This window comes from Trachurus trachurus (assembly GCF_905171665.1).
Source record: "Trachurus trachurus genome assembly, chromosome: 11".
NCBI classification, from domain to species: Eukaryota; Metazoa; Chordata; class Actinopteri; order Carangiformes; family Carangidae; genus Trachurus; species Trachurus trachurus.
Genome location: NC_139904.1, coordinates 27,850,751 through 28,139,108, shown reverse-complemented (window position 1 = coordinate 28,139,108; position 288,358 = coordinate 27,850,751). Strand labels below are relative to the sequence as shown.

The 288,358-nt window shown below is 41.7% G+C and overlaps 5 protein-coding genes across 6 annotated transcripts; 3 read left to right on the top strand and 2 right to left on the bottom strand.

The window, feature by feature from the left end:
- Positions 1 to 62,476: 62,476 nt before the first annotated feature.
- LOC310994177 (retinoic acid receptor beta-like) lies at positions 62,477 to 183,085 on the top strand (the record flags this gene model as incomplete). Its single annotated transcript, XM_083982770.1, has 8 exons — positions 62,477 to 62,666; positions 127,264 to 127,412; positions 150,260 to 150,401; positions 162,938 to 163,098; positions 171,659 to 171,835; positions 177,344 to 177,548; positions 181,185 to 181,343; positions 182,745 to 183,085. 8 exons carry the CDS (start codon positions 62,477 to 62,479, stop codon positions 183,083 to 183,085), a joined length of 1,524 nt encoding a protein of 507 aa, XP_083838896.1.
- Positions 183,086 to 190,288: 7,203 nt separating this feature from the next.
- Positions 190,289 to 219,509, bottom strand: top2b (DNA topoisomerase II beta). 2 transcript variants are annotated; one of them, XM_083982764.1, is made up of 36 exons: positions 219,014 to 219,509; positions 215,996 to 216,160; positions 215,220 to 215,310; positions 213,678 to 213,741; positions 211,871 to 212,016; positions 211,677 to 211,774; positions 210,467 to 210,679; positions 208,781 to 208,954; positions 207,117 to 207,218; positions 206,889 to 207,026; positions 206,640 to 206,778; positions 204,874 to 205,031; positions 203,806 to 203,931; positions 203,618 to 203,728; positions 202,953 to 203,058; positions 202,734 to 202,843; positions 201,994 to 202,086; positions 201,594 to 201,708; positions 201,364 to 201,485; positions 200,710 to 200,858; positions 200,365 to 200,596; positions 199,572 to 199,706; positions 199,145 to 199,345; positions 198,791 to 198,986; positions 198,607 to 198,698; positions 198,270 to 198,425; positions 198,023 to 198,106; positions 197,072 to 197,266; positions 196,860 to 196,986; positions 196,303 to 196,464; positions 194,622 to 194,883; positions 193,971 to 194,053; positions 192,639 to 192,734; positions 192,219 to 192,350; positions 192,023 to 192,129; positions 190,289 to 190,750 (listed from the first exon to the last, which is right to left on the bottom strand). In XM_083982764.1, the coding sequence occupies exons 1-36, from the start codon at positions 219,053 to 219,055 to the stop codon at positions 190,580 to 190,582; spliced, it is 4,893 nt and encodes a 1,630-aa protein (XP_083838890.1). In that variant the 5' UTR covers positions 219,056 to 219,509; the 3' UTR covers positions 190,289 to 190,579. The 2 variants fall into 2 exon arrangements, with proteins under 2 accessions (XP_083838890.1, XP_083838891.1); XM_083982765.1 differs by having other exon boundaries at positions 192,219 to 192,347.
- Positions 219,510 to 219,831: 322 nt separating this feature from the next.
- ngly1 (N-glycanase 1) lies at positions 219,832 to 230,657 on the bottom strand. Its single transcript, XM_083982767.1, has 12 exons — positions 230,468 to 230,657; positions 229,052 to 229,166; positions 228,668 to 228,925; positions 227,900 to 228,062; positions 227,569 to 227,788; positions 227,265 to 227,386; positions 226,297 to 226,442; positions 224,647 to 224,757; positions 224,373 to 224,558; positions 222,989 to 223,174; positions 221,400 to 221,577; positions 219,832 to 221,303 (listed from the first exon to the last, which is right to left on the bottom strand). The coding sequence occupies exons 1-12, from the start codon at positions 230,566 to 230,568 to the stop codon at positions 221,128 to 221,130; spliced, it is 1,962 nt and encodes a 653-aa protein (XP_083838893.1). The 5' UTR covers positions 230,569 to 230,657; the 3' UTR covers positions 219,832 to 221,127.
- Positions 230,658 to 230,928: 271 nt separating this feature from the next.
- oxsm (3-oxoacyl-ACP synthase, mitochondrial) lies at positions 230,929 to 235,321 on the top strand. The gene is made up of 2 exons (XM_083982456.1): positions 230,929 to 232,035; positions 233,339 to 235,321. The coding sequence occupies exons 1-2, from the start codon at positions 231,047 to 231,049 to the stop codon at positions 233,739 to 233,741; spliced, it is 1,392 nt and encodes a 463-aa protein (XP_083838582.1). The 5' UTR covers positions 230,929 to 231,046; the 3' UTR covers positions 233,742 to 235,321.
- A 22,020-nt stretch (positions 235,322 to 257,341) lies between these two features.
- lrrc3b (leucine rich repeat containing 3B) lies at positions 257,342 to 258,127 on the top strand (the record flags this gene model as incomplete). The annotated part of the gene is made up of 1 exon (XM_083981819.1): positions 257,342 to 258,127. One exon carries the CDS (start codon positions 257,342 to 257,344, stop codon positions 258,125 to 258,127), a length of 786 nt encoding a protein of 261 aa, XP_083837945.1.
- Between the last annotated feature and the right edge of the window lie 30,231 nt (positions 258,128 to 288,358).

Sequence of the window (288,358 nt, the reverse complement as noted above, 5' to 3'; positions counted from 1 at the left end):
GTGAGGATCTGCAGTGCATCATGGGTTGTCAAACTGATGATTTTTCTCTGAGGGTGTGTGTGTTTGGTCTATTTCCATGTGTTTTTCATGTTGCTGCGTGTTGAGAGGCTGCTTCCTGAAGGTTGTTGTTATTTGCTGCTCCACTGTGAATAAATATAGAATAAGTTTTGTTAATATAAGTGTCAGAACAGAGCCAAACACAGGTACATGGAAATCACCTGTCACATGTAAAATCTCTTATTTGTACTGTTACTTCAAAACCTGGTAGTCAGACCAGCACCGTCCTGGACTAATCCACCGTTCACCTGAGATCAACCTTTCATCAACACAAACACACTATAGTTTATTCAGACTCATACTCACACACACTGTTCTTCTGCCTCAAATAGTCATGATAGCTCCACATGTGTCGCACACAATCGCTTCCTGTTTGAGTGACATTTGCGAAAAGCAGCACTTGTACACTCTGTACTGCATAGCTCTCTCTGTATACTGAGTGTACATATTTTATTTTTAGTGCACTTTCTACCTCATTTTGTCTTAGTTGTTTTTATAGTTTATTTTTGTACTTTCTCTCTTTTTGTGTGTTGCATTAACCATCTTTTCATTACACTTTAACCATGTAGTCACTGATGCCTTACATTCCCATAATTACTATAATTACTGTAGTTTTCCTGAGTGGATTATCAGTGCATGATTGCTGATGGTTACACCCCGCCTTTCTGAAAATAGACTTCCATTCTTCGTAATAGCGGGGATTCCTATTCCTAGACCCCGCTTTAGAAAAATATATTTTTTCTAAATGTAGCCGATGTCATATCTGGCCCTCCGCGTTGTGTTTCTCACGGCCTGCCCTAGGTGGGGTTCGATCCCACGCCCTCCCGCACCGGAGGCGACGATGCTAACCTCTTCACCAAGAGGTTGACAACCACTTGGCAGGTTGGTTAGCACGTCTTTTATGGGTGGAGTGAGTGCACATCCGTTACATAAAGACCCCGCTATTCCGAAAAGGCTATCGGGGAAAACCCTCCATTCCGTAACCCCCCCCGGTTTCGGAACAGCGGTGTGTCGGAATGGACCCCCCACTCTGAATGGACAGACGGACGCAATCAGAAAGGAAACAGAGGCTGCACATTGACGGATCATGTGCATAATTAACAGCAAAACAGCAAAACTTCTAGCCTGTCTAGACTCTACCTGGTATAATTACTAAACTTAACCAACCCCTTTTTTCATTGGCTAAACCCAACCAAAACCCAAACAACGTCCGCTGGTTCAGCACCATGGATAGCTGTAGGGGGGGGGTTCGGAATAATGGAGTTTCAGAGTGGGGGGGTTTCGGAACAGTGGTGTGTCGGAATGGAGGTGTTTCGGAATGGAGAGCCGTCCCCATTGCTGATAATATTCAGTTTTGTTGCATGTATGCGGAAAATCTTGTTATTATACTGTTTAAACTGAAGGTGATGTATTTCTAAGAACCAGATAATGTAGGTAAGACAAAATCACTGAATGGGAGGAAAGATCAAGACAGCAGATCATGACTTTTGAGATAAATGGTTGATATGGTAGCAGTCCTGACCTGACACATTCCTCAGTTATTAGCATTTTTCTTTTTCTTTTTTTGTTGCAACTGTCTCCTTACAGTATGTCCACCACTGGCATCTCCTGACATGTCCCTCATTTCCTCCTTCTTTCAATATCTATAGATAGATAGATAGATAGATAGATAGATAGATAGATAGATAGATAGATAGATAGATAGATAGATAGATAGATAGATAGATAGATAGATAGATAGATAGATAGATTTTTCCCTTTCCCTTCACATCTCCATGACTCTTCCCTTCAGTCTAAACACCAAACAGCACAAAAGCTTATTGATTATTGATAGCTAACCTGTGGGAGGAAGGCAGTTTTTTTTAATTTTAATGAGTATCACATGTTCAATTCCCTCACAAAAGTCTCCGTGAAATGATTGTGACACAGTAGGCTGTATCTGAGAGAGGAGGCCGAGCCGATGATAATTGAGTGTGATGATGATGTTGAGTGTGGAAGCACTGACTCTTTCATGTGCTGCACTTCCCATCGCACGACTATTTTAACAGGGAGGAGAACTGGGATTTCTCTGCGGCAAATGTTATTTGAAGGGCATGTTACCCTGCTTTAAATACGGGTTTAATTTGCAATGCAAATGAATCTCATTCTCATCTGAATAATCCTCTTGGTTACCTAATACTCTGGCATCATCATACTCTGTAATGTGTCTGTGGCAGGCTTGCTGCTGTGGTAAACTGCTCGCACTCTTTGTCAGCTCCTGCTCGCTCGGTGCAGCCTGAGCTTAAAGGTCAAACAGCGTTTACACACACACACACACACACACAGGCTTTGTTTGTAGCTTAGCATGCATGGGTCAGAGGCCAGTGATATATGCCATGCTGAATTCTAGGTTTGGTACATAATCAAGCAAACAACATCATAGGAAATTGGAATCTGAGCTATAATGAACTGTAATCCAACAGGATGTTATGTATTTTGACATAAACTTCTTCAAATTTGATAGAAATACTTACAAGGAAACAAGGATGAGTTGTTAAGGTTTTGGTGTTTGAAGGTCATAGAGGATCCCTGAAGATTGAGTGATTCTGAAGTCACTTTTTTCTTTCCAGTTACCACAGTTTGGGAGTAACTCTCAGCTCACCCTCCTCCCTCCCCCCTGGCCATGTGCATTTGTTTTCAACGAGGCAGGCGAGGAGGCAATCCGTGGAACGATGTCTACCGAGTTGTGTAACATCAACAAGAGTTTATGGATTACTGGACATGTTTGTCTCGTAATGCCGTAAAGCAGTCCATGTTTCTCACCAGGCGAGAGCTGGGACACCGGGTCGGAGGCGCTGATCTTGCAAGATTGGTTTTCAGCCAAGAGACGCTAGGTGGAAGGCAGAGAGCAGCAAAGACATTTAACCATCACTATTACTGAGAAGCTGTTTAATTTAGGTAGAAATCTTGCATAGTTCCTCTTTAAGTGGCTGTAGTAATTAGAAAGTAACAGTGCAGTGATGTATAGCATCCCAAACAACCGTTATAGCAACCACAATCCCAAGTGCTTGTCATTGTTACGTATATGACAATCGAGGCCCTGTACACCTACTGCCATAACAGCACTGTAACTAATCATTCCAGATTGAATAAAGCATCATACTCTCAGCTGATGCAGGAGCATAGTCACCTTTTTGTACATGAAACACATTGTCTTTGTATGTCTGCAGTTTTGCGTAGGATCCTGTTTGAACCTTCAGAGTCAACAGACAGGAAACAGAGCAGCAGACCCTGATGGAGACTGTGGGGATTGTACCTCATTATTGTTGCTTACTGCTGTAGGTGTTGACCAACAAGACAATCTATTGGCCAATAAGTCTCTACTGTATATTATTCTGGTGGGTAGTTTATTCAGCTCAGTAGTGACTTTTACTGTCTCCATATGCAGGAGAAGTGGAGCTCCTCTCGTCACTGCAGCAAAACTGCTGTCAAACTTTCTGAAATGTGGATTTTTATTTGACGTAATGGCTGAGAGGTGCACTGCAGTAGTTTGGTGATTACAAGATACAAACTCCCATTTTTTATTTCCACTATTTCTCTTTCTCTCCCTCATTTGCATACCCCCTCCCCTCTGCCTCACCCCACTCTTCTTAAATCACTCTATTTTGTTTTACATTCTAAGATTAAAGTAATTGAAGCAGCCACATTGGAAATTGTGTCCAAATACACTCCCAGTACAGCAGTGAGTCTTAAGTGTGTTTTAATATGCAGGAGGTAGGCCACCTTAATGAAGTACACTTCAGTAAGTCTAGTTAGCACCAGATGAACACACTTGTGCTGCTGACACTCCCTCCTCCTGTTCTTTTTCTGCAGTGATCTGGGCCAAGTCAATAATTATGACTCAAAATCAAAAACAAGGCAATGATACAAGACTCCATGAAAAACACTTGATCCTAACAGATATTCATAAACAGGGCACTATTCCTATATTGTGCCCTGTGCATTCACAGTAGTTTGTTTCAATAACAGTGAAAACACATTGATAGAAACCTAGATCCTGCTTTGCATAGTTCTAATACAATAGTGAGCTTCAGCATATTCATTGTTTAATAGCATGTTGTATATATACTTTTTGGATTATTCCATCCATCAAGTTCCAGATTTCAATTCAATTCAATTCAGTTCAATTCAATTCAATTCAATTCAATTCAATTCAATTCAATCAATAGAATGACCGTATTCCATTATTTGTGGAGGAGCCTTTGTTACCTTCAGCTCAGATCTAGATCAGCTAATTGCATTTAAACTCACAAGGTGGCACCTCACCCTGGTTGAGTCAGTTGATTTTTTCTTCTCTGCATCCATCCTGTTTCTTCCAGCTACAGTATCCTGGACAGTATGTTTGACTTGCTGTACAGTCACGAGGAGCTTTTTCTTCATGATGCACAGATTCCCTCTGCTTTAGCACATCAGTTTGAAATAAAATAATGGAGGATAGATTAATCATGTTACAGTTCAGAGTTTAATGTTGCCATTCAGAGGGAAGAGGTGCAATTATCTCAGAGAAGGAAAGTGGTGACAATGAGATAATAATGAAGATCAAATTGCATGTAGTCGGTTTGCCATTATCAACTGTTGGGTACTTTTTAATGCAACTGAAGAGTACAAACTTTGTGGACCAAAATGGTTATTTTGAGTACAAAGTTTGTAGGCTACTCTTCAATTTCAGGTTTCCCTGCTGCATTAAAAAGTACCCAACAGTTGATAATGGCAAACCAACATGCAATTTGAACTTCATCATTATCTTGGATGGTCACCACTTTCCTTCTCATATTCAGAGATAATTCCACCTCTTCCCTCTTAATGGCAACATTAAACTCTGAACCATAACCATATTTGTGTTTAATTTTTGTATGTTGTTATTTATTTGAGTCTGATGCAAATGATTTATTTCCTGTATCAGATATTTTTTCATTACATTTCATTAAATAACATGATAAATCTAGCCTCCATTATTTTATTTCAAATTGACTGTGTTAAAGCAGAGGGGATCTGTCAAATATTAACAGCGTGGACAATAACTGAACAATTTGCCCTCCTGAATTTGTCTTCATCTTGCACTTGGATGTCTGAAGTTATCTGCTGCAAAGCTCAGATGAAAGATGTTCTTGGAAAGTCAACAGCAGCCACTCTCCTCAGTTGACTTGGAGCAGTAAGTTGTTCCAAGTGTCTTGGAGAACTTGCCATAGTCTCAGTTCCTCTTGTCTCTTTACATAATCCCACACTGGCTCCGTGATGTCAAGATCAGGGCTCCGTGGGGGCCAGACCATCTGCTGTGGGACTCCCTCTTGTTGCTGAAGACTCTTTAGGCCTGGATATAAACTATGGGTATGACTCACGTCACCAAGGTTCATCCTCTGGTGAAATAATTCTACCAAATGTCAATCCACCCACCTGCTGTTCAAGATGTTCCAGTCCAACATTAGCATTCTTATGTCAACATTGCTAGCATGGTTTAAAAAAAACAAAACAGTTGTCAGCTACAAAATTATGATTTGCCAGTGGGTTCATTTAAAATTGTTATTATTTTTGGTGTGTCATTTCCAACTGATATCTACAGTTGCGGCTTGCGGGAGTGTGTAGTGTACAGTACGCAGTGTGTTTCTGTGTTTACTGCTGGTGAGTGATGATTCACCTCTCACTGAACCTCAGAGTCGATGGCTGCCAGAGTGGCTTTTGGCAAATTTGCTGCCACACTCTGCCAAGTGTTTGTACCCTTCCACTGTGTCTGGTGAAGGGGGGGTGGGGGGTGGAGGGGGGTGGGGGGTTGCCACTGGCATTTCGCCACACCCTCCTCCCCTACCCCTGCCTCTCAAAGACGACAATGATGAGAAGGGGCGGTGGGTGGGAGGGGGGGCGTGTGTGTGTGTGAAAATCCTATTCAGACTCTCAGCTTGTGGAGACAGAGCCATTCAATATGTTCCTGAAAATTCTCCTGAATGAAGACGAGCACAGGGAGTCGCTGTATCAACAAGCTCCGTCCCGGTATGCGGCTGTCACTCAGGGTTAATTATGACACAAGTGCCTGGAATTTCTCAGCTTTACTCCTGGATAAAGAAATATGTTCATTTTTATTGATGGTGTTGTTTCAAAGTCTGTCCCATTTACATGCTGCACCATCTGTACTGTGGATCGGGTCTTATTTCATTTAATAATAGCAAGTGGCCGAGTAGCCTATCACTTAAACTCATTTGTACAGCTCATTAGATTCAGCTTTTATGTGGTTAGGCTGGCTAATCCCTGTGTCGTAAGCACGGGTGTAGCTTCACTTTCAACATGGGGACACAACAGTCTCAGAAGATAAGGGATGTTTGAATGGTGCCAATCAAATACGTTTATTTACAACAGCATATGTTTAATCCCATCACATCATTTTAAAACCTCACCTGAAGCCCTGAAGGTCCAGCTGTGTCTCCCTCAGCTTGCTATGTTGCATCTTTACTCTATTTCTGATATTTCTCTGAGAAATAAGATGATGCAGTGATGATGAAGATGAGTACAAACATGGTTCAACTTGGGGTTTTTTGGGGGGGCCTTTAGAGGGAACAGGATCTTGTTAAACCAACTGCCAACTTTGATGCTCACGCCTCCTTAGTACAAAACTATAATTCACAATGAGGACGGCACCTGAAACCTTGAAGATGCATCTGCTTCCTCATAACCCTGCTCTACTTCTCTACTCTGCTGCTGTGATTCCTGCATACAAATGATTCATTAATGATGTTTTCATGGGGGTTTTGGACAGAAATTCAACTCCTGCTCAGATATATCCAGCCATGTTTTTATCCATGTTTACTGCTGCAAGCAACCCCACTGACCAACAGATGAAAGGAGCTATAGGTTTAGCTTCATGTGCGTTGTGCAGGGCAACAGAAGAAAGGAAATCATCTGAAATACTGACTTTTCAACCAGTCTTCAGTTTTGGACTGACAGGACCGAGAACTCACCACACACTGATCTGCTCTCCCCGGTCACTGTCAGCTAGATAGACCCCTTCTATTTAGCCAATCAAACGCAATCATGCCTAAATCGGTCATCTTGAAGTTGCAGCTAATGGGAGGGCACATCAGGAATATCTAACAATATAACTTCACAGCAAATCCAGCACAGATAAGCTCATTCAACAAACAATTCTGTAATCAGAACTTGTCCCTACCATCCATATTCAAACCTCCGCCCTTATTAGTACAAACCTGGTCCTCCTCCAGGACCCTGCGCCATGTATCGCAGGTCTAGACGGTAAAACAAATATTTCAGTAATTTAGACATTCATGAGATTTGTGGGACAACAGTGTCCATAAAGATCAATCAGCTGCAGTCTCCAATTCAAAGGACAGGCTTTCCTTCTGCAGGCAGTGGCACACGCTCCCTCTGCCTCAGCTGATGGGATTAACTCTCTCTCTGAGTCGTTTCTAGAGGTAAATAATATAGTCCAAATCACTGCACAGCGGATGCATCATGATGTTGTCAGATGATGTTGTGTTTATGAAATCTGGAAGAACATTTTTATAATAAAATAATAACAAAAAATCCCCAAATAAGTGCTGCACTAATGTTAATTAGTTCATAAGAGTCTCCTCCTCTAACTCACTTTTTTGAAAAAGAGCCACAGCACAGTAATAATGTCCCAAGAAAAGATGTAAAAACAAGTGGTTTAGGCTATTTGCCTCAAAGATGAAGCTCTATGTTTTGATGCTGTTACAATAGGAAACACATGAGTCCAGTGAGATGTTTCCAGCATTTTATTACTATTATTATATTATTATTTAGTGACATGGCTCCATGTGAAAAACAGTTTTGCCAATCACCATCTGGGCCACCCGCATGAACAGAAACCAGCAGGAACCAGCTCAGAGCCAAACTACCTAAAGAACCCAAACCAGCTCATGGGCAGTCAGTATTCATGTAAAGGCAGCCATCTTGTCATGCCAACTTCACCTTTCATAAAATGCTTAAAGGGGAACTATGCAAGTCCGGTCGCTTTTACGCTGTTTTGGTTACACTCCTCTCGCCCATGTGCATTTATTTACATTTATTTGCCGGCGAAAAATCAATAAATGGAGCGGTGGATAACGTTACATAACATATAAGATGTTACATCGTGTGTGTTTGTGTAGTCTTAACTGTCATAAACAAAAGATTACGGGTTACGGAGCGTGTTTGTGTCGCGGTGTGCGGAGACGAGAGCTGGGACACCGGGGCGGCGACCGAGTTACTACACTGATGTTGCAAGGTTGGTTTTCAGCCGTGAGACGACAGGTGAAGGCAGAGAGCCTCCGTTCTCACTGTAACAAGTCACAAGTCATGTAGTTAACTACTGTATCACAATATCCGGAGCTTTTTAATCAAGGTAACAATGTCGCATAGCCACGGGAATAATCATGCTTAGTTCTTCTTTAAACACTGATTTTAGCTCACTCTACCAAGAAAAGTCAAAGCACTTTCACCTGTTCAACACATCAGCAGACACTGTGATTCCATCTCTTGATATTTTATCCATCTCACATCAGGACTGATGGAGTCTGAGGGAGTCTCTCCGAGGCCTCTGACCTGGTCTAGGCAGTTGAGTCACGTCACACGGGCCCCTCAGAGCCGCCTTAAACACAGATCATCTGGACTCAGCCGCTTTGATCTCACAGAGACAGCAACAGCTTCTCACAGGCAAAATCCATACTAAAGCTTTTTGACTTCACAATGCCGAACCAATCTAGCAAATGATGCCAGGATATGAGGAGCCTTTCAAATGCTGGTTTGATTTCCACCTCTTTAGTGAGATGGGCTCCTCTGAGGCACCCAAAGACAGACAGAGGGGGAAAAAAGGGTATCATTCACTGGATGGCCAACAGAATACAAATGGCTACTTTCATATCTGGCCCTGGAGGACTGTGTTACTCATGTGCACCAAAGGTACAATGATCTGTTGTGTGCTGTAGAGAGCAGATTTTAACATCAGACAATTTCCTGGGGGCAGGATAAGATATGATGTGACTAATGATTCGGTTAAATGTTATTGATCTCTGTAAGGAACTGGGGTGCTGTAATTGGGTTGTAATACTGTATGATACAACAGCTGTAAACTTTTATATGAAAAGGAAATATGTGGAAGAGTCATGTGGGAGCTGCCAATTGTAAAACTTCAGTATGAAAACAGGTGAAAGGATAGAGTCATCAAGCTAGTGTTAATGTGTTTGGACTGTGGGAGGAAGCTGGAGGACCTGCAGAGAACCCTAAATCGCAAACTCCACCCAGAACCCAGAACCTTCTCACTGGGAGTGCTAACCACAGTGTCTGTTTTCATATTAGCAACAACTTTTTGAATTATCTTTCTGCGATTTGGAACGTCTGCCATCACACCAAAACACTGAACTGCTCAACAGCAGCATCACTTTTCCTGTAAACATATAACACAATAATAGCCTTACATTATAAATCCTCCCATGATTATATATTACATATTATTGCAATATTGGGCTGGACTGTATTGAGCTATAACATACACCAAGTGTGTATTGTATTGTGTATAATAGTGTGTATTGTTGGCGAGTAAGCTCTTTTGACCGTGCTGCTGTTTCTTCGATTTTCACTACTCACACTGATTCAGACAATTTAATGTGCTGCATTGATCAGGTCAGGATTGAAATAAACCTCCACACCTTCCCCTCATTACTCTATAGCACTCTCTCATACCCAAACACACACACACACACACACACACACACACACACACACACACACACACACACACACACACACACACACACACACACACACACACACACACACACACACACACACACACACACACACACACACACACACACACACGAACAAACAAAAATGCTGATTAATTGCATGTTGTGGCAGATGACAGATGGTGACCTCCGTTTCGCCTTTGCTGTTGTCGTTGTGAAGGAGAGCATGAAGGCTACCAGGGATCACTATGAAGGATGGACAACCAAACACAAACCAATGATCTTTTTCTCATCCAGCCCAAAGCTTCTGAGTCTGAATAATTCAATTTGTATCCACCAAAGCTGCATTTGTCATAGTTGGTATGTGCTCTCGGGCTCTTTACCCAGCATGCTTTGCTCTCTACACTTTGATTCGCCAATTCTTTGCAGGTTTGAAACGATCAGTCTGCACAGGGAGAAGCCAGGGTGATGATATTCCATAGCGTTTGCTCAAAAAATGTGATGTTACTCCAGTTTGGTCAGTTTAAAACAGGAGATATACTGTATATTTGTAACTGGATACTGATCATTAGTTATATTTTTCTTGTGTTCAGACAATTGAAATCAAGAGTGATGTTACCTGCTTGACAGTTTCGACTGTGACTCCAGTCTTCCTCAGAAGCGTCATCCGACGTGTTACTGACGTGTCATTTTATCAGCTGGTCGGTACGGCGGACCTGTCAGAGTCCGCCGTACCGACCGCGCCCCCTCCGCCCTGGGTGGTCTCTGGAGCACGGAATCCCAGGTGTGCGAGAGAGTGTACGCCCCCTCGTCCCGGTTGATGGTGTCCCTCGCCCGCTTCCTGATCTCTATGGCCTCTTTTATCCAGCGTTTGAACTTGTTTGTTTCTGATGTGATGATTTTGCCTTTACTGATCATGTTAATGATGTTAATATTTAAAATGAGACTAATTAGAACATCATGGAGACAGTTTTAGCCTTTGTACAAAGACAGACTGTTTGACAATTTGATCTTAAATTCAATAATACAACAATTTAAAGCTTAAATCTTGTCAGATGGAGGCCCGTAGGCCTATTAGTGTCAGTTTAGGGGTTCTTGATGTCAAAAGGTTTAAGAACCGCTGTAATATTGAACTTTGAAATAGCAGGTTGATAAAAACTCATAGCAGAAGGTTCAATTACAAGAACCTTTCTCAACCATCTATATTAAAACTGAGCAGTGGACCTTGTGCTAATGTTTTTTTTTTTAATTTTTCTAATAAGACTCCTGAGTAATCAGAGCAGAAATTAATCATGGACCAATTTTACAGATACCAAGTCACCACTAGCCAGGCTAGCGCCGCCTACTGGTTCCGGCAAATTTAATTTGCCTCAACCATGTAGTCAGGGAACTAGCAATGCGTTTCGGTTTGCTCCGTCCGCCAGAGCGGACGGACCAATCAGCGAACAGACGGGTAAGTGAAGGCGATGACGTTGAACTCAAGCGCTCAAGATTAACCTATGAGCTTAACCGGTGTATAGCACACGTGACCACCAAGCAGCAGCGATTAGTTGAAGCAAATGTAAGCAACCGCCTCCCGGAAGCAAACGAATCCCTATGGCTCGTGTTCAGACGCTATATGAAATGTAATGAAGTAAGCGGCTGATGCATCAGGCTAAGTCACCACCACCTGAAGGGGCAAAATTGATAAGAGGGAAATATTTTGGAATTGCCGATGATCTACTTTTTGAAGTCAGTGCAGTATGCTCCTATTGTTAAAAACACCAAACTGATGCAGGAACTTGGTGGTAGATGAGACCTGTGTCTGACCCCTTTGATGAAGTTGGTGTCTATTCACCAGATGCATTTGATAAACATGAAAGTTTCAAGAGAAAAAGAAAAAAGACCACTCCAAAACCATGCAGTATTAAATGTGAGTGTTTTCCCATTTGTATGGGAAACAGACCCAGATGGTTCACACAGAGGTCCTCCACTCAACTATGTTCTACCTTCAGTTAAAGGGCCACTCAAGGCCAATATGTACTAGTATATTGTGTATCTATGTAAAACACTCAGTAGCTACAGAAAAACCAATCTACGTTTCTCAATAGTGTCCTCCTCGTTTATCAGTTCATCATCTTCATCTTCATCCTCTCTGGTGCCCTCTGTCTTTTCTGTGTTGCAGTTATTTCAATAAAGGTAGCTGTTCAACATTTATGAACACCCAGCTTCTGTTTTTATGGACCCCTCGGCTCTCGGCTTCCAGGCTCCGTCCTGTGATCCAGGCCACCTGCGGTTTTAAAATGAGATATTCATCCATGTGTTTACACAGATGTTTTTTTTTATTATGAGTGCAAGTGTAGAAAAAGTGGACTCGAGACTGCTGATGTCACTTAATCCTGTCATTCAGGACTGACCCATACCTGCTAACATACCTTTAGAACCCCCCCCCCCCAAAAAAAAAAAAAAAAAAAAAATCAAACAAACAAACAAAAAAACATCCAAGCAATGCAAAATCCAAATCCAGGGCACACTGCATCACTGTCCAAAGCAATGGCTGCAATTATAGATAATAATAGAATAATAAACTTCATTCATCATTTGGTGTCTAAAAACAAATTCTTAGTCTGATGTGGACACAACTGTTGAACCTTTCAACAAGTGCTGCACCTTGTTTTAGGACCAAACTGTAACTCGTTCAATTTTATGGCACTGGCAATCAAAGTGTGTTTAGAGCAAATAGAACTGTTCTGATAGGGGGAGTAAACTCTATGGCTCTGTAAGGGGTAGTTGTCTTTCATGGCCTCTGAGTTAAACTCAGAGCTTCTGCAGTGTTAGAGCAATTTACCACCTTTGGGCCAAACAGAGCTGCAGTGTTTTAGTTTTAGTTTGAGATGAGACTGAATGTATCACAGCTCCAAATTGGAAGAAAACAAATGCACGAATAACAGAGCAATACAAAAGTTTACACAGTTTATTTATAATCCATTCAGGGTGAGTGGGAGAAAGAAGGCCAGAATAAACAGGAGGTAAACTCCCCCGGTCCATGACCCTCCCTGTCCGTCAGGTAACAGGGGCTGGATGGAAGAATGATGATAAGTAAGATAATGATAGTTTTGCTTGCAGCTGCTATAATGACTGTAAAAAGAAGATTCTGACGTCTCTCATCTCACACAGTCTCTGATAGCCTGTCAGAAAATTTGCCACAACTGGATGAATTCACTGGTAAAATCAATGGCTACCACTGCTGCTTCCTACAGTTTCCTACAACAGCTATGTGAGTTCTCCTTTAAATCACTCAGCTGCAGTGAGATTCAATATGCATCAAGAAAGTAAAAAAACAACCAAAAAAAAACAGTTTGATTTATATGAATGAATGAATGTGTTTACGTATGTTTTCATATAATTTCCATCTGACTCAGCTGAGATTGAGTGTGTACACACTGTGTGTGTATTCTTAGCTGGTGAGATTTGGTTTTATATAAATCAATAAGTCACTCAATCAAGCAAATCTGAGTCTTCCTGCAGATCTGTTTCCACACAGCTGCACCATTCTTCATGAAAATTGTTCTGTGAAGTTTGCGCTCCAGTTCCGCGGTGTTGTAGACAGCCTGGTGCTGCTGATGCTACACTACGTCTGCGGGGGGTGGGAGGGTGGGGGCATTTGTCTTGAAAGATGATTTCTGTCTCATTTAAATGAGCATTAAGGCGTGAGGTTTGCTGAGAGACTTGCAGTGGGAGATGGATGATGCCCCAGAAGAGGCTGGAACACATCCCCGCCTGCCTGGATTCGTCAATATGAAGGAGCCCTTCAAACTAAATCAATAGTGGGAGGAGAAATTGCACTCGCCAAGCAATTATTGCTCTGTAATTGATAAATTTCCTATTTATCATTCTAAATAACAGCCATAGATTTATTTTCTCGTGATGGTTAATCTTTCACTTGGTATGTAAATGATGAACACATGATAGTATCTCCTCATCCTATTGTACAGAAAATCTGCAACAGAGTGAGGAAAAGTTTTCTTTTTGAAGACTACGAAGTCAGGCTTACAGATGAACAATGTCAAGGAGGCACATATTATTTGAAATTAAATATCTATTAATGTAAAAACAACACCTCTGACAATCACATTTTAAATCTGATCTTATGCAGGAGGAGCGGGGAAATAAATCCTGAGAGCTCGTGGAAGTAAAGTTCAATACAGAAGTACCCTGAAGTCGGATATCCAACTGATAAATCCCACAACCCTCCACATAGAAATTCAAGATGGCTGCTACTCTCACCAACAGGACTCTTTATTTTATTTCTCTTGTAATTGTTTTACATTAAAGTAATCCATGTACACAGTACTGATCAGTTCTTATCCCTGGACATTTGTTTTCCAACTGGAAAGTGCTCAACTTGGAGGTGACGCCACTCCTCGCTCTGACTTCCAACCTAAATGGAATGCACCATTACAGCCTGCTCCCAGTGGCCTCCATGTTGGACCTCACCCTTGTCTTTACAGTAGGGCCTGGCTCAAATTTCCTGCATCATCATCAATCATTGCCTCTTTTGAGATGATTAGTGCAGCCAAATGAAAAAGATAAGAGTTGTCACAATGGTTAATATTGACAAAGATAGCAACCCTGGGCTGAACCGAGTAGATCTAAGCCTTTCTGAATACATATTTAGATTTGGGCCCATCCCTACTACACAGCATAAAGATCTTTTCAACAACACTTGCATTATTCCTCATAGTAATTCAATAGAAAGCTTGGTTGGAACCTTGGGAACACTGACTCAATCGTCTACAAGAAAAAAGAAGGGGAAACTTTGTGTTCAGTACATACGGAAACAATCTCCAGACTCCAGCTGGAGTGAAGCATGTTTTAAGAAGCCTCATTAAATAGGCGAATTTCTGGTTATGGTGAATAAGCTTTCAAAGTGTGTATCAATGTAGTTATTGTTAATCTTCCACAGGAGTGAGATGTAGGTCAGTGGAAGAGGAGAATACACAGAAGAAGGAAAAAAGAGGAGGAAAGAGAGATAATGGAAGTTGGGGTAAAAAAGTGAGAGGAAGTGGTGTGTGCACCTCTGTGTTGCAATACTTTATATGGATACATTCACATCAGTGCCAAAATGAGATACTATATTATAAATGCAGTACTTAACTGTTAAAACTGAGAGCAGCCTTCTACATAGAAACTAAGTAAATATACTGTAAGAGAGTTGATGTTCAACATGAGGTAAATATGAGTTCACTTCTGTTCCAGCTGGGATTTCTTTTCTCCAATCCTTCTGAAATGGATTCACTGTATTTATGAGCATCTTCGCCCAGGCGCTTCTTCTCACTAGACACATCAAGGACACAGTGGTTTCTTTAAGTAAAGAAAAACAACCAAAAAACTGAGAAAATGAAAAAACAACACCATAAACAAAGAGATTTTGAAACAGTTTGTGATTTAGAAGTCTCTGAAAGCTCTGTGGAAATATTCAGTCTAGATCTGTCGTTGAAATATCTCCGACATGTCTTCCTTGAAATGGTGACGGTGGAACGTTGTCCTAATGCTAAAAATGCAAAAATGTCAGGTAACACCTTGAAGCAGGATAACTGTTATTGTGTGTTTTGACAAGGTAAGTACCGTAAGTTATTAGAAATTATTTTATCATGCTCAGAGCAACTGATGCCGCTGTTAAAATATAAGTTTCTAAAGCCTGCAGCCAGGCACTGAGAATCAATACAGAAAACTTCCACAACTATTTTCTTTCTTTCTTTCTTTCTTTTTAAATACTGAAAACAACTAATGGTTGTCTGAACCCTGAATACCTGGTTGGCAGAGTGGTCATGAATGATTAGTTCAATCCCCAGGGCCAGTACAGGCCTGAACCTGGTGTTTGGGTCAGTCCAGGTTTGCACAACAAAGCACAACAAGGCCAGTTCTAGTTATTACTCATTGATAGTCTACAGTACACACAGACAGGGATGAGAAGACAGAGGGGTTGGTTGACACATAGTCCAAGTCCACAACTGCATTTATGATAATATGGAATATGTTTAACACCATGGAGGGTATTAGATGGAAAACAAAACCAAAAACATATTTTCCAACAGAAATGTTCAGATTTTGGGCTTGTGTGAGTCGGTGTCAACAGAAAGCAGATGATCTTCTCTGCAGTTAATTACTAGCAAAAGATACAATGAACAAGGAAGAGCAAAGACAGCTGCAGTGTTAGAGTAACCTGCACAACAGCTGCTGGTGAAACAAACAGTTGCATTTCATTATCCGTGTGTTGTATTCACCACTGGACCCAATGAATGACCAAACATGGCAAGGCAAGGCAATTTTATTTGTATAGCCCGTTTTTACAAACAGTTTGTCTCAAAGGGCTTTACATGGCATCATAACAACATCCTCTGCCCTTCGACCCTCACATCCACTGCTGAAAAACTCCATGGAAAACCCTTTTAAAAGGGAAAAATTGGAGAAACCTCAGGATGACATGGGTGTATCATCATTTCAATGGGCCATCCTTATGTGCCTAACTACAGGCACAGTACGGCTGCATATTCTTCACCTTCTTCTTCTGTTGCATATATAATTATTATTATTATTATTGTTTTTAACAAGGACACTTCTTTGCCCAACTCTGTGTATGGATGTCCAACATCGTTTTGGAAGCTTTTATCTACCCATGCGTGATGGTCCCTCTGATCAATATTGCAATGCCAATGACAGGCAGTTAACCTTTTTTAGTTGAAACATATTAACATCAGTCTTATCTGAAATAGCCTGGCTTTCTGAGTAAGTCCCATAAAGGCAGATTATTTTTGTCTTTTGGCCAAAAATCATGGAAATTAGATACTGCACAAAAAATTATATTCCTTCATTTGAAAGCCCTGAAGAGACTGAGGTCACACAGGTTAGTTTGGAGGCTGGATTTGCCCAAATTCTTAACATCTTCAATTTATTCAAAAAGTCCCAATTTATTTTTGCACCAATTCCTGAGATTCCTATCTCCATTACAATAAGTGAGATGAATAAAATGCCATTTTTAAATATATTGTATAATACATTCTGTAAGCCCTGTTAGACCACTGTCAACAACATCATATACAAACCACCTGTCAAAACTGCGAGTTGTGTGACCTGAGCTAGAATTTTTACACCATATATAAATGGAATAGTTCAATCACATCAGCACCACAAGTTAAATTATATTTCCCTGACGTGAAATCTCATATAAAGATAAAACTTAAGCATGGAAAGTGGATGAATGTGTGTATGGTGTAATTCCAAAGTGGCCCTTTAAACCAGAAACAATTAAAGCACCATTTTCCTTATTGAAATGGTTGTAGCTGTCACGATTCCGATCAAATAAAAGCATCAGTGCATTTCTTTTTGTGATTGTAAATGTTACTTAATGTACAACATGCAGCAATAAAGAGACGATTTCAGTTGTTTGCTTAAAGGGATAGTTCAACATTTTTGAAAATTGGCCCATCGCCATGATCCCCCTAGTAATAGCAGTAGGTTCGTTACCTTTAATTGTTGGTCCAAGCTGCTTTTAGATCGGGGGAGAAGAATATCGAGCGGCGCAGCTACACTACGGAGGCTAATGGAATTTCTTGGTTTTGCTCATCAAACTCAGCAAATACACAACCAAAAAACTCAAAAACGCTGTGGTGGACAAGTTGTGACCTGCACATTTACCACGCTATGAGATAATAGCGGAAGGTTAAGAGAAGTGAAGCAAATACTCGGAACTACTTTCTTCAGTGAACCACTGGTCGGAGGGACACAGTGTGCGCACCTCAGCCAGTGCCGTATACGGACGTATCTGCAGTAAACAGGCGCTTTTGAAATCACTCCGCCGAGCAGCCGTCTAGAGTGTAAAGTCCGACTTTGCCTCTAAAACAACTCCATCTCGCAACTTTCCGCTATTATCTCATAGCGTGGTGAATGTGCAGGTCACAACTTGTCCACCACAGCGTTTGAGTTTTTTGGTTGTGTATTTGCTGAGTTTGATGAGCAAAACCAAGAAATTCCATTAGCCTCCGTAGTGTAGCTGCGCCGCTCGGTATTCTTCTCCCCCGATCTAAAAGCAGCTTGGACCAACAATTAAAGGTAACGAACCTACTGCTATTACTAGGGGGATCATGGCGATGGGCCAATTTTCAAAAATGTTGAACTATCCCTTTAAATTGCACCCACCCCCCCCTCCACCCCTGGCCATCATGTCTCCCATGCTGCCACGCCCACTCACAATCAATTACATCTGTTGAAAGATCACATCCCTGCATCCACATGCATCTGCATCACTCAGCTAATGTGTTGACTCCCTGACACCTTAAATCTAACACTAATGACACACGGCGTCATCAGCCGCCTGGCTAATGATTTCGATCATCACTGCCATAGATTAGGCCGTGCAGTCACACGCCAAATGAGTTGTACATTTGTGTGTAAATATGCTGTGAGGGATATTAGCTGCTCTTTGCACTGTTGTTCTGATTTCATACAATGGTAATGAATTGTTAATGGCACAATTACTCTGAAAACACGAATAACTGAGGAAAATGGTGCTGGCATTAAAGCTCTCACTGCCCCTTCCCTTTTCACTAAATGAAAGGTTATTTTAATGTGTCAATACTTTAACAGTTCATTCATCAAGCTGTGATCGAATGAAGAATCTCATTACAGAATATGAGACCCAATTATTGTGTCACTGTGAGCCTTGCAGGGAAGTTATCATTGTTAACAAATGTTTTTCTCCATTTTGTCACAAACAAAACTTTGCCCACAGACTGAAACAGAATATAGAGATTATAGATCCACTGTTTTATTTTCTTAGTTGAAGTTGATGGTTTAATCCTGAAGCTTTGCCTTTAAAGATGACCCTCCAACTCAACAAGTCCTTCAACCTGAACAAGCACAGATCATTTGTCCTGAGCTAGAGATACAATTGAAGGGACCACCTCCAAAAAATAACACCTCTGTGACAGCCTTCACTTGCATGATCATGGGTGCAGTAACAAACTCAGGGTTAAGGCTTTAGAATGGTCATGATCAAAAGAAACAAGGGTTGGCTATCAGTTCTAAATAAGAAACTAACAACAACAAAAGCCCCATTTCCACTGCAGCAACTCAAGAACTGCCCCTGAAGGACCATCTCCCAGAACTTTAAGGGGTCCAAACCAGTCCCTGCCTCGGGGTACAGTCGGTAGAAGTGGCCTGGAAAAAAGGTGGGGCTTGAAGTTTACTCTGTGCTGAGTGGGCATCCTACAAGTGGGATGTCACACCAGGAGAAAGCCCCAAAATAAACAACATTTTAAAAACCCAGTATACTAAGTGTTTACACTGCTGCAACAACAACCAGAGCAGTAAAAGAAAACCTGCCACACAACGATTTTGTGATGATCTAAACTATTGCACATTACAGTACGTCTCGTCCATCAAGTCATGTGTAGGTGCTGCAGATGCTGCAGTGTTCTACATCAACAAATATGGTCAATGTTTTGGTTTGGCACCATAAGCATTTACTATTCTAAACATGTAGTGAAAAGCTTTTTGCACACCGGTAGTCAGAAAGGTGCAACGTCAAACTGGTAGAGGTACTCCAGCACACTTTCTTCTCACTTGAAACTTATTTTATTTTGCCAATGTTGGCAAACAGGCGTTTTGATGCCTTGAAAAAGGTCTACAACCGAAATGTAGGCAAAATAAAAAAAAGTTTCAAGTGAGAAGAAAGTGTGCGGGAGTTTCTCTACCAGCTATTCTAAACATGCAAGATTTTCAAGAGAATACAGAGAAATTGTCTTCTCAATAGTTATTGGCTATATAACCTTTGCTTCTCCTAGAGAAGAGCGTGTATGTAGGCTAACATGACTAAACTACTTACATGGTTTGACATACAATCCAGCAACAGCCAATGCAACTTCTGGATTGTGGGTGGTGAAAGTGACCAATAAAAAAGAAACGTCTGTGCCCGCCTTCAAAGTCTCAAAGGTCATAATAAATAAATAATTAACTGAAACAACAAATTACACCCGTTACATTTGAGAATTGCAATTGTACAACCAGGGAAAAAAACTCCAGCCCTTTCCTTTAAAACTCTGTAATGCTGTAATATTGTGTAATGTTTTGGCATGGAGATATCTAGGTGGTTGCTGTAGTTGTAAAATATCAGTATGGCTCTTTAAACCCTTCACTGGTCAAACCCAGTTGAGGGCCCTCCAGCCCGTCTCCACTGGTAAGCCATCTCAATGAGCCGTGATAGGAGTGAAGCTTAGAGGCTGACAGCAGAATGCTCACCTGAGCCTCCATTTGTCAGCGGCGTCTTAATATTTCAGAGACTTCCTCAAACAGCCATCCCCAGCAGTTTCTGCAGGTTTCTCACTGCAGGCAGCTCCAGCATGGGCTTACTTGGCTTTAATTAGAGAAGGAGGGCCCTTATCAGAGAAGCAGCCACAGCAGCAGCAGCAGCACTAGGCACCAGGATCCTGCTCTGAATGTTTTATCAGGCCCTGGGTGAGCAGGGAGCACTTGACTAGAGGTGTCAAACAGAATGTGGAGAAGTCCTCAGGCATTGTGTACAGTATATGAGCGCTGGAAGATGTTTGTATTTGGGGCTTTGTTCGGGATGGTGGGTGTGGGAAGCCTGTCTGGGGCTGGCGTGCTTCCAGTTACACAGTTGCTTACTATGAACAACGGTCTATGCATGTCTTTATGGCACATATGCACATTTGTCAGTGTATGTCTGTGAAGTGATCTCGCTGAATTTTCAATCTGTAGCTAACTAAAAATTCTCAAAAATGATTCGCCAGCGTGCTTCGGCTACCTCTGGACAGGACGAGTGCTGCTGCTAAAATATCACCACAAAGCAGCTCATGACAAAGAATGTGTTTGCAGAAATGAAATTGAGCCCGCTTGTCTTATGGGTTTGCGAATTGATTGAGACAACAGCTATTACATATTTATTCATTTTAAATTATAATGGCACCAGCTATGACTGTATCAGTGGATGGCATTTTATGAGGAAAGATTACAGACAAAGGAGGGTTGAATCAATTATTTAGCCTAGAATGAAAAGTACAAAGGAGCAATATCGCTGCCTGCAGCACGCTCGGAAAATTAGGTCAGTTTCATAATATTCTAGAGGGATCTAAGCTCGGCAGCTGCTGCACTGAAGGAGAGCCGGGGAACAGAGATGCCTTCTGTGTTTGGGGCTGATGAAAATCCACGGCTCGGCTAGGAATATTATTCAGATTGATAAGATATGTGCACAGTCACAGGGACTCCATGTCGCTCATTTGCTTTATTAAGTGTTCTGCAGGCATGGACGCGTTGGTACACTGCAAAACAACAGTGACAGAAGAGAAGCTCCTGTGTAGAAGATCATTCTAGCAGATGATTATTTATATTGATGAAACAGTTGCAATGTAGTTTGGACTTTTTGAGAAAGACAGCCCTGCTGAATGCAACTCTAGAAAAGTATCTTATCAACATCTGTTAAAGAATGGGCAATGATCACTCAAGCCACCAGTTGTGTCCTTTCTAAATTGAAGGTCATTTGGCATCACTAAGACGGACGAGGAAGTCCTAATCTCTGCTACTTTCCCACTATGGGCTGCCTCTGTGTACAATGGCCCGACAGGTCCTGTGACAGGACTCTTCCCTGTTTTAATGAGCACTGGAGGATTGGATCAAGGCCCCGGGCAGGGCTGCAGGGCTCTACCAAAGATGTGAGGGATTGGAGGCTGATGATCCCTCCATCAAGAGCTGGATCTTCCCTTTACTTCAGTTTAGTACTCTGAGGTGTGTCTACTCTGTCAACGCTGTCCATAACTCAACACATAATTTCCCATAATTACTTCATTGCTGATACTGTAACCCCCTGCACACCCCACAGGGTCTGCAACCAGTGAGCCACCAAAACCTTTGAGCAACAGCAGCAGTGAGACGGCCTTGGAGTTCATTATGCACCCAAGCAGCGCAGCTCAGCTCTCCAAACTAACATGTCCTACCCCAGAGACTGAAAACCCTCATAACACTTGTAAAGGTAAAGTTTAGGCTACTTTAGGACAGAGGCCAGTCAGATTTGAAGGTCCCTATCTCAGAAATGGCCTATAAAATGAAGTAGCCTAACTTTTTGTCAATTTCTTACCTTGTGTGATAGTGACAGTAGGCTCCTAATATATAGCTAATCCCAATTTAATCCCAAAAATCCCACAAACCAAGTGTCCTGTGTGCAACCCTGTAAAAAAAAGAAAGAAACTAGCCTAAATAGCCTAGTGATTGTTGATCATTTAAAAAGGTTCACTCTAAAATAGATTAAATACATTTTTAAAAGTTATAAACTGTTAAAATAATTTTAAATATGTATGGTGATTTGTCTGGTAAAAAAAAAAAGTTGTCCTGATAATTGATCATCAGGTTACAGGAGTGTCAGGTGCGTTGTTTCTGCTCGGACGACAGAGTGGGACTGTGAGAAAGGCACAAGCCAGAGCCTCAGCATCAGCATGGTAGAGAGGCAAAAGTGAGCGTTACGTGTTTTAGACAGTGTGTGTCCTGTATTGTGCGATTGTTAACACAGCAGTCGAGTGAAAGAAGACGGGGTATATTGCGAAGCAAGAGGGACTTCTGCACGAAGCTCCGGAACTGTTTATGTCTGAGCTAACGCTAATGCTAATGCTAATCGCGATTGCTAACGCTAACGATAATGTTTAACTGAAGGGAATTCTAGCCTCAGTCGGTCCACCACAAGTGAACGGACAATTTCCAAATATAAGTTTAACCCCGCGGTTGGACGAGTGACGCTCGGGGACAGCTGCTTGGGATTGAAACTAACAGAGGAGCCAGGAGGGCTGAGCTGTGCCTTCTGCTGGTGACATGTGAAAGAGAAGGACAAGATCATCCGTGTGGCGGCGAGGAGCTGCTGGACCTGAGCCTGGACCAGCACGTCCAGCGGTTGGTTAAAGACACACAAGGAATAAGGTACATTACAGTTTATTTTGCTCACCAGAGAGTGAAGTGGGCTTGTAGCCTAGGCTACCGTAATTTTGAACACCAAGCATTTTTCAGAAAAATAAAAACATCAAAGAATGTGGAAAGTGCAGTTCTATTGATAAAAACTCACTGCCAGTCATTGACATTAACATAAAGTCATCAATAAATAAATTAAAAAGCAAACATTTTACTGCAGCTCTGCTTTAACAAAAAAACGTGTGATCCGATGTCAGGATTGGGGGGGACACAAAGGTGATTTTTTTTTTTTGCCCATATGCAGCTCATAACATGCCACCATAAATCACAACTTGGTAGAGGCTCACCATATCATTCAAAAAGTACAGCACAGGGAATTATTTATTGTGCCTACCTTTCTTATTTGTCCTAAACAGCCAACAGCCGTATCACTGCTGTTATATTAGTAAATTATAATTTTAAGGGTCTCGGACAATGTAGGCCTAGCCTAATGTCTACTCACATTCTTATCTTTCGCCTCCCTCCGACCTTCCCAGATCCCCAATTCTTCTCACCATCTTCCTTTTCTCCCAGTGTATGGGACTACTTTATGCATGATTAATTGATATGGATGAATATCAAAATATGAATCCTAAGATTGAGGGGGTCGTTTGTCTCGTTCGTCATCAATGTCTGTGTAAGAAACTACCCATTCATTTGCATCGTAGTGAAGGAGACCAGAGATTTCTGCTCTGGTTATTTGTTCCACCATTTCAATCATTTCTTTTTAGATGTTAATCTAAAATTTGAGTAATGTGAAGTTTGAAAATACATTTGTTAAATTTTGAATAATTTAGGGTATTTTTATTGGGGGGGACAATTCATGTTTTTCAGAAATTGGGGGGGGGGGACATGTCCCCCCTGTCCCCCCCGGGATCTGCACCCATGTATGTAGGCTACTGAGGACCGGCGTGAGTGTGTGTGTGTGCGCATGCCTGCGCCAGTGTTGTAATGCGCTTTTCCACGACACAGGCACAGCACAGCCGCTGTTGCCACCCTGTGTTTTTGAAATTTCCGGGTTTGATTCTCATGTCGGACGTCGTGCTTGCGACTCGTCCAGTGACGACAATCAGTGCAGTCGGCTGACATTAGTAACTTATCGCTTCGGCTGGCTTGGAACCAGGGCTGAGACAGTAGCCTACTAAAATAGTAGGCCTACCTGGTAGCCTACTACTAGGGCTAGTGGAAAAGCAAAATAACCGTGTAGAGCCGAGCCGTACTGCGCTAGTGGAAAAGCGCCAATGCTTTCTTTCTTTTTAATTTGTGTGCGTCTCCTTCTCCCTCACTCCCGCCCTTGTATGTTTGTCATTGGTTGGCTTCAGCTGTCGATCTACAGCAAGCATGAAATAAGGTTTGTGGTTGGCTGGCCTTAGCGGTGCATTCAAGGGCAATCATAAAAATGATGTTTGTTGTGACTGCCAAAGCTGTACATGCAGGACGAGTGGGTATCGTTGCTTTTTCGATATTAATATCTTGAATGTTAATAATACGATAACGATATATCGTTCAGCCCTACTATGCGTCACATCCCGATGTCCTAAAGACGTCCTCCCGACAAATTTCTGACATGCTAGTAAATTTTTTTGTCATGACGGACAATGTATGGGGTCCTACATTACGATTCTGCACATACGACAAGAAGTCCAGAAGTCTCCACACTGTTCAAAATCAAAAACAGCTGAAAATGACAACCAGAGGTCGAGGTCGAGCTCCTGCTTCGTGCACCCAGTGGTCCGAAGAGAAAGAGGAGAGATGGTGGAGCTATGGAGGGAGCACAGATGTCTTTTTGATGTGTCGGCTTGCACGCGCGCAGAAGACGCACACACACAAATGACTCTGTGATGTGAAAGACGTGACTCATAACGATGAACCCACACAATACCTGACTGTGCAGTCATATGTTTAAATATAATAGTTTTTATTGTGTTTCAGCTGGCATCAAAACACAACACAGACAGACTTCTGGCCCACAATCTCCGCCTGCGCTTGGTGGCTTTTTTCTTCTCAGCGCAAAGAAAAGCACAAACAAAAAGCGCGACTTGCTGTTCGTCAGCCATTCTCCGCTATAGGAACAAACATCAGGAACCAACATCAGGAACCAATGTCAATTTGAGGTTTACAATCAAGTAATTTTTTTGAGGGCAGCGCTACATGTGTACATTACAAGCACAAAAAGTGCAAGACTAAGCACTAAATGTGCTTTTTGTGCTCACAAATGTCTACTCTCTACACAGCTTTCACAACCGCAAAAACAGCTTTCAAAATCACTCTTGGTGGTGACCGTTTGTTGTTGAAAAGAAATCTGTTCAACTTTTAGAACAGCGCAGCGCTCGTCACTAACCATGTTTCCATCCACATGTTTTTATCTGGATTAAGCAATATCGAATAAAAAATGCCTTATGTAAACAGTAAAATTTGATTAAATATCATGAATATATAAAAAGTTAATGGTCGATCTCATCAGATTTTCTCTTGATTGATACAAAGTTTCTGCGACAAATGTGAAGTGTCTCCATCTCTCAGAACAGTTTGAAGCTTTGCTGTTCACAAACCACCTCTGGTGTCTGTAGGATTTAACATGTGGTGCATCTGCATCAAAGTGGTGTTTAGATGACAGGCATGTTGCATTAGAAACACCAGTCTATAGCCTATAGGCAGTATTTACCAACTTAACTTGGCTGGCATGTGTATAGCTCAATGGTTTCCAGGCAACGACTCCAGTGGCTCGGCACACCTTGACCTGTCCACAGCCTGACCTCAGATAGTCGGTTAAAGATGGAGGATGGATGTCCTTCTGTTTTACGATTTAGTACACAAATGAATGGAAACACTTTAAATTGCAAGAAAACAATTCGATACAGCAATATGATCGCAAAACAGCACATGACGTCATTACGCACGGGTTTTTACTGGATTGTATGCAAGCTCAGTGTTTTTAGACCAACGGTGTAGAGTTTACATTAGCAAGGAAAGAGCGCAGTTAGTGTGACGGGACATATAAATATCTATTTTTCTTTTATAAAGAAGCATTTTATGGAGCTAATTTATTCCCTCATTCTGGGAAGACGTACTAGTGTGGGCGGAGTTGTTGTGTTTTGTTTAGTTTAAACCTAGCACACCCCCTAAAACTCAACAGCTACAACTACTCGCTTTTATCACGCACTGCTGTTATGCATGCACGCTCCTCTGTGTGAGAGAATTCCAATACGGAGCGCTATGCTATGAACGGAAAGGGGGGGGGGTTATTCGTGGCGGACATAATTCTTTTGTGTTGGGCCGCCACGAATAAATTAATGTGTGGGAAACACTGACATGTCTACAGTGATGCAGCCATAATAAACCATGAACTTACTACCATCTATGTAATGAGTAGCTAGCTACTACATTTATATAATAACATAGAACAAGCACAAAACATGCTAGGAGTAGTTCTTTGAAGTTCAAGGGATTTTTGAAGATTCACAGGGACACTCTGCTCAGATAGGATTCTGTGGTTCGTTCCACCATCAAGGAACCACAGACCAGAACAGTCTGTACTGAGCCTGCCTCGTGTCGGCATGGTGACGACAGACCACAATCCTTGGAGGAAGGCAGTGGCAGAGAAGAAACATACGGCTGTATGATTACATTTAAGTGGATGATGCAGACCAAGAAATGGCTGTGAAGGAAGCATCAGTGTTGCAGATGTGATTGAGGCAGCCGTAGATAGACAGTGTAGTGAGGAGCAGAGTGACATGTCCTTTCTGGGCTGATGGAAGACAGGTTGCTGCATTCTGCAGACAGATGTTACGTAATGTATATGTAGGCTATGTCTACATGTTGATCAGACAGTGACATCAAAAACCTGTTAAAATTTTGCAGAATGTTAATGACCAGTCATGTTTAAAATTCATAAGAATAACAATAAAGATAAGTAATAAATGATATAAGCAATCACATTTTAATATGTGTATTAGGGATGGGCATTTCGAATAATTTTCTAACCGAGTATCCTAACCTTGTCGTTACCGGGTAACCAAATACTGTAATAAAAAATAAAATGACGGACAGAGCGCAGCCGGTGCATAAATGCGCTCTGACCGTCAGACAGAGCGCATCACTGACACACAGCGTCGTCAGACAAAATATTTGTTTAAGTTTAAGATGCACATATGGGGCATATGTGCATGTTTATGCCGCAGCATGAATGCGCTGCATGCGCTCTGAGCGCTGAGCGCAGCGCATTTATGCACCGGCTGCCTCGGAGGAGAAAACTTTTTTTTCTTTTTTTAAAATCATTAGCGGTGCTTATTTATTAGTTCACACGACATTTTGGTGCCTTCGGTCCTCTCTGCCTCGCATCGTCTCAGGAAATAACTGGGAAGGTTTCAGAATGTTTGTAAACAAGCATATTGTCTAACAGACTTGATGACACCTGTCGTCTCCCTCCCGACGGTTTACGCCGAGGGAACCACCACAGATTCTTGTAAAAGGTTTGAAAGTCCGAGGCTGGTGTACTTTTTGGGCATTTGTTAGTAGAAGAGGAGAGGGACAAGGGGACTTGACACTTCTGTGTTAATTAATTGAACTGTATGTGATGTTCTTCCCCCTTTATGTTCAGAGACTAAATCCAGCAAGGGGAAGGGGAGGGGAGGGAAATAAGCCAGAGGGGTAGGGGTGGTATGGGTGGGATAAGGGTGGGACAATAGCCCACATGGTTATGACATACTCATTTTGTATATGATGTATGGTGGTATATGTACGATGTACGGTGGTATATATATATATGATTTAAGGTGGTGTATGTATATATGTCAATTAAGTAACTGTGAATTTGATTTAATGTGGGCATATTGTAAAACGGGCGGGGGGGATGAAATAATAAAAACTTGATCACAAAAAAAGAAAGTCCGAGGCTCAATCCAAAAACGCTTTTACACAGCAGAAAATCACGTTGCTTGATCCGAAACTGTTTAACACTACAAAAAGCTGAACCATGGCATGATGATGTAGTTTGATCCGACGCTAGACTGCGCTCTAACGTGCCATTTTTTTAATCCTAGGTTAACCGGATAATAAATTCATAACTGGATAGCAGATTGCCTACTCGGGTACCCGGGTACTCGGGTAACCGTGCACATCCCTAATGTGTATCTCTCTCTCTCTCTCTCTCTCTCTCTCTCTCTCTCTCTCTCTCTCTCTCTCTCTCTCTCTCTCTCTCTCTCTCTATACAGTAGCCTATATAGCCTATCTAATAAGGTAATTGTGACAATGTGATTAATTCTTGATAGGTAAAATTTATATCGTCTCAAAACTTTATTGATCATATAATATATCACTGTGAAAATTAGACCATAATTAACCTTTATTTAGCAATAAAAAGAGGAATGTGTCCGAAAACAAAATTATTCCAACTTTATCGCAACAACAGTGTATAGCAACAGTGTGAGCAAATGTGACAATATATCTCCGTTTATGCCAATATCACCACTAATTGAATAAAAACAATGCAGGATAAAATATGTGAATGTGAATATAGTGAATCCAGGTTGTGTAGTTCCTCTCTCTCCTCATTCAAAGGTCAGCACTGTCAAATTTATCAAATCTGAGCTGAAGCTGTGTACTGTAGGCATCTCAGCATCACAACTAATTTCTGAGTGTTAGAGGATGCAAAGGTCTTCATCTATGTGCATTAATTAATATGACTCTCATCTAGGTAAAACACAAAATATCTTTTGGTAAATCCCAAGACAAATTGCCATTGGACATGGTAAAATAGTAGTGACAGGCCATTTCACCCTGGTTAGGAGGAAGTGGACAGGAAACATGGCTAGTCTATGTTGTCCATGTTCCTATCTTCAGCACACTGAGTAGAAAAAAGTCAGAAAGTGCCCAGACTGTGACTTAGTGCTCAATGCCACAAGATCCCATGACTTAGCAGAAGGGGGGTTTTGGCAGAGGAAGTTCACATCTTTGTTTTTTGTTTGCCTTTCCATTCAGACCCCACAAATCAGTCATGTGCTCCCAGAAGCTCTGTAAAAACATCAACGCTACATGCGTAGTCGTCTGCCTCCGCCCTGCAGGACAATGTCTGCCATTGTGTGGATGTTATTCCAGAAAGACCTTGGAAGACAAAGAAAGATCCATTAACATGAGAGGAAATCATTAACAGATTACTATTGTTCTTTCTTTTTGATGAAGGATTACATCAGCGTTTGTCCTAATTTTATATCGCAAGCCTATTGCTTTTGCACCGGGCAGTTAAAGCATGTCTGCTGCTGATTATGCAGAGTACTGAGCCCATTTAGACATCAACAATATTCTAACTCGATTGTCCACTACAGCAGCTCCACTGTCTCACTTTTTCAGGAGTTATGTTCAGCATTTTTCCTCTTTCACCAATTTATGCCTGTATTGATTTCTCCCCGAGCCTTGACACAGCCCATAATGAGTATCACTGCCCAGTCAGATCTACATTATGTTAAATGGTGCTATGTTATACTATTGACAATGTCTCAACAAACTCACTGGCCTTTCAAGAGTTTTTTTGTTTCCCTGGAGGGGGGTGGGGGGGTTGGCATGTGATAGTTCAGTACAAGCAGTCAGCACTTCTGAAATGCTAAGAAGTCTATGTGTGTGCCCGTGCGCACACGCATGTGTTCCAGTACAGTACACACCACTGCATATAGTTCTGCAAACAGTATAACTTTTTTTTTAACAATATAGTTAGTAGGGTTGTTCTGTATACTGGTACTAAATTGGTACCGGGGTACTGAGGCATTTAAAACAGTACTATACTGTGCTTAGATGGGACCGGTACTTGCATTTTGTGCCGCCGGCAGCGGTGACGTCGCGGCATTGTAATTTGAGCCGAGGCGAGTGAGCTAGCCACAAAGAAGCAAGGTGCTTTTATTATTACCATTACAGCGCCACCTGTCCATGTGCCCATGTTTGTGTGTGTGTGCGCCAGCGTGCGCGCGAGAAACGGGCTGTCACAGATTTGTTAATTAATGCAAACACTGCTGGTAGATAAGTTTCCTTTTTACCGCGTACACCACTGGCATGCATGCACGCTTGTCTCTGTGTGTGTGTGTTTGTGTGTGAGTGAACACAGCGAAAGAGCGCTACGCGGAAATGAATTAACGGAACGATATTGCGTTGATAGAGGAAAAAAAGCAGAATCAATTTGTGGCTTGGTCTTGATTCTGTGGCGCTGCACCACACATTAGTCTACGTATGGGAAAACTACTGATAACGATTTCTCCCAAAAATTACAACTGATCAAAATAACAAAAAAAGATGCAGTGTTTTCAGACCTCAAATAGGCTAATGCAAAGAAAACAAGTTGATGTTCATTTTTAAACAGAGTCCACTAATGTTTTAATTTAGGAGGAGTTCAGAGATTAATATTGATGGAAATTTCAATTTTAATCCTGCAGAAAAGTATAGAAAAGTATCGAAATACATTTGACTGATACCGGTACCAAAATGTTGGCATTGTGACAACACTAATAGTTAGTAATGATAGCAGAAGAGCATTCTGGTATGTAGTTAAATACTTAATTCATCCCAAGATTAAACCAGTCCCATTTTTATCACAAGAAAGACTGCTAGCACTATCGAACTGCTTTCATTTGTGATACTGTACATCATTACTGCTGCGTACAAAAGGAAAGATGAAACAGTGATATTGCACTGTATTCCTTACAAGTGTGATCATGTTCCAGCTACAGAGAGCTTCAGAACAATGTAACATTTTGAGGTTTCATGTATGATGTTGATTTCACACATGTTGTATCATTACACTACATCATGTTAATGTTTTTGAAAACTACATTTATAATTCACTCCACACCCCAATATGAAAACAAATTAGACCTTTTTTAAATTAATATGGAGTATTGCTGTTGTTGAGCTGCAGTATACTGTATGTTATTTACCATCAGAATTTCTGCTGGGGAGTTATAATCCTGTTGCAGTTTTAACATCCATCCACCTGACGCAGCCTCCTTTTTACATGTCAACTTGATGTCTCTGCACAGAACAGCTGCATCAAACCTACAGTGTGAAGTGTGAAGTATGAGTGGAGGAAAAAAAGAGGAGAGTGAGAGAGAGAGAGCTTTCTTTATTTAATATTCCTTTTCTCATGCCCTGTCATTTCTTCCAGCTCCCTGCTGCTTTCTGTGAAAATGGACAAAATCAATTGTTTCCACTCAAGTTGGTAAAATGGGGCGTATCGTGCTAGAACAGAATTTTGGCACATAACACAAATTCAGCCTGGGTGCCCCTGCATCATTTCCTCTCCCCTCTGTCTTGACATCACAGCTGAATGACAATAGGACTGGAGGTTTGCCTGCAATGACTCAAGAGAGAGAAAGATGGAACGCCTCTCCTGGTGTCTTCCACACATTGTCATTGGGTGTCCCCCAACAACAATCAGCAGGGGCACTGAGCAGTGAGGTGCCATGTGCCTGTTCCCATCAGGAATTTGCATGGAGCAAATCAAAGCAGCACCCCACTACCTTCTTTTTTTTTCAAAGCATCAATTGCACAAATGTTGGAAAGACTTGCATGGATTTTATCTGCAGAGCAATATCTGTGAAATGCCACAGGAGAGGGTGACATCGGCTTGCAAGGGCCTTTAATGCCTTAGTGACAGATCACTGCACTAACCGAGAACACTTTGCTTTGATGAAACATTGCTTTGTGAGAGAGCAAAGCCTGATTCTTTTATATTTTATCCTGAATTTATTTTGATTTTTCATTCAAAGGTCTCACATTTCCCACTGTTTTAAGTGAGGTGTAAATCCACAAGATATAATTGTGGTTTTAAGAACTAAAAACTTTCTAATTGTAGTTTTACATCTCCTCTCTCAGGCTTCTCTCTAAACAAAAGGTCTGAAAGCCAATCAGAAGAGACGAGGCCCTGAGCCTGTCTTCTGACTGGACAATCACAGGAAACAAGTCCTGCAAGGCTGGAATGTGGGTCCAGGTGGGCGGGGCTTGGAGCATGGCTAAGAGCTGCCGTGTTGTGACATCACAAAGTGACAGAAGTCCTGACGGCTGGTTTTAAGGCTCAGTGTCTGAACGCTTTGGTAGGACTGTGAGCTGTAGTGGCTCAGGAGGTAGAGTGGGTTGTCAACTAACCAGAAAGGTCGATTCTTGGCTTCTCCAGTCTGCAGGCTCAAGTGTCCTTCGGCAAGACACTGAACCCACACTTGCTTCTGATGTATCATCAGTGTGTGAATGTGTCTGTGTGAATGGTTAGACATTATATTAAAAAGGAGAGCGCAGTATGACTGTGTTAGAACCGTTATATACACATAAGTCCATTTACCATTCCATACTTTCAAAATGTTAATAGAATCTAGAGCTGCTTTATAATCACATACAAGGACATCCACCTTACAGACTGTTACCTATACATTTTACCTCTTGCAAAAAAAAGTTTAATTGAACTGACGGTCATTGATTATATACATACAGTATTTTTTATTTAGCCTATTTACTTTTATTTATTTAAAAAAATATTTTTTATATACTTTTATATTTTACCCTGCTTGCCATCAATGCACTTGCACTTTATTCATACGCATAAAATAGGCGTATGAATAAAGTGACAAAATAAAATTCTGATTCTGAACTTCAACAGCCTTGTTTGTTCTGAAATGACCTTTTTCTTTTTGTGTCATGCCACAAAGGTGTGAGACATAAATAAACAATTTAAAGCTTCCGTTTCACCCAAGCCACTACAAGAGGAGATGATACAACGCTGATTAAGCCGTTCGGCTCCTCTAACGCCTCGTGGTATTTTTCAGTATTTGTTCTTTTTGTATTTGGTGTCTGGTGCTACACAGAAACGACCGAAACAACGCGTTTTACTTGGTTTTACCTGACAACGAGAAGGGAGGAGGGAGGAGAGCGCTCCGCTGCTAGAAGCAACACTTGTTAGCAGCCTGGTGTTAGCCACATCGTTAGCCTAATGAGCAGTAAGTTACAAGGTGTGTAGCCCGTGTTGCTGTGTGTAACTTACTGCGGGGAGTCTGTGTGCTGTGACGAGCAGTGTGCGGTGAGTCGCGAGTGTTATAGTCCGTGACCAGCAGCATGTGGTGTGTTGCGAGTGTTACTGTTACTGTGTGTGATGTGCATTACCGGTACCATGGAGAGCTACAGAGGTAGCGGTGGGGAGAGGAGGGGAGGGGAGGGTTACACCGGGCCATAGGTGCTGGCTGTATCGTTGTAATAACGCAGAAATCCTTTAGGGGGCCACAGAAGTTACGCACTATAGCTTTAAGATTACTTTCAGTATTCGACTATATATCGCTCTTCGTCTCATCACTCTTCATCTTCGTCACTCTTGCTATTGCTGCATCACTGACTCACTGACTCTGAGCCACTTTTATTACTGTTTTACTCAAAAATTGTTGTTCAACATTGTTGCATTTCAATAGTTTCCATTATAGAATTCTCATGATTTATGTAACATGATCTTTTCTGTTTCCACTCAAAAATGTGGAAAATAATGTGCACTCTTTAATTTCCTAAATTGTAACGTTATCTGAAATTTGAAAAAAAAAAAAAAAGTATTTATTGTTAACAGAATGTGCAAATGCATCACCACAGGAGGTGAAGGTCCTTCCAATTAAAGACATTGGTGGTGTTGAGGAGGGATGGAGACGATGGGACAGCTTCATGGGGGAACTTACTGTATGATGGGATGGTTTCACTGGGGGTGGTCAGGCTTCCACAGACGAGGTGGTGAAGGGAGGACGTGAGTCACAAAATGTTCACGGTGTCGCAGTGACAGAGCAGCTTCCATGTGATTGTCTAAAGGCCATGTGTCAAATTGTAACTGGATATAGACGAGAATGAAAATTGAGCTTAGAGATTGTGGGAAAAGGTGGCAGCTGTGGAACATTTAGTTTTTTTATTTGTTAGCAGGTTAGAGCAGACACACTGTCTGCTTCTTGCTGTGATTTGGGATCTCACCTATTTTCCACACATGACACGTCTCTGGCAAAAATAGGGACAATAACTAGTAGCAGCAACCACGGTCACATTAAACTACTGTTCAGTGACAGTCATGGTCTGTGTCTATGCTGAATCTGAGGTTGTCACTGGCATGAAAACATAGAAATATTTTTTTTAAACCATTTTAAAGAAGAGATTAATCCATAATGAAAAAAATCCAACATTCCAGTAACCTCCAACCTCTGTTAGAAGATAGTGAACTTTTGTTTAGCATATGAAATATGGATAACGATAAATAAACAATAAAAGCAGAAAGGAGAAAGGATATTGAAACTGTACTCATGCTGCATAAAACAGGAATATCACTTAAAATAAATTGAATCTGTTTTAAACATGGCCTATTCTTCCACACACAGAAGTGTGAGAGTCTGAAACATGAATGACATGTACATCAATATACATAAGCATCTTATCACAGTCACTATATCCTGGATCAATGTGTATCATATTGTGAATTAACCACAGCTTATATATCAAATACCGGTACTGATTGATTATTGGAAGTCAGATATAAGCAGGAAAACTCATTATCAGTTTAACCCGGCTAAATATGCTTAAGCCTAAAGTTTATTCTGATGATTGATAGATCGATGTTTATCAGTGTTAAAATGCTGCATCTGGCATTTTTCTCTTCATCCCAGCCCTTATAAAATATGTCCTCCATCCTTGTGCAGCGTCTCCATGCACATGCCTCCAGACTCTCACAGGCATGAGATGAGCTGAGATAAGCTGATGAATATCTAAATTTGAACCTCCTGCCTCACCATTGCCGTCACTCTCCCCCCTCTCAGCGCTGCCCTAATAAATCAGTCATCCAGTGATATGTATCTCTCCTCAGACCAGTCCAATCAGCTGACTGGAGTGAGGAAAGGGAAGAAGGAGAGAGAACGTCAGAGTAAGTCGGGTGGATACAGTTGAGCCTGTAGGGCTCGAAGGAGGAATCCGCGTGCTGTGTGCCAGTATGAAATTTTAATGATGGCGGGTGGCTGGGCACGGGCGCTGAAACGTCTGTATTAGGAGCTGCAGCTCTTGGCAGGCAGGGAATCCTTGGAGAGACAGATGTAGAGCTCATCCAGGGGAGGAGAGCTTTGATCAGCTCCTCTTATTTCCATATCGCAATACGCCAACTGCTCTTCCTGCTAAATGAAAACCGACATGGATTATGAGTCACTGGGCTCAAGCGGCAGAGCTGCACGTGGCTGCTTCATGGACAAAAAAAAATGAGAATGTCCTATTATGCTGTTTAGTTCATCCTGAACCAGTGCAGTGTGATTTTCACTAACATTTGAGTGTCTCACCTGAACGACCTCGGGTGACAAAAAGGCTTTGGCTGGGTTCGGATCATGATAACGGATGAAACTACTTTTGACTTTTTACATCCTTTGTGTGAGAGGTTTTTTGGCTCCGCTTCCAACTTCATATGTATATTCTTACAGACAGCAGCTCCAAAAAGATCTCTTAAAAAGTATTAAACAGGGATTGATCTCAACCTCTCAGCTACACTGTGAACACTTAATGGAAGTTGAGATTACATATGTTGAGAGACATATTTGCTGTCTCTTTGTGAAGTGTAATTGGCAGTGGTGTAATGATGTCTCATAAAGTGAAGATGAAATTGATTTTGTTACTTTGTATTACTTCTAGTGTAAAATGATGGAATGTATTGATTCCTTGCATGCTAAGTGCAAGGGCTGTAAAAATGTCAGTACAAGGTTCAGACTGTATTAAACTTTCAAAGCAGCGCCGCATTAGTTACGTTTTATTACCAGGTGACCCTTGGGAGTACCATAGTTGTAGTATAAGAGTATTCTAGTCATAGTAATTTATAAAAGAAAATGATTCCAAGCAGCATGCTTTTATTTGTCTGGAAAGAATCTGATACGTGATTATTTTTACTGACCAAAGTCCGTCAAATTAAAGGGACATTGTGTAACTTCTGTTATCTATTCACGAAAATTGATTATTTCGTTCAAAAGTATGTTTTTCATTAATCAGTAATCGCCTCCATCAACAAACTGAAGTGTTCCTTTCAGCTCTGAATTTGCCGTTCATATCATTCATATCTCCATGGAGCGGGTAAGCTCGGTGCTGGCTGCCATGTCGTGTCGCCATGTTTTTACGTTCAGTGACAGCGTGACGGTAGGAAACCACGGAAACTCAGCGGAGACACCGGAGCTGTCGGCTCAGGTGGAGGTGGCGTCTGTGAAAAGTCACCGTGGTAACGCAGAGAGGAGGAATGGAGCGTTACACTGATGCTGCATTCACCTGCAGTCGGGCAGACGGCCGTCGGTAACAAACCAGATGTCATTTTAGTCACAGAAGTCGAGAGAAAGCCGGTAAAACGTGGGTCAGGTAAACAATACCACATCGCCATGACAACATGTTGTCATGTGTATTGTTTTGCCTCGTGCTGACGGACCACTTGTTTACATAGAGGCTTGTTTATGCCGTTACCTGCAGCGGCTGTCGTCCGTCTGCCGTCTGCCCAATTTCACGTGAATGCAGCATGAAAAATACGATTTGAGTTGCTTGCGATATACAACCACAACGCTAGATGGGAGAAATTCCTACACAATGTACCTTTAAGGTTAAGGTATTTCCAAACTACTTTTTCCAATTGATGCTTTGCAAAAACACCTTTGGTGGTATTTATGCATGCACATGTGATTCTATCCGTCTTGGTTTTGAGATGTGTAAGTGAACTCAGCATATCCACATCCATACAGTGCTCAAACATACAGCACCGTGCAGACACATTCATAATGCACCCCAGTTCAGAAAACCACTTGACATCAATCACCTGCATATAGAAAATACCTACAGTATTCTTCTGTATATGTGTTGTGCTTTATCCACAGTGTATGTGGAGCACTTTGGTGTTTATACGGGATGTACTGTAGTCTGTGCTCTTGATTGTACAGTGTGGGTGCTTTTCTGCCTCTTTAGTGCAGCAAACTCTGTATGTTTGATGAATGGAGCTCTGTTCTCTCTGCTGTGTTATATGTTAATCTCCTTCCCCCTGCCTGCCTCTTCTTGTTGTTGTTGTTTATTTTGTTGTTGTTGTTGTTTTTTTGTTTTTAGCTTTGGCACAGAGTTGATGCACTATTCCTCAGGGCTCCGGCACGTATTGTGTGCTTCTGGCATCAGGGGATCGGGGGGTAAAAAACAATAAAAAAAATAAAAAAACAAACTGGGAGATAAAAGAGGGAGAAGAGAGGAGGCGGTGGTACGGAGACAGAGAGAGAGTCATGACAGCTGTACGACCCCCAGCTCTTCAGTGGGCCCACAGTAGAGATGTTCCTCCATCTTTGATCAGGGCTATTAGTCCTGCATGCACTGCAGCATCGCATGCAATATTAATCCACATCACTTAATGTACCTTTTGTCTCCTAATAGAATCAGATGGGATGGAGATGTCTTGGCGTGTCTTTGTAATTTGCCCATGCTATGACACCTTCAAAGTCTTTTTTCCCCTACTGTGATTATACCAAATCACAGCATCTGTCAGCCCCCCCACTCCCACCCCCCTGCCTGAACATGGTCCACCCACTCAACCGCTTTGGCCCAGTTTTCGCTGCATAACTGACTCATTACACTGTTAGTGTTTGTTTGTTTGGCCTTTAATGACGGCCAAGATGATCACCAAACCAAAGTGTTGTCAAGTCAGTGAGTCACTCTCTGACAGAATGAAAGGATTTACAGAGGCTTTGCCGCCTGTTTTCATTTCATAAATGAAGCATGAAAACGAATCAACAGACTCACTATATTAAAAAAAGATGATGATGATGATGAGAGGTACTCTGGGTAACATATCTGCATAACACATACAGTATAGCACATATAGCCTACATGATGGCATGAGACAAAAACATTGGCTAATGACATTAATTTGATGAACAGTGATCTGAAAGTCTCTGACGTATAATCAAGCGTTAACCTTTCAGAACAAAGAAGTCACTTTGATTTCATTACGTGAGCAGCTCTATGGTAATTGAGTGTAGAGCCAGTGTTGACATTTAATTAGATCTTTTGTGTAGTTTTCTTTCCGTTTCAGCCTCTGTTGTGTCACAGTATTTTGCCTGTTTTAAGATGTATGACTCTGATACACATATTTTACAAGGTTATGCAAATATCTATATACGTCCTGTTATTATTCACATATAACATTTTCATTCACTTGGTATTTACAGTGTTAATTTAAAGTTACAATAATATATGAACATCTCTACAGTAAAATCAAATACATGGGCTACTAGGCTGTTAGGGTAGTTGTTGAATTATTTTCAGTTTTCATACCAGAAACATCTGTGATGTGTCACTGGTGTTATGATTTGACATGACTGTCAGGGATGTATCCTTTATGATCATGTGTCAGCATTGTGTTTGTCTGACAGAAAGTCAACATTGCCTTTAATCTTGTTTTAAACCATGTACACTTCCAACACCTTGGTAGTTAGTTAAAACTCTATATGTGAACCTGAAGAAAGATTTTAATTGTTGTGTGTAATGCCACTGAAGACAACAAAACAACTCCCATAATCTCAGTAATGGTCTGTCTTGCAGATACTCAAAATTAATGACGTGCAAGAGTAGCGACAGCACATTCACTGAGCTAAAGCTAATAAAGCTAAAACTAATGTGTGAAATTTCCCTGCTTATGAATGTAACAATGTATTTTGCTGTGTGGTAGAAGTAAAGCAACTATACAAATTCACAGTTTTAAATGACCATTAGCAAATAAGCTTGAACTTGATTGGCCACAAACACTCAGTCCAGGCTATTTGTATGTGAGGTCATGGTAGCAGCAAGTGGACCAAACCACTGTGAGGTTGGGGGGACACAATTATTTCAAACTTAAAGGTGTTCAGAAATGGCCGTTTGTACTGTTTGTCGTGCCGAGTTTACCCGAGTAAGGAAAACGAATTTGATTGGTCGTTATTGAGCAGGCAGGATTTTCAGTGTTTGGGGCAAGACCGAGCTCAGTGTGTGTGTGCTTTCTCAGACGTTTGATTGACGGATGACGGATCCAATATCACTGGCTGATGAATCGTGAGCAATGTGACGTATAATTCATGTGCCTGCATTATCCAATGCGAAAAAAAATTACCCCACTTTCATCCCGGATTTACTCAAATAGAATTTTGCGCAAAGTTTGGGCTACATCGTCTGATAGATGAGTTATTACACTAATGTTAAGACCCATAAGGGGCTCAAAATCAATTTTCTTTTCTGAATACCTTTAACTACAGTATTATGTTATGATGTGAGAACCTGTCCTCTCTACATTGTTCAGTGTTGCACACGCGTTGCCACCCTCACCCCATCGGCACCACCTACTTCCATTTTCAATCACTCGATGACAGAAGACATAAAATGGAAAGGCAAAAAAAAAAAAACTTGTTCGTGAACCCAAACATGACAAAGCACTATTATTATTCCATTAGACATTTCCTCACTAGATGTTTGTGTTGGACCTCTGCTGCAACGACAGCAACTCTGCTCCACTCCATCATCCTCCTAAGTGCTACTGTCATGTCAGAACTTGTGGTTTATATCTGGAATACCTTACTGAGGGTGAATGTATCAGTTTGTATGCTGTTGATGCAGAAAGAGTACAGTTCATAAATGTGTGCTGAAAGTGTAAAAACACTAGAAAGCAGACTAAATCATAAACTCAGCTATCATCTTGTGTCTCTGTGCTGCACTTCTGTCATTTGTTGCATTTTGGGCAACTGGTTGTTGTTGTTGTTCTATAGATTCACAGCTAGCCTATTTCTGCTTTACATCATTCATATCTTATTTCATTTTTAAATCTATCTTTTCATGACATGAGTCATCACTGATTGGTTGTGTTTGGTAGTTTGCTGTTGTGTTTAGTGATTTGTTGTGTGTTTTACTCACTTCAGGGTAACCATAATACTCTGCCCTGAGTGATATACGCCAGTTTAGATTTTCATACACCAGGTCAGACCTAATGTTAGATTTTTGCGTATGCTACGCTCACATTCAGATTGATAGATGTAGATTCTTTGTGTCAGATTTGGTCTGGGTGCACGCACTCACCCATAAAGCATGTGCAAACCTGGTTGCCAAGTGGTCACTGGTCATTAATATGCTGAACTTCAGTGTGACATAGGGCTCTAGCAACATGCACCTTTTTTTTTTCACAAAACCCTTCATGGTTGTATAGTCCCTGGTTTTGACAGTTGTAGCTGCTCAACTGAGCTCAATCTCTATAGTCACATGTAACAGTGTGAACCTCAGGCTCTGTCTGTGTTGTATGCATTCTTTGGATCTTACAATAGGTTTGGATTCCCAAAAAAAGAAGGGCACATTTCTGGCTTGCATTTGAGGGCACCTCCTTACAGGTTTTTCAGTAACTGGACCAAAAAAATGCAGACAAATGGAAACAAGTAAGGTACAAGAAAAATATTTTAACACAGGGGAAGATTTAATGTGAAGAAACAGACTGGAGACCTGTCCAAGGTGAAACTAGGGATGCACGATAACATTTTTTTGAAACCGATACCGATAACCGATAACTTTCTGCTTCCGAAGGCCAATACCGATAACATACTAAAAAAAAAGACTAGTGAGGATCTAACATATATCATGACATCATTACTATAAACAAACCAAAAACAGTTTTGACTCTTTAAATGAAGATATTCTATTAACAAGCCTTTCAAACATTTGCTAAAAGATATCAGACAAAACTATTTGATATCTCAAATGAACATCTATTTAAATAAGCTGCATAACTGATATAAAAATAAAACACTCTAGAACTGATGCAAATACTTTGCATTATTTTATTTATTTATTTTACTCATTTAAAATAAATACAAAGTGGGAAAAGTGCATCCCACAAGTTAAAAAAGCTTGGCTGGTTCCATACAAATGAATTTTCAGAGAGGGGGAGAGAGAGAGAGAGAGACAGACAGACAGACAGACAGACAGACAGACAGAGTGTCTGTGAGAGGGGGTGGGGGCACCAGGGGTGTGTGTGTGTGGTTGAGGGGGAGAGTGTGTCTGTATGTTTGTGTCCCGGTGGCTTCTTACAGTTAGCTTTATGTTGCTAGCGTCGTTAGCATCGTCCTCGTAGCTTTAAAAACTCCGTCGGAGCGACGTCATGTTTCAGGTGACTGACCAGGTTTGCTCGCGCTATTTTCCCTCCTCGTGGAGCTTCATTTGAACATTTATTACAGATATCCAGCGAACTGTCTTCTTAATTACCGTCCCACATTAGCGCCGTCATGTTGTGTTTACAAACCCAGTACGCACGTTGTGCTGCGTTCACGTGTTGACAGAAGTTCCCTGTTCCCGTTTTGCGAGCCGTTCTTCAGACCTTTTTATGTTCATATTTCTATGGTTTATGTGTAATAAGGGTAATTGGGATAAGTCAAGTCAAGTCGGCAACTACCAAAATTATGACCGAGTTGACGAGTTGTTTTCCGAAATGAGGGACTATTCTGATTTCAGTCAGAATATTGTTTTTCCGATTATAGGGAGGACACCTGAACGCAGCATTCACTGCAGGCCGCAGGTCTCATGTAGGAGTAGAGCAGAGCGCTCTGAGTGAGAGCGCTTGGTAAAAAAAAAAAAACGACCTGTGACGTCGTCATAATTTCCTGATATCGGGCCGATAATTATCGGACGGGGTCACGTTGTAATTTTCACGCCCTTTGAGAACTCTAGTATGAATTAAACAGCTTAGAAACAGCTCAAACAGACGACCAGGGGCTTTGGGAGGTTTTGTACATTCACAAGAACTTGAAGAAAATATACACCCATCATCTATCTGAGACTCAGCTTTTATTTGAGAATTTACGGTACACATCTTTTGACATCAAAATTATGACTGCTCTGTTTTGAATCTAGCAAATACTGTATGTTGCCCAGCTGGTCTCACATTGTGCCCTGCTACTAATACAAATGCAGACACTGAACGGAAACAAATAAGGTACAACAAAAATATTTTATTTAACACACAGGGAAAATCGGCCAGGAAACACAAGTACACAGAACACAAGCACTGGGGACAACTGAGACGAGCCAACAGAGGACAATGTGAAAACACTGAGGTAAAATACACAAGGCAGAAACAAGACACAATCAACAAGGTGAGACACATGAGGTAATAACAAGAGGGAGAACACAGGAAGACAAGACATGGAAGTCCAAAATAAAACAGGACAGGGGACAGGAGACAGACACCTCCAAAACAGGGCAACCTTAAAATGCTGGCTTTGAAGAACACAAGCTCTCAATTGAGACACAGCTATGATTTCAATGTATTCTTAAGACTTAATTGATCCTGTAAATTTGAATATCATTTCTTAAATCGGGTCAGAATTAATAGTAGTAATGCTAGTTTGTTGCAATGCTGTATTTCTATTAAAGCAGAAGTAAGTGGTCCGGTCGTTTTCGCTAATGCTGCGTTCCAGGCAGGCTTTTGAAATCGTAAATTACAGCTTCAAGTCACAACTTACGACTTTGTAGCGTTCCAGGCAACCCACTCGTGTTTTTCCGACCTGTTTTACCGGTGAAAGTCACTATAACGGCCACTCGTAACTTCCGACCCGTGAAATCGTACCAGTACGTCTTTTTTTACAGTCTATGTACCAGATCGAACTGGTACGACTTCACAGGTCGGAAAAACACGAGTTTCCTTGAACGCACCATAACAGTCCTCGTCCCTACGTCGCCACATTCACGGCGTCCCTTGGCTGCACACACAGCCCTGCATGCCGTTCTCTCTCCTCATTGGATAAAAACTGTAGGATACGATAAATGTTTTCTCCTCGGCTCAGAGCAGAGCAGAGGGACTGACAGACCCGTGTTTCGGTCCAAACACTCTATGTAAGTGATTGCTGTCGGAAGATATAACTATTTAAGACTTATATTAACACAAATATATCACTTACTTCTGCTTTAATACTTGTAATTACTAAAAACACTGTTTCAACTAGACACAGTTTGGGGAATGGATGGGAACAAGGGGAATCAGCTCTGCCTGGTGTGATGTATTTACATTTCTCTATTACTGTACAGCTACACATGAATAAGTATTGAGTGTTACACAACCAAAAATAACTTGAGCTGTGACGCATAGGAATCATTCTCTCAAGTTAGTCTGTTGCTTGGCTCCACAAATACATTCTTGTACCACACATCACAGATGTGCAGATGTTGGATCCAGTTGTGAATAGAACTGAGTTAGTAGAGCACACATTCATCATGCCACCGATCCAGCCTCTGATCCTGAGTGAGGTGATTTAATACCAAGCTGTGTGCAGCTTCTCACTCTCTGACCACTGGACTTAGTCTGACAGCAGGATGGTTCTCTCCTCTTCTTTTCCCCCTGCATGATGTCTGAGTGTCTAAACACCATAATGAGCATTATTATGTCAGAAAAATTATACAACTTAGTTGAGGAAGCTAAACTAGCTCCCCGGCTGTCAGAAACACTTTCTGTCAAGTGTTTGAGGGTTTTTTACATTCATATTTCAAAGAGAAAAACAAAACAGAAAATAATTTATATAAGCAAACATTACAGGGAGGTGCTGCTAAACACTGTCCAAAGCTACTTTTCAGATGCGGTAAACAGCTTTTAAAGTGTTCTTCACACAGTAGCCTACCAAACATCATTCCATTTCCACTTGACAAATGCATCTCCATTGCAATTTGGCATTACTGATGATTATAAAGTTTTATCCTCAAGCATCTGAAAGATGGACAAACATTCAACAGTCTAGACGAGCCTCTGTGGAGTCACACATTTCCTGTGCTATGCAAAATATAGTTTTTTGTCTGTTTGATTCTTTGTACCATTAAAAACAAATGTTCAAAATTAGTGTCAATCCATTCACATTGTCCTCCAATTAACAAATCGAAGCACCGGTTTTATGTGGGATCTCTTCTCAAACTAAACAAATGAGTGAATCTACCTCTTGAATTACTCCCAGCTCTGCAGTGAACAGCGCTGCTAGCTGCTCTGATGCTAGGTTAGTGAGGGTGAGTGGACTAGATTAGATTAGTGGGAGTTGTTGTGTTTGAACAGACAGTTTGGAAATGCTAACTGAATTCAGTGAGGTGAGTCAGTCTGTGCATCACTGCAGAGCTCAGTGACATGGACACCTGCAACCATCTGCACACACAGATGGTGACAGCTGCACACTCAAGATGTTATGATATGATGAAAACTATAGTTTGTTCTATGACTTATACTTGACTTAAACTAAGAGAAATCAATTAACCCAAAAGAGACATAGAGCAAACACATCTAAGGCCATCACCTTTGATGATGGAAATAACTATCACTGCATAAGACCCATGGTTCAACAGGGCCGTGCCACCTCCTATTCCCCTTAAAATAAAAGTGGTCAGTCGATCACACATATTCTGACTAACCAGTGACTCTGCAGCAACTCTGGCTGGATGAATCAATGTGTTGCCACAGTTATACAGTCATGTAACTTCACAAATGATGCTAGAAAGATTTAATGTGAAGAAACAGACTGGAGACCTGTCCAAGGTGAAACCCACACCCACCTTATTGTGAGCTGGGATTGGCTCCCGTCCTTCACAAATAACAAGTGTAGCCAATAGATGGATGAATGGTGAGAGAGGTTGAATTGGTAATGAATGGGAAATGTATGTAGCGCAGAATTAATGCTCGTAAGTCCGGTTGCGTCGGGTCCAAGATTCAACACCCCCAGGTTGGACCGGGTCACGTTGTAATTTTCACGCCTGTTGAGAACTCTAGCACGAATTAAAGATCTTAGAAACAGCTCAAACGCGACCGGGGGCTTTGGGAGGTTTTGTACATTCACAAGAACTTACAAAAATATACACCCAACATACACGTGACAATATGTTGTCATGGCGACGGCGTATTGTTTACCTGACCCACGTTTTACCGGCCTTCTCTGGACTTCTGTGACTAAAATGACATCTGGTTTGTTACCGACGGCCGTCTGCCCGACTGCAGGTGAATGCAGCATCAGTGTAACGCTCCATTCCTCCTCACTGCGTTACCGCGGTGACTTTTCACAGACGCCACCTCGACCTGAGCCGACAGCTCCGGTGTCTCCGCTGAGTTTCCGTGGTTGTTATGTTTGTTGCTCTCAATGAACACACCGGCATAGGTTTCATGCAGCTTTACTGACCAACTTCAAGTAGACCTCTTGAACACTCACGTCACCAACATGTGACTGCATATATGGCATTGTGGGTAATGTAGTTCAACCACTACTATCAACACATCTCCCCTTCTTAAAGAAAAGAAACATAACACATATCTGTTTTCTTCTGCCATGTTACCCACCTGAAAAATCTGCATAACACATTAAACCAGCATTAGAAAAATATCTTATGCAAAAACATGTAACCAATAATCAGTGAATATTACCACACACATTCACCACCAAAATCCCTCTTTTTTTTCCTTTCCTTTTTTTTTCTTCTTCTTTTTGTTTTAAAGAACACAACCCATTACATGCTATCAATCAGTCTGTCGGGTTTCTTAACAGTCCGTCTTGGTCTACTGGATATCCCAGGCACAGCAGGTCTGCTGGACATTTCAGGCACAGTAGATGCTGTAACTCCAGTGCCTGCAACATCCAAATGAGTCTGCTTGTCTGAACAAACCTGCTGCTGGTTATCATGTCTTTCTGCTTGCTTGGGTGAAGACCCAGGAGTGTCCATGGCTTGATGTGACTCATATGGACAAAGATCATACATGTCCACATTTTGGCCTGGCTCGTGTGGACGAAGATCCACACGATTTCTCCTCCGAGACAGTCCATCCTCAGTCTGCACCTGGTAAGAACGTGGAGCAACTTCCCTCTGTACACGTCCTTGTACACTCCAAGTGCTTGTCAGATGATCCCATACACGGACTTGATCTCCGGGCCTCAGGACTGGTAAGTCTTTCACACTTTTATCATGTTGCTGTTTTTGTTTCTGTTTACCTCTTTCCTTGTCAGCCTTGATCTTATGTGCACCTCTGGGTGTCAACAGCTCTTCCGTCACAGGAAGGTTTGTGCGCAGGCGCCGACCCATTAGCATCTGAGCTGGAGACAAACCGTTCTGCAGAGGCGCGCTGCGGTAGATCATGAGGCTCTTGTGGAAATCCTCATGTCCATCTTGTGCTTTCCTCATAAGATTTTTCACCACCTTCACTGAACTTTCTGCCAGACCATTCGATCTAGGGTAATGCGGGCTTGAAGTGATGTGATGAAAACCCCATTCCCTTGCAAACGAGGCAAACTCACCACTGGAGAACTGGGGACCGTTGTCCGACACCACTTCACATGGAACCCCGTGTCTGGCAAATGCAGCTTTCAGGAAAGTGATTACTGCTTTACTGGTCGTTGACTGTAATGTGGCGACCTCCGGATAATTTGAAAAATAGTCTGTGAGAACAATATTACCTTTTCCATTACAGTCAAACAAATCTACTCCCACCTTGTAGAAGGGCCTATCAGGCACGACGTGTGGCATGAGTGGCTCCGCTTGCTGCTTGGGCCTGTAGGTGAGACATACTTCACAGGAAGCCGTGGTCTGACTGATGTCTTGATTCATTCTTGGCCAATACATGACTTCACGGGCTCTGCGCTTGCACTTTTCCTCCCCTAGATGTCCTTCATGTATTTTGCCAAGCATCTCTTTGCGCAGCGCCACTGGAATGACGAACTTGTTTCCCTTGAACACAACATTATTTACAACAGACAGTTCGGCTCTGCATGCCCAGTAGTCCTGAATCTGTCTGGGGCAGTCATTTTTCTGTGCTGGCCAACCTGACAATATTGCTTGCTTGAGCTTTTCCATTGTGTCGTCCAACTCTGTCGCTTGTTTGACGCGCTCCATCCTGTCATCAGAAACAGGCAGGGAAGTGACGATCATGTTGACATAAGCCTCGATGTCTGCATTCGTCCTGTCTTCTGCTCTTTCACTCTTGTCTACTGCCCGTGACAGAGCGTCAGCAGCAAACATATACTTCCCAGGTGTATAGATCATCTTGAAGTCGTATCTCTGCAGCCGTATCAACATTCTCTGTATGCGCATGGGACAGTCAATAAGCGGCTTTGACATGATGGAGACCAGCGGCTTGTGGTCAGTCTCCACTTCAAATGCTTGTCCATAGACATATTGGTGGAAACGCTCACACCCGTATGTGCTAGCCAAGAGTTCTTTTTCTATTTGAGCGTAATTACGCTCTGCACTGCTCAGGGCTCTTGAGGCATAAGCCACTGGCTGCCATGCTGCCTCATGCTGCTGCAGAAGAACTGCTCCGAGTCCATACTGGGATGCATCAGCTGAAATTCTGACTTGCTTGTCTGGATCAAAGAACTTCAGCACTGGCTCCTCAGTTAAGAGTCTTTTGAGAGCCAGGAAACTCTCTTCCTGTTCATGTGACCACACCCACTCATTTTTCTGCTCTAGAAGACATCTGAGCGGTGCAGATTGAGTGGACAACATTGGGACGAACTTGGCCAAATATGTTACCATGCCCAGAAAACGTCTGACCTCTTCTTTGTTTTTGGGTCTGTCCATGTTCACAATAGCAGACGTCTTTCTGGGGTCTGGCTGCACCCCGTCCTCCGAAAGGACATCGCCTACGAAGGTCAGCTTCTTTACTCCTAGTTCACACTTATCTCTGTTCAGTTTCAGGTTTACTTTTCTGGTGGTGTCCAGTACCTGTTTCAGCCTGATGTCGTGTTCCTCCTTGGTGGACCCCCAAACAATGATGTCGTCCATCATGGTGTCAACTCCAGGTATGTGTTCGTATAACATGTGGATCGTTTTGTGATATACCTCTGGAGCCGACAGGATCCCATATGGCAGGCGTAGAAAGCGATACCGCCCCTCTGGAGTGTTAAACGTACAGAGCTTTGAGCTGGCCTCATCAAGCTTCATCTGCCAGAACCCTGACGACGCATCAAGCTTGCTGAACCACTTGGCACCTGCAAACTGAGACATGATTTCGTCCCTCGTGGGCAACTTAAAGTGCTCCCTCTTAATAGCTTTATTCAAGTCTTTTGGGTCTAAGCAAGTTCTCAGTGATCCATTTTTCTTTTGAACGACCACTAGTGAGCTTACCCAGTCTGTTGGCTCGTCCACTTTTTGTATAACTTTAAGTGTTTCCATGCGGGCAAGTTCTTCCTTTAATTTTTCCCTTAGTGCGAATGGCACTTTTCTGCATGCATGGACAACAGGAGCCACAGTTTCATCAATATGGATTTTGTGCTCCCCCGGCAAGCATCCAAGTCCTTCAAAAACATCCTTGTATTCCTCCATGAAAGAATGCTGATCCCTGGGAGGCTGTGATGCTACCACATAGACTCTCTTGACCAGGTTGAGTTTTTCACAAGCTTTCAGGCCTAATATGGGCTGTACCGCCTGTGCCACGACCAACAGCTGAGCCTTCAGACGTCGTCCCCCATGCTCAAATGTTGCCACACAGCGCCCTTTAACTGGAACCGTTTCTCCAGTGTAGCCTCGCACTCTAGTCCTGGCAGGATACATTTTGCTTTTAACTGTGAGTTGTCTGTAATCAGCTTCAGACATCAGATTTGCTTGTGCTCCCGTATCAAGTTTAAACGGCATAATTGTGTCATTCACAGTTATTGGCACTATCCATTCATCATCTCCTGTATCCTCTGACAGTTCCAACACATCATCTTCTTTGAGCAAGCAGTCCACAAATAATTCCTCTGACTCTTCCTCAAGTGTGTGCACTTTCTTTTTCATAGTCACAGTGGCTCTGCAGCACTTTGCATAATGGTTCATTTTGCCACAATTATTGCAAGTCTTACCAAATGCTGGACATTTGTTTGGCAGGTGTGCACCTCCACATCTTTTACAGGCGCCGCTCTCTTTTTTCTCTGTGTGAGAATCTGCGTGTCTTTGTCTTGGGAATCTTTTTGCCGGCCGGCCATCTGCTTTTACAGCGTGCACAGCCGCGCCGTCCCTCCGCAGCTCCTTCGCCTGCGCCCGTGTGGTCTCTGCAGCTCTGCACATTTGCACTGCCTTCTCCAGGTTTAAGTCTTTTTCACGCAGCAGCCGTTCCCTCAGTGCGTTGTCTGGTATTCCCGTGACTATTTTATCCTTAATGAGTTGGTCTTTTAAATCGCCGAATTCACATGACTTGGCCAATGTAAGCAGCTCCGCATAATACTGATCAAAACTCACTCCTTGTTTCTGATCACAGATAAAAAACTTGTATCTCTCGTATGTGACGTTTGTGCTTGGTACAAAGTACTCCTCAAACTTCGTCATTAAGACATCTAGTTCCAGCTCACCGTCACTTATGTGGAAACTGTTGTATATTTCCAGAGCCTCTTCGCCGATCACATGGAGGAGAATGGACGCTTTTTTCTTCTCGTCGTCTCCGCCCGCTCCACTTGCATCCAGGTAAATGTTGAATCTCTGCTTAAACCGTTTCCAATTTTCAGCGAGATTGCCATCAAACCTCATCGATGACGGTGGAGTGAGTAAGTTATCCATGGCGTTGCTCTGTCTTTTTCAGGTGAACTCGCGTCGACCGCTACCCGCTGTGATGCCGTTAGCTGTAACGTTAGCCTGCTGCTAACAGCGCTTCCGGCTTGTCCAACTGCTGCTTTTCCGTCTCGCTCTTCGGCGAAGCTCTCCCTCTGTCCGCTAATCTCAGCGCGGACCGTGAGAGTCCATTTCTGACACCATGTTATGTTTGTTGCTCTCAATGAACACACCGGCATAGGTTTCATGCAGCTTTACTGACCAACTTCAAGTAGACCTCTTGAACACTCACGTCACCAACATGTGACTGCATATATGGCATTGTGGGTAATGTAGTTCAACCACTACTATCAACACAGTGGTTTCCTACCGTCACGCTGCCACTGAACGTAAAAACATGGCGACACCACATGGCAGCCAGCACTGAGCTTACCCGCTCCATGTAGATATGAATGATATGAACGGCTAATTCAGAGCTGAAAGGAACACTTCAGTTTGTTGATGGGGGGGGATTACTGATTAATGAAAAACAGACTTTTGAACGAAATAACCAATTTCGTGAATAGATAACAGGAGAAGTTACACAATGTCCCTTTAAACTTTCCCTGAAGTGTTTTTACTGCCTAAACTGTGACTTGAGGCTTGAGAAAGTTCTGCTGGAGCTCATAACCTGGCAGAGCTAATTGGCTGGATAGAACTTAATCAGTACAACAGCACTACTGAGGACGAAGCTATTCCATGCATGGCAGACAAACAGGATACTGGGGGGGCAGGAAGCACAAGACAGAGCCTGGTGACTGTTGCCAGCACCATTTGTACAAGCAAGGTGGTGAGCAGAGCTGGTCCACTGCCTCAGGCCTGTGAATATATTGCCTTTTACTTGAGCATACATAGGCACTGCTTGCAAGTGCATAAAACTGTGATAAAGAGCTGAATTTGTAGATGTGCGAGTGTGAGGCTGGAGGAGAAAGGGCCTCTTTCCTCCGGAGCGTCAGTGAGAAATGAAACAGTATTGTGCCTGGCTCGGCTCCAGGCTCAGCGAGGGGATGGACAGCTTAGGGTGGCTGCGAGTTTATGAAAACAGCAGAGGATGTAGCTGTGATGGGCTGTCTTTAAGTGTTCCTCTTCAAATCTAAAGGGGGCTTATGTCCCTCAGTGCTGGTGTTAACAGGCTGCGCCTCGCCTCTTTAATGGTATCTTATCAGGCTGTGCTTTCCTGAGCCTGTTTTCATACCAAACCACACTAATTACACCACTATGTAATGACTCCAATGTCCATTGGCCCTGATGATAAAATGAGCAACATAATACTCAGCATATTGGACGTCAGAGTCCTGATGGAAGCTCTGTTTGCCTGTCAGCTGCCTGTCACTAAAGAAAGAGCTTATTTTTCTAGGCAAGTTGACGCTAATGATGAAATCACACATTACATTAAGCGTCTTTTCTTTTGAGCTGGGGCGGAAAAATATATATTATAATTATATTATACTGTATGTAACGTCATGATTAGCAGTTAGTGTGTCTTACTGAACGCAGCTTCCATTTAGTGCCAAAGCCAGACTGTGATAAGCCTGGCAGCGTGTATAGAAGAGACTTGTTCTAATCCACATTTGGTTGACTGGAGCAGTTTAAAATCAAGTTCTTCTTGCTTCAGATTTATGTGTCCATATGTAGGCGGGACTTCCACCGGGTGGCTCTTTCCAGCCAATGAGAAGCTAATTGCAGCAGTGAACTTCCTCTTCCTCTTCCATCTCAGACTAGGGTATGTCTGACAAATTAGACCTGTAACTATTATGTTCTTGTAAATCTAAATCTAAGTGTGTGAAAGTACACTGTATTTAACACGCTCTACCTAGTGTGAAATGAGACGTAACTGGAAGTATGTTTTTAATTAGATGCTAAACAAACACAGTTCAACCCTAATTAGACTAGGTGCACCTGAATTATTCTGAAACTGAATTAAATTACACATTTGATCCAAAAATAAACAATACTCATGGCTCTTGTTACAGCAATTTATAATCTAGTTAAAAAATAAATATCAGAATAAATACTATATGCTACAGTTGGATTTGGATCCACATTAGTTCTGTAATAGAATGTTAATGTGACAAATTTATAGCTCACCTGGTGAAGCATGTGAGTAGACTTTTACCCTTCCCATATGTGATCCTCTCTCTCTCTCTCTAAGGATGAAAGGATGAAAAGCCTTTAAAATACCTTTAAAAAGAGAGATAGTCTGTACATTTGTACCATCTTTCTATAAGCTGAAACCAACGGTCATTATTTACCTTTAATTGATCTTATACTTTTGTCAGAAGTCAAGATAAGTTGGTCCAACCACATACTAAATGTTGTTGATGACAGTGACTGAAATGTCATGTCATGCATTTTTTTATTCTTTATGAAGTTATTTTTTTATTTAATTTTTTTTTACATATGAATACGAGTGGTGTGAGCAGTATAACAGACAATAGGAGTAACTGGTCAGTAATGGCTTGTCTAAGGTTGAGCAGTTAGTGAGTGATCATCATGTGCTAGTTATGAAAGGTTTATACAGAGAAACATCAGAGAAATAGATGCGATGCTTTGCTGAGGGTCCTGGTATGTGCTCTGTAGGTTGTTTCTGTCATCCCAGCCCATCGGTGGTCCTTCTAACTTCATAGTTTCAGAAGTTACACCTTGCATATCCTAAAACGCATACAAAGTTGTGCATGTATCAGTTCACAAGGTTATCAAAAAGTTTAGTTCTACTTTGGATTCAAAAAGAGCAGAGAACAGAACTGGTTATTGACCAGCATATATAAATATGATATAAATAGCCAGGTTACTGTTTGCATGATACAGAGTGGGACTGGAAGATAACTCACTACCTGTCACCTTGCTGTCCTCCATACTGCACTTTACAAAAATAATGGAAACCATGTTTGGTATTTGTAGCTTGTGGTAACTACAGTGTACACACTGTACCTGCTCGAGTAGATCCACACATCACACTGGTGACAGAGGAGTAAGTGGCTGCTTGTAACAGCCTATCCTTCAGAAGTTATCATCACAGCCATACATCCATACGTACGTGTCCTGAGGAGACAGTGGCTACGGTCGGTTAGTCACACTTAGCATGATTAGCAGCAGCTTTCAGACATTTTCCCAGTGTGGCTCTGTGAGGAGATAACAACACCCAGAGGAACAGACACAGTTTGGACACCTCTCAACCTGCCAGATGTGCAGGTATATCTGTATTTGTGAAAGTGAGCTCACTGCAAAACACGTCCGTCTTCATCATTTAGAGCGCCATACCATTGTTTTAGTTTGTTTCAGCCCATCAACTGCTGACTGGATACCATCTTTTTTTTTCTTTCTGCAAGCAGTCTGTTTCACTTCATTTCTGGTTGCTATGGTAATAAAGTCGCACATCCAAAACTTATGATGGACATCTTGTTGTTTTTTTTTCTTTGCAAAAAATATTTTTCAGGATAAGTTCAGTGAAATGGAAGGTCTGTTAGAACTCTCTGCTCAGGGCTAAACCTCTTGTGTTGGGCAATGTCAGGTAAACTTTATTATCATTGAGGGGCAATTAGTGGTACAGTCAGCAGTGTTAAAAAAATAAATAAAACCCATACACACAGTGAGGAAGGGCATGTCACATGCTGCTGTTGAGGACTCCAAAGGGACAAATGAATACTTCGTCATAGTCTGCTGAGCTGCTCTGCTTTCCTGGTTGATTGGGAACTGTAGGGAAGAAGAGAAGCACTTCCAGTACACTGAGCCTCACCGCAGCAACATCTAAACTGCTTTCATTACATTACTAGTATTCTCTATTACTAAAGAAGGGAAAGGAATAACGAAATAACTAGACACACCAAGCAGAGAAAGAGAGATAAGTAACTGGTAAAGAGACTTTGTACACTCTACATATCAACCAGTGGGAGTTAGAACTGTTAAACTTCTAGCCGCCAAAATCGCATTATTGCGACAGGCAGACTGTAAAAGACTCCTGTTCCTTTATTTTGAGGATGAGATGACAATATAAATATTTTTTCTGTGTAAATATGTTTCAAATTCAGTTTTACTGAAAGTCACGTAATCCAATGTGGCTGCCACCTGGTGACGTCACAATATGCAAATTAGATGAGTAAATTCCCATCACAAACTTTAGGTCATTATGAATATTTTTCTCACCACAGACACCATACCATTACCATACCACACCATAGATTTATCTCTCACCACTTGTAAGCTACAGCCTTGTGAAATCTTGAAATCCAAACTTAATATTTTCCCAAATTAACTCTGGCGCCTAGAGGGTTAAGTTCTGGGGTTGAAGTGTTGTGGTGATACACCGACATTATGCCTTATAAATTCTATTCTAAAGATGGAGAGGGGGCATGTTTTTCAGCAAAACATTACAGTAGATTTTTTTTGTTCGTTTATTTTTTGTTTTGCAGTAAAAATGATCATGACACTTTAAATCACAACTTACACTGCAATGGAAACATTAGCAAGAATAATTGCAATATTCAGCCCTGACACTTGTAAAAGTATTTGTGATAGCTCAGATCTACATTTTATTACAGGAAGATTCAGTAAAGGAAAAAAAAATCAAATAGATATTGCTGCTCTACGTAATTACAGCTGTACTGTCAAGGGTCTTGCTATGCATTTACCTCAAAAATGACTCTGTCTCATAATGTTACATTGTTATCTCATAGCGTGGTGAATGTGCAGGTCACAACTTCTCCATGAGAGCGTTGTGGAGTTGTTGGATTGTGTATTTGATGAGTTTTGAGGGACAGGGGACCTGTACCGTTCACCTCCATTGTGTTCACTGAGCAGCTCACGTCTCTGCCCCGCTGATCTCAAAACAAAATGTACCGACAATTAAAGGTAATGAACCTACTGCTATGACTATAGGGATTATGGCAATGCGTGAATTTGCCAAAATGTTGAACTATCCCTTTAACAGAAAATACTGCTCTTTGACTAAAACTCAGAATTTGAAGCACGGTCTTGCCACTTGTTTCTTGTGATCCCTCAAGTTGCAAGACTAAACAAGTGGAGTTCCTGTTTATAGATTTCCTTCCTGCCTGTTCTGTTGTGCTGCTGCTGATTATTGCACAGTGATGAGCAACAGAAGAAAGACTTACAGTATGAATTAATGAATATGTTCCTGATATTTTCAGTAGTGTGGGGGTGTGTGTGTGAACTCTTTCATGTTGGTATGTCTTTGTCTGTGACCAGGGGTTCATGTGAATTAATAAAGCACGTTGTACTCTAGTGCCTTTATAACAACTGATACTCTGGAGTTGAAGCAGCTACATGCTCAGCATGAAACATCCAGGACGCCTACATGTCTTCCATGCTGAAGAAGTGTCCTTCATTTAGTATAATGAATAATGCACACTGAGAAAAAAACAAAAGCCTGTATAGAGCCTGTATGAATAATGACGGTAATGTGTTTGTGCAGTTTGTCTGATTAGGTGAGAGCCTGTCATATATCTTGTCCCTTAAGGGTTGAGAGGCTGCTCGCTTTGATTTCCATCTTTCACCTGAAAGTTATGCAGAGATTATTTTGTAATTGATCCCAGTGTGACAGATGTACAATCAATTGTTGTCATGCTGTTGTCGAGCCCCTCCAGCCTCTGATGGATGACACTGTCGATACGTGTATTGCCATTCAGGTCTATTGACCTTTCTCTGAGGCATGTTAGCACCAATTGGCCCAGTCATTATGGCCGTGATCCAGATGCCGGGGGTCAGCATCGGAGCAGCCTCCATCTATCAGAGGGAGCCTGGAGCTGCTACACTGATAGAGAGAGAGTTACACGAGCACAGAGGAGGCAAGAGAAAAACACGGAGCAGAGATGTACACACTGAATGTACAGATACAGGTGTAATATTAAGACATTTTAAGCCAATGCACAACCAGAACTTGATCTGTTTCTAATTTGGCTCAGAACCAGCTGGAAAAACCTCTGACAAATAACCAGATCTTACAGTTATAACAAACATTGTCTGATCCACTTATGTGTTACACAACGTTTACATTTTTTTTTCATGGATCAGTACCATCTATTGTATGCTTTATGTGGTGCTGAACAGAAATTAATAAAACAACCCTAACGCTGAACAGTATACGGCACATATCGTTTTAAAACATGATGAGGATTATCCTGTCTGCCAGCCAAGGTTTACTAATACAAGACCCACTGGTGGAGAACTGGCAATATGGACGCACATCTCTCATAAAACAATAACCAGCAAGGATTGAGCCAAGCCATAGTACAAAGTGTGTTTTAAAGTTGCACATTTCTAAAAGGAAACTGGTAGAGCCTGTATGAAGGGCCCTGATGTAACTAATTAAAGCGACACTACGTTGGATTCATGGTACTGGTACTCTGGTTGAGAAGAGCAACTGTCTGCTACTGTGTTTTTCTCAGAGGAACACTGTAGCGGCGGCACCATTCATCCTATTAACTATTTTTCTACCACTTTAATGAGTTTAGAAACATTATTTTAAGGTCGAAAAACTACACAGTGCGGCTTTAACTTCATATTAAAGCAGCAGCCACATTTTACAGAAACATGTTTACATTGCATTCTTAAAACTTAGTCAGGTATAATTATGTAGACGGAAAACTGATCAGGACATTTTAAAGGAATTATACATTTTGGTGTAATTGGTTTAAATCAAATCCTGTCCCTGGGAAGTTTCAGCTCAGGAATCCACCCATCTGACTGTAGGAAAAATTGCAGAAATTAGATATTGATGAAAATATACTCAGATCTTAACTGGTACTGCATTTCCATTGTTTCCAAGTGGCCTTGGTACTGACCCCTCCAACACTGGAGAAAAAACTCCCAAACTCCAACAGCTACATACAACTACTAACATTCTGTGTCTCTTTGCAGTCATTATGTGTCTGGTTGTAATTGTTTAGCTTCCCTTTGTACTTTGCCCGTGTCTCTTTATAGGTAAAGTAGATACAGTTATATACAAATACATTGCTATGCAAAGTTAAAAAAAAAACTATGCTTGTGCATCAGCAATAACGAGAGCCAGAGGCCTTGTGTTTTCAGGAGGACTGTCCTTCCTAATCACTTGATTTTCCACAGTGCCTTGCGTGAATTTCTGAAAATTTGGCAAAAACGTTAACTTAGACTTAAAGCTGCCCTGTGGAGTTTTGCTCATTACAAGCCATCAGCCGTGTTTTTTTTCGAGTAGGAGTCAGTCTGCGCCGTTCGATGACGTTAACCCCCCCTTCCCTCCCTCCCTCTCCGAACGGTAAGTGCAGGTAACCAGGCAACCAGGTGACTGGCGAAGTAGGAAGAGAAAAAAAAAAGTTGTGGTCATTCAGCTTTGGCATTTATTTAGGGGTGTGACCTTATACATGTGTAAACGTTTACACGGAATGAAACTGTAAACGTTTAGTAAAAAAATCCCTAAACGATATCTAGGCCTACACGCAATTTATTTTCATATTTTTATACATAGGCCTACATTTTGGGGGAGCTGGGTGAAAAATAGTCCCGCGCACACTGTCTTAATTTAGAGAAAACTATGATTTAATAAAAATGATGCTGTGACGTGCTTCCCTCCTCCAAAGTGTGTGTAAGTGCGTTTTTTCTTTCCTTTTTTCTTGTCTTTTTTTTTTGCGAGCGAGTGTGATGGCGCCGCCACGCCGGGTCAAACATTGCTTTTCTGGTTGCCAAAAAATATTCTAAGCAAATATAGCCTCCCTAAATACAAACAAATAACCTTAAACGGATTGAAAGGGTCTCGGGACATTAAATAGTACTGCCGAGGACCGACGAGACGCCTCTGGGCTGGTTGCTCCTGCCCGGTGTTATGCCGAGAAATGCCTGCTTGCCGAGATCTGCATGCCGCACAACAAACGTGGAACTGGATCATTCATTACGGGGACGGGGATGCAGTTTTCGGCACAGCAGTTTATTGGACCTGCCGAGATTTGCATCCCCTGGCATTTCACGAGCGACATGCAGATCTCGGCAAGCAGGCACTTTTCAACACATGCCGAGAAGTGCCTGCTCTGCTGGGGTTACGCACAATACGGTTTAGGTGTTTATACATACGAACATGCATGTAGCAAGTAGTGTATTTGGTTAAAACAGCCAGGGGATGCAAATCTCGAATCCGCCGTCGGGTCTCCTCCGCTCCGGTGTAACACCGGCACGGTGGCTCGGTGGCAGTGCTTCCACCGGCTGTGCATATCAGACTAGACAATTTTATAACATGTTCTTCTTCTCTTCTGTTTACCAGCGCTCTAAACTCTACGTCAAATCCGAACGTGTTGCGTTGCAAACGTAATTCCCTGTGCGACAGCGCGGGAAAGTCGCTCCTCAGAGGCAATTGCGCTCCTGGGTAAGCCAGGGACTCTTGTGTGGTGGAGATGCGTTCAATGATCATCCTAATAAGTCGTTTGGCAGTGGCTGCAATGTAACGGACATTGTTTTATATGTATAAACTCCACAGGGCAGCTTTAATGAAGGATATATATATAAAGTGTTGTCTCATATCCGTCTATATACAAGTACAGTACACAGTATATTCAGCAACCTCTACTTCAAAGAAAGTCCAAGCCAATAAGACTGAAGTTCATAAAGTAAACACAACTTAAGTAGCACTCCTCTCAGTAGTACAGTCATGTGAATGACCCCATCAAACTTCATGCACTAACTTGTTGTTTCAGTATCTCCTATTTTTATTCCACTCGTGTTCAGTGGCTGTGGCTGTTATCCGCTTTCTATCTGATACAGCAGCAGCTACATTTCTAAATTAAGCCTCATGAATTATTCTTGTATTGCATTACCTCTTGTTTCTCACTACAATGAGGGGGAAAAGTTTTCATAGGAGAGTGTTTAGAAGTTGTAAGAGCAAAGATGCATCTGTAGAAGATGCAGTAACTACTGTGTGAATAACACCAGACTCTAGAGAGTATTCCCAGAAGAATCTCCTGAATGGACTCCCCCTCCATTACTCTTTCTGCTTTCATTCTCTTTAACATGTCAAATCATTAGAGCTACAGTATGAAGCCTTCCACATGTATTGTTAAAAAGTTCTGATGTTGTGTTATGGAGTCTGGAGCTGGTCATGACTTCTACTTAAAAGCATTAGCAAGACTAAGATAATTCCACTGACTTGCTGTTAATTGGGAAATTTTCTACATGTTGAATGGAACAAGATGACCTACTATGTCTAAGTGGCTCCTGTGTGCAAAAAGGCCCTATACTTTCTACAGTGATTATAAATAATTTCATTACAGTGGAACAGTGTGTTCTTAGACTAGAGAGGCTGCTTGTTTATCGAGGTACGCAAAGCATTGCCATAGCTACACTACAAGTTCCACAAGAACCACATTACAGACCTTGTCCTGTGAGTGCTTTTCCTTTTCATGGTCTCCTTAAATTCATGCTCGTATCCAGAGGAAGTATAAAGCTTCCCATTGATCCGCCCATTTACTTTCCCCTTACATCTGATTATAAGAGGTTAGTTTATCTCTCTAATCTGTCAAATCAATGCTAACAACTGTTTGTGTTGCATGTTAGCTGGCAACTGGCAGTGGCTGACACAGTGTTTGTCACTGGGGTTATGCTAATGACTGACAAGGTTTCAGGCTTGTTTAGCTCCATCCCACACCCACTAAATTGACAGGATTGGTTACTTAGATTTGTGGCAAATGAAACCCTGGCTGTCTGTTTTTGGACTATCATTGTTGTCTGCAGATGTGGCCTGGGCTGTGAGGTCCAGTAGAATTTTATCTAAAGCATAAAACGGCAAATTATTGTATGGCATTTAATTGGAAGTCAATTCCCAGAGAGCAACTTTCATCATTGTGAATGGTCTGCCTTTGTCAAAACCATATTTTAGTTTATTATATATATTTTAGTTTAGTTTTTTATTTCTGCATCTAAACGTCCAAACAAAGTTTTTTTTTTTTTTGGTTTCAGGTTGCCGACCACAAGGCTCTGTCAGCTTTTGATATCTGCCAGAAGTTCTACTTAACACTTAGCCTATTTGAGTTCTTCCTATGTTTAGAAGTGATTTGCGTCTGTCAGATGAACAGAAACCTAAACAAATCTTCAAATCAATGTCGTGTTAACTGTTATGGTAATTGCACTGATGTGACAATTATGTACTTTGTACCACCACCTACCATTCCAGCCACTTCCTTATAAATTGATTGCGATTTATATGTGCAGTTTCATTCATGATCTATCTAGTCATTACCATCATGTAAGCCTTTTCCAATAAAATGTGTTTGCTGTTGTAGTTTCTAGGAGACAGATTTACTCATGACAAACTCCAAAATATCACTGAGTGGCAATGTGACAACAATAGCATTGCATAAATCCTATATCTATTCAGAGGGCAGTGAGTATAACATGTGGAGGGTCAGGGTGGAGGCCTATGGTGAAAGAGGTAGCACCTCGTAGAATAGCGCTGGGAAGCATCTTTAGTGATGTATCCTGGGGTCATTGGGTGTTTTTGAAATCTTGAATTATGACAAAAAAGCGTTCTCCGAGGTGACTGTTACCTTGATTTGTGACCTTTGACCACAAGTCTAATCAGTTAGTCACATTTGTGCAAAATTACCTTGACGAGTTCTAGAGTCGCTGTGACCTTTCATCACCAAAAGTTGACCTTTGGGAACAAGTCATTTTGCTAAATTTGAAGAACTTCGTGAAGTCTTACTGAGATATCAAGCTCACCATGAAAATACCAAACTTAACACATTATCATTCAGGTTGGCAGTTAACATCTGCCCCAGGGACTACAGTTACAGAAAAGTTGATTAATGGGCCCTATTCCTGTCGGGGAAAAAAGAAAAAAAAGAGGTTCTAGTTCCAATTTAAAGGACATGTTGGTGAATTAGTTTAGTTGATAAGGAAGATACTAAAATGCTAATTCTGGGACGTTCTTTACTCACCCCCTCCTCCAACTTTTGGAATCACCAGGAAACACCCTCAGTCCTGTTTGCAGCTCTGCTTTTAACATACCAGATGATCAGGAAACTCCACCACCTAAACACCCCTCCCTCCTCATTCACTGGGTTCAGACTTCCTCAGCAACAGGCCTCAGGCTGTTAAAATAGGCCGAGTACTATCATCTAGTACATCATCACCACCACCAGAGCCCCCAGTGCTGTTTCCTCTGCCCTTCCTTTACACCCTGTAGATATACAAGTGTCTCAGCCTTCATCTATTAGCACATACCATACTCTCACCACTCATTGACAAGGGCACTGTAAGAGCCTGTAGTGCTCTATAATCAGCACTCATACTACTTCACACAATGGTGCAGACAACTGAAACTGCCCTCATGACCGGGAAACCCCACTGTTGATCCTTGCTTGCTCATGCTGTAACTCAACCCATCCTGGACACACTTTGCCACATCTGACTGGTACCCACCCATCCATCCATCCATCCATCCATCCATCCATCCATCCATCCATCCATCCATCCATCCATCCATCCATCCATCCATCCATCCATCCATCCATCCATCCATCCATCCATCCATCCATCCATCCATCCATCCCACACTGCTTATGCTGGATCTGTTTCTGACTGGGGCATCCTGAGGCCTTCCCAGGCCAGGTTGGCGATATAATGTCTCAACCTAGTCCTAGTCCAAGTTTGGTTGAGTCATGTGAATGTGACGTACCATGCGTCTTTTTCTGGTCAGTTGACATGAACACATGACACTCATGACATGTGTGAACATGAACTGTATGAGCTGAAAAATAAAACAATGTATCATTTTGGCACCAGTATGGCTGAATACAGCCTGAAAGTGAAATAATGAGAACAACAGTTCTGCTGTTAAATTACTTGAAGGACACAGATGATAATGACTACTAGACTCTCGTTTGTGTTGAGTCATATTTACCATTTTAAAACTGTGCTTAAAGGGATAGTTCACCCAAAATTCAAATGGCACTCATTATCTACTCACCCTCATGTCGTTTTTTCTTCGTAACAAGAAGACACACCAAAAAACATCCAAATACCTCCATGCTCGTATGTAATGTCCGTCTTGTATTGAAGCCCCGAAATGCGAATTGTTCCGAAAAAAAATTAATAAGTCTATAAAGCTTGTTTGTAGCGGAAGCTCCTCTTCCTGGTTCGTCCAATTTGGACGAAAATTTAATAAGTCTATAAAGCTTGTTTGTAGCGGAAGCTCCTCTTCCCGGTTCGTCCAAATTGGACGAACCGGCAAGAGGAGCTTCGAGAAGCTTCCGCTACAAACAAGCTTGAAAAATAGACGTATTTAATTTTTTTCGGAACAATTCGCATTTCGGGGCTTCAATACAAGACGGACATTACATACGAGCAGCATGGAGGTATTTGGATGTTTTTTGGTGTGTCTTTTTGTTATGAAGAAAAGTGGTATCCATTTGTAACCGTTATATGGACATGCACTGCTACGCCGAGACCCCCTGTAACTCAGAGAAGTCACGGAGGACTCTGAAAATTCTCCCAGCCCTTAGTCGACATGAGGGTGAGTAGATAATGAGTGCAATTTGAATTTTGGGTGAACTATCCCTTTAACTTCATGTTGCTGCCTGCTCTTTAAACTCTGCAGTTTGGAAGGTTGTTGAAGCACCTGAAATAAATGAATACCTGAAAGTTTGATGTGAAACACCTTTTTTAAATACAGATTTGAATTTAGAAGTACATGGGTTCTGTTGTTTGAGTTTTATCGTGGTATCGAATGAGTATCGAGAGTCGTGGAAATTCACTGGTGTTGGTATCAACTACTGAAATTCTGGTAGTGTGACAAGCCTACTCCCAGTACAGTTTCACAATAAATCAAAACCTATTTCAAATGAACAAAACCTTATTTCACTTTGAGAGCTGTGCACAGAACAAAGATTCACTCAGCCCCTCCTCCACTGAAGGTTAACTGATGTACTAGCTGATGTTAGGAGAGCATCAGAGATGTAACTAACTCTGTGTCTGTGTTACAGTGTGAGTGGAAGGAGCCTCTGAGTGGATCTGGGTGACACTGAACTACACCACCATGCATCTGTGGATTGCTGAGGTGGTACCTCACCTGCCCGAGACACATTAACTGCATCCAGGGGGTCACCTGATGGCCTCCCAGCCTCACCGCACATCAGCTCCCTCTGTGCTCGGTGCACCCTTTGCCCATCGCTGTGATGAAGACTGCCAGCCGCGCCCAGCCCTGCAGCAGTCCCCCGCTGGTCCAGATGAGGCGCTACACACCCGGGCTGTATCCTTTCCTCTTCCCCTCGGTCATCAGCTCCCTGCCCCAGCTGCCGCTGCCGTCACCTCAGAGGCTGCAGATCCAGCAGCCGTCCAGCAGCGGCAGCACACCTTCGCCTGTTGGTGAGTGTGACGACCCCTGCCATTCGCTTTTGGTGGGTTCTTTGTCTGTGGGTATTCTGTTGCAGACCCCTTGCTGATGAGATGGGCTGAGCTGATGAGTACTGTATGATGCCATGCACCTGGGAAACCTGGGCCCGTTTGGATGCTTGATATCATTGCACCTCTCATACACGCAACACTGCATTTATCACTGAGATAACAGATCACAGATTCCTTTACTATGTTAATTTCATCTGGTTAAAGGTATAATGTGTAGGAATTGCCCCCATCTAGCGGTGCGGTTGCATATCAGAACGTATTCTTGATGTTGCATTCACGTGAAATCGGGCAGACGTCAGACAGACAACAGACGCTGCATGTAACAGGATAAACAAGCGTCTATGTAAACAAGTGGTCTGCCAGCACGAGGCAAAACAATACAGGTGTGACTGTTGTCATGGTGATGTCGTATTGTTTACCTGACCCACGTTTTACCGTCTTTCTCTCGTCGAGTAAAATGACATCCAGTTGGTTTGCCGATGGCCGTCTGCCTGACTGCACCTGAATGCAACATCAGTGCCTCCGTCCTTCCTCACACTACACAGTGGTGACAGTTTTAACAGGTGCTACCTGGAAAACTTTCTCCCCGAGCCGACAGCTCCGCTGAGTTTCTATGGTTACCTACGGTCACGCTGCCACTGAGCGTAAAAAATGGCAACATGGCCGCCTCAGTTCGGTGCGTCGCCCCTTGTGTATTTGTAACGACTTGTAACAACTCATTCTAAGGTACGAGAAAGCTTTCATTTGTATGCGGGTGTGATTCCACTTCAGTGAAATACGTATAAAGCAATATTTGATTTTTGCAAATAAAAAGCCAAATAAGTTACATACTGGGGCTTTAAATTACTCCAAAACTTGTGTTGTCTACCTCTTTGTCTTGCTCACTGAACCTGGGCATGTTACATGACTGAGTTGGAGTTACTGCAAAGATTTGTTGCGTGGTGTTCAAATGTGAGCTACTTTGAAGAGTGAGTGAATGAGTGGTAGAGCTGTAAAGCAGAAGTTTGTCACCAGACCTTGTACACTGCTGTTGCTTCTAAATTTCTGTCAAAGAGGTTCACAGGTTAATACAACCCAAACCACAGCACAGTCACTGGCATTTATTTGTGGTGAAGCAGACGCTTGGGGATGTTTTGGAAGTAAAAAGAGAACAGCATGTTGTGGAAGTCATATATAATCATATGCGCCTGCACGTATACTGTGATACTTACGGCGATGCCCCGAGCAGGAAGAGCAAACCCTGGAAATAAGGAGGGAATAATTAGCACTTAAAGGGATATTCCAGACCCATGGTCTAACACACCGTGACACCGAGTAAGACCCCCCCCTCCAGAGATCAAGTTTGACGACTGCTAGCTTCTCTAGTTATAGCAACTTCAGCAAAGACCGCACGATAACAATACACTGCTGTCTATTCCTCCACCAGCAAACCGCCATCAAAAAGCCACTCATACAGTAGCCACACATAATGTTTAGAACAGCACCAAACTTCAGCAACAGTACAAATAGTGTCCCAGCCCATAATATGAGGCATCAAACACCTGCTGGCTTTGCCTGAAAAGAGACAAAAACAAAGCTCACCCACTCTCCTCCAGCTGCTTGTTACTAATGCAGAATCGTCCAGTAACACTTAGTTCCAAAATGCAGCAGCTTTGCTGACTGTGATAGCAAAACCCTAACCCTAACACATGTTTGCTAACTTTCTGCTTCACTCCAAAGGTACTCGGGGCATCTCTATAAGTTTCACAGTATAGGTGCAGGTCGAGTGGTTACCACATATGACAGAGGATAGAGTAGGATAATATTTTTCATGTGTGACTGTCTCAACATGTGTGACTCATATCTCTTTGCTTTTCTGCACAACTGAGAGGTGGCTGTAAATGTTAAATCGTGATACACAGCATGTTCAGGGAGCGCTCACTGAAATGCTGCCAGCGCCACAGAAACAATGACTATGTGGTAACCACTGCAGACAGGTGGTTGCTGAGCTACAGTATTAACTGTAAAAACAGTGTTTAAATGGGCCTGGATTAGCACCGAAACAAACAAGGCAGTTCCACTCAACAGCTAACATTGAATCCATTGGTGAAATTAAAAGGGCTGCACATACTGTATAGCTCTTTTCAAGCTTAAAGCAGAAGTAAGTGATATATTTGTGTTAATATAAGTCTTAAATAGTTATATCTTCCGACAGCAATCACTTACATAGAGTGTTTGGACTGAAACACGGGTCTCCCAGTCCCTCTGCTCTGCTCTGAGCCGAGGAGAAAACATTTATCGTATCCTACAGTTTTTATCCAATGAGGAGAGAGAACGGCATGCAGGGCTGTGTGTGCAGCCAAGGGACGCCGTGAATGTGGTGACGTAGGGACGAGGACTGTTATGGTGCGTTCAAGGAAACTCGTAACTCGTGTTTTTCCGACCTGTGAAGTCGTACCAGTTCAATCTGGTACGAGTTCACGGGTCGGAAGTTACGAGTGGCCGTTATAGTGACTTTCACAGGTAAAACAGGTGGGAAAAACACGAGTGGGTTGCCTGGAACGCTACAAAATCGTAAGTTGTGACTTGAAGCTGTAATTTACGGTTTCAAAAGCCTGCCTGGAACGCAGCATTAGCCAAAATGACCGGATCGCTTACTTCTGCTTTAACTAAGCACTTGAAATGCATTCATCCATTCATACACACATTCATTCAGCTGTAGGAGATGGGAATCGCATACCTTCTGATAAGAGGACAACCCACACAAAATGAAACATAAAAGCTTTATTATTTACCGGTAAGACATGACTTTAGAATGAACTAGACATTGACTAGACTGATTTCAATCAGGAAAGGAATTTCCATATTAGATTTACCCACACTTTACCAAAGCATTTACATGTACCTATACAGAATATGGCAGATGCTTTTATCTAGTGGTTCGTGAATCAAGGACATCAATGATATAATTGGTCTAAGTATTACAGTACTCCAGAAGGTTTGCTTGTTTCTAACACTGGACTTTGCACACTTGCAGATAAACCACACACCTACCACTATGTGTATATATTCAGTGCTTTCAAGTGTTGCTTCCCTAAATGTTAGAATGTACTGGATCTTTCAGCACTGTGCTGGATCGCTGGCGTTACGCAGTGAGGAGAATATAATTAAAAAAAACTAAGAAGTCAGTACATTAGGGAACTTGTTGTGGGTGCTGTTTATCATGTTTGGGGTAATGAAGTTCACCTACCAATGGGATGAGAGGAGCGCGGCACTAGCCAATCAGTAGCAGAATGGGGCAGGTCTTGTCATCACTGGCATGTTAGCATGTTGTAAGATTAGATAAGATAAGATTACACTTTATTGTCAGATCACTCTGAAATTTGTCTTGCGTCCCATGACGTCCAAGGTTTCACACAAATAATAACAAAATACCAAAAACATACATTTACAAAAAAGCATAAATGTTACCCTCAAAAGTCACATTTAAAGAAAAACACAAACTACCTCCTTACTCCATTCACAACATAAATCCAACATTACAATATGTCTTTGGTGCAACACCCAGTGCTCAGTCTGTACATGAACCCTAGGGTCTGTTGTTATGTTGTGGTCAGTTCAAGGATGTAAAACAGATTCATGCAACCTGAGGCCTGCACTATGAAGCAAGGTTAACACACTCACGCTCGCTTGGTTATCTGGATTAACTGAACTTCACCAATAGCCCTCTGTAGGCTTCCGTAGTTGCCAGTTGACACTGGCTGGTGTTGCCTCAGCATGAGCTCTGCTGTTTTCAACTTGAAGCCCCACATATTTGCCCCCTCTGTTTCCTCTGTCCCTTTAACCATCTAAAGATCTGCTCTGACATGAAAACTGCCCAGTTCACCCAGGGTGCTCAGGTGTGCAGCTGTGTGAGCCACTGAACTCTGAAGTGTAAATTGGCCCAACATCCAGAGTCATTTCATTGCAATATTTGTTATCTTTGTTGAGCTGTAGTTTTTTTTATTTTATTTTTATTTTTTAAGTCTTATTAATAATAATAATGAAATGTTGATGACTTGAGTTAGTCCAATGTAGCAACAACAGGAACAGTTATTCCTGCAGTTTGGATAACAACCTTAAGAAAATGTACTGTAAATTCTCCCAGAGTTACCAATGACTTTATTATTTCAATAGCAGAAAAAAACAACTTTACGTATATATTATATAAACAAGCTTCTGTGGGCAATTTGTTGGTATAATAGCCTCCATGTTTTCAGACGGTCTTTTTTTATTCAAATGTGAAGTAAATACAAACTTAACACTTTGCAAAATATATCAAATTATTATATAATCCCAAACTCATGCCATAATTGCCTTTTTGTGTGTGTGTGTGTGTGTGTGTGTGTGTGTGTGTGTGTGTGTGTGTGTGTGTGTGTGTGTGTGTGTGTGTGTGTGTGTGTGATTGCAGCCTCACTGATACTTTCCATTTCATTAACCCTTCCCAAGACAGTTTCTATTTGTGTAGACATAAGACTTAATCCTGTATTGATTATATTTTCTCTTCTGCCTCTCTGATGTCAGAGATTCACAGTGCAGTGATTCTGCCCCGCTCTCTTTCTCTTTCCATGTCAGCTCTGATCTCAGCACAGCAGCAGTAGACAGTGCTTCCTTTTGTGGTGATTTTGACATGACTGTACTTATCAGACAAAGACCTGAAGTAGCTACAGACTTTAAGTATTTTATTTCCATTTTCTATTTTAGTTGTAAGGAAACATACGGATGAACTGGAGTTATCTTGCAGCTCATTTATATCTACACCCACATGGCAGGTCACAGGCAAAACATGTGCTGAGGTAAAGGTGCATGTCAAAGTTTTGGCCTCAAGGACCAAGTCGCACAGGACAAGACATGTGCATGTTTGACCAAGCCAGTTTAACATATGGCCAGGGACTAGGCCTATATCTGCATTATTCCAGGTGCTTCACTGTTTAACACATTTTCAAAAAACTATGCTGTCACTCAACACCAAAGAGGCTTCTGATTGGCTGGAGTAACATATACTTGAAAGCTTGAAAGCACACGATTGCATCCCCTCACTGAACCCACTGCTTTTTGCAATACACACCTATTGACATGTGATATCCTACTGTATGTTAAACATGTCCCCCTCTTCGCCCTCTGAATATAAAATCAACATGACGAAATCCAAGCTAACTCTTCTTAACCCAATCCTTGAACTCATCTACATTCCTTCTCCATACCCCAGTGGTTAAATCTTTCAAATGTCTCAGTGTTGATATTAATCCCTTGGTACCATCTATCTCCATGAAGAAGTTGCAAAACAAAAGTTGAGGAAGACTTTGAGTGTTGGACAAAATTGCCCAAATTTTGTAAGCTCAAATTTTAAGAATTAAAATGGATAGTCTTCCCATGATATTTTTTTCCATACATTTTGCAAAAAAAAGTGGAGCTGGTGGTAGTTTGGTTGTCCCAGTGTTTAAACTGTATTTTTGGTCACATGTTTATGTCCAGTCTCAACATTGGCCTGACAAGGTGTCATGTAGACCAACAATCACTGACTCCACTGTCCTAACATCAGGACTGGAGCATAGGCGCTGCAGACAAACTTGGTTTTGACTCAGTTTTATCCTCAGGTTGATTCATTTTAAGTTAATCTATACAACATTTAACAAGACGATAAATAAAACTGGTGAAAAGGCCAGTGTTCTACTGAGAAAATGCAACTTATTTTTGATGGGACCTGTCAACATACTGAAACCTCTACAAATGTATTGTTAAGAATAGACTGCCATAGCACAAAGTTGTTTCGTGCATTTGAACGTAAGATGAAGAGAAAGTTAGAACATTAATATGATCTCATCTCTCTGACTGGGGCAGGACATGAAATATACTGCACTATCCATATGAAAAAATAACAACAAAAGCATAAAGTAGTGTAGCTAAAAAGAGGATGGATGATGTCTTCTTCTTGATCATCCTTTGGTGTATAGAGTAGACTACAGCACAGACTGTATTATTTACAACATTAGAGACAAAAGAATAATTTTGAGCCTGTCTGATCAGTTGAGACAGATGAAACAAACGGTAAGGTAAAGGGCCACTGCTGCTCAGTGTGGTTTGTGAATTCACACAAGTGATGTGAGCCACTGAGCACCCCCAGGGACACACTCAAACACTTGCCGTTGTTGGGTCGGTGGTCCAGTTCTCCCCCCTCCGCCAGGGGATTCACAAAGGAAACATCACACACCTCCTGGGAACTGCAGTGGCCCAGTCAACATTACTGAAGTGTGTCTGTGTCTGTGTGTGTGAGAGAGAGTGTGAGAGAGAGCGTGTATGTATAATGTGAGAGAGAGATGAAAAGGAAATATTATAATCAAGCACACACATTAATACAATTGCACACTGCACCCTTTGTTTACAGTGTGGGTTTAACAAATACAGTATGATTGTTTGAAGGCAGATGGCTTCAAACAATCTTACCTCTTAAGTTCTGGTATTTCCCTTAAAATTCAATTTAAAGGCCCATACTATGTTTCACCCCCCCTGCAAAGCACTTACAGTACAAACCATGCTGCTGTTTTTTTAAATTTGAATATTGAATGTATTTGTTATGTCTAGACATCCATTCATTGACATATTACTTTGATGTATACAGCATGTGTGGTACTGTCATAGATTATAGCCAGAGCAGAAGTCCACACTGTTCACAGAACAAAAGCAAAAACTTCCTTTCACATACTGCAAAGACACTGTATATACAGTATAACTAAGTGTTGTTTGTTAAAGCCACATTTGAGTTATAACAAACACTACATTCAAACTCAATGTGATATTACATTTTTTATGTGCTGACTAACACAATGATTTTTGGTGCGTGTTTGCATTCATTTGGATAGAACAGTGGAGATAGAGTGTGGTTGCAGGGCTGCAGCCAGGACTGGCGGCCTGTGGGCCAAATCTGGCATGCCGAACCTTTCAGTCTGGTTGAATTCTGAAATTGTGAGAATCAAAAAGAAAATATCTTCCGGTCCAACTGAACAAACAACTACAACTGAAAAACAACAGAGATTGAAAAAACTTAATCAGATACAGGTCATCATGAGGAGCTTGCCACAGCAAGTTTAAATTGAAACATTAAAAAAAATCCTAACAAATCAACTGTACGTGCTACAGTTTTGCAACTTTCACCAAAATGCAGCCTCAATACTTAAGAAACTTTTGTGCAATTAAATGCAAATTATGAGGTCCGTCACTTTGTTTTTTTCAAGAACTGTAAAACTTTTTCAACCTTTCTCCTTCAACAATTGTTGCTCAATTGACACCAAATTTGCTACACTGCATCTTCAGACAGACTGTCCTCCGGAATAATAACACCTGGCTTTTTGATGTTTGAAATTGGTCCTACAGTGCATCAACACATTTGACTGTAACCAGTACTGTAAACATGTACCAGCCAATTCTAAATAACATTTTCAATCTTCCTGAAAGTAATTTACAAAATCTTTGAGTCATGGTTGATGAAGTTTGGCAATATCAGAATTTTATCCGAAAACATTTGAATTCTGCTCTCATGTGAACAACTGGAGTCAATGTAAAGGTGGCTTTTTTAAACACAATTTTTTCCACTTATGGAGCAAAACACCTATTGTTAAAACAAATGACCATTATATGTTGTCAAGAGGTAATAGGCTATGTATTTTCAGATTTTTGTCTTGATTACAGAATTTTTGACAGCTGTTTGAAATCTGCATTGGCAGCTGCTATCGCCCTGGTGACCGTGAAGCCACACACCAGGTCTCACCTCCAGCCAACCAGCTCAATGAATTAGGAGATAGTTCTTATGTCAGAGTTTGTGAGTTCAAGCCTCAGCTAAAGCATAATGGACATTGTGATGTCCATGTTCTTGTTGTTTTCCTATTCTGTCTCTTGTTGCTCAATTTCCTAAATTGGTCTAAATTTGCCTGGCCCCGACCACTGCTGCAAAGCTTTGTTTTGTCCATAACACCTGTAAATATCCAGTCAAAATATCCCTATCACTCCTGGTAGCTGACTGTAGGTGACAAAGGCCTAAAGAAAATCAAAACAATAAATATCAAAAACTAAATTATTAGGCCAAAATGTGAATTTATTTTTATTTTATTTGAATTTACATCCTCCAAGGTGTCTGTTGGAAAAAATTCTGGCCCTTTGACAAATGTAGTTACATATAGTTGAAATACATGACCCCTGCTCTATGGGACGAGCCACTGGAGTGTCCAGGAAGGCTTTTAACAAGGACAGGGTGGTGGAAAAGAAGGTTGAATGGTTAAATTGTTCACGTAGGTCAGTAAAAGCAGTTCATATAGCACAGTATTTGCCAGCTCCAAAATCAAATACCATCACAGACATCGTTAACAGATTCTCAAACAGTACAAAAGAGCATCACACATGCGGCATGTCAGCGAGCTGGTTAATGGATCCTGCCATTCGCACATTTCCATCGTCTCCCCATCTGTCGTTTCCCCTCTCTGCTCTCTCCTCCCATCTGGCCGAGGGGGAAGCTACCTGTACTTGCAGCCTGTCAGTGTCCCAGCTGCTCACAACCCCAACACATTATCAAAGCCTTCATCTGACAGGAGTATGTTTCTCACACACATTCTTGCCCCGTGGTCCAGGAAATGTTTCTTTCTCTCTCCTCCCTGAAATCCACACGGTAGCATCAGGCCTCAAGCACAGAGCGGTGTGTCAGCTGTGATGAGGATAAGTATTCATGTTTCTGAGCTAAAGTTGCAGTCTAGTTAACCCTAAGCCAGCGTAGTGAAATCTACTCTACTAATGTCAGTAGAGTGACTGTTGGGATGGAGCTGAATAGGCTCAGCTGATTCAATTATATCATTTTAAAAATACAAGTACCAAAAGATGAGTGAAACTGACTTTTTTTTTTAATGGCCTATAGAATTAAAACTGTGGAAGTATCAAAGCCTCAGTCCACAAAGAAATGCACACTGACTGTATTAAGTCTGTAAATTAAATCTTAAAATAAGCTGTCAGGACTTCCGTAACTTTGCGATGTCACAAAGCAGCCCATGCCCTCAGCCATCCCCCAAGCCCCGCCCACATCCAATATTTTGGATTTGGGTTCTCTGAGAGTTTACCTGAAATCTGCCATATAGAGCCTCTCTACACTGGGATGGTTTTTGACACCTCAAACCACAAATATAGAAGATCAGAACTTCAAATAAAACACCCAGAGTTTATGAAATATGAATATATCTGTCGATGAAACTCCCTGAAGATGGGGGTAATACTTTATGTTGTACTGAAACTGTGCTGTACTAGCTCATATGGTAACCATGTGGGGGAGCATGGTCAGGATAAAGTGCATTTTAACTGTTCACTTTAAAAAACAACAACAAAAATACAGTTTTTTAATTGATGAATTGGTTCCAATTTGTATATTGCTCTTTTTCTTCTCTCAGTCTCACAGTGAAACTAAACACTTCCTGCATATGTTTCACATTTACAACCAACAAGGAAGGATTCTACCCTTGAACAGCTGGAAGTCTTTCAGCCACCCTCTAAAAAAAACTGTGAAGTAAGTGTTAATTACACTGGCAGTTTGAAAACAAAAGCAACTGAAAATAATCAGTGAATGAAAACATTACTCATAGAGAGAGATTTTTTTTCTGATAGGGTATCTAATGTGAAACATCTGCAAGTGTTGGGAAAACAGCATAACACTGAAGAAGGTCAACAAGCTGAATCAATTTAGTTGAATACAACTTGTGTTAAAAAGAGAAGCTCAGAGTAGCTGTAGTGAATATAACATGATTCTATTGCCTGGCTGAGGAAAAGCACATTAATATCACATGAACAAAACATGACCTCCAGTCAACAAGTTATTTTGATACTGGTTTACTTTGATAAGTAATCATGATGCCTGTGTATAGATGTAGTACATCTGCAGGGAGTGTACATATACATATATTGCAATATCATAAAAGAGAAATTAGGAAAATTAACCCTTAATTTCCCGATAATCTTTTTTTTGTTTTTGTTTTTTATGCAGATGTTGCCTTCTTATCTACCATCACATTATACATGAGATTTTGCTATTGCTGCATAGAAGCAGACACATTATTATACATGGGCTGAGGGAGTGGTGTCAGACACCATTCATAATGCAATTAGAGAAGCAGGAAGTTTCTCAACATATCCCTGTAATAAAATCCACCTGTGCTGCAGCCAGCCAGGCTGGAGAGGTGATACACTAGGAATGTACATGTATAGACATATACATTCTACAATTTTCTTTCTTAATGCTGTTTCTGTGCTGTTCTATTAACGGACTGACAAAACATGCCTGCACAGTGCCTAATCTTAAAAGAGACTCAGCTGTCAGTTTGCTCTCAAACTTTGCAAATGCACACTCACACACCTACACATTCATCTTTTTATCCCCCCCAGATTCTCCCCTCCTCTTTCCCTTTCCCTACCTCCTCTTTTGTCTGCCTCTCTCATTTCAAGTCACTGTCTGCCTGACTGTCTGTCAGTGTTTCCCTGTTGTTATTTTAGAATCTATTGCTGGGTATTTAGGTCACATGCGGTTTCTAGCCCTGGTAAAGTATGAATAATGCAGAGTTCTCTCATTACACCATGTGCTAACTCTCTGGATTGAAAATCAATGTGCACTCAAGTGGCTGGCAAATGAATGAAGCTAACTCGCCAACCCCTCCACCTAGAGAGGAGAGCGAGGATTAGATCTCTTAAGGTTTAGGAACATTTTTATTTTAACACGGTCCAAGTGAAATATCTGCGGTCTGCGAGAGGCGGTGTGTCTTCATTCAGAGAGAGCTGAATGTGACGAGAACAAGGCATCTGGAACAAAAACGTATTGGTCATCGACAATGCATAGAGGAACATCTCAAAACGAGACCATTGTCGGGGCAGTGCGACTGATTGAAAGAGGGGCTGGGAGTTTTTTTTTTACCCCCACTGTTTCCAACCTTACAGTGCACTCCCTCCTACGGTTCAACCATAGTTCACATTGCCAGGAGTCTCTGCACCACCCACCCCCACCTTCCCCATGTAGCGCTCGGAGAATCCTATGCATTATGCATATATGCAGCCGCACATTCCATCGGCACCAAAACAGTGTTTACAACATGATACACAGTTTTTCTGGGGGTTTGGAAAGGTGCCCGAACTGCTGCAAGCAACAGCGGTTACCCACTGTGATCACACAGGCCATGCATTTTTTTTTAATAGCATTTTTTTTTTTTTATGGGAGAGACTCCCTGACATCTGGCACACATCTGGAGCTGTTTAATGAGAGGCTCAGCCTGCCCCGACTCTTTACTCCGAGCCCGCCGTCAATCCCCCTCATTCTCCAGTTGTCATGAGATTTCAACTCCTCATCTCCTCACTGGCAAAAGCCAAATAATATCAGTAAACGAGTGATAATAGTCTGTGATGGAAACATCGAGAGAAAAAAAACAAAAAACATAGCAAAACTAATTGGGAAACACTTTAATTTGGAAATGCAATCTTATGTTATTTACTCCCCAAAGCAATAAGCAACCTGTGATCTGAGCTGTTTTGATTATAGAGCTTAGTGTAGTTTATTGATATGATTTCTGTGGCTTGCACCTGTGGGCAAACTGAAGGCTCTTCTCCTCCGCTTGTGTCACCGAGCCAAGAGAATCTGCTGTTGAGATTGTTGCAGAGATGAATCCAAGCTCATTTTAATTTCATGTCTTGTGGGGGAAATTGACTTCTTTGTTAGAAAACAGAATGGTGAAATTCTTGGTGCTTTGCACAAAAATCCGAATGTGTCTTAATGTATGGCTTCCCCTGCCTGTGGTCTCGGTGCGTTCTCCATGGTAGCCACCCATAAATTGTGAAAATGGCTCCTTTTGTATGTTCATTAATAGGCACAACATGCGCCCATACAAAACTCCAACTATTCTTTGAATATGGCTTGATTGAAAGCCGGGGTTCTGAACAGCGGTGTTCTTATTCTCACCTTGTAGCAGCTTGTCTAGCTGTCCGGCCTCTTATTTATTACCCCTTGAAGATGAGACAATGAAAAAGCAGTTCTCAGAGCTCTGTTTGCATTGAGAGGCCCACAGCACAAAGCAGCATGAGAGCATCTCATTGTTCGACAGGGCCGGCCGAGATGCGGCTTGCTTCAAAGATCTTCTTTTTTGGTGGTGGTGGGTGGTAAGGGAGTGGAGGAGGGGCTCCGTGGCCATGAGGAGTAGTTTTCATCACAGGAAAAAGGGGGGTGGGGGCAGAGAGAGTGGGGTGGAGCTGGAGATCCAGGAGTCAAACACAGGCCAACGTGAACTTTCCCGTGCTATATTTGGTTCCTCATCTATAGGCAGCTTTGCTGCGCTCAGATCTGTGCCCTGCAGAGGATGCAAACACTTCAAAATATGGCTGAGATTTGAGATTTAGATGAATGATCACAGGACGTGTATCCTACTGCTGCAACTGTAGTTTTTATGAGAGTCTTAAGTGGCAAAGCAAACAGAGCCTAGGAGGTTCTAAAAAAAAAAAGAAAAAGAAAAAAAAGGGTCAAAGTCCAGTTTCCACATGTGTTTCCCTTCATTTGATCTGGGCTCAGAAATGGAAAAAGGGTGCTTGAAATGAGTGGTATTCTTAAGCTTCCCAGAGAAATGCTGTTTATTGTGGGACTGTGTGTATGAACCTGCAATTATAAGGCAGAGAGCCCATGTCTGCACTCAGAGATAAGTTGGACGGATGTTCGCTCTCATTCATAGAGAGCCAATGCGCTTTACTCTGTTAAATGGGCTATGGATACTCCTCAACATGCAGGCTGACTCTGAAATACACACAGAGGGAAAACGTGCAGCCGTCACTGAAAAGGCACACGTGAGTCCATCTAAGCCATGTGTACACTACACACACATTCAATTCAGGTGGTGCATCTTTATACACGTCTGCAAGCGGATATATTAAAATGCTGATTCAAGTTTATTTACAGCTTTGGTTTTGTTGATTACTCTCATTAATAAGAACATAGGGAAAGTAATTGCTCATTTGCTGTGGGGTTGTGTGAGGTCGTGTGTGGACAGCCAGTGTGTTTGCTGCAGTTCATTCAGCTAAGAATACACACCAAAGTGATGAGCTGTGGGCCACACACAAAAATACCCACTAAACCAATGCAGTCTGTTGAAATGCACTCTGATGTACAACATTTTTTGTGTGTTATCTTCCTGACAAAATTTCTCAACTGCACCAACTGTGCTCAATGTGTTACACCACATGTCTGAATTGTTCTACCTCAAGGTTGAGGATGGTGAACGTCTGTGCTTTTCCTGGCTGTTCAAGCGGAGCAGTGTGTTGGCACACAGGAGTATGATTTCACACATCTGCCACACCCTCAATTATGCAGAGCTTTTAAGTCTTAACAAAATGTAAAATTGAGATCTGAAAAACGTCTCCCTCCCCTACAGGTGTTATGATGGTCAAATGTAGCTCTAGAATCCAATACCAGTTTGTGTTCATGTTCGGTCGGATGTAAATGCTTGGCCTACATCCATGGGAGAAAATTAAAGTCACACTGTCGAATGTGACTGTAAATTGCCTTTAGGTGAATGTGAGTGTGTACATTGTTCGTCTCTGGCCCTGTCCAGGGTGTACCTCGCCCTCACCCTCACCCTATGTCAGCTGGGATGGGCTCCAGACCCCCACAACCCTGTGTGGATAAGCGGATGTAGACAATGGGTGGATGGAAAATGGGAAAAAGGGGCCAACAACTCCTGGAGAATTTCCCCCCAGGATTATAATTAAGTCTAAACCTGATCTGTTTGCTACGCAGGCTTGTTAAGACAACGTTGTGATTCTGAAATCAAAATATTATATTAGGAAAAATATAGGTAGCAGGGACTGGAACTGCAGAAAGTAAAAGTTATTAAAAAAACATACAGTACAAGAGACATTTTATTGCAGGGATCTTTAAAGGTAAAATACTAAAATACTTAAAATCAGTCCAACAAAAAGTGCAAATAGGGAACAGAGTGAGCTGAAGCCACTGATGGAGGCAGACCACTGACATAATACACACATACACAGGTGTGTATCCCAGCGTTCTGACAAGCATGCAATCACACAGCACCCAGCTACACTGCTAAGGAAAAGCTACTGTAGATGCAAGACGAAACACCAACAACCACCCAGTTGACTAAAGAATGAGCAAAATAAACTATGATACTAAACAATGAAACAGGATTAGTCAGCTCACAATGCAATAAAGTTACAGTTTATATAAATAGGAGGCACTGCTCACCATCTCTATAGTGGCATGAACGGTTCACTGCAGGTGAACCAGGGTGAGGAAGCACCACTGTGGTCGATACCAGCCACAATTGACAGGAACCAGCAAGAGACTGGGCAGAAACCAGCAGGTGCCCTTATAACCCCAGCCCTGGTAAGAGGGGCTCGGCCAGGGAGGAGTCGTCACAAAACCCTACACAAGCTGATGTTACCCTTTAAAGAGGAACTATGTAGGCTTTTTAACTTATATATTAACTCTGCTGCATCTGTACCTTGATTAAGCAGCTTCAGTTCTAACTGTTGTAATGCTGGTTATATAAATTACTTGTAACTTGTTCCAGGGAGAATGGAGGCTCTATTCAGCACATGTTTAATGGTCCCATGAAAAACAATTCAAGCTGGATATTTTAATGAATTCTTAAAAAAAAAAGACACCCGAGACGTTAAAGGGACATTGTGTAACTTCTCCTGTTATCTATTCACGAAAATCGATTATTTTGTTCAAAAGTATGTTTTTCATTAATCAGTAATCAAGCCTCTATGTAAACAAGTGGTCCGTCAGCACTTCAACAAACTGAAGTGTTCCTTTCAGCTCTGAATTAGCCGTTCATATCATTCATATCGACATGGAGCGGGTAAGCTCGGTGCTGGCTGCCATGTCGTGTCGCCATGTTTTTACGTTCAGTGGCAGCGTGACGGTAGGAAACCACGGAAACTCAGCGGAGACACCGGAGCTGTCGGCTCAGGTGGAGGTGGCGTCTGTGAAAAGTCACCGTGGTAACGCAGTGAGGAGGAATGGAGCGTTACACTGATGCTGCATTCACCTGCAGTCGGGCAGACGGCCGTCGGTAACAAACCAGATGTCATTTTAGTCACAGAAGTCGAGAGAAAGCCGGTGAAACGTGGGTCAGGTAAACAATATCACATCTCCATGACAACATATTGTCATGTGTATTGTTTTGCCTCGTGCTGATGGACCACTTGTTTACATAGAGGCTTGTTTATGCCATTATGTGCAGCGGCTGTCGTCCGTCTGCCCAATTTCACGTGAATGCAGCATGAAAAATACGATTGAGTTGCTTGCGATATACAACTGCAACGCTAGATCGGAGTAATTCCTACACAAAGTAGCCTACCTTTAAAAGTGGAGATGTCTGGGCAAAAGAGGAAGTTTGGTCACCCTAGTCTACACAAATAAACACATTGTAACCTCATATCTGATTAATAACATTATTCACCGCCCCATTGATTGATTTCTCTCCGGCTTCGTTGTAAACAATTGCACATGCCCAGGAGTAGGGTTAGCAACGCAGTTAGCAACACATAGTAGGCTGAGAGATCTCAAACAGCAACACATCATCTAAAGAAATTCAAGAACATATAAAAAAACAAATAATTGACATCTACCAGTCTGGAAAGTGTTACAAACACATTTCTAAAGCTTTGGGAGTCCAGTGAACCACGGTGAGAGGCGCGTTTATCCACTAATGGAGAAAGCTAAGCTTAGAACAGTGGTGAAAACCTTCCCTAGATGGCTGCCCTACCAAAATACCGTATTTTCCGGACTATATGTCGCACTGGAGTATTAGTCGCATCTGCCTAAAAATACGTCATGAAGAGGAAAAATATATATATAAGTGCACCGGTTTATAAGTCGCATTTATTTTTCAAACATTTAATTAATAGCCAGGTCTCATATAATGGCCGGGGCTTTGTTTACACGAAAGGCCGGCACCTATAGCGCGCGCTGCTGTTATGCATGCACGCTTCTCTGTGGTGTGTGTGTGTGTGTGAGGATGCGGAGATGAATGAAGGCGATCGTCCGACGGGGGGGCGGCGGCGGCGGCGAATATCGCTCCTTTTTTTGTTTTTTTAAGACGTTAGTTTAGGCGGCAGCTCTTTGTTGTTAAGGTGGCCGCCTTAACAGGAAAGCGCTGCGGGAAACCCTGTGATCAGAAACCCTTTGTGGACTGTCTGTGAAGACGGACGGGAGTGAAGCCGACCTCTCCTTCAGAGAGGGACAGCCTTGCACTGTCGGACCTGGCTCTCTGCTCCGTGTCCGGAGCACAGTCAGGACCGGAGCAGAGACCGAAGACAGGCCGCAGAATACGCTGTGAAAATACTCTGAATTGACTGCGAGTGAAGCGCTACGGCGCAACGGAGACAGATCAGACAGCGCAGCGAGGAGAACAGCACGTGAGGAAGATGAAGATGAGCTACTGAATGAGGAGGGATTTAGAAATAAAAGCCTTGCTTCCCTCTTGTGGCCATAGCGTAGGTTTTTTTATATATATATATATATATATATATAAGTCGCTTCTGAATATAGGTCGCATGGCCAGCCAAACTAGAAAAAAAACGTGACTTATAGTCCGGAAAATACGGTACTATAAAAAAATATATAAAATGAACATTTAAGTGTGACAAATCTGCAAGAAAGTAAGAAATCCGGAAGGGGGCAAATACTTTTTTACTGCACTTTATTTAATGGAGAGGGAACAATACCTGATGTTCTCAGCTGTAAACGGTATAGGCTAAATATAATCATAAAAGGCTGGAAACCACAGGATATTTCCTGATAGTCAGCGGTGAAAAGCTCAATCAGCCTCCTTTCATAATGGGCCTATATAATAATACTTAGTCTAAAGGCCCCCACAGGGTAGGGCCTAGTGTGTGCGTGTACTGTGAGCCGCGCGGACTCCACACGCACTGTCCGCGGAAGTTTGAGGTTTCATAATCGAGCGTAGCAAGTATGTGGGGACCTTTAGTCAACTTTATATAATTGTGGGTCATTTTGATGTAATTATGTACAGCCTATGAAATTACTACTAGCTAGAGGGGTCCAAAGTGAGGCATAGTTTTTTGTCAATAATGTGAACATTTTCCACATGTTCACCTAATCCCCCCCCCCCCCCCCCCCCAAATTTCTAAACCGTGGCTACGGCCCTGTCCTGTGATCCATCACACTGTGGTGAACCTGTCAACCTGTTGTGTTTGCAGCGTGTCTGCCTCAGTCAAGCCTTTGTGTATAGTCACAGTGCTATATTTAGCCTCTGGTCACAACTTGGCTCTTAGCTCATCAGTTACAGTAGGCTGAGCATGTTCTGTGACCACGCTGCTACTGAATGAATACTTGTTGATATGACTGTAGGCTGCAGGGATGGGAGGCCTCTCTACAGTCCCTCCATTTGCATCTTGGCTGCAGGTTCCTGGCTACCACCAGGACAAAACACACAAATTCACCCCTGTCGTCACCTCTTTTTGTCTGTCTTAATTGAGAACATGAACAAAGGCATGCTTAAAGTGGAGGCTGTTGTCTCATAGAGAGAGCTGGGTTAGCTGCGTCTCTTTGAAAGGCAGGCAGACTTTGAAAGACGCAAAGCCACGCACCCTTGGGTTCTGCAGAACAGCGGCAGCAGCACTGTTGAGCTCCAGCAACTGATTAAGCACCACTGGATGTGAGGGTGTGAGGTAGAAAAGAGCCGAGAGAGACGGAGCACTGACAGAGAACAGCTCAGTGACAGATGGATGATTTCATAGAATAAATCACGGCTCATAATTAGTGATGGGACTAACGGCATTATAAAATAACGGTGTTACTAACAGCGCTACTTTTTTCAGTAATGAGTAATCAAAAAAAGTTACTGTTTCCCCCGTTATAACGTCTTTACCGTTACTGACAATAAAATATTCCGTGATTGACTCTAGAAGTCCTGTCACAAAATGACACACCTGTTAAATGGTATTATAAGCAGTACTGAAAGCAGAACTTTCAGTGGCCCAAGCGGTAGTGTTTTGCCTGAAGGAAGACTCAATTTCCCATGAGCACCAGCGCGTACTGTAGCGCCGTAAACATCCTGATCTCCCGGTGCATGGAAATTAACAGAAGACGTCCAAACTAAGTTTCTGTTACCAGCGGATCATTTCACAGTAAACACACATACACAATCCGACGGGAACGTACCGCATTGCTGCTCCCTCCTCGTCGTGACTCGTGAAAGTGAAAGTGAAACTTAAACTTAAGTGAGAGCCGGTTTCCCACCATGCTCCTCAAAGCTGCTTAGTGCCAGTGAAGGGCGATACAGACCATAATGATACAGACCCCCTCAGGCCATGACAGAGGTGTCATTCAACCTGTTGTAAGTCGATGTACCATCACAGAAGTTATGAAAATATTCTTTTATAATATATATAAAAGTTCCTTAGTGTTGGTTTAAAACATCACGTTTCATGCCGAGAAATCAGCAGTTTGTTGTAAAAACTATTGTAAAATAAAATTCCGAAGAATCCATAACCAGAAAGACTACAGGTCGCGTAGGTGTGTCAGTGTCAGTTGCCCTTTCCCGTGTCAGTTGGTGACGTATTTTTTGTGGGACACAGATCTGTAGTCCGTAGAGCGTCGTCACACAAAATACATTCTTCTGTTGCCGTTTTACGATAAACTGCTTATTTCTTGGCATGAAACGTGATGTTTTAAACAGGTAGAGGACATATTTTTTTTCTCATGGCACAATTCAATCGGATCACGAAATAAAACTTTGACTCCCGTTACATGGAGACTTTTTCCATGTTGAGGACCCATGGCGACGTTACTTCCTGGTTCCGCTTCGGCACTCTATTATCCAACCCATCCTACTGTACTGTTCCCCATGCTTCTTTAACACGCTGTCCACCACCACCAAAAACAATCCCCCTCCTATGTGTGTGATAATGCATGTTTTTTTCTTTTTTTTTTCTCAATGTCTGGTGGGTGAATGTTGGTGAATGTTTTGGTGTACATTGTGTGTTATATGTGATGGACTGTAAAATAACTAATTGCTTTTTAAAAGTAATGTGCCCAACGCTTGCCATGATTATTGTTATAACAGGCCTGCAGTATTAAGTATAAGGGTTTACTTTGGTGTTGTCCATGATAAACTGTTAAATGACAACATGAATTTCACTCATTACTATTGTTACTTAAGAGCTTCATGACATTTTCTGGGACACTGGTGTTACCTGAGTGAGGAGTGAGGTCTCCCAGTTAATGCAAACCAGACCAGGGACTGGGATTGTCCACTTGCTGTGGTTCCCAGTCTTCTTGTGAGCCTTTGTTGGAGTGGATGGTGTGTTATTGAGCAGATGTGCTGCTCAAAAATATAATATAAAAGTGCCCACTGAAAAGAGAATATATCAGATAAAGTATTTACTTGATGCAGAATATTTTGAGCACTTTATCTGACCTTTTATCTCTGCACATTTCTGCCCGCCCTCTGCGATCCTCAAATAAAGGTTTTTTAGCTGTCCCTGGGGCCCGACTGATGACAAAAGGGGAAAAATCATTCTCAGTCCGGGCCCCAAGACTTTGGAACGATCTGCCAGAGGACATCAGGTCAGCTTCATCAGTAGCTTGTTTTAAATCCTTACTCAAAACTCATTTTTATCGAAAAGCCTTCCCTGATTTTATTTGATGTCACTTAATTTGTCTTTGTTGTCATTTTAATTGTTTTTACTGGAAAGCACTTTGTAACATTTGTTTTGAAAAGTGCTATATAAATAAAGTTTATTATTATTATTATTATTATTATTATTATTATTATTTATCAGTCAAGTGCTGCATTCTTACACACAAGCGCCTCTCTGTCAGACTCAAACAACTGATCTGTAATGTAGTAATCTACCATGCGTCCACAGCAGCACATCACCCCACTGCTGTGCTGGTGCTCCCAGCTGTTTTTCCAAATTGGCAGCTGATCCAATCTACTGCAAGTATCACACTGACAATAGATGAAAAATAAATAAGTACCTCGCCTCACTCGAACTCTGTCAAATAACCTGATAAATAAACATGATTACATGTTTACAGTTTTGGTCTCCACAGATAATTTTCTCCTTGATGACAACTGTAACAGTACAGGCGAGTTTGGAAGCGGTAGAATTTGTGTTTCCTTGCGTTGCACGAGTGCAAACAACTCATGAAATTTGCATTTGGTGGACACGGTCATGAGAAACATTTACAGCGCAGTGCAGCTTCTTGTATGCACCCAACAGGGCGACAGCAGCCCCAAATAAACAGCCAAAAATAAATGGGAAAATAACCTCTAACATCAAGTCTTAGGTCGACCTGTTTGAAGAATAAGAATCAGAATATGCTGTTTATAAAAATATGTGACTAAAGGGAAAACCGCTTCTATCCAGCTGTCTGCGTGCAGCCCGACCAACCCGAGCCCAAATTAATTAATTAAAAACCAGGCCCGGCCTGGCCCGTTACTCAGGTCGGGTAGCCATGCTCTAGTGCACATGCCTACACTTTTGGATTACCTGGGAGCATAATGAGTTTGTGCGGGCTGTTTTCTTTTTCTTCTGAAGCTTTCTCCTAGCCCAGCACACCAAACAAGGGATGTGCGTATACTCTTACAATTTTTGAAACAGGGAGGAGAAACTGATTTCCAATCTCTAAGAATAACTCGTTTTGCTACGACCAAACCAAACATAAGGGCTTGTTGTAATGATGAGGGAAGAGTGAGAGAGGAGTTGGAACAGCCCAATAATATCAGATGACAGTCAGGGATCAACTGTTTACTGTATATAACGCTGTACAAATGGAAAATGTCTTCCCAAAGGTTCTGAAGCTTAGGGCAGGACTAGAAAAGGTGACCCAGAGTCCCGTCATCTGATTTTCATTTATCACAGGTAGCAGAAACAGAAGGAAAGATCCGGTTCAGTTTGGTCTTGGAGAAATGTAAACGATGAATGACTTTAAATTGAATAAGTTGAAGTCTGGCGTTGATAGAGTAAGATTTGATCCTCTTAAGTCCCTGGGCCCACAGCTCATCCGAAATCTCAACCCCAGTGTGTGATACCCAGGCCTCTTTAATAGGGATGCACCGGAATGAAAATTTGTGGCCGAAGCCGAAGCCAAATAAAATTTAAATGCTTGCCTGAATACTGAATACCGAATATCAAATGCGGTTGTTAAGTTTTTCACTATTTTTTTTAATATTGCATAAATAGCCTAGAATAATTTTTTAGACATGTTTTTCAAAGAAAGTGAATGTTTATTGAATATTCTGACATTTTTAATATTCCAGTAGCCTTTGCTGTTCAGGGTGTTTGGCTTTTAAATGAGTAATTACAGCAGTAGTCTTTGCAGAGGAACCCCCTCTGGATAGTTTGGTTGAACACTTGTTACAAACTGCAATTCTTTTCTTGCTCTCCAACACTTTAAAATATCTCCACACTGCCGACATTTTACCGAAGGGGCCAGGTCACCGCGTCACTGCACAGTGTTTCCCATCAATTGAGTCTGGTTTGGGCCCGCCACAGGCTCTCACAGGAAAAAAAAAAAGAAAAGAACAAATTAATTAAACAGCGTTTCACTATCTGTCATCTCTGCCTGTCATCCCCTCCTGCAGTCTCTCTCCCATGCAGTCGCACCGCACGTACTACACGCACATGTACACACGTACAGTATATGTACACAGACACGGGCGCATGGACAGGATGCGCATAAACGGTAAATGCGCTATATCAGGGGTTCTCAACTAGTCTCACTCTGGGACCCACATTTTCCCATGGTCATTAAGTTGCGACCCACTTTTATAGAATTGAAACCAAGAATTTTTTTTTAAAGCCTTTAAAAAATAATTTTGCTCTTTATTGAGCAAAGTGCATTTCAGAGCACATGAATGAAACTGAGGAGGACCATGACAACTGCATGTACGGAAGTGAATAAAAACAAATCAAACTGCACAAAATGGAGACCAACAAAATGATATACAGTATTTGACTTCTAATGCATCTCTGCATTCAGAGCATATTCACAAAAGTGAATAAATATCAAATTGCACAAAATGAAGACCCACAAAACAAAACAAGATTCACTGCATTCAGGCCACATTAATAATATAATAATATATTAAGAAACTGATGATATCTTTGCATTCAGAGCAAATGGAGCAAATAATAAGAAGCTGAGGAGGACCATTACAACTGCATGTGTTCACGTGTCTCGTGTTCCTTTCAAAATAAGTAATTTTTCAAAATAAAAGACATGTCCAACATCAGATGTGCATTAAATATTATTTACTTTTTTGACCAGCTGTCCGCGACCCATCCAGAACGGGTCCGCGACCCACTTTTGGGTCCCGACCCACCAGTTGAGAACCACTGCGCTATATCACACTACTAATTCTACAGTGATGAAATCCCCCCCTCCGCGCCATGGTCTCCTGAAATCCTGTGGGAAACACTGCTGCACGTTGTTCGATTGCGTCACATGCCACTAATAGTCTATTCGGCCTTTGCTTTTAACACACGCCACCGAAGGCCGAATATGACTTTTTTTGCAATATTCGGCCGAATATATTTGGTTACCGAATATTCGGTGCATCTTTACTCTTTAATCAACACATGTTTAACACTGAACATGGTTTTTTTTAATATATCAGAGGTATGTCTTCCCATTGTGATTGATCTAATCATCTTGTGACCTTACTGGACACACCCTGGTCAGTATGGGCATTTGACATTCAAATGTTAGACCTCTACACTCAAAATGTTATTGTGGAACAAAAAAGCTAAACAAGACTGTAGGCTGCTGGCAGTTAGCTGTGGGGAAGGCCCTTCTGCATACCTGTCCCCTGGGTGACCCCTGTTCTGGGGCTGCAGGTCTGATTGGAGTAATCAGCCCCTGTCAGCACCTTGGGTATGTTGCATGGACTCAATCCAATAAATGTGAATGGGACATGAAATAGTACCTGATGAAAAGTAAGTTTGTTTGCACTGAAAGGAGTCCCTCTGAGTTTTTCTGTTTGCCTACTTTTTCCAATGTGTGTTTTTCTTTCTCCCCACATCCCTGTGTTTGCATTGAGATTGGGAAACTACTGCATTCACAACAGAAGCAGGGCAAGATGAACTAAAGCCTGTTTTCACTGAAAAACATCTTTACACTCATAAATCTTTAAAGTTTACGGTTTAAAACTCAAAGAAGGAAGCATAGTAATAAGATCCAGGCAGTTGTTAAAGTGTATGAAGAGGGTTGTTATAGGGGAGAAATAAAATCCACTCCAGTTCTGACAAAGATGCTGATGTAAGTTAGTTTGTCTGGTAAGCCATTTCCTCTGTCACCAACAGGACAAAGTTTCAACTGCAAGAACAAAAAAATATCTGATGTAAAAATGTGTAATATAAGAATATACCTCTGCAGGACAAAGAGCTACCTTTGTAGACAGAATATCACATCTACACTGAAGTTGTACATTCTGTACTGTAGACAGCCAGAGAAGGGATCTTTTTGTGTTCAGGCTGTCTGGTCAAATCTTGTGAATGTAGATACCTCAATTAACACCGTCAGGGAATTTCTCCAGATTCAGCACAAACATACACTCAGTGGAACTCAGACTCAGTGATTAACTGATTAGAATTTGGTGGTCAGAGGTAAGAAGTGACTGTGAACTCACACACGATAAACAGGCTGTGGAACACTCCAACTCTAGATGTCAGACAGGCCCATTCACTATGATGAGAAGTTATTCATTTAAAGGTGTACAGAAATGGCCGTTTGTCCTGTTTATCGCGCCGAGTTGTTACGAGCTGCAACACGAGTTTACCCGAGTAAGGAAAACGAATTTGATTGGTCGTTATAGAGCGGGCGGCATAGGCGGCGCTAGGGCAGAAGGAATGGGGAAGCTACGGGACAAAAAAAAGAAAAAAAAAGAAAAAAGAAAGTCTACAGCTGTTGCTGTTATTGGCCGCGTTTCCCAGATTCGATCTTTCTTAAGGACTTAAGAAGGCTCTTAAGAAGGGTTCGGCTAAGAAGGAGTGCTAAGATACGGGTGTTTCCCAGATGCGTTCTTAACTGCCTTCTTAAGATCACGCCAAAGAAGCTTCTTAAGAAGCTCTTAACGGGAGCTGTCCACCACCACAGTACTGAAACTGAATCAATCGATGCCAGGCAAATCGATTATTATATCACACGCCACCTAATACACACATAGATCACACACAGTGACACGCGCAGCTGCACTGACGGGCGATGAATAAACCAAAGACGGGATTTCCACTTGTCAAACACGGGGTTAACACAGGTCCCGGTGTCCGCGGGCCTGATTAGAAACTTATCCGCTGTTGTTGCTGCGTTGGTCACGGGCAGTGACAGACTGGCCATAGATGACACGGCACAGCCGCGTAAAGATGCGGCCGAGACGGCTGCGTGACCATGTGATTGATGTGTGTGAAAATAAAAAATAAAAACGTGCGCAGGGGCTGGCTGGTTTACAGCCAGACAACTCTGGAAAAGAAAGTGGAAGCATTGCCGTGGTCTGGGTTCGTATCCACCCACTAAAATATTATTTTGGTGATCAACACGTTTTTCTTTTCTCATCATCATTAAATGATCAATGCTATACATATGTATATAGGCTACATATATATTTAGGCAGTGGAGTGTTAATGCGTGACAGTCTTTTTAGTGCCAGTATAAAATGGCACAGGAGGATCAGTGTCACGGCTGCCACACTCCGTGACACTGACCCTTGCTTGCGATGCCCCCACCACACCAAGAAAGTGCCCACTGTGTAAAAAACACGATGCAACAGCGACACTAGGGGTTGATTTAAGAACGGTTGTTTTTGATGTTCATGCAGATATGGGACGTGGATGTGTGCCTAAAAAGTTATGATAAATGATAGTCATGATGATTAATTTTATTTGTGTGCCTGATGTGCAGAGCACATGTTATTCCTCATATTTAGTTTATTATTGTTCTTATTTTATTTTTTATCGCTTTATTTTTTATTTCGGCACATAATTTAATATGTTTTAAACATACGATGTGCACTGTTTAATATCTTGCTTAGTGTGATATTGATTTGCCTTGAAAACGTGAGCGTTGGTCGCTAAGAAGACTCGTAAGAGTGGGTCAGCTCGATCTTACATTTCCTTCTTAGTGAAAGATCTTCTTAGGCTAAGAGCGACTCTGGGAAACACGTTCTTCTTTCACAGCGCTCCAAAGAAGATCTTAGCGCTAAGAGCTTCTTAACAAATCTGGGAAACGCGGCCATTGTTATTAACAAAGACAAAAACAGCGCTTGATTACTGAAAGGCAAAGCCCGTGTGGCGCTGCAGCCGCCACAAATAAGGACGCACTCACACGGGCCAGTTGTTCCGTGCTGAAGCCCGAATGCTCCCTCCTCTGTCCCCCGCTGGCCCGCACTCACACCACCTCCAACCCAAGCTGCTCAAGCACGGTTGCCTCCGTTGATACAGAGGGATTATTTGTTTGCCAACACGGCGGATGTGCGCTTTAACCTGACTGCAGAAAGAACGGAGCCTTTTAACACCAGCGGTGATGAGGCGCTGACAACAATATAGGTGGTTGTGTCCACACACCCGTACTGGTTTAAGTGACTTAAGGTGACATTTCGGCGCAGGAGGGAGTGGGAGCGTGGATGCGAGCCAAATCTCCTTCAACCATGCACGGAAAAGGGGAATGATAGGAAAGGTTTTTCTAATTTAATGAGAAACAATGCCCAGGTCAGCAATGCATGACAATAAACATGTGGTTCATTTGTCCCCTCAAGTTACATAAACCAACACAGCGTGGACACACACAACTCCGGTGACGCCGGTGACTTGTAGAAAAGCGAAAAAAGTGTTTCCATTACACTTTTGCGATACCGATACGTCTCAAAAACCACCTCATGAGAGCGTAAAAACTTTTTTGCTTTATTTGAGAGTTTTTTCGAAATGTAGGCTAGGTGCCATTACCAGTTTTTAATTTCGATATTTAGGTTTTGCGCATTTCAAGGGGTAATGGAAACGCACCTATAATCTGCTGTGCCATTGTCCTCATCCAGTTGCGCAACTGCTGTATCGCAGAATGTGCGCTCACACAGGTGTCCTTAGGCTGGTGACTGGAGGAGGGAGGCAGCAGGTGTCCGGGCGGTTGGGGCTGTCCGGAGGTAGACCGGTGACTCGCGGGCAGTGGCCAGTATCCGGGGGGGGGAGGCAGCCGGTGTCATGATGGAGGCCAGTTGCAGGAGAGAAGGCGGCAGGTGGAAGCATCGTGGTCGGCTTCATGGCTGCTGCTTCATGGGATTCTCGGACTCGTTAATTTTGATATTCAAAAACCTTCTAATGTCCGTTTTACCGGGCTTTTTTCTTTTAATTTCGCTGGACTGTCAGTGACTAGCATAGCGAGGCAAAGGGGTAAGCTTCTACGCTGCGCGTTGTAGCTACGCCGTGTGTACGTAATGACGCAGGTAACCAGTCAAATACCACTGAAATAAAAAATAAATAAACCATCGACATAGATAATACTTTAAAAATGTGTGTTTTAATGTATTTCCCACCTCTTTCTAAAATATAATTTAAAAACAACAACGAAAAAAAAAACAATTTTATTTTTTCATTTTATTATTTGTGATGATTTTATTTTATTTTCTGTGACAATAGGGGAAGCTAAGCTTCCCCTGGGGGGCGACCGCCATTCCGAAGGACCGCCATTCCGACGGTCTGCCAGTCCGAAAATTCCCGAAGGTCCGTCATTTCGAACTTCCCGAGGGGCCGCCGTTCCGAATGTGTTTTATTTTGAAAATTGACCGGATTCTCTCGTGGTTTGACTTCCTGCCCGGCTTGACACGACGCGCCGCGGGGACAGCGCCCGACCGGCCCCTCCCCCTCCCCCTCCGCATTACATCCATGGTCTGATGCAGCCGCGGCACTCCTGCTGAAAATAAATGTCCTTGCTCTGTGCTTTGGTTAGGTTTAGGCAATGTAGAAAGGAGTTGGTTAAGTTTAGTAAAAAGGTTAGGTAGAGGCCAATAAAATCGCAGTTAATATGTATCTCCCCCGGGAGTCGAACCCTGATCCACCGCGTCAAAAGCAGATGCTCTGACCACTACGCTACCACCCCAATTAGGCTTTTTACTCCGTGCCGTAAACCATTCAAGATTTTTTCAGGTTCGGAATGGCACCCTTTCTTTCAGGTTCGTAATGGCACCCTTTTCCCATAAATAATTAAGGGTCAGCATTCCGACAAATTAAAGTAAACGTTCGGAGTGGCGGCCCTTCGGAATGGCACCCTGGAACCGCTTCCCCTAGCCTATTTATAGCGCCGGGATATTCAAAGTTTGGGGCGAGCCCGAGCTCCGTGTGTGTGTGCGTGTCTCAGACGTTTGAATGACGGATGACGGATCCAATATCAGGGGCTGATGAATCGTGTACAGGCTGACGTATAATCTGTGCGCCTGCATTATCCAATGCGAAAAAAAAAAATACACACTTTCATCCCGAATTCACTCAAAAATAGAATTTTGCACAAAGTTTGGCCTACAACGTCTGAAAGATGAGTTATCACATTAATTGTATGATCCAGAGTGGGCTCAAATTCAGTTTTCTTTTCTGTACACCTTTAATTTAGCATTTAACCAGCTCTGCACTGCACTGTGGCCCACACCAGAGTCCTGCACGGGTCCAATTTTGGAAACCCGCGCCCGCCCGACCCGTTGGTTTTTAAGCCCGTGTCCCGACCCGTCACCCGTGATTATTTCTGATTACAACCCGGATCCGACCCACCTGTCAATATTAAGACCCGCTGCCCGTTAGATCGCCGTCTTCACCGGCGATAACGGAGGTACAGCCGTACTCTTTAGAAAAAAGAAAAGCGAGAGGAGGGGGGGGGGGGGGGCCGTACTCTTTCGCGGCTATTTCCGGAACGGAGAATGATAGCGACGTAATTCTTTTTTTAATGAAAGCAGGACACTTCAGCCTTTAAATTGATCCCATCAGTGTGTTTGTAGCTTACCCAGAAGCTGAGCAGACAAGCCATGACAGGCTAAACTCCAGGGAAAGCTGTGAGCGGTCACACGAGCGGCCAAAGATCGTTTATTTACATCAAGATGCTGCTCTGTTGTTGCCGTGAGTGATAAAAAAAAAAGATTTGCTGCGCTGGTTCATGCAGCTGCGCGTGAGTTTTCCTCTGTAGGCCTACACATACACCCGCGTACCCACCCGCGTTCGTTTGAGTTCCGCCCGTGCCCAACCCGTGAATTTTCACAAGACAGCTTATCCACCCGTTGAACACCGTTTTTGCGGGGTACCCGTCGGATACCCGCGGGGATCCGACCCGATGCAGGACTCTGGCCCACACCCATGAACCCTGCTCACAGCACTTCTTCTACAGGCTGTTGGTGTCTTCCTCCATGACTAGATACTGATATTTCTAGCTGATTTCAGTGACCCATGACCTTTACACATGCATTATGTATTCCAACTGCACTGACATTAGCTGTCAGTAACACACTACTGACAGCTTATTGTTGTTAATGCATGTGTTTGCGTGACAGCTCAGCCTCTGACTCATCTCATAACTCACCAGAAGCTCCAGTTCTGTCATTTTCACCCAGCATCGCTTTGACTTTGGCTTTGAATTTTTCTAGCAGTTTAGGTAGTTGAAAAGTTATCTTTTGTATCATTCATCACTGATGTGAAGTTCCACTTCTCACTCCTATGCAGTGGTGATTTAAAAGAAGGTAGAGTACATCTGCAGTCAGTCTGCTAACTCTCTGGAGCTCCAGTCACAACAGGTTGACTGGGTGACTAGAACCTAGAAACACAGCAGATTTCAGGGCAAAAGCAAACAAGAACACAGTTAAAACACAGTTAAAAAGTTAAGGACACCGGTAAAAACACAGTTAGACAAATAACATGAATAAATAGTGGGGAAAAAAAGTTTGCTAACCCACTAAACTCACTTCGTAGTACACCCCTCTGGACTTCTGTAACTTTGTGATGTCACAACAAAGCAGTCATTACTCTGCCCTTGCTCTAAGCCCCACCATAGCTGCTTCCAATGTTTCACTGAAAGCTGCTGTATTTTTAGCAGACCACTCAGAAAACAGCCAGCCATTCAGAAGACAGCTTAGAGTCTCCTCTCATCTGACCTGTTGTTACCAGAAAGAAAAGATGTCAAACTACTGTGAGATGGGAACCAGAAATTTACTGCATCTTCTTCTGGATCAACACTTCAAATGAAAGTCAGGAAACCGACCGTCATTGGATATAAAGGGTAAACATGAACTGTGTAGCAGCTCGAATCATCACAAACATCATTTTGTGTATTGCAATACCACCACATTGTTGTTACTGTGAAAAAGGACTAATATTGCACAGTAGAGCCACGAACACAGTTTTGTGACTTAGTGTCAGTCACAACACTGGTCTCATGTTTCATATACCAGACCCACCCAGCTCTACTCTAACTCACACAGTCTTTGTGCGCTCTCTGTTTGTGAATCTCATGTGTAGGGATAATGTTGTGGAGATTAACACAGTTCATGAGCAGATGAAATCACATTTCATGTAGCCTGCAGTGATCACACATTTAAAGATTGAGAAAGCAATGGGTCTCCTCACTACTGTAAGTATTTACGTGTGCCTCGTGGCTGAACAGCGTCTGTGTTTGTTATTGTGTTACTGTGCCGTGATCTTGAGTCTTCTTGTGACTCGGGGAGAAAACAGCAGAAAAGGAGACTGAGAGTATTGATTTTCTGGCACCGCCCTGCTTAGATTATGAGATGCCAATACGAGGATTCCACCCTGACTCTGTGGTTCATTCCAAGTTCACTTGTCATTTTCTATAATTCTGACAAAATCAAGATGCTTAACTATGATGTAGTTAGCCATGCTCGGCCGCCCGAGGGACTTCTGATTGAATTAGGCGTCTGTGTTCTGCCATTTGGTACCAGCCTGCAGTTTTCCCAACACTTATTGGGGACAGAACTTATTTACTTTTGGGGGATTTAAAAAAATGAACGAGGCTTCTGTTCATCAATTTATCAATTAGGACTCTCCCATATTTCTCCAGATAAATGAACTGTTAAAACGGCGGGTGGATCAAAACCTCATTTTTCCATTCAGCGTTTCATGTTTAAAAAATGTTCCCAAGGCACAATGGTGACAGATCTGTGAATCATTTCATTTTATGTGCAGATTTATAATAGCTTATAATTAACATTCACATGAAAGCTTTTATTGAAGTTACCTACTGTACACCTTCTTTGTTCATTCAATTGATTTCCAGACAATTAAAGTTTAGAACATCTCTAAGATAGCTGGAGCCAGTAGACTTGTGTTAATAATGTCTGTGTACTTAGGAAAAGCACAAGTGCCATTATGTGTCTGTGTTCTATTGAACTGTTTTAGTAAACTATGACGCTGTGACAGCAACAGACATGAATACCAGGAAAATGAAGCAACAAAATAGAACTCAGTCATCAATTCAGTCACCTGGCTCCTCAGAGAGGAGAAGAGCCTGGTTTCTCTTTACTTTAATAGTTTACCAAAGTAAAAGTGTTCACCAACATAAAACTTATAAAATAGACATTAACTTGTAAGTACAATAAAAGCAAAAGGTTAACTTAATGGCTCAGGGACTTTCTTGTAAATTATATTCCAAAGTTTCAGCGCATTTTATTAGCTTGGTGCTTTTATTTTGAAGAAAAGGCCTGTCTCTCTCACCCTGGATCCGGTTGCTTACCAACACAGTGAGTCAACGGCCCCAGACTAGTTAATTACACCTGTGTTCAGGGGTGAAGCAGCTGCATGAGCTCCACAACCACCCACCAATGGATGCCCTCCCAGTTCCCATGTTTCCAATTAATAAGATTTCATTGATGCAAATCATTTTTCCACAAGCAATCACACATGTAGTTACTAGGGCTGGCATGGTGGTGCAGTAGCACTTTTGCCTCACAACCAGAAGGTTCTGGGTTTGGCTCCCATGGATGGAAACACATGCACACTAGGCTGAGTGGAAACTCTAAATTGCCAGTAGGGGACAATGTGAGTGTCACACTCGTCATATGTTAGATGGGATTGGCTCCGTGACCCTGCATGGATAGGTGGTTTAGACCAGAGATTCCCAACCTTCTTATCACTGTGGACCCTTCACCGGTGGACAATTTTGCCGCGGGCCACAATCGGGATTGTTACATTTTTAATTCAGTGATTAGGCTACGTTCTTTGTTACAATTCACCATAATATAATAATAATAATATCAGTCATCTGGGGGTGATGGTCCAGTCTACTCTGTCATCTTGTTTTGCTGCTGTTGCTGCAGAAAACTCCGCTTCACAGAGATATGTTTGTAATGGAAGCAGGTTTTCAGTGCTTTTGTGGCCGTCTCATGATATTCTGCTTTAATCCAGAACGCAGGGAGATTTTAAGTTTTCTGTGAAGCCATGAAGAGCCAATCGCCACATTTATTATGCATGTGGGCTTGGAGCATGTGAATCACCTGTAGCAGTGAACGGGTAATTTAAACAGGGCTCTTGTTTTTCTTTTAAAACATCTTTATTTATACATTATTCCAAGGTAAAAAAAATGTATCCTGATGTTTCCAATATTTGTGACAGGTGCAACCAAGGTTTAGGGACCCTGGGGCACATGTTTTGGCTATGTCCAAAGATTGTTTCTTTTTCGCAACAGACATTCTCTTGGTACAGTAATGTTTATGGTGTGCGGCTGGAGACAGATGTAGTTTTTGTACTGTTTGGTTACTCCAAAGCCTTTTTTTCACTTCCACACCCTATGCAGGTGACCATCAGATTTGGCACTTTGGTGGCAAAAAGGTTGATACTTAACGACTGGAAGGCTTTTTTCCAGATGGCTCAGGGAAATGGTCTCAGGGATACACCTACTGTAGAAAGGCTTTGTAGCAATCCGGGTACTGTTACACCATCCGTGGAGTCTGACTGTGTCTGGGGCTCCATTGCAACAATTTGGCATTTTTGTAGATGTCTGGGTAGTGTTTTTTGTTGTTGTTGTTGTTTTTTGTTCTTCCTGTGTTTGTTTGCTTGTTTGCTTTGATTGTTTGTTTGTTGTTTTGGTTTTGATTTTTGATTTTTTTTTTAAACATTTTTTTTAAATTGATGATTTACTATTGACTGTGTGCCTCTGCACGGGTTAAGATTGTTGTGTGAAGTCAGACAACTGATTCTTGGTAAAGTTGGGGTAGATTTTTTACTCCGACTTGAGGTGGCGTTGCATTGCACTTTTTCAAGTTGGAGGTCGGAAAGATCGAATACTTGTCAGCTCGAACGCAGCATAAGGTCAACTTCACTGTGACATCATAATGTTCTGCAAAAACACTTCTGGACATGATGCGATGCTATAACTCAGGGAGTGGAAATGTTGACACAGTTGTGGGTGAACCACAAGAAAGATGTCCAGTATGTGACCTCAGGATCCTGGACAAAAGCAAAGCCATGATCACATTGGTTATTTAATGGCAGACTCCACTTTCTTCTCAGCTCTCGTCACTAAACCATCACCTCAGCTCTGACCTCACCTGCTTGTCTTCCCAGTCCAGGCCGTGATGAACAGTTGAGGCAGCAGCCATGGTGTTAGCAGTGAGGGGACCTACCCATCAGTGTGATGGGCTTCTTTGTGGCTCAGCGAGGGATTACTGTGCGTTCAGGCAGCTTCACATGGTGAGCCGCAGCCCTTCTGATCAGAGAGGCACTCGCCCATCTCCCCACCTCGCCCCCTGGAGCCCGTGATTTCACAAGGATTAGCACACAAAGTCACCTAATCTCTCCCTCCGCACTCTTTCTATTGATGGCCATCTCAAACATGAATGTACACACACACAGTAGCACTTACATACTCACACACATACAGACATGGTGAAATCCAAAGAAAATCAAATCAAATTATTGTGAGGAGAAGAAAGCAGAAAACTGTACCTCATCATACGATTTTTCATAATGCTTTATAGTTGTTATTACATTGGTTGTTATAAGACATAAATAATCAATTATAATCAAGTTACAACACAGTTTAGATCATAGTGATGCTGGTTCACTTCTTGGCAAGAATATTAGGAAATAGAGTTGTCAAAAAAAAAATCAATACTGGACCCACATGCAGACATGGCATGGAAGCTGGTAAGGTACAAGAAAAATTATTTATTTATGTCACGGGGAGAAAAAGAACTTGCAGACAAAGTGAAGCAGGAACACAGGAACATACAGCACAAGCACAGAGCACGAAACAGACAAAACCCTGAGGTTAAATACATGAAGAAACAAGACACGGGTGGTGCAGTCAGACACAAGTTAGACACATGAGGTAATCACAGGATGACGAGCACCGGAAGACAAGACAGGAACTTCAAAGTAAAACAGGAAATAAACAGGGGACATTAATCAATACTAAATTTAATATTGGATCAGGTTTGCAACAGTATCGTTACCAACAGTTCTTACTTCACCTCCCCTAGTTACTAGTTACATAACTTGGTGCAGACACACAGCCCCGCCCCTCACCAGCAGCTGAACACAGGAGTGCTAGTTGACGTTCATGACACTGAGCTGCTGCTGTTTCCAGTATAAAACTAACTTAACAAAGTGCTGTTGAAGGGTCTTCACCACCAGTTTTAGTCAAAAATGAAAAAGACAAAAGTGCAGAATTTTTTTTTTTTTTTTTTTACATGCGAGGCAAATGACAACGGAGAAGCTTAAACGTATAATATGTAGGAATTCCCCCCATCTAGCGGTGCGGTTGCATATCAGAACGTATTCTTGATGTTGCATTCACGTGAAATCGGGCAGACGTCAGACAGACAACAGACGCTGCATGTAACAGGATAAACAAGCGTCTATGTAAACAAGTGGTCCGCCAGCACGAGGCAAAACAATACAGGTGTGACAATATGTTGTCATGGTGATGTCGTATTGTTTACCTGACCCACGTTTTACCGTCTTTCTCTCGTTGAGTAAAATGACATCCGGTTGGTTTGCCGACGGCCGTCTGTCTGACTGCACCTGAATGCAACATCAGTGCCTCCGTCCTTCCTCACACTACACAGTGGTGACAGTTTTAACAGGCCGAGCCGACAGCTCCGCTGAGTTTCCGTGGTTACCTACGGTCACGCTGCCACTCAACGTAAAAAATGGCGATGCAACATGGCCGCCTCGGTTCGGTGCGTTGCCCACTTATGTATTTGTAACGACTTGTAACAACTCATTCTAAGGTAGAAAGCTTTCATTTGTATGTGGGTGTGATTCCACTTGAGTGAAATACGTATTTATGAAAGCAATATTTGATTTTTGCTAATAAAAAGCCAAATAAGTTACACACTGGGGCTTTAAAGAAAGGCTGGGTCACTGTTCACTGGGTTGCATCCTGCTGGCCTACGCCAGTGGTTGTCAGTGGCGACATGTGGGCCAAATCCAGTCCACCAAACCTTCCAATCCGGCCCATGACTGAATTCTGAAGTTGAGCATGAAAAAGGACCTTATAATTTACTGCTGCAAATATTCAATTTTCTTAGGTTTTCTTAGGTTTTAGTTGAATATTACAAGCCGTAATTGCGTGTGTTGTAGCAGCTGTCTTGATAACAACTTAATAATCCAGAAGAACCAGATGTAGATCCACTGCTCCTCTTTGTTGATCTGTGCCAGATGAGGTGGTTTGAGAATCCGATCATGCAAGGCCTCCCTTTTAAGATTTTCTGGGCATGTACACCTCAGTCCCATCTTGCCCAAAGGGTGGAGGAGGTGGTGGGGGGCGGGGGGGACTTCAGGCGAGCAATTACACAGTCCATCTGGCCTGGGATCCAGTAGAAAGAGGTGGAGGTTGGAGAATGAACGTGTGGGCTACCTTTCTTACTCACCACTGCCCTGGACAATGGCCAGAAACAGATGGATGGTGCACTGACATGATGGCCTGCTTCTTTGTAACTCTCTCCTCATTACCTCACTCAGCACTGGACTCAGAATCAGCTTAATTAGTATTGGTGAGTATGTTTATGTACAGAAGGAATATGATTCTCACATGCAGCACACACCAATGTTCAGGGAGATACATAGAAACACTAGGACAACAAAACACAAACATATGGCTATAATCAATCCAAACTAGAGGAAACAAAACAACCAATGGAACCAACACACAATCTACGCACACATTTACTGTGTATTTAAGGCGACCACTTTCTCAAGCTGTAAAACAAACAAACAGGTGGTGTAAGGTGTGGGGAAGAGCTGAGAGAGGAGGATTACTGTGTGGTTATGTAAAGTGTGTGTAGGCTGTATGAAGAGCCTGTGATGTGTGATGGGTGATAAATGCATGTTGAGTATGTATGAAAAAATATATGGTCAAATATTTGAAGTAAACTTGGATGCATTCACAGCTGAACCTAGAGCTGACCACCTGTGATTGGGTCACCTGAAACAGATGTATAATGCCGGTCTGAAGTGCCCCTTTGATCCTGGGTCAGTGTTTCTGACCTTGTTTCACAGGATCCAGTCCCGCACCCCTTCTTTGGCCTGATGATGCTTTGTGACTGTAGCTTAGAGCCCTGTTGCATCTGAGCCTGGCCCAGCCCGGCCCAACATCGGTCCACAATTTTATATATATTATTAATTTATTATTTTCTGCCATTCACTCTAATGGGCACTCTCTTGCGCTCTGATAAACACAAACATACAACAAGAACACACACATAACAGTAAGAAGTAGGCCTAGTAGTTATATTCAACATAACAACAAATATTAAAAGGTAGGCTACGTGCGTTCATGTGTAGGTAACTGCATGTCAAAATAAAGCTGCTATAGCCTACGCTGTGAACCAGCATCAAATACTGTCAGTAGTAGGAAAAAATAAAGAATTAACAAGAACTGCAGGCCACAAAATGGCATCAGATGAGCCAGCAACAAAAAAGTAGGTAGGCAGTATGCTACATAAACCCAAAATACAATTTTTACATGAGACTAGCAATAAACAAAGTGCACCAACAAGCCATGCCGCACCGCGGTCGGAGATGACGTCATCCAGGTCAGAGGTTAGTAGGTCAACCTACAGACCCCGGATGTTGATAACAGCTAACCCCGGACTCAGAGGGGAATAGCACTAGTGTATCATAACAAAATATTGGTCAAATGAACGAGTTTCACTGCAGATAATGTGTTATTTAGAGGCTGCATTGCGTGCCCCATGTACTCGCACGGATATACGTGGCTCTTGGATCTAATTTCGTTGGAGCGACTTGTAATGACACCAACGTTATCTGGGTGAGTAAATGATCGTATTTTATGCTAGAAATAAGGTCCAGATTGTAAAAAACGGTACAACAATACAATAAAAGGGAGAACTCCCAGGGAGAATAAAAAAGTTTACAGTTTATGATGAGAGTTTCAAGTTTTATGGTTAAAAAACAGAGACTGTGCAGGTTAATGGGCAGGAGCACTTTTCCAAATTCCTGCTGTCTTGACTTCACCAGCGCACACTGGTGGAGTGAAACTTTCCTCATCTGCATCTCCACAGAGAGCCGGTGCCTCTCCGACCTCACAGTCTCTGCAGAACTTCCCGTGTTTGTGAAGCTTGGAGGAAACTTGTCATCTGCGGTGCCACTGTGATGCTTTCACCCATCTCCTGAGGTTTGCAGTTGCATCTGCACAAATTTGTTCATCAAGTTTCATCATTGTTGAATGCTGCACAAAAGTTCTGCCAGACGTTTAGTTAAAATTATTTGACTTCTTGAGTCCAGTAAAGCTGGAACTGACCAAATAACCAGTGTCTCTATTCAGTCAGGTATAATTGTGTACCGGTCATACTATTAGATTGACAGATGATTTCTCTGTAGAGAGAAAAACATTATTATACGAGTTTTGTACTATAGCACAGATAGAATACAAAACTAAAAAAAACATTACCATTAACAAATTTTGTAAAAGGCTATTGCCAGAGAGAGCAAACAAATTGGGTTAGACTGATGATCTCATCTTATAATATGGAAAAGTAATAATCCACACACGTGTACAGTACATGCATGTGGTGACACACAGTTACGCACGCACACTCACAAATTTGAGGGGAAATGAAAACGATCCATCAGCCAATGTTTTGTAGGAGACAGAGAAGTAAACAATAGAGGCAGTCACATTAAGACACTTAGACGGAAGTGTAATTACTGCTTCTTCATCGACCCAAATTTCCAGCAGGGGACCCATTGCTGAAGGTAGTTAGGCTGTTAGGAGTAAATGAGCTCACTTTATTGCCTTCTAGTTTGTAATGAGCCTCTTTTCCATACCTCTGGCCAGCAGTACACATCTTTAACCAATCACAATCAGCAAGCACAGTCAATGGTTATTAGCTATTGTCTTGTACAGAGCAGACAATAATGTGCACTTGACTTGAAATGCCCTGTCATGACCATGGGAGTCTTGTGCTTCTAACTTTAACTCGATCTCTAACGGTGCAGCTGAGGATCAGAGATGGTTTATCAAACCATGTTTCCCATTCAGCAGCAACATTGATATGTTCATCTATGAACTTTGGGTTTTGTTTATAGATTTACTAATCAGAGATCTGCATGATCTCTGAAGGCAGTTTACACTTCTACCATGGAGTGCATCAGGGAAGCAATATGTTGAGACACTCAGTGAAAGGTCTACTATCAAATCGTTTCTATCTGTATGCACATTTTTACTATTTAAATGTTATACCGGTATATGCGTTTTAAAAATGTAGAATGATTTGAAGTGAAGTGTATGTAATTACCTACAGTATACTGTGTGTTAACCATGACAACACATGTTTGGGCAGCTTGCAAATGACAGACTAAATTAATAATTGAATCCAATTTAATCTAATTTTATGGAGAAATATACTTTTCCTACAGAACAAGAATAATAATGGAAACATTGAAAATCCTCACCTGAACTGAAGGATGAACTGATTGGATTTTGGTTGTCAAAGGTCAAAGGTCAAGGTCAGTGTGACCTCACAAAAACATGTTAGCCACAACTCAAAACCTCACATAGCAATTATGACAAAATTTCACACAAAAACGCTGTTGTTGAAATGTGATTATTAATCAGTCGTCCACTGAGTCAGAATAAAGAGCGAGAGAGTGTGAAAGAGAGTGTGTAAGGGTGGCCAGGCCGGTTTTTAGGTTTTAATGCATAGAAGGGCCACATCAGTTTGTTTATTGCATCAAGGCTTTTTTTTTTTTTTTTTTTTTTTACTTTGTCAGGAACCTATATGTAAACAAAATAAAACTTTTTTTTTTCTCACTAAATTCTAAAATGCTCTGTTTTGTACTGTAAGGGTTGATTACAACCTGGTTATAATGATCCAAACAATAATAAGAGTTAAACTGTAGCTGATAAGTGCAAAACCAACCTTTTCATGGATAAGGAAGCCTAACAACGTAACCAAAAGATGAGAAACAAATTGGATGAAAAAAAATGCTTTCAGTGTGTTTTACAGCTGATTCAAGACTTGGGTCAAAATTGACCCTAACACAGTAGCAGAAAGCAAACACAAGCTGAAGGTTAAACACATGCTCGGCCTGGCCTTTGCTCACTATCTAAATGTCAGACCACATGCTGCATCTGTGACTCTGTGAATCTCTCACATTCCCTAATGGCAAATTTGACTTAAAGCAGAAGTAAGCGGAATATTTGTGTTAATATAAGTCTTAAATAGTTCTATCTTCCGACAGCAATCATAGAGTGTTTGGTCTGAAACACGGGTCTGTCGGTCACTTTGCTCTGCTGTAAGCCGAGGAGAAAACTTTCCTTGTATCCTACAACCTTTATCCAATGAGGAGAGAGAACGGCATAAAGGGGCGGTCCTCTCTGTGTGTGCAGCCAAGGGATGCGCATGAATATGGTGACGTAGGGACGAGGGCGGGGACTGCTAACTCCATTGGCTGACAGGAAGTTAGCCAAAACGACCGGATCGCTTACTTCTGCTTTAAAGTGAAAGAAGCATGTTTTGTGTCATTTCACTAGCTGTTAGTTGGGAATGAAGGTTGTTGAAGTGAGAGTGCAGAGTCCTGCTGCAACCCATACTGTTTATTTGGTGAACAAAAATTGATTACAATGGTGAACACTGTGTTCTTCTGTGCTTGAGGTTTGCTTGGGTTGTGATTTTCAGGCTGACTGCTTTATGCTGGCGTATAGTGTTTTTCAGCTCTTTGAATGACAGAGACAGACCAGAATAACACTGAACTTTATAAAAGACTTCTTTCCCACAGTGTTCTTGGATGTCCATTCACTGTGGGGTTTTTGTATTCCTGTTGTGGCCAGTTTGTGTTGGCTAATAAAACCCTGCTTCAAAGATGGTTAAGTTTGAACTGTGCTGTGGGGACGATATGAATCAATGCTTTAAATACAACCAAGGCAAGCTGCCTGCTTCCATCTCTCTCACTGTATGGTTTACATAAACACAAAAAGGGACATTTCAAAGCTTATGTAACTGTGTGCATTTTATTTTTTATATAATAAAAAAAAGATGAGATTGTGTTTAAACCTATAAATGTCCCCATACTGTTTAAATATGAAGAATGTATGCTATTAATACATACTGAATTGAATTCTAATCCTCAGTGTCACTCTGTGTATCATGTTACAACACAATGGCATAATTCCGATGCACGCCTTGGCATGATACCTAACCTGAGTGGAAAATATATTTGCTTCTGCCATGTAGCTGCAATTAAATTACCAATGGACTAAGTGCAATTGTAACTAAATATAGCTGTTATAGGGGTTGACCCACTGATGGATTCGGAGCACCAAATCCAGCTCTGCTTATAAACACACTAAGTTTCTTTGGGACAGGAAAGGGCAATTAAACATGTACCTGAAGCTGACACTTTCACTGGTTAAGTCATCCACCCACCGTTTGCGTTGAAACTGAAAATAGCAGCCGCTGCATGTGTGTCATCCTCGAAGCTGTCAGGCTTTACCCGGCCTTATTAAATGATCAGCTACGCTGTGTATTGTCATAGCCTGGTGAGTTCTGGCAGTGGCAGCTACGAGCTGCTGAACGCTGATGCCAAAAAGTGGCTTATCTTGATGGATGGGTTCATTATCACCTTCTAATTACAGGTGGATTTTCAGGTATATTCATTACCTGTGCTAACCGGGGTTGTGTATATGTGACTCTGTGTGTGTGTATCCATGGGTTACAGTTACACTGGCTGAACTGCAGGGGGTCAGCTGGTGTGTGTGTGTGTGTGTGTGTGTGTGTGTAGGGAAGGAGGGGGTTCAGGAGTTCCTGTTTCAGCGATGCTGTAGGCTCTCTGCAATATTCATGAGCTCCGTGGGGATCAATGTGGTGTGCAGCACCCGGGCCAGTTCTGCCTCTCAAACCGCCTCCTTTACCCCATCAAACACTATCACAAGTGTTAGTGCATCTGGGTTTCAGCACACTGTATTTGCTCAACACAGTAGATACACTGTGCATGAGACTCAAACTTGTACTATACTGTATAGAGAAACCCATGTGAAAGAGGAGGAAGTTTTCAGTCCCACCAGCATTTAAAAAAAAAAACATATGTAGGCCTATATACTTCTGCAATTAAGAATTACAGCTGCATACAATTGAGGAATTTGTTAGAAGATTAAAAAGGAATGGTCAAAATTGAAGTGGGAGAGGTCACGATAGTCTAACTTTCAGTGCTTAATATGCGTCAGGCTCTGAAAGAACTGGACCGCTACAATTCCCATAATGCAAATCCATAAATCCATAGCATCACTGTATTAATTGAGTTGGATCCACTCTAAGGAATCACAAATCCAAGGGGCCATGTGATAATTAACTGGTTTAGGAAAAGTAGGGTGAGGAGACATTAGTGCTGCACACATTTTCCTGTTTTGGGACCTTTTGTGAAGTATTAAGTGCCCTGTGGTAAGTGGACATCATTTACTTGTCCCAGCTCATAGATCTACTGTATGCATTACATCAAAATGTACTGATTACCAAAAGCCTCAAATGATATGGAACCAGGAATCTAACTCAGTTGTGTGGAGGAGAAACCACATTAATGTAGCCACAAACATTGACTTATTCAGATCTCATTAAACATTAACACGTTCACAGCTTTTACCATATAGGTACAGTAGAGATTGTAGTTGGGAAAATCTAAAAAGCTGTAAAACAAACTGGTTTCCTGGGTCAACCTCTATCTGATGTGAATCATGTGTCTGGCTTGTTCACTTCGACCAAATCAAATACAGAAAATGAATATACACCCAAATGAACTGTGACCTAGGTGAGATGAAGAATATTACCGGGCAAAAAAAGGTTTTTACTGGCCACAACACAAGGCCACTAGAAGCAGCAGTGTTTCCCACAGTGCTTTACCTCCTACATGCTGCAGCTCATGGTGTTGGTATAGAAGCCAGTCTGTCCTTACTCCAATATTAGTACGCTGACACTTTTAATCCATTTGTATACTTAGATAGACTAGTCTGCAGGACTTTCCTAAAAAACAAAATATATAGACTTATAGCTATGGGCTTCTACTAAAGTTATTGCAGAGAACTTGATATTTTAAAATGTTGACTGACAACGCAATCAGTCGATCTGCTGTAGCTGACAACTATGTCTGTTTAACTGTTTGATATTTATGAGAAAAGGTAATATAGTGAAGTAAGCGTACGGTATTCCAGCAGTCTGCTAGGAAACCATGCAGCCAGTCAAACACTGCATGTTCAACATGTCTAACAGTGTGTAACCCTAGCAGTAATACATCTTTGTTTGACATATCAAGATAACAACATGGCTGTTTGTTAGCTAACTAGCACGTTGTTGAGTTGAGCTGGTGGCTGCATGTAATCTATCTTTGTTGAACAGAGCTCTGACAGGGTAAAAGGCAGCATGCTAACAGTAGGAGCTGGTTGGTGGTGTGGTCCAACATGTCGGTCTGGACTCATGGATTTAAAGGATGATATTCCACAAACCTGTGAACAAACATTCAAGGTTACCAGAGAATTAACTCCACTGACTTTGTTAATCTCTTTTCAACCAGTGTCAAGAGCAGATGGATTGTTATTTCTCATCATCTCATTAAAGTATCTTAATAACTGTTGTATTGGTTGCAATGAAAGGTGGAGCAGAAAGTCATGCACCCCCCAGGATCAATTAATAACATTCCCATGAGCCTCGGCAGCACCTGCATTTAGTATACAACATGCTAATTAACAAATCCTAAAAGTGAACGTCAAAACCATCACATACTATATAAGCAACACGCCATGCTGGTGTTAGCATTACACTCACAGCTGTGCTGTGCCAAGGAACAGATCCACAGGGTTGCTGTGTGTAGACTCATGGTCTTATTGGTTCTATAAATCTGTCACCACTTAGCCTACTTACAATCCATTCATAAGCACTTTAAATGAATTATATATCACACACAGAACAGATTAGTTCTTCTACAAGTTTTATAATTCTTTGCAAAGTAACCAATACAATAAAATGTGAATGTAGGTCACGGTCTAACCTGTAATATTAAAATAAATACACCTTTAAGTAACTTCTCTTCATTTTTTTCTCATAAAACTTCCAGAAACATACAGTAATACAAATTCATTGTACATCAGTGCTTACATCTCTGCCTATTGTATGGTCCACATTAATAGAGAAATTGCATAAAGCTTATATAACTGTGTCCATTTCATTTTGAATAAGATAAAAAAGAGATGAGATAGTACAGTATTTGAATCCATAAATGCTCCGACAGAGTTTAAAAATGAAGAACAACCTGAGTCTTATTTTTGTGGTTTTTCAGATCATGTTTATCTGATCTGATAGTATTGTATTTGCCTGCTTCACCCACAGACAAATCTATACCCAGTTAAATAAAGTAGAAGACACCACCTCCACAAAATCTACTTTCACACTCCAATAAAGGAGTCATGCTGATAATGATGACTAAGCATAATGAAATAGCTAAAAGAAAAAATAACATATTTATAGATACTGTGCATAAATGTTGAGATATGTAATATTCTGCACAAAGTAATTTGGGTTTTTGAAAATGTTTAGATTTTTTATTTTTTTTTAGTTTTAGTGTTGTTGAAATGTGTCCCAGGTTGGTGTGAACAAATGGTTACCAACAAACTTTGTTCTCAGCGAAGAAGAGCAGAACAAACCTCTCCTCACAGGGGATGGGGAAGTGATGGCAGTTTGTTGAAAAGGTGTTTGGAAAAGGAAAAGTTTCTCATTATTTTCAAATTCATATTCTTATTGGTGGCTTAACAGCTCCACAGTGCAGAATAAGACAGGTGACATGGAAGGTTATCTGAAATTAGTTTTTTTTTCAGTTTGGTTGCTATTTGATGAGCTACTTTTAACTATATACAGGTTTCTCCTCCACATACAAATGGTAAACAATATTTTAATACAATAAATGAAGACATTTAACTAGTGTCCAATAAGAATACACTCTTTTATTTTATTCAAAGGTATATTGTGTAAGAATTACTCCCATCTAGTGGTGCGGTTGTAGATCGCAAGCAACTTTTCATGCTGCATTCACGTGAAATCGGTTAGATGGCAGACGGACAACAGCCGCGCAGGTAACGGCATAAACAAGCCTTTATGTAAACAAGTGGTCAGCACGAGGCAAAACAATACACATGACAATATGTTGTCATGGCGATGTCGTATTGTTTACCTGACCCACGTTTTACCGGCTTTCTCTGGACTTCTGTGACTAAAATGACATCTGGTTCGTTACCGACGGCCGTTTTTCCAACTGCACCTGAATGCAGCATTCATGTGCAGTCCTCACAGTCCTCACTGCGTTACCACGGTGACTTTTCACAGACGCCACCTCGACCTGAGCCGACAGCTCCGGTGTCTCCGCTGAGTTTCCGTGGTTTCCTACCATCACGCTGCCACTGAACGTAAAAACATGGCGACACCACATGGCAGCCAGCACCGAGCTTACCCGCTCCATGTAGATATGAATGATATGAACGGAAAATTCAGAGCTGAAAGGAACACTTCAGTTTGTTGATGGGGGGGATTACTGATTAATGAAAAACATAATTTTGAACCAAATAATCGATTTTTGTGAATAGATAACAGGATAACTTACACTATGTACCTTTAACTTTTATTTAACCAGGTAAAACCCGTTGAGATCGTGATCTCATTTTCAAGGGCGACCTGGCCAGGAAGGCAGTAGCACACGCCGTCAGCAAACATCCATAAAATACAAATAAATAGGGCCACAATTAAATATAAGCAAGTGAGTCATGGTGGCAGAAATGTTTGAAAGATGAGGAACCGTTCAATTTCAAATTTTTGTTGTCAGCCCTTTCGGAAACGACGGAAGACATTAAAAGAGTTCAGAAGACATTTCCAGTTTGGCCTGAAGATTGTTCCATGTTGATGGGGTGGCAAAATTGAACGCTTTTTTCCCAGTTCAGTCCGAGCTATATTCAAGCATTAAATATGGCCTTAAAGGGGAATTGCCGTTTTTTTTTACAGTCTGGACCTAATAATAATTAATAATAATTAAATAGGCCTGTAATTATTCACGTCTGATGGGTCACCCCCTTTTAACAGCGGAAGGACAAAAGGTTGGTGCTGAGACTAAGATTGAAAATGTGAGTCAAAGGTCCAGCTATATGATTGGCAACCAACTTCAAGAATAAAGGGTCCAATTGGTCAGGACCAGCTGCTTTTTTTAGCATCCAAGCCGGTTAGGGCTCTACACACCTCAGATGTGGACACAGGCTCAAAGTAAAAGGATTTATCTGTGGGGCTGTTTACAGCCCCATCCTTAGACTCCTTAGCCACATTTGATTTTAATTGATTGGAATTTTCCTTATCAAATAGATGAACCACAGAGACAAAATGCTCGTTGAAGAAATTTAGCATTGACAAGTTATCAGTCAAATTGACTGAGCCTTTAACCAAGAAGTTTGATAGCTCATTTTGCTGAGCACACCAGATGTCGACTTCACCACCTTCCAAAATTTCTGTGGATCATTTAGGTTTCTTGTGGTTTCTGTTAAAGCGACAGTGCAGAGTTTCAGCTCAGTGCTTCCACCATCTGGTTGAATATCGCTATCGTCTGTTTAAGTGTCGTACATGGTTCAGCTCGCACCACCGAGTGTAAGCTGGTCCAATATTTATTAGGGATGCAATGAGAGGCACATTTTACTATCCGAATATTTGGGGTCACTATAATTGCTATCCGCCCCCCATCCGAAGGTCTGACGGGGAATTCGATAGCTTTGTTTTCTGGTTAGCTGCTATCTACGCTCTCTGTTTTGCTGCTGGCTCACTCTAGGCTACAGTCAGGTAAGCGTGTGACATATATATATATATATATATATATATATATATATATACACATATAATATATATATATACATACCGTAAAGCAGGTCGCACTCTACTGCTCTAGGCAGAGGGGGGAGGGGCGGTGTTCCTACCCGCACAGGGAAGTTACATATGCAGTTTCAGCCGACGCGACCCGGCTCAGGCTGCAGCGGCAGCACCATTCATCCCATTAACCATTTTTCTACCAGTGCAATGAGTCTGGAAACATTATTTTAAGGCCGATAAACTCTGCAATGTTGCTTTAAATATAACTCAGCTTTTACCATCTTACATGATGTATGTGTGTACTGTAGGTGAGCAGCTGAACAGTTAATGACAGACTGATATCATTAATTCATGATCCAATGAAACTGAAGCTAAATCTGTGTGTAATGCATCACATTTTGAGTCATGTGGCACTGAAGCTGTCACTATTTCACTAAAGAGAGTCAATGATGAGAAGGCAGGGTCCCGTGTTTGTGTATGACTCAGCTCAAATAATGAGAAATTAGGAACTCGAGCTGTTGCACATCACTGTGTCTAGTATCAACATCTCATTTCCTCTGCAACATCTGGAAGCTTATAAGTGTAGTGCTGAATGTACAGTAATGGTGTGTTGAGCCTAAATATCAAAGCAGCAGAAGTGAAAATGTATCCTGGATTATTATTAGTGTCATATCACTGTGTAAACAGCTCATTTAAGCTTCTTATGGTCTGTTAGGTCCTTAAATCTGTCACAAAGTCTCATGTTTACGTTTAAAAAAGGTTTTAAATAAAAGATTGAGCAAAACTTTCAAAGTAAACCATGCCATAAATATCTTTTTTTTTATATCATAAAAACATTAACAAGGCCACTGCTAACCAGTGAGCACAGGTGGACACAACTCCATTACTGCAGTACAGATCATCTTGCTCAAATATGACTGAAAGTTAAAGCTGTGAAGTCAGATTTTCACTTGACATTAAGTTCTGGAGAATTTGATTTATTCAGGTATTCAAAAGATCGTTTTTTATCCCAACACAGTGTTGTATTGTTCTACATCTCCAGACCCTTATGACTCTTTCATAAAACCCTTATATCATACAAAGACTGTAGATTAGGCCATAAAAACACAACTCAATCAAACAGCTGTTGGCCGTGGTGAATGAAGCAAATATTCAAAATGAAAAGAATTTCATAAGAATTCAAACACAGACCTCAGATCAGACCATGACCTCTGCTGTAGAATCTTCATCTTTATCTAACATAGTATTTGTTAGGACAGTGATCGGTTAAAACTGGCAGTAAAATAATTTGTACTCATTCTCCACAGTCAGTCACTGACTTTAAGATGTCTTAAAGGAATAGTTCAACATTTTGGCAAATTGGTCCATTGCCATAATCCCTTTCACCACACTATGAGATAATAATTGAACGTTACGAGACAGAGTTGTTTTCAAGGCAAATGCAGGGACTGCTTGCCAAAAAACTGCCCCCGACAGGAACACGCATCAGCGGTTTTGCATGAATTTACCTCTAAAACAACTCGGTCTCGTAACGTTCCGTTATTATCTCATAGCGTGGTGAATGTGCAGGTCTCAACTTGTCCACCAGTTGTTGGAGTTGTTGGATTGTGTATTTGATGAGTTTGATGAGGGAAACCAAGAAATCCCATTAGCCTCTGTAGCTCTGAGCAGCTCACGGCTCTGCTCCGCCATTCTAAAAATAGCTTGCACCGACAATTAAAGCAACATTGCGGAGTTTCAGCTCAGTGCTTCTACCATCTGGTTGAGAAGCGCTATCGTCTGGGGGGGCGCTTTAAAAAACAAAACTTATCAGCCAGCGCATCCAGCGTTTCCCATTAATAAACGACAGTGTTTCAGCCGACGCGACGTGACCCGGCTCATGCTCAGGCACCATTCATCCTATTACCTATTTTTCTACCATTGCAATGAGTCTGGAAACATTATTTTAAGGCCGATAAACTCTGTAATGTTCTTTAAAAGTAACAAACCTACTGCTATGACTATAGGGATTATGGCAATGGGCGAATTTGCCAAAATGTTGAACTATCCCTTTAAGAAAATACATGCAGAGACACAAATTAATAAACTTGGAGGTGTTTCATGGGGACACAAAAAAAGTGACAGATTGTGGGCCATGCTTCTGTTCAATGTGTCTTGACTTATGAAGTTCTGATCTAGAAATTAGAAATATAGGGGAGTAAAAAGTAAAATATTTGTCATATTAGAGAAATAGGAGTCTCTGGACTCTTTTGTTACAAAAAACTATGTGGCTTTTTCATTTTGACTATACAAACCGGCATGTTTGGACCGTGCTCTGGGGCCTTCATCAGGGTATGACACTGCAGCATTCACAAAGCAAAGTAAAAGTCACAAGTTGCCCATTAAACAAGCACAGACAGTCCGGTAAGTGTAGCCTACGTCTGTCCACTCCGGTCAATGAGTCATAGTCGGTGCGAACTAAACCCGGCAGGAATTCTGGTCCTTTTTTTTAACCATAACACAGACATGTTATGATTAGTCTCATGATTATTCTTGTTTATTTTGCTCATCTGAACCTGAAATGTCAATATGCTCCATTGTTTCTTAATTCCCTGCTGCTCAATTCAGATTTCAGAACGCACACAGCTGCTCATGTTTAGTTACATTGACGTCAGCCAGAACAATAACATCACTGTTTCTATCTGTCTATTCAGTCTTCAAAATATCATGAACCAAGTTTTACATTTACCTCACAGGTGTGTTTTTCTTGTTTTTACATAATTATAATGAAAAAATAGTAAAGGACTTTTTTTTAATTGATCCATATTTGTGTCAGTAAGTTGAGTGCCTCTCAGAACAGGTGTGGTTAGTTAAGGTGTGACAGGCTCTACATACCAGGAATACCTTGTACATTTCTATTTCTAAAACAAAGAACGTGTCATTTTCTCTCCTTATTTTTATTTATTTATTTATTTTTAGCTTAGTTCAGTTCTTGACATCCAGAAATAATGTTTTCTCTAAAATGATTCTACAATGACTTCATGACTGATGAGTCTGACACATAATGACAGGCCATCAGTCACTGCAGCAGTTTGTCAAGATGAACATTATACAGAAGGTGAGACAAAGACTTTCCTCTCCTTCTTTACTTTAAGTAAAATATCGCTGTTTCATGACTCCATAAATCAGCAGTGCCGGCGGTGTTTCTGTCCATCCGTCTTTTGCAGGAACAGCCTCATTTTTCTGTCAGTGTGAGGGGAAAAACCAACAGAACGCAGAAATTCTAAACCTACTTCTTCAGCGAAAATGAAAAAAAAAGAAGCTTAATTTAAATTTTGAGGACAGTGGTGTATTTAGTTTTTCTCCCCTCAAAAAAAAAAACATACCAAAAATTCTTGCTTATGTCTCCCCTGCGCTTCTTCTCTCCGCCTTGTTCCGCGCTGGGGAGCTGCAGTGATGTCAGCCTGCCTGGGTCATTTGAAGGTCAGCAGCCTCGGAAGGGTTCATACAAAGTTCACTCGCATATATTAGGCGATTCAATCTTTCATTCTCTGTGGCAAAACTAGTTGGAAATGAGCTGCGCTGGGGGACGGAGGAGCAATCCGTCATCGGAGACGAGAACATGTGATTTTAAACGCCGTCCGTGTTATTTTTGATAATAGGAAAAAGAAAAAGAAAAAAAAAAGATCGTCCGGTGGAGGCTCGGCTCCAGCTCCACCGCTGCTTCCACTTTGAGTCGCTTTATTATTATTTTTTACCACGGCGGGGAGATTCACTGTAAACACGTAGCGATGACATTAGTGTTGTTATTATTATGGAAGAGTCCTGTTTAAACGTCCGCGGCGGCGCGCTCACTGGGCATGGTGCAGAAAAATGCCAAATGAGAATTTAGAGGAATCTGTGGGGAGAGAAGAATTCATGATTCCGCTGCCGGACGAATGAGAAGAAGAGGAGTGAAATCTGCCGCTCCAAGAAAAAGAAGGAGGAGAGGAAGAGGAGGAGGAGGAGGAGGAGGTGGAGGGCGCAAATAGCGGAGTTTGATGGAGTTGTGTGCGCTTTACGCCGGTGATTTTTTTTTATTATTGTTATTGCACAAGAAGTAGTTGAAGGACTGCGCCGTCAACATGTTTGACTGTATGGACGTGCTGGCCGTGAGTCCCGGGCAGATGTTGGATTTCTACACGCCCAGCCCGTCCTCGTGCATGCTGCAGGAGAAGGCTCTGAAAGCCTGCATCAGCGGACTGGCGCACAGAGAGTGGCAGCACCGCCGGAGCGCACACTGTAGGTCCTCAAACTTCTCACTCATCCTCTGTTCATGTTGTTGTTGCTGCTGCTGCTGCTGCTGCTGCTGCTGCTGCTCTGACTCGGCTTTGACCTCCAATCACAAGTAGCTAGGAGGACTGACTGGTTGTTACTGTGAGCTTGGTGAACAGCAGAAAGAATCAGCCTGGGAATTTTAGAAGTTTTAGGTGAACTCTTGGAAACAGGCCGCATGGAGCATCATTATTCTAGTAATAATAACGCATCAGATGTTTCTCAGGGCAGCGGTGATCTGATCATGTGTAGTCTATACTTGTCTGGTTCTAAAAAGAAAAAAAAAGTTTCTTTTCTGATGTGAGATCCTCCTACAGAGTCTCATACTTTGGCTTCAGCCGCGCGTCTCTAGAAATTCTCAGCGCTCGAACCGGTGACCCGCGTGTTGGTATCAGATGAGTAGTGCAGCTCCGAGAGGCTGGCTGGAGGAATGCAGAGAGTAAACAAGGCGGCGGCGTCTCCACACCTCCTCCTCCCCAGCCGGACGGCCGCATGGCGGGAGGGAGGAGCGGCTGTGGCCCCGGCCAGCCGCGACCTGCGACCTGCGACCTGCGGCTCCTGACACTGATGTAGATAAATGACCCCGCGGACTTGTCAACAAGATTAGCGGGGTGCTATCGGATCATGTCACAAAGTGGTGTTTTGAAGTGACCGAGGGTGATGGATGGCGGCGGCCGCTTCAGTCCTGTGTCCAGGTGAAGAATAGGATGCTGCATTCTTTCTAACATCAGGGCTGATTCAGTAGCAGCGGGGAGATCTGAAATTAAGAGTTAATATTAATGTGAGATAACTGAAGTAGAGGTGATATGAGGAATTGAAGGATAAAATAATCATTATTATAATAAAAGCAGAAAAGGTGCAGGGTGGTTGTACTGTAGCAGATGTCTTATAGTGTCTTCTCTGTCTGGTCATCTCCACCGTGTCCATGTGCTCGGAGACTCTTGCCACTGCTTGTTTTTCGCTGTCAGCCCGCTGCTGCTCAGTGATTTATCCTCAGCTGATAACGAGGAGCCTCCAGCTGTTCATTCCTCAGGAAGTGTTTGCTCAAGGGCACTCAGTCAGGAGTGGCTCTAGAGCCAAAGTTACAGCTGACACTTTCTTTTTCTTTTTTTTAACTTGAGCTTCTTCGCTGCTCGCCCGGGTTTAATGGAGAGGGTTCTATTAGTAAATTGAGTGATGACTAACGCGCCGCTTACGGATGAATTTACAGATTATTTTTTCCCTCAGGAGTCGTTTTCTTTGTAAAATGTGAGAAAATGAGAAAATACAAACAAACAAACAAATAAACAATCCCAGGTTCCATGGAGAGCAGTGTCTGTGAGCAACAGTCTCTAACGTAGACGCTGTTGTCTGTATTTAGGCTTTATGCGGATTTAAGCGGCTTGAAGCAGCAAATCCTGTTTTTACTTGAAAAATGACTCAAATAGTTGAAGTGGTTGTGAATGAATTTTAGTCTTTAGTATTTGCTGATCACTTCATCATTTAAACCAGCTTTAAAACAGACCTGATGAAAATACAGTACAGTTTCATTAATGCTGTGTACACACAGGGTCCAATAAATGTATTCATGTGTGCATATATATAAATATATAGAGAGATAGATAGATATATTTAAATCTGAAAATCATTATAATAGTTTATTTGTCAAATAAAATGGAATTTCAACAGAACAGCATATTATTCTATATTAGCAATTATTCCATTTCAGCATAGGAAGAGTTCAAGTTTTCTTCATGCACTTCTAAATGACATTGTGACCAAAGATTGTTTCCAAATGATCATAATAACCATCACGGTTCATATCCTTATATGAAGGCTGGGTAATTGTAGTAGCTGAACTCAGCCTAGTTTTCCACTTTTTTTTTTATTAATCGTGAATCGTCATTCATTATAACATCAAATCATTTTTAAAGTCAAGTAGATGCTTCATTGAAAATTCTTAAAAACTCTGTTTTCAATAAATACATAAAAGTTTACTTAAATCCAGAGCAGATAGGAGTCAACTAAAGAGAACACTCTAGCTTCTATACGCATATTTACAAAATATTAAACAGTGAAGTGGTTTGTAATTTGTCCAGTGAGTCTCTTTAGACTGGAGAGGTGTAAACAGCTCTGCAGGCGTCTGTTCCTTTAAAAAGCTACTGCAGCGGCCGCTCAGTGACGGGGCTTATAGCCAGGCTTTAACAATGCTGAGCTCAACTCCAAATACAACCAGTCGCCCTTCACTCCCCTCACTAAATTATAACCAGAAACCATTTTCTTTCTTTTCCTTTTTTGTGTTTACATAGAGGTCAAAATGCTGCTGTGTCCACTGCCAGGAGGAGAACTCTGCTGAATCTTTAACATACTATGTACTGGACTAAAATAAATCATATTCATTTTATTACTCTAAAGATAAGGAAACCACTGTATAACATAACCGCCATGTGTATGTTTGAAATTCTAGCAGGTGAAGTTTCCACCAGATTAGTCATTACCACATGACCTTCTGAAGGCCCTGCACCTTTTGCTATTGTCACAGTGAAGACACTGTGGAGCCTGTAAAATTAAATTCACCTTCATTAACTCATTTAACTTGTCATAGAATTCAATTAGATGACTAAATAAAGCCTGTACGTTGTCTCATGGCATTTAAAGTGATAGTTGTGGTTATTTGACATGGAGTTGTTGTATTATCTGTAGTCAGTGGAATAGGTCTGGGTCACAGTGAGACCAGTTTGGAGAAAGAGCCAGGCCGGCCGGCTGAGCCATGTTCTACGGACACCAGAAAAAAAAAGAATTCCGCCCTTAAAAATGTTCACCTGAAATTTCAGTTTGACTGTAAGTGTACACTATATTTTGAATATTTTCACCACTTAATCTCGCTGTCAAATAGTTTGTTATTAATCAAATATCTGATGTCCAGCGGCTGCAGTGCCTGGTGCGGGGGTGAAAATATTCAAAATAAAATCTAAACGTTGGTTTTCATTTGGTTTGGATTTTTTGTTGGGAATTCTTTTTTTTTTTTTTTGTCGTGCCCGACCCCAGCGCCTGAGCCGGTCCTCTTTCTCTGAACCGGTACGGCGCCGGCGCCCAGATCTACTGACGACCCTGGACTATCACTTTAACATAATGTTTAGTTTACATTGCTAAGGCCGCTCCCCATCACACATTAAATTAAAGAAACGGCACACTGAGGCACGTGCGATTTGCCATCGCAATTAGACAATCAGTGCCCTCCAACACAAACTGGCCTTTAAGACAGGACTCATGAAGCACTAAATGGGACAGAAGGACATACTGTTGCTGTTGATTTCCTTTCTCTCCCGAGCAGCTCGTCCTCGGCCTGTCCTGTAAAGCTGTGTCTTGGCCTTTAGCGCTGTCAGACAGGACACCCCTGCCCTTTTCCTGTTTGAATAAGGAACTGTTTAAATTAGACTTTGATTTGAGAAAGCCTCTCCCAGGGTCGTTGAAATGTTGGTTTATTAATTTATTTATTCAGCATAATGGAAACCCCCCGGGTGTTAATTAGCTGCATTGACAAAGAGCTGACCATTAACGCACTTCCTCTTCCAGTTTAGATGTTAATTAAGAATGATCAAGGACCTCCTTTACACAGATAAATCAGGCAGCTGAGGGATGGCTGCTTATGATCCCCACGCTGTGTAAATAAAAAATCCATTTCTTGATAAAAGCATTAAATTGTTGTTATCAAGACAAAACCAGAACTGTATCAAGCGGATACATGGAGAGGTGATCCTCTACAAACAAGTGCTGCTGCTGGTGCCACTTAAAAAGACAGTCTGATGTTTCAGCGTGATATGTATTGTATTGATGGTATGGGATAATTGGGACCTTTTTGTCTTCAAGGCTTAAGCGCCTCTGATGTGGACATGAAAGCACATTAGCACAGCTTGAACACCAAGCTAATTTAGTGGGCATGTTAAATGAAAGGTGGATGGGGGGAAATAAAACTCCGTGTACATGAGTGAAATGAAAGCAGCGCTGGCTGATGCAGGCATGTCCAACTGTCATGCTTAGGACAGCAGAGGCTCCCTTCAGGGTTAAACTGATGCTGTGCATCGGCAGTGGCACTGGCCTGTTAACGCAGAACAAAATGCCACATACACTGCAGCTGCCTAAACTCTCTGGGCTCCCGCTCCACCTCCGATGTATTTTATTTCTTAGAGAGCGATTCAGTTCAGAGTTTCTCATGGCATCATGAAGTACTTTTTTAATCTGGTTGTGGTGACAGTTTAATTGCCGTCTCAGAGGCCTCTCCAACCTCAGGAAAACCAAATAGTACATTTTTCAATAGTGCAGTTTGAATGCAAGGCGAGTTTAGTTTTACAATAACTATCAAGGACAACACCATACCAAGACATAACATATAAAGACATAAAAGGCAATAAAAATGTGTATAAACAGGGTCTACAAATAAATGAATGAATGAAATACAAACCTGGAATAAACACAAAGCGAGTGAGTTGTACGATGTGACTAAAAAGATTTTTTTTTTTAAATTTAATAATTATTCCTGGTGTACAGAAATGTAATCAATCCTTTATAAAACAGTACAATGTAGCACTTATTGTGAGAAGATTTATAGATAGATTTATGAACTATATACACATTTTCTAGTGTTGAGCAGAGTAACTTGTAAAGTGTCACATAATTAAACAAGGAGGTTTTATTTCTTGATTCAACAGACAGACGTTAGTTTTGTGCTGGGTCCAGCAGCAGATGTGACCCAGACCAGCAGCGAGGTCTGAGCAGCTTGTAGCATAACACAACACCACATCAGACCACAAATATGTTTTGGCCGTAAACCATCCAGCGCCTTAAAGAACACAAATAGAGTGTGATTCTATTGGAAACAGGGCTAATGTGATCCAGTTGGCTGGGTGGAGGGAGCTAGGGCTCTGGCAGCAGCGTTAATCAGCTGCAGTATCTGACACCATTATGTTGTCAAACCTGCTCTACTGAGAAGGATGGACTCATTTCTGTAAGTCTCCGTGAGACCAGACCACTTTCATTCTTGTTCTATATTAAGGTCATGGATCACTGCTTTTGCACTAATGTTAAAATTCAGGTCTGAAACTACAATTATACGAAATAATATAATTCAAAGGGAGGAAAACCAAAAAAATAAATCTCAAAAAACAAAGCCGAATTATCAAATTCAAATCTCTGTCCAAATTAAAAAAAAATAATTGTATTAATTTCCTGCTGTGCATGTCCTTATCTTGAATTAGCTCATCGTCATGTATAGGGCTGAACGATACGCAAAAAAACAACTCATGTTGTGCTTGTATTGGCTGGTGTTGAGAATGTAATGTGAGTCTCAATTTCAGTTTCAGTCGTCAGTTTTGCATTTTATCGTCATAAAAACGTTTAAATGATGCAGTTGCAATTTTCTTGGGCTCTTGAACTAAACAAACATTTCTTATGTCTGTAGAATATGTATCACAGGCCAGGGCGTCAGTGGCAACCATATCTACAGTCTGTAGTGACATACTGTATGCTGCAAAAACAATTGGAGCTCTTGCTGTTTGGATATTGCTGTTAATGCCATGTTGTGATTTTGATTGTATTTCATGTGCATATCTTTCAATAGAACATCTGTTAAATTATTGAATACAATTATTACTATTTAATGTTCATTTAAAATGGAAACAGGAACATGTAGAAAACACAATATAAAAACATTAATACATATGAATTTATAATTATGTTTGTATATTCTGCATGTGTTTTCTGGGGACAATATAATATGGGAATAATGATAGCTGGATTAATAGGCAGTCAACAGAAACGTTTCTGAATAATAATGCTGTCAAGTCTGTACAGCATCGGGTTAACTTAATTTTTTTTTTCTTTTAATCAATATTTTAATAATTCTCCATTTGAAACCTTCATAAGTTTGAGGCATAAAATTAAACACTTTAACTCCCAAATAAATGAAAGTGTGAAATCCAAAACTAACCTCCAACACATTTGTACCAAGGTCCAGATCAACAGAGTTTTGTTGTCTCAGGAGGACTGAATTTGTGTTTTCATAACTGATGAAAGATAACAAAAATGCATTTTGAGGAATATCATCAGAATGAAAGATTTCAGTCTAAAAATGTCCTCAACAAAAACAAATATCAAACAGGTCCTGCACAATTCTTTCTACTGTTTTTTTGATACAGGGTTTGAAACTTAGATCTGTGGGATGTTATGAAGCTGACGCAGAGACAGTAGGCTACATACACATCAATAAGGCGTTTCCACATTTGTCACTCCTGGGTTGGACTTGCAGTATATTTCATACAGAACAATTTCAATTTTGACCTGTGCACTATTTTAAATTGTTAAATTGTAGTTAAAGGTTCCATATATTAGCTACACTTTTTCTATGTTTTACATGAAGTGTTGACCAATAAGTAGATGTTTTTCTCAGTAATGAAAACGATCTCAGTGTAGTTTATATCTCCTCTGTGAGGCACTCTCTGGAGCTGTAACGCCCAGGTAACTGAGCCAATCAGATTAGAGGAGGCTCCTGGTTTTATTGGATGACTGTTTTCTGAATGATCCAATAAAATATAGCAAGTTTCAGGTAGAAAACTCAGAGAAAGGTTGGATAGTGGTCTTAGGAGGGCGGGACTTGGGGGCTGTGACATCACAAAGTCACAGAAGTCCTGACAGCTGGTTTTAAGGCCCAGGTTGTGAATACAGGCTGCATCGCTCTGTGGACTGACTGGCGCTTTGATACTTTTAGACTTAATAGAGAACTTAGAGCTGCTTTATAATCACACTAACATGAACATCTACCTAATGTAACCTTTAAGGAGCAACAGCCTCTAAGTGCTCTTTCAGTAACTGTGCCCATTGGTTTATTTGTGACCAGATGGGCTGAGGATTTTTTTTGCAGCCACTTTACTTCTTTTAACTGTTTTCTAACAGAGCCAACATCAATCCAGTCTATCTAAAACTCCTGGCAGACCAGCTCTGTGCTTTTAAGGCCATGAATTCCTGTGGATTAAAAAGAAACCTCTTGCTTTTCGACAGCCTCGTTCCTCTTCCTGCATTCCTTCCCTGAGCTTTCCTGTCTATCATCTGCTTTTATGGCTGTCTTAGCGTCTCAGTCAGTTTTTATGAAAGCTTTGAAGTGGCCTGCACCTGTTGTGTTTGCTGGGTTAGAGTGAAAGAGCTTCCCTTCAACATGTGGTTTGACCTCAGCGCTGCAGTCACCCTGGGGTTGCCGTGAGGTCACACAGGGGGTCAGAAGGAGGGGCGAGGGGTGAGATCGGTCAAATGACTTCCTGGGAATCTGCAGAGTCAAACACCAGGCATAGAATAATGCTTTTTTTTAGTTCATATATATTGAAGTCAAGTCAAGTTTTCCCAATTTGTAACAACGGCTTTTCAAAGGCCTGATGAAAAGCAGATCCTCCACCACTCTGCGCTTACATTTCCCCACCAGATATAAACTTACATGACTGTTTGTTATTGTTTTTTTTCCTTCTTCTTCTACTTCCTTTCCTGGTAAAAGACCTTCTAAATGTCCCTCTCCATAAAACCCACAGCAGAGCAGTGCAAAGCTGCTTCTAATTTGGTGTACTCTGAGTGAACTTTGACTATTTCCTCTGACTGGGCCTGCTGTATGTGAGCTATGTGCCCGGCACTCCTGCAGAGAAAACCTGAGAGAAAAACACTTCCAGACTGGATGGAGCGTCAGCTGAGTGGAGGAAGAGGAGGAGGAGGTGGAGGAGGAGGAGGAGGAGGAGGAGGAGGAGAGGGACAGGATCCACTGACTGCTATTCCTATGCCTCTAATCCTCTTAGGCTATGCCCACCACCCAACATCCAAACAAGCCCAGTTTTCCCTCTAATACGAACCAGATACACAAATAGCTACAGGAGATGCTTCTCTTTCTCTTTCTCTTTTGTTCTTTTTTCCTTGGGTTTCTGGTGATCTGATATCATTTGTCAGTTTTTCATCCAATCACTGCGATTCATGGCTTTGAATTTGAAATAAATCCTCAGATTTTAAATGCACCACTGTTTCAATTATTTGCAGCAGGAACGTGGCTCTGTCCTAATTTCCAGTGTGACATTGTTGCGTTAAATAGCCTGTGTGCTGCCTGCGACACACTTTGCTTCGGGTTCTTTGCCATCTGTTGTGTGGACCATGTAACATTAGATGTTTTCAGACTGGGGGAATGAATATGAGGTTGTAGCTGGTTAGATGCAGCTCTGCAGCTTGCGTTTATCTACTCACATCATGCCTCACTCTGCTGCCTTTGGGTGTTGGTTTTTCAAGCTGAGTGTGGTTCATAACGTTAAATAAAATGAGCCTTTAAAATATTTATTATTTGAATTTAAATGGAAATAATTTTCTGATCTTCCAAAGTTTGGAGCTACGCTTGTCAATATGTTATCCAATGTGTTATGAGAAACATTCACAAATTTATAATAATTAAATTAAAATAATCACCAACTTTGCTGTAACAGTACAAGTCTGAATTCATACGTAAAAGTTAACTAGCATATTAATGTCTTAATGTATATATATTATATTATATTATATTATATTATATTATATTATATGAGTCTACCATAATGGGAACACTCTTAATTGTCATTTTAATTGTTGGATGAACAACAAACCAGAAACTGTTGTGATAGCAGCTATTATAGACGTGTGGACTGAAATGTGAAGAAAGTCTCCTTCAGAATAATTCACCATGTTATTTACCTGAGCCTAAAATCTTCTTTGCAAGAAGGGATTATAACCAACATTTTGAATAAACTAACTTTCAGAAAATTATCTGCTATGGTGATTTATAATAATATAGCTAAACTCTTAAAGCTGCCATACAGTACAAGGATAGATTCTAATGTGTAGTTTGTTTATAAAACAGCGCTACGCTTGATATTAGTGAAAGTGTCCACAGAGAAATACACACCTGTATTCACAAACGGAGCCTTAAAACCAGCTGCCAGGACTTTGTGGCATCAAAACAAATCAGTCACTGCTGTCAGCCAGTGACCAGTTATTACTGATGCTGCAGATAGATGTAAATAATACCAGCGAGGTAGCTGAAAACTATAGAACCATTAACTTCTAACAACATACCAACAGTACAAAAATAACACAAAGTCGCCCAGAATCGGGCTGTGATAAGATGATCACATCATGTCTCTATGTTGACAGTCACAATAAACTGAAAGAGAAAAGTTGTCAGTTCAAGTAGACTTTCATCAGCATCCCTCATAGCGCCTGGTATTTAACAACAGACAGTGTCCGCTGGCTGTGTATCAGAGCTGTCCTTTTGTCAGTGGACTCAGTCCCAGTGGACAGAGCAATCAGAGGAGCTGTTTTCTTTAGACTTTCCCCTCATTCAGCCTGCAGCCTCCAGCAGGGAGAGTGTGCTTTCCTGTGTGACCCCTCCGCTAGGTCAGCCAGAGGCTAAGGGTTCAGCAGCCGTGGCGGCCACACATTTTTCTCTGCCTGCTCTTAAGCCAGACTGGGGGCTGTGTGCGCTTGTCTGTCATCGGCCTTTATTCCTCTACTGGAGCTTTCTGTGTATGTTAACATGCCGGGAAGTCGACTCAAAGTTTAATCATGCAGAAAATGGAAAACGGCTCCACCTGCACCTGACAGGGCCTATGCAGGTACCCTGTGACCACCCCCATGCACTCATTCACACACACACACACACACACACACACACACACACACACACACACACACACACACACACACACACACACACACACACACTGAGGGGTGTAATGCATCTACGTTTATGCATCCCATCTGTCTGCAGGTGGTCACACTGCCTCCCAGATGCAGCCATGAGTTTCAAATAGGCAGTGTGGGTTGAATTGTTGGCGCAGCCTCTCCTCATTGTGGGACTACCCAGCTATCACAAATGTTCCAGAGGCATATCGGTGGCAAAAGTTGTTTTTTGCTCCAGTAGTCATACATCCTCATCATCATCACCTCATGTGAGCACCTTGTTCCACTTATTGTATATTTGCTGTGAGAGCCTCTGTGATATGATGATTTCTGTCTGTGTGGAAAGAGATGGAAGGGCTGAACCAAGCCTGTGAAGAGAAATGAAACACTTAACTTGTTTTATCCAAGCAACACAGTGAGCTGCATGGTCATGGCATGAACTTATGAAAATAATTGTCAGCTACTATACAAGTTAAACAGAGATTAGTGAGAAGATTTAATGAGGAGGGCTTGAAGAATAAGGGCTTATAGAATGGAGAAAAGGAGCATATTGTCTCTTTTTTGCAGCTGGGCAACCAACAAGGACACCCATGCCTGAGGAGTTCAAGTAAAATGCATAACTGGAAAAATACTTCTCACACAGTCAGTAAAATGAGGCAAGAATTGGTAAAAAATAATAAGTTTAGCTGTGCCACTATTCTGTATTGAATGCTCATTGTACTACTATACAGTATATGATGTAAAACTTAACCTTGTGGAGGAAAAGCAAATTTGCTTCTAAAGACTAACAAATTTCTCTTTTGTGCAAATTTAAAGGTCCAGTGTGTAATATTTGTCAAGGTTTATTGGCAAAATCTTAATCTACCATGAATATATTTATATAAGTGTATAATCGCTATAAAATGAAATTTGTTTGGTTTTCGTAGCCTTATAATTATTCTTTTATATAGCAATAGCTTTAGAGAGTGTCACCATCTTGCGCCGTCATGTTTGTATGGCAGCCCAGACGGATGAATCCAGCCAGCCAGAGAGCACGTTTCGCATTAACCAACGAAGAAGAAGACAGATGGAAAGAAGAAGGAGTAGGAAACAGCAGACATATTGTAAAATGGTTTAGATCTTCACCTCATCGCTCCATGCTCCTGAAATACTCCCAGTCTTCCTAGTCGTGGTAAACAATTTTTTTTGTCCTCAGAGGCCACCGTCAAATTTCCGATGGGAGGGGTGAGTGCGAGCGAGTGAGTGAGCGCTGTAATCTAGAATCTGAACGCTAGATATCACGGTTTTACCACCATTTTACACACTGGACCTTTAACCCTTGGTGGACACAAGTGTATGTCACCTAATGTCTCTATTTACCCATCCATTATATATACAGTACCTGCTCATCCATGTGGTCTCTGTCACGTGGGGTCTGGAGCTTATCCCAGCTGATAGATGTTTTGGAAGCAGGATACACCCTAGACAGGTTGACAGCCAGGTACAGGGTTGAATATAAGAGCCACTCTAGTTGATATGGTTCCCCTGCAATCTGCAACCCACTGTCCCCTTTCATCCTGGGAGTGGGTTTCATGATCACAGCCTCAATATCTGTCCATATGCCCTCAAGAACTGTGTTCATGATGACTACACAGTCAGACGGGAGCAGCCTTCATGTCCCACTACATCTTATCACCAGCTTTAAAGGCAAAAGATGGGTGAAGCAAGACTCGAGGAGGGATAAAAGCATGGTCCTGGCCGGTCACCTGTTTCATTACATCAGTACGTTTTGACAAACACTTTGGACATGATAACATTGGAAAAAAAGTTGTCCCTTTTCGCATCTTTGAGGTGCATCTGGAGGAAGTACTCAAGAGACTCAAGACTGAGAGATGGACCAGACAGTTCCTTGGTCTGATGGGTTATCATCACTACCATAAGGGTTACCTTAAACTAGCATAGTTACTGAGGAACTAATGAAGAACTAATGAGGAACTAATGAGTAGTTACTGAGGAACTAATTCACGAAAATCAATTATTTTGTTCAAAAGTCTGTTTTTCATTAATCAGTAATCACCCCCATCAACAAACTGAAGTGTTCCTTTCAGCTCTGAATTTGCCGTTCATATCATTCATATCTCCATGGAGCGGTTAAGCTCGGTGCTGGCTGCCATGTGGTGTCGCCATGTTTTTACGTTCAGTGGCAGCGTGACGGTAGGAAACCACGGAAACTCAGCGGAGACACCGGAGCTGTCGGCTCAGGTCGAGGTGGCGTCTGTGAAAAGTCACCGTGGTAACGCAGTGAGGAGGAATGGAGCGTTACACTGATGCTGCATTCAGGTGCAGTCGGGCAGACGGCCGTCGGTAACAAACCAGATGTCATTTTAGTCACAGAAGTCCAGAGAAAGCCGGTAAAACCTGGGTCAGGTAAACAATACCACATCGCCATGACAACATATTGTCACGTATTGTTTTTCCTCGTGCTGACGGACCACTTGTTTACATAGAGGCTTGTTTATGCCGTTACCTGCAGCGACTGTCGTCCGTCTGCCGTCTGCCCAATTTCACGTGAATGCAGCATGAAAAATACGATTGAGTTGCTTGCGATATACAATTTCCCTTCAACATGGAAAGATGAGGCGGGTTGGGAAGTTGTCATGGTTCCTGTCTTGCCTGTGAACCCATGGGGAAACACAAGAGTGGATTTTTCTTGGTCTACAGCCCCACAGCTCATCTGGGTACACCTACTTGCTGCTCTTATTATTGCTCCAAGTGGATTGAGGTGCGTGCTGTGATAGTGAGAGAGGCTGAAGCGGTCTGGCATGTTTGAGGTATCAGCTGTAAAAATACACTCAACCTCATTACACAACCTACAGTGAGAGATGGCCCTGCTGCCACTGTGGTCGGTGACCTCGCTAGAGTCAAGTCCCACCCTGGGTCAGATGCACAGGCCTCTGCACAGGCCCACGTCAGCTGGAGACGGTCGGTCACCACAGGCTGACTGAACATGATACCGGTGCATATACTGGACTCTTTCATGTACAGCAAGTGTTGTGTTCATGTGACAGCTCCATGAGATAGTCCTGATGCCACAGACAGTTCAGAGAAGAGACAGCGCACAGAGAATCATTTCCTGGGTAACTCAATTTTCCTTGGTTATTTAAAGTGAAGTTCTTATGTTTGTTTACATTAGAAATGTGAATTCAATCTGTCTTCGTAATTTCATCGGCGTTTTAAGTTTTTTTCTCTCTTTTTTTTAAATAAACAGGAAAACTTGTGCTACTTGCCAAGTGCTACTGCAGCAACAGTTATAACAATGATATATTCGTGCATAGATCATCAAAATACAGCGTCTTGTGTTCCCTCTTCCTTCCCTATCAGATGGCTGTGTGTGTGTTAGACCCCTGGCTGGTGTCCAGTGTGCGTCTGACTGGACATCTCTATGTGCAAGCTGCTTCTGACTGCTCACTGCCAGCCACAGAGGGAAAGCATTTGGTGGATTTGGAACAATGAGCTGACCTCACTTCACTGAAAACAAACGTCTGTCTCCGGGTCCTCATCAGTGAAAGCAGGCCACGCTGCAGTTGTTGAAGAAATAACGCGGCTGACTTTCTACTGAAGTTATTTATTATCAGATCAACACACACTTAAAATTCAAACCGGCCAACTTTTCTAAATCCAAACGCAGCACCATTATGTCAACTTCACAGTCTACTCAGAGGTGTTGCGGAACTTTTAAGCATTTGATGCTGTGACTGTATCATAACAAGTCACGCAGACTTGTCCTTGCTGCTCAAACCTAGATAAGCGTCAGAATTGATATCTTTTAATTAACCTTCCCGGTCATCTTACTTTCTCATCCCCTATTCCAGAGGTAACATTTATCCTCACGTACCCAGTTCTCTATGTGCATGGACTTGTTAAGTCCTCCCTTGAGTCACTGAAGTTGCCGAATGCAGGGCCGCGAATTTGACGTGGGCAAAAAGTCACACGGGGAGAATGTAGCGGAAGATTAGATTAAACCACCAGGTAATTCCATGCAAGGACGAGGGTCCAGTAATTATAAGAGCTTGTCCCTTAACATCAGTAATTGAGTTTACTCTGATGAAGTACGGAAGAATGTAATCTCATCAGCGGAGATGCTGGAGAGGCTGTTTGCCTTTCTTTACGTACTGTAGAGCAGTTGTGTTCATGTGCAGCACCTTGGTCTCTCGGCATAGATTCAAAGTCTGGTACAGTTTCACCTCAGGATGTTCAGTGTTGCTGTGATTGCCTCTATGATAGCCTCCAGTCTGGAGCACTGTTAGTATTTTTGTATTTGGATATAAAAAATGAAAAGCACATCTCACACAAACTGTTCTTGAATGTGTCCCTGGCTCTCCGCCGGTGAAACTTGTATTAAGAGAAGAACATTAAAAAATCTGAGTTTTTTGCTCAGCCTTGCACTCTGTCTTCACTGTGTGTGTTTGATAGAAACAGTGTCCTCCTCCAAAAACAGACTGCACAGTTATTGTATTAGAAAGTACATAAGTTCATCAAGGGTTGATGAACTCTTAATCCTGTGTTCTATTTAAACTTTTGGAGCTTTTGTAACAACAGATCAGCGAGCCAATCAGAAGAGAGGATGGTCTGATTGGCTGTATATCTGTGTGATAAAGCAAGAAAAAAGCAGATTAGTAATCGCTATGCACAATATATGGTGGGTCTGCATGGGCGAGGCTTGTGGCATGGCTGGGAGTGGTGACTTTTCTATTGTGGCATCACAAAGTGACAGAAGTCCTGACAGCTACTGTAGTTTTAAGGCTCAGTTTCTGAATACAGGCTGTGTCTCTGTGGACTGGAGTGGTAATACTTTCTTATTCATATAGGGCCTAGAGCTGCTTTATAACCAAACACATAGATATCTATCTTTACACTGTATGGGGACCTTAGAATTAGACAAAGCAAAATTGTAACTTTTTAAACTGGGCAAAACATCAATTCTCAAATGTCCTGGTGTTCCACTCAAGAGTAGTTAAGATCTTTCCCAGACAAAAATGCTGGCCTGACCAACTGACCGAAACAAGACAAAGAACAGCGGAGGGAACATAACTGGAGAATCTAAAATTCCCACAGTCTTAATAGATCATTCCCTCATTTGAAAATGAGTCTCTTCATCTCCCTCCTCTTGTTTGTGTTCCCTGCAGCCATTGAAACCCAGAGCACCAGTTCTGAGGAGCTGGTCCCCAGCCCACCGTCCCCGCCACCCCCTCCCAGAGTCTACAAACCCTGCTTCGTCTGCCAGGACAAGTCCTCCGGATACCACTATGGTGTCAGCGCATGTGAGGGCTGCAAGGTAAGTACTGTACACCTGCACCTCATCAGACTCAATGACAGGCAGGGCTTTCTCTCTGTGACGCTGAGCCTTTCTCCAGCTTGGTTATTGTTTTCACATGACTGCCTTTGTTCGTCCTTTGCAGAGGATGAATGAACAGAGCTCTGCTTTCTTCAGCGTTTCTTTAAGCAAAACCAAATTGGAAGTTCTTGTGGACAAATCTGAAAATGATCCGATCCCTAAGATGAAACACAGACTAGATATTATTAATAGTTAAGGTTTATAATTTGCTTAAAGTAGAGTGCAATAAATTCTTTTTTTGGTTCAGACCACAAAAATTGCCTCTGTTTGGGATGAATCTTTTCAAATGTGCATTGGCTCAGCAGTTGGAACAGTTTCATCACAACAGGAAATGAAATAAATAGCCTCCCTCCTCTTGTGTGACCCGTGATCCAAAGACATGCAGGATAGCTCATTCAGTTATATGTCACTCTCTCCTCATGCAAACTAACTGTGGATGCATTGGTAGGTGGGAAAACCATGTAAGTGGACCTTGACTTGGTTATTTACTATTCACAAGGTCAGCAATGAATATTTATGATGAAGCTTTATTAAATTGCTTTGAGTCTTAAAAGATACGATGGATGAACTCAGAGCAGCTGTTCAACTCGCATGTTAGCAGATCAATTTCCATAATATTGAGAAACCCAGATCAGCTGAAGGTGACAGTGGAGTTAAAAGGTTAAAAGTCCAGAAAAAAACAGTTTTATCAAATGTTGCACTTGTAAAATATGTTGCTGAAACTTCTAGAAACCATCTCTATATTCAAGTAAGCTGCAACAGCAAATACATTTTGTAGGAAAAGTGACTGATAATAATAAATGAGAATATGTTGTTCATCTAAGTATTTGGCATGTCACTGATAGATTAATAGTGAACATACAGTTTCACTCAGATATTCACAGACAGAACGTGAGAGAGAAAGATTGGAGTCAGAACAGAAGTTCACAGTTTATGCAGATTTATCTTTATAGCACTATATAATAGCATGCATTCTATCAAGGCAATATGAGAAGGGTCTTTACAGGATGGTTTATCTTTTTGTTTTTATTCTATTGTTCTAGTTTTATTCTATACGTTTGAAATTATAGAGCAAAATTTTGTTGATCTGGGGAAACAGAAAATGCTGCACAAATGAACAATAATTTGACAACAGTGAAATGATAGATCTCCTCAAAGCAGCCATGACACCACCACCCTGCACCCACTGTAGGAACCCCTGTTGTAAATCACCCACAGGTGTAACTAACTGGTTATAGTACAGAACAATGTAATTCCTTTTTTTTTTAACCTCACCTGTATTGAGGACTTGTGCAAATACATTGAAATGTGTGTAACTAAAAAAAAAAAAAACCTGAGGTAAGTGAGAATGATTTGTGTGAACTGCTCCTTTAAGACGTGACAGTATCTCTGCTCTCTCACTCTCAAATACTCTACTTTTAGAAATTCCTTCCGACATCTGCCCTGCCAGCATTTATTCTGTCTTTCCTCTTAATACTTACAGCAGCTGTTGCCATGCGACCGCTCACGCCCACATGCACATACTGTACATATGAGCGGTCTCCAGTGGACCAGTCAGTGACCGGGCTGAGCTCTAAACAGTAAATACTGACCTGACTTTGTTAGCAGCGACAGTAATAGGTTGCATTAGGGGTTTTGTTAGAGCAGCACCAGCACGTGTTCTGGTGGCAGACAGCCTGTATTATTTCTTCCCAGGCGATGCACTTCTCTCCCATGTAGCTGGACTGCAGTGCATTGTCCTCTCTCCTCCCCACTTCTGTAATTGAAGCAGTGGTATGCCAGGAATCCTTTGGAGTTTTTGGCCCAGAGGGAGGTGGTGATCTCTTCACTCACCAGGCTCTGGGTCAGACTAAGTTCTTTGAGGACTCCCATGCCGTTTATGTGCCAATATAAGCCTCATCGTAAAAGCCTGTCATGGCCTCTGACCTCCCTACTACGGTGTGATTAAGGGCGGCTCACTTTTCAAAAAACAATGGAATTTATCTGTGCTGCTCAGAGAAATAAACCGTGCACAGTGTGGACTAAACAGCTCAGTGGGCTCGTATAATATCGTCATGAGAAAATCTCATCTCATCATGGGGTCATATGACTGTGGGTCTGAGAGCACAATGAATTCACTGTCCGGAGATATTCAACAATACAACTTATTTTTTCCATCGCTCCCTCATTCATCGCACAGATGTAGAGTTTACAGCAACATCTGCACGGGATGGAGGTCCTAAGGTCACAATGGAAACAGACTGACGTGTACGGGTGGCAAACGTATTTCCTTCAGGAAATGCATCCTCTAGTTTTCTATCAAATGTCCCATCATTCCCACAATTTTTGCCTTCTATGGTCGGAATGATGGTATTTTTTTCTTTTTTTTTTAACATCCTGTCTTTCCGACAATTCCTTTAATAGCGTATTTTTTCCCCAAAAAGATTTTTCACTGGTTGGGTTTAGGCAATGATGAAAGGAGTTGGTTGAGTTCAGTAAAAAGACCAGGTAGAGGCTAGACAGGCAGACTGGTCCCTGTCTGTGCTCTGCTGCGTAATTACACACAACCATGTACCTCTATCAGTATGTCTTAAAGAAGAGTCACCTGTTGAGTAACGCACATTTCCTTATATTGATAGCCTTGTCGGAATGCTGGGACGTTCGCATGTCGGAATAGGACGAATCGCCTTGTTGTTTACAACTACTTCCGGGTAGAAAACCAGCATTCGAACAATAGTGACGGACGAGAGTTTCGCTATATATATCTACATTTTTGTAATTAGTCATGGTTATCAGAGATTAGCTGGGCTAACGGTTACTGTTTAACTTTAATAACTCAGTGACTCAATAAACGGTCCATGAAAAAATATTTTCTCCAGCGGATATCTGAGTAACAACATGATTGAGCTAAATGGAGTAGTTTCATGTCGTGTCCGACAACGGGAGGGTTTTAACAGAAGACGTCCTGGTGTTAGCTTAGCTACCGCCGTTAGCTTAGCTACCGTCAGCTGTCCCTGTCAGCTGCAGCCACTGATGCTTTCTAGACACCGTGATTCCCCAAAACTGAATAAATACAACACATAGCAACACAAAACACACACACAGAAATAGTAATGTTTCTTCAATCATTTCATATTTGTCTAAACGGTGATAGGGCGTGAAAAATATGATATATATAGCTAAACTCTCGTTCGTTACTATTGATCTCATTCAAATTACGTGCTGGTTTTCTACCCGGAAGTAGAATGTAAACAACAAGGCGATTCGGTCTATAGCGGTATGTCGAAATGACAGCATGTAACCGATGTGTACACTGTACAGAAGGCCAGTCCCATCTCTGAAAAAGCTGCTTTACTAATGGGGTTTTCTCAGCTCCTAGAAAAAATGTAATAACAATAATAATAATTTTATTTATAAAGCACACACGCTTTCACAAAACCCAATCAACAATAAAAAACATTATCAAGAGGTATGTAGTGCTACAAACAACATATAAAAGAGGTCAATCTGCTTACATACGTACATCATGTCACACTTCAGCAAGATGAAAGTAAAAGATCCTGTGCTGCAGCTATGCCACTCTCTTTGACAGATTTTAGATTTGTGGTAAACTACAGCAAACATACAGTACAAACAGCTCTTTGCAACAATCAGCTGTTAGCTGCTGATCTAGCTGCTGTAACTGGGACTGTGGACAGAGCAGATTTAAATATTGTCTTCTGAACAGTTTGTTGATGAAGTTTGGCCTTTTTTATTTGTGACGCTTTTTATTGCCCTTACTCTAGCTAGCTACAGTAACTACGAGCATGGTTCACATCAGTTCAGGTCATTTTGAGGTTATCTGTTTACTTCACCACTGCCAACACACACAGACACACACATACAGGGGTCAGAAGACACGGAGGCTGCAGTTTCAACAGCGCCACCTACTTACAGTATCAGGAGTCCAAGGAGCTGAGGGAAAACCCTGTGTGTATCAGCACCAATCAGATCAATACCTCCATACCAAGATCAAATAGTGTGTTATAACAGGAACGAACTGCACATGATCAACCTAAAACAAGAGTCAGTGGACAAAGAAAATGTGCCACATTGCCAACATGTGACTAAGCACATTGTACTGTAATGTAAAAAACTGCAGATTATACATTTTACTCTCTAACTATATAACTTTTAATCATTTATTTATAAACTGTATATATTTCAAAGTAATTAATTTTTCATAGAAGTTGTAGGATGTAGGATGCCTCTCCTCTGGGAGCTTCCTTGCTGTTCGTATGAGTTTGAAAGTAAAACAGAAGAGCAGGAACTTATAGACGTTAATTATTCATCAGTTATGGAGATACATTTTCATTTTTCTGTCAGTCCATTTGTCTCTCCAGCACGAGACCAAAGCCATGAGCAGCAGCAGAGCAGGGCTTTCATAGGTGTTGTTGTGCTGATGTCAGAGTTTGATTCTAATTTCATTCTGGCAGAGCTGCAGGGCTGCGCTGCCTCTGAGCAGATTTTCTGTGTGGACAGAGCTGATTTGAATTGTTAAAAATGATGCAGGCATATGGGCCACCAGAAGCACATGCATATGCAGTTTCAACCGCGTTGACCCAAAGTCAAGAAATCCTCCAAAGTCAAGTCAGTCCTTGCATTCAGTCACTCCCCCCTACACTTCCTGCACATTTGACATGTTTAACAACTTCCCTCTGAAAATGTCACAGGTTCTGTCAGATCACTTTAAAGACACCAGAGGGAAACTCATTTACAATTCCCATAACTTCATGTCTTGTCTTTACTCTAACTGACTATTGCAATGCAATGACGAATACATGAATAAAACATGTAAAATAAAATAAAATAGTAATTATAATTATAAAGAAAGCTGAATATGCTGTATACGTTATACTTTAAACAGACTTTGGCTTTATTTGGCACATGTGGAATGGAGGCTTTCACATGTTTGTCATCCTGTGAGCTCTTGCATTTTACCATAATTTGAATAGACAATGTTTTCCTCTTCTCAAGTCCACCACATCTCTGCTGGGAAAGAAAACTAGAAGGGTTGGTTCAGCCAGATTACTCACAAGATTAATTCAACATTTTCCAACTCACCCTTCCTGTAACTCTATCTCTGTCTACAGAACACACTGTCAACACATTTACTCACTAAAAGGTGGTCTGAGCTCTTAACGTTTCCCTTGGATGTTTTAATGCCTCGTTATATGCTGTTAAGTTTCTACATACTGTTTGTCTTAATTCTTAGTTTTCTGTAAATTGACTGTAGTCATGTCATGATTGGGCTGCTATGACCTGTGCATCTGGTAGTAAGACACAAACCTCCCACTCAGCTTCTGCTTCTGTTTTAGATGTTGAAATAAATTGGTCGTGTTGCTGCTTTTAGTAGCAACGGCCTTTGAACAAACTTTGCAGCAGACTGTGGTGCGTTCAAGATCTCACTCTCCAAAACCGAACCAGAACCAGACAACTGGCAGGACAGTGCCCAAGGGAAGTGGCAGAGGAGGAGAAGAGAAAATCTAAACTTTTATTTTTAAAATCCACTTTCTACACAAATATGAATTAATTGATAAAACAGATTTATTAGCTCTAGGTTGTGCCTTTTGGAGGATTTTTTGTGCTAATCATATCATGTGTCTTTTTTTATTTAGTTGACCAACCTTTATTTATCAGGTGAATGAAATAGCAAAAATGATTATTGGTATCTGCCCTCACCATACCTGGTCTGGTAGCTAAAGGACCTTGAATCTGGTACCTGGTACTACAGTGACTCTCTGGTACCACCTCGGCCGAAGTTCCAAAATGAGTGAAGAACGAGGACCTAAAAGTTGAAGTGGAAACACTGCAGACCGATAATTGGTTAGAGAGGATTGTCAGTGTCATCAATGCTCGGCATGCATGGAATGGACGTAGCACCCGTGACGTCACCCATTGGTTTGGGGGAGTCTGTTTTGTACCTCTGCTACGGGGATTTGAACTGCGCCATCTTGGATTTTAGTGGGAGTCTACTTTCCATATTTGGAGAGGTGCGGCGGTTAGAAGGCTGAGAACCCGCCCACTGAACTCGAAGCAACCAATTAACGGCCGGTAACTGTCTGTGAACCTGTCACTCAACGTAACCACGCCCTCATTTATGTACGAATTTAAAGCTTAAACAACAGTAAAACGGTTGTGGCACAAAAAAATCCCCCCCCCCACAGTGGAAGCTATCGGTAGAGACCATACAAGGCTTCACAAGATGTAAAGTCGGCTATTTTAACATGGGGGTCAATGGAGAGTTGCTCACTTCCGGTCCCAGCCCCCAGTGGCCGCTTTTTGAACGCGGAAGTGGTCTTCACTTGTAGAAGCCACAATCCCCCCCCCCCGGTTCAAATCAATGCCGGCCATATCACAGTGGTCACAGATGTTTCAGTCAGTTTAGTTCATTTTGGGAAAATAACAGCCCCAAGAAGCACACCGTGGTCGACCATCCCATTGATATCGTCCATTGTTCTTCCACGTCGTTGAAGTTTTGCGCAGCATGTCGTACTATCCTGTAGTGGAAAACGACCTCCAGAATAGTATCTGGTACCAAAGCTGAGTCTAGTTGAGTCGAGCTGGTACCACGTAGTGGAACGCAGCGTTACTAAAGCAGCATGGAGCGAAGTCTCAGCTCAGAGTTCAGTTCAGTAAAGGCATACACCAACAGCAGCCTACAGCCTTAACTGCTGGAACATCTTTATATCAAAAACATGATTCTGACCCATAGGGAATTTTATGCTTTTGTTATGTTATACCATTACTTGACCACCCAGTTGTCATGGATCAAACTACACCCATGTCAGCTACACATGGGCAAAGTTGTTGAACTGCATCTTGCACGGTTGTGATCTCAGTGAGGAAAGTAACACCAAACCCCATCAGTGGTTGTTCCTGTGAATGCAGGTGGTTCTACGTACCAGATCTAATGTATCTGTATGACTAGATGCCACAAGGGTGAGAAAATGATTTAGTTTTCTTTTTTCGGAGCGAACGCAGAACAATGTAGAAAATTACATCTGAACGTTGTTTAGCATAAGCCCTGAGATGTCCAGAGAGTAGGACGGCTCCAATCTGTGTGCGTGTCATCGGTGCTGACAGGCCTTTGGGGATGAAGACAAAACTTTGAGCTGTGAACACTCCTCCCCCCCGCTCTCTGTTACATGTTGGATCCTGCAACGTTGACACAGAGGGATTAGTTTGATGGAACTGGTTTGACAAGCGGGAGACCATAACCTCTGTGAATAAAACACAATTCAGAATACTCACACTTGAAAAGAAACACTCCTCTCCCTGAACCCCCAGGCCTCTCTGCTCTCTTTCTTTTCCACCTCACACTCACATGCAGGGACTGAATGGAGGAATAAATCACCTGCATTCACCTACACATTTACTTTCTCACCAAAGCAGGCTTAAGACACATTTTAGAGTTTATTCACAGACCTTCTGGGTCTGCTGTATAGATAATGTACGGACAAAATAAATGCATGTTTCATCCTCCACACAGACGACAACTTGGAAATATATAAACTTATATAAAGCTGAGGTGGACTCTGGTCTATTTACTACCATCTAACACTACACTTAGAAACTGGATGTGCTGCACGGTACAGAATATTATCTAAGTTGACAAGACTAGCTGTTTTAGATACTCAGCCCAAGTCTCTCTTGAACTTTTCTAAGCACACCCTGTACCTCAAAGCTGCATTTAAAGTGTTCTCTTACTAATATAACATTAAGACATGTGTCAAATCACAGAGAATTATGAACACAACACTAAAGTTTGTTTTTTTTTCTCCCCAATTTTTCGTGAGTGGAAATAAAAGATCTAAGACTTCTTCTGTAAATATAAAATAAAAATGGATGTAGCCTCTGTGACATCACTCACAGCTGCTCTGCCATTTCCTTTCTTGGCAGTGTGTGACTCCACCACCAACTCCCAGCTAGTCCAAAAAAAATGTGAGGAGGTGTAACTTGGCTGCAAGGCAGCTTGTGAGGCGGGGACGTGCTCGCCCACCTGTCATCTTTGTTGTCATGCTTCCAATGATGACAACTAACTTTGTTGAAGGAGCTTGGAGCAAAGAAACATCTTAACTGCTAGTTTCATATGTGAATCAAACATCTCTGTCCTTTGTGAGACCCTGTGTTATTGTTATTGGCCCATATAAGTATGAATACACTGTTTGTTGAAGAACAAAGCAGATGGTTAACTCCTTATAGTCTGGATAGGTGTGAAACATTTGTATCATATTCACATGGTGTAAAACCTAGCATCCTGCTTCCATACATGAATGTTTACAGATACCGTGGCAACAGTTTTGCAGATGTTGTAGCTCTTCAATCTATAAATGCAAGAACCACCTTTCTGTCTGTCTGTCTGTCTGTCTGTATGTTAATCACAGAGCAGTGCAGAGTTTGGCGTTGTTTGGATTAGAAATTGTTGAAGATATATTGTTCAAAGAAGCACAGGTTGGTTGTTGCAGCAGTAGCCCCCAAACCCCCCCCCCCCCCCCCCCCCCCCCCCTGGTAATAACAGTCACCAACTTCAGATCAAATTTAAATTGAGGAATCTGCATATTCATCCATTTTGTGGGTGTCCGTCGGATCTGCAAATTGTCACTGGTTCTAAAACTATTTCTGGATTTCCATTGTCGTGTTTACAGATCTATCTATCTAACATTGTTATTTTGCTAGATGTCACATAGCAACAAACATATCTATGGGTCATCAGAACTTGTTGTACAGTCCCAAAATGAGATTTGGAGATTTTTTGTTCTAAATTGGACATTTCAACATTGGGACTGACGAGTGGTCATTAGAGGAACTGCAGTTTGTCGTAATTTAATCTCATATGTATCTACGTTACCCACACTTGTTAATGGGTCCATTTTCGATAAATATATATCTTTTTGTCTTTATTGTTATTTTGTTATTATTATTTAGTGGTCCACTCGCCCAGCATTTCCTAGTTTTGGTTTCGCGGACACTGCCTGGCAGGTTATGGGAATAACGCCTCCGAATCATCGGAACTACAGCGGTATCTGATCGATAACAATGGGCTCTTTGCACAACTCCAATACTTCCTGAACTTAGTGCTGCTCCTTCATTTCCTGTCTTACATTATTGGACAACCTGATTAATCCAGGTGTGTCTGACCATTGTGACTACTCAGACACACCTGGATTAATCAGGTTGTCCAATAATGTAAGACAGGAAATGAAGGAGCAGCACTAAGTTCAGGAAGTATTGGAGTTGTGCAAAGAGCCCATTGAGACATACGTACATAGTTCAAGTAGGTGGGTTACTTGTAGTGCTGGTCATTTAATTTAATACCATTTGTATTTACCACTCTGCAAAAAAAAAAAAAAAAAAAACAGCAGAAACTAAGACTGACATGCAGCCGCGTTCACATAACTAACATAACCGCACCAGAGCTTGTCAGAAACCACAGTCAGGACGGTCTCAGTGCGGCCATGTTGGTGCGTGCCCAACCTGCACCGCACTCGGGCCCAAAGTTCAACTGGGTCGACCTAAACGCTGCCTGCGTTAAAACACCCTAAGCCTGTTTGCGATGCTCTGGATTTGTGTGTACAACAGCATGTCCTACTTCCAGCAAATATCCTGCAGCCTCACACAGCCATTGAAGAGGTGCAGTCCAATTATCAACAGCCTGAACAATTCTATACAGAGATGTGTTGCTCCACATGTGGCAAATGGTGTCCACACTCATCCCATCCTTTCCAAAAAACTGCCTTTGTCACCCAAGTCACACAGTTTAGCACCTAATACAAACATTTTTCAAAATAAAAGTCTCAAAGTGGCCCTCGTTTGAAGAGCCCATGGCACACCTGTGCAGTAATCATGCTGTGCAATCAGCAGCCTGATTAGCCACACCTGCCAGGTGGAGGGATCACTAACATTTAAACACATGTGTGAAGCATTTCAACAGCTCAACATAGAAGTAAGGCCGCGTTCAGACTGCCAGCCAAAATCTGATTTTTAGCCCATCCAGATTGGAACCGGAGAGCTCTTTTTAAGGCCCCATCCACACGAAAACGCGGCTTCACTGAATCCGATCTTTTTCTTAATCGTTTTGAAAAAAATCTCCGTAAACACGGCATCGTTTTCAAAAATATCTGCGTCCACACTGATCCAGTGAAAACGACCCAAAACGCTGTAGTACTGCAGGCGTGTGTGGAGTGTGCGTGTCGCTGTAGCGCTGCCTGCCACACATAAACACTTAAGACAGCTGAAGAAGACGTGGTCCCCGCTGTAATTCAATAGAAGAAGAAGTTCCCCGCTGTATTCAAACTCAAACATGGATTAAATGTTGACAGGGAGTCGTGTCAGAGTAAATATGACGATCAGTGATGATTAAACAGACGCGATTCAGCCGCAGCGTCTGAGCGACGCGACGTTAGTCGGCCGTTGTTGTTGTTACGTGCATAGACTGTCAGTGTGTGCAGCTGCTGCAGCGGTGTGTGTGTGTGTGTGTGTGTGTGTGTCTCAGGTTACAGGTAGAGCGGCGGGGGGCATGACATCATCGTTTCTGAAAAAATCCGTATTGGCCGTCCAGATGGATACGCTGGGGCGGCGTTTTCAAATTTTCCCACTCTGGGACCCGTTTTCAAAAAATACCGTTTTCACCCCCTGAAAACGCCGCATCCGTGTGGACGCGAGGCCGATCCGATAAAGTATTTATCCGGATTCGAAAAAAACGAATTCGTCCGGACGGGGCCTAAGTCTGAACAGTCTCAAATCACATGAAATCCGATTTTTGCAAAACGGATCGAAACCACCTCCAGGAGGTAGTTTCAGATCGCATTTGGACAGATGCGTCTCAGTCTGAACAGCTCCAAACACTCAGATCGGTTTTGACTGTCCGTGAAGTCACTCTCCGCGGCGCTGGCACTGTGTGACAGGTCCTGTATGGTCCCGTGAGCTCCAGTTAAATATCAGTTTCCTTCTTGTTACTTTTCTTTTATACAAACTACCGTGTTGTCGGCGACAGGAGTGACGGCGACGGCGCGCTCCCAGCTCTGGGGTGCTGGAGTTTCCCGTCTCTGTGGCTGCACACACACACACACACACACACACACACACACACACACACACGCGCACACCAGTCTCTGGTACACGTACACACACACCAGGCGGACTGAGGTTGAAACTAGCGGGGCAGTGCGGCTGCAGCACCGGGCAGATCACCGTACTGCAGCTGATCTGCCCGGTGCTGCAGCCGCCGCGTCCGCGAGGCATCGCCTGTCACATACTTCGTAGCCTCCGCTCCGACGTCGTTGCTACAGCAACCTGTCAGATGGGTCAATAATGTGGCCCAGTCTGAACAGAGCCAAATGCGATTTGGACACTTGCTAAAAACAGTGTGGACAGTCAGCCCTAAAAATCGGATATGAGAAGGAATCGGATTTGAATCAGATTTGCCTGCAGTCTGAACGCGGCCTTAAGTGAGATTGTGTTCAGTAGTAGGCCAGACTGCGTTGAAGTGGTTGTGTTGCGGTGCAGCAGAGACGAGAGCTGGGACACCGGGGCGGTGACCAGGTACTACACTGATGTTGCAAGGTTGGTTTTCAGCCGTCAGACGCCAGGTGAAGACAGAGAGCCTCCATTCTCACTGTAGCAAGTCACAAGTCAGTTAACTATCACAATTACTCCGGAGCTTTTTAATTAAGGTAAAAATGTAGCATAGCCACGGGAGAAATCCTGCTTAGTTCCTCTTTAGACTGGTGTGAATGTGAGCTGGTTCGCCAGAAAGCACCAAGATTCTGAGATTCCAGAACAGAGCCAGAACCAGAACTGTGTCTGAGGATTCATAGAAATAATTATTCAGTGTTGACAGTTTTGCAGGTACAGGGTTCAAACAAGGTGAATAAAAAAACGTATAACTTCTCACTAAACTTTATTTTGAATGACATGTCTTATTGTTTTTCTTGTTAAAGAAAGCATAATTATATTTAGTTAATCTGTTGATGTAGGTCTTCTCTGTTGTGGAGGTGCAGCATGGAACCAGCCTCAGGAGACATCTTACACAGTGGATTGAGATATACTGCTGACTAACAAACACATAACCAGCACTAAAAATATAACCTCCTTGGTGTATCAATGAATTATGCAGGAGTTTATAAATCTGGTAACAAGATTGCATATGCATTTTTTCTCCTGCTCTCATGGATGCAGACTTTGGGATCTCACTGACAACTTGGTTGACTTGTATGTCTGTATACACTCAGTTGTTATTTATATTAAAAGAATGAAAAGCATTAATGGTTGCCTTTCATAGTGAACCTTCCTGTAGATTTGCCCCTATACTCCTGTGATGTTCATGTCTTTATTTACTCCCTGCCATCATCAGCATCCTCTGATGAAGAGCTCAGTTAAACTGACTGGAGAGATAAAGGGCAGAAAGATCACATGGATCTGTCGGGGCCTTTCTGCGACTGCGTTCTGCCTGTCATAGTTAATGTATACAGCCTGCCATGGTGCTAACCCTCACTGTATAATGTGATTTATCAACACTGTAAAACATAAAAGAAGTGCTAACAGACAGAGAGAAATCAAACAGAGAGGGTCAGCAGCACAGACGTGACAGGGACTAGATATGACTGTAGACTCCAACATCCTTCTACTGTCCCTACTGTGCAGTCTGAAACTGTCTCCCTCAGTCTTCAGTAAGTAGCCAGCTGGAAGGCAACACTTATTCTTATTTCATTCAGTGACTGTACATGAAGACGGGTGAAATCACAACTCATGACTGTCCCCTGGTGACTGGCAGCTGTATAGTTCACAACCACTCCACCAGCATGGACGCTACGACGTAAACACGCCACGTAAATCGTAATCGCTTTTCAATGTTACACCAAATATGCACTCCCAAAACTGTAGCGGGAGAAAAAAAAAGACCAAAACAGAATCATAGTTCTCCTTCAAGGCTCATTATTTATAATTGAGGGTGTGGCCTCCTTGAGTGACAGGTAGTTGCTTCAAAGTCTCAGCTCCACTCAAGTCCCATCTCCTAAGACTTATGACGCTTTTCCACTACACACTCACGGAACAGCATGGCTCGGTTTAGGTGCTTTTCCATTACAGCTGAGTTCTTCATAGTTCCTCCTCAGCTACCGCCGCGTCGTCTGAGCTTTTTTCGTTCTTCGCGCTTGCAACTCTTCCCGCAGTGACGATGCTCTGGCCAATCAGTGGAAGGCTGACGTCATGTTTAGTATTGCTTTGGTTCGCTTGGAACCCGGGCTGAGGCGTTACCAAAAAAGTACCAGGTACCAGGTACTAAAAAACAAAACAAAAAAAAACGAGTAGAGCCGTGCCGTGCCGTACCGCACTAGTGGAAAAGCGCCATTAGCTGGTGGTTAGGGGCGGAGCCTGTCACTGACAAGATGACGAGTACTAAGCAGCTCACTCTGAGCTTTTAAACTGATTCAATCAGCCTAAAATGACAGAAGAAGAGAAAGGTGTGATAGCAACACCATGATCTAACACTAACTCAAACCCTTATATAACTCAAATTCTTTTCTGAAGCTGATTAGAATGACATCCATGAGCAACCCATCTCATAACAACAACTCAGCTTGTGTAGAGTTTGTAGAGTTTTAACTTGACTGTGAGCTTAGTGGAGAGAAACTTGTTTGTTCAACTTGAGCATTTTCTGTTTGCATCTGCATTCAGGACTTCACTGACAAGAACAACCTAGAAAGGAACAAGGGAGAGAAACAAACAGGGCTGTCGCCCAGCAGGGAGCAGGGAGCGCCCCGCTGAGCAGAAGTGGTGCTATTCTGCTGAAACTTCACATGAAGCTGTGTGTTACATAACGGCTTTAATAATTAACGTGCTGAAGATAAAACATGAGCTCAGTTAACACAGGTTCAGAAACTGGGGAAATGCCACGGCTGTAAAATCAGATCAAACACCTTCAAGATTTTGACCCGCTCCTGTTATCCACCGCGCATTGTGACAACTTGTCTCTGCACATTCACTATTGTTGTATGAGTTCACTGTCAACAGTATTCATAGGTGATACTCTAACACAAGGCTGTTACATACTGAGCACTGACTCCACCTGGGTACACAATCACAATGAACCAAGCATGAGTACATTACCTGTTAACTCATGGTGCCACCTTACCAGCTCTTGAGCACAACTGAAATAGAAAAAGTCAGTCTGATTCATTGCTGTGAAATGTTTATCCCCATGCCAGTGTCCAAACCATTGATTAAGACTATAAACTCAGTACAAAAGCATTTGGTGATGGGAAGGACGGCCATTTCTCATAGTCATTGCTGCTAAAGAAGTTGCCCCCTAATGGTCATGCAAGGAAATGCAGATTTTACTTTTTTTTTTTTTCTAAGGTTCTTTTTAGGCTCAGTGTCAATGCCATTTTTATGCACACTTTGTGGGATCTAATACTCCAGTATTTATGCTAGAAAAAATATTGAAATAAACAACTCAACTAATTTCAACTAAAGAACCGTATTCAGACCGTATTCTTTTCAGAGAATGAGAATGAGTCTCATTTATTCTCCTTTTAGCTTTAGTTTGGGCTCCACCAACTAGCTCTTTGGCAACTTACACACCTTTATGGATACATGTTGCTAACTTGATTTGGGCATGTGGATGCAGTAGGTTTCTCACAGCAACAAAGCTGCAAGAGAAAGCTGCGAGTTCTCTAGACTCAGCACTGTAAGAACCCAGTCTTATATTACTCAGACATCTGACCCATTGTTAAAGGGACATTGTGTAACTTCTCCTGTTATCTATTCACGAAAATTAGATTAGATTATTTTGTTCAAAAGTCTGTTTTTCATTAATCAGTAATCACCCCCATCAACAAACTGAAGTGTTCTTTTCAGCTCTGAATTTGCCGTTCATATCATTCATATCTACATGGAGCGGGTAAGCTCGGTGCTGGCTGCCATGTCGTGTCGCCATGTTTTTAAGTTCAGTGGCAGCGTGACGGTAGGAAACCACGGAAATTGCTGCATTCATCTGCAGTCGGGCAGACGGCCGTCGGTAACAAACCAGATGTCATTTTAGTCACAGAAGTCGAGAGAAAGGCGGTAAAACGTGGGTCAGGTAAACAATACGACATCGCCATGACAACATATTGTCAGGTGTATTGTTTTGCCTCGTGCTGACGGACCACTTGTTTACATAGAGGCTTGTTTATGCCGTTACGTGCAGCAGCCGTCTGCCCAATTTCATGTGAATGCAGCATGAAAAATACAATTGAGTTGCTTGCGAAATACAACTACTTTTAAAAAGGAGGTTTGGGTTAGACAGTTCACTGCAGTGGAATTGCCATGATTAGTTGGTTAACTTATAGGCATGAACACAAAGTTGAGCTTTAATAAAGCTACACATGGGGGAATAGATTGACAGGGATGTGAGTGCACGCCTGTCTGTGCCGGTTGTGTAGGTCAGCAACAGGTCTGACTCTGTGCAGTGTGTGTTAATATGTAAGTGAGCAGGATGGAGGCCTCCCATTGGAGAATGAGAGAGCTTAAAGATGGCCCCTGCCTGGTGTGGGATAGAAAGATGAGCGCTGAATGGTGAGTGCAACCTGAAGAATAGGGCCACAGTGGGGCATCTGTAGAGGACAGGGTGATCTGAAACCTCCTCATTCTCCCCTCTGTTGTCTTTTCATGCCTCTCGTTTGGTCTCCACTTCTGTGTCTCTGCAGCTATTCAGAGCTGGTTGGGTGAGTCACACAGCTCCTCTGTTCAGGCCTCTCACTCCTTTTTTTTCTTCTTCCTTCTCTTGTTCTCCTCTCCCTTCTACTTCTCCCCCTTATTTTGCCTCTCGGTCTCTCTGTATCTACTTGTCCATCTGTGCACTTCAGGTGTTCAAACTGATAGATAAGCACTGATTGAGTGTGGGGGGTGTGTGTGGGAGAGTTGTGTCTTGTTGTCTAGCTGTCTACTCTGTGTGCACCTTATCTGTTGAGGTTTCAGATTTGCCAGAGTAACAATGCAGCTCTTTGTGCAGCCTCTCCTCCTTTCTTGTCTCCTGTTGTTCTATATTTTCACTTGATACAGCAGGATAACCACAACCAAACCAAAGTGTCACTTTTAGCTAATATAAAATCCACTCAGCACACAAGTAATCGTATAGTTTAAAATGTTTGTGTTGTTGGCTGAAAATTGTTTCTTTGCTTATTTTGACCTGTAAAAAAAAAAGGATGCTAAACTAGTTGAAAAATTTGGGCGAATTGCTCATCAGCCCTGTTCCCTCCCTGAACTGTCATCTTACCAGTAAACTACAGGTGTAAGTAATAGCTTGGATTAGATAAACTGGATAATTACCCTCCCCTCTTCCTACTTTCCACTCTACCTCTTCTCCTCATTTTTCTGGAACCCCCCAGGGTCTCCAGTGTCCTCTCCACTTTCCACGGCAGTGATAAGATGTCAACACGATTAAGAGTGAAAGCTAATCCGCCACTCTGCCTCTCTCACCCCCGGCTGTACTGAATGCTCAGGCAACACAAAACGCTGCAACCGAGTCCAAAGTGCCGGACAGCCAGTGGATGGCAGGAGCAGAGGGAGAGAGAGAAAGGCAGAGGAGGGGTGCAGGGAGAAAGAGGAGGAGGCCAGGTGGACAAGGGATTGGCTTGTACTTAAATAATTAATGGGAGGTACTTTCGTTTTTTAATCTGTAAATGAGAAGGCCTAAGATGGCGGTGGCGTTGCTCTGATACCCTATCCCCGGCCCATTAAGATAACAAGATGTTGGATAATGATCTTGGTTCGGGTGCAGTTTATCAGTCCAGGGGGAAGTGGGGTAGTCTCCCAGGTGGCTGAGCCTGTGTCCCCTGATGAGACGACATCTCAGTTTGGCAACAACTCTGTAGTTGTCAACATGAACACAATATACTGATTAGTAATGACAACTTTATATAATAACATCTGTTTGATAAGTCGTTTTCTTGTCCATCATTGTTCAAGTATTTGGAATAGGTTAAAAAAAGTGAGGAAAGATTCAAGAGTTGACTTGCTTGTACATGTTGATAAGACCTTTACACACACACACACACTGATATACATAAATTATTTTTATGTATCCAATCAAATTTCCTTATGTGTACTCAAGGACATTTGTGGTCAGCAAGTGTAGCAACACTGTTTTAAAAGACAACTCAACTGATTTTGCCTTAAAGAAGAACTACGGTGTGTAAATCAGGTCAATTTTCCACTGTTTTGCTAACCCTCCTCTCAGCCATGTGCATTTGTTTACAACGAAGCCAGCGAAAAAACAATCTATAGAGTGTTAGATAACGTTATATAACATTTACAATGTTGTGTAGTTTAATCTGTCATAAACAAGAGATTATGGGATATGGGGCGCGTTTGTGTTGTGGTGCGCCGAGAGGGGAGAGCTGGGACACCGGGGTGGCAACGCTGATCTTGCAAAGTTGTTTTTCAGCCAAAAAATGCAATAAGTGAAGGAAGCAACCATTTATTACACCATCACAATTACTCCAAAGCTGTTTGGTAAAAATGTAGCATAGCTACAAATCCTGCATAGTTCCTCTTTAAAACCGTCAAACTCACTATAGACAGTTCTATCCATTCAGGATCTGGACTCCAGAGGCTGGTTGGTGTGTTTAAGACTGTATTGAATGTAAAGATTGGGATATGTTCATATGATTACATGAATTTTCAGCTCAGTTGTGTTCAGCAGAGGCTGAAAGAAGATTAAAGCAGGTGTAGGTGGAATTCAGAAGACGTTCCAGCAGAACAATGTCAGAGAGATGTAAAGCAGGATGAGAAACATCACTGGCTATTCAGAAGAACCCGTCCAGGTGATGTGGATGAGGACAGGGAGGGAGAAACCTCAGTTCTTCTCAGGCATCTTCTTTACAACCTGACGCTGCAGCTGCAGCTCCCTCCACTCTGAGGTCAAGTCCTCTGTCCTGGTCTACAATCAGAGAGGGTCCAGGTTCAGGTTCTGTGCTATGTGAGATGTATCACCTGAAATCAAGCTGCTCCAACTTTAGAGAAGCAGCTGGGATCACTGGTGCAGAGACTGAGTACAACTATGCTTATCTCTGTCTGGCTCCAACAGCTGACCTGTTGAATAACAGTGAGACCACAGGTTCATATGGGCACATTAGTGACACAGTAGTGCAGTTGTTAACACACTGTAGTATGCAAAGGAAGATGCTTTTTGGTGGCAGTGTTGAAAATATTCAAATCAAAGTGAACACTACACTTTTTTTTCTTTAGGTACTGGCAAAGATACAATTTTGCAGATAGGTTATGTAATGTGTTGTTACTGAACTAAGATGAACAGAATCCCATTGCCTGAATGCATGAAAGTATTTGGTTGTTTTTTATTACACTGTTTCAAACAAGGACAGAGTTGAGGTCTGTCATGGAATAGCAGCTTCAATACAAAAATATTCATATAATTTTAACCTTCGTCGTGTGTTAGATTTCTGCTACCATCTCTTGTGTTAGGGTTGGTTTTGACCCATGTGTCAAAACAGCTGGAAAACACAAACAAAGACTTTTGTTTTTCGTCCAATTTGTTTTTCTTCTCTTGGTTACATTGTTAGGCTTCCTAAAATGGTTTTAATATTTTTGGTGTGAGCCCCTGGGCCTTTTTTGTCAGCCTTAACTTCAATGTAACCTTCCTCTTGACAGCTTTCTGCTACCATCTCTTGTGTTAGCTGAGTCTTAAATCAGCTGTAAAACACAGTAAAAACAATTATTTATCATCCCATTTGTTTCTCATCTCTTGGTTACATTGTTAGGCTTCCTTATCCATGAAAAGCTTGGTTTTGCACTTATGATTTCAGTTTGAACTCTCATTATTGTTCTTATTGTTATAACTGGGTTGAAACCGACCCTAACAACACAAATGTCACAATTTTAACCAGAGCATTTTAGAATTTTGTGATTAAAAAAAAAATTATTTTGTCTAAATATAGGTTCCTGACAAAGTCAAAAAAGCCTTGATGCAATGTTACTTTTATGCATTAAAAACCTACAAGAGGAAGGTTAAAGAAACTATTCCAAGTGTTGCACTCAGACAGACACTGTAGGAGGGTGAACTGAGCTTAGCATCTCTGCCCTCCTCTGCATCCTTGTACGAGGTGTGATTCATTCTCAGCATGGCCCTGCAAGCTTGGTTTGGCAGCCCCCTCCCCCCCCCCCCTCCCTCCTCTGCCACTGCACACTTCCTAGGTAAACACCCTTGTACAACACTCAGCTCGGGGGTGGGGGTCCTTTGGTTGCACATTTATAAGCTTCAAATGAGAAAACCCGCAGGGCGCGCGCTGGCAAATGTCAGAGCAGTCTGCAGTCTCAGGTCAATACTCGTGTCCTGTGGTGACGAAGAGGAATGAAACGAGAGGAGGAGGACAGAAAATAGTGATGAATAAAAAAGGAGGTTGAAGAGGGGAATAAAATCAAGGCAAAAGAGCAGATGTGATGATTGTGTGAGTCTCGCTGTCATCTCCGACGCCGATCCCCGGAGGGTTGTAGAGATGAAGTGCTCCGAGTCGCGGCATCTGTTCACCACTGCTGCTCAGGAACCAGTGGAGTTACACTGTACACACACAGTTCATGGTGCAATCACACAATTACTGTGGGAACAGTCAGGAAAAAAATACAATGACTTCTATCTTACAGGAGCATTTTGGCTCAGACCAGACCAGACCTCCGGTTTAGGAGCCGATCCATCTGTCAGAACCACAGACGGAGAGGTCCACCTCGTACTAAAGTTTAAATGTGACTACAGTAAAAGTTACAGTTCTTTTTTAATAACGGCAGAACATGATGTCACAGTGGAGTTGACCTTTAGCTTTTTGCATATAAAATGTCATTACTTCATTTCTTCCATGTTTTCAATGGGATGTTTAATTGTGTTTGTGCATGTATTAGTGAGTTTGGGTCCAAAATGTGTTATGGATTTCCCTCCGACAGTTCCTGATAGACCGCACTCACAGGAATGTGAAGTCGCCATTGCCTTGAACTTTGACCTTTGTCCAAAATCGTATCAGTTCGTCCATGAGTCCTAGTCAGTGCCTTTGCCAAATTTGAAGAAATGATGTTAAAAACATCACTTACGGTGTCCATGAGACACAAAGGGGGGGCCGACGACGACACTGGTGTGGAGTTGTAAGGATAGGGCTCAGTATTTAGTGTGAACGTTTCATAAAGTTTTTTGGAAATCCATCATTCAGAGTAAAAACGAAACAGTACAGGTTGGTGCCTCCTACATTTCCCCCAACATCTTGTTTTGTAGCCGACATACAGGAGAAACCTGCTCCACAAAGCTCTGTGATCTGGAACATCAGTCTTCAGCTTTAATGCAGCACAGAACTTATGACAGAGAGAGATGAGCTGAAGAAGCCGACAGGACCGAGAATCACTGATCTTACAGTAAATCATTACGCACAAAACACAATCATCCCATGAGCCATGGTAAATAAAACATGCTCTGTATCAGTCATATTACAGGAGTTACAGCTTCATACTGTAGAAAAACCTGAGAGAGGAGATGGAAAACTACACGGAGATTGATTTGGGCTCCTAAAAACAACACATATATATTCATCTTATGGATCAACACTTCAAATATAAAATATGGGACCTTTAATGTAAAAAAAACCTTTGAATTAAAGCTTCAGGTATCTATGAGAACATATTCTCAGATACTTGTGCAGGTTTGAGATGTGTGACCTTTCTGCCCCACACTGGGATGAAGGGGAGGTGTGTGGAGTAAATTACCAGTCTCCTTGCAGAACTGAGCTCCTCCAGAAACCTAGTCTCCGGGAATCTATAACTTCCTCAAAGCAGAAAGTCTTGTTTCCTTCTCCCCCACCAGCATGTATATTTAATGTAATATATCCATAATGTGGATGGGTAAAGTTTCAGTGAGGAGCGTTGCAGCGTAGGCCTTGAACTGTCAACAAACCCTCCCCAAATAGCTGAAGTTCACAAAATGCAAATGTGTCTTGGGAAACAGTCTGCAGTAAGTGCATAACACACAGTCTAACCCAGAGCTCACAGAGCAGCACTTACCACACACACACACACACACACACACACACACACACACACACACACACACACACACACACACACACACACACACACACACACACACACACACACACACACACACACACACACACACACACACACAGATTTCCAAGGCGAAGTGACCTGCATGCTCTCAGATTTGAATGACATAAGTACCTTAGTAGCCTTGGGTTCTGCACCCAACCTGAACACAGTTATATGGCAGCTAATGGTGATGCAGGCTGCATCCATGGTCATCCATCACGCTGCACAGGTAATGTCTACCAACTCAGTTGGCTTACATCAGCCAGGATAAAGGCCTCTATTAAGAAAATGAATAATACCAAAGCAGGAGAGGTGACCTCAGACCGGTCATGTGTCATCAAGGCTGAGGCATGATTGGCTGCTTTTGGTTAGTATCAGAGCTATACCAAGGAGGCAGCGCGGCGGCTTGACGAATGCTCGAGGCCGAGGCGAGATGGGCTACATAGTCCGTTTCACTCCTCTGATCTAATCTGTTACCCATCGTGCATCCTGCCTCACTAATGAAAAGGCAAGGTCCCATCCGTTACAGGCAGCTATGTTAAATGGAATTTTAACCCCCTCCCCACACCCCCACCCCCGAGTGCAAAAGCGCCTGGATGATGAATGATCATTGCAAAAGACCCCAGAGCTATGGAAAATTAATATCAAGGGAAAGAAAAAAACATCAGTGAGGACTCCTACAGATGCTGCTTCCTGTCGACGACAGACGCGGCCCAGCTCAACCTCTGGTTCTGTGTACCGAGGCTTTCAAGGAGGATCCACACTGTCTTCATTATCTGGCTCCTTCAAGCAGCAAGCCCCGGGCTCTGGGACAGTCACACCAAGAAGGGTCGTTTCTGTAGCAGAGAGGAATGTGTCATAATGAGTCGGCCTTTTGTTTCTACATAGAAGGCATCGCACCAACTGAGCAGTGTTCAGAAACTACAACTGTGCTCCTATAAGGAAATATTATATCCACAGTGTGGGTGAGGCTCAGCATTTTAATATCTGGCCTGAAAAATATCAAAAATGATCAAAACTCAACACATTGTTTTGTTTTTCTTCATATATTCTGTTGAGGGTGATTGCTAGACGTCTTTTGTTTTATTTATGTGTTCATTTTCATAATGGAGGAGTTGAAACCTTGTCTCCACAGCTCTCATCATCATCCCACCATCACAGCTACTGATGCAGCCACATGTTTTCACTACTTTTCTTCTTTTAGCACCAGTTGTTGAATAAGGCTCACTGTGATGTCTTTACTTCACTGTTGTGCCACAGAATTACAATGAAAGAGTTCTTTTTAAAGAACAGTGGGTTCGGTTTCCTCCACAGAAACTCAATGTCACCTTGTCAGGTTCAATTGTGGAGCTCTCCACCCACAGCTGCAACACAGTCCTCAGTTATCCTCCCATAGAGCACCAGCAGTCTTACTGTTTGATACCCTGAGGTCTTTAACTCTCTGTCCCCACTAGTACTCTGTGAGAGCTTAGATCCAGCATTTGAAGCTCCACAGAGCTCCCAGCAGGGACTCTGCCTCTCTTCTCTCTCAGCTTTAATGGGAGCCGATAAGCAGACTCCAGTCAGACTGACATTTCTGTAGTGCTCGGCCGGATGTTGTAGAGGAGTAGATGGCCTCAGATGATTGGAAGCAAAACGAGGTTAACAACACCTTCTCTTGACGAGCACCTCCCATTCTGTCTCCGCAGGGTTTTTTCCGCCGGAGCATCCAGAAGAACATGGTGTACACGTGTCACCGGGAGAAGAACTGCATTATCAACAAGGTGACAAGGAACCGCTGTCAGTACTGCCGCTTGCAGAGGTGCTTTGCAGTGGGAATGTCCAAAGAGTGTGAGTACACAGTGGACTGATGTGGACTTAAAATGTTGTCTTTAGTTAGAAAGGAACAGGTTTTGGTCTGACCATGATTTAAATTCAGGGGAGTCTGTGAGTTTTCTTTCACTTAAAACTGACTATTTTTATTTGGAAAATGAAGGAGGTATGTTTCTATTAACTTGCCTCAAAAGCAATTTGGACTGATAAGCTAAAAAAGAGTTGGCCTAATGGAGACGCATGAATTTTGAAATAAGTGGATTTAAGAGCAATATTTTAAAAAAATGCAAAGGAAACTCTTTGTTCGCATTCAAGTCGTGACCACATGGAGCATGAATAAATTACCTGAAGAGCTGTATTGAAGTGGTTTTGACTGAGCTGCCATCTTGACAAGTCCCTGACTCCGCCCCTTATTCCCACCTAATCCAAAATAAGAGGTTTGGCAAATCTTGCATACTGGTTTGTGGCAAGCATACGTACACTCTCACCTCTCCCTTAAAGACACCACACCCTCACTTACACATCGCAGCTACAAAGAACTTTTGTTCTGTGTTGATTTTGGCGACCCCTGTGGACAAAAGCAGTAGGCTTCTCTTTGTGGATCCTGTCCCAGAATCAGTCATGATGAAAATATAGTGATGAAATTGATCTTGGTTTTTACTGTCTAGCGTAGCAACAACTCAATGCTAACTTCTAGCCTCATCAGGTCTGCTGTCCCCTCCGGTCTGAGTGTCGTAAATCATTTCTTCCAGTGGACCGACAAGGTATAGAGTTACACTATTAGGAAATAGTTTCTCTTCCCACCGATGGCCTCATTTGCTGTTGTAGGTCAAACATAGACATCAGCAGAACAAGAGACTTTTGCATATCCAGTTAAAAGGTCTTTGTAGTTGCATTAAAGGGATATTTCAACATTTTGGCAAATTCGCCTATTGCCATTATCCCTATAGTTTTAGGAGTAGATTCATTACCTTTAATTGTCGTTGCAAGCTGTTTTTAGATTGGTGGGGCAGAGACGTGAGCTCTGCATGGGGCGCATGCAGTATTACCACCTTTTCCCTCATCAAACTCATCAAATACACAATCCAACAACTCCAATGGACAAGATGTGACCTGCACATTCACCACGCTATGAAATGATAATGGAACATTACGAGACAAGAGTTATCTCCATCCAGACAGGACTGCTCGGCAGAGTGACTTCAAAAGTATTTGCTTCATGTGTCATAATGTTCATACGGTAATTATACGTTCTTATTTCATAGCGTGGTGAATGTGCAGGTCACAACTTGTCCCGTTGGAGTTGTTGGATTGTGTATTTAGTTTGATGAGGGAAACGTGGAAATACCATGAGCCTCCACTGCGTTAGCTGAGCAGCTCACATCTCTGCTCCGCCGATCTAAAAACAGCTTGCACCGACAATTAAAGGTGATGAACCTACTCCTAGCAATATAGGGATTATGGCAATATGACCTTTAAGTATGCCTAAAATGTAACATGTGAGTTATGTATTTTTTATCTGTTTATCTGTAGAGACCAAAACTACGTTTGTACCAGGGTGCAAACATGTTTACTTGGGCTGTAAAGTTGGAACATGAGAGTCTATGGGACCGACTCACTGTTGGAGCCACACTCTAGAGGTCAGGAGAGGAACTGCAGCTTTTTTGTCCTTCCATTTTTTTCAAAATACAATGGTTGCTGCTTGCTGTTGTATCAAGCTCCACGTGAAGCCAGTTCCAACTGAGAGGCAGACTGTTATCTACATGGCTAGTTTAATTGAAATGATATTGTGATATTACAAGAGGAGTGTGTCTGTGTGTGTGTGTGTGTGTGTTTTGACTTTGGGGCAGTTTACATTCACTTCAGAACGGTGAAATTGTTTCTCAGGACAGTTGCTCTCTGCTGCTGTGGAGGCGGCCATGTTCCCTCTAATCCATTGTCATCAATAGGAAGAGTTTGCATTTCACAGGTTATTGGCATCCTTTGATTGCATCAGCATTTATAGCTCAGGCCCCAATTCATGGTCCATTTGCTGTTTCACACCTCAGCAGAGGAGTCGTGGAAAAGATGATGTCTTGATGTCCTCAGGCCACCCCCCTACAGAGACACTGATGAGAAAGGGACTGTTTTCCTTTCTATATTCATGGCTGGAGGTGATGTGGTGTCTCTCACTCCCTGCTCTGATCACCTCCTCCAGGTTATCCATACCGCCTGGATGCTGGATCACTGTCGGGCGTTAGAGGTATAATTTTGTCACACACCTTTTAGGAAGTTAAATGTCAAAATGTGACAGGACAAGAGTGTGTTTGTGTGTGTGTGGTCATTTTGGACAAATCATCTTATTTATTAGGGTTTTCTTATTATTATTTTCCCAGGTTAATCAATGAGTTTCAATTTGGGACCCTTGGGAGAGCAAATAAGCAAGACAGCAAGCTGACAAAACCTACATATTTATATTTCATATTTAAATTAAATTATATTACATTACATTAAATTTAACAATAAACCTCGATGCAATTCTCTAAAACATTAAATGACTTCTTCAATCATCTTACACTATCCTCTCTCCTCCCTCATGCTTGAATGAGGAAATGGAGTGTGGAGAATCATTTGAGGAACTGGCTCATTTACAGGATTTGGTCAAGAAGCAGATATATAATAAAATAAAATAATAAAAAATAAAATTAGATATACAGACTCCGCTGATATTGAGACTTTGGTAAATTTGGAATGATATTCTCACAAGCAAAACGTTGTTATGACACAATCAACAACCTGTCCTCTATACAGCGTCAGTCAAACACTGACTTTAAATGGTTAAATGTGTTTATTCAGTGTTATTTACAGTTTCTGTCTTGGTGCTTTTCAACACATGACATCAGTCAACTCTGTTGTGACAGAGGCAGAATTTACAGACGGTTTAACCCAGACCTCTGACTCTGATCATCCACACATCATGAGGTCAATACCTCACAGTGTTGACATGCGGTGTGACTCCTGATGTCTCTCCATCTGACTCCACACTATTTCACTTTGTCCACTGCTTCAGTTTCTGACTTGAATTTCTGCAGCTTGCATCAGTGTTGTATCTCTGGATGAACGTAAATGAGACTAATATTGATTTCTTTGTTATCTGAGTCTGAGTTTGTTGATAAGCACATTAGCCGTTAAAGTTGTGTAACTGTTTAGTTATGTCAGCAGTGAGACCATCATGAGATAATCTGATCTTTTCTAAGCTGTATATGTGGCGCCCTAATCCCCCGTCTGTTCCAATGTCATATTTTCACAATGCAGGTTTCCCATCTGACAGCCCCCTCTCCCCTGCAGCCCCCCGCAGCATTAGGACCATTTGCTCAGACTCAGAGCTCTGGCAGCGGCAAAGACTTATCATCGTTCCTCGACACCCACCTGGTTAGTGTTAGAGAGCTGCCATTTTAAGTGCTGTGGCAAGTGGCCGGGGCCGGACCACGTGGGCCCCAGATAGATGGTGTTTATTTACTGCTGCATCTGTTTGCTTGCAGAGACAAAGTGCACACTTGGCAGCACACAGATGGCTGGCTGGTGGCTTCTCCACAACAGCCGTCATCCATGCTATAGCTGCCCCTGCACCGCACAACATCCTGCTACAGCTAAAGCAGCAGAGGGAAAAGGCCAGGCTGCACTAGGGCACTGAGAGAGAGAAACAAAGAGGAGGACAGAAATATAAATCTTTTGTAAAGGTTTTAAAAGTTTAAAGGCCGTTTTTTCAAATTTAGTTTTTTCTCATACTCTGAGCCCGAAATCTCCACTTCAGTAGAACTTACAGTACATTCACCAAACCTTCCAGTTTTATTCCTTTCTATATTCTGAAGGTTTTAACAGAGGGTTTTGTTGATATATTATTCACAGCCTTATTTATACAACATTTTATTCCTAAAAACATGGCGAAAATAGATTTTTTAGGGCTTTATGGAGTGATAAAAAGAGATATGCAAAATCCCCTCTGTAAAAACTTAAATAAGACAAGAATTTTGAAAGTGGCTTTATCCAATCTCCAGATTTCACACATATTTAATAAGATAATGTCTCATATCCATATTTAAACATAGTATTTAACAAAACTTGTTAAACCTTATTTTTAAAGACTTAAGAAACAAACTGCAGTATTGTAGTTAAGTAGCCTATTATTGTGTTCTGCTACTGCACACTACTGCTCTGCCCAAAAAGCAGAGGGACAACGTTAGCAAATAGCAGGTGTAGAAAGTTGAACATGTGCCAGGCAAAGGGACAGTTACATTTCTAAGTAGCTGGGTAACTATGAATATGTTTTTTTAATACACACAGCGTTGGCCAGTAAAAACAAATAGTCAGATCCAGATCCAACCTGCAACATGAATCATGATGCTGGAATGTTCCACACAAATACATGGAAGCACAGATGCATAGTAGATGTGGACAGTTAATTACCGTAGTTTCTATTTTTCCTATGCACAGGACCTTGGTTGTCATGGTTACAAAATATACATGTGGGCTATAACAACAGCTATACCTACCATCACTATGATCATAGGTTCAAGGTTCCAGATTAACATATTGTCATTATACAGGGTTCTTACGGATCCTTAAAAAGTCTTAAAAGGCATTGAATTAATTAATCTAACAACAAGGCCTTAATTGGCATTAAAATTACTTAAATCATTTTTTCAAACGTCTTAAAAATGTTAACACTTGGTAAGTGGTATTTTATGATTATAATTAGTCTCAAATCTCAAAATAATCGGTAACATTCTGATATAGAGAAGTTAGTGGTGGCTGTCACTGCTAAATTTCTTACCACCACCAGCTCCCAAATCAGTTTTTTTTTTTCCCCCCATTCATTCATGTAGCAGTCACTTTACCTTGGACCACATAGGAAAGTGGGTAAAATTGTCCCTAACTCTATGTAATAGATGTGGTGATGTTTTTTTTTTTTTTTTTGCATTTGTGTTTATTGTGAAGTCGGTCTTAAATTTCATTTCAAGTGGCATTAAAAACGTCTTAAAAAGTCTTAAATTTAAGTTGGCTTAAGCTGTAGGAACCCTGTTATAAAACGTGGTTTGACATGGAGAGATTGAAAGCCATGCTGAGGAGCAGCACAATAAAGAGAGAGTAAAAAAATAAACAAGTAAAACCAGTGAATAAAAAGACAGTACTATGTACCGTAGGCTAGTCCACAGCAGCAGCAGGGTCAAGTAGGAGTGTAACTCACAGGTTACTATACACAATATGATATTATATTGATTCAGTGGACGATTGGATCGATTCAGTATGTGCTGATATCACAGAGTCTATCAGGATAAGATTTCAGTTCGATTTGATTCAAGGACCAGTGATCGACACCAAATCACCTGCTGATTTACTTCCATTCATGTCAGATCACAGAAAGCAACGTTTAACGTGTATGAGCCTGGAAACAGATAGGGACAGCCAGGGGGATTTCAAAATAAAGGCACGTATAATAAATGATAATATGTATCAATGTCTGATTGATGTTTTCATTTTGGATCGATGCTATAGACTCATATCGATGTATGATCACACCCAGACTCACCAACCATACAGTGCATCGATGAAATCATGATGGTGTCTGCCTCTCACACTGATTTATACAATCTCTGCATTTCAAAGCCATATTTCCCAAACATGAAGAGCTCCTATAGGACATTTTAAGAGACATATTGTAGCTGTGTTCGAGGCGACCTTCTAGAGTTAGATGTTGCTTTGACTTCTGCTACTTCAACTGTAGCTGCTAAAGTTCCCCTTTACTCCTTGTTATCAAGTGTTTTTATTTGACATTTGAATAAAACAAAGATAAAAACCCAACCAGGGAACAAAGTGTCACATTGTAACAACCTTATACATAAAAAAATACAAAAACTGAGTGAGCACAGAAGAGTCACGTATTTACATTCACTTCTGTATTTTATGAGTCATTGTTAACTTCATATAAATCATCTTAAGAAAAGTTAGAACTCGTCTCTTGCATGTGAATGTGTGTGGGTGGATTGGAATCATTCACATAGCAGCAGATATTCATCAATATCTTTAACATGTGAATAATAATAATAATAGGCAACATCTCTCCGTCCTTGTCATAGTTACCATGTTTTTTATAACAATACATAACCATGGGTTGTAATAACCTGCAGCTGATTAAAGAGACAGCTGCAGTGTGAAGTTTTCAGAGTTGTACAATCCTGTCTCATAATTATGACTGAGGACACTGTGTGTGTCTGTGCGGGATTGTGCATCATCATTTCAAATGAACCCGAAACAGCACTCCCACACAGACGCAGCCTCTTGTGCTGTTTTCAGTCTCAGGGCCCATTTAGCTCCCAGGAAGTGATAAAATGATAAATCAAAGTGCGGATACTTTTCAGGGGTCAAGCGTAGAGATCACAGACACTACATTATGATGAGAGTCCCTGCACTGGATGGATCCCCCTCTCCTGGTTATTAAAAAGCCATATATATTTTAATGGCTTCTTGTCTGATGCATCATTTTGATGTGTCTGCTCACACTTGCAGTAATGTGCTTGGAGTGCAATGGTAATTGATTGCCTCGGGGTGGGCGGGGCGGGGGTGCACATGATGCTGCATTGCTGTCTCGGTGAATCTCATCTTGTGGCTTGTGTGAGAAGACCACAGCCCCCTCACCACACACACATTGTCACTCATTTATATACCATTATTCTGCTGCACCATCCCCCACCCTCTGTCCCCCCCCCCCCCCCCCCCCCCCCCGCCATGGGGCCAGTGTTTTTGTATGGTGTGTAGACGTGCCTCCCTCAGAGAAGCCACTTAACCGCTGACTGCAGTTCAACAGAATTAGCCAGAGTCGCTAGAGACCGGCTGTTGCTCTTTCGGCACACAACAGTCAAGATTTTTTTTTTCTTTTTCTGAACATTGTCAGAAAAAAAAGGCGGAACTTTTGTTGTGGACTTGTGGAAAAATTCCCCCATCACTCACCAGGGACAGATATATTGTCAGGGTGGATGAGGAAGGATGGGGTTCTGGAGACAAAGAGGAAGTTCATCAGATGTGTTGTGGAGACATGAAGGCTGAACTGAACTGGGTTCAGCTGTTCTCAACGGCCACACTGGAGGGCAGGGTAGGCTGTAACGGCTCCATCACTGCAGTCACAGCACACATCCTCTGCTCAAATAGGACTCCTATACAACAAAGTAGTTTGGTCAGATTATTATTCAAATCCAAAGAGTTGCACCCTGAACCCACATGACAACTGACTGTTGGATCCATAGAATAAAAAGCTTGTAGAATGTGATAATAAAGCTGACAGAATTCAACCGTAACTAGAACAAAGAGTCTGTTTAAAACCAACAGAAACACAACAAACATTTAAATAAAAAAATTATTTATTTGATATTTGTGACTAGCATTGGCAGCCGTTCCCTTACCTGTCTTCAAACACAGTCAGACTACTGTGACTCTGTATTGGAAAATGATGAAACATGGGCTAACTGTTGGCATGCACAAAGCTGTGCATATATCACTTCATCATCACCTCATTTTGACAGTGACATTCACAATTAAAATAAATAATTAATAATAATAAATAATTCTATTGTTTTTACTGTAAATTTTGGGTGGAAAAGACCTATTTTACGTTTTGTTCGCTTGCTCTGGAGAGATGATGTAACAACAGTGTTGCTCCATTCTGAGTCACTGCTTCTTGGTCTGCTTCGTCTCCTGCTGCTGCGATGGAAGCGTCTCTCTGTGGAGAGGCAGACTGATCAGGGCTCAGCGCTCTCTGTCCTCCCTCTGTCCTCTCTCTGTCCTCCCTCTGTCCTCCCTCTGTCCAACTGTCCACTGTCCCCACACTGACACTGGAAACTTCAGTGACAGAGAATCAACTCCCCCCTCGCTGATTGCAGTAAATGTTATCAGGTATGATGGAGGAAATACAACTGAGAGTTGATGACATCATTACAAAAACTAGTTTAGCCTGTTCCAAAGACCTCGCTTCTTAAATCTATAATGTATCATTGTTCATGTCGATTTATTTTAGCTTTGAAATACATTTTCAAATGTTGCTTCACTTACTAAACAGTGTAATGAAAGTCTTGGTGGAACTAGTCTAATATACACATACAGACATGGTCTAGATGAAAATGTATAGAGTAATACAGAAAGATAAGATTGGGCTTAGAAAGTATCATTAAGCGACTGCTAACCATGTCTATTTTTATGGAGCATCATATGGACTATTTTATTTAATGCACTAAGAACATCATGACCGACTTTACTCCCAAAACGTAAGCCATGTAATTGGCACAGTAAACATCAGGAGGTGTCATCACATGTCTGTCTAGTCTTTAATGTCTGAATGATTTGCTGTCTTTCCATTCCTGGCAGATGTGTTTGCAGAATGTCTGGAGAGAAACATGAAAGTAAATTTCAAAAGCAACAAAAGTCAATTAACAGCAGCACTCAATAAGACATGATTTTTCAAAGATGCACTCCACGAAGGCAAGACCACCAAAAACCAGAGGTGTAATGACTTACACGTGTGCTCTGTACTGTGACAAAGCTGTGTCTTTGTGTATTTTATAATATACTGCCCTACCACTTTTTAACATCATGTCAATTCCTGCTGCTCCATAAAAAATGAGTCATTTTTTATGGAGCAGCAGGAATTCATTATGGAAATGTGTGGGATCACATAAATAAATAGTATTTATTTATGTGATCCCACACATTTCCATAATGAGTAGCTATTCTATGAGAATAGACCTACAGGTATTTTTGACACAATTACAGTGGTACACCCAGGGTCACGTTAAATCAACATTTTGGCAAATTTGCCCATTGCCATAATCCCTATAGTTTTAGGGGTGACAGAGTTGTTTTTGAGGTAAATACAAAGCCGGTGTTGTGCCGAAAAGAGACTCCTTGCCGAAAACTGATGGGAACGCGCATCTCCGGCTTTGCATTTACCCAGGCATTTACCTCTAAAACAACTCCGTCTTGTAACGTTCCGTTATTATCTCATAGTGTGGTGAATGTGCAGGTCACAACTTGTCTACGAGAGCATTTTGGAGTTGTTGGATTGTGTATTTGATGAGTTTTAGGGAAATCCCGGAAATACCATGAGCCTCCATAGCATTTGCTGAGCAGCTTGTGTCTCTGCTCCGCCGATCTAAAAACAGCTTGCACCGACAATTAAAGGTAACAAACCTACTCTTAAAACTATAGGGATTATGGCAATGGGCAAATTTGCCAAAATGTTGAAATATCCCTTTAAAATCCAGAACGGTACCGCGTACTGACGTATACTGGCCCACTTAAAGCACGGACTGTGTTGTCTTGTTAAATGAATATAAGTTATAAATAACGTAACACACGGGCAGGACTGATAAGCTTTGCTGATTGGCTTCCGTGAGTCGTTCTATTTTTAGCCGTAGCCGCTAGTTTAATGATAACTTTCACAGTGATAGGCTAAGGCATTTCGCATTTCCCATGAGGCTTTGCGCCATTCTACATTAATTTAAGAACAAACCATGGATCTATTATAAGACCATGGAACAAACTATACGTTTTATATTTGTGGTCATGAAAGTTCTGTAACATCTGAACAAAAAGAATTAGATAAAGATAGGAGGCTAAACAAAAATCATTTAGTAGGCTGGATTGATGAGAGTCTGCGTCACTATCGCAACCATGAGTGAGATGTAGAGAGACACAAAGTGGTAAAAATAACACAATAGTTACTTCTCCTGGTAATTAGTTCATTTTAGTAACTCAGTGACTAACTCAGTTACTTTTTGGTGCCCACCACTGCAGCTGACTGACCTTGAAGGCATCAACTTGGGAGCAGGATCAGACATGTGGACATATTTCTGTGGTGTGACTGGTGTTTGTGTGCGTTGGCTAGGTTTCAGCAGAGGTGTGTAACTCTTCACACCCAGACTCATACGGTCTAAGACTCTGGTGTCCAGCTCAGAAAGCTCCAGGATGTGGAGCACAGCTCAGCACAAACACTGAGAACCAGTCAACACAGCTTTGTCACAACACGATGATTTGAACATCCTTTGGTGTTAACTGGTGTATAGCCTAGTAGAGTGAATATGGGTTTTGTCCCAGTGTTTGGGTGGAATGTGGACATGTTGACAGACTGACAGCTTGCTCATGTTGTTTTAGTGCTCCACATTATTCCAGCCCCAACTTCCCTTTGTGTACGTCACAGTCGCTCTGTGACTTCAGCTATGATACGCTACCTTTTCCCATTTCAAAATATGGGCACGTTGTGCAACAATAAGAGCTGAGGAGAGGTTTCATAAGCTTCACCGTGTTTTCTCTTGTTTAACTAGGTCACTGTTTGCAGAATCCCCCATAAATACATACATACATCTATATTCCTCTGTAGATGCTGTGCAGGGTTCCATCCCTGGCTTCATATCAGTGTGTGGATATAAAGAGGTTTTATTGTAAATTAGGGCAGAGGATGTGACTGTTGTTTTTTCTGCCAATGACGCTCCCTTGGGTGTCTGAGCACTAACAGCATGCCCAGCTCTTTCCCTGCAGCTCCACTCTTTATTATTTTAAAGGAGGTGAGAGGCTGACCAGAGACCTGTGATGCTGTGTGTTAAGTAATGAACCTGATTGGTTTGTTTGAATCTCCTGCTGTGACAGAGTTCACAGATCTGCTCCTAATGAAGCACTTTACACACAACAAACACAAACATCTGGGCTTTGATGTGGATCCTGCCTGTTTCATACAGCTCCACTCACAGTTGTAGGTCTCTGCACCTGTTTATTTGGGATTATTTGAAGGCAGTTTTACACTTTATATCGTTTAATATATTTCATTTCCTTTGGCGATTTGGGCTCATTTCCGGTGTCCAGCTTCCATAATCCATATGGAGCATGAGGCAAGGCAGTAATTACCATATACATTGGAGGGGACACACCCCCCCTAATATTCAGAAAGAAATTAAAAAGTATCCCATGTGTTAGCAAATTTACCATACTTTCCGAATATAGAGCACACCTGAGTATAAGCCGCACCAGCTAAATTTGAAAATAAATTACATATATAGGCGGCACTTGAATATAAGCTGCAGGTTTTCATGTTGTAACGTGAGATATTTACACAGAAAGACAGTCGGGAACTGTGCAAGTCCGCTCGCTTTGGTTACGCTCCTCTCGCCCATGTGCATTTGTTTACAACGAAGCTGGTGAAAAATCAATAAATGAAACGACCGGATAGTGTTACATGACATATACGATGTTACAGCGTGTGTGTTTGTGTAGTCTTAACCGTCATAAATAAAACATTACGGATTACGGAGTGCGTTTGTGTCGCGGTGTGCAGAGACGAGAGCTGAGACACCGGGGCGGGGAAAAAAAGTAGCGGCCCCCCAATGTTGACTCCATGGTTACGGCCTTGGCATGAGGCCACACACTAACAAAACTAAGGGCCTGTTCTCACGTCCCTGATAGTGTTTGTTAAATCCCACACACTGCAAATTAAGAAATCATCATCAATATGAACACACATGCCTGCTAAAGAATTACAACACACATTACTAACTGCTACTTTTTTCAGTAACGAGTATTTAGTAAGTTATAACACCATTACTGTTACTGACAATAAAATGCAGTAAGTATTATTGTACAACAAGTATTCCTATATACAGTATGTGTGTATTTGATGAGTTTGATGAGGGAAAGGTGAAAGTAGGGTAGTAAAACAGAGCTCACGTCTCTGCCCCGCCGATCTAAAAACAGCTTGCACCAACAATTAAAGGTAATGAGCCTACTCCTAAGACTATAGGGAGAATGGCAATAGGCGAATTTGCCATAATGTTGAAATATCCCTTTAATAAGAAATGTACATGCAAGCAAGGTCATCAGTTTGAAGCACTACTTTTTGTTTGTCATATTATATGACATGTCTAACAGTTTCCATTCACCTTTGAAGCACTTTGATGATCAGTGAGTTCACCTGTTCTTGATTTGAGTTGTGTTCTCCTAAATCAACATTCTACAAAGCCAGTGAGGAGCTGACTGAACCCACACACCCACTGTCATATCACTGTACACTTCTGACCTCAATTTACTGTGGATGAGCCACTTAAAAAAAAGCATCAAACCAGCTGTGAGAGGAAACGAATGGAAAAAAGGAAATTAATTTAAAATGGCCACACAAATCACACAATCCATTTGTGACGCACTTGAGTTTTTACAGCCACATTTGTTTTCTCCCCTTCTTCCCTCCTTTTTTTGAGTGTGTGCCAGTGGTGCTAAGCTGACAGAGGCTGCTCCAGCTGACAGAACAGTCTGCAGCTCCAAACTTTCTGTCCTTATATAAGGTCTCGCTTTAGAACTTGACAACTTACTGCATCTGTAAAGAAAAAAAGGAAAAAAAAGTGAAGCAACAAAGTTCTGTTCCTCCTCCATCTTGTCTTGTCTTGTATTTAATTCCAATCCAGCGACATCCACATTTGCCACAATGATCGCCCATTTGCAATCTTCATTGTCGATGCTAATCCTAATCCTTTGTTCTCCTTCAGCTGTTCGAAATGACCGGAATAAGAAGAAGAAAGAGAGCCCAAAGCCAGACCTGGCAGAGAGCTACGAGCTGACAGCCGAGCTGGAGAGCATCATTGAAAAGATTCGCAAGGCCCATCAAGAAACCTTCCCCTCCCTCTGCCAGCTTGGCAAATACACCACGGTAGGTTTACTGCTGGAAATCTCTCTGCTGGATCACAGCGCTCCATCAGTCGCTCTTCTTCCTGAAACATAAACATCACAGGGCGACTCTGTCTTTGATCCTGTGCCTCTGAGTCTGTGCCACTAACATGGTTTGTGTCTTTGATTCGATCCTGTAAACTCGCCCTGAGTGCAGAGCTCATAATGATAATCAATGTCTCTACTGTACTCCTAATCCCCATCTACTGCAGCTCCTGAGCTCATGTTCACCTCCAACTGTCCAGACAAATCCTCACAAACACGACTCATTTTTCTTCTTTCGATATCCACCAATGTGTCTGTAGTGCGTACTACGTCATCAATACTGTGTCAATAGCACATATTGATGACATTGATATAAATAAGACTAGATGAGAAGACTAGATGGCTCACTTGAAGCTGCTGCACAATGAATGAATGAATGAATGAATTTTATTTTCGAACATGTATAAAAAAAAGTATGTAGCTATTTGTACATACAAAAGAAAGAAAAATTAAAATAAAAAAAAATAAAAATAGAGCCAAGACATAACAAAACACTGCACATTGTTCGAAAAAATGACATGGCGTCTCCACACGGCCGCCATCTTGGCTCGGTCAACTCACTCCCTCAGAGCATTAAGCCTGTGGTGCATGTTCTACTATAATAACCAGAACTTGCTCAGTTTTTGACCAATTTTCAAACTGTTTGGTTTGTTATGAACGTCAGAAATGCAGTTATGATACTGCATAATCACGAATAATTTGAATCATGTACTTTTCTATGAAAGTAACACTATAGTAATATTATGCAGATAGTTAAAATACTAGCTACATATAGACAAAATTTCACAGAGTTCTGAATAGTTTTTTTTAGTGACTGGATCACCATCTGCTGCAGCCATCAGAGCAGGTTGCCTGACCCAATATGACCCAATATGGCCGTCTGTGAGTTACACTTGTGTGTAGTCTGATACCCCCCCCCTTTGTGCTTACCTGCAGCTGACTGCCTCCTCTGCTTTGGTAGCCAACCACATTTACGCATGTGGGTCGTTTCACAAAGGCAAAGCAGGTGTAAATGCAAAAATGATATGGGTCACTTCAATAGAACATGTAAACAGACGGACGAAAAAAATCAGATATAGGCAACAAATCAGAATTTGGCATCAAAGTCTGTAGTGTAAAGCAGCCTAACAGTCATGCAGCACACTAACAGTACCACCAGCACCCAGCCCCAGGCTGTCTCTGTAGAGCCACATCTCAGATGTAGCAGGGTTTGTTTACCCCAGTTTTTACATGTTGCAACAGTGAGAGGGGAAATTTTGAAAAGATTAGTTAGAAAAAAGAAAAGAAAAAAGGAAGACGCTGCAGCTTCCAACATCAAATCCTCATCAGGGAGATGAGACAGACACTGTCTAGAGCCACTGGTTTCTGACACATCTGAAAAGAAGAACAGATAGAACGAATCCACTTTCCATCATTATCTGATATAGTAAAGCAGAGACAGATTCCTGTGCTAATGTGCGACAGAGATAACCTGGATGTCAAAAATGTTCATCAGGGTTAGTGAGGGCTGTAGAAGTCGGTGTTCTGTCACCGTCCTGTGCTGCTCTGCTCCTTGCGTTAGACTAACAACCCATGAAAGGCCAGCTAGTGAGGGAGAGCTAATCCAGACAGACCACTGGAGAGGGATCACCCTCGCTGTCCAGCCTGAACGCTTCCAACCCGGTGTGGTGAGAGAACTCTACACTCCCACCTCATTTGACTGACAGCGAACTTCTCCTGGAGTTCAAGGTCACACCTAAACGTCCAGAGCGAGCTGCAGCACGCGCTTGACACGGGAGTGTTCGGTGATGCTTTTCAGACAAATAGGTGGAGTTTCAGGCCGGTCGGTGGCTCTACAGTGGAGACAGCAGGTTGTGTGATTGACACGTAGGCACGGCGACGGCGTGCAGGTGCAGGCAGCTGACAGCGTCTAATGTGTTTGTTTTTAGGCCGACTTACATATAGATTAAAGTCAGCGGCGCCGAGCTGTGATTGACAGCCACACTCCACCAACACTCTTCTGCAGGGAACGTTGGGGAGCGGCAGGTCTCCTGACACCTGTCAATCAGATAAAATACTGTTTATATCATAATAAACAAATCCGCTGAGCAGCCATAATGTGCAGTAATGTCTCTCTCGTCGCTGTGATGAAAATCATTCAGTCACTGACAATGAAGTGCGGAGCAGAGACGGGTAAGGAACGCTGAAGGGGAGTGAAGTGACATCCAGAGCTCTCTGCTGTGAGCAGCTGTACGTCGCTGCCACTGTTAGTTCAGCCTACAGTTGGTTTCCATCTCCATAACTGGCTCCTTTCTCCTTTCAGCCCCAGCACAAAGCTACTAATCGCTGTAACCACTTCTCTACTCCACCCACCGCCCATTCAGCCTCCCACGAGACGCTCTCTGATTTTTACAAAATAATCAGTCGGCATTGAAGCAGAATGAGCTGAAAATAGTAGGACATTACAGCAAAAACATTGCTCCCGCGGTTATGATATTAGCCAGTGTTTGCTGTTTGTTGGAGTGGCAGTCAGGCCTCAGATAAAGCCTTAATCTGGATCAGTGGTAATTATGCTTGCTCACAGACTGTGAAAAGTTCCTTATTATTAGCGATTGGATCCTGATGCGCCTTTTGAGTCCTCCTCACTGGAAACAGAGGAGAAGCTCCTGCGCCCCCAGATTAGGTTAAAGCTCCAATTATGTGGTGAAATATTTAAATCCTAGTCTGCAGTGATTTAGGAGTTCATTGCTGGGTTAGCGGAGATAGCTGCGCGAGTGAGAGGGCTTAGCTCGACAATGAATAATGCTTCATTGACAGTGATGGCGAGGAAAAACGAGCCTGGCAGTTTCAAAGACAAAATAAAACATTAGCGCTCGGCGGGGCCCGGCGGCTCCGGGCGGCGGCTCCAGCTGCTGTACAGTGCGCGGCCCCGGCACGGAGACATTAGCCACATTATGGTCTGTCTCCACCATCACTATCAGTCACAGGTGCCCGGCTGCTTTTACGGCCCTTTTCCCTTTCTGCATGTGCACGCTGCAGCCCGGCGATGCTCATTTCTACACTGCCGGTCTCTCCTCTAATGTCGCAACTTCTCCAATTTGCTTGGTTAAATGTTTCTAAATGAAATTACAATTCCCCGGCAACTTCCTTGTTTGGCCGTATTGAATTATGGGACTGGTGTAATTGACTGAAATTGCAGGGGGGTTGAAAGAGGAGTAGGAAAAAAAAGAAATCCAACCACAAAGAATCTCACCCTCCTCCTCTTCCTCCCTCTGCTCCCCCCGTTTTCCTTCCCAGCCAGAGGGAAGAGCAAGATAAGTTGCTTTAATATCAGCCACCTCCAACCCCTCGACACATGTGCATTGTGCAAACACTCTCTCTCTCTCTCACACACACACACAGACACATCTGCCTCCTCCATCGCCATCAAATCAGGTGTCAATCAGTGGAATGTGCAGCCGTAGTGCTGTTGTGTCGACTGCAGCTCGTTGTGTGTGATTTAAGCACGGCCCTAATGTGCCTCTCACTTAACCCCAGATCATATTTAATGATCTCTCTCTCTCTCTCTCTCTCTCTGCCGTCCTCTATCTCCCTTTATCTCCCTCTCTCTCCTGGGTGGCCACACAATAGATTGTTTGCCGGTGACAGTGTCCAGCAGCCGCGGCGCTAACTGCCTGACAGTAACAACCTCAGGGGGGATTGATGTGCTGTGAAGAGGGGGCTGCATGCGCTGACTGTCTGTCTGCACAGCCGCTCCGCTGGGCTGACCGGGGGCCTCTCACACTCACACAGCTCACACACTCATGTTAACGTTTGCCAACATATTTAGTGCATTTTGGATTCTTTAGACAAAGCTGTCATAATCGTCTGCCACGTTTCTCCACTTGCTTATTTTTCTTCCTCATCTGGCCTCGTAGGGGAGTCGTCCTTCCTTCACATGATCAGTCAAAAAGTTTTTTTCTGCCCAGAAATGATCCTTTATATGAAACCCCACAGAATTCATTGGTCATTTTTTGGGAAAATAAGAAAAAATATTCCTTAGTTCATACCATGATTGGGAAATTTCCAAATTAAAACAGCAAAGCAAAGCAAAACTTTATTTGAATAGCATGTTTCATTCCAAATGGAAACATAGTCACAGAACATAAGACCTCATAAAGGTAGAGGCCACAAAACAATGTGGATAATATGGTAGGCAAAGGTGAACACAGTTCAAATAAAAACATGTGATGATAAACCCATAAAATATATATAAAGGGACATTGTGTAACTTCTCCTGTTATCTATTCACGAAAAGCGATTATTTAGTTCAAAAGTCTGTTTTTCATTAATCAGTAATCCCCCCCATCAACAAACTGAAGTGTTCCTTTCAGCTCTGAATTAGCCGTTCATATTATTCATATCTACATGGAGCGGGTAAGCTCGGTGCTGGCTGCCATGTGGTGTCGCCATGTTTTTACGTTCAGTGGCAGCGTGACGGTAGGAAACCACGGAAACTCAGCGGAGACACCGGAGCTGTCGGCTCAGGTCGAGGTGGCGTCTGTGAAAAGTCACCGCGGTAACGCAGTGAGGAGGAATGGAGCGTTACACTGATGCTGCATTCACCTGCAGTCGGGCAGACGGCCGTCGGTAACAAACCAGATGTCATTTTAGTCACAGAAGTCCAGAGAAAGCCGGTAAAACGTGGGTCAGGTAAACAATACCACATCGCCATGACAACATATTGTCACATGTATTGTTTTGTCTCGTGCTGACGGAACACTTGTTTACATAGAGGCTTGTTTATGCCGTGATGTGCAGCGGCTGTCGTCCGTCTGCCGTCTGCCCAATTTCATGTGAATGCAGCATGAAAAATACGATTGAGTTGCTTGCGATATACAACCGCAATGCTAAATGGAAGTAATTCCTACACAATGTACCTTTAAAGACCAGTACTAGACGACTACACCAGACTACTGAAAGGCATAGCTAAATAATCATAATCATAATCATAATTCATGGAGAACATGCAGTTATACACACTTTCTTAGTTTACATTAATAATTGCAATGACAAATTATCATTGTTTTTAATTATTATTATTATTATGCAGATATAGCAGTGAGTTAGGAGTTATTTTAGATCAAGGTCATCAAAAAGAATCTAAACATGATGATGATGATTTTTGCTGTGTAACAATGTTGGTCACATGTTCCTTAATCTGCACAGAACAAGTTGTCGGCTCGGCCATCTCTGTTTTTACACACACATTTTTTTGTTTATCGAGTCAAGTCAAGTTCAATTTATTCATAATATATAATAAAAGAAGAATCAATCAATCAATCAGTCATAAATAACAACGAAATTCCGTTGGAGCATACAACCTTACATAGTGTGAAAAGTGCAAATAATATGTTTGACTTTTAATGTTGAGTCCAGTACGGTGATGCAGCTCTGAGGTTGAAACTTTATCAACTGACATGTTCCAGCTCAAAGTGTCCAATCACCCACACCTGCTCTTTTCTATTGTCCGAGCTGCACAGGAGATGTTGTATAGATTGTCTCCTCGGTGTGTTGAGTGTGTTTTGTGTGTGTGTGTGTGTGTGTGTGTGTGTGTGTGTGTGTGTGTGCTGCGTGTCCTTGCTCCGTGCGGAGGCTCGCTCGTGTAGAACAGATGGGCTATTCCATGTAAACCATCAGGAAACAAAATGGTCATCAGATGCTCCGTCCCCGTCCCCCCTCGTCAGGCAGCACATCACCGCTTTCCTCTTCTCCGCCCAAACTATTCTCCAACTGCCGCTCGCCCTCCCCTCTTGTTTGCTGCCGAGCTGATCCACAACACTCACCAAACTGTTTTTCTCAACCGCTGCACAATCAACACTTTGAACGCTCCTCTCGTCCTGCGTCTCCGACAAACGGCTGATAACAGACAAAAGAGGGATGGCATGTGGTATAAGAGATGCTGGAGTGATGTGGGAGAAGGACGGAGTCGGAGCTGCTTGAACAAGTTTCAAAGGGAAATGCTGACAGTGTTGTTTTGGAAGTAAAAAAAAAAAAAAAAAAGTATTTCAGGGAACCAAGTGAAACTCTGTGTCCTTATCAAGGTAAGATAGCATTCAGACAAGAGTTCTAGCCACCAGAATAAAAGCATCATTCCATGTGAAGGTGATGGGAAGTGTGCCCCACAGGAGAAGAGCTCCGTATCAATTCTATTGATGCTGGGATGGCTGTTAAAAAATGAGACGTTATCAAAAGTATTGATATTTTAGGATCGATCCACCCGCCCTGGTACAAACAGCCCCGTTCATAGCAAAGCCAGGCTGTGAAAAAGCACCTGCACAAGTATGGCAGTAAATCACAGTGACCTGAAACAGCAACACTGAATACACTAGTTGGTGTATAGCCTATCACTGAGGTTCAGTCCTCTGAAGCCACATGACCTGCCCTGATAAAAAGTAACTTATAAAAGACTTTCAGTACATGACAGGTGTTATGAGGCCAAGGGAGGTGTACACAGGCTTGAAGCACAACCAACGTTACATTTAATAATTCAAAAACCAACTGAAATGTTGATGAGTGAGAATGTGTGAATCTGAGGTGTATAGAAGTGCATGGATGCTGCATGGTGTTAAATATATGTTGTAAGTGTGAAAGCTAAACAGCAGTTAGCTGCCACACAACACAAGCTAACTGTAGCCTCTGTCCTGATTGGCTGACTCTGACCTGTTACTTTTTAACCTCTTGGAGGATATGAAAACTTGGATGCAGTTCAACTTTCTGAATCTCAATGAGAGCAAAACAGAGATTGTAGCGTTTGGACATTATCTGGACGAGGACAATGCCTTGTCCCCTGAGCTCATTTTAACCAATCAACTGCTAAAAGTCTTGTTGTGGTTTTAGACTCTTCATTTCAATTGGACAAACAGATTAGCTCTGTTGCTAAAACTAGTTTCTTTCAGTTACAATTCCTAGCCAAAGTCAAACCATATCTGGCTCCCAATGATTTCGAAAGCGTTGTTCATGCTTTATTACTTCCAGATTAGATTATTGTAACTCTGTATGTTGGGATAGGGCCGTCATCTCATCAGCCTCAACTAATCCAAAATTCAGCTGCTCGTCTTTTAACTGGAAAGAGGTAATGTGATCACATCACATCAGTTTCAGCCTGTGTCCCTCCCTTTATGCGCAAATTAGGATTGGTTTTAAGATTTTATTGTTTGTTTTTACGATTTTAAATGGACTAGCGGCACCTTATTTATGTGACCTTTAAAGCCTTCAAGCCCTATAGTGACAAGGTCTTCATACCAGATCCAGATGCATAAACAAAGGTGACCAAGCCTCTGCAGCTCCCAGGCTCTAGAACAAACCTCCTACGTTTATAAAGCTGAAAACATCCAGCAATTTAAGTCGTTGCTATAGACACCTCTTCTCCTTGGCCTTTAACTCAGGTTGAATCTGAGCATTTCAGCTGTGTTTGTGTATGGAATTGGAGCATTCATGTGTATTTGTGTTTGTCTGAATTGTTTTAATTCTGTTTAAATTGCATTGTCTGATCAGACATGTACAGCACTTTGGTCAACTATCATTGATTTGAAACGTGCTATACAAATAAATTTGACTTTGAAGCTCCCGAGAGAAGACAGGGAGCCACTGAGGTGTTTTTAGATATTAATATTATGTGTATGTGCGTGCATTCGTCTAGGTAGGTAGGTAGGTAGATCGACCAAAACCTACAATAAAACAGTAGAAAATATGCAAATATCATTTCAGGTGTTAGGTAATCTGTTACGTGGTTTGTTTATTACCTGACTGTTTATGTTTTTTTTTCTTTCACCCTTAATGATTGAAAAAATAGCTGTGAAATTAAGATGTAATATGTAGTAAACTGCAGTGACAGTTTCAAACTGATTCATATTTAAATGGAATGCCAAATGAAGCATCAGTTTCACTTTATACATCACCACTTCTTTGCCAAACTCCCAGAATCCATGCAACAGCTTCTCTCTCCTCCTCTTCCACAGCGCCTCACCCATACTTAATTGTCCTGCCTTTCATCTCTTATTTCCTCTCTTTCTCTGCTCTCCGTCTGCACATTGCAATCAGCTGTGTCTTTATTGTTCCCAGGCTGTTGCCATCCCTCTTGCCTCCAGTGTTTGTGTAGGTTCTGGACAGTATAGCTTATATTAATGGCACCTCTGGCTTCAAAACCGCTCTGCACTACCTGTCACAGCTCTGTTTCTGCATCCCATCATTGCCAAAGCATCCCACTGACACCGCTGCGCTCATTACTGCAGGGCCCGGCCACCCAGCTCGGCTCAGCTCGGGGTTTTCACAACTACAATCCTGCCAGTGTTTTTGAGAGCTCAGGTCTTATGGAGCTTATTTACTGTATGTAACTGTGACACATATGGAGCAGAGTGAAGAGGCTGCACTGAGGAGATCATTAGCACAAGTCTCTGTCTCAATGACAAAAGTGGCTGCCTCTTTGCCTGACACCATGTTCTTGTGTGAATGTGTACGCGTGGGTGTGTGTGTTTCAGAACTCGAGTGCAGACCACCGTGTGAGGCTGGACCTGGGCCTGTGGGACAAATTCAGCGAGCTGGCCACTAAGTGCATTATCAAGATCGTGGAATTTGCCAAACGAGTGCCTGGCTTCACGGGGCTAACCATCGCAGACCAGATCACGCTCCTCAAAGCCGCCTGCCTGGACATTCTGGTGGGTAGTCCTGCTTTTATTTTGAAGGAACCAACAAAGTCTGATCACAGTATTTGTTTGTATAATTACCATTAGTGTGTAATATTTGTAATAATAACTGAACATACTACACATGAATATATTTGTATAAGTGTATAATCCAGTGTTTTTCAACCTTTGGGTCGGGACCCCACATGGGGTCGCCTGGAATTCAAATGGGGTCGCCTGAAATTTCTAGAATTGATAAAATAAATACTGATAAAAATATGTTTTTAACTAATTATGATTAAAAACACCACACACAATCTTAAACAACTGTATTCTATACTGTCACTTACTCGAATATAAATCGAGTTCAAATAAAATGCAGCTGAAAATATCAGAGCTGGTGCATCTTGAGTGACAGGGGGTCGTCAGATATTTGTGATATCAAAATGGGGTCATGAGCCAAAAAAGGTTGGGAACTACCGGTATAATCACTATAAATTAGAATCCATTTGGTTTATGTAGCCTTAAAATTATCCTTTTATGTATAATACATGTAGCAAGGGTCTTGCTTTAGAGAGTGTTGCCATCGCCATCATGTTTGTACGGCAGCCCGAACGGAAAATCCAGCCAGTCAGAGAGCACGTTTCGCCCCGATATCCCAGCTCTCGTCTCTGCACACCGCAACACAAAACCCGCTCTGTAACCCGTAATCTTAAAGTTAAGACTACACAAACACACATGCCGTAACATCGTTTATGTTATGTAACATTATCCACCGCTCCATTTATTGATTTTTCGCCGGCTTCGTTGAAAACAAATGCACATGGGCGAGAGGAGCATAACCAAAACAGCAGAAAAGTAAGCAGACTTGCATAGTTCCCCTTTAAGGCTGGACTTAAAGTAGTTAGAGTGTCTGCCTCTCTGACCCATGGAGAGAGCTGGTTCCACAGTAAAGGAGCCCGGTAACTGAAGGCTCTACCTCCCAGTCTGTTTTTAGAGATACTGGGAGAGTTAGCATGTTAATTCTTGAGTCATGGCAAATAGTGATATAGAAGTCGAGATGACCTCCTTTGGCCACCAAAGTCTAATTATTTCATCCTTCAGTCAAAGAGGACATTTGGGACAAATTTGAGAAAAGGTAGTGAGATACCACATTTTAGAGGTCATGACAGGAAGGACATGTAGACAGACTTTAAATGTAGGATCATTTTGATGATGCATCAAATACACTGTAGCTAAATACTGCAGTTGTTTTATCTACCTAGAAGCTGTTGGATCCATCACACTCCATTTTTTAACATACAAGAAACAGGCTTGATGAATTGTTAAAAAACAAAAACAACTTATGATTGGTTTCTAAAGTGCATTATAACCAAACCATCATAATCTCATAAATAATTTCAGACAAATAAATGATCATTTATAAACAAATAACAAATGAAGTGGTAAGTTGTCTTTATAGAGTTTTGTTAACTATAACAGGAGGTGATGTACAGGATGATCTGTATTTTCAAAATCCATGATGAATTCATGCGGATGCATATTAACATCCAGTGTAAATGCAGAGTAGCTAAATAACCTCCTGGATAAATGACTGCTGAAGAACAGTTTGCATCATGTTTGTTATTCTGTTGAGTTTCTACAGCAGGACTACGTTAATAAATGGATTTCTGAGTTTTTATTGACTAAGTCGTACTTGTCAGATGTGACAAAGCTGTGGAGCAGCCGTGAACTCCCAGGGACACAGAGGTGAGGAGTTGAAGGCCAGCTGTGATGACTTTCTGGCTCTCACTCAGCATCAGCATCCGTTCACCAGCACATTTCTGTGGTGAAGGGCATAGATATTGTGCACAGGGGCTGGGTTAGGGAGTGTCAGAGTAAAGATCAAACAGTGTGTGTGTGTATGTGTGTGTGTGTGTGTGTCTAAGCGCCGGCCTGGCCAGCCTGTCTAAGCGCCGGCCTCGCCAGTAGCCATGTTTTATTCTGTTTCATGTTGCAGACACGCCTGCCACTCACTGTCAGAAGCATCCCACTCAAATAGCTTCAAAGGCTACTGTAGACTTCACATCCACTGTCAGTTGCTTCATTAGGTGTTCACACACACACACACACACACACACACACACACACACACACACACACACACACACACATACAGGCACATGCAGTGCAGCAGGGAGACCCAAAGGTTATTTTCTTTGAATGTGTGGAGGTCGTTGTTTTGGCTGCTGCTCTTTATGGGAAACTTGTTATAGACCTGGTTCACACTTCTGACACACTGTCTCTTCCTGGACTCGACAATGAGAAGGTTACATCATGCTTTGGTTGAATGTATTATCATGTGAAACTTCTATACAGTCTCATTCCGGGCTGAGAAAGCTGTTTTGAGTTCAGTTTTTGGCCACTAGGAGGCAGCAGAACAATCAGAGAACAACAATCAATTATTTTATTATTTTTTTTATTTTATTTTTTATTATCTATTTATTATTATTGTTATTATAATTTTATTATTGTATCTTCTATACCATATTATATATGTATATACTGGCAATACCACTCCACCTGCCTCTCATCCACACACACACTTATAGCCTACTATACATATATGATAATAATAATAATAATAATAATAATAATAATAATAATAATAATAATAATAATAATAATAATAATAATAATAATATACTTTATTTCTATAGCACCTTTCAAAACCAAGGTTACAAGTTGCTTCACAAAATACAAAATCATTGAGAAAATAAAGCAATCAAAAAAATGAAGAAAACATAAAGAAAACAGTGAACAAGCATAAGATAAAATAATGGAAATAGATAAGACAATAGAAACAAAATCAAAATATGTAAAAAAACAAACAAAAAAACATTAATGATATCATCGTATCATCGTAACACGTCATTTCCTTTTGTTGTCTGTACCCATGTCGACTGTTTGTATGTTTAGTCCATGTGTTGTAACGTAATTGTCCCTTACGTCACCTTGTCTATCACTTAAAGCAGATGTAAGTGATATTTTTGTGTTAATATAAGTCTTAAAAAGTTATATCTTCCCACAGCAATCACTTACATAGAGTGTTTGGACCGAAACACGGGTCTGTCAGTCACTCTGCTCTGCTCTGAGCCGAGGAGAAAACATTTCTTGTATCCTACAATTTTTATCCAATGAGGAGAGAGAACGGCATGCAGGGCTGTGTGTGCAGCCAAGGGATGCCGTGAATGTGGTGACGTAGGAACGAGGACTGTTATGGTGCGTTCAAGGCAACTCGTAACTCATGTTTTTCCGACCTGTGAAGTCATACCAGTTTGATCTGGTACGAGTTCACGGGTCGGAAGTTACGAGTGGCCGTTATAGTGACTTTCACAGGTAAAACAGGTCGGAAAAACACGAGTGGGTTACCTGGAACACTACAAAGTCGTAAGTCGTGACTTGAAGCTGTAATTTACGGTTTCAAAAGCCTGCCTGGAATGCAGCATTAGCCAAAACGACCGGATCGCTTACTTCTGCTTTAACTTCACCAATTAAAGAAAAGAAAAGAAAACAACAATGTGATGTGAAACTTTGTTCCACATTACACTTGACTAACATTAGAACCAAGCGGAGTCCCGTCTCTGCTCACCTGACAGATTTCCTTTCAGCGTTTGCTCCTGGTGAAATATGCGGCTCTTCGCCTACTAATTGACACTGCGGCTTCCAAGAGCCCGTTGCCTTGGTGCGACAGCTGTTTGGTGCTGTGCAGGTAGTGTACAGTGGCTTCATCACAGCTCCTTCACCGAGAACAGCTGCTTGCTGCTGCTGGAGGTCAATTAGAGGGAGTTTATGGGCCATAAGACCAAAACAGGGCTAAAAAGCTGTGTAGAGCTCAGGAGCGCTGCCAGAGAGGAGCCTGGGAGATGTGATGTGATGTGTGCAGGGAGCAGAGCAGGAAGTGATTGAGAGATCAAACATTCATTTTTCAGATCTCATATTAAGACAGTATTTATTAAACATTATGCGAGTTATAATTTTATGCAGTGAAGTAGCAGGGTGCTAGTTTTGTTTACATATTCTTGATGGCAAGGCAAGGCCAGCTTATTTGTATAACCCATTTTTACAGTTTGTCTCAAAGGGCTTTATACAGCATTATAACAGCATCCTCTGTCCTTAGACCCTCACATCCACCGAGGAAAACCTCCAGAGAAAAAAAACAGGGTGAGCAACAGAGCAGGATCCCTCACCCAGGGCAGATGTGACAGAGATGTTGTATGCAGACAGCAAAACAGTTTACAACATGGAAAATAAAAAAAAAAACATGGAAATAGAATCAGTCAGTAAACAAGAGCAGATGAAGGCAGCTTCTGGTGGCAGGCTGCAGGCTGGGCCGTATACAGGAACGGCAGGGAGAGCAGGCCATTAGACATTAGGCGGTGGAGCCGAGCTGCAACATTATTTCTTCATTTAATGCAGCAGTGATCTCTTCAGTAACATTACAGCACAACTGTTGCATAAAGGCAGCATCAGAGCTGGAGCTGGGGCTGCAGCAGCCTGCTCACCCAGCATCTGCCACTTTCTAAATGCAAAGGTAACCACACCACCACCATCAGGGCTTTTTTAAGGCAATAAAGCTGTTTTCACGAGGCGCCACTTAAACTGTCATTGTGTCATTGCCCAACAATAACATTTATAGGAATACAACAGGCTGCACAATTAATACAAAAACCTTTGACTATGACTGACATGCAGGCTTCATACCACACTGTCACACTCTGAAACAGATTGGAAATGAGCCACTTGTAGTAGCATTTAGATGAAAACATGAACTGCTGTTTCTGCCTTGAGTAGGAGTGTGGGTCATTTAGACTGACATACATGTTCATCTCTCACTGATAGACCCATGAGAGGCGTCTCTGAGAGGTCAGTTTTGGGTCAGAGGGGTCTGGAGCCTCGGCTGGGGCAGCTGATAGGTCAGCTTATCTGACCAAAAACCAACTGCTGGTTTCATTTAGCTAAGATGTGGAGCTCTTCTAAAGGTACATTAGAAGCTCTTCTAAAGGTACATTAGAAGTCCATTAGTCATTAACATTTTTTTTTTTTCAGTTGTTTGAATTTATTTTTAAATGTGCAGCTAACTCATACATTTGTTGTAAATGTGCTGAGTGTGCCAGCTTTAGATAGCAGGAGGCAGAGCTGAGGGAGGCTGGTGGTAGTTTTCTCTTTCTTAACTTTCAAAGGGAGTCTTGAATGGTTCATCAGCAGCCTTAGTTTAAAAACTGTAAACAATAATATGGTTGAGAGCACTGACCTTGGAGGTGTAGAGAACGTAGCAGTGTCAAAGCAACATCAAAACTGATGCCAGTGTTGACAGTATATCTCAAATGGCCTCGGTCCTAAAGAGAAAACACTGAGTAGAAAGTAATGTTTTTTGCCTTTTTTTTAAATTTAATTATGAATTTATTTTACACACTAACCATCGATGAGAACATATGTTGAGCAAACTAAAATATGTCGCTGACTTCTCCTCTCTTTGCCTTTTTTCTCTCTCCCTGTCAGATCCTGCGCATCTGTACAAGGTACACCCCCGACCAGGACACCATGACCTTCTCTGACGGGCTGACCCTCAACCGGACGCAGATGCACAATGCAGGTTTTGGCCCACTCACTGACTTGGTGTTCACTTTTGCCAACCAGCTGCTGCCCATCGAGATGGACGACACGGAGACAGGCCTCCTCAGTGCCATCTGTCTCATCTCTGGAGGTGGGCAAGCCCAAGGCAGGGTGTTTAGTGGAGGGGGGGTGGGGAGGTTGGGGACAGAACTTGCAGGGAAAGTAAAGGACACAAAGCACTGTGTTCTAAGACACACATATATTCTGTGTCATTATGTTCTCATCATTATTCATAACAACACGGTGTCATTATACTATTATTCATAGAGCGAGCAGGTCATCAGCCCAACAGTGATGATGCAGGGTCCTTCTCATTACTACACTGATACTTATAATGATACCAAAAACAAGAATACACCACAAAATATTGATATGAAAATGACTTTATTACTTCTACTTTACTTTACTACTTACTTTTGACATAGCGCTTGGCGTGGCTAGCTGACAGCTGTTTTCATGATGCTGAGTTTATGGACCATGATGATGTTTTAAAAGTAACTAACAGAGCAGCCTGATGAAGATCCATGTAGATCAAAATGTTGCCATTCTATTCTAAATCCTTGGAGCTGTTAGCAGTGTGCAGATCTTCTTTAGTTTAGTTGAATGTTTTTGACGTAGCACCTGGGATGTCCATGCTTTACACCCTGTTGATCAAGAAATCCACTGGAAATGAAAGTCTGTGCCCTGTAGGCTTTGTGATCCAGTGTGACTACTCTTAACCTTCATCTGTCAGCTTTCTGCTACCATCTCTAGTGTTAGGGTCAGATCTGAACCGAGTCTTAAATCAGCTGTAAAACACACTAAAACAATTATTTCTCATCCCATTTGTTTCTCATCTCTTGGTTACATTGTTAGACTTCCTTATCCATGAAAAGGTTGGCTTAGCACTAATGATTTCTGTTTTAACATTATTGTTCTAACCGACCCTAACAACACAGATGTCATAATTTTAACCAGAGCATTTTAGAATTTTGTGGGAAAAAAGTTTTATTGTGTTTAAATAGAGGTTCCTGACAAAGTCAAATAGAATTGACGCAATAAACAAATTTATCTGGTACTTTTAAACCTAAAAACAGGTCAGTGGCGACCCTAACACAAGAGGAGGTTAAGTCAAATGTACAGAAGTTCACTTTAAAAGCAGTGTATAGTGGCCCTGAGATCACAGTACTCAAACAACCTTAGAAATCATCTTCATCACTTCAACAACACAGTTGCTGCAAATACTCACAGCAAAAGTCCAGACTCTGGTCCCTCACTGCACCACTGGCTCCATGGCTCCATTCACTCACACATAATATCAAGTGACCGTTCACTCACAGCACAGGGGACAGAAGAACTGTAGCACTTAAACATGTTGAAACATAACTGCAGCGCTTAAAAGTAACAGTATGAAAGCCAACATCTACAACAAGCTTATCTTTAAATCTCATTTAAACACAACACAAGCGTTTCCAGGGGAAACTAAAAAGTGACGGACCTGCTTCGACGCAGTTGTTGTTCAATGTTTTTTACCTTAAGTCGCAATTTGGGCATTTAACAGTAACGATGCACATGCAGCTGGCTCCTGTCTGCTGAGACAGACATTTATAAAACATTAGGCAGAGTGAAGAAACTGATCCATCCCACATTCACAGCATGTTGAACTGTTCAGGCAGTGAACTGATTCTCACAGACAGACAGACACCTGTGTGTGAACCCAGGCTCATCACTCTCTGCAGCCAGCTCCAAACATGAGAGGTAGAGAGAGTCAGGAGTTTATTTACAGGTGTGTCACATCAGCATCATATACTGTAGCTGTAGCCACACCCTCCACCACCTCCACCACCTCCACCCACCCCCCAAGAGGAAATGACCCTGCTCTGCATGTTTCCACCGAGATACCCGAGGCATGACTAACGCCTTCATGTCAGACTGCACGCACATTAACACACAAGTCTCCTCTCTCACACACACACACACACACACACAAAGTTTTACTGTATGGCCACAGGAAGTTCCACAGCTTCAGTTCAAATTATCTCTCTCCCACTATCCGTCATTTTCATCAGTGCTCAGGCGTCGTTGCTGCTGGCTTCTCATTCAACAATATATATATTTATATGCGCACTTCCCAGAGCCTTGGCAAATATTACAGGCTCTTGCATAATCCATGGAAAGTGCAAGACATCTCTGATTGCATCTAGAATCATGCACCTTGACTGTAAGTCCAGCACTTACTGATTTCAGTGCACACACTGCCACCATAAGGCCTAACAGTGGAGCAGGCACGGAATGAAACGGCATTTTCAGTCCAGACCATTCAGATAATAGACATTGCAGTTTTTTTTTTGTCAATACATAATTGAGTCTACGTGGCAGAAAAATTCACAATTTTACACGTTGACTTCTTCCCTTGGCTTGTTTTATTTGACCAGGATTCAGGTCCATCATTTAAAACAGAGAAAAGCAGCAGATCTCTCTGTTTGGAGGCTGGATAGTGTTAACTCACAGTGTTTCATATTAACTGCAGCTTGTTGCTTGTTCAGACTCAGTCTACGGCAGCTGCAGGATGAGCTCATCCCGGTCCTCATCACTCACTGTAGAGAATTAGTTTCAATATTCCATACATATGGGCATATTATGTTGTGAGACAGGAAAGTTTCCAAAGATAGTTGTATAAAATATGGAATATTTATGTAGAATATTTCCCAGTCATAGAGAAAGAGAGACAGGACCATCCATCAGCTGCACTGAGGGCTGTTTCTGTTAGCAGTTACCTTTCATATTGTCTTAACCTGATAAACCACAAAATGAAAGTCAAGTTGTAATACAGCAGTAAATTCCTTTAAAGCCCCATGGTTATGAGCACTGTTTGAAGAGGTCATTTGCATATGCATTCCATATGGGTTACAGCAGCCTGTTGGGTAATTTAATGCAGCCCAAAAAATAGTAAAGACTGCAAACTTTGATGCACTGAAACTGATTGTAATTGAAACTGATTGTTTGATTGTAAGTTTTCTTTTCCTTTTAGGTAATGGCTCTTACATGTCATTTATATTAGTTCACACAAACACTCTCCATTCAGCCGATACTGGCCCAGCCCTGCAGTCACATTTTAAAACTCATTGTGGCCCCTGAACCAAAGAGTTGGCCCCTACCCCTGGGCTAGAGTCATGCATACGTTTCAGATGTAGCACCCACCATCTCCAACACTCTGCACTTCTGGAAGTTAAAATAAAATCCAACTCCTCTCCACATCATGGCCAGTGGCTGAATATGATGTACAGTGTAATGAAGCCAAATAAACACCATTAAAATGATGAATATGCAAAGCCTGTGGAGTTAAAGGGAACTGGCAGCTAAAAGGGTCCTAAGTATTTTTTGATGGAGGATTTGGGCCAGTGTCTCAGACCGTAGGCTCTGGTGGATTTCATCACCAGACCCTAATAATCACTCCCTGCACTGAAGCTGCATGTCTTTACATCCCACAGGCGGTGATAGGTTTGGACTCTAAGAGCTCACAGTTGTCAGAGCATTCTGCTCAAGTTATCTAATTGTATCCATGACTGCAATAGCTCCTCTGTAGCAAATGAGTTGACATAATGAGATAAACTCTTCCTTATCACACCAGGCTTCATGCTGTGATACATGCAGTAGCCTCTAGCTTGTCCACATCAGATAAAGCAAAGACATGGATTTGTCATCGTTGTGCCTAAAATCTGACTTGATTTGTGTGTGTGTGTCTCAGATCGTCAAGACCTGGAAGAGCCGTCCAAGGTGGACCAGCTCCAGGAGCCGCTCCTGGAGGCTCTGAAGATCTACGTGAGGAAGCGTCGGCCCAGCAAACCACACATGTTCCCCAAGACACTGATGAAGATCACAGACCTGCGCAGCATCAGTGCTAAAGGTGGGAGAGACATGACACCTGACTGACTTTTAAAAAGTAATTAGTTATAGTTACCATCCCTAAAAAGTAACTGAGTCAAAGTAACTATTGCGGTATTTAAAAAAAAATAAAATGCTCAAATAATATATATCAAATGACTTGGACTCACCCCCCTAACCCTCTAACTATAAAACCTAACCTCCCGTTTGTGCGGAGGAATACTGAGTGAGTTGGTTAGTTCCAGATGTCTTTTTTCCGACTAGTTGATGGACTGAAAAAAAAACAACCTAATATACACTTTAATGGGTGAAGCATGTTGTGACAGGACTTCTTGAGTCATGTAACGGCACATTTCCAGTAATGGTAACGGCGATGTAACGGGGGAAACAGTAACTTTTTGGATTACTCGTTACTGAAAAAAGTAGTGCTGTTAGTAACACAGTTATTATATAACGCTGTTATTCTCGTCACTGCACATGACACACATCAGGTTATTCCAGATGCAATTTCAAATAAGATCATCTAGTTTTGCCTCTAGTCCAGTTATTGATAATCCCGGGGTTATAAAAGACTGTTAGTCTGTTACATAGAGGACTGATGTGTCAGCCATCATGAAGGCCACATGGGCTGTAGGTTAAAACTCAGGCAGGAAAGAGCCAGTAATTATGTTAATCAAACTACTTTTGTATTTATTTATTTGTTTATTTAAATGGGACAGTGCACGTTGATGAACATACAAGTATGTAAATATGCCAGATTGTAGCTAAAATGCTAATTTCCATCTGTAGTCCCATTTACATAAAAACAGTACACAATACATAATTATATACATATAATTAGAAAAGAAAGAAAAAGAACCAACAATGGGGAAGAGGAAGAAAATACTAGAGTAAGGGCGACAATAAAAAGAGTGGAAACAAACAAATATAATACTGTACTTTCCGGACTATGAGCCGCTACTTTTTTCCCCGCCCCGGTGTCCCAGCTCTCGTCTCTGCACACCGCAACACAAACACGCTCCGTAACCCGGGATCTTTTATTTATGACGGTTAAGACTACACAAACACACACGCCGTAGCATTGTATATGTCATGTAACGTTATCATTATCATTATCCACCGCTCCATTTATTGATTTTTCGCCGGCTTCGTTGTAAACAAAATCACATGGGCGAGAGGAGCGTAACCAAAACAGCAGAAAAGCGAGAGGACTTGCACAGTTCCCTACTGTCTTTCTGTGTAAATATCTCATGTTACAACATGAAAACCGGCAGCTTATATGCAAGCCATATATAGTATGTATTTTCTTTTAAAATTTAGCTGGTGCGGCTTACACTCAGGTGCGCTCTATAGTCCGGAAAGTACGGTATACAGGTGGGTTTTCTCAAGGCCAAGAAAGAATGTTTGTCTCACTGACCTACAGGAGCAGAGCGGGTCATCTCTCTGAAGATGGAGATCCCAGGTTCCATGCCACCACTCATCCAGGAGATGCTGGAGAACTCAGAGGGTCAAGACAGCCAGAGTAACAGCAGTAACAGCAGCAGCAGCAGCAGCAGCAGTAAGAGCAGCAGCAGTAACAGCAGCAGCAGTAAGAGCAGCAGCAGTAAGAGCAGCAGCAGCAGCAGCAGCAGCAGCACTTCAACCGAGGCCGGCGCCAGCCCCAGCAGCAAGGGCAGCCCCAACCAGGACACCACGGCCGAGGAGTCACCAGAGTCCTTGGACACTGAGGGGGCCACGGCCACGCCGCCCAGCGACGACCCTTAGGAGGCACCTGCTCTGTAGGCGCCTCTGAGACTTACTCTGACATTTCTTTGCACAAAAAAAAAAAAAAAAAGAACAGTCGGGCAAGACGTCGACCCCCTATAACTCCTCTGCCTGGACCCTTTGACGCTTGGTATTACGTTATCTTTATATCCTTCTTCTCCCATTCCCCTAAGACTCCCTCCTTCAAAAGAAAACATCAACACGGAGGCCTCAAAGGATCAGCGCTTTGTGTATAATTCTGAATCGAGCTCTTATTTGGCATGGTGTCTCTGGGACTGTGGCAGGAAAGGCGTGGCCCTCCCAAACCACCAGAGATGATACTCCTCAGGTCTCCTGTGTAACTTCTTATCTGCATGACAGGAGTTGGATAAGTGGTTTTCCTCCTCTCTTTCTCTTTTACTCTGTCCGCATCACTTTTCATCTCTAATATCGTTGGCATACATGCATTGTACATACCATTGTATGGTTAGATCTCTGTTTCTATGATGAATTTTGTGGTGCTTTTTTTCATTGTCTTAAATATTATCTTTGAGGTGATACATCACGGTTTATCGAGGGGCTAATTGTAAGTCCTTCAAAAAGTTATCTAGAATGTTATTGCGTATAGACATTATGGAAGTCTAATATTTTATATTTGTTCCTATATTTAAAACAGTTTTTGTCTTTTAAAACACTTCAGTGTTCGTGTGTCTACATGAATGAGTGTACAGAATACAAAGCTTCTCTCCGTCCTGACAGCCAAGTCTGTTCAACTGTTTTCTCAAAGGAGGGAAGCGCAACAGCAAAAGCCTTTGACACACACTCATCAGATTGACCGACCGCGTCTGTTTAACTTTTGAGTCTTGGCATGAACTGCAGAGACCCGACGTACCAGATTGGATTTAGAATCAGCCTGTCGATGAAATTAACTAATTTGGTGGCTGTATCTCCTCAGCTAATTAGTTTACCTCACTGTCAAAATAAATTGGGGGAATTAGGTTGTTGATAGATACCAGAGATTACTCTGCAGCAGGCTGTGATCACTATCTCTCCCTATAGCTCTGCTGGACCTCGGTTCAACTCGGACTGTGGTTGGTTAAGAGGTTACACAAGTTTAACACAATTGTCCCCCTTAAAAAAAAAGAAAAAAAAAGTTCCCCAACGCACCATGTTTGTTTTCACTGGCCTCGAAACCAATCGAGTGTCCACTGATTGTATGAGAAAGATTTCTGGTTTCTCATTATGCTACTTCATATTTATTAATCTAATGTGCACCAGCATGAGTTCATTGATCAGTAGAAAAAAATCCCATTGAACAGAAAAAATGTCTCATTGCCAGTGAAAGTAATTTATCAGAGAGTATTTAGGAATATAAATGTTGGGGACAGAAATGATGAACTTGAGATAAATTGAATGTCAAGGATCTACATTCTGTATTCCACTGGCTAGAAAAACCCAGACAACCTTTATCTCCTCTGGTCTGCTGTAAAGGGAGCCCATCTGTCTTGCAGGAGGATAATGACCTGTGGTAACACATGATGCAACACAAGACAGAAAACAGAATGACTCAGTGACATCAGTTAAACCAATATCAGTCCATCGGCTAGCATGAGATGCTATTAGCTAATGTTCATGCGTCTGAAAGAGTGCAGCAGCAAAATCTCTGAGTGTACTGGACCTAGTGAGGCTGTAGAGCTGGAACAGATTCACCTTTCACTTCACTTTCTTTTCCAGATCAATCCAGCTAACCTCAATGTTTGCTTAAAACCTGCTTCGTCATCTGACTGTGCTTCTTGTCCCGTGGCCTTTTTTTAATTTATTCTTTTTTACAGTGTTGCAGTGTTACTTTATCATGAGGATTGTGAAGAGTAAAGTGTTAGAAGTGATAAGACTCAGGCAAAAGTCTGGTGTTGGGTATGTAACTTTAAAAAGTGATTAGTTATAGTTACTTGTTACTTTCCTCAAAAAGTTACAAAGTTAGTATCTGAATCACTACATTATAGAAGTAACTAATTACCAGGAAAAGTAACTATTGCGTTACTTTTTAAAATAAAATGCTCAAATATGTCAAATGACTTGGACTCACCCCCCTAACCTCCTGTTTGGAGCCTGTCTGAGCGGAGGAATACTGAGTGAGTTGGTTAGTTCCAGATAAACGTTTCTTTTCCGACTTGTTGCTGAACTGAAAAAAAAAAGAGTATATAACGTACACTTTAACTAGTGTATTATTTTATGATGGGACTTCTTCAGTCATGTAATGGCACATTTCATTGCAGTAACAGCATTATAACGGGGGAAACAGTAACTTGGGAAAAAGTAACGCTGTTATTTCCATTATTGGTGAAGATAACTACACCAGATTATCTGCTATACTGTAACCTTGCTTAAAATGGCTTTGATAAGACAAGAAGCACAGACAGTCATGTCGTCAGTGAGATTTTAAATCAAACCTTAGGTTAGCCAAAATACAAAAGTCATAACAACCCATGATTTCTCCTGTTTCCTGTTGCCCTCTAAATTCCTCCCTCCTCCTGTAACTGGCAGTTGTAAGTTGTGTGTGTAAGGTGATGTTCTGATCACAACAAGCCAACAGCAGCTTTGATTTAAAAAAAAAAAAAAAGTCTGAATGTCAACCTAATGAGTGTGTATTTGCCACCAACAGCATGAACTACAGTACCAAGGCTCTGTAAACACACATGGGCTCTGTTATGGCCTTATGAGCAGAGCCCCTCAACCCACTTTTCTCTACCTTTTCAGAAGTGTCTTGTTTGAACTGGTCGAAACACAGGGGCAATGCAATCCTTAAAACACAGAGGACCGAGCTGCGTGGGTCGGGAAAGATTGTACACTAAAGCACATGGTGGGGTGGTATCCACAAGCGTTCGCCTTAGACTTTAGACTTGACAGTGTAAGCTACATTTAATGATGCAAAAGGAGATCCTGGATGACCCTTCACTGCCCTGAGACGTGCCGCTGAGTAAAGCTCGTCTTCGGACGAGTGGATGCGGCTTAGCCCTTAATCTCACTGGCGGGAAGGTAGGAGGTGTATCAGATGAAGTGGTCGGGCTGAAATTAAAAGATGATCCTAAATGATCCTGCTTCTCCTCACAGCTGATGCCACACAACATACTGAACAAAGAGAATTAAACTCCATTACAGCCACTTACACGGCCCAGATCCCTCACCACGCTGCCGTCCCTGCTGGCTCAATGGCTCCATTCACTCTAATGTCAAGTGATTGTTGTAGTCTGTAGTACTGACAAGAAACAATCACAGCAGAGGGAGGGACAAAGCTCAACTCTAAATATCATTTAAAGCATCATTTTGAAATTTGAAAATTAATCTGCAGATATTTACAGTTGACAATTTTACAAACCAGTTTCACTACTGTCCACTTGTTGAAGTGTTCACTGTTTCAGAATTTTCCACCCACATACTTTCCCATAAAAGTGAATGAGTAAATGGTCACCGACCACAGACCCCCTTTTGGGAGAAGCTGTTTCTCAACTCAACTAATGTCAAAGTGCTGAATCTGAAATGACTCCCATGATGCACTATACAATCATTTTACACTGAGTTCAGATTATCAGCCAGTCTTTATGGCATGTATTCTAGTTAACACGAAAGATCTGTGGTAAATACAGTCACAGATATGACACCGAACTCCTCTAAATCGTTGCAGTGGCTTGAGGAGTTGTTGGGCAGTGAAGGGTTCTGGTCTCAGCAGCACATTATAAAACCCATCTGCATTCCATCCCTGCCCAGAGATACATATCATAAGGGAAACCAGAGCTGGTATTTTATTCTATTTTTTAAAGTTACAACTTTTTTTTTTTTTTTTTTTAATTTTGTTTTACCGTGTTTGAATGTGAATAATGTCATAGAATCTGTCAGAGGAATGATATGCAGTGTTAAGGAATATGTACTTCTATCTCAATGTTACATTGGAAATGTTCTTTATTGGTTTTCTGTCTTGCTCTCCTGGTGAGAGGCATCTGGATGTTTTTCTTTTCTTTATGTTTTTTTTTTTTCTTTTGAAGCTGGAAAACCTTCACAGCCGAAGAATGTCCACATTTCACCCCTGAAGTGTCCGTCCGGCCCTCGGGCGCATGGACACGGCAGGAGCTGTTATCTGTTCCTTTAGGAATCAACTTCACAATGCTGAATTACTCTTGTTTGTTTCTGTTGAATGTCGTACCGATGTAACTGTAATACTCTACTATCTAGCTCACTGCGAAGGTGTTACATAAATGGTGTGTGCTTTGCATTTAATTTGGCAGCTCTGTGGAAAAGACACTCTGTTATTTTGTCCTTGGGAACAGCAACTGACATCTGAGTGTTAAAACAAGAGAGGGAGCTGGACCTTGGTGGGCTGGGCTGGGCGTCCAGGTCCTACCTCACACTTCCTACTATTATCATTTTGAATATTGAATATCTTCAATATTGAATTTTGAACATAGACAGAACATAGATAGAAGAAACAGACTGATCTGATCTGTTCTGTTCCTGCTCCATGTCCAACAACAGAGCTGCCACTTCCCCTCTCTAAACCTGGAATCCAATCAGTTGTCGTCAATCCATCAAACCCAATCTATTGACAGCTGTTTAATTGAATAAGTGCTTTGAAAACCAACAGGTCTAGATTTCACCAGGTTTCATCAGCTGTAGTAAACTGTACAAGCCTATGAGAAAAAATCTCCACTAGTCAGACAGCAGACCACAACCCCACACTGGGAACATTAAACCTGCTCTACTAAATATATCCTTATTAATAATGGATCATACAGTACACTCTAGCTGTGTGATGGGGAAGGTGTTATATTGACTAACACACAAAGAATCATCACCCAGTTCAACAGTGTTATGGAGCACTTTAACCTCCTGCAGTACTTCACTTTGGTTTTTAATGACCTGCAGTTTAACTGTGCAGCTTCTGGCCTCAGTTCCAGTTGTGTGAGTGTGTGCGCGAGTGTGCATGCATTGGGTCACCTATCTGAAGGAACAAGACAAATTATAAATATATGACTGTCAGACCTGGAGGCAAGTTTGTCCCTTTAAATGTTAAATAAAGTTTAGAGTGCATGATACCTAGGTCCCAGGAGTACTAAAAGGATTAGGGCCACTGTGAAAAAAAAAGTGAATTCTGACTTAAACCTCAGAATTCTGAGATTAAAGTCAGAATTCTGACTTTAAAGTCTGACTTTAACCTCAGAATTCTGACTTTAATCTCAGAATTCTGACTTTAAAGTCTGACTTTAACCGCAGAATTCTGACTTTAACCTCAGAATTCTGACTTTAAAGTCTGACTTTAACCGCAGAATTCTGACTTTAATCTCAGAATTCTGACTTTAACCGCAGAATTTAATCTCAGAATTCTGACTTTAAAGTCTGACTTTAACCGCAGAATTCTGACTTTAATCTCAGAATTCTGACTTTAACCGCAGAATTTAATCTCAGAATTCTGACTTTAAAGTCAGACTTTAATCTCAGAATTCTGACTTTAAAATCAGAACCTCAGAATTCACACTTAAACCACAGAATTCTGACTTTAGAGGTAGACTTAAATTTTTCAGAATTCTGAGAAAAAACAGTACTTCTGTTTATGTTTTTAGCTGCTTGTTAACAAGTGAAACCAGGGAAAGAAGTGTTGTCAATGTTGTTATTTTTACCAACTGTAAAAGGCTTCTCATTATTATAACAACCCTCTGACCATTTGGATGAGCTAAATAGTGTCTACCTGAGGTAACTAAACCAAACCATAGAAGAGATGTGTAAACCTTGTACAGGCCCATCAGCTCCACATATCAGTCCAACCCCGGCCAGAACCCGTGACTGTGGACCTCGGTGTCAGTTGTTCCAGTAGCTCTGTTGTCTGTCCTCAAGCTGTCCCGGTTAGACATCACAAACTGTCCATAGTTGCCTTTTTTCTATCAGTTACAGAAAACCTCAACCACCAATCATATGCAGTGTTGTATAGTCATGTTAATATGAGACATCACATCTTTACTGGCCATGAGGGTGAATTTGGTCAGGGGTCGATGGGACTTTCTCCCATCAGCCCCTGCTGCCGGCCCGGAGGGTGAAGTTGACCTCAGGGGCCGCTCTGAGGTTTGAGCTTCGATCTGTTCGCTCTCCATTTTAAATATTGTCTTTGTTTGTACATTAACATATGCTTTTTATGTTCATATACTGTTTAACTTTACCATGAACTGTCCTGGCAAAGTAATAAAATATATTTATTTTAAAATTATTATGTGTGCATTTGTAAAATAACATCAAGAACCAGCCTAGTCAAGACAGGAATGTGTTAATGTCCACTGCTGTGTTTCCCTGCAGACAGACGTCACTCTGTGTCTTATTATAGTCAGGGACGGGTCCAGGTGAAGAGGAGATGGTTCTTTTATATGCTGATTCCATAATCCCAGAATCTGCCACTTGAAGGTTTTCCCTACAGTAGTTACCCTGGCAACTCACCAACTCAACATGATGAACTTGGGCTATTTTTGTGACACCACAAACAAACATGGGTTAGCTCCTCTGATCTTAGATATATCTGAAATTGATTTTTTTTTTTTTAATTTCCACAATTACAGTTCTAGTTACATTTGAAAAATCGCAACAGAAGCTGAAGCTTGGATTTATTAAATAGTTTTTTCACGCCAACATCCTCCTTCCAGAGCTGCAAGTTGGATGCTGACACTTCTGATACTATACTACTATACTACTTCTGATACTATTATACTATATTTTCAACAGGTTAACTTGTAATTGTAACCAACTACATTTCCAAAGTAATGTTCCCAACACTGCCGACCTGTCATCCAAAGCCTCCACAGCCTCAGTTATCATTCATTTAAACCGTCATGAAATTTAAATTAGTTTAATTTTTTTAAAATTCCCTCTCATACAGAAATGATTATTTTTCTATCAGGCTGTGAGCATGTTTATTTCTGACAGTTTAACATGGAAGTCTATGGACACTGACTCCCTGCAGCCTTATGGCATCAACCTCCTGCTGCCCTCATCAGAGTGTAACCAGTACTGTGCACCTTTATATAAATTCTGCCTCTATAAAAGCTCATAGGTTTCCTCTCATTGACCATCTACAGGAAACGTGTCACAATGAGAAACTATTGATTCCATTTCACAACATAATGTCAGAGTCAGTGTGAGTGTGTGATCAGTAACCGTCAGTGGTGGAAGAAGCGTACCAGTGAAACCAGGGACATTTCATCGTTTACTTTCAACTTCATGTTCAAAAAGTTACAGAATATTTTAACAATTAAAATGTGCTTAAGCACAGCGTCTAAACATCTAAAAGCCACTTCCAACAAATACAGAACATTTCAATGAGCATAAAAAAGAAACCTGTATATGTATAATAAAAGTGTAAAACACCTACACATTAAAAATCATTGAACATCACCATTAATGAAATTAAATGAAACAGGAAATGTACAAAAGTCTGTGGGAACACAGGAGGAGGAGTGTGTTTGAACAGAACCACCATCCGCTCTAATCGAACATGTTGTCGTCTTCTTCCTCTTCCCCGTCGTCCGACTCGTTGTAGTACTTGACCTCCTTCTTGGCTCGGCCGGGCCGGTCACGGGACTGTTTCAGGCTCAGGCTCAGGCTGTTGCTGTCGTCCTCGTCCTCGTCGTCGGATGGAGGTTTCTGTGGCGTCTTCTGCAAACCAGGCCGACAAAAAGACTTTATTATGGTTTTTACTCAGATTGTTGCTGCTCTGAATCTGCCCTGAATTAAACCTCACTTGTTAAATAATACGGCATGGGTCTTGGCAAAGTTGTGTATTTTAATTTGATCTTGTTATTTCCACCTCAGCCCCTACAGTAACTCTAAACTCTATACACTGTGTACAAACAAGTGTTACACTCATAAGGTCAAAGTGGAACTATGCAAGTCTAGCAAAAACTCGTGGCCATGTGACAAAAACCTGGCATTCAAAGGGTTAAAACCATCAAAAATGTATTAGTATTTGATATCAATAATTAGGTCAGATGTTGGTTAATAGCTCAATTAATAGAGTATAATATTAATGTGTAACATTTTGTATAGTTTACTTTTAAAAGCACATTTTTTGCACTGGTGGTGTATTTTACAATGAGTAGAAACACCACATTTTATAAAATGACCACTTTTTTGTCAAATAATAAATAATGTGTAAGGTAAAATTACATTTCATTATTTAGCGCAGTAGAGTTACTCTCCAGCTTTACATCTGCAGCAAAAATATGTGAAGAGAGGAGGATGGTAAAATAAAGTATGAGAAGCTGCCTGTAATATTTAATCAGACTTGATCTATCAAGGTAAACTTCTTCAGTGGCTGTTTGTGCTCTGACAATGTGCACAGATACTTCGATAAGGTTTGATTATTAAGAATTTATATTGTATTTTTTATTATTTAAGTGAACCATGAAAAAAAGCACAGAGGAAGAAGGTTGATGTGAGTTCATGTAGAGAAGTGATCGGCAGCTGTTATCACTGATTCAACAGCCAACACCGGTATTCTAAGTGTTACGTGTTGGGGTGAAGAAGCTTGACGTGGCCACTTCAGGTTTCAGCGCTGCCTCTTCACAAACAGCTGCTTTGTGTTGTTGTTCACCTCGGTCCTCAGGAGATCGGTGGCCTTCATTCTGCTCCAAAGCTCAGCTGAATGTTTCTGTCAAGACCACTTCTTGCTGAACTCAACTGTTGGCAGCGTTTTGCAATACTAGCTATCTTCTTTCTGACCTACTTTATTTTTCAGAGATCTTGTTTGTTTGTTTTATTGGGAATACTTTCATGAATAATAGATGAAAAGCTAAATACAGCTATATAGATGCCTTAAAGGTGCAGTATTTGTCAAAGCTCTGTAAATAAAATGCCTCCAAACAAAACATCAGGTCAATATGTGCAAAGTAGCAGCACAAGCACTCAGAGAGAGAGAGAGATACTCACTCTGCCCACAGGTTTTGTCACTTTCTTCATGGGACTGTACTCGTCTTCAGAGCCAGAGCCAGGGCCAGGGCCAGGGCCGCTCTTCCTCTTCCTCCCCCGGCCTTTACCTGCACAAAGGTCACAACATCAAAGTGAGCAGAAGCACTCCACTGGTGGTGGGTTGATTTTCCCTACTGATTTTCAGTCTGTGGTGTACCTTTAAGACCTGGTCCTGGCTTCTTGGACCCGGTGTCTGAGTCTGAGTCCCAGATGGACTTGTCCGGTTTCTTTGCTTTTGGTGTTGGTGTCTTCTTAGGTTTGGGAGCTGCGTCTGAAGGCTTCTTCACTGCTGCACATCACAAACAAACACCTCATCAGTCACTACGTCTTACAGTCTCTATTACAGCACAGTAAGGCATGCTGGGAGATTCGGACCACCCCCTTCTTGTACATGACAGTTATATCATGCTTTGATGAGCTAAATCCACAATATACTTATAAAATATGTATATCAGACTTAATGAGTTCCACTGGATGCACAAACAAGTCAGTAATCCCTTCAGAGAGCGGCCCTCCCCCTTCCCTCACTGTGATCACAGTTATTAGAGCGCCCTCTGCTGGACACATCCTACATTACCTTTCTTTGCTGGCGATACTTTGTCAAATGCAGAGCTGCTGGAGTAGGTGGAGAACGCCGGGCCGTTGTCGTCGTCACTCTCAGACTTGGACCCGTCTACGACACAAACACGCACACAGCTGTCATATGATGCAGTGAGCGCCCAGTGAACCACTGGTGGAGCACAGCCTCCTCCATGGAAACATGATGCTTGTCACATCTAATCTCACATTTCCCTCAAGTTTGTCCTTGATATTTTCTTGCAGAACTAACAATGATCAAGAATGAATGAATCTTATTGTCAAAATATTTCTATATATATGTACAAAAAAAAAAAAAAAAAAAAAAAAAAAAAAAAAAAAAAAATTATATATATATATATATATATATATATATATATATATATATATATATATATATATATATATATATATATATATATATATATATATATATATATATATATATATATATATATATATATATATATATATATATATATTCATATCTCTCTCCACTTCACCAACTTTATCTCCATGGTTTCATAGAGGATTTACTTTTTTTTTTCATTCTAAATGGTAAATTCTTCTTTACAGTAACATCAAATGAGGAAACCTACTGTAGAAGCAGGAACTACATGAATTATAAAATAAAGTGTAAAACTGGGGGAAAAAAAACATCCATAATTTATATTATAGTAATAATTATTATTTTATACATTTTATAACAATATAAAACACTGTTAGTTAAAGCAGATATCAGTGGAATGTTTTTGTTAATATAAGTCCTAAATAGTCCTATTTTCCGTCAGCAATCACTTACATGAAGTGTTTCAGCCTAAACACGAGTCTCTCCGTCACTCTGCTCTGCTGTAACCCGAGGAGGAAATTTTCCTTGTGGGATACAAGTGTTATCCAATGAGGAGAGAGAACGGCATGAAGGGCTGTGTGTGCAGCCAAGGGATGCGCGTGAATGTGGTGACGTAGCACGAGGACCAATTGATGCCTGACAAGGGCGGGGGCTGCTAACTCATGGTACGTTCAAAGAAACTCGTACTTTGTGTTTTTCCTTCCTGTGAAGTCATACCAGTTCGATCTGGTACGAGTTCACGGGTCGGAAGTTACGAGTGGCCGTTATAGGGAACTTTCACAGACAACAGGATGGTAAAAACACGAGCTACGGGTTACCTGGAACGCTACCAAGTCGTAGTTGTGACTTGAAGCTGTAACTTACGGTTTCAAAAGCCTGCCTTGAACGCAGCATTAGCCGAAACGGCCGTGAAGCTGATATCTGCTTTAAGTCATGCAGTGTGCATTGTAATCCACAGCCATCCAAACAGCCGCTTCTACTCACCACTGTCGTTGCTTTTTTCAGAGAAGGCTGATTTGGACAAGAAGATGCTGGTTGTTGCTTTCTTCTTAGCGTCTGGTGTAGACCTTCAGAGGAGGAAAGCATATTCAGTTTTTTGTAATAAATTACACTTTTTTTCATTTTCATTCATTTTCTATACCGCTTATCCTGCACTAGGGTCACAGGTGAACTGGAGCTCATCTCAGCTGACTTCAGGCAAGAGGCGGGGTACACCCTGGATAGGTCGCCAGTCTATCGCAGGGCTAACATACTGTATATATAGACAGACATTCACACCTTTGGGCAATTTAGAGTCACCAATTAACCAAACCTGCATGTCTTTGGTCTGTGGGAGGAAGCCGGAGTACCCAGAGAGAACCCACGCATGCACAGGGAGAACATGCAAACTCCACACAGAAGGGCCCCAGCCGGCCGGCGGGTTCGAACCCAGAACCCTCTTGCTGTGAGGCGACAGTGCTAACCACTGCACCTCGGTGCCGCACGGTGCATCTGCTTCTGTATTAAAACGGTGTTTACACACCACTGTCTTCTGATGACTGGCATGTTGCATTATAAGCACCAGCCTACAACTTAATATAATAGCGTGCATATGGCTCATATGGCTCTGTGGGGACTGATCTGCTGCAGTCTTACGTGGTGGTCTTCTGTTTGCTTGTAGAGAAGGCGTCTTCGTTGTCGTTGTCGTCGTCGTCGTTGTCGTTGTCATTGTCATTGTCATTGTCGTCGTCTTCATCGTCATCGTTGTGGTCGTTGTAGCGGCTCTTGGAGTCGGACGAAGGAAAGTCGTCTTTGAACGACGACCTGACCGGAGAGGAAGTCACGCCGTCGTCTCCGTTCTCCTCTTCCTCTGCGTCCTCCTCCTCCGAGAAGTCAAACGTGTATTTTGGCTTGGAAGCTGAAAGACAAGAGCCGAGTCCGTGTCAAAGCGCATTATTACTGCTGTGGATTCCGACGCCTCGTGCGATCGTTATTCCTGTTTCAGCCGGGTTGCATCACGCCACGTTCAAACACTTGGGAGCCGACAGAGGATAATGAGCCTGAGGTAACCTCCACCGAGCCCAACGCTTCTCTCTGTCCTCAGGTTTGATGTCACTGAGTGAAATTACATAGTACTAGCCACCGTCATCATCAGAGCCCTGGTGTTGACAGTGGGTCACATCAGAGAGCTTTAACATATTCACAGAGGAAGAGAACGGTGCAGAATACACCACTGATGCTGTTCACTCTAACACTACTCAAACTAAAACTGCAGTTGGTGCATGCACCGTCCTGTCCAGTTATTCATGACATGAACATGTGCAATGGTCAAGTGTTCCTGCGGCTTTAGGTATACAGTCACAACTGGTTTGGAGCTAAATGCTTACATGGAAGGTTTCACAAAGGTACAGCAGTCAGTTTTGGATGCTGTGGACCGAGTCTGGACTGAACCTCAGTGTTCCTCACCAAGTGATAGAAAGTATAGTTGTCTCTGACGTGGCCTGGGATATGGATGTCAGTCTGTGTCTGGAGTCCCCAAAGAAGAGATAGGTGTCAATGATTTTTTTTATTTTTTTTATCTTTTTTTAATTTCTTTAGATTGCGACATGATGTGTTGCTGTTCGAGATCTCTCACTCAAACAGGTTCTATTGAAGTGATTTCTTGAAATTAGATTTATTACAGTTAGTTCTGTTAGTTATCTTTGTCTAACCAAATTTGTTTGATGATCGTAAACATTTAAGTGTGACAAATATGCAAAAAACTAAGAAATCTGGAAGGGGGCAAATACTTTTTCACAGCACTGTATGTTTGTATGTAAGGTCATATATGTTAAGTTGTGGCAGGAACGTGGCGGTGAACAGGGAGGACTTTGCATGGCAGAGATCACTGCAAGAGGGGTTTCTCATATTTACTACATATTCTACTACAGTTTCTTTATTAGATTGATTTAATGCTGCCTGTTATTGTTGGGATGCTGCTGCCCAACCCCTGCTCCTCAGGCAAACGGAGCGAAGGCAAATACGTCCGAGGAGTTCATTGGTAAATAACCTAAAGAAATCGTAGCTAACATGCTAATTAGCTTGCTCTTCTTCTCGGGCAAAACATGACCGCATTGCATTGTGGGATACGGGAGTAGAAAGTAGTGTACATTGCTTGTTCACTCAATTTTGCGGTGCACTGTGGGTGTTTTGTCATCCACTACATAGTGGATGAATTCAGCCACGGAGAATTGGAACAACACTATAAAACTACTATAACACTACAAAATGGCGAACAAACGATATAGTGCACTACACTCCTCAGTGTGGACAGTTGACCAGCTCCACTCAGCCGTACCTGATGCTCTCTGGGACTTGGTCTCTCTGGGGATGACCAGCGGCTCACTGTTCTCCAGATCACTGTCCGACTTGGACTCGTCATCAGACCAGGGGTTCCTCTTCTTCACCTTCTTAGCAGGGGTGCCTTTGGGTACTGGAGTTTTTCTCACTCTTGGGGTTCCTGCAGCACAGGACACAGGGGGGAACAGACCGTTAGCTGTCGGTACTCTCACTCTGACTGAGACCATAAGATTTCAGTTTGTTCTCTGCACTGCACTGCATCAAAGAGGCCTGAGGTATTCTGTTTATCCAGCTAGCACTGTATTATGATGTCTGGAAAGTTGTATCTGAGCAATAACTGTCTGAGCTGATGATTCAACCATAAAACAAGTTCTCATCACAAATAACAGTCTCCTGTCAATGTGAAAGTGAACCACTGAGCAGTTGATTACTGAGTGGGTTTGGAAACACAGACGGATCAATAAAGCAAAGCAACATAAAAAAAAGAAAATGTAAAGGTCAACATTTCAACATGAGACAGAAGAACCATGTGAATCTTCAGAACTCAGAGCTAACCTGGCTCTTTCTTCTCCTTCTTGACACGTGGAGTCTTTGGTTTGGCAACAGAGTTTTCTCCTGTTCCTCCCTCTACAGCCAAACCATCGTCATCAAACTCGATCTTCACCGATACGTCTGCGTCGCCCTGAGAGGAAAACACAACAACGTGTAACCACCCTGACCTCTCCACATGACTCTTTCCTTTTCAGACGGATGTCGGCGGTCGTTACCTTCTTCTTTTTGGTCAGTTTCTTGGCGGCGTCGGATTTGATCGGCTGAGTGGGAGGCTCCACCCTGCGGCCAAACGGCGAAGGCAGGGTCTCCTCCAGGTTCAGCTTCTTCGCTTTAGGTTTGCCCACCTTACCCTTCACTAGTTTGATGGCTCTTCCTGCGCTCTGCTCCTCCCGCTCTATCTTCTCCACATTCTGACAGACAACACACAGCAAGTCTTTACTTTCATTCCTTTTTTACTTTTACAACACAAATAAAAGCCAGAACAGCTATAAACCAATGCTGCATTTCCTCTACATGGACTCCACTCAGCTTCACTTCACATTCAGACAAACTAATGTGGCTGCCACAGTTGTTAGATTTCAGCTGTGAGACATTTATCTTCCAACATCTAAACAGTTACTTTCTTGTCTGAAAAAATATTAAAACTTCATAAAGTGACATATTAACAGGCCTACAGCAGGCTTTGGCTTTAGCCGTGCAGAATATCCATTTTGGAACCTCGGCTGAGCTGGTACCAGTAAAGTAGTTCCAGATAACCAGATTCCAGGTACTAATGGAAACGTACATAGAGCAAATAACCTAACCTGCAAACAAAAAGCTCCTACTGTTAAATAAGTACAATCATGCATCTTGAGCACAGCAGACTCCTCCCTCACTCAATGTAAGTGCACAACTGTTTTATAATTTCTCCCACTTGGTGTGTGAGTAATAAAAGTTTTATACGACAGAGCATTTCATCTAAAAAGTGAAAGACTGATATTTAGAACCCCTCATCATGTCATGCTCATGTGTAATTTAATACTTTCTACAAAGCTGTGCTCATCAGCTGTCCTTCACAGCTTCAGCCTTGAGGCCAAGAGAGTGTTGTGGCACATTTGAAGACATAAAAAAGGCAACGGGAAGCAACAGGAAGGAGGAAGAGAATGAAAACGGCTGCACAAACTTACATCCAGCTCCTCGATGAAGACGGCCAGGTCCTCCTTCCACAGATCCTCGGAATTTTTCCTCTGGAGGTCGTTCAGTTCTCCTTTCTGCACATCAGCACACATCCACTTTGTTCACTGACACATATCTACTTCACATTTTCATACACTAGATCTGAAATGTGTCCTTTAATAATTGTGAGCTGAACACTGCTGAATGTGGGGACTGACTCCCATTTGAGAAATGCTCTGCTAAATAAATAAGTCTCACCTTGTGGTCCCTCTGTTTGAGCAGTTCATCCACCTTCTCTTTAGTCAGACACCACAGAGGCATGTTGAGGATGTAGTTGAAGTTTGGCCCCGAGGTCGAGCCTGAGTCCAACGAACTGTCGCTGTCGTTTCCCTCTTGGTAATCCTCCTCCAGTGCCTGATGCAGACAAACAGGAAACATAAATGTCAGGGTCCAACTCCTTCTGCCAGGATCACTCATACATTCATTGTTATTAAAGATGACCATAACGCTGTTTAGTTGCACTATAAAGTCATTCATACATTTTGACCTGTAGCCTGTAAACTGTGCAGATGCACTATATGTTCTAGAAGATTACCTTTTCCTGAGCTTTGGTCCAGGCTGCCACTGGATCTGATTCGTAGCCTTTCTGGACCAGCATGCGGATCAGTTCCCGTCTGGATTTGTTTTCTATTAGGACAAAAATAATAATAATTAGAACAGAAATTATATAAACAAATATTTGTGGATGCATAAGGAAGTGATTTGTCCTGCATTCTTACCGATTGAAACTTTTCCTTCAATCTTCTCCAGTACAAAGCGAGCCTGGTTGGACAGTTTGGAGGCCTCGGCTCCCAGGCTGCCCAGTAACCAGTCCTTCCTCAGTTTGTAGTAGTTGAGGCGGAGCTCAAAGAACTCCTTGAGGATGTCTTGGACCGAGTCGTACCTCTTAAGACAACCCATGTGGTCAAACAGAACCTGAACAGAGAAAAAAGAAAATCAGTCCCTACTTACTGTACTTCAAAACAAGACGGAAGAGAAAAGAAGGAAAACCTAATACACTGTTTGTCTGACTTCATATGGCCCAGTCATGTTTTCATAACTGCAACTTCATCTGACTACATTGTTGACGTTACCATGGAGTTGCAGGTGAGGCTGGACTGCAGCTTGAAGACTTTGTGGAGGCCTACTGCCTCGGCCTGGGCCAGTTTATCCTCAGACATGCGCACCACGAACTTGACTGTAGTGTCTGTGTGGTATTCCTTATAGTCATTGATGAGAGCCGGTGTTTTGTCTGTGCCCTGCAGCATAGGCTCCAGCACAGACTCCTTATAGGCCTGCACATGGGAGGACAGAAACTGTTATTTACAGTACAACAAACACATAACAAACCAGATGTGAAACTGCAGTAGAACACACACACAACTACACACTGCTGTTATCTTTTGGTTATGGTAAATATTTCAGTTTCCTCTGTGGGACGTGTTCAATTTAATCTCACATGGAAAGGACACTGCAATAGAAAACATTTCAAGAGGCAAAAGAAAAGCAGCTGAGGTTTACCTGTGTCCATGTGCGCACAGGAAGCTCTGTGATCTCTATGGTGTTCTTGTCAATGACACACACCTCTCCACTGACCAGGTACTGGTTCTGACCCAGTTCATGGATCACCCCTTTGAAGTTTTTGTAGCTGGGAAGCTGAATGAGTACAAACAGAAGCAGAGGGACATAAACTGAGACAATATTTTTTTGTCAGCCACACCACAGAAAGAATCCATCGCCATGTTTTTATTTGCATCACTAAGTGCACTTCCATCCCCTCTAAGAATGAACAAAAGCTAAATATCGCAATAAAAACTGGTAAAGGAAACGCCTGAATCTCCAAAAACCTCTCAAATATCGCTAAAACATGTTTACGCTCTTGTGAGGTGGTTTTTCAGACGATATGAAAGTGTATCACAAAAGTGTGATGGAAACGCTAATCGGTTTGAGAACATCACCCAGCTAGTTGAACGCATCCCGGGTCATCCTGAAATTTTGTATCCATAGTTGTTCTGAAATCCTCTCCCAGAAATCCCTTATTCATGGCCACTGCCACACATCATTTATACAGTATATAATGTAATAATATATATCATATATACATAAGGGCTTTGCCTCATCTTCTGTTAAAAACAATAACAGCAACAGCTGAGATCACTGTCTCATCACCATAGAAACGCAAGACGCTCACGTCCATCTTCCTCAAAGTGAAGTCTCGCGGGACGAGAATTTAAAAGAATTATGGGATATCGCGAGACTAGACTTTACGAGAGAACCACGGCTCATTGGCAAACCGGCAGCCGTCAGTGTTTACCATGGGCAGGGGGTCCTGGTGGTTGAGCATGCGGTTGATGTTGTTGACGATCTCTCTGGTGTCGTAGTTGGGGATCTTACACGCCCAGCCCGTCCCGATGCCCTCGGCGCCGTTCACCAGCACCAGTGGAATGATGGGAATGTACCACTCGGGCTCCACTTTCTGGTTGTCATCGTACAAGAATTTGAGCAGGTTGGAATCCACCGCTGGGTACAACAGCTTAGCAAGAGGACTGTGAGGGGGGGGGACATAACATTATTAGATTACCTCTGTTCAAAAATGGATCCCTGCTAAGACCACATCCACAGCCTAACCTGACCCTGGAGGATAACAGTTCCTGCTCACCTGAGCATGGTGAAGATGTAACGAGGGCTGGCAGCATCTTTTCCTCCGTTGATGCGAGTACCAAACTGTCCGAGAGGCTGCAGGATGTTCACGTTGTTGCTGCCCACGAAGTTCTGGGCCAAGTTCACGATGGTCATCATGAGAGCTTGCTACGTGGGTGAATGAAAAATGAGTGGTCAGTAATCGTGAATAGTCAGTGGAACACTGAATTCAACTTTGAGGATTTGTATGAACCCACAGGTGCATCTCAATAAATTAGAATATCATGGAAGACTTTTTTCAATTCAAACAATGAAGCTCATATCTATATAGATTCATTACACAGACTGAAATATTTCACATTTCTATGTCTTTTAATTGTAATGAATATGTCTTATATTTAATGAAATATAATTCAGTAAATCAAAACATTAGTATAGTGAAACAGTTCACTATTGTAACCTAATGGTGTCACACTCTAACCAGCTAATGAACTCAAAAACACCTGCAAAGCTTTCCTGAGCCTGTGAATGGTCTCTTAGTCTGGTTCAGTAGCTCTAGCTGATGAGATGTTAAACTTTGAGCTTTTCCCACCAAAATCAAAGCTAAAACCCTGAAGGTGTCACTGAGACATTGACATGTAGACACATCTAGAAGACACTGAGCTGACTGTACCTCTCCGTGATGGTAGGCCGACATCTCAGCCACGGAACCGGCCAGCTGTGCTACCTTCACTTCCCTCTTGTCGTTCCTTTTCATACAGGTGAACAGGACCTTCCTCTGACCTGGCTTCAGACCTGGAAACAACACACACATTCCATCAGAGGGAGACTTTAAATGAACATTGTCCATTTTTTTTTTTCACTCATGGAAGCCATGCACAGATATGAAGCATGTCTACAAACCATCGACCGAAGATGGGATGGATCTCTCATTGTCAGAGTTGGAGAACAGAATCAGCTCTTTGTTGATGAAGTCGTTGTAGGAGAGGTGTCTGGCCTGTGTTCCATACAGGTATTGCTGAAAAACAATTCAAATAAAATGTCATCCATGTGCTTCAATCTGTGGTACAATATTTCATCTGAGTGGTTTCACGTGACTTTAGATCGTTTTAGATACTGTCAACAGATCTACCGTGATTGGTCTTTAGACGTCAAACACATGAAGGAAAACCACAGAAAATGAAACGGCGTCTAATCCCAGAGTTTGTGGAGCTCAGTGTGAAGGATTCCCAGAGTGGGAGCAGCACACACACAGAAACCAAACCACCCTTCCCCCTGTCATCACTGCAGCGAAGCCACAAACCTCTGGCAGGCCGTGCATCCTCCTCTGACGTCTGTCCTCCATGAAGTTAGTCAGCCACTCCTTCCTGTCGTCTGTCTTCTTCTTACTGAAGGCCTGAAAAACCACAACAAAGACAATCAGTATCTTTACTGCACAGGGCTGAGGTTTTTTGTTACAGGCCATGTTGTGTCCAAACAACAGAACATGGAGGTACCAGCTTCATACTGAGACATCTCTGCACTGTTTCAAATCACATTCAAATCTGAATTTTGTTCACTAGATGACAAACATTTTGTCATCCTCAGATAAGTCCAAAAAGTGTCGTTGTGATCCGTTGCTCCACTACTTATAATATTTCAATTTCCCTTCTTGAAGTTTTATATTGAGTTGGTAAAACTTAAGTGTGTTGCAAATGCTACATAACAGATTTGGTTTGAATGCCCTTTAATGGACAAGGGACGTAATAATAAGCTGGTATAGGTGTATATAATGAGCTAAAACAAACATTAAAAATGTTAATATCATTTGAATATTTAACATATTCAAATATCAACATATAAGAGCGTCAACAATTGGAATGTGATTTGGGGGGAGGATTGACAGCCCTAGTGTAAACCCTTTGATAGCAGATCTCAAACCCTTTACTTGTGATGTCAGTAATCAGAGAGGCTCCGATTCATTTCTACTGAACTGTCTGAAATAGTGTCTGTAGTTTGTGTAGGACTCGGGAGAACTGGATGAAATGGTCACAGTAAACTCACCAGAGTGATGGCAGCGTCATCCTCCACACCGCCGTATCTGAAGGAGATGCGGTGCCTTTCCATGTCGGCAAAGTACTCCTTTGCCTCTTTGCTTGTACTTGTACCCAAACCTGAAAAATAAATTCACACATAAACAACTACGGAAGGATGTTTGTGTTCATAAAAACATTCTTTATATACAGATATGTATTTATATTTGTTCAGACTTGAGCAGCAAACCTTTGTAGTACTTTATATGCCAGGTTTTATAATTCTCTGTTTGTTTCTTCCACTCATCAAACTCTGGAATGCTGTAGAAGGACAGTTCCTGCTTGCTCTTGGTCGCCTGCAGACAACAAATCAAAAGAATCAACACAGCTCAGGTCCAGAAGAAGCTCTAACGTGTCTACATTTAGTATAAAATCATTTCATTGTTTCCCAAGCTCTTTTTAAGGATCCAATCTGTTTTTTAAGGTTCATGTTATCCTCTCCTGGCACACACACTGTGCTGTGTTCTTGATCCACAACAGTTTTGTTCCAGTACATGTGTAAGCAACATTTATGTTCTTCTTTGGTTCTCATATAAAGACTTGTTGGATACAAGTGTAGACAAAATGATTATGACTGTATTTACCCCATTACCCAGGTATATTAACCTAACATTACAGTACAGAAAGTGTTCAACTTTCTCTCCACATATGAAGTGTATGTTGAGGTTTCATTTAAATCAGATACAAGCCAGTTCCACTTTGACGATATCCACCCTTTACCACTGTGCACTGCTTGGTAATCATCTCTTCTAAGGGGAAAAGTGGCTTTATCTATATCTATTTAGAGTTTTGATGCCTGTGATTAGCTTTTGTGCTGAAGTGGTGGTGTTGTTTGTTAGTGTGTGTCTTTCTCACTTTGACGATGGGTGTGATGAACTCCTCCAGGAATGTGTGTTTCAGCAGGGAGGGCCAGTTGTGGTGGAAGAAGTTGATGAGCAGACCTTTGATGTGGGAACCATCTTGATCCTGAGAGCAGACAAACACAGTGAGGAAGTGAAAGCAACAGACCTGAGCAGCTGAGCCTCGTCCCCGACGCCACCTACCTGATCCGTCATGATCATGATCTTGCCGTAGCGCAGACTCCTCAGAGACTCCGGGTCCTCGTAGCTCTTCTTGTACTGGAGGCCCACGATTTTGATGATGTTGTTGATCTCAGCGTTTTCCATGATCTGTTGGCAGAAATGATGATGCACAGTGTGTTAAAGATCTATACAGAGGTTCTCTAAACTTCAGCTTGTGTTTTCTGAAGTAGTTCACGACATTCAGATCATTTTTTCTTTGTTGTAGAAGCTTCTTTTCAGCTCCACTTTCTTGATTACTCTCTGACATGCAAGTTAACATCACTTTGTAGAATCCATTCTTCTCTGTACCTGCAACGTTTCCTGCCTTTCCTTCCGTTTTAATTTTTGGGAATTCAGTTTTTTATTTTTTTTACCTTTCACTCCTATTTTACTACCAAAAAGAGTGTGTTTTTATGTTAATGACTTAAATGTACACAAATGAAATAGAAATTACTTTAAATTCATTGAAGTAGCAAACAACACTTTTCCTCCGTACCTTTAGAACAAATACTGCATGATGCAACGTAACACTGACCTATAAGTACTTCAAGTACCAACAAAATATTAATGCTTAGGAGCTTTAAACTGTTTCCAGTAAAATAAATTATATTAGTTTAACACATGGCTTTCAGACAATAGGTGGTCATCATGTATTTTTACACTTCCAGTCACAGAATGTTGCAGAATTTGCAAAACAACAGTTCAGCTGACACATAGAAGTCACCCGGGAACTGAAAATAATAGGACCCTACTTGTCTTGCCTTCAGATCCTGTTCTTTAAAAAACAAACCCTAGTATTGTATTATGAGCACTGTTCCTGCATAGAAACAACATTAATCATTAGTTCCACCTTTTGTCAACCTTTTGAAGTGGCACATCTGTCAGTGCTTGCCTTGTTCTCTCCAGTGATCTTATAGACAACTTCCATGAAGCTTGAGGATTTCAGGTCCTCGAGCTTTAGGAAACAACCTGCTACAGTGAGACATACAAGAGACACACTGTAACAGGTTGTGTCCGCTGAAGGACTCCCTCTAACATCTAGAGTCATACCTGCTTGTGTGTTGCCTCTCGCACATTCAGGATCTTCCCCCTCAGTGGGAACACCCCGTAGCGATCGCGTCCAATGACTCCCAGTCCAGACACAGCCAGAGACTTGGCTGAGTCTCCCTCAGTGAGGATGAGTGTGCATTCAGAGGAGTGTTTGCCTCCTGTGGACACAGATCCATCATTAGATTAAAGATCAATCATTCAAATGACAAAGTGACAGTGAAGTGTTAATCAAAAGCCGGTTTTCAAATCAAGGTCTCAATCAAAGTCTTTTTTCACAGCAGAATTTGTTCTTGTCATAGTAACAAAACACAGTTGTCAGTCACTGATGACTAATGTTCAGTTAGGTTGTACAAATAAGACGCAGCAGTAAAGCAGAGAGCCAGAGATGTGTTGACCTAAATGGAAACTGAAAAAGGCAGATGCCTGATCTCTAAAGGCTGTAGAAAAACATTGATTAGGGTGGAATCATGGGTACTATAACTGCTCGAATGGTAAAAATCAATAATTTATCACATCTACACGACTCTGACTCCATAAGCAGAAATATAACCATCACTGACAGAAACTCGCCCAGTAGAAAGATCTGATGCATGGAACAACACAGGCACAGGAAGTGTGAAACAGCAACAAAAACTTGGAGCAGCACACAACAAAGTGTGCAGCCTGTTTTTTACCATGTGAGACTTCCAAAGACATCCAAAATAATTTGATCTGTTTTATCTTTTTAAAGACACAGACACTTGGCATGCGTTTATCTCCTCACTCCCCAACTCCAACTCCTGCAGCAGCCTCCTCACCCGCTGCAGCCTGAACTCTACCAGCTCTACGTGGTGCAGACAGACAGACAGCTGGCAGAGGACAGTCACTGACCACTTTTATATCCCTTCTTAAAATTCACTTTAATCATCAATTTTGTTCACTTTCATTGTCTAGTTTTCTTTGCTTTGCTATATTTTTGGTTTTACAGCTTTTTACTGATTGTCCTTTTCATGGTGCCACTGCCTTTGGTGGATTTACACTTTATAGACATTTGATTGTATTTCTGACATCTTGTTTGATTTACATACCTAATATGGATTTGAAAAGTGTCCCATAAAAAAATATTGTTATCATTACTGAATGTCAGCTGCCCATAAAATGGCAAATTAAACTGAAATGAATCAGTGACAACAATACTTCTTAACATTGCTATGGCACCCAGATTCCGCTGTTTTGTGTTGATACAGATTTGTGACGTGTTCAGTTAATCGTGTTAATTTAAATCCTACTCATGTTATATCATGCATATATGCAGATGATACATCATACGTTAATCCATATCAGTTAATGTGATCTGTACCTCTCTGTAAAATACATCAACATATAGGATTTAGGATAGAGACTACAACCATGTTTCCATCCACTTGTCAATCGATTTATCTCAAGATCAATCATGTTTAACCTCTGCCGTGTCTTTAACAACTGGAATACGTAGCAGAATTGACATAAAACATCACAACTCACATTTATCAGACAAAGAACTGTTTCCATCAGAATTTTGTCGCAACAACTTTGTATCGATCAAGAGAAAATGCGATGAGATCGACTGTATTAACTTTTTAGCAATATTCATGATATTTAATGGAATTCTACCGTTTCCATAAGGAATTTTCAATGCGATTTTGCTTAATGAGAATAAAAACGTGTGGATGGAAACATGGTTTATGACCACAGCCATGGATGTCCTGGGTTTAACACATAGATAAATAACAGCAGCGTGTACACACCGGCATCGTTGGCGTCATCTAGTTTGGGGATGCCTTTGATCTTGCTGTACTTCACAGATGAGCACTTTTTATTCAGCTGCGTCTGAGCTTTGAACTTCACCCAGTTGAGTATACTCTCCACAATCCCACAGTTGGTTGCCTGTGGGTGACAGAGACAAAAGCCTTTCATGTTAGATGATGTCCAACTGTTTTACATAATAAGCCAAAAACAGAGTGAGGCGGTGAAACGAAGGGAGGCGTCGTTCTTACAGCCCTGACGAACTTCTCCGACAGAAGGCACTTGGACCCGAAGCTTTTGGTCTGGAGTGTCATGTTCTCCTTGGTCTGGGAGTCGAAGGAGGGGTTCTCGATCAGGGCGTTCACAAACACCCAGATGTGGTTCTTCACCTGAAGCGAGAGTGAGAGGACGGTGAGTACACATTTACAGCGACACCGCTCACTTACATTGGGAAATGCTGCACAGATCAGTCACACTACCTGGAAGGGTTTGACTGTCACTCCTGCCTTGTTCTTCTTCTTCACCACTTCAATTAGTTTGGACACGATCTGGTCCACCACATAGTCGGTGTGTCTGCCACCCTGAAGCACACACACACGCGTGTTAACAACACTCTTTGTCTGCTTATTTCATCTGTTCTGACACCTGGGCCCAGTTGTTCAAAGGTAATCTGATATTGAAAATGAGATGTTCAAAATTAAAAACGATTAGATCACGTGATCCAGTGTTGGTTTTAATCTGTATCAAACCCTCAGTTTGAGAAAACTTGGATCCAAAAGAACAGGATTATTCTGATCCCAGCAGTCGGGTGGATTCAAGGTGGATTTCAGGAACACAATGTCATTTAAATTAAATTCAAACAATATTTTTAATGTAGTACATATTGATTTATATTTTGCACCTGATTTTTATACCATAACAGTGATAAGTAAATAAAGTTAACTTTTGATCCTTCACCAAATGAAGAACTTTCCTCCAACTACTGGATAATTAAATAAAATTAGAATTTTGAAGTTTGGGAAAATATTCACAATGTATTTTGTACTGTATATTAGGGCTGCCACGATTAGTCGACTAGTCACGACTACGTCGACTATTAAAATCGTCGACAACTAATTTAATAGTCGACGAGTCGTTTTTTTTTTTTTTTTAACTTTGTTTTTCACTCAAAACTGCTGTGGCACCTTCACACACGCACCCGCCCACCACACACACACATGCACTCACTCACTTACAGTTAGTACAGTTGTTCTCTCTCTTTTCTCTCTCTACCTCTCTTGTCCGTCATCAAGCGGCACCGGTGTGAGTTTGAGCTGCACCTCAGTTTCACTTGTTTTCACTTGACAGAGTTTCACACAGAACTTTCTGGTGGAGTCTTTCTATGTTTCTCCTTCTGTGACAGTAAAAAGGGACATTTACATTTTTTCAGACAATACGATTGTCTTATTCGATTTTTTTTTTTAACAGAACGACTATTATTTACACTGAGCACAAAATGTAGGCTACTTTTGTTATATTTGAGTGAGACCAAAACATTTTATTATATAATATATAGGCCTATATAATAATTCCTTAGTTTCAGGTGTCTACCTCATTTTATTCATATATGTTTGATGCCAGAGACAAATGAAGGAAACCTAAAAAACCTTAAGTATTTTTTTGGGTGTTTAGGCCAGTGCCTTATCCTTATTTTACTCAGCTGTTTGCACTTTATACTACAGTTAAAGAATTGTTTGTTGCTACAAGCTGCATATTTCATTAAAAGTTTAATTAACTATCATCTTAATTGTCTCTATTTTTAGTTAGCATATACCTTAAACACTTCAAGCTGAAAGCTAATGATGGTATATAAGAGCAGCTGCATGCTGGTGCGATAAGCTGTATGTTTTACATTCAATTTACGTATGATCCGATTAGTCGACTAATCGAAAAAAATAGTCGGTGACTAGTCGACTATCAAAATAATCGTTTGTGGCAGCCCTACTGTATATCTGCTTTTTTATTTATTTAAAAAGCCAGAATCAGACGGATCCAATCCAATTTTGCTTAGAACAACTGGGATAAAAAGTAAAATGGATTACGTGATCCTGGATTACAAAATCTGGATGATTTGGAACTGGGCCCAGGAGTGATGTTCAGGTACCTTGGTGGTGGCGATGCAGTTGACAAAGCTGATTTGCTGGAATCCTTTCTCGCTCATGGTGAGGCAGACCTCCCACCGATCGTTCACAGTCTCGTTCACCACCTTCAGGGCCACGCCCGTCTCGTCCAGTTTGTCCTTCACGTACAGATCCACGTAGCTGCGGAAGCCGGTCACCTTTTTGTGGGAGGAACAAGTTTGAGTTAGGGTGCGTTTCATTCATCTGCATTGGAATCAAAATATGTAAAAATCTATTTTCAGAGGGCTGGATGCAGAATACTGCGAGTTCATTTTATCAACTCAGTCGCTGAGGCAACAAACACACCGGAGGATACTTTTTTTTTTTTAAAGCAGAGAGAAATTTCCTTGAGACAGCAGCAAAGCCAAAAAAGGTAACAGAGTTAACAAAAAATGAACTCACTTTGAACTCACTCTAATGAAATCACATTGAATAAGCAGAGCATTGATGTGAAATCGTGAAAAAAACATATCAAAATATTTATTTGTTACCAAAAATCATTAAGAAACAGCTCAGATGAAGGAGTTTCCCTTAAAGCAACGCAGAGCTGCTCACTTGTCAAATGCTTTCAGAACTTTAATGTATCTGCAGTGTGCATGGTGCAACTGTTTTATCTGGGAAAACACACAAGCACTGGACCAGGACTATAAGCAGATCCACATGATTAAATACTCTGCATCAGCACCAGGGGCCATAAAGACCTGAGCCAGACACCCAGACATAACATCAATTTACCTTCTTCCGTTGACAACGATATTCATTAGCAACAAAATCAACACATCTCAAGTGAAAGCGTTAACACCTCCTTTTCCCTGCGATTCCCTCTTCTTACATCGTCCTCACACCTTTTCACACGTATTTCTTATTTCAACTGTGTGTATTCTACATGCAGACTTTTTTTTTCATTCTGATACTAATCATTCTGAATGAAGACTCCGACTGAGTGAAGACTTTGCAATAAAATATGAAAAAAATATTATAATAATAATAAAATAAAAAAAACATGTGAAGATGTCAACTGTTTACATGATGTGATCTATTCTGTTCTGGTGTTTACACCGACCGACCCGACTGGACGCGCTGGTTCAGGCCTTAAATCATAGCCTATAGCCTACAAATGACTTGGTGGGTCATTTTTCTTTTTTGTTGGGGCTGAGAATTAGAGCTAGTGAATCGGGCTGTGTCGGGTCCGGGCTCTCACACCCGTGGGTCAGGTCGGGTTGGAGCATTTGCAAGTGAAGAAACATCACCACGCGTTTACGTCAGGCAAACGCAAACAGACAACATTCTGTTTTACCACTGATATCATTTTTCTTTTGATCGGTTTGGGATTGGAATATCTGGCTCCAAGTAAACACAGTTAATGATTAGAAATATGAATAATCAGCATCAGCACCTGGATTTTAATCCTTCTGTCAGCTTCCAGTGTAGGATATCTTCATTATATTCATATCTGACATGTCCGTCACAGTTGGAAGTTAAAATTCCTATAGCGATGAAACCGCCTGGTACACACATTAAGATTATCTAAATCTCAACAGATTTTTTTTTTATCTGTGAGAGACCCCACTCATGAAGACAAAACATCTTTGATTGAACAGTTTCGATCATATTGTGTGTGGTGTGCTATGATAATCCAAATACTTGTAGGATAAGAAGAGAAGACTTACAGGCAACTTTTTCCCGTTGAGCAATACTTTGACCCCTCTGCAGGAGCCTGCTACATCGTATGCTCTGCGGGTCAGGAGTGCTACTATGTCCTTGTCCAGTTTCTCCATCTTGAACTTGGACAGGTCTGGCTGGAATGTCACGCTGGTGAAATCGTCCCCGTCGAAGAACTTGATCTTGGGGTCGGAGGTCTTGGTCATGTTGTTCTGCCACGTCTGAAGAAAGAAAAACACCATGAATCGATACTCAAACACATCATCTTCACAGCAGCTGAACACATGATGTTTAATGATTTCATGATGAACTCAGAACAACCACACTGTGCCCCGTGAGTTTAGCCCCACCAGCTGTGACAGGAAACACCGTGTGATTCAACAGCGCTGCTCGAGGACGAGCTTAACGTGGTGAGAGTTCAGACAACCTTACCTCGCATACGAACAGATGACAACATCCTATAAAACAGCAATAACTTCATTCAAAGATCGAGTGACACTGAGGAGGATCACGTTTAAAATGTGCTACAATTAGATCAAACGGGTCACTGCCATCAAGAGATGTTGAACACATTAGCTGTTTGTACAGAGTGTAAACATGGTAATGACTGTCTTGTCTGTTTACAGTAGAAAACCTGACATTATCACAGCCGATCACTAAAGCTACTTTCCAGAGTCCAGAGCAGGAACTAATGTAGTCAAATCAATACTACAGGCTTCCTACACATTTGAAATGTCAAAATTCCATACTTTTTCCAGAACCTACTTTCCAGACTTCTTGGTAAAAAAAATCAAATAATTTGTGACATTTGAGTAAATAGATATATATGTATAATAAATCATGCAATTAATCATTTGTTTTCATTATTCTGAATTCGTATGCCATTATGTCACCAAATAATTTCCAGGAGATTGTAGTTAGGTACAATAGCAAAATAATTAACCCAAATAACATTAGATAAGACCAAACCCAGATAAGTATTAAGATAAATACATTTCCATACAATAGTTTCCATTTTTCATACTTTTCCAGACCTGGAAATGTCAATAAATAAAATCAAATCCCATTCTTTCCATACTTGCGTAGGAACCCTGATACTAAATTAACTAAATAAACTACTCAATCAAAACTAACGACTGCAAACATTCCAACTTTATTCTCCCTAATGTTTTGAAGGAGTGACAGCTGAAGACGTTTAATTCAAAGAGTCCTCCTCACCTGTTTGAAGCTGTGTCTGTATTCCTTGCAGGCTGTTTCCACGGTGAACTTGGTACTGAAGATGTTGCAGAGTTTAGCACCGTACCCGTTCCTCCCACCTGGGGCCAGAGAAACAAATAGCAGTCACCTTTCTGAGAGCAACTTCAGCGTCCACTGATAAAGAAGTAGAAGAAGTAGAAGACGGCTCGTCTCACCTGTCACCTTCTTCTCGTCATCGTCATAGTTACTGGAGGTGAGCAGGTGGCCGAAAATGAGAGCTGGGACGTACATCTTCTCATCCTTGTGCTCCACCACAGGTATTCCTTTACCGTTGTTCCATATGGAGATGGTGTTGGACTCACTGGTGGAGGCAGGCAATAAGAAATACAGGAGTTTCAGAGATAAGTTTTAGAGATTTTGATTCTCTCTGTATGTCGTGGGAGAGTGTTGGACATCCTACCCTAAGCCTTTTAAATCTGTGGATCCGAAAGCAAATTTGGTGTTTGTATTTTTGAAGGATTTCACTGTGATTTCTCCAGATTACATCAATAGACCAGAGGCCTGTCCTACGCAGCCACATCTACATACTGAGACAAGTCTTTCATTATCTGCCGTCACTCAGACTAACAACTGCAGTCATGGTAAGTGGTCACATGATACTGGTTATCAGCTTGGTGAGTAGATTTCAGTTTTCTAACCATGAATGTGTTTACAAAAGGGACGCTGTTTGACGTCTAGCAACCTGTGTCTGTATGCCAGTGTTGATATTTTTCATTTATTTATATTTTATTTAACCTTTATTTAACCAGGCAGAATCATTAAGAACGAGCTATTATTTATGATGATGGCCTGATATATGTCACCTGCAATCAAGAGCTGTTGCCAGCCCATTATGTCAGATTTTTTATACACTGGTACACATGTCCCATTTGTTATTATGAGCTTTTATCAGGTAAATCTATATACAAGTTGTATTGTGACAATGCATTACTAAATTGTTGCCCTTTCTTGGTTTTTAGGTGTCTTTAACATCTGGCCAGGGACAAAGGATGAAAATTAGCCCTACTGGATAACTCTAGCTAGCTTGCAGTTTATTTTAATACTGTCAATTGGTGTTGCATTGTCCCTGTTAAACAAACCAAAACATAAATTAAATAAAATAAATGTCTAATGAAATCAATAAGAGAAATGAAGCTAATTAAGCGCCAGACCTCGACCATGGATGTTCACTCAGCTGAAGCGTTATAAGGCTTCCCGCTATATATTTTGTGACTGCTCTGGGACATTCAGTAACACTTGTTCCTCACTGAGGGGCTGTGCTCCTCACATCAGCAGCAGAGACCTGAGTGCCACAGGGCTAATGGGATCATCTATCCAGCAGGGGACATGAGGCAGAGCAGCAGCTGGGCTAAAGGACATGCTGCTGTTTAAGCAGTCAGATGTGGAGGCAGCTGACAGGCTGAAGGTGAAATACATAGAAAACAAGAGCTCGCTGTATTACACCACCCACACCCGTGACTCTATACCTCCTCCATCTACTGCATTAATTCATCAAGCTCTTGTGAAAGCCACAGCATGAAGACAACAAGCTGCTGACCACAGCCAGAGGAACAAGCTGCCTGTCTACTGAGGATGTAATGATTTGATGACATTTTGATTTTTTTTTTTTTTTTGCGGCACCGTCCTCCTTACAGGTGACACACATGTCCTCCAGTCAGTGTAACTTTTTGCTGCGAAATATGACTGAAGGCACGAGTGGAAGTCTGCACGTGTCGACACGCCGCCATGAGTTGACGACATAAGGAGCTGATTTTTTTTTTTAAGTGTACCGATAGTATTAATTGGTCAAAGTTGTTGTTATCGGTTGACAGTTAAACGGTTAATCATGGGCATCCCTAATGTAGATACTATGACTTCATTTAACAGGTGGTCATGGGACAACAAAGAAATTATGACAGTGAAAAGACAACTCATGCAGATGACACTTTTGACTTTTTTGAAACTGTGAAACGCTGCACTCACGGATCGATGGTGATCTTAATGGTCGTCATGTTCTTGTCCCTCTGTTTGTTGTCTGCTGCATTGACTGTCAACAGAAAGAACAGCACACATTCATTCATTCAATATCAGTTTTTCAAAGCACAGAAACAGTATCAATCAAAGTTGTAAATCTTTATGAAAACAGACACCAAAGAAGTATCTATTCTTGTACTCTTTGATCTGAGTGCCGCTTCAGACACCAACACTGATTCAGAACCTACATACATGATAAACTGTTTTTTTTTTGATAAACTGAATGGACATTACATGTGAGGGTCCCCCAAGGGTCAATTGTTGGACCACTGCTGTTTCATCTCTATATGCTTCAACATGTCACCAGTAACACAACTTAAACTACCATCATGCAGATAATTCACAACTTTACATTTCACTATACCCTGATGACCCATCTCTCATATCAATTACATCAATCTTTGGATGACAGAGAACTTTTTTTTTAGAACTAAATAAAGTTAAAACAGAAATACTCATCTCTGGTTCACAGGCTCAGAGACAGAGAATCGCAGCATCTCAATTCCCTGTCTCTGGAGAGCAAAGTCCTATTAACCACATTAAAAGATGAGCATTCTACCATCTCAAAAATATTTACAAATTCTCCCTCGGAACCTCAGAATTAAATTAATTCATGCATTCATAATAAGCAGACTACATTACTATATTGGCCTATTCATTGGCCTTGCAAAATCATGCATTCAGAGGTTACACCCTGACCCTACCAGGTGGAGGTAAAGATTAAGTTATACTTCCTAAGAAAAAAGAATACAAATTAAATTCCCCCTAGTGGTTGAATAATCTATATCTATATCAATAAAAGCAGGATTACTGCAGAGCTACACACTTTAGGACACTACAGCTCTTATTTTTGTTGAATGATTCAGCCTTTAAAAAAAAAAAAAAACTCCCCAACCCTGTGCTTCTCCTGCAATTACATGCAGACAGTGATAATATTCACACAATGGTGTTATTAATCAAACACCTTCACAAACACACAAGCTGAGGGCCGAATGTGCAGATATGAGAAGAGCCATCACCATCAACAACACTCCCATGTGGCGAGCGCAGTGTGGAGCAGCATAATGAAAACTAATTACACTGGAACACAAGCAGAAGCATCGAGCAGAGAAATTCTCACTGAGTCATTAAAACTAGCGTACAACTGCTTTATTAACCTTTATTTATCCAGGGGAAGCTGATTGGTGAGAAAAGGCTCTGACCATGAGCTGCCACAAAACCTCAGATGATTTTTCACTGAGTCTTTTCAGAAACCTCCGTTCACATGCACACACGCTCTCAGAGGGGAACTGATCTCCAGATGCAATCGCAGATCACTGTTGCTGAGTGAAGCCAACCAGCTGCACTGGGAGTCAGTGAATGATGCTGACATTTTGATATGCTTTCATATTCCGGTTATAAAGAGGACAATATCAAATGACAAATTAACCTTTCAATAAAGTATGCAGATTAGAGCGCAGGGAGAAAATGAGCAGCGTGGGGTCGACTTACCGAGAATTTCGTCAAAGATTTTGTACAGTCCAGGGACGTAAGTGATTTCCCTCTGGTTCATGCCGATTTCTTCATCAAATACCCACATTTGCTAAAAAAAAAAAAAAAAAAAAGCAAATGAAAACATTTAAGTGCAAGAACATTTCAAATGCAATGTTCAAAATTGAAAAAGTGTATGAAAATGACTGGACTTATTATCAGGTGTCTGTAAAGTACCTTGTGTTGTACAGTATGTTAGAATTTCACACCACAGAAACAACAGTGAACTGAACTGAACATTGCTTCTTTTTTTTTTCTTCAGGTCAGTGGAGGGAGGACTTGTGAAACAGTAAGTCATGATCTGTTTAAAAAGAAAGTAACACCTCTTTTGTCTTATACTGTTTATTACAGCATGGAGAACCTGAGTCTTGTGTTTGCTGACAAATGTGAGTGTAGCTGATACGAACACAGATTAGCTTTTTAGTGTCCTTTAGTCTATGACCTGATATCTAACATATCAAAATATTATTCAATTAATCAAAAAATATATATTATCTCCCACTGGTAGTTAGAATAGCCCCAGTATTGACCTGCTTTATGACACTTCTTTTGGTCACATCCGGCCAATCAAGACAGTCACAACTAATGTTACATCTACTGAGGACACTGTTATGTCCACAAACGTCCACAGGTCCTCTTAGAAAATAAAGCCAACATGTAAAATTACATTAGCAGTGCATATGAATTACAATCCACAGTCAGTATGTCTGAGGTGGGGCAGTTTGCTCATGACTGACCTGGGTGATGGGCTCCACAGTCCCAATGTATGTGTCTGGACGGAGAAGGATGTGCTCCAGCTGGGTCTTCTTCTGATACACTCTCTCCACGGACAGTTTGGAGCCCGCCTTGTCTTTCTTGGATCCCTCCATCTTGCCAGAATCACCTCTGCCGTTTGCAGCTTCCTGTGTGACAGACATGTTTACTTTGTTATTAGAAGATGCCAAATACCAGCTACCACATTCTAACAGGAGGACAGGCCTCATCACTCTCATTCAAACTACAACAATGTTTGTGCAAATTAAATATACTGTGCTAATTATAGCAATGTAATACATTTCAAATAATTTCAGTTAATTAATGAGAATAAGTGATAAAGTTAACATCTCTGAAATAAAGCTGAAAAGCCAAGCTGTGAACTGCAGCGTGTCTGGTTCTCCTCAGTACCAGACCCCTGTCAACATGGACTCAGTAAATGAAGACTGCATGGAGAATGAAGCTCAGCCTATTATAATACACTGCACTGGTGATCAATCATACAGAGGCCTCACACAGTATGTCAGACCCCCTCAGTTTGTGCATTCATTGTGTTACAGATTCAATACTGGATAGGTAAATGGACACTTTGATCATTAATCTACACAATAACCCTTAAAAACTGATCATTAGAAAACACCCTCCTAGACTCAGATCTTTATAACAGCTTCTTGTGCAGCAAATACAGTTTCTGGTCTTCTTGTGTAGCCTAAGTCCAAAAGCTGTTCTTAGGGACATTAAGCAGTTTACCTCATTCATCCAGGCAGATCCTCTCATAGTCTGCCAGATGGATGAATAGCATCTTCAGGTTTCTCCACAGATGTTCTGTGGAGCTCCAGCCTACGGCTACATCCACAATACTAGAGTTTCATTTTAAAATGCATCTCTTTTTGCCATGAGACTTGCACAGTGGCTCCTGACTGGGTCTTTACAGCCTTGATTACAACATTCATAACAAAACACAAGACTTACTGACCTGCTTGTTTTTCGGAGCAGCTGTTCACTTGCTAAATTCTAGCCTACATCTTAACACTACAACTGCCATCGCTGTTCCTCTTTCGTAGTACTTTGACAATCTGCTTCCTGTTTACACTGCCTTGCGCACGTTCCCTGTACGTGATGCGTACGTGTGTGTATGTGTACGCACACAAAGCTCCTATGATATCATTTTAATGGTGGCACACACACAAACAATGGGGGGGGGTATTATAACGATAGCCATCTGCACCTCCCCAACTAACAACAGCATGGTTTCGGGGGTTTCTATAGAATCAATATAAAACAATAGCTAACAGGAATATGACAGACAGTGCTCCATGCGCAGTCACACACTTTAATAAATTTGTTAAAATTTTCCTACAAAAAAGGTCTTGTTAATACGGACACTTGACTGTAGAGTGATAGGCTACATCGTCTTTTCTATCATTTTAAATCTCTTAAAAAGCTGCTGCTGCTGGAGGTGTTGTCATGGTGTTGGGAGTGTGTTCACATTAGGCTACTTCATAGCAGTCAACAGTAATGTTGCAGACTGTGTATGACAGCAGTTTACCCGTCTTTCAATTATCTAACTCTCAGTATGCTGATGGATTGTGTCACAAAAAAGAAGTTTTACATGAGAGATTTTACAGTGATGGAGGAGGAGTTGTTTGGAAAGATCTGGAACCTCCAAGGAAAGTTTTTCAGGCTAATCAATGTGTCCAAAATAAAGCACCATGATGTGTATAAAGGGAAAACTTTATGAAATATGTGTAGGCTACATATAACTTTGTTCTTTTTAAATATACAGTACATAATCCCATAGCCTTAACTGAACACTAATTCTGGCTATTGTTGTGTGTGATGTGCTATGTTTTTTATTTTTTTATTTTGTAATTTTGCATTTTGAATATACAGCTCAAGTAAGGAACATGCTTTATATGAAGAATACATGGGGGAAATTTGGGTTTAAAGCTCCTCCACCTATACTAAACTCCAGCATACACTGTGACAACAATCTCCCAACTACTGAACTGTGAACTGTTTTCATTGGCCTGATTTAAAAAGCTGACCGTAATATCACAATAATACAGTTTTATTGCCCATGTTAGCATTGAAGTGAAATTAATCATTTCCAGATAGATCACCCATAATCTGAAAAAAAAAATGTAATCAAAGCCCTGCTATTAGCCTACTGCGACCACGAGCCCAGGGGTCTGTCTGTGACGAAGCCTTTGTTTGAATGAGTGTGAGAGAGGAGAGAGGGGGTCTGAGGGGTCTGGGTCACCATGTTGGTTCCTACCCGTGTGTGAAGTAGGCTATCTGCCGGTTAAGCCCCACATCGGCATCACAACACAACTCATCTCCCCCTGCCCCTGCTGTGTAGAAGTGCTCTCCAAACACAGGCTCAACTTGTTTTAAAGTGACCCACTGGGCCCTTTAAACACAAAGAGTTCACACTGCAGCTGGAACATCTAAACAACACAGCAAGTAGCCTGGTTGGTTCGCCCGTATTAGACTGTAGTTACACTGTAATTAACAGCGCAGCTAGTGATGTAGTGTACCGAGTCACAGAGTTACTTTGTGTATGACTGCTGAGCTACAACTGAGTTAGCGGCTACGTTTCAGAGAGGAGCTGATAACAAACTTTATCCAGTAGACGTAAACTACGGGCCCTAGCGCGTACAGCTGTCTGCGCGTACGAGTGTGTTTTGTCCCGAGATAAGGAGCCGGGGCAGACTCTTATCTCGGTAAAAACTCTCCAGAGCCACAGCATAAAGCATAACGGCTTTTACAACCCAGTCACAGTTTAAATGGAGACCGCAGCTGGCCGCTGTAGTGTGTAATAGTAAGCCTATCAGTGGACGGGAGCTCACACACTTGGTACGAGATTTAAATGCTAGCTAGAGCTTGTAGCTTAACCTGGAGTACCGTTTTACGTGCAGCACTTTGAGCTATCACAGGAGCAGTGTTGTTTCTGTGAACAGAGAAGTTAGTTACCAAGTTGAACATTAAAACCAACTCACCATCCAAGCCAGAGCCCCGCTTCCTGCTGCGGTACTGGACATCTTCCTTTGTGATCCCAATTCGTACTGATGCAGCTCACAAAATGTACTCAGCGCCGGTGAAATCAAAAACCCGTCAGCATAACAAACGTCTCAGTTGCTCAGGGGTTCAGAAATGTGTTTATATCCCATGTTCTTTGTTCGTTTGCTTGGAGATAATCCTCAGAGAGTATCAAAACAAGCGGAGGAGGGGAGTGTATCGCGGCTATTGTTAAAATCGACGAGCGGAGGCACAGTAGGCCTAAACTTCCAACAAAGATGCTAACCGGGCTACTTGCTGCAAAATAAATACTATACAAAATGCACACATCAACCGGTTTACAACTGCATGTGAAACCTCGGCAGAATAAAATGTGAGTTTAACAGAAACGCTCTGAAAACGACCGACTTAAATACTTTTCATTTAGACATAAAACGACTATTCGCTACCAGCAACATCCGCCGTCAGCCTCCGCCATCTGCAAGACAGACGGCGAATCGTCCCGAGGTTAACCGACCAATCAGACGGCAGGGTTTCAAAGACGCCGGCACTTGGACCAATAGGAAAAGTCAACATTTGGTGGCTTGTGCTCTTCTTTCAACGCAAGATGGGGCAAAACCCACTCAAGCCCGATCATTCAGAGACCAGACGGTGTGTAATATAATGCGTAATATGCCATAGTCTTGTTCTGGACTCGACAACCACCAGACTGCAAAAATACCTTTATTGTACTGCGATACATGTTTCTAACATCCATTTTTTTCCATTTCACAAGACACAGACATAAATCTGCCCCATTTATAATGAAACATAATATAACTGATAGGTGTGAGGATCCCACTGCACAGTATTTAATAACACACTCCATAGTAATTGCAATTTATATAGGAAGCAGCTCATTGGACTTGAGGTTTCACTGAATAGAGTTAAGTCACTTCAACTGAATAAATTCTGTTTACAGAAGTGAGAGCACAATGCCTGCAGCATTTCAGTAACCGTTCACTCAAAAAATCCTCCAATTGTTCTCTCTTCACCAGATGTGACTGATACTGTTTAAGGTGCTGACAGACAGGTATCTTGAAATATTAGCAGATGATGTCTTTTAATTTACTATGCCCACTTACGCCAATCAATATGGCTCTAAGTCAAAATATGCATACCTAAACATGTGGAATTCCATTCACTGGGTTTTGAGGTACAGATTGTTGCCATTAGTAGTCCCCTCCATGGATTGGGTTCAAAATGCATGTATTGTGCACCACTAAACATGGCCTGGAGTCGAGATATCTATTGTCATTAGTTAAATTTATAATACCTGATGGCCAATTTGCTGCTATTACATGCTTCCTTTTAAGTTTATTGTCAATCACACCTATGGCATATCAAAAAATATGGTTTTCCAAAAAATTTAAAAATATTGGTTATTCCATGGCATCAAGGTTGGCTTTTAGTCCAAGAGTTGTTGTTTTTTATGAATGAGCACGTATGTAAAATTGAGACTCAGACTGAAAATTGTATAATTTCATCTGGGATTGACATTGTAATTCCTTTGCTACATTTGAGAGGATTTGTATTTTTACCAAACTATCTAGGTTGGCTTGTTTTGAGATAATTGCAAAAGTGTATCATTAATTGTTACAGCGCCACCTTGAGGTCAATTAATGCAATTTTTGGCATGTGAAGAGGGGTTAGAAGCCCCTTTGGCTCTGAAGCCTAACGAGCAGGAGAACTGGAACTGGAGCCTGACCTGATGGAGGTTTCTACAACCGGTCGCTGTGTGGAATGTGTCCACACATTCACAGTGGAGGTACATTTTACCAAAGTCTGTGACTTCATGATTTAACTCTTCACAGGAATTTGTCTCAAGTTATTTGGCCCTTAGTCCAATCAAAGATACAAAACTCAAGTTGTCATTCATCTATCATTAGATCATGCATATTTAATCATCATGGACAACTGACATTTAGCACTGATGTGTAAACATACAGTACATTAATTTTAGTGCCAAACTATCTTTCAAACTGTTGGCTCTGAACTTGCCAGAACAGATGAGAGTGGAAAAGAATTATGGGTCCAGTTTTGTCGAGTACAACCGTTAAGCATCTTCTAGGTGAATGAGGATTTCAAATGAAGATTCCTCTGTCTCCTTCAAGCTCTGTCTGAACAGCTGAGAGTGCTGCCATGATGTTTCCCCCTCTCCACCACTGAGTTCTGCTACAATGATGAAGTCTGAACAGCCCGTCAGCGTGGAGAGTGACTGCATTTTCCCATCTGCATGTTCAAACACAGGAGAGGGAATTATTAGCAGGTATCATGTCATACAATCATTTCAAACACTTTGTCAGGATATCTAATACAGTACTTTACCTCCAGAGAATTCTGTAGAAGTCTGGCCCGACTGCAAGTTCCAGGAGACTTTCCCTGACTGGAAGGTCTGACTACAGGTCATGATGGAGACAGACTTTATTTTCATTCCCACTGGGGCAAAATCAAACTTCCAGCTGACTTGTCCAACAGAGGAGCCTTCTGTTCGAGCTATGTAGACCTGAAGAAAGAGGAGCAATAAGGTCACCCACAGCTGTATGCAGAGGTTATAAACACCTTGAATCTCACACATTAACTGAATCGTGAGTCTTTGCATTTTTCCAACCTGCTCTTTATCTCATTCTTAGTCATATTCTAATCCAATTCCATTCAAGCTTACAAACAACAGCTGGCAGAAGCATCTTGAGTGATAGTAGCTTGATTTAAGTAGGTGTCTAACAGAAGGTGCTTCCTTATGAGACATGCACACTCTTCCTGGATTTGTAATCACACTTCATTTCCATTTTGGATCATTTCTTTCATTTATTCTGACATTGTGTTCACATTATCTGATTTTTAGTGTGAGCAGAGGAGGTTATTACTGTACATAAAGAGCTGCAACAATTAGTCAATTACAGGACTGCAAACATTCATACAGTTTCAGTAACCGGCCTTTTCCAAACACAACCAATCAAAATACTGAAATGGACTAATGATGTTCTCGATGCAGTGTTGGATTTTGTTACAGATATTTTGCATCTTGTAATAGACCTAGTTTAGAAAATGTGTGAAAGTGGTTAACTAGATATCATCTTTTTCTCAATGACCTGCCTACAGAGCTCTGTCTGGTTTATAGACTCTGTCTAGGTGAACTGCCAGTATGAGCTTTACAAGAAATTATCCTCTTTGATTTTCACTTTCAAATATGAAGATCGGTGTACTGAGAAATTCTGAGCCTGTGAAAAAGTACTCCTGACTGTGGAAGAGCTTTGATTCTGAGAAAATACCCCTAATGTTGTCATCTGGGTTAGCTCTTTTGGAGTCAACATGGAATCAGGGTGTGTATACACTGCAAAAACTCAAAATCTTTCCAAGAATATTTGTCTTATTTCTTGTCAAAATGTCTCATTTCTAGTCAAAACTCATCTCTTTCCACTTAAAATAATCCCCATCACCTAAAAATTAACTTGTTTTTAGATAGTTTTCACTTGTTTCAAACTAATTTTCACTTGAAATAAGTAGAAAAATCTGCAAGTGAAAGCAAGTTCTTTGTGCTTGTAATAAGAAAGAAAAACTTGCTCCACTATCAGATTTTTCAACTTATTTCAAGTGAAAATATGCTTGAAAGAAGTAAAAAGTGTCTAAAAACAAGCTACTTTTTTATGTGATGAGTCTTATTTTAGGTATAATGAGATTTGTTTTGACTAGAAATAAGACAAATATTCTTGGTAAGATTTTGAGTTTTTGCAGTGTGCAAAGTCCTATAAAGTTTACTGTCTTGTTTTTTTGCAGATATACTAAAGCAAAAGTCAGGGATATCTTGGCTGTTCATCTTGATACCTGTCTCTCTGGGGGTTTCCCTGTGTGATTGACTATAAATTCAAAATTTACTGCAAATGAAGTGAAACCCGTAGCTTTGTTAATCACCGTACCATCTGCCAGTCGTTCTCCACCTTTCTGAAGACAGACTCCGTCCTCCAGGCGCACTGCTGCCAGCTGTGAGTGAGCTGAGAGCCGTCTGACAGGCGGCAGTACTGGTCTTTGGCGGCATTGTAGCACACGTGGAGCAACCTGTCATTCTTCTCTTTCTCAGTAGGAGTAAAAACAAAACCTGCAGCCTGAGAGAAACACGCACACAGTCAGTCAAATATTGATTTCAATACAGGCATCCATTTTCCATGGTTTCAGTAGCTGTCCTATTTGCGGTAAATGCATGGATCTATTAATGCTGGCTTTTAACTATGGATACCACACAAAAGTCCTGTGAGGACGGCGCCGCTTAGACAAAACAAATAAATAGCGACGCTCTCCATCCGGCTCATGCAGCTCCACAGACGAGCTGTCAGAGCAGCTCTGCTGTATCTCTTTGTTTCTTGTTAAGCGTTGCACTTTGTTTGTCTAATGAGCTTCCCTCACTGGGATCACGCTGCGTTAACTGGCTCTTACTGTAAGTCCTCCCATGTGAGGCGCTATTACAGAACTATCCTGATGACTTTTTAAAACATCAGTATTGTGTATCCACCTCAGATTCTTGTCCATTTGTATGATATCCATTGTTAAAAGCTGGCGTTGAGATCCATCCATCCATCCAACATACAATTCCACCGGAAGAGTAAAACCGGCTCCTGTTTGAGAAGTTCGGAAAAAGGTGGATTGGTTGTATGTTTGGTTTCCAGTGAAATACTGTCCACTGTCCACCCAAATGATGTGAGTGATGATGGATTTGACATCAGACACACCACTTGGTAAAATATAGGTCACTTCAACTGCAAAAGTAAAATGTAAAGAACTCTGTCATTCAGAAAAAAAAAACTGTATTGAATTTGCCTGGGGTGGGGTGCATGCGTGCATTTTGCCCGACACAAACAGGTCCATAAAACTACACAAAAGCCCTCTAATATTCCTCCACACTGCTCGTCCACTGCAATCCAAGTGTCCTGAAGGGATATAGTCCAGAGTTTACCCGAAACAACGTCATTTAGGCAAGTCCAGTCACATCAGCGTACATCGCGTGAACGCGCCACAGGCAAATTCAATACAGGACTGTTTAGGCTGTAAAAATGTCCTAAATGACGTTGGTTCAAGTAAACTCTGGACTATATCCCTTGCGTGACGTGCCCTATTAATCTCATATAAAGTTTTCGTTGGACTACAAACCAGCCTCCCGGGTCTCTAGATGCACTTTGAGGAATAAAAAAAACTACTCCGGACTATTCATCAGCATGAGGGTGAATTTAATTTTTTGGTGAACTATTCCTTTAATTCCTGATAATTGAACACCTCACTAGGCATTCTCCCTTACAGACCGTCCTGTACCTGTGTTGAGCTGCCTGGCTCAGTGGCTTCGGTCTCCCCCCTGGCCAGCCTCCAGGCCAGAGAGCCAGAGTTGCGTCCTCCCAGCTCTCCTGGTTTTGGCCTCTTGGGGGAAATAAACTCCACCAGCTCGACGAGAAGCCTCTCCGTCAGGTCCTTCATCCTGTCTGGACTCAGGGACTGCTGTCTCTTCAGAAGCAGGGCAGACAGAGAGCGGCTTAAATCAGAGTCACCACCACAATGGCATTACATGCAGGGTCAAAGAGCTCAGACTTACTGAGGCGTTGAGCCCGTTAATGGTGTGAAGCAGCCAGGCTTCTTGGACGCTGGTCCTTCTCGACAAAACCTCTGGATGTTTGCAGGAATATCTCCATGTCACATCCACCACCTGCATCACAGCCACACATCTGAATGTGAACACAGAGCGTATTCTCTAACCTCTTACAGCTTTAGATTATAGAAGCAAAAAGAAAACAAAGACAACAATCACTACAATAATGTCTTCTAATTCTAAACTATTACAGAGTAACACACAGTGTGTACTGAGAACTTTTTCATACATGATGCACTGATGATTCATTCATAAATTTTATCTGACCCCCGTAAGAATGCATGCAATTTTGAAAGAGAATGGTTAAGATGCAAAATTAAAGAGGGAACATCCATGTACATGTTCTGGCACTGTGATAAACTAAATAGCTTCTGGAATATGATTAACTTTTTTCCAAATCTGTTTTAGGGCTTGAATTTAAGTTATTCCCTCATGTTTACTTACTAAATGCTAAATCAGCTTGAGTCATTTAGACTCAAAGAAATGCAGATTACTGATCATTATCACTTTTTTTGCCAAGAAATGTGTACTTCATTTATGGAAAAATGAATCACCACCAACATTTTATGTGTTCCTGGATCTTATAGCTCAATTTCTTCCCTTCCAAAAAAATAACACTGTAAAAATATAATCAGGGTCAGTTCCATGGCCTCTAGTACCCTTTGTATACTCAGCTGTAAAAACATTTAAGAATTTTGTCACTGTTCCTGAATTGATATTTAGTATTCTGCTTTTTTTTTTTTTGGTATGTATATATGTGGGGACAATGGACCTGGTCACACTCAGGGTTACGAATGTCAGTGAAGTGATCAGTGCACAGGTAGTGATCTAGGAGATTACGGTACATTGTGTAGGATTTACTCCCATCTAGCGTTGCAGTTGTATATCGCAAGCAACTCAATCGTATTTTTCATGCTGCATTCATGTGAAATTGGTCAGACGGCAGACGGACGACAGCCGCTGCAGGTAACGGCATAAACAAGCCTCTATGTAAACAAGTGGTCTGTCAGCACGAGGCAAAACAATACACGTGACAATATGTTGTCATGGCGATGTGGTATTGTTTACCTGACCCACGTTTTACCGGCTTTCTCTGGACTTCTGTGACCAAAATGACATCTGGTTTGTTACCGATGGCCGTCTGCCCGACTGCACGTGAATGCAGCATCAGTGTAACGCTCCATTTCACAGACGCCACCTCGACCTGAGCCGACAGCTCCGGTGTCTCCGGTGAGTTTCCGTGGTTTCCTACCGTCACGCTGCCACTGAACATAAAAACATGGCGACACGACATGGCAGCCAGCACCGAGCTTACCCGCTCCATGTAGATATGAATGATATGAACGGCAAATTCAGAGCTGAAAGGAACACTTCAGTTTGTTGATGGGGGGGGATGACTGATTAATGAAAAACAGACTTTTGAACAAAATAATCGATTTTCGTGAATAGATAACAGGAGAAGTTACACAATGTCCCTTTAAAGTAACATTAATGAGCCATCATAAGGATTGATTAGGAACCACTGAGCTGAGTTCCACAGGAAGTAGGTTTTAGTATTTATAATGTTAGTATAGTACGAGGGTCCATTTCTCTGACCTGGTCCTTGGAGAAAGCCAGGACATAGGCCAGCTTCTTCCCCCAGCCCACCTCATAGAGCAGAGGCTTATCACAGGTGTTCTCACATGAGTCACAGTGCAGCCACCGGCGCTGAGATGCTGAGTAGACTTCTGTCCAGACGTGGTCTGAAACAACACCGAGAAAAAGACGTCAGTGGCGCTACACAGCCAGTTCTGATATCTGACTAAATGTGATTTTAACAGGTTTTAAAAGTCACTTCTGAAAAAAGAAATTTGTTCATGGTGAGGAATTATTCTTTCAGCCCTGTGACTGCAATCCTGCCAGTGCACATTTAAACCTATCTTCCTGGTTTGTAAAGTAATAAAAACAATATTAAAACTGTTGATTCCTGCAAGCCTACAAATTATGTGATCCAATATAGTGGCAAGAAAGTGAGTTATATACATTTATATAATAATGTTTTCTTCAAATATAGTCAGATCTTCATCCAAGTTATAATTATGAATAAACCCAGCCCATCTTAACTAGTAACACATGCAGATTATTTATTGTTCTTCATGGAAAAATATGCAAACCCCACAGCTAATGACTTTAACAAAAGCTAAGTGTAGTCAGTCAGTTAACAACCCTGGAGGTTGTTTAACAAACCTTAAGATAAATTATTTTTATAATGCAGTATAATATATTCCGTTTTAAAACAGGCAGGCCATATCAACATTAAATCAATATCCTAATAATCAAGTCCAGTGGAGGCTTTGCTTCTCCTGCTTTTTCCACCAGGACAAAGTCTGAAGGGTGTGTTCAATAAAGATTAGAAAGGTTATTGTTATGTGTTGTATTAGTTTTAGAGTACTGTGTTTGTCTCCATGTTTGGATGAAGATCAGGTCACTCTTTAACAGTTCACTGTCTTTTTCTTGCCTCCGTTTCACCTCCCTGATGCCTTTTCTTCTCTTGCAAGAGTTGCATCTGTCAGTCGCATACACACCTGTGCTGTCCCAGATGTACCTGGCCTCAAGGCCCAGGGCTCTGCAGCACAGGGTGAAACAGTTGGCCCACTCTCCACAGCGCCCCCTTCTGGTTTCTAGCAGCTTCTCAGGATTGTTGTACCTGGTATCAAAACACAAAGACAACATTAATACAAAAACTTTACATAACCCTAGCGATTCATTATTTTCTGTGAATTTTGTATCAACAGGAAAACACATTAAGGACATTAACATTTTAAAAGTAGTAACTGGAAGCAACAAAATAAAGTCTGTGAAACCTACACTACACACAGACACACAGACCTGGGGAATCTGGTGGAGAAGTTGCACTGGTTACAGTAATGGTTCTCTACTCGCTGAGCTCCCCAGCGGAGGTCATCGGTGCTGGGGCTCAGGGAGCTGGAGTTCTGGGTGGAACCTCCACAGCGGCTGCAGGGCAGAGAGTCCACCCAGGAGAAGAAGTCCTGTTTGAACCACCTGAGTAACTCCAGCACCAGGAAGTCTTCTATTCCAAGTTTACACTCTACAAACAGGATAGCCAATTTGTATTAAAGGAGTATGCAATGTGTATCATGTATGTCTGTCTACTCTGTAGACAGTATGATACAGATTAGTTTGAATGAAGAGACTTTACCTGGGTCGGCATCTTTAGCTTCCTTCAGGTTGTGTTGAGCAGCCGAGGACAGCTGCTGGTGTGGGATGTGACTCCTGGCTTTCTGCTGCAGCTCAGGGTTTTCATACAGCATCACATGTTGGAAGTTAGACTGGAGAGTCACAAAGAAGCTCATACTGCTCTCCTAAAGGAAAGAGCAGATAGCATCCAGGTCACCAACCAACCAAGAATAATAATTAAAAGTTTTTAAATTAGGCATTATATGGAGCACATACAATGGAAATAGCACCATTCTGTGCAAACCTATTTCCATTCATTTGATACTATTTTTGTACTGTGTGCAGTTAACCTGAAACTGATCTGAGATTCCATTTTCAAAGACCCTACCAGCAAAAAGTAAAAACAATGCTTTACACACGATAAATAGATTTCTACATTCCCTAATGAAAAAGGAAGGTTATACTAAAATTCACTCCATGATTCAAATTAAAAGCATGTCATTGTTGCAGCTCTTTACAACAAATTATTGTAATAATAGTGATTTAAAATGAGTTAAAGGGATATTTCAACATTTTGGCATATTGGCCTATTGTAGTATAGTAAGAGGGTCCATTTCTCTGACCTGGTCCTCAGAGAAAGCCAGGACATAGGCCAGCTTCTTCCTACTGCTATGACTATAGGGATCATGGCAACAGGCAAATTTGCCAAAATGGTAAATGGCAAATATGAATATATACTGTAAATATATAGTTTATGTTTGTTTAAATGAGGGACTTGTATGATCTTTACCAAGGATGATGGCTGTGGTGGAGGTGTTGAAGCTGACTGGACGGAAGAAGAGGCGGGAGCAGCAGAGCTCCCTGCAGCTGGAGCTGAAGCTGGGACTGCAGCTCCCTGAGCACTGGGCTGGACAGGCTGGACAGACTGGACAGGCTGGACAGGCTGTCCTCCTCGCAGCCTCTGATCCCTCTCTGCTGCTATGGACTCCCTGACGAACTTCAGCTGCTCCACTGATGCGGACTTGGGGAACACCAGGTGGGTCTCAGCCTGAAAAGTAGATGCATTAGCTCAGACTATCGTGCCACGCATGACCAAGTATGGAATGCAGCAATACAATAGAAATACTGGCTTCAAATACTGTTGTAGCCACCCTGGCTGATTCTTTTTAATTACCTCCTCAAATCCCATCTCGAAGAGACATTCCACAGCTCCTTTGATGGGCAACAGCTTGGTGGAGAAAGTAGGATTCCCTATGCGGATGGACCTGTACTTTTCTTCATTAGGAGACCTACAGGAAGGTGACAGCAATTGAGGAAGTGAAGAAATGGGCTGAGCCGACCTGTTAGACTGGGTAATACCTGTTGTTCTTGTGGCAGGTACAAAACTAGTGAGTCACACACTCATTTGTGTTAGACATATACACACACAGTAGTCTCAAGATCAATTGTTGTTGCTGTTCCTGCACCCGCGTCATAACATCATGTCACTGCTATTTGCTCTACCATAGCACAACAGCTGACTTTTTCTACACATGTTTACTTGTAAAACAACAGCATACAGAACACAAACATACAAGATACAGTAAACAACCACAAATGTACAACAGCTCCCTGGCATGATGGCACATCCATCTTATTGGTTTACCAACACCTTCTGCTCTGGAGTGTGTGTAGCCGATGTTAATCTGGCCCTCTGCGTTGTGTTTTCTCGGTACGGACTGCCCCAGGTGGGGTTCGAAACCTTGCACGGCATGCAACGATGCAAACCGTTTTGCCAAGAGCTCAATGAGCGCTTGGCAGCTGGTTTGCACGTCCTTTATGGGTGAGTGAGTGCACCTCCGTTACATGTGCATCAAACAAGACACATAGCTCACAACACACTCATTAACCTCAATGCTTTAACCACGTCCACCCAAATCTGTCATATTCTACACAAAGCCCTGTACTGCTTTGGCCTGTGCTTTCACCAATGCAGTACAATCCTCTGGCCCAACCTGCCTCAGATTAGAATCCTAATCATCTCTCAACGTCTCGCACCTCCCTCCTGCAGCTCTACGGTATCTACCCTCACAAAGGCCTGTGTGGTGCTTTCTTGCCACCTTCATTGTTGTGCTTGGTATACAGTGTCCCATACATTATCCTGTCTCCTGTATCCACATGCTGCTCCTCAGACTCCCTCAAAGTTGAAACAGTCTCCAGTCCTCCTCCTGTTTACCCTGGTTACACTTCTGCTTCATCAATACTAAAAGGCATTCCTGCCTTCCCTCTTTTAACGATCTGTCTTTTCACTTGTTTCGATGTTTCTGTCCTGTATGTGTTTACTTTTATGGTGCTATTGACCTCTCTTTGGGCTGTGACTAGTATCTATCTATCTATCTATCTATCTATCTATCTATCTATCTATCTATCTATCTATCTATCTATCTATCTATCTATCTATCTATGACACTGACTGCAGGACTTTATACAGTACATCTAGTTGGCAGTTTATGAATCTCTCTATGAATCTCTCCGTCTACTGATTTCCAGATAACCTCGAAGACAACCTGAGACGCTTCACTGATAAGCAGCTGGGCTGTAGCTAACGTACCTTAAAATATTGTCCGCATATGTGAGTAACAGCTTGGCGACGTCTAAGAAGACTTCGTTTGGATTCTCACACAGCACTGTGACAGCTGGAGACACAGCCATCCCGCTGTTTACTGTCCACACAGGCTGTCTGGTTTTCAGTCAAGTAGCGGATGCTAACAGAGCTACTGCTGTGTAGCTGCTGTGGGTCCTGACTCTGAGTGAGGCTGCCCTGTCTACTGCCTGAACGAGTGTTTGAAGCCTAAACATATGATTAATATTACCACAGAATTATAGGTTTTCTTATAGTTACATCTCGCTGGAGGATTGTATCTGTAATTTTCCCCTCGCTATGCCGGTTAATAACATTTTAGACGAAATAAGTCAAGTTTAACCAGTGTGGCGTTCTCAGAGGTGACCCAGAGTTACAGGCGAATTCAAGACTCATTACTTGTTGTGTTGGTGTGTTGCATGGACGTCGATAACTCATGAGTGAGTAACAAACTGTTAGGAAGATATTCAATGTTTGTTTCTGTAGTTTATATTGAAAGAGCATTACCAAAGCTACAAGCTAGCTGTCAAACCTCAAGGAGGCAACAGAATGTCTGCTTTGCAACTGTCCTGTTGGACTAAACTTCTGCTCAGACCTCAGAGCATGGCGGCGGCTCTACAGAGCAGAGGCTGTGTGTGTCCAAACCCTCAGTCCAGGCGTCTCAGCTCTGGACGGCCGAGGAGGGTCGTCATCACCGGCATCGGTCTGGTGTGTCCTCTGGGTACGGGGACCGCTCTGGCCTGGGACCACCTCATCAAAGCCCACTGTGGGGTTGTTGCTCTCACCGCAGAGGAGTACAGGACAGTTCCCTGTAAAGTGGCTGCTCTGGTTCCCAGAGGGACTGAAGTGGGTCAGTTTGATGAGGAGAAGTTTGCCTCCCGTGGGGAGATCAACAGTATGTCACCGGCCACTGTGATGGCTCTGGGAGCTGCTCAGCTGGCTCTGGAGGACTCAGGGTGGTACCCCAACAGCCCAGAGGAACAGCTCAACACAGGGGTGGCGGTGGGCATGGGCATGGTCTCCCTGGATGAAATTGCTCGGACCGCCGCTGCCTTCCAAGAGAAGGGCTACAACAGAGTCAGCCCTTTCTTTGTGCCCAGGATACTGGTCAACATGGCCGCAGGGCACATAAGCATCAAACACAGATTAAAGGGCCCCAATCACGCCGTGTCCACAGCGTGCACCACCGGCGCGCACGCCATAGGCGATGCTGCCAGGTTCATCGCCCATGGGGATGCAGTTGCCATGGTTACGGGGGGGACAGAGTCCTGTGTGGGGCCCCTGTCCGTAGCCGGGTTTGCGAGAGCTCGCGCCCTCGCCACCAAGTGGAACGACAGCCCCGGCCTGGCGTCCAGACCCTTCCACCCTGACAGAGAGGGCTTCGTGATGGGCGAGGGAGCCGCCGTGCTCCTGCTGGAGGAGCTCCACCACGCAGAGAGCAGGGGGGCCCGCATCTACGCAGAGGTCCTGGGCTACGGGCTCTCGGGGGACGCCAGCCACATCACCGCACCCACTGCAGACGGGGACGGTGCATTCAGGTGACTGATCTCTAGAATAATACATTTGCTTCTTATGAGAGGACTCCACTGTGTTCACCAGCCGGGCTTTTAATGTCTCTGTCTGCTGGTGGATGATGAATTGACCATTCTGTAGAGTTCAGGGGAATTGTCCAGTAATAATTCCCCCCTGAGTTCTTTTTTAGCTCACCATTCATTTGATCCATTGCGAACATAAAATCATTGAATGGTGCCACTTTAATTCCTGAAATGTGGGAACAAAGTTACATTTGAAAAGGAAGACTTTTTGGTGTCTGACAGGTTGAAGAGAGAAACCACATTATAGGCCGACCCTCTGTCCTCCTGTGCTAGAAGGGACTGCTGCTCATGTTATTTTCACCTCCAAATAAAGTGGTGTATATAATGTGAATACACTGTTTATTGTTATTTTATTGTTTTTTTTGCCCTGTTTACAACCTGTCTGATTGTTGGACCCATCAGGCTTTGTTGGAGGAGTATCACAAAGATAGTAATATTGGTAACACTTTATTTGAATGGGTGTTCATAAGACTGACATGACACCTGTCGTATACATCAATGAATACTTATGACAGTTGTCGTTAAGTGTCAATCAGTAAGTTATGTCACTTTTGATGCAAACTAAAGACATTGTTTGAGATGTCCTTGTTATGATAACATAACCTGTCATAAACATGTCTGTCAGACTTAAAAAAAAAAAAAACATAGCTTGATATCTTATCGTGACATCAAACTGTCATATATGATGGATGGTTTTGACACTGGCTGTCACAAGACCATTCGTATTGTGTCATAAATGTTGTCATTAAGTCTAACGGCACTTTTCCACTACACAGTCACGGCACGGCTCAGTTTACACTGTCAAATCAATTTATACCTGTCACATTTCCCTCCTATAGTGATTTAATAATGATTTTAACTTTAACTAACTAACTTTAAATTTTTTTATTATTACTATTTGACAATCAGGTCTGCTATGACATGTTTATGACAGGTATTGTCTTGTTTTGTTAAGTTGTGATAACAAGGACATCTCAAACAATGTCAACTTTGCATCAAAAGTGACATAACTTACCGGATGACAACGACTGTCATAAGTATTCATTGATGTTTATGACAGGTGTCATATCATTAGTATAACAGTGTTATGTCAGTCTTATGAACACCCATTCAAATGAAGTGTTACCGTAATATTAATATCTGAAAACACAGCAAAGGTCACCATGAATAGGCTACAGTGTTATATTATCATTATATGGAATTTGATAGAACCTCCTTTAACCTCCTGTGCCCGTTGTCTCCACAGGTGCATGTCCGCGGCCCTCAGAGACGCCGGCGTCTCACCAGCAGATGTGACGTATGTGAACGCCCACGCCACCTCCACGCCGTTGGGTGACGCAGCTGAAAACGCCGCCATAAAAAGGCTCTTCCAGCCAAGTGTGGACACCCTGGCCGTCTCCTCCACCAAGGGAGCCACGGGACATCTGCTCGGGGCCGCGGGGGCCCTGGAGGCGGCCTTCACCGCTCTAGCCTGCTACCACGGAGTCCTGCCTCCGACTCTCAACCTGGACCGTACCGAGCCGCAGTTTGACCTGAACTATGTCCCCTGCACGGCGCAGTCGTGGCAGACTCAGGGCCGGCGGGTCGGCCTCACAAACTCGTTTGGATTTGGCGGGACGAACGCCTCGTTGTGTCTCGCCAGCGTCTGACAGCACACACAGAACAGTTGTTGACGCTTTATTAGAAATAGGGTTACAAAGGGGCGGAAAATTCCAGTAAATTTCTGGTAAATTTCCAGAAACTTTCCATGGGAAGTAAGCTGGGGAATTTTGGAAATATTCCAAATTGGAAACTTTCCATGGGAATTATCGGGAATCGGGGGTAATTTAAACAAACTGTATCATATCCAAACATAAATGTAAATATTTTGTTTAGTCATAAGCCGACATCCATGCAAAGTGATACAATTAAAAAACATGACATTTCAACAGATTTATTTGTGAGTAGAACTTTATCAAGTTGTAATTATTGTATGAGCAATCAATTATTTTACTGAACAACAAAAATCAAAAAGTAAAATGAAATTTTCCCCAACTATATTTAAGGGCCAACCTTCAATTTTGTAAATTTTGGATTTATTCCCATATATTCCCGTTAATTCCCATATATTCCCGCTAATTCCCATATATTCCTGTTAATTCCCATGGAAAGTTTCCAACTTTGAAAATTCCCGGAATTTTGCAACCCTAATTAGAAATCAGATCTGATGCTTTTATTCATCACTGACTGGCTGAACATCCATTGGTAGAACTGATGAGTCCTGCTGCTGGTTGTTTTTTGAAACTTAAAGTTCTTTCTTCCTTTTTCCATTCTATCTACAGTATTGTGCTCAACCATCACTGTGGATGTGATGTGATTCTGTGTGCTTCCAGCAGATGGTGCCGGCTCACAGCAAGTCATACCTTTAGTTTTTTGCCTAGAATCATTGCGAAGACAACTGTGTTCACAATGTTATCCCATATCACATGACCTAGTAGCATTAATGAAATGTCAACGTGTTCCAAGGAGAGACAGCAAGTTAAGACACAGAGGTTTTTAGATCCATTAGAGTAATTATCATCAGTATTATTCAATAGAAAAGGTTGGTATCATAAATGAATGAAGAAGACAACGGTGGTTCATAGTATTCTGTCAGCTTCCTGTATCCACACTGTGCTTTCTTTAGACACAAATTCAAACTCCTGGAAAGCAGTCAGGCTGGATTATTCACTGCAGTTAAGAACTTGGTCATGTTCTGGATGTGTGCACTACCTTAACTGAGGCATGGTCTCCCTGTATTTTTCCTCAGTACTTTCCTAGCCCTGACCTCTGGCTTTGTGTTGCTCTCCTTAGTTTGGACTCAGTCTGTTTTGTCCTTTGTCTTTAGCAGTGAGAAAATAACAAGACGTCAGCGCAGCAGTGGGGAAGAGCAGGAGAGGTTAATAAGGGATAATGTGCCTGTATGTCAGGACTGAACGGAACTAATATGGTAAACAGTCCTGAGGGGAGAGGGACAGTTTTCTGCAAAGTGTGAACGCCAATTATCCTGCTGCTTCAGGAAAATGAAAAGGAGACACAGGTCTTTTCTGGCGAGACGATGACTAGGCCTATATGAGGAGACAAGAAGTCGTGTATAATATGTTGTTCATTAAAAAATGAATCAAAGCACTGTGCAGGCAATTTTGTCAAAATGAAGCACCAGTATTAGCACTGCATCCAAATGTGCAGCTTCTTGTATTTTTCCTTTATTGATTTCTTTGCCTCCATGGCAACAATAACTTGTTTTCAGGTTGTACAGTACATCGGTCCATCCCATACTCCTGGGCACAGTATCTCAGTAACACCTTGACTGAACTTCTTCAAACTCAACGTGTATGAACTGATGACATTTGGCATTCATAGGTAAAGATCCTTGAAGATGTTCTTCAAATGTGGTTCAATCCCAGACGTCAAAAGAACCTGACATAGAAATCCAGACGTCCACTACATGTAGGGCACCTTCAAGTCATGATGAAGGTCTGGAGCTCCAACAAGTATGTATAATTGCACAATAATTGATTATTAAATTAATCCTCAACTATTTTGACAATCGAATAATCAGTTTGAGTAGTTTTTTTAAAGAAAAAATGTCCAAATTCTCTGATTTCAGCTTCTTAAATGTGAATATTTCTAGTTTCTTTGTTCCTTTATGACAATAAACTGAGACATTTTTCAACATTTTTTTTTACATTTTATTCAGATTTATCATTTATTGTCCCAGAGGGGAAATTCATTTTCACAGTTCTGTTCCAGACAAAGACACTAGCACATGTGCAGCACCAGAAAAAATACATACATAAAAACCATGACATCTACCGCCTGCTGTTTAGAGCAGACTCTGATTAATTGTGTGACTTTGCCCTTTCCTGAGGAGATTTCTACCTTGATGGTGGTGTCAGAGGAAGTAGATACTCTGCCGTCAAGGAGGCTCAGCTGGTAGTTTATGAGTTAAATGTCATGGAAAATGTGTTGAGCATGGGGAATATCTGACAGTAGTTGAGATAACGTGCTGTGCTCCAAAGTGAAGGGCAAAGCAATTTTAGTTGTAAAGCCCATTTTTACAAACAGTTTGTCTCAAAGGTCTTTACACAGCATCATAACAACATCCTCTGTCCTCAGACTCTCACATCCACTGAGGAAAAACAGGAGAAACCTCAGGGTGAGAGACAGAGGAGGGATCCCTCACCCAGGACGGGCAGAGGTGCAGGAGATGTTGTATCCAGACAAGGAAAACAGTTCACAACATGAAATGCGGGAAAAAAAATTGAAATGGGATAGTTCAGTCAAGAGGAGAGCAGCTTCTGGTGGGCAGACTGGTTTAACAGCAGAGGAAAGGAGGAGATGCAGGCGGTGGTTGGAGCTCTGTGGAAAACACAGAGAGAGTGAGACACCAAGGCCGAACAAAAAAAAATTGCTCAGCACCATCTTGTGGTGCAGCCATGGGCAAAAATAATACTTAACAATTCTATAATACATGTTTATGGGTTTAATTCAGATGGTGAAATGATATCAGGCTCTCCTAATCTTCAGTAATGACTTTGTGATGCCTCGTTGGACACATCTCTGTCCTGCTCTGTGCTGTCTATGGCTGGACTGAACCTCTTGCTCTGTATTTCAGCTGATGAATATTGTATCGTCCTGACTTGATTTAATAACATGATGTAAAGCCGGAACCAGATGATAAATTACTGTACTGGGGAATGTCTTCCTAGACCTATTTTTAGAGATTACGTTTTATTAACTCTTCTGTATGTCACATACAGCTAATGAATAAATCAATTATTCATCCTTTTTTTAATTTGAAATAACCTGACACAGATAAATGAGGGAGCACAAGCTCTTTTTTTTTCCTAGTTGGAAAGGAAAGCCCAGCATTATATGGGGAATATTTTGGCCTCAGAACTTAGACATCACTCTGTGTTCAGTGATTCATGGGATGTGTGTGTGGGTGATTTTCAGTGTCTCTTCTCAGTTTTCCATCTTTGCAGGAGCAGCTATCATGCACCACTCCTTTTGTTGTAAATCAGATTGAAAATCCAAACCAAACACATCAGGAGGTTGGGATTCCCAGCTGTTGCATACTGGGAGTTCAGTTCACACATGGGCAGACCTATAGCAGCGTTAACATAGCTGACATGGAGATGAGGCCACATCATGATTCTGTCTTCTGCCCTCAGCTCTCTGAGAGTTAAGTGCACCATTTCCACCACTCCATATGAATAGTGGCTCAGCTGGGCAGGAACTATTGATTCCTCCTGTTGTAATGATGAACACTTTGGTTCATGTTATTCCCCTTTTCTCTTCCTTTTTTTTTTCTTTTTTTTTACATCCTTGCCATCTAATTAGAAGATATCCAAGCTGAATTATGATCACCATGGCAACAGAGTCAGCATGCATTCCTTTGATATCACCCTGTCCCACCGGGAGCACAGCCTATCACCAGGTTCTAAAATTAGCCCTCTTCTCTCTCTCTCTCTGTGCCACATTCTGGATGGCCTTCATTCCTGAGCTGTGACCATTGTTCCGGCCCAGTGTCCAGTCTTTGGTTCTTTTATGGAAAACTGGAATTTCAGCTTCTTACGGTCTTTGATGTTTCATTCATGCACATCCTACGTTGTAAAGCAGAACTACGCCTTATATTCTTCATTGCGCTGCACATAGGTTATGACCACTTGCTGTTGAGTGAAAATCTATGTTCTATCTATGTTGTTACAGCCTATATCATTTACAAAATGATTGTTGTGTGCATTGTGTGTTGAGTCCTGAAACACAGAAAATAGTAGCTGGCCCAGCATGAGTCAATAGATCTTTTTGTTTTGCCTATATTTAAAGTCTGTGGACAAAATTCTCCTGCAATTTTAATCTTTTCTCCACTGGTCGATCTCTGCCCATTCTCCAGTCATTTCCGTATATCTATATCTTTACCAGACTTTATTCAAATGCTAACAAAACAGATGGTTGATATTGAGTGTTTCAAACTGTGCTCAGATTGAACAAACAAAAACTGACTCAGCAGTGATGTCATTGTTGCTGTTATTTGTACTGTACACACATCCTTTCCTGTTTGACTTGAGAGCTAAAAAAAAAACATGATAGCTGAAACCAGTAAAATGATATGTGATGTTTATGGGTCTGTGCAAGTGACAGAGCCTTCAGGTCTCATTAACACCCTGTTAGATTTTATTCAAATTTGGCTCAAAACATTCTCCTCTCCTCAAGGATGAACCTCTTTTATATAGGCTACAGTCTATGGGATGAACTGATTTGTTCAAAATGGGCGGGGCTATAACGTAACGTGTGAGGGGCTAAAACGTAAGGGCGGGGCTAGCGAAAAATGAGCGGGACTATAAAGTACGGCCACTGCTATAATCGCAGTGGGCGTGGTTAAAACATAATATGGGCGTGGCTATAACAGAAATGGGCATGGCAAAAAAACATAACATGGGTGGGACTACAAAAACGGGCGTGGCTAAAACGTAACGTGGGTGGGGCTATAACAGATACGGGCTGAACGGTTGCGCCAAATTCAGCTAAAAGTGCGGCCTGGGGTTGATTTAGATATAGCTAATATTCAAATTGATACAGTAGTGGGATACTGAATGTCACATCACGTAGGGTGACTAAAAGTGACAAAATAAACCAACAGACAATGCATTTACTGTAATCACATCAGCTGCTTTTTAAAATTTGGGGTTTTAAATAAACTGCAACAGCAAAGTGCAACAACAATTTGAACAATTAAAGTTTTTTGTAATTGTGCAGTGTTTCTCTTTAAACTTACTTGCCCTTTGGGGGGCCCCCAATGATCACGGGGCCCCAAGCAGGTGCTTAGTTCGCTTATGCCTTGGGCCGGCTCTGCTAGTGAGAGGGTGTTGCCTAAGCGCAGTGAATAGTTCTTCTTTTCTGAGATACAAAGGTTAGTGTGACACCCCAGAAGATCAGTGACCAACCTTCATGTTGTGAGTATTTCTAATTCAAGTCAAAATCTGACTGAACAACTGTCACTTGTATTGTAGTCATATTTCAAATACCCTGGTTGTGCCTTATTGTAAAGCACTTGGCCAGCTTTGCTTTAAGAGTGTCTTACAAATACACACAGACACACCAGTAAACAGATACAACATCCACATCCCTTCATACTTTTTCAGTCTTCACATGACTAATAGTGTTAAAGAATACAACAAAGGTCACTTCTGTTTGCTCTCCGGTGTTTTAATGTTGAAGACTCATGATTCTGTAATGTTTTGGTTTTGGAGGAGAGGAGGATGTGTGAGGGTGTTCACAGCTCTTGTGGCTCAGCTCACTGACCGACTCAGGCCTTTTCAGTAAGTACATTGAAGAAATCAATCAGCAGTGTTGATGGAATTTTCCCCAATGCAAAAAAAATGTAAAGAAGAAGAAAGATTGAAAGTCAGTGTTCACTTTATGGCGACCAGAAACAAGTGGGAAATCTGGTGTAGTTAAAGGGATAGTTCACCCAGAATTAAAATTTCACTCATCTACTCACCCTCATGTTGACTAAGAGCTGTGAGAATTTTCAGAGTCCTCCGTGCCTTCTCTGAGTTACGGGGGGGTCCGCGCAGCAGTATTTGTCCATATAATGGTTGTGAATGGATACCACTTTTCTTCGTCCAAAAAGACACACCAAAAAACATCCAAATACCTCCATACTGCTCGTCTGTAATGTCCCTCTTGTATTGAAGCCCCGACATGAGAAATAGTTCCAAAAAAAATTAAATAAGTCTATATTTTAAGCTTGTTTGTAGCGGAAGCTCCCAGTGTCTCAGTTCACTGCTCTTCCTGTGTTTTTTGGTGTGTCTTTTTGGACGAAGAAAAGTGAGCCCCATTCTCAACCATTATATGGACAAATACTGCTGCACGGACCCCCCCGTAACTCAGAGAAGGCACGGAGGATTCTCACAGCTCTTAGTCGACATGAGCGTGAATAGATAATGAGAAATGAAATTTGAATTTTGGGTGAACTATCCCTTTAAAGACCTGGACCTGAACTTCAACAGTTATGTGATGATATCAGCCTGTAAACAATTCTGTCTGAATAGAAGACAGAAATATATTTTAAGTCTAGCCTTGACTATTGTCATGATGTCTTCATAGATCTTTGTAAAAATCGACCAGACAGCTGCAGCTCATCCAGTCCTCACGGACACCGAGCAAGTGGAACTGATCTCACCGCTCCTTAAATCACTGCTCTGGTTTTCTGTGTCACAGGACAGACTTTCAAATCCCACAGCGTGTCTTTAAAGCAGTAAACTGTCTCGGGGCCCGATAAATAAATCTCTCAAGTAGATATAAGGCATCCAGGCCCAGGTTTACTCAGTGTTGATCAGAACCAAGAAATCACATACAGTAGGCTATATAACAACATTGTGCCTCTTAGTATTTCATCATGACATCAGAATTGCTGGTAATCTATCAATCAAATCCGATTAGCTCAAAGATTTACAATGTGACAACTAAAACTAAAACAAATTTGGGATACATTTTTGCTTACAGCCAGAGGGAACAAGTGAATTTACTCTGTCTTCACACTGATTTTTAGTCAGATGTTAGATGTTATAACGAATCTGAATACAGCTTCATACCGATCATCCATCAACAGGGAGGGAACAGACCTAAAGGAGCCATGTTTAAGGCAGAGACCAGAGCCACAGCCCAGCAGCTCTCTCTCTCTCCCTCATTAGTGACAGACATTGTTCTTCTTCACTCTGTGCTATATTTCATCCAGTGTCATAATTTACACTTTTCTGTCTAATGACAATTTAATGCCTCTCACATTGTCATGTGTATTGCATTCTCAATATGTTTGCTATCATCACATTTTTCTATTGCAGAGTTCATTCAAGGCACTTTACACAAGTGTGTGGCTGTGATCCGTCCACAGAATGGTTGACTCATGTTCCCATAGTTTCGAGAGTCCGTGGGTTAAAGAGTAATACTGCCCATGATGTCATAACATTTTTCTTTTGGACTCTTTCTTTTGGACAGAAACAGGCTGTGGCTGGGCAATGATCTGGTTTGATTTGAACAAACCAGCAGCAGGTCAGGAGGAGCAGGTGCAGCGAGGAAAGAGGCTGGGGGTTAGAGACCGGTTGGAGCAGAGTGCCGGAGTGGGTGGAGGTGGACAAGAACATACAGGTTTGTAACAACTCAAAAATGAATCGAGGAACATAATGTGAGCCAGCTCACTGTACCACAGAGGTGAGCAGACGATCTGGTGAAGACTGCAGAGCTGAGTCAATAAACGCTGAAACTCCAACTCCACTCAGCTCCAGACCAGACCAACCTCCAACAAACACATGAGACAGGAAAAATCAGACGAGAGACACACACACCCACAAAAGAGAGGATGGGAAGGAAAAACATTTGAATAATGTAGAACTGGTGTGTGAGTCTAAACCAAGACAGTGCAGGTTAATGTGCCTAATGCACTCTGAGAGATCGATATGACCAGAAAAGCACTCTATAAGTACAGACCATCAGGATATGATCACCTTCAAACATCATTTACTTTCAGATCTATCATTGTAATGCACATTACACCAGTGAGGGTTTCTGCAACTCATACTCCTCTGTCTCCGTGTTTCCTGTCTTCAGGGTTGGATAAAGGCAGTAGGCCTACAAAAGGAAAAACACCAAGAACATAAATAAAAACAATTAAAATAACACTAAATGGAAAAATAAATGTACAAAGTAATAAAGTATAGGCCTACATCTTCACTGACACATTCAATCATTTAGACCAGGCTATGTGATGGAGATGGGGATGGCTCCGACACGGTTAAAGCAGATATCAGCTTCACGGCCGTTTCGGCTAATGCTGCGTTCAAGGCAGGCTTTTGAAACCGTAAGTTACAGCTTCAAGTCACAACTACGACTTGGTAGCGTTCCAGGTAACCCGTAGCTCGTGTTTTTACCATCCTGTTGTCTGTGAAAGTTCCCTATAACGGCCACTCGTAACTTCCGACCCGTGAACTCGTACCAGATCGAACTGGTATGACTTCACAGGAAGGAAAAACACAAAGTACGAGTTTCTTTGAACGCACCATGAGTTAGCAGCCCCCGCCCTTGTCAGGCATCAATTGGTCCTCGTGCTACGTCACCACATTCACGCGCATCCCTTGGCTGCACACACAGCCCTTCATGCCGTTCTCTCTCCTCATTGGATAACACTTGTATCCCACAAGGAAAATTTTCTCCTCGGGTTACAGCAGAGCAGAGTGACGGAGAGACTCGTGTTTAGGCTGAAATACTTCATGTAAGTGATTGCTGACGGAAAATAGGACTATTTAGGACTTATATTAACAAAAACATTCCACTGATATCTGCTTTAATGTCTGTATCTGCCTTTAAACTTTATGATAAAATAGTTCCATATGTCTGCTATTAAAGGTGAACTATACAAGTCTGGTCTCTCCTTCATTTGTTTTCAATGAAGCCGGCTAGAAATAAATCCACGGAGTGATGAATAATGTAATTTATCATACAACGTGTATATTTGTGTATTCTTATCTGTCACAAACAAGATATTACGGGTTACAGGGCGCGTTTTGTGTGGCGGTGCCGAGAGCTGGGACACCGGGTCGGAGGCTCTGATCTTACAAGGTTGGTTTTCAGCCAAGAGACGCTATAGGTGGAAGACAGAGAGCCTCCATTCTCCCTGGAACTAGTTACAAGTGATTTATTTAACCATCACAATAACTCAGAAGCTGTTAAATTAAAGTAAAAATGTGGCATAGTTAAGGTGAAAATCTTGCATAGTTTCTCTTTAAACGGTGCAGATGGTTTCTCTGCAACACAAGGAGTGACATGTCACTATTCACACCATACACAACATATTCAACAATTAATGCTGAAGCTTAAAGCAGAAGTAAGCGATCCGGTCGTTTTCGCTAATGCTGCGTTCCAGGCAGGCTTTTGAAATCGTAAATTACAGCTTCAAGTCACAACTTACGACTTTGTAGCGTTCCAGGCAACCCACTCGTGTTTTTCCGACCTGTTTTACCGGTGAAAGTCACTATAACGGCCACTCGTAACTTCCGACCGGTGAACTCGTACCAGATCGAACTGGTACCACTTCACGGTCGGAAAAATACGAGTTTCCTTGAACGCACCATAACAGTCCTCGTCGCTACGTCACCACATTCACGGCGTTCCTTGGCTGCACACACAGCCCTGCATGCCGTTCTCTCTCCTCATTGGATAAAAACTGTAGGATACGATAAATGTTTTCTCTTCGGCTCAGAGCAGAGCAGAGTGACTGAGAGACCCGTGTTTCGGTCCAAACACTCTATGTAAGTGATTGCTGTCGGAAGATATAACTATTTAAGACTTATATTAACACAAATATATCACTCACTTCTGCTTTAAATTACTTTTATTTATTTATTTATTTTACATAATTAGTTTTGTCCTTGTACATGTGGACTAGATTAGATTAGATTAGATTAGATTAGATAAAACTTTATTCATCCCGAAGGAAATTATTCTGCCAGGTCGCTCCAGAGAAAATAGAAAATAAATAGGATACAAGGAGGAAAATATATGACAAAATATATCCTACAATGTCTAGACAATATACACAACAAAGAAGCAACCTAGATATAAGTTAAAAGTTAAATACAGTGCAACATTAATTTAAAAAGTGCTGTAGTACAAAGTCCAAAAAACACAATCTAAAAATTAGATATGTTGTGTATGTTTTATGTTCTATGTTCCTCTCCCAGCAAAGGGTGAGGAATTGTACAGTCTGATTGCCACAGGGAGGAAAGACCTCCTGTGGCGTTCTGTTGTGCACTTGGGTGGTCGCAGTCTCTGGCTGAAGGAGCTCTGGCAGGATGCCAGTGTGGCATGCAGAGGGTGAGAGGTGGCAGACTAAGGGCAGTAGAAACACAAAGCTCGGGCGGTGTGTGGTGCAGTGGGTAAAGCAGCCCCATGTAGAAGCGGCCCCGGTTCGAATCCCACGTCGGGTAGCCCTTTCCTGCATGTCATTCCCCCTCTCTCTGCCTCCCCCTTTCCTGTCATACCGTGTGTGCTATCAAATAAACGCAAAAAGCCAAAAAATATACTTAAAGCAGAAGTGAGTGATATATTTGTGTTAATATACAGTAAGTCTTAAATAGTTATATCTTCCGACAGCAATCACTTACATAGAGTGTTTGGACTGAAACACGGGTCTGTAAGTCCCTCTGCTCTGCTCTGAGCCGAAGAGAAAACATTTATCGTATCCTACAGTTTTTATCCAATGAGGAGAGAGAACGGCATGCAGGGCTGTGTGTGCAGCCAAGGAACGCCGTGAATGTGGTGACGTAGCGACAAGGACTGTTATGGTGCGTTCAAGGAAACTCGTATTTTTCCGACCGTGAAGTGGTACCAGTTCGATCTGGTACGAGTTCACCGGTCGGAAGTTACGAGTGGCCGTTATAGTGACTTTCACCGGTAAAACAGGTCGGAAAAACACGAGTGGGTTGCCTGGAACGCTACAAAGTCGTAAGTTGTGACTTGAAGCTGTAATTTACGATTTCAAAAGCCTGCCTGGAACGCAGCATTAGCGAAAACGACCGGATCACTCACTTCTGCTTTAAAGAAAAAAAGAAAAAGAAACACAAAGCTTCCATTGTAACAACAGTCCTTGCTCTCACTGGTGTCTTTGAAGCAGCTCTCATGTGTTTACAGTACTTCACAGGGCCAGTGCTCCATGACAACAAAAATAAGGACACTTCTTCTCTGCAGATTGTTACTTATGCACAGTGAAAGTCACTGGAGCATGCGTGTATTCACTTAACAACATCACCACATGTTCACATCCATGGGAATAATGTTTTGCATGCCTGACCTGTGTGCCATTCTCCTGTGATACGTCCAGATGTCTATCAGCTCATGCTGATGATGGAAGGTAAAGTGATACGGGCCTTAATCTCTCTCTCCTCTTTGTCACTCTGTTCAAGTATTTGTACACACAAGGTCGGTCACCGGTCACTATAGTCCATTGTTTATCTCCAGCTGAGCGTGCGTGCAGCTGCTCCACTCCCATCAGCAGTAGTCATAGTAACCAAGGTTACAGCGGAGGCCTTATTGATAGCGAGTGTAGCGGAGATGTAAACATTCGGTGGACCGCGATCGGTGCCTCACATCCTCAGAGGGAGTCAGGGAGGACATCAGATCACGTTTTGATCTCAGCATCCAATAGAAGTTTCAAACATGTGAGAGCTGCGGAGTGACCTGATTAGACAGTCTGTGGGTTTATGTGAAAGCCCTGAGGACGGATTCACTAAACTAGTTAATCTGTCCACACCTGTCTCCTTGATGTGTCAAGTTGCAATAAATACATCTGCTTCAGACACAGAGTCACTCCTGAGATCTTCCTCATTCGTTCAGATCTCCATCACAACAACCTCTCCTGGTACCAGGAGAGGTCAGAGGTCAGGAGGAGCTAGATATTAACCTTCCTCTTGTTAGCTTTCTGCTACCATCTCTTGTGTTAGGGGTCCGTTCTGACCCGAGTTTTAAATCAGCTGTAAAACCACTAAAACATTTTTTTTCATCCAATTAGTTTTTCTTTTCTTGGTTACATTGTTAGGCTTCCTTATCCATGAAAAGGTTGGTTTTAATATTTTTGGTATGGCCCCTGGGCCTTTTTTGTCGGTATACCCCTTGTCTTCAATTTAACCTTCCTCTTGTCAGCTTTCTGCTACCATCTCTTGTGTTAGGGTCGGTATTACCCGAGTCTTAAAGCTGTACAGAAAAGAAAATTGAATTTGAGCCCACTGTGGGTCTTAACATTAGTGTAATAACTCATCTATCAGACGATGTAGCCCAGACTTTGTGCAAAATTCTATTTTAAATCGATGGATGAAAGTGGGTTTTTTTTTTTCTCGCATTGGATAATGCAGGCACATGAATTATGCGTCACGTTGCTCACGATTCATCAGCCAGTGATATTGGATCTGTCATCCGTCAATCCAACGTCTGAGACACACACACCGAGCTCGGTCTCGCCCCAAGCATTGACTATCCCGCCCGCTCGATAATGACCAATCAAATTCGTTTTCCTTACTCGGGTAAACTCGTGCGGCAACTTGTGGAAACTCGGCACGACAAACAGGACAAACGGCCATTTCTGTACACCTTTAAATCAGCTGTAACACAGTAAAAACTATTATTTATCATCTCATTTGTTTCTCATCTCTTGGTTACGTTGTTAGGCTTCCTGATCCATGAAAAGCTTGGTTTTGCACTTATGATTTTAGTTTTGACTCTCATTATAGTTATTGTTAGAACCAGGTTGTAACTGACCATAACAAAACACATTTTGTTATATAAGGTTCCTGACAAAGTCAAAAAGACTTGATGCAATAAATAAATGTATGTGATACTTTTATGCATTAAAAACCTAAAAACAGGTCCGTGGTGACCCTAACACAAGAGGAAGGTTAATTAGGAGGAGCCTGTGTGTTTGGATCAGATGTGGTAACTGGGTGTATTTTGTGTCTCAAGTTTATTCCACACTGACATTTGCTGTGAAATGTTCAGTCTGGCTACACAGGAGAAATATGATATATCAGCCATCAAATTGCAACTAAGATCAAATAAAATCAAAGTGAAAATATCTTGCTTCTGTTGAGCTTCTGTAGATAAAGTTGTGTCTAATCAAACAAACACAAATTCACAGAGATGGAGACAATCTGGGACGGGATCTCTGGATGGCGTGTCGTTGCCATAAACTGAAGCTGTCACACAGAGTGCAGTCTGCTGTGGGCATCGTAGCTGATGAGAAATCGGAGATGACAGGTGGCAGTACACAATCCACAGATGGGTTCGTAGGGCCTCTGCATCTAATTTTAACTCCCGGGCCTCAGGTAATCTGGTCCAGTCCTTGAACCAGGTTTCTTTTTACTCTGATGTTTGTCCAGTTGTTCATATGTTCTTGCGTGGTTTTCTGAGCAGTAGCCTATCAAGTATTGGTATGAAATGTACAGAGAACAACTCAACAAACTAATATAGAGAGATGTGAACATTTTAGTGGTTATTACTTATAGACTATTGGTTCCCAACCTATAGGGTCTGGGCCTCCAAAGGGGGATGCCGGAAATTGCAGAGGGGGAGACCGCGAATGGTTGGAACGCTTTTTGTCTCAGCTGCCATAACTTGCAGAGTGTTCATGATAGGGCTCTCAAATTTTGACACATAGTACCCTCATTTGTCCTCTACAAATACCAATGGGGTAAGTTATCAGTGAGATTGAAAAGTAACAACTGTGACCACACCACAAAATATGCATCTATGTAAATTTATTGTGCGTGTTCCAACACTAAAGCATCTTCCTATGGTTCAAAAGAACAGAACAGTGTCAGTGGTGTGGATCCTAACATTAGAAAGCTGTCTTAAAGAACATATCTGATAATACCAATGAATGTTGTACATGTATGAATGTAAACCTTCAGCAGGAGGTTGGAAGCAGCTCATAATCCATGTAATTCCAGGAAAGATGGTTGACACTTAATAAAACAATAAAGATAAAAGGTGTTACAACCATCCCCACCCCTGCCATTGTTTAACCAACTGTACCAACATGGTGGTTTGAAATGAACATCAATGAAATGACTCATATTTTACCTAAGAACCTGCCCTTTCATCTTATAAAATGACCTATAGGCTAATTCAAACGTCAATGGTATCAGTAGGCTACTAATCCAAATATAGACTTGGTCCAAAAGATTAGTTTCTGACCTAAAAAAAAATGTTTTTTGGCTGTAAAACCAACACACTTCTTCACACAGCCATGCAAATTCACATGCCATCAGGGAGAGGGTACACATGATATTGATCACATAGCCTAATGTTATCCCTTATTGATGAAAGTGATGCTGTTACAACCATCCCTGGTCTCCCCTATCTGTTCTGAGGTTGTCAAAATTTGTGCATATTCAATTGTAAAAATCCCAATAACGCACCCAATTGGATAATCAATATTCTGTAAACCAAATTGTCCTGGACACAAGGAAAAAAGGTTGGGAACCACTGATCTCGACAGATAGCCTACGCATGTCTTCACTTCAGAGTCTTGGATGTGTTGATAATATAATGACTCCATCTCATCCATTGTGACGCCAACTTTGGTTTTATACTGAAAGCTGGTGTCGGAAGTGATGCGTTGCTGTGTGAGCCGGTGACTTCACCCAGCAGAACCCCTCCCAGTCCCTTCCTCACCGTTCACTCCTGTGCGGTGTTTCTTTCTCAGTGGAAGGTACAGTAAAGATGCGGATTCACACTGCGACTTGTGCAGCAGCAGCAGCAGCAGTGAGCGGCCGCCGCGCCCCGCACTGCCTCCCTGTGATGATGTCCACTCCACACCCGGACTACAGCTGCTGAGGATCGTGGCTGCTGCTGCTGGTGAGGAGAGAGACTTGTGTTGTCGCCTGTTGCTCCTGTGCTCGTCTCTGCTGTGAGGTGTGTGTGTGCGTGTGTGTGCGTGTCTCTGCTACGATCGCTGCCTTCATTCATTTTCTGCATGGACACATTTGCTTTTGATCACATGTGATTTATGATTAATAAATGGGATGATTCCAGATGAGTGCTGTGCTGCTGCTGTGTGTGTGTGTGTTGTGACAGTGAGACAACATGAAGCAGATCTGCAGTCAGTCCAGGTAGACTGGTGCGTGATGTTTTCTCAGGCGACGCTCCGCCAGACGCCTTTGTAAAACATATTTTATTCCATGTCTCTGTGGTAATTACCGGAACAGCAGGCTGTGTGAAACACAAATAGCCTCAACACATAGTTCAAATGATTAATAAACACATGAAATCGTCGTGCAATCAAAGAACAAGCAGATTTCAGTTTATTCTCATTTCCAACTTTATTCCCGCTTCGCCCGCAGTTTCTAGTCATATTTTTTTTTGCATTGAATAGGCGGCGGAGGGCGACAAAGACCTGGTGTGTGTGTGCGTGTGTGTGTGTGGGGGCTCTTTATTACAGTAAAGTTCAAACTGCAGTGGAACAGCTGAGTCTGGGTCTGGTTATGTAAAGCCGAATTATTATTTGTCTCATCTAGATTCATAATTTGGGTTTTTGTTGTAGGCTACAATTAGTCTCACCATCATATGCCAGGAAAGATGGATAATGTAAATTGAGTTTTGCATAGACAAGGTGTGACAGGGCGACAGCGTGAGGTTTGAATGTGACAGAAGATGGTGAGAACATCGCGTCAGATGAAGAAGCTGCAGGCAGCTGGATGTTCTCCTGCCTCCTGCTCTCACATCCAGCCCATGGTCACAAGGAGCTGGGGTCTCTCATATTCGGTTATTTCCTCCAGCCTGTCACATTGACAGCAGCCAGAAACCTGATGGTGGTGGAGGAGCCTTGATTTATAGACAGAGCAGTCAAACTAACTAACAGATAGAAACATATTTAATTAGTCCCCCGTGGGAATTCAGACCTAAAAAGACTTTCAGTGTCTTCTTAGACACATCAAGAGCCTGGCGTTTTCCTCTGGAGTACAGTAGGAGTAGCAGTCAAAACCAATTACAGCTTGAATTTAACTGCATATTCAGTGCTATTGTCTCCATACTGGAGCCCAAACTGCACAAATTAAATCTTATGAAATCTCCCTAAACACATCTGCCACTGAGACTACAGCGAAACAGCATATTGCGATATGTTGTGTGGCAATATGTTATATTGATACATGGATGCCAAGTATCAATCTTTCATGATGCAGACTGAAAATCCCATTGTCATTTTTTAGTACGTTACTTTTTTGTGTGCGACTGTGTTAATTGGTCGGTCTGTCTGTCTTGGGACAATATCGTTTTGCAAGAATAAATCATTTCAGGACTTTATCCTATCAGATCAAACAAGTGGTGAAAAAATGTCCTTGTGGGACATAATTAGCAGGAGGAACGGGTAATCAATAATGTATCAGAACATGTAATTGCAGTACTCAGGATATTAAAGTTTCAGTCATATTGTGTTACAATAATATATCCTGGGGGCTCTGGTGATCGTCCCCTCGCACACACTGTGTGTGTGATGCATGTTCACAGTTTAATTATTGAATAACTTGCTGGGTAGGAGATCTGTATGTAGCAACACAGCTGACCGTGCACTGTACTTCTCTATAGAGCCTACAAAATAAAACTAATTCTCACAATGAAGCTGTGAATAAACTCACTGATCATTGTACTTGAAAATATCTGTAACTAACTGTGCAGTCTGTTGAGGAGACAGCGATCCCCACGGCCCAGCATTTATATGGATTACATTCCATATGAATCCATATGTAGGCTATACCATGTTTCTCTCTTCTTATTTATTCATGTAAAAGAATGAAACTGGCAAAATGTAATTGCATCACCTCAATAATTTTTGAACTGTTTCATGAGCCACGACATCATGGCAAAGTGTGTTTCAAGTAAATGTACTTGTGTAATTATTCATTTCAATAGTCATACACCAGTGGAAATGTTAAATACTAGGGATTGCTGCTTCAGTAGTAAAATTGAAATTAATGTCAAAAGACAAAAACTGAAAATAGAAAGAAGCTCTGAACAGAGAAGACGCCAGTTTATACTTCTATATTATGTACTGTAACTCCTCTCAGGGCTTCACAAGGCTGTGGCTTCTTTCTCTCAGCGGATGGTTGACTTTACTTCCTGCCTGGTCTATAGGACTGTACAGTCATGCTACACAATAACTAACTCAGAGGGATGTGAATAGCAGGAATGTACCTGCAGAAATTCCATTTCACTCAACATGATATTAAAGAAATACATATAGACCTTTATGGCCCACGCAGGAATGCTTTCAATGCTTTGTCAGATGATTGTGATTAGATACGCAGAGCACTGACTAATTCTCCATGTACAGTTTATTTGCTTATGGTCTATAATTTAGGATTTAAGTATCAGCAAATCATCACACACATTTTAAAACAGCCGAATAGAATAAAAAACCAACCAATCAGCTCCAAGCTACAATGTTAGCCCGTGCCCAGCTGCCACAGTTAGACTCAGTGTGATCTTTCCATTGAGGTGAAGGGAGCCTTTGTCATTTGGCAAAGTTTTATTAACATGAAACATGATGTATTGTGGAAACTGTTTTAAATTAAATTATAATGCTGAGTTATCTAACTCATTTAGACCAGTTGTGTTGTTTTTATGGGTCTGTATATTTGTCTGTAAAATGAGATGAAATGTCATTCAACACTGAAATCAGAGCTTGGGTCATAGAGAAGGCCCTCAACTACTGTACTGCAGTGGCCATCAAATAACTTGCCTACAACTACCAGTATATTTTGAGGAGGGGGTAAGAACTACGGTAATCATTTATGAGGCTGTATCTTAAAACTTTATCTTGACACTGTGCCTTTCCTCCATTACAGCAAAAACACTGCTTTCATTACATGTTTCATTATTACTCAAATATCTCTCTCTATCTGACTATGACTGTATAAAGCCATAAAAACAATTTCCCTAATTTAAAATTTCATAAAAACGAAGACATCTACAAATACACCAACATTAATTTCATAAAGCCTACATGTCATCGGGGCTCCTTCTAAGAAAGTTAGTTTGTTGCTTCTCACTTTCTCTTATCAATTTCTGCCAGAAGCTTCTATAAACTACTGAACTTAGGGTGTGAGTGAATACTATTTAGTATTGAGTATAGATTCACAGTCATCCATCTACAATTAAATCTAGTTTGCAAAAAGCATTCTGAAGCCACTGCAGTATCACCTTGTCCTGTCCAGTGGAATGTGCTGTTGCTGCATTCATTCATTTTTTCTATGTTGCCACAAACACATTTCTAATGTCACCCTGCAGACTGTCACAGTAGTTGTCTCAGTGGAAAAATATTTTACTCTTAAGTGGCTAAACACTCTATGTTCTGCCTGTTGTTTGGGGATCTGCAGTGAATTCATCAGTGCTTTATTTTGCTGAAAACAGCCGCCCGCTGCGACTTGAGATGACAGTGATGACAGCTGTGAGACTGAAGCAGAACAGCAGATCGTAAAACAACATGAAGCCTCCATAAAGGTCCACAGGGCTGCAGAGACTGTGAAGAATTTTCTATAGGCTCATCACTATGACTGATCCCTCTCACATTATACACAGCCATGGTTGATATACCAGCACTGAGTAGTGCACCTTTAAAGGATCCACAAATAACAAACTTACTGGTTGAAGAACAAACACATATTTTTTTAACATAATTGTCAGTCTCTTTACACCAATGGCTCTCAAAGTGGGGTCCTTAAGAGAAGAGGGTTCAAGAGGGTGCCCAACTTTTTCTTGAAATGTTACCGCCAATTCTTTACAGAAAATTCTCTACAATATTTTCAAATATTCACGCCATTGGCCCTAATTTGAATGTACATTGACTAAAAAAATAACGTTCTTCAGTCTCAGAACAAATATTTGTGTACTTCTGGTGTTTGCTTCAAAATTTTGTCCAATGTGGGTCCGTGGTCTAATTTGTGTCAATTTAGGGGTCGTTGATGTAAAAAAGTTTGAGAACCACGACTGCTTTCCGCTATCTATTTGCATGTCCTGGGAATAGCGTGTAAACATGTGGTGTGCTGTGGGCAGATAGATGGCATGTAATCCTTGAGGTGTAACAGGCGAGGTGATGTGACCTTTCGTGAGCCGGCCTCTGACAGCAGAGAAGCCTTGCTGTGAGCTTGTGGAGGTTGTAGCCAACGTGTGAGACGTGCCATCTCTTCCCTGTAATCCATCCTTGTGGGGAAAAAAACCCTGCGGCAGGCAGGGGGCCGATGAGTGACTTTGGCCAGCAGGTTAATGATTCTTTGCTTTCTGATTGTGGACCCACTGCAGCAGCAGAAAACAATCACACTGTCATTATATTTATTCAGATTCTGATTTATTTATTTATTTTTTAAATGGGAACAGTAGCCTACATATTAATGAACACTGTTGTGTAAATACTGTATGTGGGATTGTAGCCAAGTGGCTAATTTCCATCCCCAGTCCCATTGGCAGGTTGATGTTAGACATAAAAACAATGAAGATAAAAGCACAAGAGGCAGGACTACAACAATAGACAATGCATCATCATAACACCTTGACATCTTATATAAACATATGACATGAACAACATAGCTACGTATATTAATTGGCCGAAAAAGTATTAAGGGGACCAAGAGATTACAGAACAGTTATAAAGTGCTACAGTGCTAATTAAAGTGCTATTTGCTAAAGTGACGACTGCAAGATTAAATTTAATGCCCCAATATAGTGCATGATTGACTTAGATTGCACTATGCCCATGGCACACGATTGCACATGCAGATGTGTGTCTAATATTGCAATAAATTTGTATACATAAATGTATTATGTACACACTATTTGGTACCAGGTCTGGGATACACGGAAAGAGAATACAGCAGCTTGACCAAATGCACTTCCTCAGTGGTACAACACAATCGCAAATTCGAAAAGTAAAGCTATGCTAGTCCATTATTACTCACTGGTCTTACCTATGAGTCAAACCTGTACATTCATTTGAAGCATCATGTATAAAAGGTAAATTGACAGTTTGATAGAGTAAACCTGCTTCCTGTTTTATCTAATGGACTCGGATGGATTACAATAATGCAGACCTTCATTGTGTAAAGATGCACTGTGCAGGATCTGTCAGTTTCTATTTGTAATCCCACCAATCAAAGCTTCCCCCTCCCATCTCAACAAGTGAGTGATTGTCTTACAACGAAGCATCACACTTCCTCTTTCCTCTGGAATATCTGGAAAGTGAGTTGGAAATAGTTCTAATAGATTAAAAAACACGCAAATCAAATGTCAAAGTAATTTACAGAGCATGTCGTGAAAGTGCTGAAGATTGTATTCCTGAATTTGTGTGGGTGTTGTCTGTTTGCATGAAGCTGAATTGCATGGAGCTGTCAGGGCCACCGTAGGGTCAGTGTTAAATCCTCAGTGCACCTCAAACAAACTTGACCAAAGCTCAGAGGCTTTTCTGAAGTGACCGGCCAGGCTGAAGTTTGAGACTATTTCCATCACATCTCATGTACGCGACAGAAAGTTTTGGATGAAGCGTTGCATCAAAGGCCTTTCAGGATGATGGCTCCAAATTCCAGTAGCTATGTGGCTCCAAGAGGTGGCAGCATGTTGTTCCATTACTTTGGCCCATTTTCTGACTTTCTGTCCAGCAGGTCAGAGTTTGACCTTAATCCTTTTAACACCGACTTGATTCACTGGCCTGGTTTATTGTACAGACATTATTGTAGCTTGTTAGCTTGCTGACATTCTTATTCGGGGTCGAAGGTAGAATCCTTAGGATTTGGCTGTAAAAAGGAACACAGGACTTTACAGGGTAACATTGTTCAGACGTGGTATCAACATCTCAGGTGATCTGATCTCAGTGTTCACCTCAAAATTCAGGTGAGAACACACACACCCAACACACACTGAAGATGCTTTGGTAATCCAGTGACTCAGACCTCATTCAGTGTCCACATTCCTCTGCAGTGTGAACACAATGTGTCCTGTGTCCTTGAAGGACAGCTACCGATGGCCTGTTCTCGCTCTCTCATTCACACATACATTGACTTTGTGGACTGGTTAAAAGCAGCACTTAACATCCAAACGCATGGAGGATGACTTTGAGATCTGATCACTGAGACCACGTTTCAGACCAACATGTGTCTTCACTCAGGGGCGTAACCAGACATCTTTGATAGGGGTGGCCCAAGTGGGACACTGACTTATGGTGGGGTGGCATGAAGCGCGAGCACGTGCACACACAAACACACACCCTCACCATACCCATTTTGTCTGCAAAACCCATACTTAAATTACTAACACTGCAAGAAATACTAGACAGGAACATATAGAAAATACAAAATACGAGAGCAGCAACATACAATTGTGATAGAAAACCTCAATGAGAAAAGAATTACTTTACAAAAGCCAGTATAAACAATGTATAAAATGCTTCTGACTGGGCATATAGCCCATTATATTTTGGGGTGGCACCTGGGGTGGCCAATCAGATTTCAGGGGTAGTTCCCCAAGGCCACTCCCTGAATACGCCACTGTCTTCACTGGCCTGATCACAGTGGTCAGCTCTAAGTACGTCTGTTCACACCTGCCTTAAGATACGTCTGCACATGTCTCCAGTCACCACTAGTGATCAGATCTCACTCCCTCACTCTATAGACAAATAAATGTTGGTTTCCATCACTCACTGAATTACACTGACAACAGAAATGATGTGCTCGTTAGCCAGTGTGTTGAACCAGAACGTGACATCTGATCACAAGTGGTCACAGGAGACACAGACACATTCCAACTCAGGTGTGAACCAACATACTTAGAGATCAGGCCAGATAAACGTTAAAGCCAGGTGTGAACAGGGATGCACGGCTGAACCTGTAAAGCCCTGTTATAGTGAGGGACGCAGCAGGTTCAGGTTATGAGTCTCTGGAGGTCCATCACCACAACTGACCACAATACCCTATGATATTTACTGCCATTATGAAAATACCAGCTATAGCTGCTTTATAATGCTTTAGATGTGAGCCATGCGATCCATGCACATTCAGTGGCATGAAAGAACTCGGATCTGTAGCCTCGGAAACATCATGAGGGACACATCTCTATGAAACTTATTGTGTTTTTGCATTAAATCCAGAGCTGGAGTCATTTTGTGATTTATCATAACTGTAAATGGGAACATTTTTTTTTTAAATACACTTACTGCCACCTCTAAGGTTAATGAATGAACATGTATTAATTATACATGGATGATTTAGTACTGAGGATCATTTGTTTAATTTAGTTTCAGATGGTATGTTGCAGAGTTGGTCACATAAGGTAAAAGAATGGTTGTGTTCAGTGGGCTATAATTCTATCTGGGGACTTTTATTCCATGATATTTCTGTCTGCCTTTATTAAAAACAAGGTAAAGATTTCATAATAGAAACTCACATCAAGTCCATGTTTATTGGTTTTCTGTCTCTTCCTGCTCATTAAGAGGACAGTGGGAAACTGATTGTCATGGATGTCATGAATGTGCTATCATGGTAACATGAGGTCAATATTGATCTTCTAAGCTCTGATTGGCATCACTGTAAAATATTTTGTAACCACAGTTAACCCCCTAGAAACTCTGAGAAATACTGATCTGATGATCTGCTGTTGAGGAGCTCGTCTTGAGAACAAGAATGACAAGAAAAAGTGTTCTCGGTCAGTCTGTACAAGTAGTTAGTAATTCAACAATGCAATTTGGTATGTGAAGAATGAAGTGCAGGTAAAATAACCTTTTTAAAGGGACAACGAGGAATTTCTATTTGGTTATAAAAAAGTCTCACGTTAATGTGGATGAATCTACGCTACCCACACTTGTTAATGGGCCCATTTTCGATAAATATATCCTATCGTTATTTTGTTATTATTAGTGGTGGCGGAAATGCTGGTCGAGCCGACCAGCGTTTCTTTACTTTCGGTTTCGTGGCGAGTCATGAGAATAATGCCGCCGAATCGCCGTTTATGGTTGGAACTACGACGGTATGTGATCGTCTTTGAACCTCTGACTTTAATTCTTGATGAATGAAAACGTGAGTCTGTCTTGTGCCGGTCAAAGAACGGTGCCCGCAGAGGCTCATAAATGTAGTGTGAAAACACTTCGCTTTTCCAAAACTCCTCGTTGTCCCTTTAATGCTTCCACCCCACAGATTAGGTTTCCCTTTTGGTTTCTTGTTCCAAACCACCTTCAGATAAGAGTCAGACAAACCCAGTAAAATATATTCTTGATTCACTATAACAATCAATTCAAGCTATCGCGATAGATAGTAAAAGACGCAGGTTATGGGAAGGCAAGGCAAGGCAATTTTATTTATATAGCCCGTTTTTACAAACAGTAAAGGGCTTCACAAAGCATCATAACAACATCCTCTGCCCTTAGACCCTCACATCGACTGAGGAAAAACTCCATGGAAAACCCTTTTAACAGGGAAAAATCTGAGTTATATTATGGAGTATGGATATCCTATTGGCTGAAAAGTTCAACCTGTCTTTCTGTTTGGTCTTGTTTCAGGCTTCAACCCAGCATGATAATGTCAGTTGGCAGTCCAGTATCTTTATTGGGAGGTGAGTGAGGACCAGTCACCAGTATGCCATTTGTGTAAGGGATCAGTCGGGGTTGTGGCCCTAGGCGGGATGCTGCTGACGGCCGGTCAGTATGACTCTGCTGGACCTGTGGCTGTCACGCTCCATCCCCATGTGCCTGCTCCTTCAGAGCCTTGTCCTCATGGCCCTGTGCTTCCCCTCGGCCAGTATGTGTCCAAAAGGCTGCATCTGCCAACGTGACCCCCACCTCCATGGCCTCAACGTTACCTGCAGTCAGTCCCGCCTCAAAGAGATCCCCCCGAGCCTCCCGGTGGACACCGTCCTGTTGAGACTGGATCACAACCAGATTGGAGCCGTACCTGACCAGACTTTCCACGGACTTCGGCTCCTGAGGGAGCTTAATCTTTCATACAACGCAGTGGAGACTTTAGGGGAAGCAGCCTTCAGTGGCATAGAGGCCACTTTACAGGTGCTGGACCTGTCCCACAACCGTATTACTAGCGTACACAAGGATGCTTTCGCTCGGCTCAAGGCCCGCGTCATCGTGGATGATAACCCTTGGCATTGTGACTGTGCTTTCCAGCAGGCCATCAGCGGGATGGCCCACCACAACCACGAGGCCGCCGCCCGGGTTCTCTGCAGGAGCTCCGAGCTTCGTGACCACGAGGGAAGACCTTTCATGGCCGTGGAAACTGACCTGTGTAACCTGGCCAAAAGGACCACAGACTACGCTATGTTGGTAACCATGTTTGGTTGGTTTGCCATGGTGATTTCATACGTGGTGTATTATGTCCGGCAGAACCAAGAGGATGCTCGACGCCACCTGGAGTACCTCAAATCCCTCCCCAGCAAGCCCAAGAAGCCGGACGAGGCCGACGACATTAGCACTGTTGTCTGACAGCAGTGTCCTCCACAACCCTAAGGAACACTAAAATGTTCATGTACCAGGACCCACCCAATGTTTACTATTTGTACCACTAGTGATGTGAGCATCAAAACTGCAGATAAATCTTTGTATTTTGGAAATCTTGTTTTATGTTCTTACCAGGGTTTGTTCACGACTGATCTGAGATAAGATGAGATGGGAGGCCACAGTCTAATAATGTTAATACCAACAATATATTTTCTACAGAAATTACTTATGGAGTTTTAAAAATCTAAATCTCAGGTTTAAATATTGGCATGACAATGGCTATTTTTAGATGAAAATTTGGAATATCTGATGAATACAAATATATTTTTAAGTTGTAACGCCCTTGAATCCATTTTTTCCAGAGCCCTCATTTTGGTATCTCAAAGCTACTAGAAAGAACAGATTGAGTTTTGTAAACACTTGCTGAACCAACTGAATCTTCAAATGGAATCATGTTACGAGATCTACATCTCCACAGTGTCACACCTCAGCCTTTCCCAACTCATGATGTTTCTATAGAGACCATTTATTCCATACCTTGTGTAAAAGTATTACATCTTTGAATGTACATGGTATCAAGTATTAACTCCATGCTTTTCTTGAAAACTATGGTAACCTGTCATCTAAACAGGTGAATTACCTCAAGTTTTCACAATCAGGCAGCAAACAGCGGGTCTAGATTTCACCGAAAAGTTTTGCGAATGTTCACTCACTGTGGCTAAGAATAGGCTACTAGATTCTATTTAAGCCCTTTTTCCCCAATAAGTGAAACTTATAAATGTTAAGAGAAAATAAAAAGTAAAAATGTTCAATTACAATTATGTTAAATGTATGTAACACTTTAACTACAGTAAGTTAAATTTGTGAGCTATTAAATCAATATTTGATTTGTAGATAACAGATAAAGACAAAATTGTCAAACATATAAGATACTCAAAAAAGGGAGGAAGGGCCGCACCAATAAATCTATTTAATTGACCGTGTGCTCCAGTGTCCTCCCTCTATATAAGATACTCAGTCTGAATTAGTAAAGACTATGCCATTTATTGTCAAAACTCATCAGTAAAATATGTTAAATTGCTTAAATTCTTTACTTTTTAAGTCAAAACTAAATGCTGGTAAGTCAAAATGGTTGCTAGCTTCTGTGTATTACCTGCTACAACGCCGTGACCAACACTAAATGAGTTTATAACGAGTGGTATTGTAGACATTCTTCAGGGCTGCAGTTCTGACAAGGCCACTATAGAAATCCACCCTGATACATAGAAAAGCATAGATGTTATAGCTGAAGGCTGTAACTCACTCTGCTCTGAATCTGAGCACGTTCAGTGAGACACTTCAGATCATAATAACAGGGAAAGAGGACATTACAGTCTACAAACGATAACATCTTGCACAGTTTGGTTGCCAGCCTGGCTGGTAAATAATTTGGGCTGCCCCTGACTAAAGTTTTCCAAGTCAACTGATAGTTGTCAGGTAAAACCATTAGTTGACTGGTCATTGCATGTTTGTATGAATTCAGTTAATTCATTTACTACAATGTGTACTTTTTGAGGGCATTGAAAATGGTCTGTGTCCAAGGCTCAGAAAGAATATGAGCAACATGGATAATGTAGCGCTACACTGAAGAAAAATGCAAATCTCTAATAATGAGGCCTAAAATATCAACAGGAAGTGTGTGTAGAAAGCAGACTGCCTGTTAACGTTCCAGGCTCGGTCATATTCACTCTGAATATGCCGAAGCAATGAGCAAAGAGGATGTGGAAGTGAGTGAACATGCTAAATGGTTAATGTTAAGCTAAATGTTACAAATACCAAGCGTTGTTTGGGATCAGAGAACGACAGGCAAATGTGTGTCTGCAGCATTTGCATGTTAGAGTTGTCCTTAAGCCTCGTGAAATGATCCACACTTTGGGAGTCCATGGTGACACATGGGTGTGTAATTACTGTAACAGACTGTTCTGTGTATGCAGGTTGCTTTGATATTTGAGTTGCCGTAAGACAGGAATTCTCACTTGTCACTCGTGTGTTAGTAAAAATAAAGACGTTGTTGCTGCTGTTCATTGTACCACGTCTCTAAGTCACATATATCATTTTATTACTAAGACTGCCCAGTTTGTAAAACCTAAGACACTCAGTATTTTATAACCATGGGGACCAGCCACTTAAATGATGTCTGTCCATGACTGAGTGACTGTTGTGACTTCCTATTAACTTTTTTTTTCTCTTCCGGTGATTAACTGTCCAATCACTAATCGCCAATGACACTTTGGGGGCAGCCCTAGAAATAAACAATAATTGTATTTGGGTTGTACTGTAGTACCATATTGTCTACAGTAGAACAACCAGTCCAAGGTGGATTTCCATCTGGATCTGAACCGTTGTATGAACCCATATATCTTAACACCATTACATTTACGCCAGAAATTCACATCACAGTCCAAAGATCCTAAGAAATTGATTGAAATAAATACAAATGCACTATCTTGGAAAATTATCGAAAGTGATAATCCAATTCCTGGATCTACCCCTTTAACCAGATTCATGTACCAACTAATAATATGATGGGTGTCTATAATAATAGGACAGTCTCTTTCATCAATAATTCAGGTGGAACAATGGTGAGAAATATTATGAAACCATGACATCTTATTAAATATTAAATAACATGAAAACGCTCTCTTTATATTCCTGTTCTCATGGTAATAAACTGACATACACCACATGTCAGAATAACAAACAGACAAATTGTAATATACCTACTACTATGTGATAAAAAAAATTAAATAAAAATCACTTCATTATACATCAAAATAAACTTTAGAATTTGACGGCATGTGAGGCATTACATTTCAAGAAAGGGAAGGAAGGGGCCAAGATGGAAATCTTGACCGTGGAAAAAGTAGTTTGACTTAATTATATCAGGTCACGGTCCAGTGAGCAGTGTTTGCTGAGCTTTTCACCATATCCCACCATCTTCATCAACTGCTTGTCAAGCTGTCGTGAGTTAATGGAATTTTGATGGGTCTTTATGTACTTTGGAGGATTGGCTGATGCAGACCCCACCAGGATGAACACTAAATCAGTTCAGACCAACAGAAGCATCCTAGTTTAACTTACAACTTACAATCAGTCAATACTTCCAGATGCCTGCTGCTGCTCACTACAGACAGGACTGCCTAGGTTTGACCTGACCTGAGCAACTGCTGTGGTAAACATTGTATTGTTGAAGGGTTAAGGACTCTAGAAATGAGATTGAATGAACATTGGAAACTGGTGGCAGCATTTAAGAGGTCAAAGTCAACAACTGTTTTTTTGGTAGATGACCAGAATTTTTTTTTAACAAGGCCAATCACATCCAACACTACAGAACATTTCTGAAACCAGCCCAGAACCTTTGAAGTTCTGCTCACAGTGGTTGATCCTGCAGCTGACTATTTCCATCATACGCCAAAATTTGGGTAACAAGTTGGTGAATACAGCGTAAAAAAGTGACAATGTGGAGGTTGGTGTAACAATCCAGTCGGTCTGTCTTTGATGCAAGACACAGGAGTTTGAGTTTGTCACTGGTCTTTTTTTATTAACCATATCCATGACTTTTCCCAACCTTATCAGGTGTTTTGGTCTCCCAATGTATTTACTCCTCCAAATTTAGTTGCCAATTGCTGACAGTGGGAAAAGTGAGAATAGTTACTAGACACCTTTGCATAGAGAGTCATTCTGAAAAATAAGCTTTTGAAGTTGTTATGAATCTAAATAGAGGGGAGGGACCAGGAGAGTCTGGGCTCTGGAAAGGGAAGTGGATACTGCAAAACACAGCATCATTAAAGAGTTTGAAGAAGAAGAGGAAGTTCTGCAGATGGAGTGCACAAGAGCTGGAGGGGAGGACTGAAGCTCCATCACGAGCTGGATAAAACCAAACTCTGACTGATGACCTTAAAATCCTTGTTGTCTCTACACCCTCACACATGTGTCATGACCGTCATTTTGTTGAATGTCCTACATGATGTTCTGTGTGTGAAGTCTCCTTTGTAGCTGGTGTGTTTAATCAGTTGTAGTCTGAGTCAGTTTTTTATGTATCTCCAATGATCACAACTAAGCACAAGACTAAATGTTAGTTTCTGTTGTTGGTGCTTTGTAGTTTGAGTCAGAGCTGGTACATTTTACAGTTTTACAGTCCAGCATAGTGTCTTTCTTAGTAGGCCCTCTCAGGGGGAGATGTCACAGTGGAGTATATGATCATCTCAGTTATCACAAATTACCACAAGCCCATGCATGCATCATTTCCCTTTAATAACACTGTGTAGAGTAATGCTCCCAGCCGCGGGTGAAGAGAAGATTGATGTCATTTTCTCAAATGCCTCCCACATCACATTCAGAAAATCATATTATTGATACATAAAAGTACAGGAAATGATGTTTTAACCCAGAAAAAAAAGGATTTTTAAATGATAATCTTAAGAAATCCTCCAAAGTTGGTGATGTGCTGGAGGCTGAGTGTTGGTGGTACCTTGTAAAATTCCCATCAGCATGTCACAGAGGTTGTATAGTGGTGGTCGTCTAAGTGATGCAGTTAGAATCCGTTGGTAGTGAGGACTATAGGATCACGTGTAAATAGGAATGTTGATGTTGTGTAAAATATTTGAAATCCCTTTAATTAGTTGTTATTGAATGTGATACAACCCTTTAGCCTTGTCTCGTAGAGGCAGTTTCATTTTCGTACAGGATCAGGATAGTGTACTAAATGCATGTACAATGTAATGAAGCACAGTGTAGCCAAGGAACCGAAAGGATTTCTAAGTGCCTGAATACTTATCTCACCCTTTCATTTTCCATTCAGGTGTTTTCTTTCCACCTCTGGTCTTTCTTCTGAACTCGCACTTCAGGATTGTCACTTGAAATTGTACCGACTGCAGTATGTTGATGTAACAAAGTCATTAAACTCAACTGTACTATATCATGTTACAGTTTGCTGTGCACCAACAGCATCTGATAGACTAATTCACAGTCAACAATGAACATTTTAGCATTGACTATCATCATTTTGTTGTAATGGCATGGCATAGAAAAATGAAATAAAGAAGGTATGCATTGGTTTATGGTATTTTCTTTTTTTGTCTCCATTGTCTTGAATAATAAACAGATCTGGGCAGTAGCCTAACTGTATTTTAGCAGTGAATAGGGAATGAGAAGCATAACACTGAGGGCGACCTTTGTGTTAGTACAGCCTGTGTGTTTTCTGTCCCAGGAGTACACAGCTTCCAAAGACTTCCTCTCTCAAATAGCTGTCACATGGCAAATATCAGAGTTTGAATTATTAAGGAGTCTGACTGGAGAGGCAGAAACAACAGTTTCTGGGGTGCAGAGTGGAACATTTATCTTCTGACCTGTAATTGTAAATATTACATTTTCCATATTCTTCTGAAAGAATATCTATCTGTGGACTGTACAATTTGTAATCCTGTCTGCCTCCCCCAGGCCTCAGTCCCACACGTAAGTAGCAATAACTAAAACTTGTTTTTCTCTCATGCTATTTTAGTTTTGTGGTTAAAGTCAGTCAGATTCATTTCCCTCATGAACTCTTCCGCACAGATTTTCCAATTTATGATGTTTTCCACTGAGGTTGAGGAGAAGTTAGACAGACTGAGCCCCTTCAGTGTTGTTGTCCATGCCATCAGTTCAGTTTTAACAAATGTATTGATTTGGATGATGAAAAATGATGACAAGTAACTCTCACCCAAACCAGTTTGGTCTGAATGTTAATATAATATAATGTAAGTCCAGATGTTGCCAGGAAGGCAGTTGTAGTATAGTATCCACCTGAACTTTTTTGCTTTAATATCTTGAATTATCTTATGTTCTTCGTGGTGTTTTCTTAGCCTAAAGGTTATGGGGTAGGTCACAGGTCATTCACCATTTGGATAGGAACTTCATTTGTGATAAGTAACAGTTTATATTAAAATAGAATAAATATAAATAAATGCAGATGTTACAAGAGAGAAAGGCACGCACATACATTTACAGCATATATAAAGATGTTTGGATTAGGTGTTTAGTAGTCTAATAGATGAGGTAATGAGTGATTCTTGTGGAATGTACCCTGAGAAATGTGTTCCTTGGCATTCGGGGATACTTGATACCTTATCTATGTTTAAGTTAGCCTGGTCAAGAGGTTAAATGTCAGAAGATATAGGTTAGATTCTGTTTTTAGATCCTGTCTTTGCCTGACCATCTTGGTCAAGACTACAGTATGTCCTTCTGTTGGAGAAGGTGGAGTTTTAGAATTAGAAAACGTATATAAGGTTACTGTAGGGCTTTGGGCCAAGAGAGAGAGATCTCACATTGGCACCAGAGATGCTCCAGGATTCGACATTCTTTTGACAATGTTCTTTTTCTTGTAATAAACTCCTTTTTGTATGCAAGAAAAGACGTGTCGGCGGTGATTACTTCTTTTCATCAACACATCAGCATACCACACAGGCTTAATTCACAGTTTTATATACTGTCATTGTCATTGTAATAAATAACCACTCTGACTTAGTGAATATTCTGGGCTGCAGCCACCAGCCCTCCTTTTCCCCGCTCTCATTTAGGTAAACAGCACCCCTGGAACTGATGTATCATGTATGAATGTGTTCAGCTGAAACTACAACGGCCATGAGCTGTAAACACCATTTACTGTCAGGCCTCTGAGGAGGACAGATCAAAGCTGGCATCCCATGATGAAAAAGAAAGGAGAAAAAAAGAAAAAGAATTAACCATGAAGCTGCTGTCGTGCCACAGCCAAACTGTGATTAGTCAGGAATCCATCATTTTTTGTAGTTATTAAGGTCTAATCAAACAGTAAGCTAATATGCAGAATATGTGTGAGTATCAAGAACATTTACAGTTTGTGTCATGTTTTGGATTTATATTTTATATTGTATATATTAGGGTTGTATATCTCCACCACTGAGGCCGATTCGATACGCATCTCGATACGCTGCCACCGATACGATACATTAACGATACACTGAAGCTCCTGTCGATGCGATGCGATACGATTCACTCCTGTTCACGATGCGATGCGAATCAAATGCGATTCGATAACGATATGACTTAATTACAAAGAGATTTGGTTCGATATGATGTTTGATACAGTTGTGATATGAGAGTTTCTTGATACAGTTGTGATATGAGAGTTTCTTGATACAGTTCTGATATGAGAGTTTCTTCCCACATCAAGTTTATTACCTCAATACCATTCTGCTTTACACTCTGTATCAATTTGAGGCATGTAGCCTATATTTGGTTAATTTTTACAGGGAAAACCTGTCAAATCATATTCGAAAGGTACAGTCTAGAGGAAATAAATGGTGGAAATGAAATCCAGCTTAATCATATGGGCTAGTCTTGTGTGGTGGCACCTCTGCAGTTTGGTCTTTTCCTATATTATTATAATAATAATAACTTTATTTATATAGCACCTTTAAAAACACAAGTTTACAAAGTGCTTCACAAAACAACTTAAAAGAGACAAGTCACAGATGTTTTGTTGTGCACAGGACATTTCTGGGTGGAGAGTCTGTGTTTTCTCTCCAGCCAGTGACAAAGCTCAGGTGTAGCTGCGTGCAGCAGCAGAGTAGGAGAGCTACTGTACTAGCCCTGCTAGCTGTCCGGATGCTAACCGCTACCGCTAACTAGCGGTTAGCATCCGCGGCTACCCCCGCTTCCCAGCACACTACAACCAGAGCCACAACCACGGCCCTTCTCCTAGTTACAGCCGGTGACGGCCGAGTATTGACCCACCGCCTCACTCGGACTGTTTACTTTTCTTGGCGGCTCTGACTACAGCTGCTGTTGCTGCTGTCAGAGCAAGGGCAGGAGGCTGCGCACGGCTTTTGCGGTGGTGCATTCAGGTTGCCTCGGAAAATGAAATGATCGATTTAACCATGGAATTTACCGATGTAGAAGGCTAGAAGAGATGCATCGCAAATTCAACCATAAATTATGTCCGATGTAGCCTGAATCTACCGGTGCAGTCGCATCGCATACGTTTATATCGGACCACCGATATGAATCGGTGAATCTCCACATCCCTAGTATATATATATATATTTTTTACCTTTTTACTACAAATATCTCAGGTTGAGCTTGTGGATGAATGCGTCATTCATTCATCATTGAATCTGAATGTGTATTAAGCAGTTAGTTATGTATGAAGACAAGAAAAAGAGGGAGTTAACTTTATACACACTGACTAACGGGTCAGGGGATAGGGACATATATGAGATCTTTCATGACAGCTCGATATGAAGACCATTATTATAACAAAGACAAAGTGGAGATTAACGTATTGAAATAAATTATTTTCCAACAAAGTAAAGATATATGGGCATTAGATATTTGGGGCAAACCAAAGCTGCGTATTTACTGTGAAATAAAACAGGTATTTGGCCCAGAAAATTATGTTATAATTTGTCTAAAAAGAAAAGATCCCTGCATGTGTGCTCAATTGAGAGCTGGTATGCTTGGTCTTCATATCGAGACAGGCCGATATGTTGGTACAGCAGAAGATGATAGAGTTTGTAATTTATGTGACATCCAAGAGGTGGAGAATGAAATTCATGTTGTGTTCTACTGTCCTTTCTATGACTCTATAAGACAAAAATTGTTGAGTAAGGTAGATCCAAATAATGAATTTGTGTGGTTGGACGATGCTGAGAAGCTAAAACATCCTCTTCCGTTGAATATATTTGCATTTTCTTTATTTCTTGAAAAGGCCTGGGCAATGAGACAAAGAGTGATATATAGTTGAATACTGAAAGTAATCTTAAATTGTTTATTTATGTGTCACACCTGTGTGGCAGGTAACACCAACAGGAAGGACTGTCCAGTCTTTTTTTTTTTTTTGTATTTGTCATTAAATGTGTCTTTGCATCTCATATGGGATGGGCCACAGTGGTGGCATGACATGAAAATAAGAAATTCATTCATTCATATGTGTGCAAGTCCTGCATCTGTATGAGACAATTTTGTGTTAAATGATAGGAGGCGCTTCACCCCTCCCCCACCCAGTAATTGTTCACCCCATGCCACTGACTCTCTCTGGATGAAATATGGTTTAACATATGTACCAGAGCGAGCTGCACTCTTACAGTTACATTATGTAAGAGACCAAGGTGTTGTTTTTCCCTGTGGACACATCTGTGTTGAGTCTGAGAAATTCAGGCCACAACAACTCCCACAATGCTCCTGTTTTTACCTACACTGCTGCTGTAGTTGTTTTTAACTCTACAAACAGATTTCTCCCGCATATGAGGTCACGGCTCCTGTTCTCGCTCGCTGTACAGTATGTGGGTTGACCTGGAGCAGCCCGCGCGGCGTGCAGCACGCCCCGTCAAGACAAGCTGTTTTTAGTCACTTTCACACTTGATGACTTTTGACGCTCAATTGGTTGTTTCACTCCTTTAAAATAGATTTCCCCAATTCCCCTGAGCTACACTGAGAGATGTTAACCAAATATATTAAGAAATAATAATAATTAAAAAAACATATATATACAGTATATATGAGATATTATAACAATTCATTGACATATATGCTGCAGGTATCTTGGAGAAGCCTGTTCCTCTGAAACAAGGGAAATAAGGGAATGTTTGGAGCTACAGTTGTCACCAGTTTGAAAATGACTTGAGGAATCAAACCTGTGCATGCGTGTGTGTTTGTGCAATCTGCAATCTGTAGATGAGTTAGAGGAATGATTTCACAGTAATTAAAGAACAATTAACTGAAATATTACCAACATCAGAACATGGCCAAGTGAAATATGAAAACCACAGGGCCTTGGAGGTTGATGCTTGGGACCCAACCAAAATCACATCATCATCATCATCATTCTTTTCTGGTTGAGGAAAAAATAAAAGTGATCCCTCCGTCTGAAAACTCCATTCATGTAACAATCACAGTCTGTCACAGCGAGTGCTGTGATTTTTCTTGACGTTCAGCTCTACTCTCATTCAATCTCAAAGGTGTGTTTCTCTCCAGCTGACTCATGTATGGAATAATCAAAGCTGACTTCCACTGAAAGCCTCTTTGTTCAGCCTGGGCTTTGTGAAGAGTCGATGCCTCATACTATTATTTTGAAAGTTTATTTATGTGAGACTAGAAAATTTCTTCGCTGAAATTTTCAGTGCTGTGGGGGCCGCTGCCGGAGGAGCCATCGCTGTCAACGGGGGAATCAAACCAATGACTTTAAGGTCAAAACAGAGCTAATCAGACAGACACATGGTTATCTTTCTATAGCATTGGCATTGAGGAGCTGTAATTACATGAATTTACCTGTATGTGTATGTGTTGGTGTTTGTGGTTGTGTTTCACAGACACTTCATATAAATGTATGGGAGATAGAGGGTCAGAAGTAAACTGGAGAGATTTCACACCCCGTTTACACCTGGCATTAACATGCGTCTCATATCCAGATTGTAACCAGACTGTATCTGGATCCAATTTGACTGGGTAGCTTTCACCTGCAGTAATATGCATCTCCAGTATACGCTCATACTGCCAGGATGACAGAACATCTGATCTTGGACCAGTTTTCAGACATAGGACAGAGATGTCTTTACATCTACTCCTTCAGATTAAATGTGTTTGATTTCCTGTGACATAATTTTTAAATTTAAAAAACAAACAAAACTTTTTATTTATTTTTATTCAGCAATGTGAAGTTTGACTACTATAGTGAAAAGTGATGGAAACTTCAGAGAGTGGTCTGAATGAAACATAATTTAATTAATGGTTACTGTAAAAACAATAAACTCAAGGAAAATTAATTACTAATCATTTGATGCAGATTAAATGGGGAAATAAAAGATTGTCTTTCTAAGAAACTACGTTTTATCAGCCTTCAGCATTCACACTAATAATAATGAAGAAGAAACAAGTAGGATAACAATAGTAGCCTACCTCGGGTGTTACCCCCGTGGCCCTAACAACTCTAACTTGCAGCCTCCTCTTTGTGTAGGCCTGGGCAGGTTCAAAGAGATCTCACTTGTCACTTTCTGAGGTTGATATTCCATACAAGAGTTTCTTTACTTTATTGTCATGGTTATCATAGTAAAAACAGCGACCACCAGTGTGCATGGTTACTGCCATTATGGACATGGCTTCATTAGGTTAAAACTACTCGACAAGGTTTAGGCAGTAAAGGGAGTTGTTTAGAATATGATTGAAAACCACCACCAACCACCGTCCCAACCTCTATTACTGTATATATCACCATACTTCTCCCTCTACTTCTCATGATGTAAATATAAAAATTTAATTATGGACGATAATAATTTGCTCAACAAATGACCTATAGACTCCTTTTTATTGGAGGAGAGCCTCCAATACACACAGTCATATTCATTTAGTACAAACTCACTCATATGTCATATGCAGCCGTGTATGTCAATATATCTATTTCCCCTCAACCTGTTCCTCTTTCCTTCCATCTTATTTCCCTTTGTTCCTCCCTTCATTATTTTCTCCTTTCCTCCTTCAATCCATAAAGAGAGCACATCCTCTTGTTAATCAGGATACGTGTGAATCAATGACTGTCCTGTGTGCTCTTTATGTACCATTGTCCTGTACTTTGCTGCCTGCAGCCAATATCATTAATACTGAAGAAGAAGGTGTTAAGGAAAGGCTCAACTAATCACTGGATGAAAAAAAACACACAATAAAGCTTTGCAATCATGTTTAAATGTTTACAGTAACTGATCACAAATCAGGCAATGCTTTAGAACAGCCCTGGCTATATAGCCAAAGATGTGACAGCAGTGGCTGGTGTGTGAACAATGGATGCAAACATCACACTGACATTGTCCACCATTTGTCTGAGGCTTCCCCACATTAAATTACAGTACAGACAAAAAGACGAATCACAAGAGACTTCCCACCATAATGCAAATACCAGCAGCAGTATGATAAAATAAAAAGAAAACCTTAGAGCACATTCTGATATGTAGCTGTCTTAAGAAGACAGAAGAGATTATTTTTGATCCCAAAGGAGATGGTAATCGCAGCAAAGTTGCCATTCACAACTAAGCAATCACTCAAGTCCAGTCCTATAAATACCTTGGTGTCCACATAGATGGCACTTTAACCTGGACCACCCATGTGGACTGGGTGTGTTCTAGACTGCTCCAAAGACTGTATTTTTTAAGGAGACTGCGACTGTACGGAGTTGAGCAGAAAATTATGTTTATGTTTTACCAGGCTGTCCTGGAGAGCGTCATCAGATATGGTAGGCTATCACTGTTTGGTTTGGGAACCTCCCTGTTTCAGCTAAATCTAAGCTACTGCACCTGGTTCAAACTGCTATAAAAATTATTGGTCTCAAAGATCATTACAATCTGCAGTCTTTGTTTGAAAGATGTGTACTGAAACAGGTGAAGAGAATCCTGGAGGACCCATCCCATATCTTAAACTCACGATTAAAGCTCTTACCAAGGCGATACAGTACCGAGCCCAGCGGTCCAGACTAAACAGATACAAGAACACCTTTGTGCCTCTGTCAGTAGGTGTTCTAAACAGGAGCTTAAAGGGACATTGTGTAACTTCTCCTGTTATCTATTCAAGAAAATCGATTATTTCGTTCAAAAGTATGTTTTTCATTAATCAGTAATCACCCCCATCAACAAACTGAAGTGTTCCTTTCAGCTTTGAATTAGCCGATCATTCATATCTACATGGAGCGGGTAAGCTCGGTGCTGGCTGCCATGTTGTCCTGTCGCCATGTTTTTAGGTTCAGTGGCAGCGTGACGGTAGGAAACCACGGAAACTCAGCGGAGACACCGGAGCTGTCGGCTCAGGTCGAGGTGGCGTCTGTGAAAAGTCACCACGGTAACGCAGTGAGGAGGAATGGAGCGTTACACTGATGCTGCATTCACCTGCAGTCGGGCAGACGGCCGTCGGTAACAAACCAGATGTCATTTTAGTCACAGAAGTGGAGAGAAAGCCGGTGAAACGTGGGTCAGGTAAACAATACCACATAGGCATGACAACATATTGTCACGTGTATTGTTTTGCCTCGTGCTGACGGACCACTTGTTTACATAGAGGCTGTCGTCCGTCTGCCCAATTTCACGTGAATACAGCATGAAGATGGGAGTAATTCCTACACAATGTACCATACATTTTTTATGATCTATTGTGTTCTTTGTAATTTTTATTGTGCGCTCTCTATGGCGGTTTTATGTGTATTTGTGTATGTGGTTGATGGGTCTGGCGGCATCTATCTATCTATCTATCTATCTATCTATCTATCTATCTATCTATCTATCTATCTATCTATCTATCTATCTATCTATCTATCTATCTATCTATCTATCTATCTATCTATCTATCTATCTATCTATCTATCTATCTATCTATCTATCTATCTATCTATCTAATGGCTACTCCAGCTGTCAATACACTGCATCGTCTGTAGTCCTGCTGCTGTCACCCATTCACTGCACTGCATTGTACATTGTTCCTGCTTCTAACACATCAAGTTTTAGGACAACATGTTCACTTGCTGCCTAATATATCCCACCCACTAACAGGTGCCATGATGCAGTGTTATTCACTGTTATTCACTTCACCTGTCAGCGCTCATATTGTTATGCCTGATGAGTGTGTGGTCATCATACTGTACCTCAGTATAGCTGTTTCTCTGTAACTCTAATCCTCTACAAAGGCATACATCAAGGATCAGCTGACACAAGGAATGGGAGGTGTCACAGTAAAGGGTCAAAATGTGTTTAAAAAAAATGAATTAGTTGTAAGGTTAATTTCTGTACTGGAGCACAGTCAACTTCGAAGATTCATAAGAAAATAAGTGAAATGTTCAAAGCGGGCACCAACATGTTTTTATTTTATTTTATTTCAACTCTTTACAGTAAATACTAATTTCATTGTACTTACTGTAAATTATAAGTGCAATAATTAAACAGGCCAATAGGTGGACCATGTCATCGGTGAGTGTTTTTTTTATAAACCTATATAGACAAATCTACATTTATTTTCTAGTGTGGAAAAAGTGTGGATGACCAAACTCTGCGTTTATCACAGGAGGAAAACAACCACAGTCAACTCCTACACTGTCAGTCATGCTGTGCTGCTGCGTGTTTGAGCCGCTCAGTTAGAACACAGCAGTGGTCTTTACTGTAACTAAGGATGGCTACTAGATAAAGACGAGGCAAGGGATGCCTGCTGTTCATGGTTGGATTTTTGAAAATGAAATAAAGATTCCTGTTGTATAACAACAATTCATCAGAAACTGGCTGTGTAACTTCAGAGAGGTTGTCAAAGTATGACATGTTTGTTAAAGTCCAGCTGAAGAGTTTCTTCGACTGTTGATTTACGTAATGGGTTTCAATGTCTATTTCTTTCAGCTATTTATTCTCCAGGTTCTACAGTCCTCTGCTCCTGAACCAGCCTGCTCTCCCTGTGACCCAGCCTGCTCACCAGAAGCTCTCTGAACAATCCCATTTTCCATAATGTGTTAATTAATGCTGAGTAATGCATACATAATGGTAACTAATTATTAAACTTTTAAATCTATTAACTAACTTTGAGTAGTAAACATTAATTAACTGCTTACTAATAGGCTACATTAAAGGTACAGTATGTAAGAAATCTAAAGCAACTGGCCGTAAAATCCTCCTAATATGTCACAGAGACTCAGGAATAATGTTCATATAACATGATGATCACCAACAACAATAGTACAGCCAGAGTATTCGCATTAAAAATCTTTTTTTGAATTTTGAATTTGACTGCAGTAACCGTCATGGCCACATTCTTACATACTGTACCTTTAATTAATATGTTACCTAATCCTATAATAGTGATTGTTAATATGTCTGTAAACAGTTAATTAATGATTAATAATGTACTAACTAACGTTAATTAAGGGACCCTTATTGTAAAGTGTTACCCAATAATGTATTGATATAACATCTTTATAACCTAAAATCAAGTCCTTCAGAACTTTAACCCAAGTAGAAATCTGACTGGACAACTCACTTGTACAGGAGACATAATTTACCAGAGGATCTGTACTGTGATGGAGCTGTGGACTCTGCATAGCAGCAACATTTCCTTATCAGATGGTGTATTTGTGTTCCATGAGTTGTGCTCATCCCAAAGCCCTTGCTGGTATTGATTTGATGCATGTCAATAGAACAGAGCACTGGCTCATCTTATTGGTTACACTTGACAATGACAAGTCAAAATGCCTCCTGTTAGAGAAGTCAACAGTGTTGGTGGGACCCTGACACATTTAGTTTAGGTTTATTCCTTAAAGCTTCTGTTTCTGTTGACACATTTTAGACTTTTGGCACGGAGAACTCAGATCAATGATCTACCAAAAATAAGAATGATCTCCTGTAGCCCACATGTTGAGCATCATGTAACACCGAGGCTTCTTGCTGAGGAAACTGTGAAACACTGTAAATGATGAAGCCAACAGCTGACTGCGTTTCACTGATGACATCCCATTATTGATGTTCTCTAAGTATCTTTAATGACCCCGCCGATCATTGTTTTTCATTCATTTAAGGCCTTTGAGTTCTGTTTCTGTCAAATTAATTACAGAAATAAGATTAATTCCATCACTTCATTCACAAAGCCATTTCCTTTGCATAATAACAGCCTGTCAGGCCCCTTACAAAAATAAATGGAATATTTGGCGTTGTGCAAATTGAAACGTTCTGTTATGTACAGTGAGAGCTGCAGGACTCCAACAGGTCTCTGGAAATCCCTTGGTCTGCTCTAGGAGGAAGAACCCACTTTCTTCTTCTTCTTCCTAATGAGCTGCTGCTGCAGATGACAGGCCACCAGCTCCAATCATTATTTTCTCTCATGCATGAGCGCATTATCTGCACCTCCCTATAAGCACTCTGCCGCAAAGGGACAGTAAATAGATACAGAGCCTGGAATGAGCACGAAGCAAACCCACTCTGAGCTGACAAAGGGACAGTTGTTTGCTGCCGAACAGAGACGCAGTGTTGATGAAAAACAGAAGGAAGCTGCTGTTCGTCTCAACATTTTTCCACTGCTGAATAACAGACTGGGAGATATTTGCATATGTTGAGCCATTTGCCAACAGCAGACAGGCACACTGGATGATAGCCCCGCCACCTCAGCCAACGAGATCCTTAACATCTGAGAATGGAAATGACTTCGCCGACGATCAAATTAGAACCGTGTGTAGGTGTTGAATAATAATTCCATCTCTTTAATGTGAAATTAGATTCATGAAAACACTGCTTGGATCACTGATGGTTTTGTTATGTGCCATAATTTCATCTCAGTGCTGCTATCTAATCTCAGAGTGCTTCTTGGCTGGTGGCCGCTCCGTCTCCATTCATTGTTTTTTCTGCATCTCACAATAAGAATCAAGCACGAGGTCGGTGTTTTCTCATGTGAGTAGCCTATGTCATTAATAACAAAAAGAAATGAGGCCTGCGCTTCTAGTATTATACTACCCACACTTCTACACACATCTCTAGTGTGCGTTATGTGGTAACTGCAGGGAACTCTGCAGATTCATGCAGACACATGATACTGATATTTCACCAGCCCCACAAACAACATGTGATTTCCCTTTACTATTACTGTATAACCAAAATGTCTTTAAGTCTGGTAAATGATTAAGTTAAATGACATCATGTGGGTTGGAGTGAGTTAATGGCATGACAAGAAAATACAAAACCCTTTCATTCTACAACTTGTAACCAAATCAATGACAGCACTACAACCCACTTATTTCAACCCAAACCTATGTGGACATTGTGCTCCTATGATACATATCAGATCATCATATCATATCATGGGAAAGGAAAATTGACAGAAGTTAGTCCTTTATACTGGTGTTTGATCAAAATATCAAAAACACCATCACCAAAACACATTATGCTCTGGTATGCATTGAAATAAACCTCAATTACTAGCTACATAACATGCTGCTATATAACAGATACCCAACAGCGGGATAAAGAGACAATTTTCATTTTCAGAGCAATCAACTTTCAAACTGTTTTCCCTTCTCTCAACAATGTGCACAAAACCATTTTCGATTCCACGGGTCACTAGTAATAGATCTAACCCAATTGCTTCCACTGTGTTTGGATTTTCAATGACCCTATATGCCCCAGACATGGTGCAAGTTAAAAAAGTACATATAAGCACATGTAGGCAGTAAAAATCCTACGGCTTTGAAAACACAGACAGAATGGTAACTCAAGCCTTACTGTAATGAAATCTGGGGGGGAAAAAAAGAGTTTGTTCAAATTGTACCTGATGTAAATAACCTCTAGATGGCACCGTTGACTGCCACATTTGCAATATTTTAGTTGCTCTGCCTCTGAACCACTTTACAGTAAAGTCAGTCATTGCATCCTGCCCCTGAAAAAGTCACTTCTCTCAGCCCCTGACACTGAGTGGTGGGGGCCGAATATCGCATAACACTACTAACTGTACATGCACAGGCATCTCCTTGACTCATTCCCATAATGATAAAGAGTTAAGCTGCTCAGAAAACAACATCACTGCATGTCATTACAGACAGACAGACAAATCCAGGCTATGTGGAACATCAGCTCTAAATCCAAAGATTTGTTCCAGGAGGTGTGTCATTGAGGGCAAATGACCCAATATGACCCAATATTGGTTCAGTTTGATATTACAGCAGCAGGGAACAGGGTGTGTAGGCCCTTATTCATTTAGACGGTACACAAACTGAGATTATGAAACACTCTGGCCTAACACTGAAGATTCACGTTATATGTTCTCTATTAGTGTAGGCCTGGGAGTGATCACGGAAAGTTGTCATGTGTCACTGTGGGAAAAAAAATAGAAGAATTAAAATAAAGACTGCATTATAGCCTGAAACAGACATGGCCTGAATGGCATTAAGAGAAAGCCTCATGTTAATAACATCTGCACCCCAGTATAAAAATGACTGTCTGTCTCTAATAGAGGAAGCAAAAACACAGACAAACAATTGGCTGATATGAATAATCAGGTCATGTTCCATGTCATGTCCTGAATATCAAACCCAGATAACACATTTAGAGACTAGTGCTAATGTAGATATTGGACCTACTCCATACATTGACAGTAGCATGGCACAGAACAGTTGAAGAGCTGAATTAGCCTCATTAGATTTGATATAATGAAGAATTATAAAAGTAGGCTACCGGTATTTTAATTCTCAGAATATATAGGCTATTATGAACAAACTTCTTGTGTGGTGTGTGCTCATGAGTAGACTTAGAATTCCTTAACCTTTCTATAATTCTAATCATTCAAACCTATAATATTCTTATCCTAATCAATCAATTAATCAATCAGTCAGTCAGATCTTATTTGTGTAGCACCGTCCATTTTATATAAACAATGTAACACTGAGTGTTTTACAGAATAAAAGCAACACACACACACACACACACACACACACACACACACACACACACACACACACACACACACTAGGCCACAGGAGAAAACTAGCCTACTGTGTTTTTCACAAAGGAAAACACTGAATAGTAGATAGCAATGATGATGATGGAGTGATAAAGACAAACAATTCAATCAATAAAAACAGGGGACATAAATTAAAGTGAGGAAGAAATGGAAATAATCTTGGGATAATAAGAATTAAATGAAAGATTAAGGTTAAAATAGTAAGGGAATACAGATGTTTAGAATGGGGTAAAACCAGGAATAAAAGAAGGAATAAATTACATAATCAGTAATAAAAATTAAATCAAACAGTAAAATAACTTAAACGAGACAACAAATAGGCCTAAATAAAATATCATGAAATCAAAAGCCACACTCAAAAGGTAGGTCTCGACGTTGTTGTTGAAGCCAAATCTCGCGATATGCCACAACCCGTATTCTCCAACGAGAATGTACGCACTTTGCGTAGGCGTCCTCACGTCGCTGACTTGCCACTGCGTCCAATCTTGTGCGTATCCCAGTAGGCTACTACGACTACTACTACTACTACTACTACTACTCCTTCGACTTTACATAGTTGAGTGTCGAGTTTGTTTGAGAGAATGCAAGGCGGAGAAGTATCGGTCAGTGAGGCAGACGGAAACGGCGGCATAATGGGTGAGTTTTCTCATGATTTCAGACCTCTGCTGTGTGTACAATGTCGTCCCCACTGTGACGTTAACTTTTTCAACAGTTGGCCTTTGTTTAGCGACCGTTTTTCTATGCACGCGGACAGTAATGCTTGGAAATAAAGTGCTGTCCCGCTCGTGGACAGTCATGGAGTGCGGAACGTTAGCTTAGCCCCGAGTAACCACTGTAAATGCTGCTGTAAAAATCATAAAAGCGCTCCGTCTTCGTGCTTTTCCCGGAAACATAGCGACACATGTCGTTATTGTGGTCTTCCGGTGTGTTTAGGGATTAACTTTAGCTCCTAATTTGGCACTAAATTAACCTAGTTCCCACCGGCTGCTGCCGCCTACTAATGCCATGCTGTATTTATGGTGTAACGTTACCTTCTGGATATTGTTCAGTTATTGTTAATATGAACTATATGCTTCAGAGTTAAAATTCCACCGTGTGTGTAACTTTATCGCTTGGAGTTGAAAAGTGGGTTTTATTGAGTGCAGCGAATACTCACATTAATAAAACGACGTCTCCTAGAGTTACTAGGAAGAATAAGATATTTCAACATGAAGGTTTGCCGTCACATAAGTTACTTAAACATATCATTCCGCGGTGTCATTTGATTTTCGTAATTGGTTCATACATCAGTGTGGTATTTCCTGTGTTTCTGGAGAGAGGAGGAGTGAGCGGATACACTGGTAACGTTAACCCCCCCCCCCCTAATGTAAAGTGAAGTCAACTTTGTGCTGCTGCACTATGAGAAGAACGAGCTTGACTGGCTGTCCTCTCAGGTAATAGTGAAACAGGTCAACCCGCTGTAGCCTACTGACAGCAGTTAACCTGTCAGCTCACCAGACCTCCTCCAGCTGAGACTGTTTTCTAGACTAGAGCACCTGTTGTTTTGGTTGGTTTGGTGCTATAGGTGCAGCCGAGTTAAATGCAACAGGGCAAGTCGAGTTGGATTCTAAATCGGAGGGTGTGGTAACTACTAACTTGACTCTTTGTCATCACATCACGGGTGTCACGGCTCTGAAACAGCTGTGACCGTGGCCGTGACGCAGGACAGCTCAAGGAATGCAAAGAGACTCCTCCAGAAAATCACGATGGTGTCTGAATCGGTGCGGATGTGCACCACATAAACACACAGCACCTTCAATCTGTATGTCTTCTTTTTATTTGCCTTATGGCACAGTAATGATAGTGCCTAATAACTCTAGTCACTGGTCTCACTGTCACATTATCATTTACGTGACACATGCTCCATGATGCAGTTCAAGAATGGGACATGAAATGCTGTATTTGCTATACTGTAAGTTGGAAAGGAGGCAGTGACACCAAGGTCAACACTGTGGAGAACCCTGCTTAATACTGTATGTTCAGCTGTCTGTTTAGGAATAGGAACACTAACTAAAACTGATGCAGTCTAATATGGCGGCTATAATGTTCAACAGCAACACATATTGCAGCATCTAGAGTGGTCATTTAAATCAACGGTGATTCAATAAAAAGTGAATCTTGAACCTTTATTAAAGGAAGAGGTGTTGTTGGACTGCATCAGTTTTAGCCACGTGCTCCCAGTAAACTGACACAAATCACAAAAGTCATGATACTGATGATTAACTAGCTACCTGTAATTTACCAGTGACTCAAAGTATAAACTCAGTAGTTTAGTTTAATTTAGTTTAGTTTGTTTGTTGTCATTGCATAAAAAGCATTATACAACGGAATTTCGTTTGGCAGTCTCCTGTAGCAGCAAAACAAGTAAAAAGTTAAAAACATAAAGTGCACCAAGGGTCAGTAAAGTTTAGTGTAGTAAACACACAAACCATTCCAGATGTTCACACAATGTGCACATAAAATACTGTGTCTAGAATGTCATCATCAGTGATAGCAGCTCATTGACATGTATCAGAGCTCAGGATGGGATCTTGTGTTACGTATGCTCTGTGTAACACATTCCCTTGTGTTATAACATTTAGTGGATAACATTTTCCAAACAGTGTGAGAATGATCCACAAAGGTTTTGTCACCAGAAGGTGAAGAGGTGTATCCTCAACTTGTGCTGAGCATGTCTCCAATTACATACAGTAATGAATATATTTTTCATGAATAGTGTTGTACCATTGCTACAGATGGATGAAAAAATCTAATCAGAGACAGAGATGAGAAAGGAAATGGTGCATCTGCAATCATTTCCTGTATCTGTGTCATGTGGGTTCGTCCACATCTCCACTCTTTCAGCTCGAAGTCTGTTCACTGAACATGATCACAGATTAGCATTTTTCCACTCCATAGTGTGTGAGGCAAAGATTGGATCATGACTACACTGACTTGGATGACATGATCATTTGTTATAGAATGATCTCTCTGGTCTGACAGCTTTACTGCAGCGGGATCAGACGGTAGAAAGTTGCATCTATCCTCCTCTCTTTAGATAACCTTTGAGCCTCTTTGCAGGACTTGCTGCTTGTCCACATTCTGCTGCTCCATGTCTGTTACTAAAGTGGACTCTTCCTGTGAGCTACTGAAAGGCTCCAGCAATTCAGCCTGAAGTGGTGCAATCATCAGTCATCATCATACATTTGGGTGAGCTGAGCTCCCCCACATGGTTGCTGTCACCTTTGTTTTTGTTTTTTTGCACCTTATAGAAGTGAAGGATACACTCTCTTGTTGCTCCAGAAATGGCTGTAAAATGTTGAGCAAACTGTTCCAACATGTGCACAGTGCACACACAGGGTCTGCTTTAGTTTGCATTTTGTGAAAATTCTGTTTTTCTTTTAAAACGGAGGTGGTCAAGTTTAAAATTTCTAGTATGTCCGAAGCATTTCATGTGTGGTGACAACAGGTTTACTTCTGAAAATCCACAGGAATCAATAAGAATCCAGTTGATCAGCAGATTCACTAATAGCGTTGTTATCAATAAACTTAATCTTAAATCTTATCAGCTCCCATCCCAACCCCCACCTCCCACCTGTTTGGTACCTATGTGCCTCTCATTGGACCTGTGCACTTACTGTGTACTTAAAATACCAGCACACAGGCAAAGGGAATTTGGAGGTTAGGAAGTGACCTGAGTGTTGTAGTGCAGCTTGTGCTGGTCTTTACACAACCTCAAAAATAGAAGTCAAGGAGCATACATCACTAAATCATCTAGGATCACTAACATCACAGGTTGACCTTTGTTCCTGTTTAGCTTGTGCAGTATTGTCAGACTTATGTTTTGGTGTTTAGCCTATACCTGAGGCTGCATACCTGGTTATCAAAATGATGAACAGTTTCACTAAAAATATTCAAAATGTTATTGAACTAATATCACCATAACAGCCAGAAGAAAAGCAGACCTGTTGTCCTTTGCTGTGGGTGCTATATAATGAATAATCCAACATCTAATGCTATCATGGGACTGTAATTGGTGATATCCAGAGCGATAGATATCGCTCTGGTGATATCTATAAGCCAGACCCCAGTGACATGTCGTCTGTGCTGTCTGCATAGTGACAGTGACATAGCACAGACGGGCAGGTCAGGCCTGCAGCCAGGCTGATGGAGGGTGTCACATGGCATGACAGTCAAATACCAGGGGAAGACCACCATGACCACACTCAGTTGGTTCTGGTAGGAGGGCCCTATGATTTCCGCCATCACGGAACGGCGGACGGAATTATGGAATTGGCCAATTACCGTAACATGGGATCTGTTTTTATCGAGGAATTTGACATAATTTGACTGAAATGCTGTTTTCAGGTGGAAGAGGAACTCGTATCTGGGGAAAATTGCACAGAGGGAAGCAACATTCGGTTGACTGGAAGCATAAAAATACATGCAGTGACCACCTATTGTCCAAAAGCCATGTGAAAAACAAGGAAATTATTTTTTAAACTAACTGGAAACAGTTTAAAGCTCGTAAGCATTACTACTGTACTTATAGTGCAGTGTTTCATCATTTGTTCATAAGGTTTGGAGGAAAAGTGTTGTTTGCTAACTCAATAAATTTAAAGTAATTTCTATTTAATTTTAATTTAAAGCAGATATCAGCTTCACGGCCGTTTCGGCTAATGCTGCGTTCAAGGCAGGCTTTTGAAACCGTAAGTTACAGCTTCAAGTCACAACTACGACTTGGTAGCGTTCCAGGTAACCCGTAGCTCGTGTTTTTACCATCCTGTTGTCTGTGAAAGTTCCCTATAACGGCCACTCGTAACTTCCGACCCGTGAACTCGTACCAGATCGAACTGGTATGACTTCACAGGAAGGAAAAACACAAAGTACGAGTTTCTTTGAACGCACCATGAGTTAGCAGCCCCCGCCCTTGTCAGGCATCAATTGGTCCTCGTGCTACGTCACCACATTCACGCGCATCCCTTGGCTGCACACACAGCCCTTCATGCCGTTCTCTCTCCTCATTGGATAACACTTGTATCCCACAAGGAAAATTTTCTCCTCGGGTTACAGCAGAGCAGAGTGACGGAGAGACTCGTGTTTAGGCTGAAATACTTCATGTAAGTGATTGCTGACGGAAAATAGGACTATTTAGGACTTATATTAACAAAAACATTCCACTGATATCTGCTTTAAAGCAGAAGTGAGTGATATATTTGTGTTAATATAAGTCTTAAATAGTTATATCTTCCGACAGCAATCACTTACATAGAGTGTTTGGACTGAAACACGGGTCTGTCAGTCCCTCTGCTCTGCTCTGAGCCGAAGAGAAAACATTTATCGTATCCTACAGTTTTTATCCAATGAGGAGAGAGAACGGCATGCAGGGCTGTGTGTGCAGCCAAGGAACGCCGTGAATGTGGTGACGTAGCGACGAGGACTGTTATGGTGCGTTCAAGGAAACTCGTATTTTTCCGACCGTGAAGTGGTACCAGTTCGATCTGGTACGAGTTCACCGGTCGGAAGTTACGAGTGGCCGTTATAGTGACTTTCACCTGTAAAACAGGTCGGAAAAACACGAGTGGGTTGCCTGGAACGCTACAAAGTCGTAAGTTGTGACTTGAAGCTGTAATTTACGATTTCAAAAGCCTGCCTGGAACGCAGCATTAGCGAAAACGACCGGATCACTCACTTCTGCTTTAAGTCATTAGTTAAAAACACAGTCTTTTTGGCAGTAAAATAAGAGTAAAAGGTTAAAAAAAAAAAACCCCCAAAAAACAGATTTCCAAAAATTAAAACAGAAAATAAATGGAATTTGGGAAAAAATAAAACAGATTTTATGGGGCCCTACTGTAGCAGAGTGTACGCGGCCCTCATGTCACCAACATTCTCACCCTCTCCGTGTGTAGTCAGAGGCTTGTACATGATAAACCAGCATACACTAGGACTAAACACACTTTTACAGTTTTTACACAGATGTTAAAAAGACACAGAATAGTAAAGACAGTGTCACACCCACTTTGGACTTGTGGAGTTGTTCTGGTGTCATGGTTCTGGCTGAAGTTGCTTTGGTGAATAGAATTGTACATTGTCTGGCCTATTGCATGATGGCACCCAGTACTGTTAATGCTGTCAGCTTCACATCACCCAATCCAGGTGCGTTTTGAAGAATTTTTGTCTAGATTAAAGGTTCTTGAGGCAGCATTTGTGAAGAAATGCACATGCGTTGTACGTTTTTTTTTTACTGCTAATGGGCGATGAAGCGTTCAAAACCAAAAAGAATGAGCCCGAATTGTGTGCTGCAAAATGCGCTGCAATTCTGGGTCCGAATTTCCCGCGCTGTCCTGCGGATGTGATGTCAAATGACGCTGCATGCGCGTCCTCGACAGCTTTGGCTTTCCACCGCTTGCGACCAGCGGCGGTCGGCGGATGTCTTGCAGCCTGAACAGTCATGTGAGCAGCGAGTAGAGAAATAACGTCACTTTCTTAAATTTTAATATTTTTTCATGCGAGAAAGCGACAGTTTAGATTCCCAATCTGTTGTCAGTTTATCCAAATAACGTCTGTAAGTACTAGATTTGCTCCGACATTTTTCGGAGGAGTGCAGCGCCACACACGCAGCAGCAGCAGCAGCGGCTCGTAGCAGAGGCTGCAGCCGGGGAGCTGAGCTCATTGGCCAGGCAACCTCTGTCCTCCTCCCAGGGAAGAAAATGAGCCGAGTAACTTACCCACAGGTTTTTAGAGGTTTTCTGCCGGCTGGTTGAATTATTTTTTGGAGATAAATGCTGGTCTCATTGATGAAATCTAACAATTGTGGCAGTCGCATTATTTCATTTGAATGAAAAGTGAAGCTTCAGGTGTGTGTGAGCAGCGCAGCCTTGGGGCTCTGTACGTACAAAAATCAGCATATTTAGGCTACTTCAATAAATAAATAAATAGTTTTACAATGAGCAGATTGATTCATCCACGGTCAGTTTATCCAAACAACGCCTGTAAGGAAATTCTCCGACGTTTTCGGAGGAGTGCAGAGCCACTAGAGCAGCCGAGCGGCACCAGCGGCTCACAGAGGCGGCGGCGGCCGGTGTGCTGACCTGATGCCTGGGCGGTCAACCTCCGGGTGTCGCGGTAAATTGAGCACTGTACAATGAGCGCGGCATGGCGCATTTACTGTTTATTAACAGCCAAGCGCGACGTGTGTGTGTGTGTGTGTGTGTGTGTCGTGAGAGAGACAGCAGGTAGAGGGGCTGACTGGCAGAGATGAGAGATAGTGAAAGCTGTTCTTTTTTTCTGTGAGAGACTGCTGCGGCGGACCCAAACGAAACTGTGGCGGCTGGTTAATGGAAAACACTGGTATAGTAACGTTATGCCGTTTCCAATTCAGCCACAGTGTCACTGTCACAGCATCAGCTGCACTGCTGTGGACAGTTGATGCGCGCTCCCGCACCAGCTTGGCTGATGGCTGCAGTAACCCTGACGGCCGCTACGGCCGTTGTATCGCTAATGAGTTTTATTCCTTGATCTTGCCTCAAGCTCCTTTAAATTTCCATTGGTGATGGATGGGTGCATCAAGTGCTGTGCCTGTCACCAGTAGGGTTTCCACACTGACGCTTAAGGCTTCAATCTAATTTTATACACACTGCACACTGGCATGGTCAAGATGAGATTGAAAATCACAAAATGAGAATCAGATATGGTGTTGTGAATGATTCTGTTACTCAATGAGATAATGAGAAAATAGATATTGTTTTAGATTTTGGCAGACATTAGGGATGAATGCATGTGTGTATTGTCTGGTTCAGGGCAAACACAAAAGTACCTTGTGCCAGTAACTCAGAGAAGTGTTTTTCATCTGGTCTAGAGGCAGAGGGGTAAAATGTATACAGCACCCAGGTCAGCGGTGGGAAAAAACCCAGAGGCCCAGAGTCAAAGGACGTTATAGCATCGTCTCTGTGGAGCATTCTGGAGTTAGTGCTACCTGATGATTATGGAGGAAACTGTAACTATGTGCAAACAAACACTGTACAGCTTGTGTTGCTAGTGGTAACATCACCTCATCAGGGTGCTGAACACTCACCAAGGGTCCTAAAGGTGCAGGGTGCTGGGTGTGTTTGTGTGTGTCAGTGATTAGAAACTCATGACCTGAAGATTACTTGAGGTGATTTAAGTACACTGGTAGTTAGTGTAAGTGTGATGAAACATCTTAACAGCTACAGAAATACATTTAATCACATACACAGGACAGCAGCATTAACATCTTATTCTGATATATGGTATTTTTGGCACATCAATGATATTTTTTCAATATATTAGTCTCATCTCTCCCTTCTTCTCTCTGGCCTTGCCATAAAAGTAGTTGACATCATTATAAAGTGTTGTTCTCGCATCATTGTTGTTATGCATGCCAGTTAGCCCATTATGCGATAAAATGGCAATTCAGTGTTTTATTCACTAAAATATTTGGTACACTATTTACTTTCTTGTCTTTGCTCCCTTGCTGTGGACCAATAACATTTTAGTGTGTGAAATGCTGCGACACATTATGTGATGAAACGGCACAGACGTGACATGTAAGGGCTGATTGCATGCAGGGTGCAGTGTTGGTGTGAAGACTGTGCAGCTCAGTTAGATGCTCTATAAATGTCAACATTTGATTCAGCATGTTATGCAGAACTTGCATATTGTAAAAAAAAATTAATCTCATTGTTATTTGGGGGAATCGTAGTGATTTCACACATGAACACCTGGCTGTTTCCTTGTTAGGAGTTGTTGTATTCCACAAAACATGGCATCATGTTCTTTGTTGCTGTGGAGGAACCATCATAAACAGATAAGAATAAAGATAAGAATGACTGCAGCTTAATTTACCACATTAGCAGTGCTATCTGTACACATACATATTTGTTTATTCATAGCAAGTCATCACCACAATATCGACCTCAAATTTAGCAACGCTGGGGGTTGCTGTCTCTCAGGCTGTAGCTACGTTAACATAATGAAAGTTGGTGTCAAATGAATCTTCAGTCCATACTGTTTCCTTTTAGCTTCTTCAAGAGTCCACTAGAGGCTGCATGTTAACTTGCTGCATTTGTGTAAATCAAACTGGTGGCTGGAGATGTTGAAACTGTTGTTTTTCCAAATGATTATTTCGAAGAGGTGTTTGTTTTCCCTTTTTACTTTTTTCTGATGGCGTTCACAGCAAGATTAATTGTTCGCATTTACTGCACATGTGCATAATGCGATGATCATGAAAACATGATCTTTTGGTCAGCACAAGTTGACACTTAACAGTGGTTCTCTGTCATGAAGTCATTTCTGCTGTGACAGCGGAACATGTTAGACGAGTGTTCAGAAAAACTGGCAGGTTCAGCTGGAATAACCCAGCAATTTTAAGACTGAGTAACTCTTCATGAATGACTGTAGGCCAGCCCATAAACATTCACCAGCCTGGCAACAAGGCTCCATACAGAAATACGTATTAGTCCTCATTAGTTTCAGCAAATGATATGATCTTGTACAGCGCCATTACAGCAAGTGCTACATTCACCTTCATATTTAGAGTAACGGCTTTCAGACAGTTGATACAATAAAGCTTAGCCTTCATTATCTGGAAATTATTTTAATATTATTTTAATGTAGCCTCAGACAAGTCTGTTCTTATCAATACAATATATTGTGAAGTGCAATACAACAACAAAAAAGTAGTTTTGTTTGCTTCCCTTAAGACTTCAAAGTTGTGTGACTGTGAACCCATAGTCCTTTATTCTATTAAGGTATTTGCATATTTCTTCTCCATATTGTGCAGCTGTAATGAGAGGGGAGACTGACATTTTTAGATGCTGTGTGAAAGTAGTCAGGTCAGGAGGAAGCGGAGGATGAGGCTGTCATGAGAAGAGCTTTGTGAGGAAGCGTTGGTGCTGTTAGTTGATAGTTGGTGCTCAGGGCCATGCCTCTGGGCTGCTCCCACCTCCTTGTTACCCCAGCTTCCTGGAGGCTCCCTACATTGTTTCCGGTCGTTTCACAAACGCCAGCCCAGCCTGCATTTTTCTGCCTGTTATTGTCACATTGCTTTCCTGCACTGATTTTATTGACCACTGCTGCCGTCTTGGAGCTGGAGCTGAACACAGATAAGGGTTCCTGCTTAGAGAGTGGGACATGTTTCACTTGTGACAATGATCTCTTGAATATTTAACCATTTCTGCTGTAAAATAAGCTGTTCCTTCCTTTGGTTAACACATGTCAGACAGTGTGCCAGCCAGGAAGTTTTAACTTTTTTTTTTTTTACATGCTGCTTACTTCGACTTTGTCTACTGCAGTTACCACAACCAAGCTGGCTCAATCCTTGTTTCTCTTCAGTAGTGGTTTCAAAGTGTGTCTGTATGGAAAGAAGTTGAAGAAAAAAAGTACCCGAACAAGAGCCACACTATGTCCAAGTTACGAGAGTGAATTTTTTTTTTAAACACAACAAACATGAGAAACGATATAACACATTTCCACCCAGAGGGGGTAAAACACAGGTTGCAGCCAAGCATAGAGCCATCCAGCAAGAGATGTCAAAGTATCTAGCTCAGTTGGAAAGGGCAAACTGAATGACAAACTCTCTCACGACCTTTGTTGGCAAAGATTCACGTCCATATTCAAGTTACTGTCAGTTACTTTCACTTTGAGAAGCAGAGCTGTTGTGTTATGTTGTGCACGTTGGAGCTGAGACACAAAATCCCATCTAAAACATAGTTTCCTTTTCTTGTCCTCTTGGTTGTTTGCAGTGCTGGGTTATACGCTGACATATAGCCTAACCCTTCAGGTGACTTACCACATCTTCTCCATTTGTTTCATTGATAAAATATAGCTAGTGGAAGTAAAAAAAACCATGGACCATTACAAATACAAATGCTTTGCAAGTACCAAGTAGAACACAAATCCTCTTATAAAACAAGATGCATTGATGATGGATTTATCAACACTTTTAATTGAATTGAATTGTGAGCTGCCTAGAGATCTGTACCTCTGATAGTCAGACAGCTCAGCTGCTGCGGATGATGAGGCCTGATCACAATCTGCACCAAATTCAACCAGTTATTGTCTCAAGCAGAGCATGTGCATACGTGTTCACAGTTGCACAAGACCGTGTGACATTTATCAGTGTACGTGACCCTGCTCCTGTCGGTTACTGCACCTTAACCACAAAGTAACCGAATAGCAACAAAATAAAAATGCTTGTGTGATTATTTCTATGTGAGAGTGTGAGAGCAGTGTTGCATCAGTCAAAATCAGTTTCAGTGCAGCCAAAACTTGGCTCTTGTCTTTCACATCCTGCCATCAGTGTTTTTGTGTACAATGTCCCTCTGCTTTTTTTCAGCAGTTGGCACATTGATTCAGGCTGAACGTTTTATTGCTCTGCTGTTTATCAGGGCTCCACGATACAGAAAGCAGCGGGCTGAGAGCCCGGGGATGTAAGCCAGTCGGATGATATGGTCTGTAACGCAGTGTGTGTGTGCGGTTACAGTGAGAGGCCACTGCGACGAGTGAAGGATGCATCATGTTAAGCTTCAAGATTAACTGCTGACAGCCTCTATGAACACAGGAAATGACTGTTCAATGATACGTTAGAGCTGCTCCGGTGTGGGCCTTACGTTGCTGACGTTTCTTTAATCAGACTCTCATGCATGAGGCAGATGCTCATTTTTACAATAACGCAAC

What these genes read in the sequence shown, in the direction of transcription:
- top2b (XM_083982764.1), bottom strand. Translation starts at nt 219,055, where the DNA reads ATGTCCAGTACCGCAGCAGGAAGCGGGGCTCTGGCTTGGATG. An exon ending in GCATATAAAGTACTACAAAG is followed by an intron (nt 202,844 to 202,952) that starts GTTTGCTGCTCA and finishes TTTATTTTTCAG; the next exon opens with GTTTGGGTACAAGTACAAGC. An exon ending in AACTGACCAAAAAGAAGAAG is followed by an intron (nt 196,987 to 197,071) that starts GTAACGACCGCC and finishes TTTTCCTCTCAG; the next exon opens with GGCGACGCAGACGTATCGGT.
- oxsm (XM_083982456.1), top strand. Translation starts at nt 231,047, where the DNA reads ATGTCTGCTTTGCAACTGTCCTGTTGGACTAAACTTCTGCTCAGACCT. An exon ending in GACGGGGACGGTGCATTCAG is followed by an intron (nt 232,036 to 233,338) that starts GTGACTGATCTC and finishes TTGTCTCCACAG; the next exon opens with GTGCATGTCCGCGGCCCTCA.
- ngly1 (XM_083982767.1), bottom strand. Translation starts at nt 230,568, where the DNA reads ATGGCTGTGTCTCCAGCTGTCACAGTGCTGTGTGAGAATCCAAACGAA. An exon ending in TGGCTTTCTCCAAGGACCAG is followed by an intron (nt 224,758 to 226,296) that starts GTCAGAGAAATG and finishes GCTGTGATGCAG; the next exon opens with GTGGTGGATGTGACATGGAG. An exon ending in TTAACGGGCTCAACGCCTCA is followed by an intron (nt 224,559 to 224,646) that starts GTAAGTCTGAGC and finishes CTGCTTCTGAAG; the next exon opens with AGACAGCAGTCCCTGAGTCC.